Source organism: Astyanax mexicanus, chromosome 8, assembly GCF_023375975.1.
Source record: "Astyanax mexicanus isolate ESR-SI-001 chromosome 8, AstMex3_surface, whole genome shotgun sequence".
Lineage (NCBI taxonomy): Eukaryota > Metazoa > Chordata > Actinopteri > Characiformes > Acestrorhamphidae > Astyanax > Astyanax mexicanus.
Window position 1 is genome coordinate 42907790 of NC_064415.1, and position 288358 is coordinate 43196147.

The window sequence follows — 288358 nt, forward strand, 5'->3', positions numbered from 1 at the left end:
TTTCAGAATTTTTAATTAATTATCTGTTACTCTGAGTAGTTATTAGTAGTTGTTTATGAACTATATGTAAATCTGAGCAATATAATTGTTTTATGAATTATCTTTTAATCTGAGCAAGGTTTTTATGAATGATTTGCATCAAATTTATATATTTTTGAAATTATCTGTTCTGAGCAGATTTTGGTATTTATTTATAAATTGTGTTATTTAGAGCAGTTTTTAGCATTATTATGAATTGTTTGATCTCGTTTTTTTGTGTATTTACTCTGAGCTGATTTCAGTATTTGTTTCTCTGAACAGCTTTTAATTTGTTTTTGTATTTTTTACACTGTTACATTTTTTTTTTCAAATTGTTATACGTAGTTTTATGTGACAGTTTTTATGATTTTTATTAATTGACTATTACTGTAAACATTTTTGGATATTCTTTATTAATTGGTCTGATCAGGTTTAGTAATAATGATTGTCACTCTGTGGAGTTTTAATAGTATTTTATTTTATTCTGAGCAGTTTTCAGTATTGTTTATTAATTGCTCTGATCAGGTTTAGTAATAATGACAGAGTTTTAATAATTGTATATGTTATTCTGAGTTTTTTTTATTAATGATCTGTTATTTGTTGTCTGGAGCGGCCGTGCACGCGCTTCTTCTCCATGACGTCAGTCTGTGGGCGTGATTTCCCCCACGTGCCGCGAGGGAAGAGCGGAGAGGGGGGGCGGGTTTAAAGGCGGAGGAGCCGCGCGCGAGGCAGATCTACCGCAGCACGGCGGCCTCGCGACCGATTGAAACGGTACCGGTAGCAGGTGTTTGTGTGTGTTTTTGAGGCCGCGCGCGCGTGTTGGGGTGCTGGTTGTTTGCGCTGCTCCTCGCTGGGCGGATGGAGGAACAATGGAGACCGAGTCCGCGGAAATTTCTGGCCGCCCTCCGCTCTCCCCATCATTGTTTATGATGCTGCTGCTGTTGTGTAGGAGGACAGGGACGGAGCCCATCTCACTGGATTCCTGCTAGAAAACAAGCCGCGCACACTCCCATACTCTCTCACTCTCTTATAAAAACACACACCCTCTCACAGACACACGCTCGCGCCCTGAGCTCGCGCTGGCCTGGCCTCTCCTCTCCTCCTCCCGGCGCGCGGCAGCAGCAGATGTTCGCAGGTCTCCTCCTCAACCGGCGACATGGTGACGTTCCCGGCTCTCGCCCATTACTGGCCTCTCATCCGATTCCTGGTCCCTCTGGCCATCACCAACATCGCCATCGACCTCGGCGAGCAGGCGAGTAATTCTGCCTCCTTACACTCAGATACACACACACACACGAACTACAGCCCGGCCTGTACACTAACAGATACATTTATCTACCTCAGTGATGCACTGCAGCAAGCTGCACACCTCCCCCAGGACCCCCCCCCCCCCCCCGTGTAGCCCACCGGTGCTGTACGGTGGGGCCCTATAGGCAGCCTGCCTACCTAACGCTACCTAACTACCGCTACCCAGGTGTCACACTAATCTATCTAACCTGGTTATATAGCTGTTATACCACAACATCACTATATTATAGCAAAGCTGGGCAGACAAACAGGGACATACAGGGCAGAGAGTGTGAACATCAACATCTGGTCACTCAGGACATCATCATCACCACCACCACCAGCAGCAACCTTGTGTTCTGTCAATTTGTGCTACCTTGCCAAAACGTGCTATCAGAGTGTTTATTTATAGCTAGGCAAAGACGTGATATCAGAATATGCTCCCAGCAGAGTGCAGGTTAGCTAGGCAGGACTGAGCAAATCCAGCGGTGCCAAACCTTGTTTTTTTTTTTGCTTGTTTTTAATTTTTAAGACTAAATTTGCTGAATATATAAGCATGTTAGATAAGTGGACAGTCCCAATCTATACTATCTATGTCATGTCGTTTTTTAATGAATTCATTTTAGATCATTTTATTCTGCTACATTAGATTATGTAGTTTATATATGTATATCTTGTATTTGTATGTAATCATGTTAACATTAAAATCGGTTTAGGTATGAATAGTATTGGATAACCTAAATCACTATATCTAGGCAAATACAGTATTGATGAATAAAATATATGATTTTATATTTTTTTGTATTTGCTCCCACAAATAGCTATATAAGATTATGCAAATCTTGTGGTGCCAACCCTTGTTTTATTGTTTTTTGTTTATTGATATATGAGCATGTTTGTTCAAATATCTCAACTCTCTGAAGACTACATGATGGATCATTTTTTATTAATCCTTATTTTTTTCTGTTATATAATTTTGTGTAGCTTATGTATCTTATATATCTTGTATTTATATGTTATAATGTCAACAGTAATAAAAAGGTGTATCACTATACCAGGGCAAATACAGTAGTACTATAAGCCAATTATAGATTATGAAGAATATATATTTTTCTTAGGATCGCTGTTTACACTCGTGTAGCCCTTAAGAAAAGGATTAAAATTAAGCTCAGATTGTGAAATACACCTCAGGAAAAAAATATCAAGAAGAATTATAATAAAAACACAGACGTATCAAATTGGGGTCAGCGCATGCGCAGAGCCTCTGTGCCGCTCGCTAGCACATTTTGATGGGTAGCACAATTCGACGGAACACTGACTGGGTCTCCAGCTTAACGCCGCTGCTACGGTTAGCGTAGCCTATATCTGTGCTACCAGATAAAGCAAGCTGCCTCACTGAGCACTGCAGCAAACCCTCTGGAGCACATGGGTAGCCTAAATACCCAGCAAGCTAGCCCTCCAAGCGCCACACGAAGAATCTAGCTGGCTAGGTAGCTGGGTAAAAAAAACAGGGAAACGGGCTCTGTGGACCACCGGGAGCATCCCAAACATGGACAGATAGCTCGAGTGTGACCGTCAACAGCTGGTCACTCGGGGCATCACCAGCAGCATTCAGCCCTGAACAATACACAGCCAATCTGAGGCAGATGAATGTGCACTTTTGGATGGGCTGATTTTTTGGAGGGGAATGGCTCGTAACCTCAGCGTGAACTGCAGCTTGTTTTTGTTTACAGTCAGTGAGAGAAATTAGATAAATAAGGCCTGCTAGGGTTGGGTGGTGGGCTTGTTATCAGAGGCTACAATAGCCCACCTCTTTGTCAGATTGGCTTTCTAGACACTGTACTTGCTGATACACATCATATGAGCACAAATCTAGTGATCTGTAACACTGTCACAGATCATGTGTGGATCTGTCCCAGATATATTGCATTTAACAATAGCATTGTTATTTTAAGATCATTTTGTTGCCACTGATAAAATAATAATTAAAGCTAATATCATAGTATGTTTTATTAGAAGGCTATGATTGCACCCTTTACAAACCAATTAAGATCAATAAAAGGTATATACATTATCACCTTATTGTACAATAAATGAACATTACCTTAGTAGCATTTGCTAATTGTGATATCATTTATTGATTTTATTTGTATATTTGTTCACATACAGCTCTGAAAAAAAAGAGACCACTTCAGTTTTTGAATCAGTTTCTCTGATTTTGCTATTTATAGGTACATGTTTGAGTAAAATTAACATTGTTGTTTTATTCTATAAACTACAGACAACATTTCTCCCAAATTCTAAATAAAAATGTTGCCATTTAGTGCATTTATAATCAGAAAATGAGTACTGTCTGAAATAACAAAAAAGATGCAGAGCTTTTAGTCCTCAAACAATGCAAAGCAAACATGTTTATATTCATAAAGTTTTAAGAGTTTAGAAATCAATATTTGGTGGAATAACCCTGTTTTTTAATCAAAGGTTTCATGCATCTTGGCATGTTCTCCTCCACCAGTCTTACACACTGCTTTTGGATAACGTTATGCCACTCCTGGTGCAAAACTTCAAGCAGTTTAGCTTGGTCTGATGTCTTGTGATCATCCGTCTTCCTCTTGATAATATTCCAGAGGTTTTTGGTAAAATTAAAGAAACCCATGATTTTAAATGGTCTGCAGCAGGACCATAGTGTGGACTGCAGCAGGTGAAGAAAAAAAGTATAAAACTCCTATTAACTATGGTTAATTAAAATGTTGTTGTCTTTAAAAGGGCATCATTGCTTTAGTATGCTAATCTATTATCATTATGACAGTGGTATTTTAATGGTTTAAAATGACAATAATATAATTCATTGCAATGATTTCTGGGACGATATATCATCCACATAAAATGCATATTGTGACAGGCCTATTCAGTTGTTGGAATCAGAATGAAAAAAATGTTTAAATATCTATAAAATACTGTTTTTAAACAAGTTCCAATATCAGCTCATTAAATATAAAAGGCTCTCCTTTCAAAGTAAACCAGCAATATTGAGGTCAGCACAAACATATTGGGGTCATTTGCACATACTGTCTGATAAGTCAGTAATGCAATAATGTACTTACTGAGACAGGCGTATTACTTTAAAAATGAACACACTAGCATACAGTCTGATACAGTGACCTATACCTTGACCCAGAGGAATATTTAAAGGGAAATGATCTACAATACAGGCAATGCAGTATTAAGACAATCACAAAGAGTGGCCCAGATTTCTTTACAGTGATGCTGAAATGAACTACAGGTTTTGATGTCTATGACTCATATATTAATTAGTGTGATTGCAGTAATGCAATCACAGTATTGATCTTCTTAAGTCTTATTCTTCTTCTTCTTCTTCTTCTTCTTATTATTATTATTATTATTCCACCTGTTTTTTGTCCGGTTAACTAGTGCCGCAGTTTTCGAAATATCGACTTCGTTCAAAAGAGAAAACGTGCGTCCTTATCGGGAATGGTGGGCTTGTATACAGCTTTCCGATCGGACTTACGTTTTTCGTAAAAACTTCGTAAGTACGCGTTTTTTTGACCATTGAAAATGAATGGGCAGAACTTTGCACGTCCGTGGACGTCGCAATTTTTGAAATACTAAGATGAAACCAATTGAGGACCTGTAGAACTTATTGAGCTCTTTCCGAAAATATGCGTTACGAAAAGTTACGACGTACGGATTTCGTACGAATGTCGTACGAAGTGGCCCCATTGGAATGAATGGGGCCAATCGGAGGACGGCAGCTAGATCGAAGGACAGGTAGCTAGAACTCCAGTACTGTGTGTAATGGAGCAGCTATGGGATAAATCAGCGTTAGGTCAAAAGTTTGGACACCCCGGCCCCCCAGTACTGTGTGTAATGGAGCCATGGGTCAAAAGTTTGGACACCCCGGCCCCCCAGTACTGTGTGTACTGGAGCCACGGGTCAAAAGTTTGGACACCCCCGAACGGCCAGAGCAACCTAGCGTGCATAGCTGATTGATGTATTTGCACGTTGCGTAGCAACGTGCAAACACCATTTAATCTAATTTATGCACATACATCACCTAGCAACCACCTAGAAACACCATAGCAACCACCACAGATACCATAGCAACACCTTAGCAACCGCCTAACAACACCTTAGCAACCACCTAGCAACCACCTAGCAACACCTTAGCAACCTCCCCGGATACCATAGCAACACCTTAGCAACCGCCTAGCAACACCTTAGCAAGCGCATAGCAACCACTTAGCAACACCTTAGCAACCACCCCGGATACCATAGCAACACCTTAGCAACCGCCTAGCAACCACCTAGCAACACCTTAGCAACCACCCCGGATACCATAGCAACACCTTAGCAACCGCCTAGCAACACCTTAGCAACCACCTAGCAACACCTTAGCAACCACCCCGGATACCATAGCAACACCTTAGCAACCGCCTAGCAACACCCTAGCAACCACCTAGCAACCACCTAGCAACACCTTAGCAACCACCCTGGATACCATAGCAACACCTTAGCAACCGCCTAGCAACACCTTAGCAACCACCTAGCAACCACCTAGCAACACCTTAGCAACCACCCTGGATACCATAGCAACACCTTAGCAACCGCCTAGCAACACCCTAGCAACCACCTAGCAACCACCTAGCAACACCTTAGCAACCACCCCGGATACCATAGCAACACCTTAGCAACCGCCTAGCAACACCCTAGCAACCACCTAGCAACCACCTAGCAACACCTTAGCAACCACCCCGGATACCATAGCAACACCTTAGCAACCGCCTAGCAACACTCTAGCAACCACCTAGCAACCACCTAGCAACACCTTAGCAACCACCCCGGATACCATAGCAACACCTTAGCAACCGCCTAGCAACACCTTAGCAACACCTTAGCAACCACCCCGGATACCATAGCAACACCTTAGCAACCGCCTAGCAACACCCTAGCAACCACCTAGCAACACCTTAGCAACCACCACAGATACCATAGCAACACCTTAGCAACCGCCTAGCAACACCTTAGCAACCACCTAGCAACCACCTAGCAACACCTTAGCAACCTCCCCGGATACCATAGCAACACCTTAGCAACCGCCTAGCAACACCTTAGCAACCGCATAGCAACCACTTAGCAACACCTTAGCAACCACCCCGGATACCATAGCAACACCTTAGCAACCGCCTAGCAACCACCTAGCAACACCTTAGCAACCACCCCGGATACCATAGCAACACCTTAGCAACCGCCTAGCAACACCTTAGCAACCACCTAGCAACACCTTAGCAACCACCCCGGATACCATAGCAACACCTTAGCAACCGCCTAGCAACACCCTAGCAACCACCTAGCAACCACCTAGCAACACCTTAGCAACCACCCTGGATACCATAGCAACACCTTAGCAACCGCCTAGCAACACCTTAGCAACCACCTAGCAACCACCTAGCAACACCTTAGCAACCACCCCGGATACCATAGCAACACCTTAGCAACCGCCTAGCAACACCCTAGCAACCACCTAGCAACCACCTAGCAACACCTTAGCAACCACCCTGGATACCATAGCAACACCTTAGCAACCGCCTAGCAACACCCTAGCAACCACCTAGCAACCACCTAGCAACACCTTAGCAACCACCCCGGATACCATAGCAACACCTTAGCAACCGCCTAGCAACACCCTAGCAACCACCTAGCAACCACCTAGCAACACCTTAGCAACCACCCCGGATACCATAGCAACACCTTAGCAACCGCCTAGCAACACCTTAGCAACTACCTAGCAACCACCTAGCAACACCTTAGCAACCATCCCGGATACCATAGCAACACCTTAGAAACCGCCTAGCAACAACTTAGCAACCACCTAGCAACCACTTAGAAGCACCTTAGCAACCACCCGGATACCATAGCAACACCTTAGCAACCGCCTAGCAACACCCTAGCAACCGCCTAGCAACCACCTAGCAACACCTTAGCAACCACCCCGGATACCATAGCAACACCTTAGCAACCGCCTAGCAACACCCTAGCAACCACCTAGCAACACCTTAGCAACCACCCCGGATACCATAGCAACACCTTAGCAACACCCTAGCAACACCCTAGCAACCACCTAGCAACCACCTAGCAACACCTTAGCAACCACCCCGGATACCATAGCAACACCTTAGCAACCGCCTAGCAACACCTTAGCAACCACCTAGCAACACCTTAGCAACCACCCCGGATACCATAGCAACACCTTAGCAACACCATAGCAGATACCAGCCAGCACTGCAATCACACTCGCAGTTTCTGTAGGAACTGCAATCTAGTTCTATTTACTGCCCTAGATGGGGCTGGGTAATATATCATTAATATCAATGTATTTGAAACTATTTTATACAAGTTATCAAAAATGATCATATCTTAATATTGCACCTGGAACACATCTGCAACATCATTCCAAATAGGAATGTGTATGGTACGTTTGTGTTGACCTTGTTAGGTTTCTAGGGGGATGATACTTAAGACTAGCCTTGTGCGTATTATATTGTAGGAACATCTTATTTAATGGAGCAGACTTAAGACTTAAGACTTTTTTCACATTCTTAAACAACATTATCCAGTGCCATTAGCTGAATCAGGGAAATACTATAAAGAGTGCACTGGACTTATGTATAGTATTAAAATACACATATTATCTGCCTGCCATCAAAAAAAAGGTCACACACTCTAATATTTTGTTGGAGCGCCTTTAGCTTTGATTGCAGCACACATTCACTGTGGCATTGTTTCGATAAGCTTCTGCAATGTCGCAAGATTTATTTCAATCCAGTGTTGCGTTAATTTTTCACCAAGATCTTGCAGCAGCATTGATGATGGTAGAGTCAGACCACTGCACAAAGTCTTCTCCAGCATCCCAAAGATTCTCAATGAGGTTAAGATCCGGACTCTGTGGTGAACAATCCATGTGTGAAAATGATGATCTCATGCTCCCTGAATCACTGTTTCACAATTCCAGCCCCATGAATACTGGTATTGTAATCTTGGAATATGCCCGTGCCATTAGGGAAGAAAAAATCCATTGATGGAATAACCTGGTCTATATTCAGTATATTCAGGTAGTCAGCTGACCTCATTCTTTCAGCACATACTGTTGCTGAATCTAGACCTGCAGACCAACTGCAGCATCAACCCCACATCATTTACTTACTTAAATCCAGTTGGATACTTTTTTTGTCCAGACAGTGAAGATCCACAGTTAAATACTTACTATGTACTTATACTGCATGCTCTTTTGCTGTTTTTGGTGTTATAATAGATTACTGGTACATTAAACTTTGTTAAGGTTTTTTATTATATCATATATCACAATTTCTCCTAAGCATATTGGGATATGAGTTGTTAGTTATATCACTCAGTCCTAGTCCTAGACGAACAGTGTAAGACTTAACAATTTAATTGTTAAAATATTTAATAAAAAAAAAGATGATATTCACCTTGAGCCACACTGTTGATGAATACATTTTTAAATTCACCTTGATGATGACAAATTTCCCCAACATTGAACAATGTAGCAGTAAAACTGTGTTCTTTGAAATTAGGTATTTTCTAAACAGTAGATATAGTTGCTCCAACAAAAGCAGGATAAACTCTTTTATAAAACTCTTGCATTTAGAGGAAACAATGAATGAGCAGTTTTCCCATGACTTTTTTCTTTGTAGTGTGTGTATAAACTAAATATACAAAATAAATGAGAAATGAGGAAGTCTGCAATATAAAAATGTAATGTACAGTTAGTAACTCTGTTCTGAAACATTTACTACATCCTACTGCCTAGTTTACACTATGTGACTTGTTGGACTGTAATCAAGAGTCTCTCAGTTGTTGTAGCTCTTCTGGGGTCACGGTTTTTCACTGCGGGAAATTGCAGACTCATCTGGCTGCTCTCGAAAAACATGCTTTGAAACTAGATCACACTAGAATGAAATGTGAGAACTATCTATTTCATGCAGAACATACGTTACTGGTTTTCTTTTTACGCAAACCCATTGGCTGTGGGTAGTCACTGTTCTGGACTCACAGTTGCCAACTGGTCTAGATATTAAACCTGCTAGATGTTTGTTGGGCATCTGTGACTCACCAGCGTCAGCTAGGTGAGCATCTTTCAGCAGTTTACACTACATGTCTGAGCGAGCACTGATCTCAAATTTGCAGCCAAGCAGAGGTTTTTGTTGAGTGTCTGGAAAATCATGCTAAAATCATGTAGTGAAAACTAGTCATACTGATTACAGGTTGAGATGTTCCTAAGTTTTACCAGTGGAAAAAAAAGAGTTATAAGGAGGCTATTACAGTAAACACCTTTTCAATAATGGTAAAGTCTATTTTTTTTACACCATTGCATATGACTAAATGATAATGATAAATTAATGTACAATCAGACATGCTTTTCTGGACAAGCTGGGAGATGCAGAACCATCATTGTAAGTAGAAGAAGCAGTAGAGTTATGTTACAAGATTTAACACTAAATCATTATCGTGATTCCTCATATCTGATCATGGTGTTCAGATACAGGTGAGTAGAGTTCATTGGGTTTGTAGTCTTCCCAGTTGAGCCTCATTACAGCAAGCACCTTGTAGTTTGGTGAGGCAGGAGGCTTCTCTGGAGTGGAAAATGAATCATACTGGAGTTGGTATTTTTAACAAGCACTTGCCTCACACACTGCACCGGATGCCATAATCCATCAGCGATCACAGGGATGTGTTTATCAGGCAGCAGGACTTAGTCTCCCACCGGTGATGTGCTTCACTGGACATCCACATACTCGCTGTCTTAATTGCACTGTTCCTGCATGCAGTTAAACAAATTGACCAAAAAAGACACAGGTGGCTGCAATTTAATTACTATTTCAACAAACCAATGCAGTAGCTGTTGTGAAATTAGGATGGGGTGGTTTGTCAGGGAAAATTACACAAGAGTGAATTCACTTTTAGAGCAGCTCACTACTTTAACACAAATGACTTAATTTACCTGCATACTGGTGTTCTGTTGAAGCAACAATATGCAGCATTGTCATTGTACTAAGGAGAGAGAATAGTGTCTTTTGGCGAGTAATTTGAGTCATATTTGTGTTAAATCCTGTAACATTATTCTACTGCCTCTGTTCACATGCTCCTTTCAGTGGTGGTTCTGAATCTAACTGCTTGATCTTAATTTAAGGGGTTAAAAGTAATTACAACCATTTTCCTACAAAAGCCTCCTCATTTCTGAGGCTCAAAAGTAATCAAAATTAATTAACTTTACCATAAGTAAATGTGTTTTATTAATACTTTGTCAGGTATCCTTTGCAGGTAATGACTGCTTAAAGTGTAGAACCCACTGACATCACCAAACACTGGGTTTCCTCCTTCATGATGTTTTGCCAGGCCTTTGCTGCAGCTGTCCTCAGTTGTTCCTGGTTTGTGGGTGTTTCTGCAGTAAAATGCTGCTCAAACAGGTTTACTGTAGAATATTTCACATCTGTACCTGAGTTGCTTTGCAATTCGGGGATCAATAAAGCATCCATCCATCCATCCATCCATCCATCCATCCATCCATCCATCCATCCATCCATCCATCCATCCATCCATCCATCCATCCATCCATCCATCCATCCATCCATCCATCCATCCATCCATCCATCCATCCATCCATCCATCCATCCATCCATCCATCCATGTTTTCGGTCATTGTCCATCTCTACTGTTAAGCGGCATCCAATGAACCTTGCTGCATTTGGTTGAATCTGAGCAGAAATTTTATCCCTGGGCTCTTTAGAATTTATCCTTCTGCTTCCGTCTTTTGTCATATATTTAATAATCCCTAGTGACCCAGTGCCACTTGAATCCATGCAGGCCTATATTACCACCATGTTTTACAGAGAATATATATGGTGAGCTTTGTTTCAAGATTCACCTTCTCCATACTTTCTGCTTCCCATCATCTTGGTACAGGTTGATCTTAATTTCATTTGTCCAATAAATGCTGTTCCAGAGCTCTTCTGGCTTTATTAGATGTTTTTTTGGTAAAGTCTAATATGGCCTTTCTGTTAATGATTTGCACCTTGTGATGAACCCTCTGTATTTGCTCTCATGAAGTATTCTCTTTATAATAGACTGAGATACTGATACACCTTTATTGAGGACAATATTAAACATCTGAGTGGTAAAACTATGTGAAGAAAGATTTTTACAGAAATGTTCTGATTTTTATTCTGTAGGTAAACAAACCATCTCTTTTTTGTTTTGTATAGAATGGTTTGTTCAATGCTCTATAAAGAGCCATCTACAGAAAATGTTTCACCAATGTAAAAAATACCTTTGAATTGGTTGTATATAAAATCATTGCCTATACTAAACTAGAAACCTCTTATTAAGAGTGTATAAGGGGCCTAGACAAATAAAGCAAGAACCTGATCTGTTTCTGAGCTGCAGAAAATCAGCAGGAAGGAGAGATATGAAAAGAAGCTCTGGTGAAGTCTGCCCGCCCCCACTAACAGACATCTATTATCTTTCTGCACACTGTTGTAAGGCACAGGAGATGAATTGGTAACACACACACACACACACACACTGTGAGGGAGGGAAAGAGACGAGTGAGTGCGTCTGTGACAGAGCAACAGAAGAATATGGTAGATAAGGAATGACAAGAGCTGTGGCTTTAGATGAATTATTGAAGCTCAACATAGTCTTTAAAGCAACGATATGTGTAATGTTTTTTTTGTAAAATACTGCATTACTATACCTGCTACTTTGTTCTTGGCAAGCTGCTAACTGCACTATATAACTCACAACAACACAATGTCATATTTGTGTGAATTCATGTAGTATTATTATTTAATGTCAATCCACATGATTCTTTCTCTTTCAGTGATGGTTCTGTATCTATCAGCTTGATCTGAAATGCATGTGTAAAACATGTCTTTTAGAAGTAAAGTACTTCTTGTCTGTATGGGGAGCATAGGAGCAAGAAATTCTCTCTAAACAAAAGTTGCCGCTTCATTTAATGTAACAGCTTATGCTGGGATTTACCAGATCATTAGAAACCGCCCTCCATTCAAAGTTATTTGATCAGTAACATCTATCCATCTACCTTAGGTGCACTTTGTAGATTTACAATTACTGGCTGTCATCCACAACCACAGACCCACAACTGGCCAGTTATTATTGGGGTGGTGGATCATTCTTAACACATTGGGGAGTGATGTGGGTGTGGACTGTGTCTGTGTGTTGGGCTGGTGTGATTTTATCAGGCACAACAGTTTTCCTGGAGGTTTTCACAAGATATTCACAAGTATCTGTTCACTTTATACAGTTGGCATATTGTTTGACATTGGAATAGAGCTGATATTGTCCGACAATCCTGGAAAGGATATTGGAGAAGGAGAAAGATACCAATTGAATTTTGTAACTCACACTTTGTGATGTGCTTTCGTTAGCTGTGTTTTCTCCTATATTCAATCACTCACACAGTGGAATATGATGGCCAACTTATAGATGCTCAACTTAATATAAAAAAATAGTATAAAATGAAATGTTAGGCTTTAATATCAGAAAAGAAGGAGAGGCGGCATGGTGTATTAACAGAACAGTAAAAATTCACTGTCATTAGTTTACACTAGTATTAGCCAGAATCAGTATTATAAGTTCCAGAAAGAAAGTATATTTTTCCAAACTATAATGTTAGAACATCATTTAGTGAGAATGTAATGCAGTCAATGAATCAATTAGCACGACTTTGTTTCCCCTGTACAATAACAAAGACAACACATTTTACTTGCCTATTTTTTAATAAAACAAATAAATAATTCCCTCATTTAAATCAGTGGTAGCACCAAAAAATTCTGCAACCAAAATTTGTGGAGGAATTGGTGGGGTCTGTGTGTGTATAATATAATGTGTGTACTTTTGCTGTCACACGAAAATCATAGATATCTCCATTTTTTTTCTTTTTGACAATGTTAATCTATTTTGTTCTTTTTCTCTCTCAAATAGAAATGTTCCAACATGCCTTTGAGTAAGATCTTTTTATTCCAGTTAAGAAGATTTCTTTCTCCTATTAACTTTTTTGGAACCATTTTGGAGATACAAGGTTATTGTGGGGCAGAGCCAACATACACCTTATTATGCATTATGTGAAAATTAAAAGCAACATTACAGCGTAAGAAAAAACAAACTTTTTTCCCTTTCTCTGGAAGTCATATGTTAAATAATTGGTAATTTTTAAAAATATGTTTTTAAAAGGTATAAAATGCATAAATGGAGATACATGTTGTTTTACTATAATTAAGAACCTGGGCATAATTTGCATGATTTCTTTACATAGAGTGAGCATTTTTTATAGGAGTGCTCTGAAATATAATTTTTTTACATTGGCTGTCATTAATGAGCTCCAGCATCCTCAGCGTTAAGTCTGTCTGGCACTCATTTGCTTTGTGTGCATGTGCAGAAATGAAGGATGCAATGTTCTTCCTGGCTGGGGTGGGTGGGGGCATATTGTGTCTTGAAGGAAGGACATTTGCTGGAGGGTCACCGTCTCAAGGGCTTTGTGGAATCCACTATCTCACTTTCTATCAACTAGGTCACCTTTGTCTGCAAACAGACAGAAAGACTTTGATAAATAGACCACAGCTCTGACTGTGAATACAGACTGAAAGATCCAGGGCCTGAAAAGACCAAATAAAACTCTTGTCTTTAAGGTCACACAGAGTGTAGCCAAATCCACCTATATAGATTAGTGAGGGATTGTATGCATGGTAAAAAGTACTGGACTGAAAACAAACCCATTTGTTTGCTGAGCCAGCCTTGTACAAAAGACTTCTGGATTATTTCAGCCCAATGTGCACAAGACAAGATAATTTAAACCTTTCCTCATGCTTTTACTCACCAGACTTCTGGATAGTGAGAATTACTATTATTATAATAAAATAATTATTTTAAAAGTAGTAATTAAATTATTCTGAAATTAGTAATGAATTGTTAAATGTTATGTAACAAAACTATATGCTTTATTCACCTACGCCATCATCGTCTACCAAAACAAGGCTGTGGGGGATGGAAGTAGCGTTGGACTGCTAAATACTAGCAATGCCACCTCACTGCTGCGTTCCCAAATGCACTTCTTCAAAATGAAAAGAAATTTTAAAGGTCAAACCTTCTATAGTTTCCTCAAAGATCCTGTACTTTACCTTGAATGATTCACTAAATCAATAGAGATCGCCATTTCAGTTTAAGATGTATGTTACTGTGCTAGCTAGCTAGCTAGCTAAGGCTAGCCATATTAATATTACCCAGCCTAGCCAGATAAACGTTAGCAAAGAGACTAGCTAGCTTTAGCAAGCTAGCTAAACCCTGTTCTTCAGCTATGACTATGATTAAACCTGAACTGGTTATTTTCACAGTTTAATGTCAAAACGAATGAGGGGGTACTGTTAGTCAAGTTCTTTAAAGTAGCCTGATTAGCTGGCTGGCTAATTAATATCCTACCATGGGGAGCCTGCTCTCCTCATGCTTAGCTGGACAGTATTTGCCATTTAACAGTCGTCTTAAGATTCATTTTATGTCTGATTTGATATTACAGATTAACGTGGACACAAAAGTAAGTTCAGAACACTTTATAAAACAGTGTTTCTTTAAGACACCAGTTGGAATGTAAAGGTTAAAGATTGATCCACATTATTTGCCTGGACAGATAGTTCAGTTCAGTGAAGCCTGTAAAAAGTTTTCTACAGTCACTAATTTAGCTAACACGTGAGTTTTCTGAGTTACTGTAGCCTTTTAGTAAAACAGCCGGGGAATCTTGCACTTATTTTCTTCCATTTTTCCGACTACTTTCACTGATAATTTAGGGAGGTGTGTGAGGTTAGTTGTTCACACAGGCGCTGCCATTTAAACTGGTGGATATTATTATGCTGGCTCCTTCGCTGCCTTGAAATTTCCGGTTTGGGGGCATACCCCTCAGCCTCGCTTTCATTTCAACATGGGCACTGGGTAATTAAGGTGCATGTAAATTATTTCTCCATTAAGGTAAACCCTGTCAGACACAACATTGGGGCTAAACAATACAACCCCTGGCAAAAAGTATGGAATCACCAGTCTTGGATGAGCACTCCTTCAGACATTTCATTCTGTAAAACAAACTCTGATCAAAAACATGATACAATAATAAGGTCATTCCAAAGTGCAACTTGTTGGCTTTCAGGAACACTCAAAGAAATGAAGAAAAAACATTGTGGAAGTCAGTGAATGTTACTTTTATTGACCAACCACTGGGAAAAAAATATGGAATCACTCAATTCTGAGGAAAAAAGTATGGAATCACTCAAATTGAAGGTAGAAAATAAGGACACACCCAGTCAATTTCCTTTCCCTAAATGGACACCTGCCTCAGATTAGATCTGCTCGTTAGTCTGCAGTTAAAAACACCTGCAGTCATGACACCTTGGAGGGCTGCTGGACGAATTAGAGTGGCAAGAACCATGGCTCCAACAAGAGAAATGTCTCTTGAAACAAAAGAGAGGATTGTGAAACTTCTTGAAGAAGGTAACTCTTCACGCATGGTTGCTAAAGATGTGGGCTGTTCACAGTCAGCTGTATCCAAGATATGGACCAAATACAAACAGCATGGAATGGTTGTTAAAGCCAAGCGTACTGGTAGACCGAGAAAGACATCAAAGCGTCAAGACAAGCAACTTAAGGCCATTTGTCTTGAAAACCGAAAAAGTACAACTAAACAGATGAAGCATAAATGGGAAGAAGCTGGAGCCAATGTATGTGACCGAACCGTAAGAAATCGCCTAAAGGAAATGGGATTTCAATACAGGAAAGCTAAAAGAAAACCATCATTGACACCTAAACATAAAAGAACAAGACTGCAGTGGGCTAAGGAGAGGCAATCATGGACTGTGGATGACTAGATGAAAGTTATCTTCAGTGATGAGTCAAGAATCTGCATTGGACAAGGTGATGATGCTGGAACTTTTGTTTGGTGCCGTTCCAGTGAGATTTATGAAGAGGCCTGCCTGAAGAAAACAACCAAATTTCCACAGTCCTTGATGATATGGGGCTGCATGTCAGGCAAAGGCACTGGGGAGATGACTGTGGTTAATTCTTCTATCAATGCACAAGTTTACATTGACATTTTGGACAGTTTTCTCATCCCTTCAATTGAACAGATGTTTGGAGATAATGAAATAATTTTCCAAGATGACAATGCATCGTGCCATAGGGCAAAAACAGTGAAGGCATTCCTTGGAGAAAGACACATTCAGTCAATGTCATGGCCTGCAAATAGTCCAGATCTCAACCCAATTGAAAACCTGTGGTGGAAATTGAAAAAAATGGTCCACAAGAAGGCTCCGACCTGCAAAGCTGATCTGGCAACTGCTATCAAAGAGAGTTGGCACCAAATTGATGCAGAATACTGTTTGTCACTCATCAAGTCCATGCCTCAGAGACTGAAAGCCGTTATAAAAGCCAAAGGTGGTGCAACTAAATACTAGTGATGTATTTTGAATCATCTTTTGTTTATCTGTTTTTCATGATTCCATACTTTTTTCCTCAGAATTGAGTGATTCCATATTTTTTTCCCTGTGGTTGGTCAATAAAAGTAACATTCACTGACTTCCACAATGTTTTTTCTTCATTTCTTTGAGTGTTCCTGAGTTGCACTTTGGAATGACCTTATTATTGTATCATGTTTTTGATCAGAGTTTGTTTTACAGAATGAAATGTCTGAAGGAGTGCTCATCCAAGACTGGTGATTCCATACTTTTTGCCAGGGGTTGTAAAATAAAGCCCACAGCTAGAGTTAAATGAGCTACTTGTTAGCGTAACAGAAAAAGTAACATTAGCCTTTTGTGTAAAAGCCATTTAAGCCAGGAATTATCAGCTCTTTTTAAATTCAAGTAACATTTTATTAAAGAAATAACTATCACATGATAACAAGGAAACATGCTTATAGCGTAGCATGACCGTGCCACTCGCTAACTATGCTAACAGGCACAAGTTATTTTATAATATAAATTACAACATGAATGTTATGTTTTGGTACTAGAGCATATTTTGCTGGCTCTGTGGATAAGTTAAGACCGATACTAAAGTAGTTTATGAACAGTGGTGTGTGGGATTATTCTGGTGCAGTGAAGGAGGAGTGGAAAGCTGCTGAGAAGCTAAACACGGCAGGTAAACAAGTAGTTTATGAGGGAAGCAGGAACAGCCTTAGGGCTGATTTATACTCCAGTTCAAAGCTTTTGAACTGGTGTTATAAGTCTTTTAACAGTTCTCTGACTGTGTCTCAATCATCATCTTACCAAGCAGTCAGCTCAGATTAGCAGTTATGCTAGCTAACTGCCCAAAACCTGTTTACTGTGACAACTGGAAAAACGCATTTTCTTCGCCCTTTTAACAAAATAGTACATTATGTTTTTATTAATAAAATATAAGATTGAAGTTTAAAAGGTTAAAAGTATTAAATGTGTGTATATATATATATATATATATATATATATATATATATATATATATATATTTACAAAATTAAAGAAATATCCTGGATGAGTAGTTTCACATTTAAGTTTGTAGCCCTTTAGTTTCATTCACCCCTGTTCAATGAGGACTGACTCCTAGGCTCCTTCTGGCATTTTGCAATAATTCTCTCCACTACAGAAAAGACAGAAAATATAGCATTGTAAACAGTTGGTCTGTGAGGCCATTCAGTTTCTTTTCTGCCAGAGTTTCTTTTTTGTTGTGTCCATATGGCAGTTTTTGTGTTTTGCTTAAACTATTTGCTGCCCTCAGCCCACAATTGTCAGAGGTACTGCTTCCTTTCTGTCCATATCCATATGCTTTCATAGAACCTGCATAAAAACGGTTAAATTAAAGGCTCTCTTCATATCTGTATCCATGTTTAACATTGAACATAAATTAGTCCTTATGTGTACCATTATAGAGTATCTAATGAGGGAAAATACCACTCATGAAAATACCACTTTGTTGTTAAGTCAGATGATGGAGGGTCCTAAATAAATGTAAATACATTTTGGAGCTACATTTATAATATTATCACTGTTTATAGAAATGTAGAGACAATGTATACACATGTACAGAGCAGACCAGCATAAAATATTTTCAAACCCTTTTATTTTAGGACGTTTCTGACACTGTCCCATGTATGTTTTCATTTGTACATTGAACATTTGTACATATACATGCATTTTGTTGTGGCTCAGCAGTAAGAGCACAAGGCTATCAATTGCAAGGTTGTGTGTTCAAGACTCCACCACCGTTGTGCTTCTTAGCAAGACCTCTTAACCCTGTTGCCCACTTCTCTGGGCATGTGTGCTCACTGTCTCACTATGTATGTATTTTAAGTGTACTCACTAGTGTGTATGTGTGTGTTTACTGCACGGATGGGTTAAAAGTGGAGGCCAAATTCTATCTTTGCCCAACACAAGGGTGGTGTATGCTTGTCTTGTCTCTCTTCTTTTTGAAATATATCAGCACAAACAGCCAATAAGCTGCTCAGCTTACCAGCTGTTCAGTGCTCATCAGTGTTCACCATCAAAACGGTTTAATGCTCTGGTAGGTTTCCATTGCTTATGGTTTTTGAAGCATGGTTGTCTGGCATTCATTTTGCTAAGTCATTCTTTTTAGTAGAGTAAGAGTAGAAGTGGTTAGGCATCTCCTAAACTGGCTCTGGAATTATATCTACAAAGCATTGTGGAAATAACCCAATAGCATTTATTCCAGTGTGATGCAGGATGTCTAATTACAGGCAGTCCAAAAGTAGTGGTTGGTGGTGTTTGGTAAAAGGAGAAGTCTGCAGACAGTAGGGGGGGAGCAAGTATGTCTTTATGCATCAGCATTTTCCATCAGCTGAGACATTTGAGCCTTTTCCACTTTAACTATGTACACATTTGACTCGGACTTTTTCTTAACACTGGTTTTCCTAAGAGGAATGTGTTGTCACAGTCCTGAGAAAACGGACTGATCTTATGATGGCCATGATATACACAGACATACCAGAAATCTTGGGAAAGGAACTAGAATTGTGTTCCATGTGTTACAGAATGCAGCACTGATCTGTGGGATGTGCATGTGGGGCTTTCTGCATTAAATGTGGATGTAATTTCTACTTGTATGCTTATTTGCTTGTCTGTTCGCATGGACTACTCTAGTCAGATGCCACCGTTCACAATCTTTATGACCCACGTCACTGTAGAAGATGATGCCTTCTGAGCCATATTCCTGGCACTCATGCGACTCTGCAGAACAAGGAATGTTAATGATGATTTCATTTATTAAACGAAAAAAGCTTTCCAAACAAATCAGGCCCTATGGTAAAGTGCAGTTGCCCCCCATCATGCTAAAAGACAAACATGATGGTGGTGGTAGTGTGATGGTCTGAGGCTGTTTCTCTTGCTTTAGGACCTGATTGGTTGAACCATGAATTCTTGTCTCTACCAGAAAATCTTGAAGGAGAATGTCTGTATCAGTCTATGATTTTCAGCTCAGGCATAGTTGGGTTTTGCAGCAGGACAATGATCTGAACCACACCTGCAAGTCAACGTCTGACCTCTGACTATGGCTTAAAAAAGGTTTTGGAGCGGCCTAGTCGAAGTCTGATTGAGATGTCATGGCATGATCTTAAACAAGGCCGTTCATGCTCAAAAACCCTCCAATGTTTCTAAATTAAAACAATTCCTCTACAGAGATGTAAAGGACTAATTGCCAGTTTTTGCTAATTCTTTTCATGTTCACATAGGGACAGGTTGGTCTGGATATTTTTTTTCTTATAAAATTTTATTGTCATTTAAGAACTGCTTTTTATATTTACTCAGGTTATATAAGTCCTATATTAAAATGTGTTTGTTAATCTGAAAAATGTAAGTAAGTGATACAAAACAAAAACAAAAGAGATCTGTAGGGGGCAAATACTTTTCCATGGAATTGTACATTCCCTATCTCTGATTCCTGTCTCTGGGGGTCCCGTTTCAGTGCATGTTTTACCACAACCTGGCAGCTTAACTGTTTGGGAGATGTTTTGATAGATTGACTTATTGTTATTCAATTAAACAGAAATGCCAGATATTATTATTTTTAGGAGATCCTATGCTTCTCAGATATGTCTTAATTTCCGACATAAATATTTATAAAATATAGATATTTGTATGAATTTTCCATATTTTGGTTTATAAGCAACATTGTTCTTTTTATCAGCCCTGTTTCTCATGATCATGCTGGCCAGTGTTCAGCCTCACTCACAAGATAACACCTTACAACTTATACAGATGTGGGCCTTCCTAAACGTCTCCTGTGGTAACACCGTCATTATGAATTTACATGCTGCTATCAAATGAGTCTTGAGGTGTCAGGGTGAGTGGTTTTAGTGTCTAAGTGCAACCAGACAGTTCCTGCAGATGTTCACTACTGTGCCAATCCTTTGATAGAGAAGAAGACTGACGCCAGGACTGTTGACACGGATTAGGAGTTCTCAGGTGGTCCTCTGGGGAAAAGTATGCATAAATAAGTCTTTAAAGCTGTTATTTTACACCGAACAATGTCACTTTACCAAAAACAAGTTAAATGGGGGTTATAATGGGGGATTTTTGCTTTTCAAGCACACTGATTGTCAAGCTTTTCGTAATGAGATCATGTTCCTCTGGGTCAATATTTATCTATGATTTAGGGTCTTATTTAGAGGGTCATGGCAGGAATGACTTTTGATTACTGATAATTGATAGCAAGGTAGTGCTTTTATATTCTGGATACAGAACTCTTTTTGTGCCTGAAGGATGCCTGAAGGAATGATTTTAATTCCATTTAACCTTTCAGTAGATTGATGAACCACATAAAAGAGGGTATTTTTGAATGAATGAAGTGGTTGGATCTGGCTAAGTAAACAGTATGGATGGATCTGCAGGTGGTGGTATTGACTGACAGGTTTGTGTTCTTTCTGTTGTTCTTGGCAGGCTTTAAACAGAGGGATCGCCACTGTCAAGGAGGATGCGGTGGAGATGCTGGCCAGTTATGGCCTGGCCTATTCCCTGATGAAGTTCTTCACTGGACCTATGAGCGACTTCAAGAATGTGGGGCTGGTGTTCGTCAACAGCAAGCGCGACCGGACCAAGGCAGTGCTCTGCATGGTTGCTGCTGGAACTGTAGCCATCATTTTCCACACTCTGATAGGTCAGTCGTGAGATTTAAATTTTTTTCTGACCTTTTGTACATCTGCCTGCATCCTTTATTTTTAATCATTTTTGCAATTAAAACACCCACATTTGGAATGTGTAGTGTTAAAATTACCCAATGTGACAATGTTATATATAGGTCTAGTACTATGCAAATGGTTTATTTATCCCAGAAAAAGCCTAAATCTTATCAGTCCTTTATCAAACTGCATCAGGTGATTTTGTGTTTTAAACACACAAGTTTTCTTAATCTTTCAGACCTCCACTCTTTCTGTTATCTGCTATTTCTTAATTACATTACAATCTGAGGAAATGGCAACCTGAAAACGCTTTGCTCTTTTCTTAAAGTCTTCTCCTGCTTTGCGGGCATCAGTTATTTAGGTTTTCAGTGTGCCGGTCAGCTGCTTAGAGGAACTGATTGTTTGGACATTTTGTCATAAACTGAAAACAAAAAACAAGCATAAAACATTTACATTAGCAGTGCAATTCTAATCATAAATTTACTTCAGCAGTGCAGTTTTAGACATTCATTTACCTCAGTAATGCTACTTTATTTATAAATGTACCTCAACAGTGCTAGTCACATGTAGGATTTACAAAGAGAAAAACAGCCACAAACAAATGCTTATGCTAAAATGACTTCTTCTGTAAATACTATTCAAGCCCTGTACAGCTTGTATCTTTAAATTCGTAAGAGATAAGAGATAAAACTGCTACTAAAAATATCTGCAGAAACATAGCATTATGACTTTAAATATTTTAGTAATTACTAAAGCATGATTTATTCAGGCAGTTCTTAATGTATAATTTATCTATTTTCACTTATTTGAATTAAGACCGGAAGCACTTTTTTGTCTTTTCTGGACGAATAGTTTTTATTTCCAGCTATTCTGTGCATCCTTAGACCTTGGTAATAGAACAATCGACCTTGGTACACCTTGGTAATAATAGAGATCTCTCTTTTTTTATAAAAACACTAGTGAATAAAACACTAATCTTATTGAAAATGCGTAATTTAAATACGACTACACTATAAGAAAGCATGCCTCCCTTCTCCACCTGTGAATCTCTTGTTTATTCACTTTTCTATAAATGTACTTAAGGCTGTGAACAGAGATCACTTTGACCCTCTTGGTGTGAACCTGTTTGACCTCAGCAGCTGTGCCAGATGTGCTCTGAGTTGTAATTTTCCTCTGTGCACAAACCCAACGAATAATGACTCCACAGGAAGTCTGTGTTTGGCTTATGATCCTCTCTGTCGCGTTGGCACTAGGAGCTTTACTGCAGGTTGCTGTACACATGCTCAGTGTGTTCCTCATGCATGGACGGGTTCCTGCCAAGCTGTTGTCACTTTCGCATAAATAGACACCAGCATGGAGAAATGGCGTCATTTGCACACGGTCATTACACAGTCATTAAGCAGTTTGTGCAAAATGCTACTGTCCTCCTACACGGTGCACCAAAACGATCTCTGTGGTCTCGCCCAATTTGGCCAAATTGCAGAATAGCTGGTGTAGGCAAGGTCAAAATTAGAGTTTTTTTAGATGGGAAGAGTATGTTAAAAATATGAGATGATGATTATAGGATGCGAGCCCACATTGTTATAACTTTGCTGTATGCCTTTATTTTTTTCACATTCGTCCACATCCTGACCGCATCTCGTCAAGGTTGTTTTCACCTTGTAGCATGTGGTAGAGAGGCTCTTAGCATCACTGCAGTGCTTATGCTGCATTAACAATGGAGGAGCGAATCAGAACTGAATCAGTGGTGCTTGAAAGTTTGTGAACCCTTTGGAAATTTCTATATTTCTACATAAATATGACCTAAAGTGTCATCAGATCTCTTTTAGTCCTAAAAGTAGATAAAAAAAACCTGATTAAACAAATGAGACAAAGCATTATATATGGCCATTTATTTATTGAGGGAAATAATTCAATAATGCATATTTGTGAGTGGTAAAAGTATGTAAACCCTAGATTAGCAGTTAGTTTAAAGGTGAAATTAGAGTCAGGTAAGGGTCAAAAACAGTGGTGGGCATGGAAGGGTTGCAAGGAAAAAGCTACTGCTCTCTAAAAGGAACATTTTTGCTCATCTGCAATTTGCTGAATATCATATAGACAAACCACAATGCTATTGGAAGAATGTTTTCTGAATGGGTGAGACCAAAATAGATATTTTTGGTTCAAATGAAAAGTGTTATGTTTAGAGAAAGGAAAACACTGCATTCCAGCATAAGAACCTTATCCCATCTGTAAAACATGGTGGTGGTTGTAGTATCATAGTTTGGGCCGGTTTTGCTGCATCTATGCCAGGATCCATGAATTCCGATTATATATGATAATTCTTAATGAAAATGTTGGACATCTGTCCATAAACTGAATTTCAAGAGATTGGGTCATGCAGCAAGACAATGACCCTAAGCACACATTCGTTCTACAAAAGATGTGTATTTCTTGCCTTCTCACCATACCAAAGACACCCTGACAGACCGTGAATACGCCTGCACGGTGTGCCGCTGACTGCTCACCTATAGATTAGATTGCTAAAATAGTGTAAATAGGACCTGCCTTATTTTTGTTTCAGTGTTTTGATACATTTTTACACCCTTAACTGTATTAAAAAATAGCTTTTGCTCTCCCCTTTTCCCCGACTCAGCCTACACAGACATGGGCTACTACATCATCAACAAGCTGCACCATGTGGACGAGTCGGTGGGCAATAAGACCAGAAAGGCTTTTCTCTACCTGGCTGCGTTTCCCCTGCTGGACGCCATGGTGAGTGAGATCTCTAATCTAACACGTCAAATGCTCTGTCTCTGATGTGTCCACTCCGTTAGCGGTTAGATCTGGCTTGTCTGCTGGGACAGATGGAGCGTGTAGTGTGTGTATATATATATATGTGTGTGTGTGTGTGTGTGTGGTTGAACACTCTGCTGATAAGGCAGTCCTCAGAGCCTGTTCAGATCTGGAGGACTGTCAGTCTCCCTCTGAGGAAGTAACTCGATCTGCACTAGGAGTCATTCGCTGTGGTTTCCAAACGGCACAGTGCATCTAAAAGGCCACGGTACAGTAGGCCAGGATTACTCCTCGGTAATAAATCTACAGGATCCCGTTTGATGGCCTGTGTAATTGCCCTTGACTTGTGACCCATTTTATCTGAGTGTGTGTGTGTGTGTGTGTGTTCCCAGGCATGGACCCATGCTGGAATCCTATTAAAGCACAAGCACAGCTTTCTCGTTGGCTGTGCCTCTATCTCTGATGTCATAGCACAGGTAAGGCCCGTGACTGCATGAGTATTGTACATATCAATATGTTAAGTGTTTATCTAATCTTCTGCCTTTGACTTGCTAGCACATTTTAAAAAACAATTCTACATTCACTGTTCATTTTATCAGCTCCACTGACCATATAGGAGTACTTTATAGTTCTATAATTACAAACTGTAGTGCTTCTATTTTTCTGCATACTGTATTATCCTGCTTTTACCCTGTTCTTCAATGGTCAGGACCCCATAGAACCATTACCGAAATAATATGGAGGAGTTTTAACCAGTATTTCAGTATTTTATCTATTACTTATTTTATCTATCGATATTTTGATCAATATGTTAATCAGTTTAACTTTGATCGAGTGATTCATATGTATGCATGGGTAAAACTTCATATGTGCTGTGTTGACAAATTTACATTTAATCAGTTTGTTTTGTGGACTAAGATCTGTATGAGTTAAACATTAATCTATCTGTCTCTCTTTCTCTCTAGATTGTTTTTGTGGCTATTCTGCTGCACAGTCATCTGGAATGTGTGGAGCCGCTGTTGATTCCCATTCTGTCTCTGTACATGGGAGCTCTGGTGCGTTTCACTATTGTGGGTCTGGGCTACTATCGAAACATTCATGACAACATCCCAGACTCCAGTGGCCCCGAGGTGGGGGTATGTATTGTTTTATTTTATTATTAATTCTGCTAATTCTGTTTTGGGCGTAACAAGAAACAAACCAATCAGCTTGTCACTTGCCACTCCCTTTAAGAGCGAGATGCTCTCTGACTTTGGCACATTTTGGGATCTTAACAGCGCAGCACTTTGTGCATAAACTTATCTGTGTGTTTACACTGTAAAGGTGTGTAAGCAGGTAATTTATAGAAAAAGCAATATTATTTTATTTTGTATTCTGTTTATTGTTTATGTAAAAGCTGAATTTGTGCACTGCAGTGTGTACATGTGTGTATAAGCAGAGGTGTACATGCACTAAGAAAGTGCCTCATGCACAGCCTACCTGCATAGCTAAGATAGGTATAGACAGGTGACTATAGGCTGTTGTCAGGGTTTAAATCGGTCAGTGGCGCACCGCCAGAATGGAAGCACGCCAGATGTTTACCTGAACACACCTCTTTTCCAGACCACCACGCCCATCAGCGGAGATATATTTCTAAGCTCCCACGCTATTTTAATGGGGTGAAAATAGACTGTTGGTAGGGTTTAAGGTAGCAAAAAGCACCACAACACACCTTGGGCAGGGTGTACGATAGTGCCTTTAGTGTTTTAAAATGAGCTGAAAGCCCGATTAAACAAAAGAGTTTTTCAGCCTGCAATTAAGTTTACAGTGTTGGGGCTCTTTTAATAACATCTCTATCCACTGATTTAGTTTAACAGCAGCATAGTAAAGTGCCTTGCAAAAGTATACTTTTCAAACTTTTGCCACATTTCAGGCTTCAAACATAAATATTTAAAAATAGAATCCACCTGTGTCTAATCAAATCTCTGTATAAATGCACCTGCTCTCAGAGTTCTCTCTCAACCAACCTCACTGAGCTCCAGCTGTTTTGCAAGAAAGATTGGGCAAAAATTTCAGTCTCTCGATGTGCAAAACCGTCATACCCGAAGCGACTTGCAGCTGTAATCTCAGCAAAAGGTGGTGCTATTAACGCAAGGGGGGGGCGAATAATATTGCACACCCCACTTTTCAGTTTTTTATTTCTAAAAAAAAGTTAAGAAGCCTGAAATGTGGCTGAACACTTTTGCAAGGCACTGTATCTACAATAAATGCTGCTTCTCCATGTTTAGTCTTTACCTTGGGCAGGACTTACTGACACGTTCCTAATGATCTGAGAGCTCTGCTCAGGTATATACAGCTGCACCATATAAAAAGATAAATAGTCTGGTCTTAGGCCATTGAGACATTTGTAGTCCAGTAATAAAACCTTTAAAGTTGATTTTATAACAGACTGTTATCCAGTGTAAGGATTTAAGGATGGGAGTTCAATTCAAAGTTTTTTGGAAGACCAGTTAGGAGACTGTTAGAGTAATAAAAGAAACATAGAACAACATTGACACATATTTTCCCTCAATGTATGTGTTCTTTCATGCTCACAATACACACTATAGCTGAGTGGTACCCAGGGTAAAGTGGCTACTGCAGTGTTTTCTCAAACTCAGTCCTGAAGACCCCACGCTCTGCACATTTTTGTGCTTTGCGTAATCACTAACGCACCTGATTAAGATCCCTGACTGGCTCGGTTGTTTTAGAACAGGGGGAACAACACAAAACATGCTGAGGTGGTGGACTGAGTGAGCCGGCATGAGATCCACCACTGCAGCACCTGATCGGAGATTGTGGAGAGTCATTAAAGGGCGTGACGCAAATGTAGACCGTGACAGTGATTTGCACTGGTCTGGGAAAAAGGGAACCTGAGTCAGATGACACATGTTGGTTATTTTATCTGGCTTGTTCTTTAACCTCTCCCTTCATTCCTTGTGCTGACTCACTGTGTGTGTGTGTGTTTGTGTGTGTGTGTACTGGCTTTAGGGTGATGCCACCATCAAAAAGATGCTGAATTTCTGGTGGCCCCTGGCCCTCATACTGGCCACACAGCGCATCAGCAGGCCCATCGTCAACCTGTTTGTGTCCCGTGACTTAAAGGGAAGTGCTGCCTCCACTGAGGTCAGTGAATTCACCCACATTAACCACAGAACTGCAAACATTACACAGTACTCCTCTCTACTGCGCTCCTCCTGCATGATGTCAGTAAATCAGTTCTCTGAATATACTTTATCGTGAACACGCACCGTGTTAATACCTAACACACTCCTTTTATGCGTCCCCTCGCCTCTCTGTTTATTTGTCTCAGATATTTTTATGGTCAACAGCACTCGTAAATGTAAATGAACATTACACACCCAAGATTATATCTGCTGTGTTCAGAGCTGATCTGCACTGAACGTGTACAGAAGCTACAGAAGCTGCTGGGACTTATCATACAAACTCTCACTTGCTTACATAACCACACCTTAAAGGAGGTTTAAATGGGTGTTTCATGCAGATGTAGTGAGAAATCAAATCAAGACTATGTTTTCTCACTAGTTCATGTGGAATCAATTAATCAATTTTTCACTGGGGCTATTTTGACTCAAAACATAATAATGGGGAGTTTTACGTAGTAAAAGTAAGTTTGTTTAAAAAACTGCAGACTGGTTTTCTGCTGCTCTAAACATTGTTTGGAGCAGGTTAGTTTTACATGGAAAAGTGGGGAGGACTTCCTGTTTATCTCTTTATGATTAATGGACAGAAGGATGGAGGGGGTATAATATATAAGCATGCACAAAACAAAAATAATAAAAATGCAATCTGTAAAAACAATACAATACAACTAAAGTAATTTCCCAAAGGTCTTAAAAATGCCCCAGACAATAAATACAATTTAGGTTTTATTTTGGACATTGCATTTTTGCAGTTTCCTAATATCATATGCAAGTTAGCTTATATGGAAGCTGATATAATAGCAGACTGAGCTAAGCGGAAACAGCAAAATTATTTATGGCTCAGAAAGTACTATTTTTAGATATGTCCATTACTTGGTTTTAGCTAGAAGAGATGAATAGGAAGTCTAGACCCTAATTTTGTTCAAAGAGTTATTGCACACTTTCTGTAAATCCTATAAACATCATTTACTTCTTTAATATCACTGTGTTCATCTGCTATATTAAATATGATATATTTACTGAAATTGCTGATCTGAACAACCAATGATTGCTGTAAATCTGTACATTTAATGTTTGTGTTGTCATTTTCCATTTTGTTATTATTATAGAGTTAGTCTTAACTGTGTCTCTGATATTTAAACAAATCTAAAAGAGACACAAAAGTAATTGTCCCATACCCATCTCTCATGGGTGGAAGGGTAAAGAAGAGATGATATTAGATAGTTACAGGTACAGGAACAAAAACGAAAGAAAAAGAATAAAAACCGTAGATGTATGGACAGCTGGAAGGACTGGTTCTTAGACGGAAGTCATTATTACTGTGTATCTTGCAGAGTTTAGTCTTATAAAAATGAAATGAAAAATGAAAATCTGCCACATTAGGAATCTGTATACACTAGTAAAGATATTCACCCCTTTTTATCTTATATAAATCAACCCCAGGCAAGGTAAATGTTCTTTTCTAACCTATAGTAAAGAGTTTTCAGAGGTTTCTGCAAATTTGTAGTTATGTTTCATAGTTACTGACCGCCAGGGCGGTGCTTAATGTGAATGTATTCCCTGCCGTGCCCACGGCGAACCGAGAGTTGTATACCAACGAAGTCACTACACGTGACACAGCGTGTGACGCAAGCGGGGTATAAATGCCCCCTGGCACTCGCTGCTCCTCCTCTTTTTCTTCTCGCCCAGAACCGATTGAGTGCAGCTCGCTTCAGAGCTCGGATTCCGACCTCTAGAGCTGTTTTTCATCATCTTTTTCTTCTCCTTTTTTCTTCTCCTATTTGGATTACTCGTCGCCAGTACCCACACGAAGCTTGGGGCTCCAAGCTTCGGGTTACTGTGCATTTCCCGTCGAAGCTCGAAACCAGTGAGGACTCCCACCGTAGTTCTAACCTAGCTTCAGTACTCGTCCGCTGCCTCAGTTATCGTGCGCTCGGTACACCGAGTTCACTTTGACCGCAGCGAAGCGCTCGGCGCCGGGATTAGCCTCAGCTAACGCCCCCACGAGCGGCTATCTACACTGTGGTGTCTTCGCCGGAGCCGACACGGTGAGTACTCTCTCCTTAGCTCTACTAGCGTTACGCCTCGCGAGCTATCTGACCTAGCTAGCTAGTGCTCGGTACACCGAGTTCATTTAGCCGGCTACGAATCGCTCGACGCCGGGGTTAACCAGAGGCTAGCGGCCCCACGAGTAGCTATCAGCCGAGCGGCTGTCAGCACTGCTGTGCCTTTTCGCCGGAGCCTGACACGGTGAGTACTCTCAACCGTAGCTCTAACTAGCGCAAACTCCTCGTGAGCTATCTGCTTCAGCTAGCTGGTGCTCGGTACACCGAGTGACTTAGCGGGCAGCGAGGCGCTCGACGCCCGAAGCGAGCCAGCGGCCACCGCGAGCGGCTGTCAGACCCCCTCCCGGAGCCGCGGCCTACCTAGCGCTGCTATGCTAGCCTCGATTAGCTGCATGCACTGCCAGGCCGTCCTGGAGCCCGACGACGGACACCGACTGTGCCCGTCGTGCCTGGGCTTGGACCATCTGCGCGAAGCGCTCACAGACCCATGCATCGACTGCGCGATGATTCCCATGGCTATCCGCCACGAGCGGCTAGCGGGCCTGGAAGCACGAAGCGAGGCATCCCTCCCCGCGACAACGCCCAAGGCTCGGGGAAAACGGAGCGCGGATAGCTCGTTAGAGCCACCGCGAAAAAAGAAAGGCTATGGAGCTCTCTCTAACCGTGTGGACTCGGTTGTATCGGAGTTACACCAGCTAAAGAACCTGATCTTAGCTATGAACAGCCAGACACAGGACCGAGCAGGTGAGAGCCCCTCGGTCGAGTTTAAGGAGTCTGTTTCGCCAAGGCGGGAGGCTGAGTTTGACGTTCTCTCAACGGCTGCCTCCAACGCGAACTTTACACAAGGGTCGGCTCTCGAGCACGAGATGGGGTTCGGATCTTTTCCGACCGATAGCTCTCCTGCACCCCCACACTCCCTGTCTTCGGATGGAGCCAAGGGAAGTGAGGACACACACCCCGCAGCCTCTCGCAGGGCTTCAGTGGAAGAGACGCTTAAGTTAGCCTTAGCTAGGCTAGGCCTGGATACACCAGCAGCAGGGAGCGTACGCTCTAACGCGCTGTTTAAACGCCTGGAAGCGGGTGCTTTCGCGGTGCCGCCTTGTCAGGACTTCGTGTCTGAATTCTCGGCTGCTTTTCAGAGCGAAAAAGCAGGTCGGCCGACGGAGACGGCGCGCTTGCTAGCATCCATGGCCGGAGCGGCTGACTATGGACTGGCCTCCATGCCTGCGATCGACCCCTGTGTGGCTTCCACGGTGGTTTCGCCAGACGAAGCGCTACGGCCGGAACCTCGCTGCCCGAGCGCGGAGTGTAGGCGCACGGACGAGCTGGTTGTTAAAATGCACAACTCAGCAACGCGGATGGGGAGACTGCTGAATTCCCTCTGCATCCTGCTTATTGCGCTGCAGAATTCCCCCGCATCCACGGAGGACTCAAATAGCTCGGAGGAGCTTCTGAATCTAGCCCTCTTGACCGCGGGTTACATGACCCACGATACTGGTCGGCTCGTCGCTACGAGCCTGCATGCTCGGCGCCAGGTGTGGCTGGCCCAATCCTCTCTGCCCGAACCTTGCCGAGCTACGCTGCGGTCCGTGCCTCTCAAACCCGGGTCTCTCTTCGGACCAGCAGCCAAGGAAGCCCTGGAACGACGATCCTCCCTGACGGAGGCTCGAAAGCTGCATAATACCGGGCAGCCACAGAGTTTTCGTCGCCCACTACAGCGGACTCGAGGACACGATAGAGAGAGGCGCTTCGGAGCCGCAGCTCCGCCGCCGCGCCCCGCAGGCCCCACGGTCCCGCCGAGAGCGCCTAGGCGACCCCCCCACCCTTCCAAGCCGCGTGCAGCTGCCGCTGCTGACCGCCGCTGACATGCTACGGCCGGTGACGCTGTTGCTCTCACCATCACATTTGGCCTACTGGACAAAGATGGTCTCAGACCCGTGGGCTCTGAGCACCATGACAGTGGGTTACAGACTGCAGTTTCGCCGCCGGCCACCAGTATGTTCTCGCCCTACGGTGACCAAAGTTCGGGATCCCGTTCGGGCTGCAAGTCTCTCCCAGGAGATAGGCTCCCTGCTGGCCAGAGGAGCCATAGAGTTAGTAGACCCTCAAGTTCACCCCGAGGGGTTCTACTCAATTTATTTTGTTGTTCCGAAGAAAGACGGCGGTTTGAGACCGATCTTAGATCTCCGTCGCCTGAACAAATTTTTGAAAGTTCTTCCGTTCCGGATGTTACACACCGCGGCTGTTCTCCACGCGGTTTCCGAGGCGGAGTGGTTCACCCTAGTGGATCTCAAAGACGCCTACTTTCACGTTCCAATCGTTCCAGAACACAGACGGTTTCTCAGGTTCGCCTTCCGAGACAGGGTATACCAGTTCAGAGTGCTGCCGTTCGGCCTTTCACTGGCACCAAGGGTGTTCACGAGATGTATGCGGGCGGCCCTGTCCCCCCTTATGGCTCAGGGGCTGAAAATCTTGCCCTATCTAGACGACTGGCTGCTGTGTGCCCCCTCGGAGCAGAGAGCTCACACAGACACACTCAGATTACTGCAGCACACGCAAGCGCTGGGGCTCGCGGTGAACTGGAACAAGAGTGTTTTAATTCCTGCTCAGTCCATAACCTTTTTAGGCATGGTCTTGGATTCACGTCGCATGTTGGCCACCCTGCCTTCAGCTCGCGCTGCGGCTATACTATCGGCCATTCACAGCCTCAGGTGGGGCGCCAAGGTGCAGTATGTGAGGCTTTTGCGACTACAAGGTCTTCTCACCGCCGCTGCGCAGGTGGTGGCACTGGGGAAGCTCCACATCCGACCATTTCAGATGTGGCTCATCAGTCTGAAACTGGATGCGGCACGGCACAGGCACACACACGTTCGCATTACCAGCGAGTGCTTGGCTGCCCTCGATGTCTGGAACTCTGCACCCTTCCTGCTGTCAGGGGTAACGATGGGCCAGATTCCTTCTCGCAGAGAAGTGATCACTACAGACGCGTCAGCCACAGGCTGGGGGGCTGTCTGGAACCACAGCGCAGTGCAGGGTGTTTGGTCCATGCGGCAGGCGCGAGACCACATCAACATCCTGGAGTTACGTGCCATAGTGCTCGCCCTGAGACATTTTCTCCCGGTGCTCCGCGGCAGACATGTCTTGGTGAGATCGGACAATGTGTCAGCAGTCTATCATGTAAACCACTTCGGCGGAACACGGTCCCGCAGGCTATTAATGCTGGCACAAGAACTCTGGACGTGGGCTCACCCCAGAGTGTTATCTCTGAGAGCATCTCATGTGACAGGCGCCACCAATGTCACGGCGGATGCGCTATCTCGCCGTTCTCTTCACCCAGGACGATGGAAGCTACACCCGCGTGTGGTACAGCTGGTGTGGGAACGGTTCGGGGAGGCTCGAGTAGACCTCTTTGCCTCTCCAGACACGACACACTGCCCTCTCTGGTTTTCGGAGATGGCACTATACAGCCCATTGGGCCAGGATGCCCTGGCTCACAGCTGGCCGAGAACTCTGCTCTATGCCTTTCCCCCTTTGCCTCTGATTCCGGCTGTATTGGACAGAGTACGCCTGGAACAGCATCGGGTCCTCTTGGTGGCCCCGAAGTGGCCGTATCAAACATGGTTTCCAACGCTGCTGTCATTACTCCATGGGGTTCCATGGGAACTTCCGTGTCGAGCAGACCTGCTTTCACAGCTGAACGGACAGGTGTGGCACCCACGTCCGGAGCAACTCCGGCTATGGCTGTGGCCCTTAGGCCCACCAGCACATTAGACTCGTGCACGGCCCAGGTCAGACGCACGATCGATAATGCTAGAGCTCCTTCTACGCGGGCTCTATACGAGGGCAGGTGGAAGGCTTTTGAAGCTTGGTGTATTAACCAAGGTGTGGTACCACACCTCTGCACACTACAGACTGTCTTGTCCTTTCTCCAGACGCTACTGGAGGAAGGCAGGGCCGCTTCGACGCTCAGGGTATACGTGGCGGCCTTAGCCTGTCACGTGATGCCGGCGGACGGTACTTCCTTGGGCTCTCATAAGCTTGTGACTGCTTTTTTGAAGGGAGCTAGGAGACTGGCTCCCCCTCGTAAGCCGCGGTATCCCCCCTGGGATCTTCCGCTAGTCTTGAACGCTCTCTGCAAGGCTCCTTTTGAACCGCTAGAGCAGGCAGAGCTGAAATGGATCTCTCTAAAGGCTGCTTTCCTGTTGGCTGTTTGCACAGCAAAGCGGAGCTGTGAGCTGCATGCGCTGTCTATCAGCCCCCTGTGTTTACAGTGGGGCTTGGATGATTGCAGTGTGAAACTGAGGCCGAACGCTGCGTTTCTGCCTAAGGTGTTGAATCCTGCTTTTGTGAACCAAACCATTGATCTTCCAGCCTATGGGGACGATTCTGATACCAGGAGGCTAAAGTTATGCCCTGTAAGAGCTCTACGGGCATATGTTTCTGCTACGACGGCTGTTCGTCAAACGGACCAGCTGTTTGTATGTTTTTCTGCTGCGAAGTTGGGGAAACCACTTTCGAAGCAACGGCTATCCCACTGGCTTGTGGAGGTTATTCAGGGGGCCTACAGGGCTGCAGATCGCCCTTTGCCTGCCCCGACTACAGGACATTCTGTCAGAGGCATCGCCACATCTTGGGCTGCGCTTCAAGGAGTGTCTCTACTAGAGATTTGTGCAGCGGCCACATGGTCGTCACCATGCACCTTCTCTCGTTACTACAGTGTGAACGTGGCAGCCGCCGAGGGCTTATCTACGGCGGTTCTGTCTGGAATCTCCTCGTGACATCGCTGGTATGCATCATCCACATTAAGCACCGCCCTGGCGGTCAGTAACTATGAAACATAACGCTAGTTACGTATGTAACTGTGGTTATGTGAATAGTGGATGACCGCCAGGGTTCTTGGTCACTCGGATTGCGAGAAGAACCAAGTTTTGAGGAGGAGCAGCGAGTGCCAGGGGGCATTTATACCCCGCTTGCGTCACACGCTGTGTCACGTGTAGTGACTTCGTTGGTATACAACTCTCGGTTCGCCGTGGGCACGGCAGGGAATACATTCACATTAAGCACCGCCCTGGCGGTCATCCACTATTCACATAACCACAGTTACATACGTAACTAGCGTAATGTCATGTATGTGTAGTGAAGGGGAACTAATTGTAACTTGTAACATGCTGTACAAATCATGCAGGATGTACATGTCTCTGTTAAGCCTGGAAAACAAAGACTTGTCAAAGCAACATATCAATCCTGAACATTTTCCAAAGCAATTCTTAGGAGAATCCTGTATTTAAGAGCTGTATTAAGAGTATAGTGCTAAATATATCTTAGAGACACTCAAATCTCTGCCATTTATAACATGATTTCCTTTCCTGTGCAAATCATTCATTAACTTTAGAGGCGTATTGTGGTACAATTGCACCACTTTACCTCCCTACATAACTTTAATCCTGTCCAAATATGGCTGAAGACAGATGTGTTGATCAGAATATTTAACATGTGAATCTTTTAGTAAAATAACTTAATAATAGGCGTATGCCGTATTGTATCGTGTGCAATGATATCGCCAACATTTTTGAATATCGCTATCACAAAAATACATTGAAATATTGTGATATTATTTTAGGGCCATATGAGTCATCAGGGTACAATTTGTTTGTTATTTATTGCAAAAGGAAAATTTGCACTGTTCTCTTTTCCCCATTATATTATATTTCCCATGATATTAACTAGAGATAGATTATATGTGTCCAGTATCGATCATTTTACTTTAATCCTATAATATAATATAGAGTGTATTATTAGTATCACAACATGTTGGATCATTAACTTCTGTTACAATCTGGTAAATATCTCAGTTAGGGGTGTGTCATATCATATCGTATGCAATCATATCGCCAAATAAAATGTAATATTCATTTTGTTGCAGTAGTGTGTTCTTAAAATTATTATTTATTTTTTTATTCAATGTTTTATAATATCAACAAGAATATTATCGCAAAAAATACCCTAAAACATATTAATTTAGCGCCATATCGCTCACCCCTGCCTAATAATATCACCCCTGCTTAAAAAATCAAGTTTTGAGTTATTTCTGACATACTCTAGATGCAATACTCTGTATTTAATATCTGTCATACAGAGTCAGAAGAAGATGACTGTATTTGCAGCATCTTATAAAGTGTTGTTTTCACACACAGAGTCTACAGCGAGCTTTGGGAGGGAGAGGGAAATGTGTGTAGAATGGCTTCAAACACTTAAAGCTTGGCCGAATGCCATTCTGCGTTTATGACGGGCAGGTTATATGAGGCTTGATTGCGACTTTGTTCCAGGTTATGAGGCTTTTTGTGATTGTAATTATCACACAACCTTAGTGACCCAATGCAACTTACTCTACCACATGGCTATCACATGCTTCTTTAATTTCAGAGTTTTTTATTTGCTCTGAAACAGGTTCCTCTGAGCAATCAGGTCTAAATTCTGATATTATAGGGTTTCTGCAAATACTTAAACAGTCTTAGAAATTCTTACATTCGTTTGTCTAAAAAAATGTAAAAACTTAATTTGTCTTAAAATTTCTCCCAAAGGTCGTAAACATGCAACAGACGGTAAAGACAACTTAACATTTTGTAACAACAGATTCCAAATTCTATATGCAAGTTAATATTTTTGGTTTGGGGGGACATTTTTTTTTCCAAATATGTTTGTTACCGGTACTCTTTTTAGGTTGTAGAGACAGTATGCAGGTATGGGTAAATGCCTACATTTTATTTTCAGTGTATGAACAGTTCCTTTTGTAATTGTTTAAAACTGTAAAGGTTTAAAATGTTGGTTTGTCAGAAAATAGAGGAATCACAAGCTTACTGTCTGTAACCTTAATATTAGTATTATGTGTTTTTTTGCCAATTTGTTATTGTGTAATAAAATTTGACAGTTGTTGTAAAACGTTTTTAAAAAGGCACAAGCTATTTCACCCAGGTGTATGTAGCAGTGTGTACTATTTGCACCCATATCTTAGTTGCAGTGTGTCCTATTACTGACAATATTTCTATGAAAGTCAATGTAAAAAGCATTTCTTCCAAGTTTTGCTGTGTCTTTTGGTCCATTCATCATGACATTTTAACATAATAAAAAGAACAAGTGACTGATTCAAATTATGTAAAAATGAAAGACAACAAAAATTGAGATACAAATTTTTTTGCGTAAATGTGACAATACTTGCAATTTACATGTTTAAATCACACCTGAATACACCTGAATATTATATGTTTGAATGCAATAGCCAAATAATTAATCTTCATTCTAAAGTTCACAGAATGAAAGAGGTTGACATTGCTGAGCTACCACACTAATGTATAAATCCCCGGCTCGACATAGGTAGTTCTAGCTATATTTTACCAGCAAATAAGATGTTCACAGTCATTGGGGTATACTGCAATACAGAGTTTTAAATTAAGTGGTGAAATTAGCCTCCTTCTGTGGCGAATGCTACTTGAACTTGGGTGCAAAAAAAAAAAAAGAATAGGCCCCTACCTGCAGATACTATGTATTATGTTTATATATATATATATATATATATATATATATATATATATATATATATATTAAGCTGTATTGTGTGTTATTTATGAGTTTTTGGATTCATATCATTTGGTATCAGAAGTGTTAAAGAAATAATTGTTATGTTTTTTCTTTGTAGGCAGTCGCAGTTCTAACAGCTACGTATCCTGTAGGACACATGCCGTATGGATGGTTAACTGAACTCCGGGCCGTCTACCCTGCTTTTGACAAGGTTAAGCTCATTTTGTACTGGTTTACATGTATTTGTGTAGTTTCTGAAACAGGTTAAACTTAGAGCAGAGAGAGTAAAGCTGGCATCTCTAGTGTTTCGTACATGCAAACTAAAGTAAGGTGAGCAGTATGACTGTTTTAATGTCATCACTGTTGGGATGAATAGTGCCACAATATGATTTCTTTAATACAACCGCATGCAGTATTTCCAGCACATAGGCAACAGGTGAATACAGTCTCAACTACACTTATATTATTAGTCCAGGGTCCAGTCCAGATGCTTCTGTGTGGTGTATTCCTTCCATTATCATATATAGGATAGAGGATAGTCTATTGCTGCCTTCATATATCAAAGAGCCTGGGGTGTTGAACAACCTGTTTGAGACAATCTGAATCAGATGTCTGATCATAATTATTTGGGCAGTGTTGGACTCTTTTAGGTCTGCACGTCTGCTCAATTCTCCAGCATCTAACATGCTGAGCAGAACTACTGACTGTTCAGTTACTGTCTATTGTGCATCCTAGATGTTGAAGTGTGCTGCTCTTACAGGCTTAATGTTTTGGCTCATTGGTGGTGTAATTTTTTTATTCGGCAACAATTTACAAAAAGGATCACAAATAACAGTATGAAGTACTTACAACAGTATGAAAAATTGTTAAATTGTTACAAAAAAACCTAATTATTAATTGACACTAATATATATATATATAAAAAAATACTACATTTGAATGCTTAAGAATGTTGTTAATAATAATGTTTTGATACATAAGTTACAATGTTGTAATGATTGATAATGTCTAATTAGTTGAGACATTCAGCCATAAGTATCATATTGGTATCAAGTATCAAGGCACACTTAAAATCCTTTAACTTTCCTAAAAATCAACAGTATGCCTTAAAAAAAAGGTGAGTATATGGGACTGTAGTCTACGTGTTTAGAATGTTAAAACAAACTATGTGGGGAAAAAAACGCTAGCTGATAGCGTCTTGGGTTGCCGGAACACTCAGGGTTCCTCAGTCTAATGCTATTGTGCAGCATTTACGTCCCACTAGTGCTGCCGTTAGCAGCTTAGGCTAATGCTGCTGCACCCAGCCTTAATGCTGGAGAAACTTAACTAAAAACTCATCCTCAGACCAAATATTGGAAATCTAAGCTTACTATAAATAAAGGGAAGTAACCTTTTTAGGAGATAAATCTGTGTAGATTAACATCCAGCACTTGTTTGACTTTGACAAAATTTTTTTTTCTTTTTTAAGAATTACAGTTGTGTTTACTTAGGCATTTCCCCTATTTTCCCCATTAGAAAGGAAAATGTGGTGACACCCTTGCTCTCTTTGATATAGGCATACTTACTAGTGTCGCTTAATGGGCTTTATAATCTCGTGCGCCTTGTGTATGAAAATAGACCAAAAATGAACCTTTAATTGATAGTGCATCTTATAATCTGGTACATTTTATAGTCAGAAAAATACCTTGTTAATAATTTTTTTATTAATGTACCTTTATTCTAAAGTGTTGTCTTATATTCGTATTAATCAACTGCACACACACAGTGTTATTTGTGCAAAGCATAACTTTTTTTTGCCCTGTGGCCATTTCCATAACCTAACCCTTCTATTAAGCCAATTCTACAAGAAGCTATTCTAAACCCATCAAAAGTGAAGAACACAGAGGCTTTGATAACCATCATTTGATGCCTTACTGCAATTCCCTATTAAATAATCAATTTTGTTTGACCAGTGTCTAACCTCAGTGTGTATGAAATGTAATGTTAGCAAATGTAACACTTTTTAACACTGTATTAACTCTGTATTTCTCACCCGTTAGTGTATATAGCAATGTCTTAGAGAGGTCAGAAGAGTTCACCCTGCTCCATTTGGGATCTAACTAACATTCTTTCTGAGTAGGTGGAGAAATTAGTTCCGGCAACAGCATACAGCACACAACACTCACACTGTTTACCTTAAAACCCAGTCCGGGCTGTGTATAAAGTATAATTTCCCAGCCTCCACCTCTGTAGAGACCTGCTCCTTTTGTTGGCACCAGCATGTCTGTGACGCTCCCCTGCCATTTGGGAGCGTGTAATGTTTACAGGTAAACCAACATCAGCAGAGTGGAATAGAGGCCTGAGGGCCTGCTATCCTAACACTGGGATCTTACACTGATCTCTGTGTGACCGCCCTGGAGCTCTGACTAACAGATGATGCACCATGTCCAAAAAATAAACCTCTATTCACTGTGAAAAGGAAGCATAAGCAGAGGAATGAGGAGAGGGGGTTGAGGGAGGCATAGAAAAGAAACAGAGACACTCTAAGACCAAAATGGAGAGATGTATTAAATATGTCCCTGTGTAGCTTTAATATCTTAAAGTAAAAATAAAAGAAAATCACAAAGGGAAAGAAAACACATTGAATGAGAAGAGGTGTGTCTAAATTTGTAGTTAATAGTTGCTAGATACTTTATGACCAGTGTACAAAGCAGTAGGATTTACTATTGGATTTAAAAATGACTGGAAATTTTAACACAAACCTTTTAAATTGTTCTGTTTTTTTTTTTCCAGAATAACCCGAGCAGCAAGCTGGCTAATGCTGGCACAACAGTTACCAAGTCCAACATCAAGAGGTTTACGTTTGTCTGTCTGGCTCTGTCCATCACAGTAAGTAAAGCCCCTCCCCCTCACCATGCCTTCCTTCACCCTCATGCTTACCTTCACCCCTGATGCTTACTTTCACCCTCATCATTCTATGGGGGTGTGATCTCACTTGCTTTGACTTCACTCCTCTGAAAAGTCAGCAACTGCAGCAAATACCTCTACCTGTCTGACATCAGCACCATTCTGTATGACTCCATATGTAGTTTCTCTGACTCGTCATACTTACATAATTATCAATATTTGGTTTTAATATTGGGACATATTACATGACATTACTGCATCAGTGTAAGATTGAATTAATAAAAAAACAATTCAATACTAGTTCAAATATTTTCTTACGCAACAAATACTGTGATATAAACTTTTAATATCGATTTTCAGTACAAACTCACAACCCACCCAAGTCCTTTAGTTTAAGGCAAGAGTTACATGCCGGTGTTCTGAAGACCTAAATAACATACAGCAAAACTCACTCCAATCTGCATCTAACCTGTGTACTGTGACATCATTCTGTTATCAAAATTCAACCAAAAAAGCTGAAATAAAAATCAGTTGAGAAACTGATTTAGCACCGGCTAACACACTGCAAGCCTGCCGTCAGTTCACTGCATTCAAGCTGAGCACAAAGGGCAGAACACTAGGCTTTCATTACCTGGCAGTGCCAGTGCATGATAATGTACTCCACAGACACAGTGGCTTTTATAATGGTTATATCGATATTAGAATTATATCATATCGACTTGACTTTAGAAATATATCATGATATAAACTTTACTCATATCATTCAGTACATTCTGGAGGCAATTAACTCTATGCAAAGGATTTACTTATTTTTTTGAAAAGAATGATTGATCAGCTACATATCAGCTACATTTCAATATTTGTATCAATAAAATCCAAACAAACAGGCAAGCAAATCCAGAAGGGCAAAAAACAAGAGAAAAAAAAAATGATAAAAAAAAAACAGACAAACTGGACAGGATAACAAGGGAGGCAAATAGAAGGGGCAGTCACAGCTGAAACAGAACAGCACTGGAGTATGGGAACAGTTTCTGATAAGCTGCTGATGGCCATGTAAGTGAGAGGTGTATTCTGGGTAATGCAGTCACCACTGCAGGAAGAACACAGCAGTGTGATACGCTGGTTAGCCCTGTATGGGATGATGGATCTCATAAATAGAGACCTCAACACACAATGAAAAAGGATGAAAAAAAGGGAAGGTTTATTTCCAAATCATTCCAAATATTTGTACTATGGATGTCACAAAATGTAATATTCTAAATTTAGGCAGTGTTGTGTATTTGTAATAGAAAAGTATTTACTTTCACACATGACAGATCTAGTGCTGTCTAGTGCAGTTTTATGACTTATAAAGTGCATTACATAGGGAGGTAGGAGGTATTTAATATTCATCTGAAAATATGCATTAAGTTATGTTTTGTCCATCATTTTCTAAAAAAAAAGGTTTTCTAGAATCTCCATTGTGTATGTGTGTTTATGAGACGCCGCCCCACACCTATCAAAAATACATGGTTCTGATGATGAGTCTTGTAGCAGAGATGTTGCCAGATTGAGGGCTGTGAGGCGAGTTTCTGGGTGGAGCGGTGTATTCTGACTGCCAGCCCGAGCTAAGCTTTTAGAATCAAACTAAATGATTCATCACAGCTCTCTGCCTCAGAACTTCCCATACTCATAGGATCCTCTTTGACCTAGTTAAAAAAAAGCTACATGCTGCTGGTCTGGACCAGTACTCTCTTCATGAACTGTACTTTCTCTGTAATTATAGCAAATGGATTTAGTCAAGAGTGCAGAGTCTAACCTTTTAGTCCAAATTATATTTGAGGTAAAAGATACTGTATTATTTGAATTGATAGAGCTACAGGTGTAGGTGATTCAAAACCCTTAGAACGTATTTACATTCTGGAATTTTTATAAATTTCAGATCAGTAACAGGAATCAACCCAAATTTTGCATGTTTAAAAAATGTATTCATTATATTTTGACATTAGCAGATTTACTTAAATATTTTTTAAATATTTTCTTTTGCAATTACGATTATGCTTTTCAGTAATGTTCCTTATCAAACATGAAAGCTTTTTATGTAATGCTTGAATAAAAATCCTCAAGATTTAGTGGTGTAATGTCAGGTAGACAATTGACAAAAATCCTGGCCTGTTAAAGGGTTAAATATTAAACAGCATTGTCACTTTGCCTGGAGAAGGTTGTATTTTACATAGCTTTTTGTAGCTTTAAAAGTGTACAGATTTAAAACCTAAACAAATTGCAGGAGTTAATAGAGAGGTCCTGATACATGTTTCTGACTATTTGACAATTTCTTGACTTCCTTATTGCAAAGTATCAGCTGCTTTTAATCTGATCTTTGTGTTTGTATAAACAATACACCACACAGTTTGGTTAAGATGTGCTGCTTATTAATACTATAAATAAATTCAGTTCATTTTAAATAAGAGTTTATATAATTAGACATTCTAGGCAGATTTTTTTTGTTTAATTTTTACATTTTGCACTTAAAATCCAGTCAGACTCTTCTTAAAAACATTTAGCTCCCAGTTCCTTTAAAACACTATAGCCAAATCACTTCCTGTTTGTGTGTGTTTGTGTTCTTCTGCTTTTCTAAAGCAGTACTATACTGGTGAGAACCCACTGGTTTTCACACCAGCACTATTTGGTCCAGTTTAAACAAACCCTGGTTTGTTTGCACACTTGGTGTGGTTTGTTTGAACAGGTGTGAAAATAGGAACCTCACCCAAAACAACCGCACCAAAACCTGCAAGAGGAGGTGGTCTCGGTCCGGTTCCAAACGATCTACCTGTGTTTTATAATCCAGTCCAACACTCCTTGCAAACCATTTAGCTCCCAGTTCCCAGTTCCTACACTGCAGTCATGTCACTTCCTGTGTGTGTGTGAGATACAGTGGGGAAGTTAGGCGGTATGGCCAAAAATGCATATCACGGTATTTTTCAAGATTCTGACGGTTTCACTGTATTTTTATTTTTATATTTTGCATGCCTGGGCAAAAGGCATGCCTAAGGCTTTGCTTAGTATCGGGTTTACTTTGTCCCACAAAATTAAACAATATATGAAGAAATCAGACTTCATTATCAGAAAAGCAGCTAAAGAATGTAACCAATAGACCTTAAAAAGAGGTACACCAACAACTTTAACACGGCTTCCTTTACAAAATATAAAACATATTTTTAATAGTTCCATAAACACTATAAATGGACCTAAAATACTCAATGTTTAAGTATTAAAAGAAATATTTCTCTAAAGCTCTATTGCACAAGTAAGACACATTGTTATTGTTAAGTATGTCATTCCTGAAGCCATTAGAGGCATTACAGTCTTTAAATCAGCTACAATTCCCTTCGTTGTCCAGTTATGAAATACATTTAAATCATCCTTCCAGCTACAGTATTAATCTATTTAAAAGGGCTGTAGATACTGCTGTATGTTACTGGGGTAAAAACACTCATACAGTAGAAACAGCAGCAGGAGGTGTTCTGATTACTCTGCAGGACGGAGCTACGCCAGCGCTTGACTCTCTTCTTTGACGGTGCTGTTCTGCACGGCGCTCCGCAGCGCCCTCTAGTGGTGTGGAGGTATTAGAGAAACGCATACCGGTTCGAGTTCACCCCGCGGTACAACCAAATGAACCGGTATACCACCCAGCACTAATTTCACCATAAATAATAGTCTTCAACCTTCTAAACTTCACACCATGTTTACGTTGCTTATTAAAACTGCTAATACCTCACCAGGTTCTGTGAAAAGTGTGAATTATAGCAGAAAGCTAAACTTGGTGCCAAAATGAACACGTTAAGGTTTACAGATTATTCACATGCTTTAACATTGGCCACACTAATGCAGATAAGATTGTTTGATAGCGGCACTATTCACTGTTTTCCACCAGTGACGTCAGTTGGCATCTTTCTGGAATTTCCGTAGCAACTCTGTTTTTTCCATTAATTTACTTGAATTCATTGATTTTAAAGTAAATTAAAAATTAATTTAATTTTAAAATTTTAGAAGCTTAAATTATGTGAAATCTTCTGAAGGTCTGTAGTGATTAAGTCTGCAGAAAGTTGATGACCTCATTATGAACCTCAGCATCCGTTGACCCGGCTCTGTTATTTTACGCTCACAGAGTGAGTTGCTGTCGTTTTTAGTTGCTTTCAATTTGTTATAATATCACTGACAGTTGACTCTATAAATTTCACGACAGCACAGGTGCTGCAACCAATCACATTACCACGCTGGAATTCACTGAGCTCCTGAAAGAGACCCATTCCTTCTCTAATGTTTCTAGAAGCAGCCTGCATGACTGGCTGCGTGGTTTTATACACTTGTCACTATGGAAGTGGCTGGAATCTGAGATCAGTAATTGAATGGATGAGCTAATACTTTTGCCAGTATATGTGTATGTTCATATATTCTCCAAAGCCAGCTGAAACCTCTACCAAGGCTCTACATGCTGCTGTAGCTTTTCTCCACAAGTCTGAACTTGTCTGTACGTCTCCACTCCTCGGCTCTTTGTCCAGGTGAGGGATGTGTACATTTTTGCAGTTTTACCCTTTCAGGAGTCAACCTCTGAAGCTCCTGCTGTTAAAGATGGAAAGAGGCCAGAGAATAGTTCATGCAGCTTTAATGGTTGTAAGGGCAAAAACAGGAAGTGGCTTTTGTTATGTACCCCACAGTGATGGATGCTTGCTTCCAGATGTGGGCTGTTGTGTACACAAGCATGCCGGGGCATTGACAGCAGTATAACACTCCTTATAATGAAAGGTTTCTAAATGGTTCCTGACCTGGAGGTATAGTTCTTTGGTTAAAAAAAAATAAAGATATAACTGGGAAAAAATAGCTCCCCAGCTCTTTCTAATGTATTGCCCTGTCCATGATACATTCAGATGACCATGATGACTATGGCCATGACATAATGACGCCATTGGTAAATACCTTTTTATTCTAAAGAAATTAAACCAGAAATATCTGCGGTGTTCTTGTAGCTACCACAGTCTGGCAGTAGAGACCAGAACCATGGACCAGGACATGTGATGTACTATGCAAGTAGTAAGGGCAAAAATGTTGGATATGACAAACTATTTATTTGAGCTAAATAAATAAACACAGCAACAATATTAAGAACAATTACTGCAGAAATGGCTTTTTAATGGATGGACGGATGGATGATGGATGGATGTATGGACGGATGGACGGGTGGATGGATGGTTAGTAGGGATGCATCATTCTAAGTTGATGCCAATATCTGATATTACACATGTACATAACTGCCCATATACACATTGATAACTTCCAGAGAGACTAGACCCCCCCAGTATAACTTAAACAAATGAATAAAAATAAGATTCAATCAATTCATCTTTATGTAGGACAGCCAGTGTCTGCCAACTTCCAACCCAAACCAAGTAGTGAATTTCATTCCACCAGTGGAACCATCACAGCTAAATCCCATTTATGTACACAAGCACATATAACACAAACACACACACACACACACACACACACATAAGTCCCAAGAACAATATACAATACCCTAAAAACCCCTGACAAAAAAGGAATGGTAGAAACAGAACATGCTGGGAGCAAATCGAGAGGCGAAATTGAATTTTAACTCTGTTTTCACTGTGATTTCAACACTGCGTTTTAGTGTGCATTCTTATTAAATGTGAATGAGATCTGTCTCTGACTGCCGCTGAATGTGATTCGAGGTTTGAGTGATCTGATTGTAGTCCAATCACAATGCATGTAATGCTTTGTTTTTTAATGAGGACAAGTAAAATGTAATCTGATCACCAAAAACATTCCTTGATGATCCTTGAATCCTCTGGTATTTGTAGCATACTCAGCCATTATGAAGCAGTCCAGTGGAAAGTCATGCAGGACTTAGTCAGAGGAAATGTCTCTCCCAACAAAAGCAATAAAAGAATGAATCATTATCCACTAAATGCCTGCGTGTAACATTGTGTCTGAGCTGTTTGACAATGCCTCTGCCTTATGCAACTCTTTGTATTATGATGACAAAATCAGAAACACCTGCTAAAGCTTGTTTCCGTTTGCTTCTACAGCTCTGTTTCGTGGTTTTCTGGACGCCGAATGTCTCAGAAGGGATTCTGGTGGATATCATAGGGGTGGATCACGCTTTTGCTGAGCTCTGTGTTGCCCCACTGCGAATCTTCTCTTTCTTCCCTATTCCAGGTAACACCTCCACTTTTTCCTGAACACTGTTTTCAAATGTTTTTACAACAGCGGATCTTTAGTAAGTTACAAAAATCCATTTCATTAGCCCCACTGGGCACATTAAAGCACTTTGTAGTTCTATCATTAGTGTGATTGCAGAAATTTTGAGATAGGAAGCAATATGATGTACAGATTGTGTAAAATCAACCTACAAATTTTCAGTTTTCCAACATTCCATCATATACATGAGCTGAATACATGCGCATGGAACCCCTTCTCTCATTTGCTCTCCTGTGTGTACTGTGTGTGTATGGAGGAGCTGCTAGATAAACCAGCTACTGCTCAGAATCTTTAGAGACCTCATACATCAGCCAGCGCTCCAGTTCTGTGTATGCAGCTTTTGGTCAAAAATTCAGACACCCCGCACATTCATAGCAACGCCCATAGCTAGATGAATTAAAAAAAAATTATAATCTGATTTATGCTAATGAATTACTTAACAACACCATAGCTACCACTAGGGGTGGGCAATATTATATCGTATACAATATATCGTGACACAGAAATATCATGATATTAAAAATCCTAATCGTGATAATAGGGCTGTTCTGTCTTAAAAGTAGTCTATTATTTACTGTAAAGCTTTAGGTTTATTTATTGTATAATTGTTTTAGTTTGCAGTTTATAAATGTTCTGCAATATTTTTTGCTGCATTATATTATTTTATGCTATATTATTTATTTTGCCACATTATGATTATACTGTTATACTCTTATACTATATTCCTGAAATGAATGAATTATTTTAGTTTTCCTATATCGGCAAGTATATCGTTATCGCAAAAATACCCTGAAATATCGTGATATTATTTTAGAGCCATATCGCCCACCCCTAGCTACCACCACAGATACCAGAGCAACCATGGAAAACCACCATACAACCACAGAAATCTTAGCAACCATCCAACTTTTGAGCACTGCAATCTAGTTACAGACTGGAATCCATCTGATCAGACACAGCAGTGCTGCTGGAGTTTTTAAACACCTCAGTGTCACTGCTGAACTGAGAACAGTCCACAAACAGCATCCTGAGACCAGCGATAAAGGACCATAGGATAACCAAAACAAAATGTGCTGCAACAGATGAGTTTACATATGAGAGTTTGCTTCCAAATCAAGGCTGGTCAAGTTACCCAATAAAAATATAGCATTCTGATGTGCCAAATGTCATGGAACAAGCTCTGAATAGGCCTGCTCTTTGAATATGGACGCGATTTCTGCCAGAGTCGCTTGCCAGTTCTTATGGTCACAATCATTACCACCCACTGCGCTGTCTACTGTTAGTGGAAATGCCTTCTGTGACGTATCTCTGCTACACACGTGACACTAAGCGATGATATATATTTGTATACTAATAGGCACCACTCCATCCCCTAGCCCTTAATGCCCTTATGTAAAACTCTTAAAAAATAGCCTTTTGAGTATATTTGAAATACTTTCTTTTTGTAGTACGTTTTGTCTTTTTGACCTTCAACACACTGCAAACATTGCAGTTTAAGAATGTTTAATAGATGTTTTATTGGATTTTTTTTGTTTAAGAGATTTAGAGATGCTCCTGAATGTGAATGTGATTCGTTGAACAGACAGTCTCAGAGAGGTTGTGTAACTTCACACAGATGATCCTGTCTGAGTCACGGTTCTGTTACATAATCCCAGAGGAGCTTTACTGGTAGACTTTGGCTGTGGTGAGAGGATCTGTCCTGTAAGTAGAGGTGGAGGTCAATGATTCTGGTCACGCTTCTGGAGCGCAGTCATGAGAACAGGCTTTTCGTGGAGGGTGCTGGCTGGATTCCAATGAACAAAAATGGACAGAAAGAGAAATAAACTGCAGCCAGAGAGGGGAGAGGGGCACACAGTGTGTCACAAGGTTTGTGAAGACCTGCTTATTCAATAATTCTACCAAAATCAAGAGCCCCCCTCTGTTAAACACTATAGATTTCAAAGAGGCTTTATTATATTTAGGTACATATGGATTACACAACAGGCCTCATTAATCAATTTAGATATTTATGTTCAGATTTGGCTTTTTTGAGTGTTGGCATTAATAAATGTGAGCTGTATCTGTAATGTGAACAAGTGTGTCTAGATTGTGTCAGATCTAGGAATACATTTAAAAGGCTACATTTACATTAGCAGGCAAAAGTGTCTCAAGTATGTTTGCTTTCTGTAATCCTTAGAGTGCGCCTTAGAGTGCGACCAATTTCGTGTCACGTGTAACCTAATTTCTCAATTATGCGACCTAGAAAAATGTTTGGTCACACTGCTACAACCGGCTATTCGACCAAAAAAAAATATATACCGTATTTTTCGGACTATAAGGCGCACTTAAAAACTTTTAATTTTCACAAAAATTGACAGTGCGTCTTATAATACGGTGCGCCTTTTGGATGTATGGATTTTACCCGTCAGGTTGTAAGGAGCAGTAAACACACACTCCGTGCAGCGTTATAGAGAGTTTCAGTGCTATACAGAGTCCAGAGTCGTGCAGCTCCGAGGCTGAGCAGCAATAGCATTAGCTAGCTTATTCACTGTTCAGAGATCAGTATTATCTAAATTATCTAAAGTAAACACACACTCCGTGCAGAGCCGTGCAGCTTCGTGGCTGGAGCAGCAATAGCATTAGCTAGATGCTAACCGCTAAGCTAGCTAACTTTTTCACTGTTCAGAGATCAGTATTATCTAAATTTAGTACTTTTAATACTGCTGGAGCAGTATTATTAGAGTTAGATGCTAATCGCTAAGCGTTCCCTGTTCAGAGGTGAGTTATCGGCCTGTAAGTCTGTGCTGCTTTGCCTGGCTAGCATTAGCTAGATGCTAAGCGCTAACTCTCTCAGAGGTGAGTTTTATCAGCCTGTAATCTGCTTGTTTACCGTGTTAAAACAAGCTACGGGGGACGAATCGCTAGCTAATATCTCACTGTCTTACCAGAACACGCAGGATTACTCAGTGTAACGCTGTCGTTTAAGTTTGGGTTAACTTTACTAGTTTAGGTGACTAGCTAGCGTGCTAGCGGATAGCTATGCTAACGCTGGTGCAGCAAGCCTTAGTGGACATCTGGAAATCTAAGCTTACTGTAAATAAACTGAAGCACGTTACTCACCCAAATAAACAGTTTTCAGGAGAGGAATCTGTGTAGATTAATATCCAGCACTCGTTTGACTTTGAAAGAGCTAACGTTAGATTTGTATACTGAGACGCTCCACCGGCAAGACACACACCCCCCCCCCCCCCCCGCCATGGCGCCACCCCTGTTCACTTTGATATAGGCACCCTTTCTAGTGTCACTTAATGCGCCTTATAATGCGATGCGCCCTATGTATGGAAAAATACCAGAAAATAGGCGTTCTTTGATGGTGCGTCTTATAATACGGTGCGCCTTATAGTCCGAAAAATACGGTATAATAATTATACAAATGCATCTCAAAAAATTAAAATATCAGTGAAAGGTTACTTTATTTCAGTAATTAAGTTAAAAATGGGAAACTCATATATTATATATATATGTATTATACAGAGAGTGATCTATTTTAAGCATTTATTTTTATTGTGTATGATTATGATTATGGCTTACCCAAAAATCAATGTCAATTTTAATATTAAATAAAACCAATTGGTACTTTCTGCGGTGTGGGCAGTTGTGCCACAACCTGCTGGAAAATGAAATTTGCATCTCCATAAAAGTCATCTGCAGAGGGAAGCATGAAGTGCTGTAAGATTTTGACTTTTGGACTTGATATAATACAGTGGTCAGCACGGGCAGATGACATGTCTCTCCAAACCATCACTGATCATCAGTAAATTTTACATTTCATTTGTAAATCAATGAAGCAGAGTCTGGAGGAAGAGTGAAGTATGAAGTTTCCACAATCAGTAATGGTTTGAAGAGCCATGCTGAGTTTTCCCAGAAAATCTCACAGCACTTCATGCTTTCCTCTGCTGACAACTTTTATGGCGATGCAGATTTCATTTTCCAGCAGGAATTTGCACACTGCCCACACTACCAATAGTACCAATTGGTCTTATATAATATTCTAACTTTTATCTAATTTCATTCTGGGTTTTCATTGGCTGTAAGCCGTAATCATTAACAATAAAAGAAATAATACTCTTTGTGTAATACACACATATATATAGTTTCACATTTTGAACTGAATTACTGAAATAAAGTAACTTTTCAATGATATTCTATTTTTTTTAAATGCACTAGTATAAATTACATTTATACTATACAATTACATTGTAGGCCAATCTCATGGTCTAAACCAATCAGAGGTCGTGAAGGGTGGGACCCAACGTTATATAATTTCTTAAATATTTCAACATTGCCGCATTAAATAAATACCTACATGCCGGTGTCCTTTAATTAAACATTAATACCCGATAACTGAAGTTACACACAGATATAATACACACATCATAACAAACCGCAGGACCTACCGACTCTAACCAGCACAAAGACATTGATCTGATATTAAACAGCGATTAATTCTGCTCTGAAATACAGTAAGCATTGCCAGTTAGCCTGCAGCTATCTCCATTAACACCTTCAGTCTGTTAGCCTAGCTAGCATTTACCGCTGCATTCCTGCAGCTATCTCCATTAACATCTTCAGTCTGTTAGCCTAGCTAGCATTTACCGCTGCATTCCAGTGTTGTGAAGGTGATGTATATCAAGTGCACTATAGCCATAATCCACTGACAGATTTGTTCATCTTACACACAGATTCAGCTCATTTACATTTATTAATGTGAACTGTAAAGTCCTGATCTTGGCAAAGAATCTCGAATATTGGTTAATGTGGCTTGTAATAAGAGTGTAACCAAAGTGACTTAAATCTGATTAAAAAAAAAATGGAGTCTGATTTCTGTAAATGAAAATATGATCTGTGTAACAATTTAATGCAAGAAATCAGATTTGAGTAACTTCAGGCAGGTCATGTAAAAGCAGTCTTGCTGTGAGGATCGTATAAGGCACGAGAGCATTAATAAGATGATGTACTTATGTGTGATGAGCAGATCTTCACAAACCTTTAGCTATGTAGTGTGAGTGTGTGTCCTGTTCTCCTCTCTGGACGGTTTATTTTCCTCTCTGTCCATCTGTCATAGTGACCTCAGCTGCTCCTGTGGGTTGGGTTCTATTGGCAGTGTGCTTCTAAAGAGGTTCTACTAGCTGGCTGTGCTTTTAAATACCTCCATCAGCACACCAATACAGACATTCACAAATAAGTAGGGTTCCCCACGAACTATTGAACATGGGGTGTAAATAAAACAATGGCTTTGTCTGAAACAGGGACAGGCAGGAAGGCACCTAGTCATGTTTGATTTCAGGTTTAGTAATCTAGCCCTTTGTTTTAGTGATAGGAAGACAAGACAATGCATCAAGTCAGTATTTCTTGTGTTTCAGATTCAGCCATTGAGACATTGAGGAGTTTTGCTTCAGACCGAAGCAGTGTGAGTGAGTGAAGAATGTGATTGTACTTGCTTTGATGGTGTAATCTAGTCTAACCTCCTTTTTACTGTTTTGTGTGAACAGTGACGGTGCGTGCTCACCTGACCGGCTGGCTCATGACCCTGAAGAAGACCTTTGTCCTGGCGCCGAGCTCCGTACTGCGGATCATCGTCCTCATCACCAGCCTCATAGTGCTGCCATACATGGGGTGAGTGGGCGCCTCCTACAGTTCATCTGCTTGCATTACTGTTGTGTTAAATGGTGTTTGTGCAATAAATTATACATTTAGGCCTGTTTTTCATTCTATAACCCAATTCCAGAAAAGTGGGGCACTGTGTGAAATGTAAATAAATGTACATAAATAGAGATTGTAATGATTTGCAAATCTTATAGACCATCTTATATTTTATTCACAATAAAACATAGAGCAAGAAAACATTTGACACATCAACAAAAGCACTAATAAAAACAGCTTACATGAGCAGTTTACAAATTACACTCACACAACTGGGTATAAATTAGTATTTTTGAGGCATCTTTTGATGATATTATGCACTGTAGATTAAGATTGTATATTGGAAAAAAACTTGGTGGTGTGATGCAATATGATACAGGAGTTATGATTTAATGTATTGCAATGTATTGTGATGCTGTAAGCAAGCCAACATTTTAGTACAATAATAGAAAAAATCTGTAAAAAATATAGTATACATATTTATAAATTGAAAAAAAACATCTCGTTATAAATATTTATAAAATCTGAATAAAAAAAAAACAGTTGATTTTTTTTTTTTTTCAATTATAACATCAGGATCTGATGACAAAATAGAACACTGCCCTCTTGTGGGCAGGTTTTAAACCCAACACAAAATGTATAATATAAATTATTTATAATAATAATAATAATAAATAATTTAAATTGATACTGTGTTTTTGAAAATCTATAAAATATTGCAAAAAAATACATCACAATGATACAATATTAATATATTTACTTACACCTCTATTATAGATGGTGATATTTCCAAAGTTTAAGGTGAAAAACATTTTCTAAAATTGTTCCGTTTTAAGATGCAGTTTTTTGCAGATTGGTGAACCTCTGCCCATCTTTGCTTCTGAGAGAGCTATTTGCAAATTGCTCCTATTTCAGCTATTTTTACCAGTACCACTTATTCTTTTAGCCTTTTGCTGCCACATTCCAGCTTTTTTGAGATGCGTTGCTGCCATCAAGTTCTAAATTAGTTAAATGTTTTCATGAAGTGGTATAAAAGTGAAAAAGATATGAGTCTGTTAGCTTTGCAAATCATTGCATTCTGTTTTTATTTACAATTATTTACAATTTACAAAGTGTACCAACTCATTGGGTTATTAATCATATTTTTAAAGAATAAACATTGGATTAATCTGATGAGTTTCTTTATTTTGCTCATGGTGGGAGAGCATTCCCAGCAGTGATTATTCTGAATCTGATCTCACCCAGGCTTTGTGTTGTCCTCAAAAGCCACTCTGTGAGGCTGCTGTTTACACAGTCCCAGCACTGGAACTGTGTTTTTTGTCCTACATTCAACCACTGCAGTTCAAACAGTGCAGAGAAGCGTTTGACGCTGAACAGGCTGTTGATCAAACATTCTCTGAAACCACATATTTAGACAGAACATGTTGATAACGGTACAATACATAATGGTCTGTCCATCATTTAAGGGAACACTGGAGATAAAGACACCTTATTGGTGCACTTAACATCCAGTTTATTAGTAATGGCAATATTTTAAAAGCGCCAATTTACTTTATAGCTACACAGCAGACTGTGCAGACCATCTGCTGCTCAGGTTTTCTGTAACCTTCCCCTTCATTCATCTGCAGTTGTGATGGTGGAGCTTTCTCAGGCCATTTCTATGATTTTCGTGATTTGGAGAAGTCATTAAAATGGATTTTAGTTTGTCATTGCATTCAATTCATAAACAATCATTGTCTGGGGCCTCAGGCCAGCTCGGGCCCCTAGGCGATTGATTGGTTTGCTTGTCCTGTTGCAATGGGCCTGACTAAAGACTTGTTAATTTTGCAATAATTTAGTAATCAAACTAATAAAAACATTTTGTAGGGGGTTTCATACATTCGTCAGATTATATGGGTGTATTTCACTCTTTTTCAAATGGTGCTACTTCAGCCATATTGTAGAGAAACTGTTGAATGTGCTTTTTGTACAACTCTGTTTTTAGTTATACTTTAGCATACAATACAAATGATTTCACTGAATACAGTAAAGTTTCATAGGGTGCAACTACTCCACAAAATAGTTGCATTATTCTTGTATTGTTACGGGTGGTGTGTGTCTGGTGCTGCACTGAGTGTATCCACCTCATGTGGACAAAACCTGCTTGCTGATGAACAGCTTGAAAATGACTAGGATAAAACACTTGAACAGATCTTTGACTGTACACCGGCCAAGTGGAACGGCCAGCCAGGCGTTTCAGATAAAGTGGCCGGCAAGTACATAGTACTCCATTTGAGTAGACCAGTTCTTATCTAAGACTCATTATGTATAATTTAAAAGCAGAAGGGTGCAGTTTTGGTCACTAATCATAGTGCTACCAACGCCGTGAGATGAGGAAGTGTGTTTGTGTGTTTTATGATGTTATGCTTGATATGCTTTGGCTCTGAGGAGCTTTAATGCTGTGAGTAACCCTAGGCTCTTTACTCCTCAGTGTGCATGGAGCCACTCTGGGGGTTGGATCTCTGTTGGCTGGCTTCATTGGAGAGTCCACAATGGTGGCGATTGCAGCGTGCTACGTCTACCGGAAACAGGTGAGAAACTGGTGCCAGTTCTGATTACTGTTTAATCTCCGACCCACCAGTTTATATCTGATTGGTCAGATTGGTTTCGTGCAACTTAGTCAGATGGCGTACCCATAATTACAGGTTTGTGGCATTGCAGAATTGTGAGTAGTGACCAAATGATGACTTGTAATGTAGAGTAACCACAATATCCGTTCCATTAAACAGCACAGGAAGAGGGAGGCCACAGTGTTCTTATTCATGTTTGGAGCTGAGAGGCTATTTTAGGGCATTTGGGCTATGCTCTGGCCAAATTGTCCTGATTCCACTGTTCTCATTTTTTTTAAAAATATATATATATTTAAAATTTGAATCCCATTTTTCTCTCCAATTTGGAAGGCCAACCCAAATTTCCCACAGAGATGAGACCGATCCAATACAGAATCAGTATCTGGCCGATATTAATGTAATTAGCACATATTCCAGTCCGCAGCTTGAGCTGGACAATAAACCCGCCGTAACGTTACATGAAACACATCACTGATCTGGATTCCAGTTTCACAGTTTACTCTAAACCCCCAGCAGCTTCAGTCATAGTTTAGCTGTTTATCTACAAAAAAATGACGATTGTCTGAAGATTTTTCACCCTGGAAACGCCGAACAGCTGAATGCTACACGTAATTTTTTGTAAAATCAGCATCCCGATGGGTGAACTACTCCAGCATCTTAGAACACAAATTTAATCAAACACCTGCAGAGGTTTCACATCGCCGAATACCAGGAGTTTGTGCTAGCAAACAGAAAATGTCGGATTTCACAGCCTGTTGGAGCACTTAGAGCCCAGGTATAATCTGCCATCCAGAAAGTACATTTCAAAAATGGCAATACACGAGATGTACAAACTAGCATCGAAACAGTTAGCAGCACAGTTAGAAGATGTTGAAGCAATGAGCTTTACCACAGACATTTGGACCTCAGATGTGAGTCCAGTGTCTCTGATAAGTCTAACTGTAAACTGGGTGAACTCTGAAACATATGCTCTGCAGAGTGCAGTGCTTCAGGTGAAAACTAAACTAAACTTGTATCTGTATTTGTATCAACATTGTCGGTTTGATATCGGAATCAGATTAAAACTATAAAAAGTAGATCGTCCCTTCACTAATTTTCCAACCCACTTATTAGATTTCCCCCCATTAACACTATTGTCCCCAAAATCAGGAGATTTAAAACTAGCACATGCTTCCTTCAACACATGTAAAGCCAGCCACCGCCACTTGTCCAACTGTCACTCGGCTCAGCTAACAGACAGCTGACTTCAAGACATGTATAGATTTGTAAGTAATAAAGACCCAGACGTCAGTAAATTTAGAAGTGCTCTAACAAAAATGTGACTTGAGTATAAACTAAAATGTTGTTTAAGCTTCACACTTAAGTGGAAGAACAAAAATATTCAATTTTTTTTGTACTTGAGTATTGAGTAGTTTATTTTAAAATGTACTACTGAAGTACTAAAAGTAAAAATACAGTATTGTGTTATGAAGGTATTACAGAAACCAGTGGAAAGTTTCAGAGCAAAAGGCAGAATGGGAGCGCATTCTGTCTTTCGCTTGATTGCATTCGGTTTGGAATGATTTCTAACGCTGGGAGTGATGTGGGGAGAGAGCACCATCTACCCTTCAAGAGAGAGCATAGCAAATTGTGCTCTCTCTGACTCCGGCTGCTGATGACAAGCAGCATTTAAACCGATGGTCCTCGGATTGTAGTGGCAGCGCTGGACCACTCTGAGCTCCACCGTTCTCAATTGTCTTTATAAGTGACCCAAACAAAATTAAATAAAGGTACAAATAAAAAAGAATCCAAAAAAAAACATTATACTGTTTATTAGTATATAGCATTGCTACATGTCATAGGACAGGAACTGGTATGTCCCATGAATTTTGCCATGTCTCATTAAATCTAAAGAATGCATTGCACTGACCTCTGGGAAATGTGTGGGGTCTCCTGCACTGAATGTGGATGCATTTTCTTTAGAGGTACTTGTCTTCCACATGGACATTTCTAGCCAGATTTCATTGGTCATGATCATTATCATCCACTACACTGTCCACTGTGGGTTGTAATGACTCAGTAATTTAATGTTCCATCAACCTTTTAGCCACTATCAGTCCATGCTCTAACTTTGGTCATTCATGTCACCTTGCCAAGAGCACACAGGCCAGTGTTCAACATCACCCAAGATAACACCTCACAACCTATACAAGTGTGAGTATTCCCAAGCTGCCCCCTGAGGTAAAACAGAAATTTAACCGTATTTAACGCTGAACAGAAATGAGCCTTTACCTATTAATTGCCATGTGTGATACAGAATGGAAATCTCCAAAATGTGGACTTGATTAATTGACTGTCCAATCACAAGTAGGAAAAGTGCAATTTGCTTTTCTGTTACGCAAAATAAAGTGATGAATTAGGCTATTTATCTATGTGGAATTAGGAAGATTTGTAGAACTTACATGCAGGGAAATATACTGCTATAAACCTGCTGTGCTATTCCGCTCAGCAAGATCTGTATGTGTGAATGGCCAGTGCACATAAGCTGTAGCAGTCAGGATTAGCGCATCACTTGTGCCCTGCAGGGGTAGTGTTTGTGAATCAGGCCTGAGACTCCTAATGTGAACAAAACGTAAATGAAAAGAAAAAGGAAAATCTTGTTTTCCACAGGATTGGATGGATTATTTAAAGAGTTTATATAAGACTAAAGCCCTATTCACACTGGATTTAAAATGCAATGTCTCAATATACCTTTCATAAGGCATCTGTAAATGAATTTAGTTTACCGGTACCTCACCAGCATAGTGCTATTTTTTACGGATGTTGAAATTTGTTTAGTTTTAGATTTAACGCTAACATTAATGTACATACTGTTTTATATTTTGTACGGATATTAGGTTCAATTGCGCATACAGATTTGACAATATTGGACTTTTACTCATTTCTTTGAATTGCTCTTTTTCTGGGGCAGAATAAGTGACAGCATTCATCTGTAATAGAAAATAACATTGTAAGGGGCTGTCTGGTGGTTCTGGTTCTTAACTAACTCTGGAGTTAGTCTCTGTTTGTAGTAAGAACATTTTTACCTATCCTAAAACACCCAGTTCATAAAGATAATCTCATGTAAAAAATAAAAAACACCACTGGTTCCCGGTGGTCCAGCTTACTAAGGTGATCCATGGCGCAAGGCGTGTCGTGTTATCTGAGCCGTCAAAATAGCGGGTTTAGGAATAAATCTATACTGATGGGTGTGGTTGTCTGGAAGTGAGGTGTATTCAGGTACATTCCTTGCATGATGCTATTTTGTCAACAGAAGACAAAGGTGCACCACTTACTGATAAAAACCATGACAACAGTCAATCTTTAGAGGACATTCCTATAGGTGCACCCAGCCCACGTACACCCCCGCTCAAAGAAAAACACATATAAAGCTGCAGAGCACAAACCTGACTTTTAACTAAAATAAAATAACATTTCTGTTCTCTTAAATAAAGCTGCTGGTGAACCTTCACAGCATGAACGCGCAGGTCAGTTCCCTCTGATAAAACACAAAGTGCCAAGATGTTAAGATATGAATGCGCCAAAGTCATAGCGCAAGTGACACACTGATTTTCACTGGTTTATTTAATGCTAAGCCCAAAACACACCAATAATTAATTAGGAGAATTAATACATGCCTTTTGCACATTTTGAGACACTCCTGATAAGCTGTGCAATCCACAATTGAACAGTGTGCTATAGATTGCTAAAATAGAGCCCTGAGGGTTTCACTGCCAATCTCCTAAACTGGGAGAATTGTGCTGGGTGATTGTTTCTCATGTGGTGAATCATGTTCGTCTTGTCATGTTTTTCCTTTCCACCGCGTGAAATCCCCATCTTGTAGGCAGTGCAGACATTTAGCTGCAGCATTGTCTTCGCACTCTACTTTAAAATATTTCGTTTTTCATATGCCTGCCTGAACACTACACTCATAGAGACACTTTTTAACTCGTTCACATTAGGTGTGCACCACAGAACCTTAATGACGGGACTAGATTGACACTCTCAGTACTTCAAAAAAAATCTTGTGATCGGATTGGGGACATTCCAAGTAACTGGTCTTCCAAATTGGGAAGAAGAATACCATTTTGACACACCAAGTTTTGTTTTTCATGTTTCTTGTTTTTCCACAGAACAAAAAGAAAGACTGTGACGGAGAGGTGGCCAACGAAGGCGAGGACTCCGCCCCCATGAACGAAGTCCGAACTGGCCGGATGGACGACATTGTTGAACTGACGGAGGAGAATGACGATGATGAGGAGGAAGAGTGAGAGGCGGGCGTTTGCGGGACGTCCGTGACGAAGGCACAGGACTGCTTTCCTGTGCGTCCCTGCTGGTTCTGAAAGAATTCCACGTGGACGTGCTGGAGGAAGAAACAGGGAATCCTTTTGCTTTTCCAGGGCAATTTTTAATCGCTTACTGCCCTCACCCCCTCCCTTCCTCTGTTGCTGCTGCTCTTTCCATCCCTTTCTGTGGCAGAGCGACAGAAAGCCCTTCTGCAGTGCGCACACAGAGAACACTTCAGAGAGGGAGATTTAGATTTAGAAGCTCAAAGACGGAACGAGAACGAGAGCATCTGTCTTTGTGTTAATTTATTATTTATCAATTTTGGAATATTTTAAAACAGAACCATACACACACACACACACACACACACACACACCTTATTGTCTTCCAGCTGTCATCAGGAACCTTCGGGTGCAGGACAGCGAAGATGATGATCGATTTGTACCAAAGCAACCGTCGCACGCTAACTCTTGCTTCTTTTAACTCTCGTCCTCTGTGCTCTACTGTGCTGCCGTCCTTACACTAAACCAACCTTTACAGAAAAAGAAAGAGAGAAAGCAAATACTAAACAAAGCAGTGACTTAATCAGCTTGGAATGTACATATCTTTCATTGTTGTTGTTTTTCTTTGTTTTTTTGAACTTGAATTTACTGCAGAAAGAGAGGAAAAGGACAATACGAAGTTCTGGGAGCAGGAACCTCTCAACCCAAATGTTGCTGCACAGCTGCCGAAGGACCAGTGAAATCTTTTATCAGAGAATTGTTCGAAAAGAGAGAGGAAATATATATATATTACAGATTTTTATCAGATTTGAGTGTGAATTAGATGAATAATAATAATATTAATAATAATAATAATAATAATCATATGACTAGATGCAAACAAAAAAAAAAGTGGCCTCAGAGTGCTAAAGTTGGTTGAAGTTGGTGGGCCATTTTTACCGGCACTATTTTTGTAACATTCTACGTCATAGGTGTATAAAATCTAGTCCGTTTTTTTGTATGGGTGACATTGTGAAGTCTGTAAACGGTGGGAAGGGGATTGATGATAATATTGGTGTGTGTGTTTTAATGATCACGTCTGTTGCAGTATTTTTAGGAAAAAGAAAAAAACGGAAGTTATTTAATTTGGGCATTTTTTTGTATCTCAGGATGTATATTATTGAGAACGATGCATATAAAGAGTATCTTGAAGTCCAGTTGTTGATCCTTCTTCTATCCTGTAGTACGAGTTTATCAATGACACTGCACAAGTATTTATGATGTCTACAGAATCTGTTCGTTTTGATTTAGCTGGAGAGCGAAGTCTGGCCAAGCTCTTTCTTTTGTACTAAATGTTGCTGCTTGATTCAAAGCAGTGGAAACACACAGTACAAATAAAAGTTCAGACTTTTGTTTTTTACTGTCTAACAAAGACAAAGACTGCTTTATTCTACAGTGATTAAAGGGTGACCATGTGGTTCAAAATGCTCTCTGCATTCTGTGTTGTTTGTGTTTTCTCAGTCAGGGTTCTCGCATATGCACAGACAAAGGCACTCTCCTTATTAAGATTTTTTTCAAAATGGAAAAGAAAGATGAAGAGTTTGATGGTTTGAGTTTTTTGGTTTGATGTCACTGATGGTTCATTGTAAAGAAACCTGGTTAGAAAAGACTCTGAGAAAGCAGTGTCTGAAACTGTACCCTGTTCACTATGTACAGTTAGGTTCAGAAATATTTGGATAGTGACACATTCTTCAAGATTTGGTCTCTTCAACAAATGATTTGCAGGTTTAATTAAAGGGGTTGAACAAAAATGTTCTATGAAGTGTTTAGGGATTACAACCATTTATCTACAAAGCCTCCTCATTCCAGGGGCTCAAACATAATTGGACTCATTATCTGAGAAGCTAATTCATGGGCTGTGGGATGTCTGCAGATGATTCCATGTGTGGTATTTGCATTTGGAAGCTGTTTTTGTGAACTAACTACCTGAAGTTAAAGGAGCTTTCAATGGATGTGAAACAGACCATCATTAAGCTAAAAAAAAAAGGAGAAATACATCAGAGAGATAGCAGAAATGTTAGAAGTGGCCAAATCAACAGTTTGGTTCATTCTGGGGGAAAAAGAGCACAAGGGTGAGCTCAGAAACTCAAAAAGACCTGGACGTCCACAGAAGACAACAGTGGTGGATGATGACAGAATTCTTTCCATGGTGAAGAAAAAACCCTTCACAACATCCACCCAAATGACAAACACTCTCCAGGAAGTAGATGCATCAGTATCTCAGTCAAATCATTATTAGAAAGGCCAGATTATACTTTACCAAAAAAAACAACTAATGAAGCCAGACCAGTTCTGGAACAGCGTTCTTGGGACAGATGAATCTAAGATCTACCTGTACCCAGTGATGGGAGTAACGGCGTTGAAATAAAGGGTGTTACTAATGCCGTTACTTTTTCAGTAAGGAGTAATCTAACTAATTACTCTGACTGTCACTATAACGCCGTTACCATTTCCCACACTCTGTTACTGCACGTTACTTTAGCCGCTCAATTAACTTCGCGCATACAAAGGCGCAAGTGTGTGTGCGCGTTGTGTGTGTGAGTCACAAGGGAGGGGAGGATGAGATAACCGCCTAAGCAATGATTGGCTAAGTTATAGTAAGACTACATCTTCAACCAATCAGAGAAAATAGGTGGGTGGGTGTTTAGAGCGCATAGCGAGAGATGGCGAGTGAGGAGAACTCCAGTGGCAAAACAGCCTCATCCAGATGGAAATACCGACACTATATTAAACTCACTGAGGTCAAAGGTAAAAATGGGCACGTCGAGTCACATTATGTCCCCGAACAAAAAACCTCTATGCAGGTACTTGTCTTTGCTGTCATGCACTCTATTCATCTGTCTTATGAAACACGCTCTGACAAGGTGGGGGCCGGGAGGTTGGGGGGGTTACGGGGGCGAGTTACACAAAAGTAACGCAATAGTTACTTTTAATGGTAACTAGTTACTTTTATAGTGGAGTAACTCAGTTATTAACTCAGTTACTTTTTTGGAGAAGTAACTAGTAACTATGACTAATTACTTTTTCAAAGTAACATGCCCAACACTGCCTGTACCAGAATGATGGGAAGAAGAAAGTATGGAGAAGACTTGGTAAAGCTTGACAAAAAGCTCACCACATTCTCTGTAAAACATGGTGGTGGTATGGGCATGCATGGCTTCCAGTGGCACTGGGTCACTAGAGTTTATTGAAAATGTTTTAGAAACAAAAGATTGAATTCTGAAGAGTGTACAAGGATATAATTTCTGCTCAGATTCAACCAAATGCAGCAAGGTCAATTGGAAGACGCTTTACAATACAGATGAATAATGACCCAAAACATACTGTAAAAGCTGCCTAGAATTTTTTTTTAAGGTAAAGAAGTGGAATTTTAAGCAGTAGCTGATTCAAGCATAGTACATAAATGGTTGTAATTCCTAAAAGTTTCATAGGATATTTTTGTTCAACCCCTTGAATTAAAGCTGAAAGTCTCCACATTTAAAATCATCTAAGTTTAACATCTAGTTTTATTTCAAATCGAGCGTGGTGGCATGGAGAGCCAAATATATTCCAAATATTTGTGTCACTGACCAGATATTTATGGGCCTTACTTTAGTGCACTACTTCTTTTAAAGTTTTTTTTACAGATAACCTGCACATCTATGCTACAAAACCAAACATTAAGTTTCCAGACTGTATATATTTTAAAATATAATTGAGCACAATATGTTCTTAAACATACTGCCAAGGCTTGACAGTCACTTCTTTTTAAGTTAAATGAGCATGTGTTTCATATACTGAGAAGAAACTTAAGATAGCTCTGATCTGAACAGAAGGCAAACCACTGCTGAAATGATCGTTAACTAATTGATTAATTGTGAAAATAACTGACAGTTTAGTTGACTACCAAAATAATCATTAATAATCACAGCCCAACAGCACTCATGTTTACACTGTTATTTTTATGCAGGTCAACTCCATATAGATACTAGTGCATCTCTGCAAAACAAGAATATCATTGAAAAGTTACTTTATCTCAGTAATTCAGTTCAAAATGTGAAACTCATATATTATATAGATGTATTAAACACAGAGTGATCTATTTTAAGCGTTTATTTATTTTATTGTTGATGATTATGGCCCACAGCTAACGAAAACCCAAACGTCAGTGAGGTGCTGTAAGATTTTGTCTTAAGACTTGATATAACACAGTGGATCAACACCAGCAGATGACATGTCTCTCCAAACCATCACTGATCATCAGTAAATTTTATATTTTATTTGTAAATCAAGGGATCAGAGTCTGGAGGAAAAGTGGAGAGACACACAGTCCAAGCTGCGTGAGAGACATGTCATCTGCTGGTGTTGATCCACTGCGTTATATCAAGTCTAAAGTCAAAATCTTACAGCACTTCATGCTTCCTTCTGCTGACAACTTTTATAGAGATGCAGATTTCATTTTCCAGCAGGACTTGGCACGCTGCCCACACTGCCAAAAATACCAATTGGTCTTATGTAATATTCTCACTTTCTGAGACACTGATTTTTGGTTGTCATTAGCTGTGGGCCATAACCATCAACAATAAAATAAATAAACGCTTAAAATAGATCACTCTGTGTTTAATACATCTATATAATGTACGAGTTTCACATTTTGAAACTCAGTGAGGAGTTTCCACAATCAGTGATGGTTTGGAGAGACATGTCATCTGCTGGTGTTGATCCACTGTGTTTTATCAAGAATAAAGTCAATGCAGTGTTTTCCTTGAAAATCTTACAGCACTTCATGCTTCCCTCTGCTGACAGCTTTTATGGAGATGCAGATTTCATTTTCTAGCAGGACTTGGCACAATGCCTACACTGCCTAAAGTATCAAATTGTCTTAATATTCTCATTTTCTGAGACACTTTTGGGTTTTCACTAGCTGTAAGTCATAATCATCAACAATAATATATATATATATATATATATATATATATATATATTTTTTTTTTTTTACAGCAAGTACAAATAATAGCTATATAATATAAAAGAATGGGAGACACTATATGTACAATACAACAAGGACACAGTAGACGTACGTGAGACAGAAGACAATAGTGCAATAGTGATGTGGGGTGAAATAAGATATATAATATAAAGAATGGGAGACACTATATGTAAAATACAACAAATAGACATACAGAAGACAATAGTGCAATGTATTGTTATACAATTTGTTTAAACATTGATCCACTTCTTTCAATTTGTTGTGAGCATCTGGATGACATGAAAAGCATTGTGAAAGAAAATACTGATAAGACGCAGGACTCCACATGGTGAAGGTTAAATTCTGGCACACACCCAAATGTGACTTCTAAATTGGAGAGTATGGAGGATAAACATAAGAAAACAGCAGAAGAAGGACTGCAGGCTGAAAGCCAACTTCACTGGGCCATTTGTAATTACTGAAATACAGGGCACAGAGTGCAAATTTATTGGGGGAAAATGGTGCCATTTCCTAATAGTAAACATAGACCACTGAAGTCGTGCGTCATTCTGTAGTCCTTGTACGGCTTCCGTGTCTAAGCGTTTTTTCCCTATGAGGAAAATGAATGGGCTTTTCAAAAATCCGCCTCTGTCACATTCTGTGATAAATAAATCTGATTAGACCCCTGTACGTTTTATTCTGTGTACATTTTACTCCTGAACATCACTGGATCCTCTGAATTACCAGATTGTTTAACGGTCGTAAAGAGAAAAATGCTAACTTTAAGCTAATGCTACAGCGGAGTGAACTGAACTCCTGGCGCAGCTGCAGAGATTAGCAGGGGACTGTTTTCGGCGCAACACCAGCATTTTACACACAGCTGATCCTAATAATGAAACTCCTGCCGTAAATATACAGCGTATTAAACACAGCTGATCCAACTAATGAACTAACTGCTCTTACTGAGGAGGGCTGAGAGTGTCACAGCATAAAATCACTAAATCAGGTCAGTGATACTCCAGAACCAGCGCTAACACGTTTTAACATTTAACTGTTACCCTCTTTATTATGCAGTGAAATAAATGAGTGTTTCTGGTTGGTTGTCGCCTCAGTGAGGGCAGGTAGTTAGTTGTTAGTTGATTATTTGGGTCAGGTGTTGTAATCAGTATAAACTAATGACCGTAATTAAATACTAAACCCTTTGAGCCATTTTCTCTTATTATCTGCCTTTTAAAGCTCTAACACAGACTACACTGCTCAACATCACACTGCTCAATATTACTGAAAGAGTTTTCACCTGTTTAAATGCTTTAATGATCCTCTGTGAAGAAGCATAATAATCCAAAACGTGATCTGAGCGGAGTTCACTGGTGTTGTGCAGAATCCAGTCCGGGGTCATTTCCAGACGCTGTGTTGTGACGTCAGTTAAGCATTAGCTTAAACTTAACATTTTTCTAATTACTACCCTTAAATGATCTGGTAATTCAGATGATCCAGTGATATTTAGGAGGTAAATGTACACAGAATAAAACGTACAGGGTTCTGAACATATTTATTTACCACAGAATGTGACAGAGGCCTATGGAAGCCCATTCCCGCCACCTAAAAAATAAAAATACTCCAGCAATTTTTTTATTATTATTATTAAGTAAATTGCTATCTCAATATTTTGAGATACTAAGTCAATATTTTGAGATACTATCTCAATATTTTGAGATACTAAGTCAATATTTTGAGATACTAAGTCAATATTTTGAGATACTATCTCAATATTTTGAGATACTATCTCAATATTTTGAGATACTAAGTCAATATTTTGAGATACTAAGTCAATATTTTGAGATACCTTAAATGCTGGCTGAATATACATGCGGCCACCTGTAGATAATGACCTGGGAATTAGGCCAAAAGTGAGAGCAATAACGTTTTAATTCATATTTAATTTTATTTACATTATATTTCACTCAGAGTTAAACTCTGTCCCTCGCATTGTGTTCTCCCCTTTATTCAGAGCGTTTTCACAGCACTTTGCTTACATGCTGTTTTTTACTGTTAAAATGCGACATCTACAGGCGGCCGCATGAATGTTCAGCCAGCATTTAAGGTGGAACGGAAATCTGAATAAGACACTGGCGAATAAGAAGCTAACTTCAGCCTCGTCCAAGATCCGGAGGCTTATTTTGATATTGTGTGATTCCTCTAAAAGTTCCAATATTTCATGATTTGTAATCCACGTCTGAAGTAGTCCTCAATGATGGTATCCATTTTGCATCTTTGTCTCACCTGCTTCTGTCTCTGTACAGCCTACTAGTATCTCAAAATATTGAGATAGTATCTCAAAATATTGAGATAGTATCTCAAAATATTGACTTAGTATCTCAAAATATTGAGATAGTATCTCAAAATATTGAGATAGTATCTCAAAATATTGACTTAGTATCTCAAAATATTGACTTAGTATCTCAAAATATTGAGATAGCAGTTTACTTAATAATAATAAAAAAACATTTTGCTGGATTATTTATTTTTTTTAGGTGGCGGGAATGGGCTTCCATAGAGGCCAGTTTTTGAAAAGCCCATTAAAATTCCCCATTCACTTGAACCGCTTAGACACAGAACCCCAAATATGGGCATAAACAACATGGCGCCGACTACAAAATGACGACACAACTTCAGTGGCCTATTGACCTATTGATCTAAAACTTGCCAAAGAACAGGTGCCATTAGAACAATCACCACCACCAGTGTCCTTTTCAGAACAAACAGTACTAATTACCTCCCCAGTTCAGTCAGAAACAAACAATGTCCCATCGAGAATCTTCAGCAACAGTTTTCTCTCTAGCCTCATCAGCAGCGGTCCCATCAAGCACCACCAAGTTCCATATTTTCTCCTTTACCAGTGTTATGGTGTTGGGTGCATTTTCTGCTGGGGGGCACTCACGGTTCTGTGATTAATTTTATTACAATCTGCTGCTAAACAAAAAGAAGACAAAAAAAAGAAAGAAAGGAACATCTGAAAAATGGCTCCTACAGGAGGCCGACTAGCCCAAGTGGGAAAGTACTGGGTCCATCTGAAATACACAGGACATGGAGACCCTCCAAACAAAAGCATTGTTGGAGCACAATTGATGCAAATAAGCTGGGTGCATGCAGCGGATATCTATTCTTTTATTGCATTTTCAAGACTGGAGTGAAGATAATTTCTGGAAAGACTGGGAAATTATTTCAGCCATCCCACAATATGTGGTTAGCATTGTGGTGAAATTCTGGACTGGAAGAGTGTCAGATGAGGATGTACGCCATTACCTTTCCAGGTCCTGTGAAATTCTACAACCTGTTGAAAAACTTCTTGACCAGTTTGGCATGTGGTATGGTTGTCAGACGTTACAAAATCTAGTATAGAAAGGACAGAAATGGTGAAATCCAACAGATCCCAAACACCATCTCTATGGGTCCATACACAGGCAAAATCCCATATGCCAGTCAAGTTCAAAAATGCAGTTAACATAAGCCGCAGACTACTGCTCAGAAACCGCACACATATGACAACAACATATAAAACTGCCTAATATATGGCTTTATACACAGCATTTTCTAGAGAACATAAAACACAGCTTTGTATTATTATAAGTAACGTTATTATATTGTGATTATATAGATATATATTGGTTATAGATTAAAATATTAATGAAACACATACCTGAAAGACAATATGTACTTTTTTCACGTTCTTTGTACTGAAGTGGCTCCTGCAGTTAACACCAGCTGCTAAATAAATAAAAATATCTAATAATCTAATAATAAATCATTTTAGGATTAGCTCATATACTGCTAGCACAGCTACATAAATTGGAGGGAAAATGGAGCCTCGTGTTGGTCTCACTCAACTTTTAACAGAGGAGCGAGAAATAAGCTCATAAACTCTTAACTACGACCTAAAACAATGGATTCTCCACGAAAATACGTTTTAATATGTCTTATAAACGTATTAAGAGTATTATTTGCAACTTAAAACATGTTTTAACTAATATTTATTAATAAAACACGGAGCTCAGCACAGACAATCACAGACTGCTTGCTGAGGGACGGTGGCTCAGCAGGATCAAACGTAGTGCGTACCAGTAGGGGGAGCCACAACTCCATTTTAGGGAAATGAGTGATTTTTTTTTTTTTGTGAAATTCATCTAAAACAAAGGTATTTTCTTACTCTGTTACACCAGCAGCAAAAGTTTAATGTAATGCATTTCCACAACAACCAGAGGCAGTTCCTCACCCAACACCTCTCAAGTCTTACATCAGTACTTCTTAAGTGTCTCACACTTTGACTATATATAGAAATTAAGTGCAGCAACTTTCCCATTAAAATGCTAGACACTTCTTAAAAGTCAGTTAAAAAAAAAAGATGTTTTGTCATCCTGATCGGGCAACTTTGATTGACAGCTTTGCAATGACTGCACTTTCTTACTGGATGGGTAAGAAAAATCAATGAAATCAAAATTAAAGGTTTGTAGTGGACTTAAGGAAAAAGAAAATAAAGATTATTATGTTCGTTTCTCTATTTTTAATCTTGTTTTTAGATTGATTTAAGAGTACAATTTGCTGGTTGGAATTGTCAATGAGCACCAACACTATATGCTAATAGTAAGAGTTTTTGTTAATGGTCAGACTTTCACTAAAACATGCAGAAACGATTTGAAGTCTTTTTTTATTAATTAAACATTGGTAACTGATTTAGCTACTTATAGGTTTGATATATGTTTATATGTTTGAGTAAAATGAACATTGTTGTTTTATTCTATAAACTACGGACAACATTTTTTCCAAATTCCAAATAAAAATAGTGATTTACAGCATTTATTTGCAGAAATATGAAATGGCTAAAATAACAAAAAGATGCAGAGCTTTCAGACCTCAAATAATGCAGAGAAAACAAATTCATATTCAGTTCAGAAATCAATATTTGAAGGAATAACCCTGGTTTTCATGCATCTTGGTATGTTCTCCTCCACCAGTCTTACACACTGCTTTTGGATAACTTTATGCCTTTACTCCTGGTGCAAAAATTCAAGCAGTTCAGCTTGATTTGATGGCTTGTGATCATCCATCTTCCTCTTGGTTATATTCTACATGTTTTCAACTTGGTAAAATCAAAGAAACTCATCATTTGTAAGTGGTCTCTGTTTTTTTTTTTCAGAGCTGTATATGACCAGATCCCCATTGGTCCTTTTCACAAAATGCATTCTGTGAATTGCAGTAAAAGACCATAGATGGACAAAAACACAAAGGACTCAAAACTGTGAAACAGACAGGGCTGGCTGTTATATAACATGATAGCATCACATATGCTAATTATAAACCACAATGTCCTTCCAGCCCTCCTCATCCCAAGGCCAAAGACTGTGCAGGTCATCCGGTGATGAACTGCTGCCCTCTGCTGTAAGACTGCAGCACTGCAAAAACATCTACCCATGCTGACCATGGGGCCATGAATCCTCCTCCACCTAGTAACACAGACACTCTTAGACCTGGCACTGTGCCAGCTACTCCATTTCAGCCGGGCTCTGTGCTATCCACAGCCGCCAGCCGCCCTCCTTCTAGGCTGCATGTTGAGGAATGGATCGGTTCGTCCTTTAACACGACCCGCTGATCTAAATTCAGGTCATGTATTTGGACACGTGCTTGTCATGTTTATAGATTGTGCAAGGCACTGAAGCTTCTCAGCAGGGGGGTTTAATATAGTTTTTATAGGCCTTTGATAGGCCTTCATGTCCAGCTTGTTACAGTGTTGCCCATGCTCCAGCACACGTACTGCAACTGTTAAAGGGCTTGTTAACGGCCAAGTGGGGCCCAGTGTTTATGTTATGCTCGCTCTACTGTTAAAGAAGCGTCTTAGGACTAACATGCTGCCAGAAGAAACTTTAATAATTAGTTAAAAGACCAATTTATGCAGAAGAGGGGTGCACTGGACCAGAATTTGGTACTTAGAGATTAAATAGGAATTAGTATATTGTCACCAGAGTCGCATAAACACTCAAACTCAAACTCAGTTGCAGTGCAGTGTAATACTAAATGTACAACATTATTTAGATAAAAAGTGTTCACTAAATGTCTGTTAAATTCTGTTCTAATATTTAGTGATGCTCAAAATTGCACCCTGTAACAGAAATAGTGCACTATATACTAGTGCATCTAAAAAAAATCAAATATCATGAAAAACATTACTTACTTTCAGTAATTCAGTTCCAAATGTGAAACTTGTATATTATATAGATGTATTACACACAGAGTGATCTTTTTTAAGCATTTATTGTCTGTTTTTGTTGGTAATTATGGCTTTCAGCCAAAAAAAAATAAAAATAAAAATAAGCGTCTCAGAAAATGAGTATATTGTATAAGACCAGTTGGTACTTCTGGCATTGTGCCAAGTCCTGCTGGAAAATGAAATCTGCATCTCCATAAAAGTTGTCAGCAGAGGGAAGCATGAAGTCTTTACGTTTGTGTGTTAATTGAGCTGAATTACTTAAATAAAGTAACTTTTTAAAGATATTCTAATATTTTGAGATGCACTAGTCCACCAAAAGTTATGACAAAAGTCATTGGACAGCATTATATAAACTAAACAGTGCACTGGTGGTAATGATGGTGATCAGCTGCATCTGTCTTGTACACTCTATGCAAACAGGCAAGTGTCATGAAGAAATGGCACAAAACTGGACACAGCAAGGTGGGGTTAACCTGTTCCACAAATCTCAGTTATCCCCAAAGACACATTTAGAGTGTTTCAAAAGATTTTAGTATGCACAAAAAATAAAAAAAAACAGCACCAGTTTATACGGAAGTCATTCAGCCCCTTTTAATGTTTTAATGTTTTTGATGGTCTTTTCGACTGCATAGAAAGAGGTGCCTACTTTGAAGAATTTAAAATATGAGACATATCCTGGTTTGTTTAACCCTTTTTGTTTACTAAATAATTTCATGTTTTTCTTTATAGTTTAAATGATTTTGTCATATGAAGTCATAGCTTAATGTGTTTAACATGATTGAGCATGTTAACAAAGTAACTTTTACAAAAGCAATTCAACCTCAGTCTTCTAATACGTGCTTTACCTGAAAAAAAAATCCTACATTTGTTTAAGTAAAATCTACTAAGATATAACAACTAAAACATACTTGTGCATGGTAAAAAAGTAACTTTTACAAAAGAACTCTTAAATAAATCCGCTAACAATTGTAACTAACATTTACTCAATTATATACACTGCCGGGCCAAAAAAGGTCTCCACCTGGATTTAAGTAAGTAAATGATTGCTGCAGTTGTTCAGGTCTAGGTTCAGCAACAGTATGTGCTGAAATATAAATATACTGAATATAGACCAGGTTATTCCATCAATGGATTTTTTCTTCGTTGATTAACACGGGCTTTTTCCAAGATGACAATGTCAGGATTCATGGTGCTGGAATTGTGAAAGAGTGATTCAGGGAGCATGAGATCATCATTTTCACACATGGATTGAGAGTTCACCACAGAGTGCAGATCTTAACCTCATTGAGAATCTTTGGGATGTGCTGGAGAAGACTTTGTGCAGTGATCAGACTCTACCATCATCAATGCTGCAAGATCTTGGTGAAAAAATTAATGCAACACTGGATTGAAATAAATCTTGTAACATTGCAGAAGCTTATCAAAACAATGCTTTGCTTATGTAGGAGTATTTAATCCTCTTAGTAACACAGATGCTGTGAAGTATCGTAGAGAATTGTCTTGTGATATATTGAGCATCACAGAATCACATCAATAATACTGTATTGTTACATGCCCCGTGATTCCCATGCTTCTAAAATAGTTTCTTTAATACTTTAATACTGAAGAAATTCCATTTAATGTAAAATGTATCGTATAACAAGTCATTTTAGAACAATTTAACAGAAGGTTCAGCTGAGGTTAGGGCAGCTGGCACATTCAAAAGACCACTGAGAGATGACAAATGACAGTGACAGTATGTTTTTCATTCCCTTACTGTCTGGCTTTCTCTCTGTGTCCTCTCTCTCTCTCTCTCTCTCTCTCTCTGGCTTTCGCTCTGTGTTGGCTGGTGAGTCGGGTACAGATGTGCTTGTGCCAGAGGATATGCAGTGTGGATATTATGAGACCTGCGATTTATATTTAGCCTAAGAACTACCTAAACTTGCCAAGAATAGGCTATAAAAACGAGCGACCCCTGTCCTTTACTCCACAGTAAAGGCCACAGTGTGGGGTTCAGTACAGTTCTTCCAGAGCGAGGGTCATAGCTCTGGGTTTACCCTTCTGCTCACTTGGCCCTGGGACAAAAGCTTATAGATATCTCATAGTAGCAGCTCACACCCTCATCCCTCATCCCTCATCCCTCATTCCCTCTCTCGCTCTCTCTCTCACGCGTGCATGCACTCTCTTTCTCACCCCAGTGGCCTCTCACATGCCTAAACATGGTTCACTTTCTCTGTACATTTCAGAGAACCTGCTGTACTACTTAACTTCCAATAGCAGGGGTCAATGGCCCTTCGTCTTCTGAGAAGAACCCTGCAGAGGGTCAGCCGTGCCCCCGTTTAACCAGCCGTAAATCAGGCTTGGAGAGAAGAGGGTCTATATGCTGTCAGTTCACTGCTACTAAACTTAAAAACTGAAGTTGCATGCCCCTCTTCTGTAGGGTTACAACATGTATAAAAACAAGTTTAACCCCAAATCAGAAAAGGAATTTGATTATGTATCTGATAAACTTCATTTAATTAGTAAATGTACATTTATTGCTGCATCACCAGCCTGCAAAACACTGGGATGTTAAAGCATTTAACACTTTGTAATCTTGAGTTTCCTTCTTACAACATTTAGAACAGGGGTGTCCAAACTTTTTTTGTTGGGGCCAGAAGGAGAAATATATTTGAAGTCACGGGCCACAGACTCTGTAATAAAACAAATAATGAAATATACCACTTTAAATAATACTTTTTTCTGATTATTTTTATGTACACACCATTTTACCTGACTCACTATCTTTATCTATCTTTGACAGTGTTGTGTAAACTAAGATTTTTCAAATTGATGTTTCATTTCATGATGTCTCTTAATATTAAACTCCTTAATTACGACAACTTTTAGACTCTTTGGCCCGTTTTTCTGCGCTAGAAATGCGCACTCTCTACGCTTTTAGACCCTTTGGCCAGTTTTTCTGTGCTAGAACTGCGCACTCTCTACACTTTTAGACTCTTTGGTCCGTTTTTTTGCCCTAAAACTTCACTCTCTGCGCTTTTAGACTCTTTGGCCCGTTTTTCTGTGCTACAACTGAGCACTCTCTCCGCTTTTAGACTCTTTGGCCCGCTTTTCTGCGCTAGAACTGCGCACTTGCTCCGCTTTTAGACTCTTTGGCCCGCTTTTCTGCGCTAGAACTGAGCACTCTCTCCGCTTTTAGACTCTTTGGCCCGCTTTTCTGCGCTAGAACTGTGCACTCTCGTCGCTTTTAGACTCTTTGGCCCATTTCTGACACCTAGCGCTCAAACTTTGAATCTCACATTATAAAAACCTGCTTAACAGCGGGCCAACTTTCATTCTATTTCTAAAATATCTCGCGGGCCGCTCCCAAAAAGGAAACAGGCCACAAATGGCCCTCGGGCCGTAGTTTGGACACCCCTGATTTAGAGTAAGTTTTGCATCAAGGATACCAAGCAATGAAGTGTTTTATGTGTAATTTTCTTCCTCTTCTTTTACAGCTATGTGTTTAGAATGTAGGCAGTATGTGGTTTTGCATTGTCTTGTTAAAACTTGCATGGAAATTTCTGGACAATATGTAAACTGCAATGCATCATTTGCTGCTCTTTGATCTCAATGAATTTTCTGCATTAATGCTACACTAAAGAGGTGTACTGACAGAAATTGACCTTTGGACTGATAACAGTTTGGAGTTTTTTCTTCTGCCTGTTGCAAAAAGGTCTGTAATACAGAGAAGATGACACTGCTTCTGGACATGGTTCCATAAAGTTTTTAGTGGAAATTTAATTGTATTGTAGTGTTTAACAAAGGTTCCCCATGATGATTCTATTTAATGATGTTTTACACTGTATGGTTTTAGACCCTTTGGCCAGTTTTTCTGTGCTAGAACTGCGCACTCTCTACACTTTTAGACTCTTTGGTCCGTTTTTTTGCCCTAAAACTCAAACCTTTTTTTCTCAAACCTTTGCTCTCTGATCTTTCCTCAAAAAGCCTTTTCTGAATACTGCCTTCTTCCAAATTATGATTACAATCGACTGTTAATATTGTCTGTTTAAAAGTACATAATTGTTTCTTCTTTATTACTGTTCATAAATTGACTCGTCCCAGCTGTTTGTGGGAATGTGTCCTGAAACACAGGATAATAATAATAATTAATTTCCCACATAATTAAGAGGCAAGAATATTTTATGTGACAGTTTACCTAAGATTTGAAAAAGAATTGTTGCAGTTAATATGCTTTGTATGGTTCTTACTTTAATATGTACAGTATTTTAAACACAGCTAGCACTTTAAAATCTTTATATTTAAAGTTAGTTTATTTTGCACAACTTTTGCACAAGTTTACTGTGCAGTGTTATTTTTGATACAAAGAAGTTTAATAAATACACATATTTCATTGATCGTTTGCTATACAAGGTTGTAGTAAAAATGGGGGAAAAGAGGCTTATAGGCAGAGTTGAACACAAAATATATTCTATTAAAACATATCAAGAAATAACAGTGTGGCAAAAAAAATAAACTGTTGATGGGGACAAAAGCTGTGCCCTAGTGAAAAAACATTACATTTTTTTATTTGATGTTTAAATGTTGTTTAACATTGTGTCTTAAAATTTACTTATATTTCTATTTTCCTTATTATAATTACAGAGCACTGAAATACATTTTAATTGTTATATTAATGTAATACCTAAATATATATATATATATATTATTGCCAATGTAGTAAATTCATTTACTTTCTCAAAAGTTTCATGATACATTGTACTTTAAGTGAACGACTGTAACAGTTGTTTTTAACACACTTTGCTAAAAATGTACAATATTATTATTAAGTATATTTGGAAATAAGTATTTTAGAAGTATATTGAATTACAATAAACTAAAAGTGTACTTCATAGTAGTCTATTTTTTAATACACTATTTTGTACTTTTTAAAAGTATAATCAAATTTTACTTTCAAACATTTGATGAAAGCATAATATCAATGAACTTTTAATATTTTTTAAGTACATAAATCTGTTAGTATATTTACAGCTTACTTAGACATTCCTCTATATGTTTTAAGTATAATAAAGTGTATATTCTTTCACAAGGGGGAGTCTCTGATAAATCACAGTATTGATATACTCATTATTTGTAACTTAATATGTATTGTATGTAAACTCCACCAGAAGCATGATAGGGTAATAATTTCAGAAAGAATCTAGCTGCAGTCTTGAAGTTAGTGATCCCCAGTCTTTGTAAAATCTTAATCTGTGAGTAAAAAGTCTGTGACTATTTTTTAAATGTGAGAGGGGTCAGACTTTAGTCTGTTAAAAGTTATGTAGTTTATGAACAGCATCAAAATAAGTGTGTTACATGCGGGCAGGGCAGTAGACCTTCAGGACCAAGGTTACCTGTATTTATTGAATATTCCTCGTGTTTTAGATGTGTACAGTAGAGGGCGCCCGGAACCACTGTTTACAGGAGGAGCACATCTCTGCCGGATATCACACTAATACTACCACCACTACTACTACTACTGCTGCTACCCTTCAACAACCCTGAGGACAGATGAGCCGGTGCTGTATGCCCTCCCTTCTCCTGTTTCTGCCTTATATCACATTATAACAGCTTAAACAGTAATGAAACCAGGGGAGAGATGGTGGGAAAGATAATAAGACATGTGTAATGGATTATTAGATGTTGGTTAATGTTGCTGCAACTGTCGTGACAGAACTTACTAGAACCCAGTTCACGTTAACTATTAGGTTACTATCATTCAGTACAAACACAGCAACCGCAGTGTGTGTGTTTATTATTATATTTCTCACTAGAGGTTGTGTGACGGATAATGAGTGTGAAGGAAGTGAGGGCTGTAGTTTACGCTCTCTTTCTCTCTCTGTGTTTCTGAGTGAATTTCCCGCTGTATTGAACCCTGGCCGCGCGTGTCTCAGCTCCGTGCTGTAGTGAGTGTAGTGGAGTGTACTGAGCGGAGTGAGTGCCGGCTGATAGTAACACCGTCACTGAGTTCCCGCTCCGCCCTCCGCCGCATCACTACCCCCCAAATAAGTGCGCGCGGCACTCATTCCCACTTTAAAACGTTTTCGGCAGACGCGGGCGAGCCCACAAAACGAAGAGTTCGACTAAGTGTCGTTCAGTGCTTCATTTGGCGTATTTGAGAGCGCGCGGGGATCGCGGCGGCGCTTCCTTTGATTTACTACGCAACTACCATTTGGCGGGAAACGCCACAGCGGTGGCGCATTGATACCTCGGGTGAAGCAGCACGAAAATCCGTAGTATTAAAACGCGCTGCTGGAAAATCCTGCAGTAAATGAAATCACAGCCGCGCTGAGGGAGGAGGAGGAGAGGTGCCGCCGCTGCAGGAGAAGAAGGAGAGGAAGGCGTGAGCAAAAGCCGGCACTGCGGACTCCCACACTTTTGGATTACTTTCACTTGACAGCACTTGGCGACTGTTTTAACACGCTTACGCTGCGTTTTTGGATTCAGTGCTGATAAACGGTGAGTAGCCCACTAATTACAGGTCTTCTGCTGAGTTCTGCATTAACCTAGTTATCTTAGTTTTACTAGTTAACTATATCCTTCATTTTCACACCTCATTTAACAGCAGTGTTTAGTAACAGCAACAGCTAGTTAGCTAATTACTGATTACTAATTAGAGCTGCTTAATTGATGATGAGTCTTTCTTTATTTTTAAATAACTAGCTAATATTATGAACAGCTGTCAGCTTATTTTCCTGAGAGATGAGATCCATATTTTTAATAATATTCTATATGCCTATTATTATTATTTTTTTTTTTACTTACACTATTTAGCTATTAGGTTTTATTTTCTTTTGTTAAATACGTCTGTTTGGCACAATTTCATACAGAATATGTGAATTTCTCTATGGGATTTAAATCTATTTATCATTAGATATTCTCATTTAGTTAAGTTGGCAGGTTCTGTTCTGACCTGACTGTGAAAGGAGCTGGACCTTAATAATAAAGGAGATCTTATGTCTTATGACTGAGTGTGTGATAGATGGAGGAGTACATGCACTAATCTGACCGTGTCTCTTTTTGTCTTTCTGTATTCAGACTGTCAGCAGTAGCAGCAGCATGCCGCTGAGCTCAGGCATGGCGAGCAGTAAGAACTACGACTACGACTACGACTCCTACCAGCCCTACTTCTACTACGACAACGAGGATGAGGGCTTCTACAGCCAGCAGCACAGTCAGCCGCAGCCCCCGGCTCCCAGCGAGGACATCTGGAAGAAGTTCGAGCTGCTGCCCACGCCCCCGCTCTCCCCCAGCCGGCGGCCGTCCCTCAGCGGCGGCAGCAGCCCGAGCACCAGCCCGTTCCCGTCCCGAGCGGACCAGCTGGAGATGGTCACGGAGTTTCTCGGGGACGACGTGGTGAACCACAGCTTTATCTGCGACGCGGACTACTCGCAGTCCTTCCTCAAGTCCATGATCATCCAGGACTGCATGTGGAGCGGCTTTTCCGCCGCGGCGAAGCTGGAGAAGGCGGTGTCGGAGCGGCTAGCCTCGCTGCAGGCTGCCCGCAGGGACGCGTCGAGGGGCGGGTCCACGGAGGACGCCGGCCCGGGGCGGCTGGGCTCTAACTTTGGCTATCTGCAGGACATGAACGCGTCCGCCACGGACTGTATAGACCCCTCTGTCGTGTTTCCCTACCCGCTGACGGACTGTACAAAGCTGGGCAGGGCGCCCACGCCGACTTTACCTCTGGATACTCCTCCAAACAGCGGGAGCAGCAGCAGCAGCGACAGTGACAGCGGTGAGTCTGAGTCTCTCACACTGACTCTGTGCTAAGCTAACTAACTATCCGCCTTCAGCCTGTGGGCGCCTGCTTTACTTTTAATCAGTTTTGAGGGAGAGCTGGGTGGTATTACAATATTGTATCTTATCGTGATTAACAGTTTGGAGTAAACCTGCTTTTCTAAGTATATTGTGGGTTTTGTCAGTGCTTAAAACATTAGCTACATTGACTTAAGTTGGAGCACTAAAGTTAGTTGGATTGGATAGTGGATTGATGGATAGCTATTTACCTACTTTACTCAGGTTGTGGTATGTTGTGAAATATATGTAGACTTCCCTCCCCTTCATGTTGGTGACTTATTGTGTCCAAAACTGGTTTTAAAACGGTTCTGTATGAGTTTTTACAGTTTTGGTGGGCACAAAATGCATTTTCAATGAATGTTCATAGAGGGAGTACACATATTTGTAGGGTCTTTGAGAGCACAAAACGCAGTACACAAACTAGTTTGGTATATTTAAGACCATACACATATAAGCCCCAGTTTCTAAAAGCTCTGTAGCTAGATGAATATAGGTCAGAAATGCAGTTGTGGGTGTCCTTTCATGTGGGTTGAATGAAGTGGAACTGAAGTGGGTGGGTCTGTGAAGTGGGTGGGTCTGCTGTTGACCGCACGTGTCAAAGTTTGACGTTTTGTTGTTTTTCCTCTACCCAGATGATGACGAAGATGAGGAGGATGAGGAGGAGATTGACGTAGTGACAGTGGAAAAGAGAAAATCTGTGAAGAAGTCCGACCCCGTGGTGTTGAAGCGCTGTCATGTGAACATCCAGCAGCACAACTATGCAGCTCAGCCTAGCAGAGGGACTGAACAACCTGCTGTCAAGAGGCTTCGCTTCGAGGGAGGCAGGTCACTCCGGCAGTCCAGCCACAGTCACAAGACGTCCGACTCTGAGGACAACGACAAGCGCAGGACTCACAACGTGCTGGAGCGTCAGAGGAGGAACGAGCTGAAGCTGAGCTTCTTTGCTCTGAGGGACGAGATTCCAGACGTGGCGAACAATGAGCGGGCCGCCAAGGTAGTGATCCTGAAAAAAGCCACGGAGCACATTGCCAGCGTTCAGGCAGAGGAGCGGCGTCTCCTGTCTGTCAAAGAGCAGCTCAGGAGGAGGTGTGAACACTTAAAACACAGACTTGAGCAGTTAAGCAACTCCTGAGCTGCTGCTGCTGCTTATCTTCATGGACTTTTTTTAAAGCCTTTCGGAAAGGTGTTGTAATGGATGCTCATGACTGCCCCCTGGAGTGAAGGACATGATGTGGGCGGGGGCGGTCGACGGTGTCGGCACTGCATCACTGATGCAATCGGACTTTGATTTGTACCCTTAAAGCTGCCTCAGTCTGAAGCAGCTGAGGCTATAGATTTATTTGTATTTAATTTTATTTTTAGTAATGCCAGTCAGCAGTCTGTGTACTGTTGGTCTTAACTTAACGTTTTGTTTTTGTAAATTTTGTACATATTTACACAGATGTATTGAAGATACTGTTGATTTGAATCATAAAAGTGTTTCTTTATATAAAAGGTGTTTGAATACATTCTATGACTTGCTTGGTGTTTGTTCTACGACTGCTTCATTAACCAAACAAGATTTGGTTGTGCGTCATAGTCATTGATCTCAAAACTGGGGTAAAGGTTATGGCAAAAATGTTTTCTGATCCTCAAACAGGGCCATGCATAGAAGTACTAAATTCAATAATACCCTAGTTATGTTTTGTAATAAAAGCATGTATGTAATAAAACTGGGAGGTCTAAGCTCTAAAAGTACTAAAGATGTTGCACCCTGTGATTAGAATACCATTTAGACACAGTACTGTCCTGTTGCTTACCTCTAAGGCCAGTGTATCTTTAGACAGATAGCCTGTAAATCATACCACATGTGCTTGAAATAAGGATGCATCATCTGTAGTTTTGCTTTGACTGTTTTCTCTAGACAGTTCTAGCACTGGCTTTTAGGAAAAAAGCAGCCTCTAGGATTTGGCACAGTGCCATGCATGACTACAGTTAAAAGACTTCACCCAGTTAATAGTTAATCAGTGGTTGCTTAGTAAAGGAAGTGGTTATGAGCAACAGTTTTGGCACTGTGGTCAGATTGATCACTGCTTATTTTCTATATAATTTACATTGTTAATTAGATTAAGCATTTTCACTAAAAATCAAAACGTTATGGATTTACAAGCCATCCTTACATCTTCATGTAGACACAACAGTAACTTCATGTAAAATGTTTTAAAGAACCTAATTTAAGAATTTAATGGCTCATAGCACCAATTTACATGGTAACCCATTTACATGGGTTCCATTATTAGTAATGCTAAAAGCATTACATGTTAAAGCTTTGCTGCAAGGGGGGAAAGCAGCCTGTCCAGCTCAAACTGATTAGGCTTCTTGACCAAAATTACCAGTATGACGAATCTGGTGGACTAGCATGATCACCAAAATCAAATAAAACACACTATACTGGTAAGGGAACTACCTAACCAGCTTGCGTACTGCCAAGGGTGTCTCTTCTCCTGGATTATCATCTTTCCAGCCACTCTGACCAGGTTACTTAGCTTTAATATTGATTCAGTGGTAGCTGTGAATGAAGCAAAGCTCATGTCAGTGACTTGTAAGAAGCAGCATATTGACATTGAAGGTTATCAACACAAAATACAAGATTGGATGTCAGAGAGAATCATGGAATGAATCCAAACCAATCCTGTAACAAATGTAGCCAGAAGCAGCACACACTAACACTGTGTGATGTGGTGTCATATTAGCTGAGTGTTTGAGTAGTCTGAGAGTTATGGGCTACTTGTATATTGTATATTATATCAAGGTTTATGGAACTGAATTATTAATGGGATTGGGGTGCTTTGGTTCCCAGAGATGCATTCTTTGTTGCTTTTAGCATGCAGTCAAGGAATGCTGTTGACTGGTGATAAATATACACTCTTAAAAAGCTTTCTTCAAATACTATTAGGAAATAAATGGTACTACATAGAACCTGTACAGCTGGTCTTTTTATCATGTCAGTGCTAAACAGACATGACAAAGGTAATGGGACATCAGTATTAGAGCTTGGATTGGACCTGAGCCCAACCAGATCCACCACATAAGCATATGAGCACGATTTAAACCGGACATTTTTTTAATAAGTAGAATGTTAAATCTGAGCTTTTTAAAAACATTTATTGGCTATTTGAATTAGCAAAATCTGTTCAGAATGAGACACTGAAGAAGCATTGACCTATAATTTAAGAAAAATGTTTGTTAAAAACAGATATCCAAAAGATTGAAACACAAACAATGCAAACAATGGTCCACAGGCATATACATTATGGTTTAAGAATATAAAATTCTTCGTGAACAAACAACATTTTTTATTTTGATGTTATAGCCTAAGTGCTAGAAATAGACCACCAACAAGAAACATACATTTACACTGACTTTCCTCTACAATAATAAAGCGTTAAAACTAAGCTTTAAAAAAATAGGTTGTTTGAATGAGTGAAATCTGTTCAAAATGATGTTAATTAACATTGCAACACTGAAGAAGCACAGACCTTTTATAAAAGAAAAAGGTTTATTAAGAACAGATCTCCAAAAGACACTAACAATGTGAACTATGATTCACAGCCTAAACATCAGCAAATTAGGCTACAAGAATGATTTTAACATGATTTAAGAATAGAAAATAATTTCTAAACAAACTATTTTTTTTATATTGAGCTTATAGTCTAAGTGCTAAAACACACTAAAAACACAATACAGCAATGCACTGCACAATCATTAAACCGAAATAGACCAAGTACAGTAACATAATTTACAATGACTTTCCTCATTCTGACTTGTACAACTTTTTTAAAAACACAGTTTGATTTGTGACTTTGCTAGATTGTGATTACCACACCCATTTTCTTGAGCCCGACCCCACCCGACCCAGGTCGGGCTGAGATTTAACACCACTTTCCTCCGGCTGGGTTGTGAGAATAAACTCTAATCAGTATATAAATGGATTATGAGGTGTTACCTCACACAAGGCTTGGGGACACCCACACCTGCATAAGTTGTGAGGCTGTTGCGAGATCACATCCACATTCAGTGCAAGAGGCCCCACAACCCATTGCAGCATCGTTCACTTCTATGGGACATGAGTTGCACATATAGGGATGTCAGTGCTGCTTGCTATTTATGTCAATCAGTGCTTCATTTTTGTTGGTTCTTTTCATGGGTATCATTTGTGGTTGGCTTATCTGCCTGGTATGGATTTCTGTAGCGTAATTAAATCTAGATATGTTATTTAGAATTTATTCTAGAATCCCAGTATCATAAAGAGTAGTATTTTGGTTTTGGTAGATGTGAAAGAGTTCATTATAGTTGTTTTTATAATCACTGTATTTAAGGCAGAAGCTTTTAATGGAAGAGGAAATGTTTGGTCACAAAGTGTGACACACATAGAAGTGTGTGTGCCTTACACCTAAAGTTCCTGAAACTGTGCATAAATCATCATTAATCCTCAGTGCTACACTGTAGGCCTGGATTTGTTGAATTAACTTTAATAATTTGGGGACATCAGTTGCCTTAAAGTTCTTAAAAAGCAATGTTTACTAAACATTTTAATTAATTAAACTTAAAGCTTTAAATTAATATGCATAAATTGTAAGTTCATTTACCGTATTTTTCGGACTATAAGGCGCACTTAAAAACTTTTAATTTTCACAAAAATTGACAGTGCGTCTTATAATACGGTGCGCCTTTTGTATGGATTTTACTCGTCAGGTTGTAAGGAGCAGTAAACACACACTCCGTGCAGCGTTATAGAGAGTTTCAGTGCTATACAGAGTCCAGAGCCGTGCAGCTCCGAGGCTGAGCAGCAATAGCATTAGCTAGATGCTAACCGCTAAGCTAGCTAGCTTATTCACTGAGATCAGTATTATCTAAATTTTACTCGTCAGGTTGTAAGTAGCAGTAAACACACACTCCGTGCAGCGTTATAGAGAGTTTCAGTGCTATACAGAGTCCAGAGCCGTGCAGCTCCGAGGCTGGAGCAGCAAATAGCATTAGCTAGCTTATTCACTGTTCAGAGATCAGTATTATCTAAATTTTACCCGTCAGGTGTAAGGAGCAGTAAACACACACTCCGTGCAGAGCCGTGCCGCTCCGAGGCTGGAGCAGCAATAGCATTAGCTAGATGCTAACCGCTTAGCTAGCTAGCTTTTTCACTGTTCAGAGATCAGTATTTTCTAAATTTAGCACTTTTAATACTGCTGGAGCAGTATTATTAGAGTTAGATGCTAATCGCTAAGCGTTCACCGTTCAGAGGTGAGTTATCGGCCTGTAAGTCTGTGCTGCTTTGCCTGGCTAGCATTAGCTAGATGCTAAGCGCTAACTCTCTCAGAGGTGAGTTTTATCAGCCTGTAATCTGCTTGTTTACCGTGTTAAAACAAGCTACGGGGGACGAATCGCTAGCTAATATCTCACTGTCTTACCAGAACACGCAGGATTACTCAGTGTAACGCTGTCGTTTAAGTTTGGGTTAACTTTACTAGTTTAGGTGACTAGCTAGCGTGCTAGCGGATAGCTATGCTAACGCTGGTGCAGCAAGCCTTAGTGGACATCTGGAAATCTAAGCTTACTGTAAATAAACTGAAGCACGTTACTCACCCAAATAAACAGTTTTCAGGAGAGGAATCTGTGTAGATTAATATCCAGCACTCGTTTGACTTCGAAAGAGCTATATTTTGTATACTGAGACGCTCCACCGGCAAGCGACCACCCCCGGTGGGGGAAGGGAAACATGGCGCCACCCCTGTTCACTTTGATATAGGCACCCTTTCTAGTGTCACTTAACGCGCCTTATAATGCGATGCGCCCTATGTATGGAAAAATAGCAGAAAATAGGCGTTCTTTGATAGTGCGTCTTATAATACGGTGCGCCTTATAGTCCGAAAAATACGGTAATTGATGTCTTTTTAGTATAGCACACAGCTAAGAAAATGATGCTTGGTTTTACACCCTACAACATCAAGGCCAGGTAGTTAATCATACTACGTGAGCTACAAGTTTACCTAAGATAGCCTGGGAGAATGACTACACACTGACAGTGGGTGTCAGTGACTGCAGGACACACTCAGTATGCAAATAGGTGGTGCCAGAAGCCAATGAGAAAGACGCTATCAATGGCAATAGACTATAAAAACTTTTATATTATAGGCTGATTTAACTTAAATATTGTTCATTGAAGTGTATATGTAGCCACAAATGTTCTTATAACTTAAAATAGTTTATTTGACTTTAAATTAATTTTGGGTTTAAAGTACAGCATCTGGCAATCAGGCTGTTTCTGTTTCTCTCATCTGTTGGACACGTCAAGGGTCACTACAATGACTTGGGAACAGGTGTGTCGTGCATTAGCCTAGATTTTTCCAGGCCATTTCTGCAGCACAGCAGCAAAGATGGAATGGAAATATGGGAAATGGGAGGACATTCATTCCCTGGCTGAAGCGAATCAAACCACCACAATGATGAGTAGAGGAAGGCCTTTAATTCCCTCTTCCTTTACACCTGCTTCTCACAGCCAGTAAGACTGGCAGGCCTCAACCTCATGCCGAAATTTGGGATGCCAAAGCAGAACTCGTGACTGACGGGATTTGCATTAAATTTGCACTGAACATATTACAACATCTTAAAAAACGATTTACTGAACTTCAGTTCAGAAATGAAATTCTTCACTAGTACTTGTGGAACAGAGCAGAGGAGAGGAACACACATTGCTCCACTCTTATTGAATGTGGACATCGGCGCTCTAAAATCACAGCATGTACTTTTAACTGTGTGCTTGTGTCTAAAAATCAATACCTCTATTACATGTGAGCATTACTGCAGCATGGCAGGTTGTAGTGCCCTTAAATTAACCCTTTAGTGTCTGTGATCAATTCAATAGGTCTACTAGTCTAGTTAATGCTTCCTGCTCGTTTGAATTAGTGTGTCTGAAAGGTTTATGACCTGACATTTGCTGTGGTAAAAGATTTACCAGAGGGTGCAAAAGTGCTGAAAGTTACCCTTACTATGTCCACCTTCTTGTCTGTATTCTTAAGAACCACTTACCCTCTTTAAAAAACAGCTTTAACCTTTTTTACATACCCTTCAAAATATACTAAAGCCTCTTTTACATATCCATAAAAATGACTAAACCCCCTTTTACATATGATTACAAACTACCTAACCCCTTTTACATATGTGTAAAAAATACTCAACCCCCTTTCACATATCCCTAAGAACTACTTAACCCCCTTTAACATATCCCTAAAAACCTAAAAACAATTGTTGTCTTATTACATTATTCACAATTTCTTGTGATTCAGATGACAGATTCTGAGAGATCCTGATTTTCCTTCAGATTTGCTTGCACACTATTCCATCAATGAAGACAATCCATCATGGCCCAAACTAATATACTACCACCACCATGTTTCACTAACAATAATTTTTTTATGCTGTAAGGTAGAGTTTTCCTTTCTTTAAACATAAAGCTACTGGAACCAAAAATGTCTATTTTGACTCCATTCATTTAAGGATTCAAGGAGATTTTATTGTCATTCGCATCACATGTGGTACATGAACGAAATTGTGATCTCACGATCCAGTTTACACCCAAGAGCTGTTATTGCTCCATTAGCCCTCTGACCTGTTCATGAGAATGAGCAATAATTTTAGCCAATCTGAGAGAGGCCTTTAGTTGCTTAGACGTTACCTTGGATTCCTTTATGAGCTTGCAGTCTCTTACACACCCTGTTCTTGATGTGACCTTTTCTGGTTGAGCACTTCTGGGAAGGATAATAATGATCTTAAATTTATATGACTGTAGATTGGTGGAGTCTAAACTCTTTAGAGATGGTTTTGTTGCCATTGAGTTACACAAATTTGACAACTTATTCAACTTAACAAAATCAAACTGATTTGGACTTGGAATCACACTTGAATCACACTACCTTGTCCTTACCACTTAGCCCTATCTCTCTGTTTTCTGCATGCGTAGGGGTAGGGTGTCCTGATTCTTGTTAGGCCGGAGGAGTAGGGGGTAAGTATAAGGGCTACCATTCAAACTGAGATTTTTCAGGGACACACTCAAGACAGAGGGGTGAGAATCACTGCAATCAAATGATATTATAGCTTAAAGTGTAGTTTCAATTTATGTCCATTTTCTTTATAACATGCTTTAAAAAGTAGATAGTAGTTTGTCTCAGTAGCTAGCTAGCTGACTTTCCCGCTCCACCTTAAAAGGTGCAACAGATGGCAGAGGCTGCAGCATTTAAGATGGAATGGAAAAATGTAATAAAAACTAATTAAAGCTAATTTCAGCTCCCTATCACAGAGGAATTAAGGAAAAGGCAATTATAATGAATTGCTGTATCACCTGCCTCCCTTTCTAAAGACATATGATGCCCTGAAGTTAACTAGTTAACCAGCAGCTTTGCTGAACATTAGTGATCCATTGCTATATACTGTATCTGTCTGCATTCTTCAAGGCTTGTCCCAATTCTTAAGGGGAAGGATTTTATCCCTTTACCTGGAAACTCTGTTCAAAGGAAAGAGTTACACTCGAAAACAAGGGGTAAAGGTACAAAACGGGTCCAAAATGGGACTGGGCCATTGTCTTGAAAACTGCAGGATGATTTACATGATTTACAACAGAAAACAAGAAGAAAATGGAAAAAAATGGAAAAATACTAAAATAAATTGGATAACTATATAATTAACCATAATTAAAATAAATCTCATATCTTTCTATATATATCATTTAGAGCATTTATTTGTAGAACTGAGGAATGGTCAAAATAATAAAATGGTACAGTGCTTTCAAACCTTAAATAATGCAAAGAAAACAATGAAACAATAATGTTCATGTTTTAAGAGTTCAGAAATCAATATTTGGTGGAATTATCCTTTTTACACAGCTAAAGCCTTTTACACAGCTTTCATGATTCTTGGCATGCTCTCCTTCAGTCTTTCACACTGCTTTTTAGTGACATTATTCCACTCCTGGCACAAAAATTCAAACAGCTTTGTTTGATGTCTTGTGACCATCCAACTTACATCTTACATGAGAGGTTTTTCAATGGGGTTCAGGTCTGGAGACTGACTGTCCACATATTTGAATGTCAGTCAGTAACCGCAGGATGACATCAAGAGACCAATAAAAAGAATGGCAAATGGCAGCTGGGGTGAAGTGCATTGAAATAACAGTTTAAAGCAATCTTTTAGAGGCAGAACTCAAACTAGAAAAATGATCTTCCTTAAAGAGAAGCAAAGAAGAGCCAGGCAGCAGTTTGCAAAAGATCATAACAATTGTACCACAGAGGACTGGAGTAAGATCATCTTCTATTTTTTTTTTTTTCAATTTTCAGCTTTGTTCAACACCTGGGCATCAAATGGTTAGATGGAGACCTGCAAAGGTAAAATTTGGTGGAGGATCGGTGATGATCTGGGGATGCCTCAGCAAGGCTGGAATTGTGCAGTTTGGTCTTTGCAAATGATGCATGAATAAAGCCAAATACAAGGTTATCCTGAAGGAAGACTTGCTTCCTCCTGCTCTGGCAATGTTCCCCAACTCTGAGGATTGTTTTTTTTCAGCAGGACAATGCTTAATTCCACACAGAAAGATCAATTAAGGTGTGAATAATAGGAATATCATATCAAGACCTGTCATGGCCAGCCCAATCTCAAGACCTGAACCTCAATGAAAACCTCTGGAATGTAATCAAGAGGAAGATAGATGGTCACAAGCCATCAAACAAAGATGAATCGCTTGAATTTTTAAGCCAGGAGTGGCATAAGGTCACCCAAAAGCAGTGTGAAAGACTGGAGGAGAGCATTCCGAGACACATGAAAGCTGTGATTAAAAATCTGGCTTATTCTACCAATTGAACACTTCCTTAGATAAAACTTTAGTATTGTTGTTTTTTAAATGAATATGAACTTTTTCTTTGCATTATTTTACATTTGAAAGCACTGCATGTCTTGTTAATTTAACCATTTCTAATTTTCTGCAAATAAATGCTCTAATTTACAATATTTTTATTTGGAATTTGGGAGAAATGTTCATAGTTTATAGTTTCTGGAGGAGCTGCAGGTCAGCTGAGGGTCTCCTCCTCCTCCTCCTCCTCCTCCTCCTCCTTCTTCTTTCCGCTGAAGGTGCAGAGCTGCGCCTCGTGACGTCAGCGCGGGGACGCGATGCGCGTGCGGCGCTGGAGCACATGGAAGAGCGCGAGGACGGGATTTAGCAGCGCGGCTAACGGTCAACGCTACCGGGGAGAGAGGGGCATGAGGGTCCCGGGAGAGCGGCGGGCGGACCGGAGGACAGGGGAAGGAAACGGGAGGGTTTCTGCAGAAAGAAGAAGCTCTGAGGAGAAAACTTCACCCAGACTGGAGCCCCAGCTGAACCTGAGGAGCTCCTGAGAGCTCCTCCTGCTCCTCCTGCTGCTGCTACAGGTGTGTGGAGCAGCTCCCTGTTACTTTACTGAGAGAAACATGTTAAAACGATATCTTTATAAACCGATTACACTCCTTTAGTTACAGTGTAAACAAAAGTTAGCATTAGCCTCCCTCCCCCCTCAGCTGTGTTTCTGTATCTTTAAATATCTGTAAGTTACCAAATATCTCTTATTTCTCCATTTAATATGTCTATTATATAATATATAGTATTTTTTTTCTGTGAGTTAAGTGGAAATCTCTAATATCCATCTGTTTCTCTTCAGTTTTGGTGGTTTAAGTGCATAAACTGGGAGCTATAGCTACACTGGTTTCATAGCTTTATAGATACAGCTTTGGAAAAAAATTCTCAATTAGTTTCTATGAATTTGCTATTTATAGGTATATGTTTGAGCAAAATTAACATTGTTATTTTATTATATAATATACAGGTAACATTTCTCCCAAATTCCAAGTAAAGACATTGTCATTTAGTGCATTTATTTGCAGGAAATGAGAAATGGCTGAAATAACAAAAAAGATGCAGAGCTTTCAGACCTTAAGTAATGCAAAGAAAACAAGTTTATATTCAGAAAGTTTTAAGAGTTCAGAAATCCAATATGTCGTGGAATAACCCTGGTTTTCAATCACAGTTTTCATGAGTCTTGGCATGTTCTCCTCCACCAGTCTTACGCACTGCTTTTGGATTAATTTATGCCACTTCTGGTGCAAAAATGTAAGCAGTTCAGCTTGGTTTGATGGCTTGTGATCATTCGTCTTCCTCTTGAATATATCCCAGAGGTTTTCAATGAAAACCCCAAAATAAGTGTCTAAAAAAAAAAAAAAATAGAATATTATATAGGAGCGATTGGTACGTTTGACAGTGTGGGCAGTGTGCCAAGTCCTATTGGAAAATTTAATCCGCATCTCCGTAAAAGTTGTCAGCAGAGGGAAGCATAAAGTGCTGTAAGATTTTGTGGGAAAACACTGCACTGACTTTGGACTTGATAAAACACAGTGGATCAACACCAGCAGATGACATGTCTCTCCAAACCATCACTGATTGTGGAAACTTCACACTAGACAGAGAAGTGTAATGTGCCTTTACAAGCATTTTTTAAGACGTAAACACTAAAAGTAACACTTACTTGCTTTTTTCACAAAGGAGGTGTGGGCCAATCTGGACTAGGAATGCATATGATAATACCATGCTAATGTACTCGTACTCACCAAGGAGGCCCCAATGCCAACATCAATACTTGGTGCACATTGCTTTGCTATCAAAGAGACTACTTCATTTTTGAAGCGGAATAATATTCAGTCCCAGATCCACAGCACAGATAGCACGAGTGAGAATAAAGGAAGAGAGTCAGAGAACACAACAGTCTAAATACCAGCGGTTAGCCACAGTGCTAACTGCCAGCTTTGACAGGCATCGGGGAGTTAGATGCCATACGGACTGTTATTTTGAGCTGGATTGCTCACTGATAGTTGATAGTTGATGGTGTGAGCATGATCAGAGCTAGAGACATGCCTCCCTGTGATATTGTGAAAGTTGCTGTTCACAGGGATGAGTCATGGGTCAAACCTGAGTACCTTGTTCCTCCACTGTGTGTATGCGTGAGTACTTGCCTCTGACCTTTCCTTAAGAAGTTGGATATCATTAGATATCATTTGATCCTGTATAAACACCAAGGCGTTGGCCTCTGTCAACTCTCATACTGGCCTCACACATTTTTCCAGCAGTGCAACAAGTGGCTGTCACCCAGGCAGAGTCTGACCTCTGGACAGGCCAAAACCCAACTCTCCCCTGCATTGCTGTTCCCTGCCAATGACCACTCCCCTCTGCGCTTTAGGATAGCAGAGGTTCCAGCTTGGCTGGTTGCATTGTCACCATGATTTATCATAGCCAGCATGGCCCATTCACAGCATTCGTACGCAGCTCCCTTTTCAATTAAGACCACAGCATCCAAATGAGGTCAAGGTCTGGCGTGGACGCCATGCGGAAACAGAGGTCACTGGTGGCGAGCAGGGGTCGAAGGAAAGCATAATGTGTGTCTGAAGGGACTGAGTCGTGCTGTTTCGGACATGCCATTTGTCTGGCACGTGTATGGAGTGCAGACATCATCACTCATGGGCCGGGATGCACCTCGGGGAGTGTTTGGCAGCTGGTGGAGCAGACAGAAGTGAACACTGCAGCAGTACGGCTGAATTGGTTTTGATTAGAGGAGCGTAAATGCTGAACTGAGCATACAGGATGGCAGTGTGTCGAACGTAATGGACCAGGCAGCACAGGGAGGTGCCGTTCCCTCATGGGCTGTGGGGGTAAATTAGATATATGGATTGTTTGGTTCAGGAAATCATTTCTGCTCTGTCAGCTCTCCAGTCTCAATAGTTGTATGGTTTATTGTGTCTTCTGTTGAGTTCATGTACTATATAAACCTGTACAATAGTGTTTCAGTGTTACTTCAGAATCAATCATATATACAGCACGGTGAGATTGTCATGGTACAGCTGAAATAGAGAAATCTCCCAAGAGTGTTTTGTGGAGAACTCTGAACAGTACCGTCTCAGAAAGTATTGTTGAAGTGTTTGAGAATATAAGCTGCGATACTAACTGGAAAAGACATGGAATTTGAAAATAGCAGTTTCCAAGCCTGGATAATAAAGTTTGAAAAAATAAAAATACCCAGGCAGATTTGGAAAAGTGATGGAAATTTGCTTTACAAAATGAGTGTTTTTCTCATTTTTCTCCAAAACACTTCAAGGATTCACGAGCGCCTGCTGGTGCCTGTAGGACTGTGGATGGGTTGGGTGGTTCAGTGAGAGAAAAGAGGGGTGTGTGTCTGTGTGTTTCTCACCACATTTTTCATCATGTACATTTTAAAAATAAATATTTAAATTACTAGGAAAATTCCTAGCTCTTTTTAATTTCCATAACCTTAGTCTGTAAGCGTTTGTTTAGTAATGTTTTAGAGTGGCTCTAAAAGCAGTTTATTCCTCTTGTCTTCACACATTTAATTTATTTTACCTGATTCTAGGAGTTGACTGGTGATGTACGTATTAAACATATTAAATGTTAAATAGTTCAGTAATAAAAAGTCTCTATGACCAATAAATTTACTTTCATATTTTCTTTGTCCCAGTATTAAATAATTAGTTGGTTGCTTGTAATATCCATTATATTGCTGCATGCAGTTCAGTTCTCCCGGTGAGTCTGACAGGTTACACAGCTGTGTGTGTGTGTGTGAGATTTTAATTTGAAACTCTTTCAAGTTTATCTCAAGTAAATAATTTGTGTTTTTTTATTAGTGTTTAGGCATTTTTTTAGGCTGTAATGATCATATCTTGCTCTCTCTCTCTCTTTCTCTCTCTCTCTCTCTCGGCTGTATATGTAAGTACATAGACTGATAGTGGCGGCAAGAAGGCGGGATTTAAACAAATGCATTTAAAAATGATTCTAAGTTCAAAGTTTCAAATAAAAGATTCTAGCGCATGATGTTTGCTGAAATTATGAACCACTGTTTACAGGTTAGCAGCGTATAGAATCAGATCAGAGTTAAATCAGAAGAATTAAAATGAAGAATGTAGTCTTCATTTAAACTCTTCCTGTTTGGAGTGTCCAGTTACACTATTGTAACACCTCCCACATCTAACAGTTAAACACTTTAGGGATGCCCAGATTTAACAATGAAATGTAGTAAAGTGTTCCATATCTGCTGCTAGCAGATGGAATGGTTTTACGGTTTTTTGCAGGTTTGCCAACTCTGAAAATGTGAATTGTCACCACACAATTGATTTCTGGCAATTCTATGAAATGTATAGCTATTTCTCCTCCATGCTAATATGTGGTTCACACAGCTGGAGTGAGAATTGGCCACTGAGAGCAGTGGAGATGTTTGTGCACACTTAGTTTTATAGAGGAAGAATCAGCCAAAGTATAAAATTATAGGTCTCATTTTTAAACAATAAAACACATGGGGCTTCTACAAAAAATATTACAGTGCCTTGCAAAAGTATTCGGCCACCTTGAACATTTTAACCCTTTGCCACAGACTTTAAATAAAGATGAAATTGTAATTTTTTTGTTAAGAATCAACAAGTGGGACACAATCGTGAAGTGGAACAAAATTCATTGGGTATTTTAAACTATTATGAGAAAAAAAATTGAAAAGTGAGGTGTGCAATATTGTTCATTTTGATGGAGAGCATTGTTAGGTTGGATGGAGAGCGTTTGTGAACAGCAGTTTTCAGCTCTTTCCACAGATTCTCAATTGGAAGTCCGGTCTGGACTTTGAATTGGCAATTCTAACACCTGGATACGTTTATTTGTGAACCATTCCGTTGTAGATTTTGCTTTATGTTTTGGATCACTGTCTTGTAGTTCCAAGTCTCAGGTCTTTTGCAGACTCCAGAATGGTCCTGTATTTGGCTCCATCCATCTTCCCATCAATTTCAACCATCTTCCCTTTCCCTGCTGAAGAAAAGCTGGCCCAAACCATGATGCTGCCACCACCAGGTTTGACAGTGGGGATGGTGTGTTCAGGGTGATGAGCTGTGTTGCTTTTCCGGCAAACATAACGTTTTGCATTGGGGCCAATTTTTTTTTTTTCCCCATATGACCAGAGCACCTTCTTCCACATGTTTGGTGTGTCTCTCAGGTGGCTTGTGGCAAACTTTAATGGGACATTTTTGGGGAATGTTTGAGAAATGGCTTTCTTCTTGCCACTCTTCCATAAAGACCAGATTTGTGCAGTGTAAGACTGATTGTTGTCCTATGGAAAGAGTCTCCCACCTCAGCTGTAGATCTCTGCAGTTCATTCAGAGTGATCATGGGCCTCTTGGCTGCATCTCTGATCAGTCTTCTCCTTGTTTGAGCTGAAAGTTTAGAGGGACGGCCGGGTCTTGGTAGATTTGCAGTGATCTGATACTCCTTCCATTTCAATATGATCTCTTGCACAGTGCTCCTAGAGATGTTTAAAGCTTGGGAAATCTTTTTGTATCCAAATCCAGCTTTAAACTTCTCCACAACAGTATCTCAGACCTGCCTGGTGTGTCCCTTGGTCTTCATGATGCTCTCTGCGCTTTAAACAGAACTCTGAGACTGTCACAGAGCAGCTGCATTTATACGGAGACTTGATTACACACAGGTGAATTCCATTTATCATCATCAGTCATTTAGGTCAACATGGGATCATTCAGGGATCCTCACTGAACTTCTGGAGTGAGTTTGCTGCACTGAAAGTAAAGGGGCCGATTAATATTGCACACTCCACTTTTAATTTTTGTATTTCTAAAAAAGTTTAAAATATCCAATAAATTTTGTTCCACTTCACAATTGTGTCCCACTTGTTGTTAATTTGTCAAAAATATCATATCTTTGTATTTGAAACCTGAAATGTGGCAAAAGGTTGAAAAGTTCAAGGGGGCCGAATACCATTGCAAGGCACTGTATATATGATGAAATGAAGCTGATACAAAGTCACCATCACTATCAAGATCTCTAGGGCTGCATAGTATTTAAAAAAAGAATATATATATATATATATATATATATATATATATATATATATATATATATATATATATATATATATATATATATATATATATATTAATATTATTTATTTATTTATTTTTTTGTTCTGCAATATTGTGATTATAAACAAATACAGACATTTTTTACTTGCAAATGCAGAAAATTTCACCAGGCGTCAATCATGAATCATGTCATAATATTGATTATGCCCTCTGTGCATCAGTGATTATATTAAAATGGGTGTAGTTACTGCGGCAGATCTGAACTATGACGGTCTAACTAAAAGATGAGGGCCAGAAGGTAACATAGACATTCATATACTGTTTAATCCTATTGCTTTTTCTTTCATGATGGTTGTCATGTCCTTTAGCGTTCCAACTGAACAAAGAATCTTCCTGGGCTAGAGACCTTGATTAACCTCTGTTGTTTGCAGGGGAAGACTGGTACTGAGCTCCTCATGTTTAGAGTGTCTCTGAAATAGTGATAATATCACCAAGGCTCATCTTGTTCCTCTATCCTGGAGGTCAACAGGGCCGCTGGCATTCTCCCAAATGCAGAGAGCTCTCGCTGTGTCCAACTCCGGTATGGACTGCTGTGGTAAGCAGAGCCTCTCTAAGAGTGGATACGCTGGCTGTGCTTAACATGGAATCGACGGAGGGCTGAGTATCAGAATGAATAAAGTGTTTTGCTCTATATCCTGAAAGCCTTGCTGAATCAATATTGTACTTGTTTTATTTCAAATTTCTGTCAAACGTACAGCTTTACTGCAGTAAAGAATGGAAAATGTCTAACTCAGGTAATTATACTTGAGTACTCCCTTAAAGAGGCAAAACCATGACCAAAAAAACAACCAGTTTAGAATGATCTTTACTTATTTAATTGGCTCTATATATTAGTGCATCTCAAGAAAAATAGAAAGTAGAAAATCATTGAAAAGTTACTTTATTTCAGTACATTACATTACATTACATTACATTACATTTGGCAGACGCTTTTGTCCAAAGCGACTTACAATATTGAAGTGCAAATGATAGAAGAGGTTAAGTACAAAAATAATAGAAGTTAAAAATAAAGCATCTATAAATAGGGCCTTAAGGAGGTCAGAGGGAAATAATGGGATAGAGGAGTAGAGAAGAGGAAGAAGGAGATTAGAATTAGTTAGCTTGTTAGAGGTAATTCAGTTCAAAATGCGAAACGGATATATTATATACCAGATTTTTCACACTATAAGGTGCACCGTATTATAAGGTGCACTATCAGTAAACGTCTATTTTCTGGTCTGTTTTCAAACTCAGGTGCGCCGGGTTATAAGTTCTCGCTGCTGGGTGGGGGTAGCTAACTAAGTTAAGTAAAGCTAAGCTAAGCAAACAAAGCTGTAAAAAAAGACTTTCTTTTAAAGACAAGCGAGAACTGAATGTTAATCTACACAGATGTATCTCCTAAAAACTGTTTATTTGAGTGATTAAAGCACTTCTGTTTATTTACAGTTTAGATTCCTGAATTTTGTTAGCATTAGCGGTAACCATGAGCGATTAGCGGCTAATGCCGCCTCACACTGGTTACTCAGTGTAACGCTAAGTCAGGGTGATACTAGCTAGTGGTTTGTCTAACATAGCTTGTTTTAACACAGTAAACTAATACTACTGCTAATACTACTCCAGCAGTGCTAGCCGGGGTTAGCAGCAGGCTACAGACTGATAATACCTCCGGTTAGCGGTTAATGCTAATGCTACTTCAGCCCCGGTGCTGAAGAACTAAACTGAAACTCCTGTATAACGCTGTACTTCAGTGGAGTGTCTTTACTGCTGCTTTCAACCTGACTGATAACATTCATACATAAGGTGCACCAGATTAAAAGGCGCACTGACAGTTTTTTGGGGGAAAAAGGTGTGCCTTCTAGTGGGAACAATATGGTAGATGTATTATCTAAAAATTATTTTTATTTTTTAATTATTATGGCTTACAGACAAAAAAAAACAAAAGCCAGTGTCTCAATTTTTGTTTAAATTATATAAGACCAATTGGTACATTTGGCATTGTAGGCAGTGTGCTAAGTACTGCTGGAAAATGAAATATGCATCTCCATAAAAGTCATCAGCAGAGGGAAGCATGAAGTGCTGTAAGACTTTGACTTTGGACTTGATAAAACACAGTGGATCAACACCAGCAGATCACATGACTCTCCAAACCATCACTGATCATCAGTAAATTTTACATTTTATTTGTAAATCAAGAGATCAGAGTCTGGAGGAAGAGTGAAGAGACACACAGTCCAAACTGCTTGAGGTCCGGTGTTTAGTTCTGGTTCCAGTCTGCAGTCCAGCAGTCCAGGTTTATCATTTGTGCTAACACTGCTCTTAAAAAATCCTAGCGGCTTGGTTAAAATGTATTGGATTACATTCAGTTTTTAGAAAACAACAGTCCTGCTTCTCTCAGTCTACTGATGCTGAGTCTAGCAGTCTGCCATTTCTCACCAAGTGGTACACTAGCCAAATGTAGACTTTAGGAGCCTGTTTTTAGGGCAGTGGGGAGCATGGTAACGAGTATAAGCTTTAGTTTTATAGCCCACCTCTGTTCACTTCTAGCATTCTGAAATAAAGCACTTTTAGTGGAATTAATATAGAATACATTTTCCCTATCCTAGCTATTTGTTCCTGCTCGTCAGTCGATTTCAAAATGCCAGTGCCTCGAGAACTACCTCAAGGTATTGTGTGTGTTTGAATGAACAGCCTTTTTTTTTTTTAAATAACCTACCTGTCCACTTTCAAAGTTCTTAGGGTGTCTTTTTTAAAATGTCAGGGCCCTCAGAATTCTACTAATGAAGTATGGACCTACTACAGCTAAAACTGCTGTAATTCAGAATGCTGGGGGTGAAATAGGGTTGGGCTATTAGACAAAAGTTCATATTAATTATTATGTTTCACTACAACCCAAGTCCATTTCACACCGGATTTCTGTTTTAAGTTCACTCTGCTCACTTTATTTTTTACTCTTTCTCTATTCCTGTGGGTTATTTTTAGCTGACCTGCATTAAACGAGGAATTAAACCACTCTTAAGCAATAACACTGCAGTAAGAAAACATTTAAAGAGGCATTTGTATCCTTCGGCTTCTGCTGAGCTTTGTGATGTAACGGAATCACTTTAAGCCCCCTTGTTATTCAATCCTTAACCAGGTCAAATGTATGCCTCCATTTGTTGAGTCACCGCTTATGAAGTCATTCATCCAAGTATACAGCGGTGTTTACTAACAGCTGCCTCTGCTTAAAAAGAAAGAAAATGCTTTTAGTCTCAAAGGTGATGTTTCATCTTTAATCACCGTAATAGAGGAAGTGCTCAAAAGACCCGTTTTCCCCCCAGTGTCATTATGAATCATCCAGATTGAATCGTTTTTGGTTATGAGACAGCAACTGCTCATCCCGGCTAACGGTAACAGTATCTCGAACAGAGGGGAAAGATCTTGCCTTGTCCTTTTATGTGTTCTAGATGAGGAACCAAAGGTTCACGGACCGCTGCTCTTTTGCAGAAGCCCTGCGGCTCCCCGGGGAGGCTTGAATTGCTACAGCAGGCCCCTTGCGTAAGGGAGAGGAGCTTGGCTGCCATCTGGAGAAAATGATACTATCTCCACTGGTTCCTGTCATTTAAAGTGCTTGATCTCTGCTGGGCTTCTCTCTAGACGTCAATAATGTCACTAGGAAAAGGCTGTTTTTTTTTGTCAGCTGTTATATTTTATGCTTCTGGTCGTTATACCTGTCCGTCTTCCGCAGGCACAGCATCCGGAATCCCTGAAGTCGTTTCTGTGGCACTTGTATGCATGTATCTGTGTGTATGTCGGTGATGGACAGTGAAGTTTGCTTTATGTTATTCCTGAGACGTGTATAGGGGCTTATAGGGACGTATAGACACAACACGGCCAAAGCTATTTAATTATTTAAGCTGGAGATGCGTACTAGAGAGTTAGTGAGGAAAGTCACCTCGCAATTGTGAAATATAATCCTGCAGAGGTTCTCCATGTTCAACCGGACACAGCTTTGTGTGCTCATGTTACATCTAGAGAAATGGTTGCAAGACATGACCAGAACCTGTTTGTTTACTGTTCTAGGGTTTCAGAAACATGATTTTTTTTTGTTGTTGTGCCCACCATATTTGTGTTTGGGCTTTGCCTCTCTGTGTTGATATCAATGGGGAAAGATAGCTAAAATTAGGAGTTTTGCTTTAGAGGAAGGGAAGAAAATGTACATTGGCAAAGTCAATATAAAATCTGTAAATATCTTGTGCAGTACTAATGACTAATCTTAGTCAACTTAGTCAGCTTAGTGTAGCTTGGCTTATCTGGAGTGTTCTATCTACTTATCAGTATGTTATACAAAGTGTCTCAGTTAATCATTAAAAAGTTATTTTATTTCAGTAATTCAGTTTAAAATGTGAAACTCATATATAGATGTATTAAACACTAGGGGTGGGCGATATGGCTCTAAAATAATATCACAATATTTCATGGAAATTTCACGATAACGATACTTTTGGCGATATGACAAAACACTGAATTAGAAAAATTATTTAGAATTTTATTATTGCATGCAATATGATATGGCTAACTGAGATATTAAAAAAAAAGAATTTTATCAGATTTGTAACAGAAGTCAATGATTCAGAATGTCATGATACTAGTAATACACTTCAAATATCTCCATATATCCAGGATTAAAATTATATAATCTTTCTCTAGAAGGTATATACTGGGAAATGAGAAGAGTGTGAATTTTTCTTTTGCTAAAAATGGCAAAAAAGTAGTACTCTGTTGCGATGATTAGGGGTGGGTGATATGGCACAATATTTCAGGGTTTAATATCATTCACGATATATTTTTTTTTGGCGATATCACGTACGATACGATATGGCACACCCTTATTAAACACAGAGTGGTCTATTTTAAGTGTTTATTTCTTTTATTATTGATTGTTATTGCTTACAGCCAATGAAAACCTAAAAGTCAATAACTCAGCAAATTAGAATATTATATAAAATCAATAGGTACTTTTGGCAGTGTGGCAGTGTGCCAAGTGCTGCTGGAAAATAAAAAAGAATCTCCATGAAAGTTGTCAGCAGAGGGAAGCATGAAGTGCTGTAAGATTTTGACTTTGGACTTGATAAAACACAGTGGATCAACACCAGCAGATGACATGTCTCTCCAAATCTGGAGGAAGAGTGAAGAGACATACAGTTCAAGCTACTTGAGGTCTGGTGTGAAGTTTCCACAATGGTTTGGAGAGACATGTTATCTGCTGGTGTTGATCCACTGTGTTTTATGATCAAGTCTAAAGTCAAAATCTTACAGCGCTTCATGCTTCCCTCTGCTGACAACTTTTATGGAGATGCAGATTTCATTTTCAAGCAGGAATCTATATGATCATGATCATCTATATGAGTTCCACATCTATGTATGAGTTCTACATTTTGAACTGAATTTAAATAAAGTAAAGTAAAATAAAGTAACTTTTTTTATATTTATATTTTACGTAACACTATTTATTAGTTTGTTGCTATGCACAATTTGAGGTTTAAAAGTAAAATGTTAGCTAAAAAGTAATCTGATTTCTTGATTTAATCTAAGGAATTTTCAGTAAAATACTCGATTACTAAAATTTTCTATAGCTGCAGATTTAGAATGCTATGGGATTCTCTCTACTGGAAAGGACACCCTTTGGGTCATTCTCCAGTAAGGGTGGTGGAAAATTATTCATATAGCATATTTTTTTTTCTGCTGAAAGTTGCAGAAGGGCATCTATTGATGGGCACTTTCTAAGACACTATCAGTTCACATATAAACATTATCTAGAGGGCACATTATTTATTGCAGAAAGGTGGACCGCAGCGCGCTGTTTATCACTTTTTTTCTTTTTCTTTTTTTTGCACAAGAGAAGGGCAACCAATATGGCAATTTCTCCCTTTTTCTTCCCTTTTTTTCCCTTTTTAAACCAGCCTAGAGGGCACTTTAGCCATGCATTTTTAACCATGGGGCACAAGGGGAGTGCTTGCCACCCCATAAAATATTGCCAACCTATAAAAATATCCTTCAAGATTTCAAATGTCTCCTCTTTCTAAGTATCTGGACCTATGAATCAAGCTTGTGGTGGCCTAGATACCAGAGTATTTACTCAAAGTCCTAGTGTTTACATCAATCACAGAATCACTGCGGTTGACCAGTGCACAAACCACCGAGGAAGCGAAAGTTGACACATCAGACACCCCTGGAGGTATGTTAAGGCGCAGTGAGCAGGCCTTCAGCTGATTTTGCCCCAAGTGGTTCCTTGTCTGAGAGCGACAGTGCTGATTAGAGAGGTGTTAGTTTATTTGACTGGCAGGGGGCTTCCTGGAACAGACGGAGCTGTAGGGGGGGGGGAGACGTGTCCTGCCCCCCCCCCCCAGTATTGATTCCCCTTTTGCTCTTGCGTTACGAACTTGCAGAACAGATGCCAGCACAGATCCTCGCCCCTGTGGTGGAGCAGGGAAGGGTGTTGTCACCAGCCAGGCGAAGGTCAAGAGCTTGAGAGGTGGCCGGTGAAATGGATCCAGCACCAAGCAGTACAGACACTTTTCACTTCATTGTGAACTTCCATTGTACTTTAAAAAAGTTCTACTGTACAATATAGTGCTTTAACTGTGATGAGGTCATTGCCAAAATACACATTTATTATGTATACTTTGATCCTCATCTATATAATAATATAGGTGTACTGTTTTGCTTAATAACAATAAAAAATACAAAAAATATCCTATTCAAGCTGCCCCCCATCTTTCAGGCCAATTAACTTTGTTCTCCAAATATTATGTATAGTGTATCTTTATGTTTTGATCATTGTAAATAAAATAGGCTGTCGAATCACAACTAATATACAGCCATTCATGGATTTCCATTAATGAGATTAAAATAAATAAATAAAATAATGTCATGAAAATTATTGTAATGTATAAAAGCAATGTTTCTGATCAAAAATTTATAGGAACATACATCAAGGATCTCCAATCCTTCAGACAACACTGCATCAAGAATCATTCAGCAATATCTAATAGAACCACATGGACAGTGGCATCAGCTTTTCTGGGAATGGAGACATCTGGGGTGGACCATCACACAGTTGGTATTGTGTATTGTGGTCAGACAAATAAGAATCCCAGATATTTGTTGGAAGAAATGTTTGTCATGTGCTTTTGGCTAAAGATGAAAAGGACCGTCCAGACTGTTATCAGCAATAAGTCCAAAACCAGGCTCTGAAATGGTTTGTTCTGTGCAGCATTAATGCAGAAATTTACATTCTTCAACTCAAACATATGGTGCCTTCAATATGATCATTTTAAGGAATGTTCAGAGGGCTGAGTATTGTTTTAAAAGTTTCTGTACCAGTACGGATACGATGCTATGAATCGATACCCAAATGGTACTTTTTTTTTTAGATACCCTTTTCAAAATAGCAACCAAAAAATACAAAAAGCGATAATTCATGAGTAATCTCATTCTCATACTGTCACCAGGGGAGGCTTCATCTTTCTGGATCTTGTTGGAACAAAAAAACAATGAGCATGTTAATTTGTGACACTTTATTAAGAACAAAAACAACAGCATTACTTTAGCAGCTTAAACTAATAACAGCTTTAACTAATAACAAATATTTTTTTTCCCGAAGCGTATTACTGGATGCATTTCAGTTTTAGAGTTCTTTTTAAGAAATATCAGCATTAGATTGTCAAAATTTAATTATATTTATACTAGTGGTGTCAATCACTCAGAAATAAATTAAAATCCTGATTAATTTATTAAATGCTGGAATTCCCCTGTATTATTGTGAGTAGGGCTGCCACGATTAGTCGACTAGTCACAATTATGTCGACTATTAAAATAGTCGACGACTAATTTAATAGTCGATTAGTCGTTTTTTTCTTTTTCTTTGTTTTTCTCTCCAAACTGCTGCGACTGCCTTTCTGTCCTGGACGCACATGCGCAGTAGTGGAAACCGGGGTAGGTAGTGGACGACATCTCAGGACATTATACAGACAGGCTCTGGTTTCATGGCTACCCCGCTACAGAACTCAAAAGTGTGGGATCACCAAGAAAATAAAAGTGAAACGCGTGCAATGCAATATCTGCAATGAAGAACTTGCCTTCCTCGGCAGCACAACCGCGATGCACGAGCACCTGAAAAGGAGGCATGTTGTGGCTGATTAAATGACGAAGAAGCTAAATTGCTAATTAGCTGCTAAAATTAGCGTAAACAGAGCGTTAACTTAGTACTTAACTTACTCATCTTGATAGCTTTAAAACAGAGGTCACTAATAGGCGGACCGCGATCCGGATCCGGACCCAGACGTTGTCACAAATGCCGTCCCAAACCGATAAACTACAGAGAAGGATTTCATTCTGACAGTGGCTTCTGTTTTCAGTGCTTTTCGGTGCAGTAAACTCACAGATCAGTCATGTGTGGTGTAAAATCACCAAACGCTCTCCTCTGCCAATCAGATCTGTGCAGACCGCTGCCCTGTGTACGGTAATGTACACAATATCTGGACAGAGAGGCATTTTTTATTAATATACTTTTTTTTCATAATAGTTCAAACAACCTCACGGTTGAGATGTTTCATAAATGCCAGTGCCTTATCCTTATTTTACACAGTTGTTTACACTTTATGCTAAACAGTAAAATAATTGTCTGTTACAACAAGCTGCATATTTCATTAAAGGTTTAATGAACTATGATTTTAATTGTTTTTATTTTTAGTTAGCATATAGCTGAAATCTAATGTTGGTTGTATAATAGCAGCTGCATTCTATTGTGATAAACTGTGTTTTATATTCAATTAACGTATGATCCGATTAGTCGACTAATCATAAAAAAAATCGGTGATTAGTCGACTATAAAAATAATCGTTTGTGGCAGCCCTAATTGTGAGAGGACAGTAATAATAGTAATGATACTGCATTATAATATCTAAAGAGAGAGTGGAAGTGAGGGAGAGAATGGAAGATGTTTAAAAGGACTGGCCTACTTACAGTCCTGACCTGAACTGTTGTACACCTTAAGACATGTTTGCATAAATATTGGAAGTGTTACAGGCCAGACAAAACATGAAACATACTGCCTGAAATTGAATAAATATAATGAGCATAAAGAAAAGCTGCATTGTATTTTCTTTTCATTTATTTATTTATTTTTGTTGCAATTTTTACTTTCCCAAATTTTTCTCAACAGGGTTTAAAGTTCACCCACTAGTTGAAAACCAGTTGGCTGGATGTGCAGGTTATATGTTTTTTCCTCACCTCGGGTGATAAAACAATAAAACTAAGTTTTATTAAAATGACCCATAACCAGTTATTGTGGGCAATAGAAAAGCAACAGGTGAGAGCAGTTGAGGGGACAGTTGTATAAACAATTTGCCCCCTCCCCTCCCCCACTCCACCGCTTGAGTGCTCTGCAGGAAGTACCAGATAGTGATTGTGTGTTGCTGAGGCCAAATCTAATCGAAGGCAAGTGAATTATTAATGACTCGTGAATGCTTAAAATAGATTTCCTCCAGTCGGATACGGCGTGACATTTGCTGAGCAGAGTCTTTTAGAATATTTACTGTTCACTGAATCCAGTGTAAAATGATGTAAGTGTTATTTGTAGTAGCTCTGTAATCTTTCTGTTCTGAACACTGCCAGTGTTTGGAACATGTTCATATGACCTTTAATTAAATATGAATGCTGTTTGATGATCTCTGTGGACATGGATTCAGCTAAACGCTGCTTCAGGCCAAAGCTGTAGATATACATAATGGCATTATTCCATTTGAAGTGTAGCGAGAGGAACCAGCTATCTGCACTCATTATTGGTCCCCCGAGGAGCATGAACTGGCCTGACTGTAGCAGTAGCCTCCCAAGCACAGCGCTCCTCTCGCAATTAAGCACTCTGGAGAGCAGGGCGGATGCTTCAAAGAGAAGGAGCGAGCCAGACCAATTATGACAGATCACGTCACTAATGGATCTGAGCTGATAAAGTGAGCACATCCTGTTCTGTGGGCTTGTCAGTCTGCTGCTCTGGAGTTTGTAGAGGTGAAGTGGATGGATGGGTGGGGAGATGGAGACGGAGCTGAGCTGATGTATTATCTCCTCTTGTTGGCACAACACTTGCTTTGCTCTTAGAGGTCACATACCCATTTTCCTTGTCTTAAAATTAAAAATTAAACAGCTTTTTTTGTTTTTGCCTTTTAATACTAATCATTTTGGAACTGAATGTCCAGATTGGCTTTGTTGTTTCTTGTGCAACAAATGGTTCGGCAAAAACAGTACTTCATATCTGAGTAGGGCTGCAACTAATGATTATTTTAGTAGTTGATTAATCTGCTGATTATTTATTCGATTAATCGATTAATAAACGATTATTTGTGCATGTCCTCCCTCTCTGCTTGCTGTGGGTTTGGCACCTGTTTCTAGCTTTCACTATTGGTTAAAAGTGATAGAAACAGCTGAACGTGTAATTTAAATGCCCTTCAACTGTCCAGAACTTGTTTTTTTTTTTTTTATGTGGAATGTGCGGAAAGTGAGAATCTGTTGTCATTGGGCACTTTTGGAGACACAGGCCAACTTTAACGTTGTGTTTTTGTCCCCAGTAATATGTGTAGTTATACTAATTAATGATTAGTCGACAACGAACATTTGGAGTCAAATTTTTATACTCGTCATTTTTGATTATATCGACTAATCGTTGCAGCACTATACCTGAGCATGAAATGTAGGGGTGGGAATCATATGTTTCTATTCGATTACGATTGAGTTCTGCGATGCAAATTTACAGAATTTCTTTTTCCTCATTGCATGACTACTTGCTACTCTAAAGTAAAGTGTCTATAATGATCCACAATAATTCATGATATTTAATAGCCAATTTGACACCATTTCTTAAGCATAATTACTGTAATATTTTATTTTAATATTTAATATTTTTAAATGAGAGCAGTATAATGTGCTGAGTTACTGAGTTTAACTGAGAGCTTTATTGTATTGGAAGAGATAAACTATATAAAGTTTATCTGCATATTCTAACATACCTTGGAAAGAGGAAATGTGCCATCAGCTGTGCATGTGTGTGAGCGTGTGCACACACAAGCATGTGTCTGTGTGAGAATGAGTGAGAGTGAGGCAGCCAGAAAAAGTGAGAAAGTGAAAGACATTGCGGCTGATCGATTTCAGCACGGTGTTCATACTGTTGACAGTTTGGAGGAAAATGAAGTGAAGGAAAGTAACTTACTGGATTAGCTTTTTTTTCTAACCAGACAAAGCAGTGGGCCAAGCGGAGTGACCGCGAACACATGGACACATTTGAGACAAAACAAGGGAAATGTGAGATTGAACGATGTGCATACTTTGGGACATGGAATTTGGCAGGTCTGAATCTTTTCTATTTTTTTGGTATTTGTGAATTGAATCAGAATTGTCCATGTCCGAATCAATAAACATAAAAGAATCTACAATTTCCCCCACCCTTAATGAACGGACAGATCAAATCTGATGTTTGCTGACTTGGTTGGTATGATCTATATGGAAAAAAATGTTCGGACGGCTGCTCATTTACTAGGCTTTTCAGTGAAAATATAGTTATGATTTTTCTTTCTAGCTTCCCTACAAGCAGGTATTTTGGCCTTCCAGGCCTAAACTTGAACAGTGTAGTGCTGTATGTTGGTATAGTTTTCTCCTGCTCTGTGGGAATCTGTTATCATTTTTTTTAGGGTGCAAGGCAGCTGCTTATAGGAGGCCAATGCTGCTGATATTCTGAACAAGGTTTGAGGAGTAAGGAGAATATCACCTGACATAAAAACTTAATTTAATTGGAAACGTCATTAAATTAGCAGCAAAAAAGCTTTACACATTTATTGCGCATTCACACACTGCGATAATGATGTTGAAATGATTGTTTCTGCAGTCCTGTGTGAGATCCTAATAATGTTTTGAGAGCTCAGATCTTTTGGGGTTCATTTGTAACTAAAACTTGTTGGAGATCAATTCATCTTCTGCTCACTGTTCACATAAAAGTTTTAAAGACCAAATGTTTAAATACCTTGGTTTTGGTGAGTTCTCATGAGCTGTAGTTTGAAAATTAGCTGTTTTTCCTGCCCACTTTCCATAAAAGGATTGAATGGACTGAGAAGTGAACAGTGTTTACATAGAATTGGCTTCGCATAAAACACATGATTTTACTCTTTTTTTTTCCCTTTAAAATGTAATAAAGTGACTTCTTAAGCTTGTGTTTAAGCTTTTATTTAAGCGGGCAAAGCATTTATTCATCTGGAATGTATGAATCCCACTGAACATCCTTATAGGATGACTGAAAAAAATAACAAAAATATATCTGTGTACAGGATATTACCGCAACATTCTTGAATGGTTCATCCTTTGTCCACTTAGATAAGAGCATGTGTGCACACACACACACACACACTTACATTCCCTCCATCTCTTTGTTTTCCCTTCTTTTTTCTGTAATGAACAGGAAACCCTTGCATTCTCTCCTAGTCTTCATGAGCCAAATTTCCACCAATTTCAGGGTGGAGCTGCCATCTATTTCAGTAAGCGTATGGTGTTTGTGCCAGCAGATGTTCATTGTTTTATATTGAGAAAGACTTGTAGTTCTCTAACAGCTGATTTACCTCTGGGGATACTCAGGCTCCAGGAGCTGCTGCCAGGTCACTTACACTTTTCCTGATGTTTGGTATTACTCAGGACTCCTGGAGCCAGATGGCACAATCCTTTTACTTTTAAAGGCTGGATCTGGGAGTGCATGCGCTTTCATCCTGCATGGGAGTGGTGCATTTAGCATCAATTTCCCTCCACCCCTGCTGGGATTAACTCCCCAACCCGGACGCGGGGAGCCGGCTTGAAATCCAGAAGCTCTTCTATCCAAGTTTTTGGACTCATTCCAGCTGTAATTCCACATAATGTACGCGGTGACCTCCCAGTTCCTGCACGGCCGACCCTCAGAGTTCGAGCTTGTGTCATGGTGGCCTGCGGCCAGCTCGCTGCTCCTTGCAAGTGAGAGCTGAGGGAGATGTTTATGTAAGTCTGTGTCTGTTTAAAAGCTGAGAAAAGCGGCACTCCTCCTCAGGCCCTTCAAAGCCAACATAATGACAAGTGTGTTGAAATCAGCGCAGCACTCATTTACACTCCCCATCTTGCCCGCCTTCTCTCTCGAGGGAGGACTTGAGGGAAGCTCTAAGAATTTATTTTTGGTTACAGTGATGGCGCACTTTGAGGAAATTGTTTGTGGGGACAGTGTAATGTTGCACTGACTGTGACCCTGTTTAGACAGGATTAAATGTTTGTGGGGTCTTTTCATGTTCCACTGGAGCTCCACCGGGATTTTATTTCCGTCCGGATCGGCCATGTCTGTGCCTTTCTCTCTCCTCCCTTGAGAAAATTACCGAGCAGATTATTTGCTGTGTTTCACATTCTAGTCTTTTCTGCATATACAGTACACCTCAATGAAGTCGCTTCACATTGGAAAGGAGACTTTTCTGGCTTAAACCAAATTGTAAGAAGAGGTATTGGCTCAAGTTTACTTCTGAGACAAAGTCAATTTCTCTGTCCCTAAGCCTCTTCAACTGTTTGGATGCAAATGTTGTGAATGGAGTGTTTTGTGACCAAGTGATGCAAGCTGGATAATTTATCATAGTGCGTAATTTAAGAGTTTTAATATTAAGAGACTTGTAAAACATTTGTCTTCCACACATTCATTCAGTTGATAAATTAATGTTGTCTAAGTAAGACTTTTTAAATTGGTTAACAGAAAATTAATGCTCAGCAAAAATACATTATAGCAATCTAACTTAAGACATTTATTGCGATTATACCATTTTGACTATCATCCAGCCTCATTTTTGCATTAGTTTGGTTTACAACATGATTTTGTGTCTCACATCAGGAAACATATAACAATGTCAGTGGGTGACTCAGCAGCTAGAAAAATATTGTTATTTAGGAAAGGATTGCGGGTTTGATATGTGTATATCAAACCCGCAATCGAGTAACTTGTCGCTCTTTCCCCTCGCCGCTTCCATATTCCTGCTTCCGCCGCCTCCTCCTCCTCCTTCCTGTGTGTGGATGACCTAACACTAAGCGCGTTGTCACAATAAAAGTAGTCAGCACATAATACCGAGCTCTGAGTTTTTAAATTAAATAAACGATTCCTTAAACGAGTCACAGAACATTGCTCAATAAGGTTTTTAATCAAGTAAATTTGAATTACTCAAGTGATCGTTTCACCCCTAAACACCACTGTGAAAAATTCTGAGTCAGTAAGTTTCTCTAGAGAGGATTAGAGTTTAGATTGTGTGCCTGAGCCTGAGCTTAACCCGATGTTCAATCTGAACTTTGGGTCTGAGCTGGATCGGGCCGAAATTTCCTACCACTGTCCATGAGCCCTGCTGGGTCAGGCTCAAGAAAATGGTCTGTGACTTAGGTTTGTTTTGCACAAGTTAGAATGCAGCATTTAAATGCACCAAAATAGTTTTTGACATTCACACTGCCATACAGATAACACATCTCTGCCTCATATGATGAGAGCATTTTTTTTTTCACTTTTTACCCACTGTGTGAATATAACCTTATTAATTTTTTGTAATTATGCAGACGTTTTCCAAAGGATAGTGTAATTCTTTAAAGCATTCTGAGAATCATTGTGTGCCAGAGTAATACAAAATGGCATTTTGTGTGCTTTGTTTCCCAGAATGAAAATGGGTGGAAATATTTGGCTTGTTCTTTCATACAGTGTTTTTGCAGGGGAAAATCAAATCATATTCTTAGCAATGGTTAACAACAGTTGTGGAAAGAAGAAAAGTCTTTTGTTCTATCAGATTTTTTCTATCAGGTTTGATGTTGGGACTGAGAGTATTGGGTATTCACTTCCAGGAAGCAGCTGATTTGGTTGAAGATTGACAGTGACTTTGCTGACATACTTTAAACCAAAACAGTTCAGAGACAGCCTGTACAGCATGTTGTTTTTTGTAATGATGACAAAGGGTTATTCAGCATTAGGTAATGTTAGAGCTGAGGGCAGATGCCCACACACCGTACCGTACCCTGCTATTTTAGACAAGTCAGCACAAAAACCTTGTTTTTTGGATTGTTATAAGACTCTGGAGTCTCTGAATTTCACCACTTAAGTAATATTATGTCATCTAATTGAAAACAGCTTGTGCTTTAAATAACCCAGTCAGAGTCCGAGGCACAGAAACGCCCTTCAGACCTTCAGAGAAAACTAGGATAGAGAATGAAAATTTAAGTGTAAATGATCTGTTTGTTGTAGTGTTTTTTGCTTGTTGACAAAATATATCAAGCCTGAAATTATAAGCCTGAACTGAAACATATTGAAACTGAATCTGAGCTGAATACACTTAGGGCACCTAAGTAAACAAAACTGTAATTCTTAAAAAGAAACATTTTTAGGTCAAACAAGTGCTGGATGTTAATCTACGCAGATTTATTTTCTGAAAGCTGTTTATTTGGGTGTGTAAAGTGCTTTTCTTTACTTACAGTAAGCTTTTATTTCCAGTATTTTAGCGTGGTTAGCAGCAGCGCTAGCCGTGATTAGTAGCAGTGCTAGCTGCGGTTAGTGATTAGTAGTGCTAGTAAATGCCGCCCGACAGCACTACACTGAGGAACCCTGAGTGTTCTGCTGAGCCATGGCGCTATCAGCTAGCGTAGCTTGTTTTAACACAGTAAACATGCAGACTACAGTCCAAAATACTCAACTCCGAATAGCAAAATAGCTAGCTCTGCGGTTAGCGGCTAATGCTAATGCTGCTGCATGCCTGTATAAAGGCCCTGTCCCACTGCGATTGCGTCTAAATATCCACTAAAGTACGTCCAAATTTCAGTGGACGCAGTTTAGTGGATATTTAGTGGATATTTAGACGCAATCTGGACGTAGTTTAGTGGATATTTGGACGGCACCGTCCAAGTGGACGTAGTTTAGACGTTGCCGTCCACTTTAGACGCAAAAGTGGTTTTGGTACCTCCCAAAATTTTCGGAATAGACGGCGACTAATATGGACGTAATTTAGTGGACATTTAGACGCAGTACGAACGTATTTTAGTGGATATTTGGACGGCACGTACAGGTGGACGTCAACGTCCATAAAAATATTTTTCTGGCGTCCATCGCTTTTCCACACTTTCCAAGATGCCAGCCAAGAGGAAGGGTTCCGCTAAGATGGCCGCCGCCAAGCGATTTTCCGAGATGGCAGTTCCAGCTCCCGAGGAACCAGCTCGAGCCCCCGAGGAACAAGCTCCAACCCCCGAGGAACAAGCTCCAGCCCCCGAGGAACCAGCTCCAGCCCCTGAGGAACAAGCTCCAGCCCCAAGGAATCTGTGGTCCATGGTTGTGTAGAAGAGAATTCTTGTAGCTCAAGAAGAAATGATGATTCACTAGAAAAAACAATATATATATATAGTTGGACTTCCAAAAAGTGGAAGTCGACGTACAAATTTGGAAGTCGGCGCCCAACTTCAATTTAGACAGAATATGGACGTAATTTGGACGCAGTGCGTCTATATTTTGGACGCAGCGCATTCACTCAGTGCACGCAGTGTTTTCTGATAAATTTGGACGTACTTTAGTGGATATTTAGACGCAATCGCAGTGGGAGAGGGCCTTAATACTTCACTTCAGTGAAGTCTTTACTGCTCCTTACAAACTTCACTGGTAGAATTTATACATAACATGCACTGGATTAAAAGGTGCACTGACAATTTTTAGGAAAATTAAAGGATTTTAAGTCTGCCCTATAGTGCGAATGCCTTGTGATGAGCACTTTAATCCTGATTTTGTTTTGATGTTCTGTTTTAGAAATCTAGGAAGCAATCACATATAAAAACTGTCAATCTCTCATGTGAAGTACATCCTGCAGCCACTTGTTGCCTCTTGTGGAAGGGCTTCAAACTGACATATTTCAGCAGGATAATGCTCATTCAGACACAGCAAGAAATGTAAAAAACAAATTGCAGCAAGCACTTCCTTGGCCTGTCCATTTGCCAGATTCTTTTGCCACTCAAGTATTTATGGGACCATTTGAGTTACCAACCTTTGTAATCTAGGAATGTGTAGGGTCTAGAGGCCCAGCTGCATCATCAGTAGGCTAATATACTGCAGGATGTCATAGAACCTGTACTCCTCTACGCTCATTTGTATTTTACCTTGTGTCTTTTATAGAGGCAGCCCAAAATGTGTGCTATAGTATAGATTACCCCTATAAACACATTGTTTCATTCTTATATTGTAATTATTTTTATCATTTAGTGTATTTATACATATACAGTTTTACTCTATATATATTTTTTGTCAATGAGAGTATTTATTTTGCCTGAACACACAATATTCACTCTGTATTCACAAGCAGAACTTCCACAGCCTCGTCTCATTTTGCTGTGATAATATATCCTCTCTCTCTCTCTCTCTCTCTCTCTCTCTCTCTCCTCATGCCTTATTATGGATGCAGCGTCGCCGCCGCCTCTCTCTTTCCCTCCACCGATCTGTCTTTCCAAGCATGACACAGTGATTTACTTATCTCTCCCTCCATCCCTTCCTCCCTGCCTGCATTGCCCTCATTCTCGCGCTCACCCTCTCTGCCTCTGCTGAGTCACAGTGTGTATTTTCAGACGTGGAATTTAGGATCGCGGCGGTACAACTGAGTCCTCGCTACTTATGTGGCCTGTCATGACAGTCATGTTACTAGAGGAGGGCACTTAAAGGAGGGCATTTGTCACTCTCATTAGCGTATAGTCCAAACTAGGACAGAGTCCTGACAGGCGCGGTGGCTATTCTGGATCTGCAGTCTGTAATGTACACACGGATGCTGCCAGATGTCTTAAAATACTGCTCTGTGCCTTGATCACCCTCCTTCTAGATGACTCCATGTGCTGTGGCCTGTTCTCCAGCAGGCAGGCCAGTGAGTTCATAAGTCCTTTTCTTTTTTTTTTCTTTTTTTTGGACAGTGCAGCACGAGTGAGCTAAATCGGCCCACTTAGGAAGCATTTCTGTCTTTTTTCTGTCACTTTTCTTTGCTGTGTCTAATTTCTTTAGTTTTTTGTTTCTTTACCCTGCCCTCTGTCTCTCTTCTTTTTTTTCAATCCTGTAACCCAATTTCTTGCTGTTGACCCACCAGAGTAGGTGCAACCATGGTAAATGGCTCAGCACGTGGAATTTAAGCTATTTGTATATATCCATATAGTCTTACTTAGAGATAGATCAATTAGTGTTTTGGGGCCAATACCAATCCCAGCTTTTCTTTCAGCCTGATTGACCAGTTGCTGATCTCGATGGACAGCAGTGCTCGAAGCCACATTATACTTTCCAGGCAAATTTGCTAATGGATTATAGTGCAGGGCTCTTGGAATGCTCTGCATTGTCTCTCAAGATAAAATGTACATTTAAATCAGTGCGTAAATCCAAGCAGTAGCTAAGTGAGTCTGTGAACTCCTGTGCAGAACTGCACTGTGGAACTGCAGCATGTCATTAGCTGTCTTTGGTAGCTCTGCCGTGTTCTGGTACTCACCTGATGGGCTAAGTGATGTACTCAAAAGGGGTGTCCGGTTAGTAGTGGTAAGTCTTTACTCTGCTTTACTCTGTATTTAAAGGGCATATTAATCCCATATGCTTTGTTTCTTTTGGTTGCTGCTGTCGTTTGGATCACCATTTGAGCTGACCAAAAACAAAAGAATGTGAAAAATGACTTTGGTGAGAAACTGGGTCAACATGGTCTGTACAGACTGAGGAGTGTGTCTGTGGGAGGCAGATGTTAACTTCTTATTGTTGCCGTTCCACCTTAAATGGAGCTGTGGTTTTGGACATGTACTAGTGCCACAACATTGTTGCTGCATCTTTAAAGGTGGAAAGGAAAATTCAACTCAAACTGGCTAACAAAAGGATAAATCAGCTTCATACATTGGTGGCAAAAGATGTTTGAACACATTTGAACATATGTCATTTTTTATAATTTTATTTTAGATTTTTCCCCATTTTCTCCCAATTTGGGAAAAAAATTCCCACCCCTTTGTGCATCCCCATCACAAGTGGCACCTGCGACCCTAGGAGGATGCGGACGAGCACACTCCTCCTCCGACACGTGTGAAGTCAGTCACCCCTTTTTTCGAGCTGCTGCTCATGAATCATTGCCTGAGCGGCTAGTTCTCTCGGAGGAAAGCACAGGGGCTAGGTTACGATACATCCGCTCACAGACGCCTTGTGCTGCCCGGTGCCACATTTAAGTGTGATGGTGAGAGAGCGCCATCTACCCACCTGGAGGGAGCAAGGCCAGTTGTGCTCCCTCTGGGCTCCGGCAGCTGATGGCAAAGCTGCGACACGATATGTAATTGGTAGGTCTTTTAACTAATGGTTATTTTGGCAGTCAACTAATCTGATGATTTTTTTTTTTTTCGATTAGTCAGCAATTATTTCTGCCATGTCGTCCATCTCTAAAAATGATATTAGTTGAACATGAGTTTTGAAATTGGAGTCTGTGCCCCCGTACACACTTCTTGCTTCAACTGATAAACTTCCCATATTTAAAAAAATATGTATCAATCGTAGATTAATATGAGCTATTATTTTAAAATAAGCATACCAATAAGAAGTAACAAAGTTCTCCCTATTTTAGCAAAATATGTGTGATAGAAATGTAATAAAAGCTACACGTTTTCTAAATAATGCTCTTTACATAACAGGAGCATTGAGAAGTCACATCATCAACAGAGGAGAGCATATTAAACTGCAGAAATAGCTGCTAAAACTGTTAAACACTTTCGTTGCTATACTTGGCAAGCTCCCTGGAACATGTTGCAAGTGCCAAAGAGAATGAGAGAGAGACAGTTGAAGCTATGCAGCGAGAGACAAAAGTGGGAACCTTGAAAGTTTTCAACAAACATGGTCTGTCTCCAGTAAACAAGACTCACTGAACAAATTAAGTGCTTTAAGCCCAGGCATTTCACACCGTGCCAGGTCCCAGCCCAGAAGACCTTGCTCCTGAGCCAGTGGTTTAACACACTTTTACCGTAAACAGCCTGGAGTCCTGCCGTCGGCGTGAACAATGCGCTGGCCTGACTGCCAAAGAGCTACTACCCTGCAATTAAAACTAAAGCCTCTTCAGTAGACACAGTGCAGAGTAACAGCTCAGCTGGATCAGCTTTCCCACCCAAACCTGGATTGGTAGTCATGCTCTATGAGTGGTGGATTGTGGATTTTGTGATGGAAAGCTCGTTGTGAACAGTAAAAGAGGCCAAATGGATGTGCTACCTTTTCAAATTCCATACATATTTATAGTATTTTGAATATATGAGTCACTGGAATATGCAGAGAGGAAGAAGCATAGATAGAAATGTTTCGGTTTGATTCCATGTGGAGTAATTGAGTTCACATTTCATTATTCTTCATAATCCATTTAAAACCAAACTACTGTAGTTAACTGATCATTGATCATGTAACCAGCTTAGTGCAGTTTGGAGTAAGGTCTATAAATTAGATGACAAAATCTGATAGAGAGCTGGAATTTTAGCTCATTAATCAGATTTTTATTAGTGCATGTAAACTTAACAGTCGTATTCTCGGATTTCTCAGTCTGCACTTGAGTGAAAACAGACCATAGTATCAAAAAAATAAGTGAACAGTGTTTAACGCAGCATCTGCAGAATAGGGACAAATATTTTTAACAATGCCGAAGCTGAATTTTAATTTTAATAATTTTCGTGCTTTAGCTGATATGTTAATGTAGTCTGGGCTTTACATGATGTTTATTAGCTGGTTCCAACGCAAAAAAAAATGATGTTCTGCAGTAATCACGGGGCTCTAGAGCACTCCATAATTTCTCAATAATGGGACTAAAAAATTGCACTGATGCGACCAGACGTTCAGACGGAAAAAATAAGTCTCAATCATTCTGAAAATCTCCCTGTGTTAGACCCCTGTCCTGGTCTAAACCAATGAGTGATAGTAATGGCTGTATCCAATATGGCCAGCAGTCTGTTAACATAACTAACATTGGGCTGACTGCTGCATTCCAGGATTTGACAAAAAGTGCTCCAGTGATCCGGTATAACGACATTTTAGTTCAGTGGAGGAGTGGGCGGGGAGATATGATAGGATTTCGGCTCTTGCTCATAAATATTTATACGTTACAGCACTGTGACACCAAGAGCGAGCGAGTTTTATTTTCTCTGTAAAGCGCAAAATCCACCAGAGATCCTATGTAAACCTAAAGTTGTACACAAAGGTGGGTAGTCCAGGTCCAGAAAGTAAAAATCCACCCCGGGGTCCGCCTGTATAGCTAGCTAGCTATGTAATTAGTGTAAACAGAACTGTTTTAAAAATATACCTACCTATCTCAATTGTACTTCTCTGATGGTGTTCCATAGACAAATTTATAACCATTTGTTATTAGTTCTGTATTACTGGGCAAAGCATAAAACACTGATGTGTTATTTGCACAAATAAGACAGGAACGCACTTGTTGTGCCATGCTGTTCCTGGTGCTGTTAGACGTACCTGGCTGCCTGCCTTCAGCTCTGCCTGTTGGCGGTCGCGAGCCAAGGTGGGCGAGGCCATGAATAATAATTTACGGGTCGACATAGACACAGCTGTTTTTCCTGATTGACTCGTTTTTTTCCTGAACATTTTCTTGACTTGACTTGACGTGTGTTTTAACAGAAGGACACCTTTATGACATATTTCAGTAGCTTTGAATCTCCTGAAAATAACATCAGACATGTGTCAGTCCTATAAATTATTTATCATTTAGACAAATAAAGATGCATCAATCTAAACTGATATAGTGTTTACAGCATCTGTTGCTGACCGATGTTCATTACAATGTTGCCACTATGGACAGCGAGTAAAAAATAATAATAATAATAAAGTAACCTGTACAACTGCGTGTTAAGTGCAATGCAGTCGAATTTGGGTGTATCTAACTTTTGTTCTGGTGCACCTGGTCTAGTTAGTCTATAGGCCTGTATCAGATTATGGAGTACATGTAATCAGACTCATTCAGTTGGTGGCGTCAAACAAACGAATGCTGTAAACATGCTCAAATCTCACCAGCAAATGTGTTTTATTCTTCTTTTGTTTTAACTTACACCTCTGTTGTGCTCCAGTTGGTGCTCAATTGTCACCTTTTTGTAAAACTGTATTAAAGTAAAATACTCTTCATGAATTGCAGCTATTTTTTAGGAGGGACAATACTTTTTCTCCTCCAGAAACCACACAGCAGCAGACCATATTACCAGAGTAAACCCCAGATAAGCCTGTGGTATTTTATTTTAATGTGCCAATCAGAACAAAGATAACATCACTGAAATGAAACATGAATGAAAGCCACATTCATCCTTCATTTTCTCATTCATGTTTTTCTTTATTAACTTTATAAAAGTGGGTAAGGGGTTATGTGGGCAGCCAGCTTATATTAACTTTTGTCTAATTTATTGTAGAACACATTGATTTCTATGGAGTTGTCAGAGTGAGAGATGTGGGCTCTCAAAAGACATGTCTTAATTTGTAATAAAATAAAATAAAAAACTGTAAAAACAGGTAGGATGTTCAGTGAAATATTTACTGTTTAAACATTTTAAATAAATTGTAGAAAAATGCATATGATATTTATAGGTTTTCACTTATGCCAAATGTAGACAACCATCCAAAACATATTTGGTGATTTTATGATATTTGATTTTTTATTGTTCTCTTAAGTATTGGTAGTACTTTTAACTGTATCTTTTTCACTCACATGGGCATTCATTAAAATCAGCTTGTTCTGGGAGTCCAATATTGCATAATTAGACCTTCCTAACTGGCTGTAATAATGTAAAATCCATTAAAAATAAAAATAAAACTTAACTGAATGCTTTGTTAGTTTTTTTTTTATTATTCATGTTTTGATAACCTTGTTTTTTAAATGCTCGCTCTGTTCCAACTTCATAAAGCGTCATAGGCAATTTCAGATGTGTATTGTGTGTTATAACTATGTCTTATGAGACAGTAAAGTTTTAGAGTGAAAAGAGCAAAAGAACACTGTGCAAAGTATCATCATTAATAATGACTGTGATTAAAATTGCTAAAGTTTATAAATACTTCTCAGATCAAAATAATCAGTAGTCACAGACGACTACTAAGGTGCTGCCTACTACTCTAGACATTACACTAACATATGTCCAAAATGCAGAAGAAGACTACAGTAAATAATGCTTTAGTACTGATTGGATGATCCGTAATTACCGATACACAGCTGATTATATTAATACATGTTCTAATACAATTCATATTATTGTGTTAAATCTTGTGTTAAAACTTGTCTAATATGATTGTTATTAAATGTTACGCCTTTTAGAGCCATTTTCCCGGACAGGAATTAGACCTAGTAGTTGACTGGTGCTTTCAGTGAAAATTCTTCATTCAAAATGCTGTGTTGTCAAAGACTAAGTGTAATACATCATGAGGGGAAAAAACAACCCACAAATACACTGAATCATATCAGCTTATGCCTAGACAGGCTGTGAAATGTAATATTTTCTACTGGCCTTCATGTTAAATAAATATGAGCTACTTCTCTATAATCTCCAGCTGTTAAGCATGGGGGTTGAAAGCTCATGCTTTGAGCACAGAAATAGAAAACTTTTGCAAAGAAGAATGAGCAAAAATCAAACAAACAGCAACTGAAGTGTGCACTTCCATGAGAATCCAACGAGACTGTCAGAATATCTTGCGGCGCGGGACAGAATTAAATTGTTATTGTCATTTAATATAATAGAATTTTATATATTTTTTTCATCCAGTGTACAGGCCTAAATCCACCTCTACTACAAGATTCTTGATCTGGCTGCAATCAGTGCTTAAATCTTGATCAATGCATTCAGCACTGAGAATAACTATAGACTCACACACACACACACACACACACACACACACACACACACACACACACACACACACACAAACACACTGACATTTCCAATTCACCTGACAGCATGTTTTTGGACTGTGGTAAGAAATGGGACAGCACTATATAGCTGTTTTAATAAATTCATACTTTTAATAAATGCATAAGTAAATTTCAAGCGCTACATTTAATTAGTTAAATTCATATTAGAATTGTGGGGTGGGAGCGGCAGAAATGTGTATCTGGCAGGCGGGCATGGAATTAAAACAAGCGATTTTTGGCGGGAGCAGGCAGTAACGGGATTAAAACAAGCGAAAGTAGACAGACCTCTAATGCAGGGTGCCCAAACCTCTACTTCTGGCAATTGTTTGAAAATGTACAATTTTCACTTGATGCCTTTTTGGAAGTCTTTCCTCTTTTGTACGCTTGCTCATTCACAGTAACAGAAATCTTGACTGGGGTGCCCAAACTTTTGAAGCCTGTGAGGTGGGAGAGGAATCCATCCACTGAAAACGTACTGTTCAAAGCTAGATCTGGAAATTAGTAAGTAGGGAAGAGTCACCGTTAGCTGGTGATCCTCTGGTGTGTAGGTCACTAGGGTACAAGAGTGGAACGAGTGCAGTGTGGATAAGGACAGGAGTGCATCATGGGTGTTCTGTACCGTGTTTATTCCATGAGTGAGTAGGGGTGAGGAGGATCATCGAGGACATACCGTCTAATCCTGCCAACAGGAAAGTGGCCAGAGCACTTAAATAATCGTTTTGATATTTCCAGCTCAGCATGTAAGCTACTGGCCACCGAACAACCCCCTCCCTCTGTGCAGAGCCTGAGCAGACACCTGTCGCTATCCAAATGTGCGCTCATGAGCTAATTTATGGTGTACAGCTGTAGCGCGGAGTCCGCTAGCAGCTCCCGTTGACCTTTCAACTTGGGACGGTGTAAATGAGTGTGTTGTGGGGGCAGGGGTGATTTAAAGTTTCCTTTTGTTGCATTTATACTGGCATTTTTCTAATGAGCTAAATTTCTAATTACATTAATTTCTAACTTCACTACACTCATGTTATCTTTTCTTTTTTTTTCTTTCAGAGTGAGAGGCTATTCTGAGTTCTATGCCCTTGCTTGGAGCTGCAGATCGTATGTGTTCTAGGAACACGCTAGGAGGTGAGAAGAGTTTGCCCTGTGGTAACCCGTTCCCACCCTTTGTAGCTATCTGGAACAGGTGTGACGGGAGAGTGTCCGGCCTCCAGTGTCTTACTTTAGAAACTTTCTCCTAACGTCACTTTTGCTCTGTCAGTCCACCAATCAGGAGTCCATCAGTTCTGATTTCAGTACTAGTCAGCAGGTTTTCTTTACTCTAGTAATGCTGAGATTGCTATAATGCTGGGTGATTAAAACCTAAAATCTGTATCATGATTAATTGATCATTTTATCTTGATAAATGAACATTTATTTTATTTTGTTTCATTTTATTTTTTGTTAGAAAAAAGTGTTGTTAGAAGTGTCTGTAGATTCTGTTGGACGAGGTTGTGGACCAGCTTTACTGAACACAAGCCACTGAATTTTATTTATTTAATTTTCTCCAGTTTTCTTCCAATTTATCTGGCCAATTGTCCCACCCATTCAGCTGCTACTCAGCTTTGTATCCCCCATCACTAGGGGATCGATGCCTCAACACAAGGAGGATGAAGTCTAGCACACGCCTTTTCCGACACGTCCTCTTTTTGAGCTGCTGCTGATGCAGCGTTGCCGAGTGGCATCACAGCGACTCGGTTCTGATACATCAGCTCACAGACGCCTTGTGCTGATCGTCATCACTCTACGAGGGATGAGGAGGAAAGAGCCCCATCTACTCACCCAGTTAGAGCAAGGCCAGAGTTGTTTAACATTAGTCATTTTGCATGAGAATAATTTGTTTTCATGTTGGGTTTCTTGAAAATAATTTGCAGCCTGCTACGATTGGCTGGTCACTGCAGTAGTTCACAGAAGCCACCTAGTCAGCTTAGCCTAGCGTGGTTTTAGCACTGTAACGTTAAATGAACATTGTTCCAGTGTGTGATTAACCTAGCACCCACTTCCTTCCCCATTTTGTTTGTTTTGTTTTTTAACTTGTTACTCTTCGCCCTTTGAGCTTTGTTTATTAGGATGATATGAAAAGCAAAGCCATAGATGTTGGAAAGAAGAACTGATTAAAGCCAGACGGTTCAAAAGAAACCACCTGAGACACCACAGCAACCATTTAGCAGCCCAGTAGCATTCCCTGCCACCTATTAAACAGTAGAATGGCAACAATCAATCTGTGATGCCATTGCAACCATTTACCATAGGCAGCAACCGCCTAGCAACCAATGAGTAACACCCTTGTGACCTCCTGTTGTTATATGTAAGCAATTACATAAAATTACATAGTCAACACCATCTGAAAGACCACAGCAACAATTTAACAACCCAGTAACCCATGATAACCCTTCAACAATACCCTTGGAATCACCTGGCATATCTAAGCAATTGAATACAATTTAAATCGTATTTAATTAAGCAACCATTTAACAACTCAATAGCATTCTCCCGCCCCCCCTACTGAGCAATGCCAGAGCAACCAGCTGTGATGCCATTGCAACCATTTACCAACTGCATGTATCAACTGCCTGTAACACCCTTGTTACCAACTTGTACATCTAGGCAAGTCTATGAAATCCAATTAGCTGTAGTAACTACTGGGAAATACTTCAGCAATACCATAGCATCCTCCTTGCAAATCCCTGAAATACCATATCAACTTCATGGTTAAACCCTAGCTACCACTTAAACAAAATTAACCCTAGTGACCTAGGAACCATTTAGCAACAACCTAGCAACTGCAACTGCAGGTGGAACCCACTAGATTAATCCATTTTTCCAAGTTTTATTTAATTTTAAGGATTAATTTCACACAAACATTGCATTAATAGAAATCTATTCAGTAGTAATGGTTAATATATCTCAGTATCACAATCTGCATCCAACCCCCCACCCCAAACCCCCAAGTCATCTTTTAATAGCAGTAAAGATGAACATTAAACCACGCAGCCATCTCTTCTCTCCCTCCTGCCGTACTTACGTGCCCGGACACATGGCCTATTCATGCAACCCGACACGTGCTGCCACATATAGGATCTATGTTTAAAGACTTGCGCACAACCCCACAACTGTTTCAGCCTCAGCTCTTCCGCTTTCCTCAGGAAAGGTGCAGAGGTGTGTGTGTGTGTGTGTGTGTGTGTGTGTGTGTGTGTGTGTGTGTGTGTGCGTGTGAGCGGCTGGCCGGCGGATCGGCTTTCACGAGCGAAAGGCCGGGGGGCTGCCGTGCAGCCTATAGCTCAGCTGCAGTGGTATGTCAGCAGCATTCTGTCAGAGCAGAACCTCCTCCCCTCCCCTCAGGCGCCAGCCTGGCCTCCCCCGTCCCTGCACGGGTCCACTCAGTGGGAAAGTGCATGTTTAAACGTTCTTCTCGGAAATACAATCTTATGGTCAGTCTGAGCCGAGCACATTGTGAATGGACGGATTGTGCATGTCTCTTTTTTTTATGGCGTCCTTTAAGGAAATGAATGAAAGCTTTATTGTGTGTGGGTTTACATAAAAGACATTTTTTTAAATGGTAGAGAAGTGTGCCTGTGTATGTATATATGAATGAATGAATGCAAGAATGAATAAGTTGGGTAATGGGACCAATATTGTATTGTGTGGAACTGATTTTTATTTTTATTTTTTTGTATTGTGATGCAAATATGACCTTGTGAGCGTATTGTCTGATTCATTTGCTCTACAAAGAGTGTAATTAGTCCTGTTTAGTTGGACAAAGTCTAGTATTTTTTTTTTTTAGTAAAATCACTGTACTGGGGGTGTATTTGAATAGCAGTTTTTAATAAATCTGTCAAAATGAAAATGTTTTTCTGAAACTGAAGGCCGCATACCAAATCTCAAACAGTATTTGCAGGTTTTCATTTATTTCATTTTATTTTCAACAAAAAAGCTATTGCAACTACTAAATTTATTATTATTTATTGAACACAGAACACTTTAACATCCCAGCAGACATACCAACAAAGCACAGTAGTGATTTTACTGCAAATACTCAATTTCTATGAAATGTCTCAATTACAAAATGCTGCAGAAGGCAATAGCCAGCTTCTTCTAGGTGTAAGCGGATTAGCCACTAATAATAACTAATAGACAGGTTGAAATACAGATGCTAACCAACACAGAAGCTAGAAGCTAGCCCCGACTGGGCTAATGCTAACAGACACTGGGTTCAAGGCTCTATCTGGGTGGAGTTTCCATGTTCTCCCCGTGTTCTCCCCTCTGTGTGGGTTCCCTCCGGGGACTTCTGTTTTCCCCCACAGTCCAAAAACATGGAGATCAGGTAAATTGGCTATAGAAAATGATGTGTAAGACTGTATGCCGAGATATGGATTGGCACTTGGTGCTGGGTGAACTCCTCAGATGCAGTCTTGCAGTTGGACGGTCATTCCGGTTGAGAGTAGGCTGTGCGCTATTGGCTGCCGCTTCTCACCAGTGTGTGTTGAGTGTGTGTGGAATGTAAATTGAAGCGTCCTTAAGTAGCAGAACGGTATATAAGTGTAATTGTAAGTAAGTAAGAAAGTAAGACTTGGCTGGGCTAAAGTGGTTTAGCTGCGATGCTAGCTGTTTTTCTGAGCTGGATTACTTGCAGAGTTGTTGACAGACCGAAGTCTTTGTCTGATCTGTGTCTGTAGCGAGCACTGCTGTCTGTTTTGTTAGCTGACTGACAGCTATTTAGCTCCGTTTTGTATCATGGAATGTTGTACGATGCCATCAATGCTGAAAGAAATTTTAGAGGAAACGCTGAAATACGATTTTAAATAATTATTCATTGTTCGGTGGAAATTATTTGATTATTTTTTGTTGCCAAATATTCAGTGCATTCTGAATCTGTTACTACTGATGCATTTTGTCCGTATGTCATAGATGTTGCAATGAATATTGTGTATCTAAAAATATCTTTAAATATCATGAAACAATATTTTTGACATATCGCTCAGCTGTAGAATGAATGTATTGAAACTGTTGTATTGTCCAGCAGCGTTTGAATAAATCTCATCAGATCTGATACAGATTAATTTCAGAATTCTCTATTCAAAGCTCAAGTTGAAAGGGATCCCTCATTACCTAATGAGCACACCACTTTCATTCACTTTCTCACAGCTCTGTTATTGTTGGTGTGTTTGTTTTACCAGACATGGACCTGCTGTTTTACTTAGTAACAGGATCTGGACAGCTGACCAGCTGGCCTGATGAGTCATGAGAGCCTGAATATCACCATTTCACACCAACACCAGTATTGCTACAAGTATAGCTTCCCTCTGTGGAGAGAATCTGATACTGTGTGCTGTAGGGATGCTTATTGATACATCACAGTCAAATCAGTTTAATTAATTATTGTCAGATAATTTAAACCATTATTTTATTTAATAAACATTTATTGAATTCTTTATTATAGAAGAGCAGAACCTTCAGATGATGTTGGGACACTGCGCTCTGCAAATCTACATCTTTTCCCCCCTTTTTAGCCGCAGCAGCAGCTAAGCTAATCAGGAAGAAAAGCTTCCTGAAACCCCCATAACCTGGCCAAGTGCCAAGCAAAGCTCAGGAAAGAGTCACCGTGAGGACCAACACTAACTTATAGCCTTACAGTCTATACGAGAGAACAAAAAGCTATGGAGGAACAGATGTGACTGGATAAGTTACAGTGTAACCTGCTGTGCACACACCAACTTGGCTAACAGGTAAGTAGCTAGCTGCTAAAGTTACAAAGATCAAACAGTTACCCTGAACAGGGCTTAAATAGTAAACAAGTGTGTGCTTTCAATAACAATACATTAGAAACATTTAGAAATGAGAATCAAGTCTGTTAATGCTAACTGCTTACTGTCTGTGTGTGTCTACATGTGTATATATCTGTATGTCTTTGTTTCTGCCTGTCTATGTATCTGGCTTTATGCATTTCTTTCTGTCTTTCTATGTGTCTATCCCTCTATTTGCTGTTTGTCAGTCTCTCTGTGTCTATCTCTGCCTTTGTCTATGTATCTATCTGTCTATATGTCTATCTCTAACTCTATTGCTGTCTGTCTCTGGCTGTCTGTATATTTATCTTTATCTATCTCTGTCTGACTGTATATGTATATATATATATATCACAGGATCACTATCTGTCTGTCTTTCTGTGTATCTATCTCTTTATTGCTCTTTATTGATGTGTCTGTCTCTGTCTGTATCCCTCTCTCTGACTGTTTTTCTCTCTGTCTCTCTGGCTGTCTTTCTATGTATTTCTCTTTATTACTATTTGTCTGTCTATCTATGTATTTTCTCTTTATTACTGTTTGTCTCTTTCTGTCTGTCTGTCTCTATCTATATCTTTCTCTCTCTTTATCTGTCTGTCTATCTGTCCTTTTATGCATTTATTTATATCATTGTATGTCTCTTTCTGTCTGTCGGTATATGTATCTATCCCTGTATCATTATCTGTCTGTCTTTCTATGTATCTGTATCTCTCCCTCTTTCTGTTTTTCACTCTGTCTCTGTCTGTCTGCCTATCTCTGTCTTTGTATGCATTAATCTCTTGATCGCTGTCTGTCTGTCTGGCTGTATATGCATCTATCCCTGTATGTCTATCTGTCTGTCTGTATACCTATGCATTTTTATATCTTTATCTGCCTGCCTCTCTGAATATGTATCTTTATATGTTTGTCTTTTCTATGTATCTGTCTCTATATTTCTGTCTGTCTGTTTGTCTGTGTATCTGTCTCTATATCTCTCTGTATTTCTATTTCTATATCTCTATCTGTGTGTATGTATGTATATCTGTCTGCATGTCTGTCTTTGTCTGTCTGTCTCTCCTGTTATTGACATTTTCCCACGGACAATTGATTTGAACTTGAAGCTACATATCCAGACATCCAGATGGGTTGGTGTAATCCTTAATTCTAGATTTTGTTGTGTGTCTGCGTTGGCAGTGCACATAAAATGTATTGGATATTCACATGGCTCCAGATTTCCCATATCAGAGCAGTCTGTGATGTGCTTGAATATTGTGGTTTAGATGTAAAGAAAACAGATCTGCTCTCTAAAATGACGTAAAAAAAAAAACAGGCTTTCACTACTTTCGCTTTGGGCCGCGATGTTTCTTTTGCCTCTTTGTACTCCGTTGGCTGCGTTTCAATTGCTTTCCTGTCATCCGTGCACAAGAGCGTAACAGAGCAGTGCAGATCTGCTTGCAAAGCCGGGTTTTAGCAGAGCTGGTGCTTCTCAGCTGATAGTGTTAGCTGAGTACACACAGGCAGGAAACTGTCAAACCAGAGCTGGCAGTAGACAGCAGAGTCAGCTGAGCCCGGCGCAGACCCCAGCTGGAGAGGAGGAGGGGAGGCAGGTCGGCTGACGGAGAGCGTGGCGGAACAGTGGGCGGGGCCTGGTGACGGAGGGCCTGTCCCCTCAAGGCGCGGAGCTGAGAGAGTTCACAGAGTTCATCATACCATAGATCTTTGTGTGTCTGCAGAACAGTAGGCCCAGTGTCAGCCGGAGAGGAAACGTTTCATACAGTCATCAAGCTCCTCCTCGGTGTGGAACATGGTTGTCTTTGGGGGAATTACCTTTTTAACACGGATGATCTAGATTACATTATTTTATGTTGTAGCAAGTTTGAGTAACTGGCTTGATATGAAACTGAGCATGCTTACGTTTTTGGTTATTAAACCCCATTGCTTGGGTTTCTCAGTGGCTCTGTGCAAGCCTGTCTTCAGACATAATAAATCAAACTCCTTTGCTTTAAATATGTGCTGCTTTAATATGTGCATTTTATTGTTCTTTTTTAATTGTTTGGATTTAATTCAGTTCCATTAAATTTTGCACTAAATTTAATTGATTGTTAGTTAAAAATGTGTACTGACTTAAAAGATACAATCAAACCATTAACTAAAAAAAATAAACAACAAATACTTTGACCTATATTTTAGATTTTAACAAAGAAAACTAGTCTGCACTCAAAGTATACTAATATATCTTTTCTCCAGTAGAATTTTTTTTTTTTTTTTTTCAGCGCATTTCTTTCTTTCTCAACAGCCCATCTTTTATTAGCATATTAGGCTGGACCTATGACTGTTTTGTCTGCCAATAAATAAACAATCCTCTACAATTTCTTTCAGCAGCATTGTACCACATTCAATAATACAAAACGGAGCTAAAAAGCTGTCAGTCAGCTAAAAAAAGAAAACAGACAGCAGTGCTCGCTACAGACACAGATCAGACAGGGACTTCAGTCTCTCAACAACTCTGCAAGTAATCCAGCTCAGAAAAACAGTTACTATCAAAGCTAAACCAATTCCAGTCCAGCCAAGTCTGAAAAAAAGTATTGCCAATAGTATAGAACTCTCGCAGATAATCAGGTAAACCGGCATAATAAACAGGATGCTGTTCCACCTTAACACTATTATTCTAAACCCTTCCCACCTCCCACCCATGTCAGTTGCCAAGTAGATATACATAAAAACAAACAGTAAAAAAAACACACACCATACTGCTAATATTACTGAGAAAAAAAGATTGCATCTGAATACTACTGTAGTTTAATATAGTTATGCAGTTAAGATAAGAGAGGTAAGGGGACCCAACACTTATTACTGATACTGGTGAGTCTGTTTTATTCCGAAGGAAGTACTTCAATGTCTAAGTAATAAGTTAGCTAGTGATTCCAAGTTTGATAAAATCTTTCAACTGACCCACAGATGGTATATTTAATCCTTTTTTATTTTATTTTATGTATAACATGAGATCTTGCAGCCATTGTGCTGCCCTAGGTGGTTTGGGTGACTTCCAGTTTAGAAGAATCTGCATACAAGCTATCAGTGATGCAAAAGGGATGATCAACTCTGTGTAAAGGTAAGATTAACAATGTCATCTGTGACTCTGAACACCGCAATTTCAGGTAGAGCTTAGATCAGCTCCAAAATATCCAGCCTGACCCAGCCCGAGCCCGTGCATGTTCTGCCCAAGCCCCCGATCTGTCTCACTCCATAAACTCAAGCCCAAGCCCGAATTAAACCCAACATTTTTTTGAGTAAGTAGACCTTTAAAACTGAGCTTTTTTTAAAACATATTTTTGGGCTGTGTTTGTTAACATTGCAACACTAATGAGACCTATTATTTAAGAAAAATGTTTACTGAGAACAGATCTCCAAAAGATTAAAACATTAACAATGCGAACAAGAATCCACAGGCCTAGCTATCGGTACATTAGGCTACAAGAATGATTTCTGAATGACTTTCCTCTAATCTTATATAATTTAACATGGTTTAAGAATAGAAAATAATTTCTAAACACATTTGTTATATTGAGCTTATAGTCTATGTGCAAAAAAAACAGTAATAAGGCTATGCACTGCACAGCACTACAAATCAAATGTGTAATACAGACAAACGTGTAATACGCACTGTGCACTTGTGCAACTTTTTTAAAACACATTTTGATTGGTTATTTTGCTATACTGTGATTTATCATACCATAGCTTTATATAAAATAAAAATAGCATTAAAAAACAGACACCTATGTCACAGATTATTTTCTTGAGCCCAACTCAGCCCAAGTTAAGTGGTGGGAATTCTCGACCAGAGAAGAGGATTGGCCAGAGAATGTAAGCTTTAATTTCAGCACATGGCTTAATTACCAGGCCACAAATTTTTGGTAAGGTTTCAAACACAGCAGACCAATAGGTTGATAGTTTAGGGCAAAGCCAAAACATATAACCTGAGTCTGCTATGGTTACGGTGCATCTGAGACAGCCACTGTCAACACCAGGAGAACAGGAAGATAACTTAGCCCTGGTTCAATGTACCCGATGGAGAACCTTGATATTGGCGATATTTCTGACTACACCACAAAGACAGGACAATAAGATGTGATGTGTGTATTTGCACCTCTGTTTCAGCAAAGTGTGTATTCATTAGAAAGGTTGTCCACAAACATTTTATCACATACAATATGCAGAATTAATTATTCTCTAAACTATTTGTTTAAGTTTATTTCTTGTATTTATCTACTTATTTTCATATTTTCATACCAAAGGTATGTTCAGTTTTGCAATCTGTAACTGTAACAGTGAATGCTTATGTATGTGCACGGGTACTGACATATGCAGACACGCCTGGGAAAAATATCATCATCTGCCAAGAATGTTATCTATCAAACCACTGACTTTCCTATTAGACCCTGCCTGTTGTTCCTGGAAATACTTTGACTTTCAAAGTAGCTTGTTAAATGTAATTTCTTTTAAAGCAGAGAGAATTAATCATATAAGAGCACTTTGTAGTTTTATAATTACAGGCTGTAGTCCTTTTGTCTCTCTGCATACTTTATTCTGTTCTATTCTATACCTATACTTCCATCACCCTGTTCTTCAATAGTCAGGACCCCAGAAGGACCACCACAGAGCGGCTATTGTTTTGGTGGTGGGTGTTAGTGGTGATAGTGGTGATGGTGTGTTGTGCTGGAGCAGTGCTGCTGGAGTTTTTAAACACCTTAGTGTCACTGCTGGTCATCGAATTCAGATGCAGCTAAGAATCTATGGCTCTGTTCACATTACAATCCACATTGCTCAAATCTGTTTTTTTTTTTGCTCAGCTAGGATTTGGATTTGGATCTTGATTGTTCACATTCACAAATGTAAGTGACCTGAATCTGTGTGTAATGTGAACGAATCTGTCCCTGAAATATCTCACATGCGCACATTGATACGTGTATAGACGTCGCCGCATTCTCAAACAGCAAAACATACTATATTTGAGAGACGACTCGTAGCTTTATAAAGGGAAATGGATGAGTTAGCAGCTCATGTGTGGAGCATCTTTTGCTGGAGTGGAGAAAAAGCAAACAGCTTGTCAGAAGTACATGCTCAGGTCGAGAAGGAGAAAAAAGGCCAGGTGGTTTGCTTTTGCTGTTTTTGTAGCTCTAGCTGGCACTGAGATGTGTTTGTATCTGGGAGAGGCCTAAGAAACTTTCCCCAGCACTAACTGACAGAATAGTGGTGTTAGTGTGTTGTGCTGGAGCAGTGCTGCTGGAGTTTTTAAACACCTTAATGTCACTGCTGGATTAAAAACTAAAACACTAATCAAAGACTAGATGATGAGCAATACTGATCAAAGCTGTGCAGTAATGGATCTCAGAACTGGGCGATATGGTCCTAAAATAATATCACAATATTTCATGGTATTTTCGCGATAATGATATTCTTGGCGATATGACAAAATATTGAATAGTGCAGAAAAACAATCCAAAAAGTCTAAAAGCGAAGAGAGTGCGCAGTTCTAGCGCAGAAAAACAGGCCAAAGAGTCTAAAAGCAGAAAGAGTGCTCAGTTGTAGCACAGAAAAACGGGCCAAAGAGTCTGAAAGCGGAGAGAGTGTTCATTTGTAGCGCAGAAAAACAGTCCAAAGAGTCTAAAAGCAGAAAGAGTGCTCAGTTGTAGCGCAGAAAAACAGGCCAAAGAGTCTAAAAGTGGCGAGAGTGATCAGTTGTAGCGCAGAAAAAGGGCTAAAAGTTGTCGTAATTAAGGAGTTTAATATTAAGAGACATCATAACATGAAACATCAATTTGAAAAATCTTAGTTTACACAACACTGTAAAAGATAGATAAAGATAGTGAGTCAAGTAAAATGGTGTGTACATAAAATGTATTATTTAAAGTGGTATATTTTTATATTTGTTTTATTACACAGTCTGTGGCCTGTGACTTCAAATATATTTTTCCTTTTGGCCACCAACAAAAAGAGTTTGGACACCCTTGATCTAGATGTTAGATGTTTATAATAGAGTGGACAGTGAATGCATCATATCAGCACAACACACACTAACACACCAGCTAAATAATATAATATTATACCGTATCTGTAGTGGACCTGTTGGGTCCTTAACATTTAAAGAAGAGAATAAAAGAAGGATAATAAAATAAGCAGAGAAACGCTAGCACTTATATAATCAGTGGAGAGTGTACACATAAGCAGGTAGTGATAATATTCCGTGTAAAAAGAAGCTCATGCAAATATGTACAGCTTTTTCACAAGTGCCACTTAAACAGTTAAATTTCACCTTGAATATCAGTTAGCGTTTCCAGGTTGGTGCTTTCCAGGCGGCCCCAATAAGGCAGCGCTCAAGTCTCTGCCTGTCTATTAGGCTTCATGTACACAGATTCTGCACTCTTTCCGTTAATATTTGCAATGCAAATTCAGGAGGACTCTCTGTTGGAATTCATTTGAATCGTCATATCTGATTTTCCTGCCAGCAGTTTCAAGCTTTCTCACTTATCTTTAACGGCTGTGGTTTGCGTGCACTCGTGTCGGCGAGATTGGGCCAGGCCGAGCGCCGGTATCGCATGCCATCGGGGGGCCGGCCGCAGTTCTGTTAAAGGAGGGCACAGTTACTGTAACAGGAACAGCTCCTATCTTCTGCCTTTCAGGAGAACAGGAAACCTGACAGTGGGTAACTGTAATTGAAATGAAGCTGTTTAAGGTTGATTGATGACCTCGCACACATGCAAATGCCTAGAGAGCTCAGTTTTTTGCTTTTTAGTATTTAATGTAATAGGAAATTTAGAATCATAAAGCCTATATACACCTAGAATTAAGATTTGTTTTTGCAGATCAGGTCACTTTTGGATTTCACTTTTTCCACATGAAAAGTATGTTCAGATCATGCAAATCACAATCTAAGATGGCCAGAGACGGATCTCATTCACATTTAATACAAGTGTAAGTCAGTTTAGTAAATGTGATAGGATTCTGCCAGGCAATTTAAAAAATGTGCATGTCGAGAAAAAAATGAGTATTTTAATTATTTCTTAATGTAAAAAAACGGCAAATACAAAACTGTAATTTAATATTATTAACTTTATTATAGTTTTTGTTGCTTTTCTTTGCTTTTTGCTTTTTTAGCCATATAGTTTTTGTTGCAGGACATTTAATACATTTCTAAATAATATGAGAAATTATTACAGTGAATCTTTGCTGTTCTATATTGCCTTGCAGCTTAAGTAGTCACATTTCCCCTCCAGTGTCGTTATTGGGAAAACTTTCCACTTGGACATTGAACCACCACTGTTACTGTAGACTGTTCAGAGTCTCCTGGATCACATGTCGCCAACATTTTAGAATATGGTTATTGATATTATGCCCTTAAATATTGTTCCATATCACCCACCCCTAATTATCTCATCAGGGTACTACTTTTTTGCTGTTTTTAGCAAAAGAAAAATTCACACTGTTCTCATTTTCCATTATATATCTACTAGATACAGATTATATCTGTCCAGTATCATTTATTTTACTTTAATCCTGCATATATGGAGATATTTAGAGTGCATTATTAGTATCATGAAATTCTGGGTCATTGACTTCTGTTACAAATCTGAAAATTCTTGTATTTTTATCTCTCAGTAAGGGGTGTGCCATATCATATTGTGTGCAATATTTACAAAATACAGTGAAATCGCCCTGTAATATCGCCCACGCCGAATGGTGCTTTTTTTTTTTTTTTTTTTTGGAAGTTTAACATTTGATCTCATCTACTGTGGACGCTGTAAGAGGAAGCTGTCTGAAAGGGATGTTCGGGTGCTGACCCGGATTGTATCCAAAAAACATAAAACCACGGCTGCAGAATTCAATGTGCACCTCAACTCTCCTGTTTCCACCAGAACTGTCTGTCGAGACAATTGTTTCATTGTCCAACCCCTGTAGTCTCACAACTTTTGATGTGATTGATGTGAAATGTGATTGTAATCAGATTTGAACAGATGCATCTCAGTATGGATAATTTGGATGCTCAAATCAGTTTGGAAGTGCAAGAATGCAAGAGGAACTTTAAAAGCTGGTTGTGATGTCTGGACACAAAAATACGATCTGATCACTTCCAAGTTCGAACAGTACAGACGGTAATCCAAATAGATCTGATTGAGAAACAAATCCGATTTGCGTTTAGATCCATTAAAATCAGAATTGAATGTCATATAGTGTTTTTTTGCTGGTCACACTGCCAAACAAATGATACATCTGTGTCACATACTATTAAAAAAGATTGGATATGAGTAACGTTTTTACCTGCTGTGTGAACATAGACATTTTCACCTATTTCTGGAAACTGTGCCATTCTGACAGTTCAGAATCCACAACATAGCACTGGGGTAGCTGAGTATGAAGCGCAGAAGCCTTTTAGATTAGTCGCAGTGCTGAGCAGGGCAGGCAGTTGCATGATTTCTCTATGCAAATAGTTCCCCACAGAGATTTTTGATTGTCCGGGTAATTTTCCTAGAAGGAAAACGTTGACTGGGTGCAATTTGTCATCCTCACCGCTGCACTGGACTTCCTGCTTAATAAAAAGCCAAGCTGGCAGAGCGCCACACAACTGCCCTGCCACCAGCCACACAAAGAGAATGGGTGTATTGTTGTGGCATAACTGCGAAAACAATATTTAACTCTATTTTCATAATATTTTCCTGCCCTGGGAAGACTTGCACTCTTGATTATACCCCTGACTCACACCAGGCGCTTCACGTTTCCGCCTGTTGGCTTGCTTTGACTGTGTCGTGCTTCCTCCTATTCTTCTGCTGTGCTGTGCTGTGTGACAGAGCTGGCTCTGCAGGCTCCGGGCCTGTTCTGTGTGGAGGATGAATGTGTGTAAACCTCGCACTGCATAAAGAGAGTAATGCAGGATTTTCTGCTGTATGGAAATGAGTAGCTTTATATACGGCGAAGCAGTGATGGGTTATCAGCATGGGGCATCAGTCGTGTCTACTGCAGTAGAACAATAGGGGAGACATATGCCCACCATGCCTGTGGGCATATTGGAAGGTGGTCTTGCTGGGAAGGATATTAAGAGGGTGTGGCTCTCGGGGGAGCTCAAGGTCGGTCTCTTGTGCTTTTCTGATGAGGAGATGTTTAACATAAGTACTTTGGGCAAAGGCATTTTCCATACATTTTCCATAAATGGATTCAATCTAAACTAACTGCTAAAGCGCTGAAACACTAAACTGCTGTACCAATAAGGAGTGTGGAGTATAAGGAATAAGGAGTATATATATATATATATATAGAGAGAGAGTGAGAGAGATTATATGAAGTGTATTATTAGTGTCATGGCTTTCTAAATCATTGACTTTTGTTACAAATCTGATAAAATTCTTATATTTTTTGATATCTCAGTAAGGGTTGTTCAGTATGTATGCAATAATAAAATGTAATTTTCATTTTGTTGCAGTAGTGTATTTTTAATTATTTTTTTAATTCTGTGTTTTGTCAAGAGTATCTCTATCAAGAAGTTAGTGCTGAATGTTGTGGCCATTGTGTATATAACAATATATGTAATTATTTTATCGATAAAATAGTATAAAAGCCATCGTCCATGATATATACAACTCCACACACTGATAGAGCTGGGCGATACGGCAAAAAAATATAGCAAAATATTTAAAGATAATTTTATAGAGCGCCAAGTGGTCCAGTGGTCTAAAGTGCTGCCACTATGAGCAGGAGGTCACAGGTTTGAACCCTCGCTCATGCAGCTTTGCCATCAAGCTGCCGGCGCTCCGAGGGAGCAAAATTGGCCCTGCTCCCTCTGAGTGGGTACACCCTACATCACTCCTAGGGTGATGTCTGTAGCACAGGGCGTCTGTGAGCTGATGTATTGGAACCGAGTCGCTGCGCTTTCCTCCGAAGGTGCTGTGATGCTACTCGGCAATACTGCATCAGCAGCAGCTCGAAAAGAAGCGGTGGCTGACTTCACATGATCGGAGGAAGCATGTGCTAGTCTTCACCCTCCTGGTGTGTTGGGGCATCACTAGTGATGGGGGGATTCCTAATGAGTGGATTGGGTAATTGGTTGTGTAAATTGGGGAGGGAAAAAGGGAAAAATTAGAAGGAAAAAAAAAGTATTTATTGTTTTAACTCCTTGACAAAATGCAGGAATGGCAGATTCTTTAAATCTGAAGATTTATACAAAAACTTAAGATATATACAATGTTTGCTGTGTGCTTGTAAGCAGTGAGGATATCCTCAATAGGCATATTGTGGATACGATAAGAAAATTTATCATGATACGATAAAATGTTGATATTGTCCAGCTCTAATTTGATTAGCTGTTATTTTATTATTCCACCAACACGTGGAGTAATGAAGCATTAACTTTTAAACACAACACAAAAAGAACCAGTGTCTGACACCAGTCTTTACATATAAAGGGGCAGTGATGGCTTAAGTATTGGCAACAAGGTTCTGGGTTTGATAACTGGGTTTGGTGGGCTGCCACTTAAGCAGGCCCTTAATCCTCACTGCTTCCTGGGCTGCTTACTGTGTGCTTTCATAAAATCAGTGTGTGTCTTCTGAGTGTGTGTGTTTTTTGTTTTTTTTTTGTTCACTCCATGGATTGGTTAAAGGCAGAAGGCAAATTCCATCTGTGCCCAGCACAAGTATGGTGTATATGGTTGTCTTGTCTTGTCTTATAAACTAATAATTCATTCAAATTAATGCTGTGTGAAAATTGATATATATATTTTGTGAAGCAGTGTTTTTTACTAAATGAAAAGTTTTGCCGCACATCTTTTTCAGAATGGTTCAAATGCAAAAGTAAAGCCTAACAACCACATGGTGTGTACCACAGCAACAAAGACCTAGGACACCATGGCAACCATCTGAGGTACCATAGCAACTACCTCACAACCACCTAGCACACCCTGTTATGCTTGTTGATAAATGTTAATGTAGGTTTTAATCTATTGCTTTTAAATAATAGCTGGTCTGTGATCTGATTTGAGGTCTTCAGTATATTTTGATACACAACTTGGGTACTTGGAATTTGGATAGTTGTTGAACTTTGAGTGTAATATTTGCACAGAAATTGCTTGTTAATTTATTGAATTTTTTGGTGGTTTTGGAGACAACAAGAATCTAACTTATCACCTAATAATGTTAGGTAGTGCTGGACGATATGACCAAAATGTATATCGCGATATATTCCTTAATTTCGGTCCATACGATATAATTTAGATATCGAAATGAATACTTTGAAGGCCTCAGAAAAACTGCTAAGAATAAATGGAATGCAATGGAAATCTGTGCCTACTACTGTCTGAAGATTTAATTTTAATTTAAGTCTTTTGAAGCCTCCTCTCACAAAAACTGTAAAATACATTAGTAAAAAGAAACGTCAAAATAAATCAATGCTAACTTTTAACTGCATATAGCAAAATAAAAACCACATCCCTGTCAAACATAAACCTATAAACACATTACCAATATAAATAACTTAAAATTATAACAGATAAATGCAAAAAGCCTTCATATACATAAAAGGAACATGATACCCCCTTCAAATAAACTGACCTATAGGCTTTATCAACTATAAATAACTTAAGTACAACATAAACTACAAAACCATTTCAGCCAGAATAAGGAAAATATTGTATGTAGTGAAACTGCTTGATGTGGTGAAACAGATTAGATGTATTATCGCTGCTGTTTGGCTCCACTCTCCGGAACAATTTGGAGCAAGCTGAAGACTGAAGTTTATCAGACCTTTGAAAGCCGAACAATTTCCACACCACTGAATCAGTTTTATCTCTCAACTATGGCTTCTACTTGTGGAAGCTTCATGTGCACTCATTCTGCTCCACTGCGCTCTGCTCGGCTTCAGTGCAGGACATTTTAGAGCCGAGTTCCGCTCGGTTAGGATCGGTTTGGCTTCATCGTGGATCCAAGCCTGGCCTAGCCTAGCCTAGCCTATCTGGCTACGTGCCTGTGTAATTACGTCATCACGCACTGACGTAGCCCGGCTACGGAGGCTGATTGTGTTCAGCTCTGCGGCGAGCTGACGCCGGTAAAAAACGTCTGCGCTTTGCCATGATCCACAGATATCAGCAGAGCGCTTCAGTACGCCAGCATTTGCTTTCTTTATAATAAACCACATCCCATATCTGACCAAACAGAACAGAAGTGATGCACGTGTAATAGTGGCATGTGTTAGTCTTTACCCTGCTGGTTGGGAGCCAGTGGCGATTGCTCTAAGACTGCAAGGGAAGCTCAGCTTCGCCTAAAATGTAAAAAAAAATAGCGGAGCAAAGCGCGCGGCGAAACGAGACGAGTCATTGGATAAATGCTGGGCTTTGTCCCGTCCATCGGAAGCTCAGCGTCTCTGGGGGTCTATGGGCATCAGCTTCTGCATGATGATTGGATGATCTGTCTGAGGCGGAGTCCCTTTTTGATTGACAGCGAAATGAGCGATTCAGCAATCTTTTAGTGTAAAAATCCGTGATGGGAGCATTTTCATTCTGTTCTGAGTTCTAATCCTAATCCTTATAGCGGCATTTTCTTTTTTTTCCTTTACCAACTTTAAAGATTTTGCGTAATGTTTTTTTACTGATCATTTTATGTTTATTCATGTCATAGCGTCTTTTTTTTAATGTAATTGTTCAATGTGAAGAATGGGTACCTTTTTGTGTGTGAACTTATTGTAAATAAAACTACATATGTTAAGATGTAGGCCGAAATTGAGCTTCCCCTCCTTGAAAGACCAGCATCCGCCACTGTTGGGAGCATTATTACAGATATTGTAATGAGTGGATTGTGTAGTTGGCCTTTTAAATTATGAACTAAGTGGGCTAAAATTTTAAATTAATGATTTAAAAAAAGGAATTAAAAGCTCCTTTCCTTTAGCTCTGTAATAATTTTTGCCAGCACCACTGCTTTGGTATTCTGAAGCCTAAGCCAGACGCCCTCAACACCTGCTTAGTATTCCCATTGGTACCGTAGACATACATTCTGTTTAAAAAATGTGTCTGTACTGACACACCACAGCTCCATTACTGCTGACTTGACTTGTGCAGTCAGACAGTGCACACTGTGCGGTGTGTGCCTGGAATAGAGCAGCTGTGCGCAAAAAAAAAGAACCTGAGATCCATACGAGGCTTTCTTCAGATCTGCCCGTGCATCAGATCAGATGAAATCAATGCAGCGTATTGGATTGTCATTTGTGTGAGTGATGGATTAAACTGACATGCCCGGAGCAAAGCTGGGGATAATCATACGCAGCTATTAATCAGCTATGATCTTAAAAACCCCCAATAAGCTGCAGTGTCTCTGCTCTGTGTATTCTTCATTGTTGCACGTATGATGAAGATCATTGATCTGTAAATTCCATTCCTTTTCAGGGCACTTCCCTAAATATAGCTGGTTTTCTGTTTTTAAATACTGCGAACATCAGCACCCCACTGGAGGATGTTGGTGATTAATGTTGATAAAAGGGAAGTAAAATGAGACTATATTAATTTCTTGGGGCCAACCGAGGGAGGTTTCTCTTCCCTTTTTCTTCAATATCGGCAACGTTTAAACTATTTGTTTATATGCGCAAAGTGAATCATAGCTGATTAATTTCACACTAGACTATGACCAATCCTGCTGTCTGTTACATATCAGAACTTCCATGTTCTTTTAATAAAACATTCAGTCAAATATGCAGAAGTGTGGATGTCATAACAAAACACAGCTTTTGAATACTGGTGCTTTCTGAGGAGGTGTCAGTGGGGACTGCATAATAAATAATGTATTGCTTGTGGTCAGATTGTTGGCTAATAAAAATAATATGATACTCATATATACTAGAATTATACAGATTTAATTTTTTTAATTATTGATTGTAAGATTGTAAATTTTATGTAAAATTAATAAACTTAGTGCATTAGGCCTGCCCCAGTAACTATTTATGGTTAATTGCCATTATTGATTTAATTATAATTTTCTCACATTTGTCCCATATACAAGTTTGCATACAAAACCAACTTCAGGCTTGTTTTCGTAAGAGGAGCAAATTATTGATGATTTTCTTACGCATTTAATCTCCATTTGAATTTGCCTTTTTTGTACATGTTTTTGCTAAGTGTTAGAACCTAGTTTTATCCATTTACCGTTTATTATTTTCCCTGGATAAAAAGAATTAAGTGGCTGGCAAGTTTTTAGCTATGCAAGTGATTTATCAAAGCAATTACATAAAAAAATATAGCCGCAAGCGGCAATCATCGGGTTCAAGCACCAACTTGCACAATGGTGCCTACTGGAGCATTGAATGGTGATGTGTAAGAAGGTCTAATATGATTGGAGATGCCCTGTCACATTTAGAAATTATCAAGTTTTTCACCTGTTATTAATGTTGAGCAGAGGCCTTTCAACCTGATCAGTGCTTAAATTCACATGTAAATCTAGTGAACTTTGTAGGATATTCATTAAGTGAGTTAGAACTAGTCAAAAGGTGTCTACATGTTATTGGTATTGATCAGGTGGCTTCAACCAGAATGTTCACAAAGTGGTATTCAGATTGACCTTTGAACCTTTGCAGAACAAGCTGAAATGTTTGACCAAACAAGTTTAAATTAACACAAAGGAGTGAATGTTCTGATGTGACATGTAATTACGAAGTTATTATAAATCTAGTTCTGAATTAAATGGCGCTTCATCAAGCACCAACTAGCACAATGGTGCCTACTAGAGCATAGGATGGTGATGTGTAAGAAGGTCTAACACAATTGGAGACATTCTGTCACATTTAAAATGATCAAAAGTCTTTCACCTGTTATTAATGTTGAGAAGAGGCACAAAGGAGTGAATGTTCTGATATGACATGTAATGTCAAGTTATTCTTAATCTAGTTCTGTATTAAATGGCGCTTCATCAGAGTGATATTGTACAGAAGTCTTTAACATTGTGAGATTACAGCAAATACTGCAGAGTTACAGCAATTTAGGTTAGAAATTCCAAGGACGCACAGATTGCTTGATGCCTGCACACTATTGTATGTGAAATTTTCACAAATGTTTTTAATGAACATTTACCTAGAGACTCTACAGTGTGCAGCAAGACTGAAATGGAGGTGATAGGCCAAATATCCAGAGAGTAGTTTCAATATAGCTATTTTCAAACAATTAGCAATTATGAATGAACAAAGCACTTTTTAAACATAGTTGTATTGAGAAATTTGTCAGAGCCACTGTACTAAATATGGCAAAAACAATTAGATGTCAAAATAGTACAGCATGATTGACATATACTCGTTTTTTTGGAACAGCGCCCCCCAGTGGGCGGATTGTTTCAGCACTTTGCAGGTCACTACAGTGTCTCCACCTGAACATAACTGCCAAATATCATCCAGATTGGGCAACATTCAGCCTGCCAAAATGTCTGCTGAATGCTGATTGGCTGATGGTGTTCAGCCATGTTGATTGATTAAGTTGCCCTTTGAACATCCTTTAGAGGCTGTATGATAGATTCTGCATGCAAAGTTTCAACTTGCTAGGTTGCACGGTTGCTGAGAAACAGTGCTCCAAATTTACCTCTTGAAGTGAATGGGGCATATATCCGGAAGGACTAATTTGCATATGGCGGCCATATTGTTTACATATTTCAACTTTTTCTTAATGAATATTGAAGCGCATGCTCTCACGAGTGTTTTGATACCAAACATGCCAGGATTGGTCAAAATTCCTAGGACTAGTTTGCAAAAGTAGGTTTTGCATATTATGCAAATTAGCACAAAATCTATACTGACGGAAGTGCATGGTCCAAATTAGAAAGTTGTTGGTATTGACCCAAGGAATCCATCAAAAAAAGAATTTTGAATGTAGGTCTTATGGTTTTTGAGTTATTGAGAAAATTGTGAAAAATGAATTTCCTTGTTTATAGCGCCACCACTTAACCAATCGGTGCCATTTTTGTTGTCCACCGAGATGCACTGATCCTACATCTACCTACCAAGTTTCATTTCTCTATGACTTACGGTTTAGGCTGCACAACTGTTTTTACAGGAGAAAAAGAATAATAATAATAAGAAGAAGAAGAAGAAGAAAAATCTTAGCAAAAACAATAGATGAACCAATCATGCAACCCCACACATCGCAACAGGAGCAGATAGCTTCCACACTTGAAGTGGACTGCACTAGAGTTCACTAAAAGTAAACTCTAGACCACTGGTTTCAGGAGGACTAGAGATCAGTGCTCTGAATTGCTCCTGGGCTTGAAACTAATTTTCACGCTTGACCAAATGTACCAGACCTTCAAAAGAAAATCTTTTTCTTGTTTCTTTTTGTTTTTTCTTTACCAGTGTTTCTTCTGCCACTGAATAAAACCCCCATAGTGGTTTTATTTTCATGATTTCTTTCTTTAAACATAACATGTTATTTAAAACCTTATCAGTTGTGACCTAAATTAAACCTAATCATTTTATGGGTCTTATATCTAGATCAATTTACGCCACATCAAAATGCACGGTGCATTTAAAACAGAAACAAACCCAATTGCACAAACCAAACCTGGGACGTGAGACATATTAAAACTCACATTTACAGCAGTGTAAACTAGTGCTGTCAACATTGGCACATTTAAAGCATGCAATTAATTTGGAAACTTTTAATGAGCTTTTTTTTTTTGTTTATAGAAATTATTACTTTTTCAAGTTTACTGAGCCTGGTGACCTATAAGCAGATCTATTCCATGAGATAAACAAAGTACCAATACTATTGAGTTCAGAAGGTAGCTAGATTACATCTTATTCTCTTTCTCACGCTCTATTTTTTAAGCAATTTACACCACTAATTATGTTTTGCCAATCTTACATTCATTCTTTTTTTTTGCGTTTAAATATCTATTATTAAATGCTTAGGTCTTAAGAAGGATGAGTGTGATTATTCATGATTAATCACACAATAACGCTGTGACTAATCTGATTAAATTCATGACAGCATGCAAAACTGCATGCAAACTTCAAAGCTACAGCAGCACAGAAAGAGGCTGAATGTGTTCAACTGGTTGCTGTGTGATGAGCAGATTTGCATATTGCGTCCCACATAATAATCCAAGTTCACTTTGAATAACCAGACAAACATTTGACTACCATTACTTCTGTGATTAATGTCATCAGGGTACAATCAGATACTACAGTCATGATAAGTGTCCTGGTGTAAACTGGGTCTTTCATAAAGGTCACATTTGTGTAGATGTTGCCGCACAGTAGAAGAGTGCACCACCACTCCAATCTCTAAATCTACCTGAAGGTCTTTTGCAGTCAAAAACTATTTGTATTTGCCTTTCTAGCCGTAAATTAGTGGCATACTGGTGTGAGACAATGAAACTGAAACACCTGTCATTTTAGTGTGGGAGGTTTCATGGATAAATTGGAGCAGCCTGGTGGCCAATCTTCATTAATTGCACATTCCACCAGTAAGAGCAGAGTGTGAAGGTTTAATTAGCAGGGTAAGAGCACAGTTTTGCTCAAAATATTGCAAAGCACAAAACATTATGGGTGACGTACCAGAGTTCAAAAGAGGACAAATTGTTGGTGCACGTCTTGCTGGCGCATCTGTGACCAAGACAGCACGTCTTTGTGATGTATCAAGAGCCACGGTATCCAGGGTAATGTCAGCATACCACCAAGAAGGACCAACCACATCCAACAGGATTAACTGTGGACGAAAGAGGAAGCTGTCTTAAAGAGATTGTATCCAAAAAACATAAAACCACAGCTGCCAAAATCATGGCAGAATTTAATGTGCACCTCAACTCTCCTGTCTCCACCAGAACTGTCCATCAGGACAATAAATTATTGTGGTCTAAAACCAGGTGTTTCAGTTTCATTGTCCAACCCCTGTATATTGCTGTTCCTGACTGCAACTTGACCTCAATCCTTACTGTTCTAAATAGGTACATGCCTTCAAAATAGTTAATCCCTTAATATTAGAATAAATGTATTTATTTTATACTATGTTGCAAAAAAACACATTACCAAAAAAAAAAACACCCTCTTTGTGTCTTATTTCTTATATTCTTATATTTTCACAGAAGTCTTAACACGATTAGTCTTTAGATTGGTGTTTAGTAAGAGATCCTGCTTCTTAAATTACTGCATAGAATTTCCTTTTTAACTTGAGCGTTTAGTTTTGATCTACCTGTCTGGTAAGTAAAGGGTTTCTTTTGTCCCCGTTTCCTTTCCTGTACATGTGTAAGGGGATTTTGACTGTGTTACATTTAAATGTTGATGGTCTCGGCTCACTCGTCTGAGACCAGAACAGCTGCCTTTAAACCGTGTGTCATGGAACGTCATGTCAGTGTGTCGGAGGCCGATCACAAAGTACTGGCCAGGCATGCATAGCTAATGGAGCGTTTGTGCGTTTCACTTTTTTCACCTCGCTCTTTTGTCATGCCTCGTGATAGAAACCATTACAGGGTCCCGTTTCTCCTCAGGAGGCAGAATTGAAACTAGGTTGAATGTTGATTGAGGTAAAGGAGTTCTCTGCGACCTCTTGACACCGCACAGTTCTAATTTGTCTGACTGGGAGGTCTCGACTTGACCTAATTACATTACTGAGCAATGAGGTTCCGTGAAATACGGAATATTTGGATTTTTTGTTTCAGTGCTCTGTTTTGCAGGTTGTTAAGCGATTGAGATTGCGTTTGTGCAGATAAACACCTCTCACAGGAAGTTCTTATAGTGCTGCAGGAGATAAGAGAGCGTGCTCTCCAAGCAGGTAATGTATAGAGGCTTCAGATGCATCATAAAAGGTGATAACCTTTCCTGATCATGAGGCAAACTTTTTTAAGAGCGGTAATCTATTGAGCTTTTTTTTTTTCCTTCTTTTTTTTCTGGTGTTTAACAAAGGGCCAAAGTCTCAGTTGGACACAACAATATCTCTAGTTGATATTTGCTATGGATGCAATAAATATTTGGCAACTGAAAATATTTGGCCAAAAATATATGGTGTTTTTTTAAGTGAGTTTATTTGATATTTTTGAGATTTTTTCCCCTGTATAAACTTCAATGTGACTTGAGTAGCAGGTAAATTTACTATTAGAATAGCAGTTTTGTGGTACATATGTGCCTGGAATAGCAGTGCTGAAGTAAATGTGTGATTAGAATAGCAGTTCTTAGGTCAATGTATAATTAGAAAAGCAGTGCTGAGATGCATTTATGATCAGGTGGCACTATTGAGGTAAATGTATGGATTAATTGCACTACAGAGGTTAATTTGTGTGAAATTGCACTTCTGAGGTAAAAGTGTTGCTGAAATTGCACTGCATGGTAAAAAAAGTATGATTAGAAAAGCACTTCTGAGGAAAACGTAATGTGATTTGTTGGTTTGTCTGCTGGGATATTAAAAATACCATTTAAATTATAGTTGTAAATAGTGTGATTGATTTAAATTCTTAAAAAATTAAGACTATAATACATTAAGGCTTTTTAACTTATTCAGTGTTTGGCCAAATCCTTTTTTTTTTTATGCATGCCAAATTTTTGTCGTAAGAAATAATGCATTGCATTTTTTTTTTTTTTTTTTTTACTCTTCCTACTACTCTCTTTTTTGGTTTGGTGCTTGAGTGAGCAGCAGATATTTGCGGAGCACACCGCATCAGCAGAGGGTTGGGGGTGGGTGGGGTTTGGGGGAATTTGTACCGATGGTTGCTGACTTACTCACTGTTTCCTGGGTAGCAACGGGACCCCCCCCCCTCCCCCCCTTCTGCACGGCCTGTTCTGGGACGTAGCCAAGTATGTAACGCACACCCCTGCATCATTTGAATACACTGCTGTAGTTTCCAGCCGCGTTTCGCATGCTTCACAACTGCGACACCTGATCCGCCGTCTTTCTGGAAAGAGAAAACCAAACCGTACTACAGCCCGGAAATAGCAAGAGGCAAGAAGCGCCGTCAGTCATTCATGTTTTATGTATTCCTTCTGGCTGCAGAAAGACTGCGGCGCATTCTAGACTGCAGTCGTTCTCGGCGTACCTGTTTTAAGATGCTTTGAAATTCAAATGAAGGTAATGCTCGGAGAGAGATGGGTTTATGATGAAGCTCCGGGACGAATGTAATAGGCTGAAAATATGCCTTAAGGCTAATGTCTCCCTTGTGTGCCCTCTTTGTGGTGCCCCTCTCTCTCTGTCTCTCTCTCCATGTCATTTTGAATGCAGCTGTGATAGAATTTTGAATTTGACCCTGAAGCATGTGTTTGGTATTATGGTGGAAACGTGCGTGAACCACAAAACAAGCGAGTGGAGAGGTGTGTTATAATAGTCAGGGTCACACACTCAGGACTGAAGATTAAAATTCCCTTCTTTTATGGTTTCCACTAAGCAATTAAACATATAGTGTAAAAAATAGAGTATAGAAATATGTGCACTTAAAATTCTTTAATTTTTTCCAAAAATCGTCAGTGTGCCTTATAATCCAGTCCGTCTTAACCAGGTTGTAAGGAGCAGTAAAGACACTCAGTACATGTACATAAGTACATCGTTATATAGGATTTTCAGTTTAGTTCTCCAGTAGTATTAGCATTATCTGCTAACTGCACTAAGCATTAGCTTTTTGGCTGTTCAGAGATGATATATTTTCAGCCTGTAGCCTGCTGCTAACTCCAGCTAGCACTGCTGAAGCATTATTAACATTAGCTGCTAACCACACTAAGCGCTAGCTCTTTGGCCTTTCAAAGGTGAGTGTTATCAGCCTGTAGCCTGCTGCTAACTTCAGCTAGCACTGCTGAAGCATTATTAACATTAGCTGCTAACCGCACTAAGCGCTAGTTAGCTCTTTGGCCGTTCAGAGTGAGTATTATTGGCCTGTAGTCTGTGCATTTATCGTGTTAAAACAAGCCACGTGGGAGAAAACCCTGGTGACATATGTGGTTTATATATGGGATAACCCAATATGACATAGATATATAATGACCATGTCCTTGTTCGTATACCTTTTTATTTATTTATTTATGTTTTTATTTATTTATGTATGTATTCTATATCTACAGGCTGTAGCCCTGTATCTTTGTTGTTGTTGTTGTTTTTTTGCATACTTTATTACCCTCTTTTTACCCCGTTCTTCAGTGGCCAGGGCCCCATAGGATGATGCCCACAGGACACTGTTGAACCATTCTCAGTCCAGCAGTGACACTGATGTGTTTAAAAACTCCAGCAGCACTGCTGTGTCTGATCCACACATACCAATACAACACACACTAACACACTACCACCATGTCCACGTCACTGCAGTGATGGAAATGATCCATCACCCAAATTATATCTCCTCTGTGGTGGTCCTGTGCGCTCCTGACCAATGAGGACCCAGGGAGGATAATAAAAAAAGTATGTAGAGAAAGTGCTCGTATGTTACCGAAGGTTTACAATGTTACCAGGTTTAGAAATATAGGGTTCTGAACATTGTACATAGGACATTGTAATTTTTCAACTCATATTTATGTATATGTGTATATATGCATTTTTAAGGGCTCTCTTGGCCCACTGGGGGGTCGCCTATGTGTTGGATCCCTGGTGATTCCAAGCCATCCATTACTGGAAGTCATGGAGTGCACAGTTGGCCTAGCTCTCTGTGGTGGGACAGGAATACCCCCCCACCACCACCCCCCTCCTCTTACAATCACTAGTGTGATGCTAACTAGCCAGTGCAGGCATCTGTTTGCTCTACAGTTACTCTACTGGTTAGAATGCTCTAAGTATTTTCATTTTAATGGAATGGCATTATGGCATGTGGCAGTTTTTAAGGAAGCTGATGTCTGACTTGATGTAACCCGACAGCCTGGTGTTAAATGGAATTAGTACATATGTGCCTAAAAAACAGTTCAAAATTCATACAAAGTGTATGATGTGCACACATTACTGATACAACACAGCCAAGTAAAAATCTAATAAACAAAGCACTGAAACTTGCACATGTATTTTGGGTTATAGAAGTCTTTGCAGACTTGTATATGCAGGAATTGTATGTAGTGTAAGAGAAAAAACATCCATGTCATGTACTAAGTCTTTAGTACATTATTATTAGTAATGTATATTTTAATGCCAACTTTTTTTAATTTTGCAACCCACTGAAGTAATAATAACTGCATCAAACTTATTCTTGGTTTGAACTTCACTCACTATCAGTTTGTGATGTATGAGAAAAGAATCACGAAGCATTCACATTTTGTCACCTTGCAAACACAAACTTTGAGTTTCCTGAAAAGCGCTATAAAAATAAAATGTATTATTATTATTTTTTTAATTGCGATATTATTAAGTGATGGACCAATACAAAGTGGCACAAAATAGTGAAGTGGAATGAAAAGGATAGAGTTTCTATTAAAAAAAAATCTGAAGTGTGTGATGTGCAAAAGTATTCAGCCATGCTATATCGATACTTAGTAGAGCCACCTTTCACTAAAATATCAGCTGCAAGTGTTTTGGGGTATCTCTCTACCAGCCTTGCACAAATTTTTGCTCCTTCTTCCAGGTTGATTGGAGAGCGTCTGTGAACAAAAAAATGTTCATGTCTTGCCACAGAAGCTCAATAAGATTTAGGTCAGGACTTGGCCATTCTAGTATATGAATATTTTCCACTGTAGCTCTGGCTGTATGTTTAGGGTCATTGTCTTGCTGGAAGGTGAATCTTCTTCCCAGTCTCAAGTCCTTAGTGGCGTCTTACAGTTTTTTCCTCAGGATTTACCTGCATGTCCAAACAGCATGATGCTGCCACCACCATGTTTCACAGTGGGGATGGCGTGATCAGGATGTTACTTTTCCATCACATTTTGAGCTTTGGATTTAGGCCAAAAACTTAAACTTTGGTCTCGTTTGACCACAACACCTTCTTCCACAGGTTTGCTGTGTCCCCTACGTGGTTTATGGTAAACTGCAGATGACACTTATGTCTTTCTTTCATTAATGTTTTTTTTTCTTGCCACTCTTCCATAAAGACCAGTTTTGTGGTCATGTGTTGGTAGGTTTGCAGTTGTAGAAAACCTTTTTTTGCTTTTTTTGTGATGCTGAAAGCTTGGTATATGTTTTTATAACCTAAACCTGCTTTAAACTTCTTCACAACTTTATCTCTGACCTGTCTGGTGAGTCCCTTGGTCTTGATGACGCTGTTTGTTCACTAGTGTTCTCTAACAAACCACTGAGTCCTTTACAGAACAGTGGTATTTATACTGAAACCAAATTACTCACAGCTGGATTTATTAAATCACACTTTTCAGGTTTTTATTTGATTCATTTTAAAAACTGTGTCATTTATGTTTCACTTCACAATTATGTGCTACTTTGTGTTGGTATATTATTTAGAATCTCAATATAATACATGTATTGAAGTTTGAGGTTGTAAGGTGACAAAATGTGAAAAGGTTCAAGGGATACTTTTGCAGCCCACTCTATATCAGTAGTATAATTTTACATATTGTTTCTAAGAGTTTCTAAGCTCTTCTCAAAATTACCGTGACCTTCATGGAGAAGCTTGTGACCAATCGTATGTTTGTTCCATTCCTATGGCATTTCGATTGAGAATCCAGCTGACTCGGAGGGACATCTCCTGTCAGCTGTGTGAGATACGTGTGTGAGAGTGCGCAAGTGTGTGACATACGAGGGGACGGTGGCAGCTGTCTCTGCCGGCTCAGCCCGTCCCCAAATGGAATGAGAGGCAGAGGATGAGCTCGCCATGACCGGGGGAACACCTGCTGTGTCATGTCTCTCTGCACGTACTCCCCTAAACCAGGAGAAGTGCCACATGTGAAAGTGCTGCAACAGCCTGAGCTCGTCACCTCCTGCCCCCTGGCCAGAGATCTGTAAATAAATTAAATAGTAGTCCTCAGTTAACCTGCGAGATGTTTACTGAGCACAGTCGCTGTGTCTCTTCGTTATCGCCGGGCTCGAGCCGACGGTGCTTGAGATGGTGTCTTTAATCAGGGGAATTATTAATGTGTAACAGTTTAATCAGCAGTAGAGAAGCAAGAACAAAGGGCTTGTCCGAGCTGAATGTCCAGGTGAGCTCGCTCCCACGAGTCTGCGCTAAGCCTTTTAGTGACCTTCCGTCATTCACACTTTCACTCAGTGCTTTATGACACTGTACTGTACATGCCTCTGTTCTGTACTAGGATGTCAGGGTGTGTGTGTGTGTGTGTGTGTGTGTGTGTGTGTGTAAAGATAGCACCTGTCTTATACAGAAGCATCAAAGAAAAGTACTAGACCAAAGTTTATCACATACATAGTCCTATATCAGATTAAATCATATTCATTGATATTTTTACCAACTTTACAAAAATGTGATCACAGGACACTGACAGGAGTATCCGACAAAACATTTAAAGTCTCATTCATTCGTTTTTTGTAAAAAAATAAAATAAAATAAATAAATAAATAAATAAATAAAATAAAAAATATGCTCCGGTGTTTCTGTATAGCCCTGCTTTATTTCACTGAATGACTTGTCACTAAAGAAAGACAGGATTTCGGCTCTTGCTCATGAATATTCATTATTCAAACATATCACCTCTGATTGGCTAACGGCACTGCAGCAGAACGTACTACCTGCCTTTCCCCACAGTCAATTTTACCGCTCCAACACTCAAACGACAAAATGTTTAAGAGATACAGCCTTAGTTTTAAAGATCTGAAAACTTCACTTAACTTTGGACTCTCAGCGTCGCTCAGCCGTGAGACGCCCCGCGGCCGAAATAAATGTTATCAATGTTCAATTAAAACTTAGTTACTTACTTACATAAGATACTAGCTGCATCTTATAAACGGAAGCTGTAAAACTCTGTACCTAGCTAACCATGTCAGCTCTGCTGTAGCTCGGGTTCAGCATTGTCTGTGGGCGGTCCCAAGCCGAGGTGGGCGAGGCCTTGAACTCACGAGTTGACGTAGAGACAGAACTTTTTCTGATCGACTTGTTTTTCTCAATATTTTTTTTTCTTAGCTACTGCAGACAATGGAGGTTGAGGAACAGTTTCATAAGCAGCATGAATTTATAACTCTGGAAGACCTGTAGTATTTCACAAAAGAACAAGAAAAAGTGGATTTTAGTGGAGGGAGACCTTCAACATTTGAGGAATTTGAGGAATCCCCCATTGGGGAACCAAGGCAAGGAAAATAATCTGTGATCTGTGGTGGATGATTTGGAAGCCTGGAGTCCAGACACTTCCATCAGTTTGGCCAGACAAATGGAATTTTCATCAGAATAAGGCCGGGCTGGTGGGTAGTCAGTAACTCTGAGGATGGAATTAGTTTTGACCAGATTCATGGAGAACAGAAAATATGAAATATTATCAGATTGTGGCAAACTAATGACTCCGACAGATCTGAATAAAACATCCTAACTAAAGAGAGAGAGAGAGAGACAGAAGGTAACATAGACACGGAGGCTCCCTTAAAACAGTAAACACTGACATCCATCCACTCAATCCTCAACAATCCTGAGTAATCACATGCGGACCAATAATACTGCTTATAAAAATGCAAGATACCTACTGGTTGTGTCAGCAATCGTACAACTGCTGGGATATACAGATATGTCATTTCCCTTTCAGTTTTTTTCTCCTTCAGTTTCTGAAATGAAAGGGAGTTCTGAGACACGCTGTACAAAGGCAGTAACTAAAAATACGACTTTATAAAAGTAATAATGCAGTTTCCACATTAATTATTTTACCCATTTTGATCACCATCCTACAGTCCACTCTTCTTACACAGCTTGTTGACTTAAAAATAGCATTTTAAACTGTATTTAGTGATGTAAACATGACGTTGCTAATGCTTAGAAGGTAGGATACTTTTTCATATTGAAATATGGATTAAGTACAACCCCTCCCACCAAAAAACTATTAATGTAATTGGTATCATAATATCAAACATTATTAACCCATTTATGCCCAATTTTTTCCCAGATATGCAAATATGCAAATCATTATTTCCTCCAAAAAAAAAAGAGAAAAGTAGATGAAAAAGTGTCTTTTATTACCGGTCACAATTGTGACTGGTGGGATGATATGCGTACTCTCAATGAAAGGTTGCTCAAATAGTTTTTTTTGTTGAAATAAGGGCCTTCTGACAGCAATCACTAAAACAGAATACTTGATCAGGAACTTGGGATTTTCCACACCACAGGAACACTAAGACCAATGGCAAACTATGATCAAAATATGTTAACGTTGTTTGTTTATTTCAAATACAAATTGCAACAGCGTCACTTTAGTGTAGCATGTATTGAAACATTTATTTGTAAACATTTTAAATTGTACTTTAGTGCAAATATTTTAATGTTGGTATAATATTTTAGTACAACATTTGCAACAAAATGTACATTGTAATTGGAGCTGTGCGATATGGCCCCAAAAAAAAAAAAAATCAGATTTTCGATTTAAATCAATTTTTTTCCCCTACTAAAAATCTAATTAAAGATGATAAAGATATGGTTGAAAACTATTTTTTATTTATTTAGTTTTCACTTAAATGTCCTCTTTGTGGTTTAAAGTGCATCCAGAAACAAGCAAAAAATCAATTGTAAACAGTGAGAACATCTAGTAACTTTTAGAAAGCTAAACATAGTGACTCAATGCACCCTCAAACTTAATAAATAAATAAACACACCCTCAAAAAACAAATAGAAATAAATAAAATGGTGCCCCTTTTGATAAAACATACAAAATAGAAAACAAATACAATTTAATATGCTATTAAATAAAGAGCTTTCCCCATTGGGCTTGAATTGCAAAACAAAGCTTTTAAATAAGTGCCAGTGTTCTATAAAATGAGATCTTTTCTCATGAATATGCAAAAAAATCATAAACTGTAGTGCATACAGAACCTGGTACACGGTTGGAAGATGTTTCAGGGACAGTTGCTTGTTTTACTTTGGATGGTGTGCTAGTGCTGCTGCTGCTGCGTTCATTCCATTGGGAGCAGCACTTCTCCCACTCCGCTTCTGTTTAAGGTATAGAGATAAATTTGTCGCGCTGCTTCCTTTAGAAGCAATCGGTTTAAACACACGTTACAGCGAGGACCTGTTTGATCTACGTCCGACGCCGCAAAACCGAACCACAAGCTCCACCATCATGTTTTGTGTGTGTTGTGTGGGGTGCGCGCGGGAGGTAGAGAGAGGGGGCTGGGGGTGCGCGCGCGCGGGAGGGAGGGGCGGGGCTGGGGGTGCGCGCGGGAGGGAGGGGCGGGGCTAAGCTCAGTCTGAAGTATGGGAGCCCACAGGAAAGCGTCGGTGGTGAAAATTAAAACAAAAAAAAAATCGATTTTTATAAAAACACATTGTCCTTAACTGTAAATTCGAATTAATCGATTAAATCGATTAATCGCGCTTCTGTAATTGTAATAATACTTTTGTGGGATTCATTGGCCACTAGTTGAGAAAGTATTTTGTGAGAAATCTTAGTTTGAAAGACCATGTTCCCCCTAACACACGATTTGAGACGCACAACCTATTGATGTGAAATCTTAAAATGAAGGGCTAGGGCTAACTGATAGGGCCAAAAAAAAAGGTAAAATAAGGAAAAAATAAACCCCCAAGTACTTTATCTGATGCATTTCAGATCAAACCTCTCTAAATGTCTTTGTTTTCAGATCATGGAGAAAATAAATTAATCTAAAAGAATAGAATCTACTCTAGTAGTAAAAACCAGTGTGAAATGTTACAGAAATCATGTAAGGCAGAAAAGCAAACAACACAAAAATACAAAGTAGATCAACAACAGTATCCATCTGTAGACTTACATAAAGGAATTCCACCATCCCCCCATAACTTTATGTACATAAGAAAGAGTTGAGAAGAAACAAAAAAAGTCAATTAGGGTGTTCTGTACCCAGAATAAAAAAAAAAATCATTTAGATTTAGATTTGGTTCGTATGTCACGCTTTTCTCATCACAACTGAAATTTCCATTAGCTGAGGTGTCCACATAACTTTCTGTGCGGTAACATTTAGAGGCGTTAAACTAGTCAGGTTTGTGGTTCCTTTCAGCACCACTATAAACAATTCTGAATCAGTTCATTTCTCTAGAAACATTCTCTCTCATTTCACATCAAATGCCCCGAATGACTGTTCAAATCCTAATGATTCAGTCATGCAGACGCTTTGAATAATGTGGGGAATTCCCCTGTGCTAAGTAGAGCTTAGCACAAGAATTTCATTTGTCAAGTTCCAAAGATTTTTAAAATGAAGCTATTTAAACACGTTTGGATATATACCAGAGGATATTCTGTTCCATTTTGTTTAATTTTGTTCAGTTTTCTTTTTAAATAAGCAAAGAAAAAGCTTTGTTAAGTTAAACTTTGTGTGGTTGGAGTAGGCTGAGATTAAGGCTGCACGATATTGGCAAAAAATAGGCATTGCAATATATATATATTTTTTTTTCGATATACAGCTCTGGAAAAAAAATGAGACCACTTACAAATGATGATTTTACCAAATTGAAAACCTCTGGAATATAATCAAGAGGAAGATGGATGATCACAAGCCATCAAACCAAACTAAACTGCTTGAATGTTTGTACCAGGAGTAAAGGCATAAAGTTATCCAAAAGCAGTGTGCAAGACTGGTGGAGGAGAACATGCCAAGATGCATGAAAACTGTGATTAAAAAAAACTCTTAAAACTTTAGAATTCTGAACTTGTTTTCTTTGCATTTCTTGAGGTCTATAAGCTCTGCATCTTTTTTTCAGCCATTTCTCATTTTCAGCAAATAAATGCTCTAAATGACAATATTTTTATTTGGAATTTGGGAGAAATGTTGTCTGTAGTTTATAGAATAAAACATTTCATTTTATTATTGTTCATTTTACTCAAACATATACCTATAAATAGCAAAATCAGAGAAACTGATTCAGAAACTGGAGTGGTCTTAATTTTTTGCAGATCTGTATATTGTGGTAAAAAAAAAAATAGTAATTGTGCACTCCATACTGACAAATAAACAATATTTGCCTGATATAATCGGTCTCTTGTAGATATTTATTGGAATATAAATGGTGTGAATTTTCCTTGTGTTCCAAATGACAAAAAAAGTTGTACACTAATAATTTAATTTGCCTTACATTACATTGCACATTCTGCGATGTAACTATTGCACATGCCAACATAATGCGATGATGATCCTTAAATTAAATATTGTGCAACCCTAGCTGAGATGATAAAAAAAGAAAGTATGAGTCCATGCATAACTTTTTGCTGTTAGCATATTCTTTTAGCTTTTCTCAACCATGTTGTCTCTATTTTCTAGGTTCACAAACATCATGGTTCAGTTTGGAGCACCATTTGGACGTCATGGTTCAGAACTATTACGATGCAACAGGAAAAAAAACCAAGAACTCTCCCAGGTTCCATCTAGGGCTGTACAATGCCATGTGAGGTAAAGTGCTGAGATAAACTTTAGCATTTTTATTGTGTAAGTACTTGTTTATTTTCTGTTGGTCTGTTTGTCCAAATTTGATAAAGGTGAGAGATAAAGAATAAGAAAAGATACAAGTGAGACACTCTCTATACACATGGCAGAAAGAAAATGAAGAAGGAAGATTAAAGAAGAAGTGACTGTTTTAAAACTCCCAAATCCACCACAGTTTCCACAAAATTGTATAAATTCAACAACTCACAGTTTACGTGCTCTTGTGAAATGACTGCATTTACCCTAATAGCATGTAAAACACATTTCCTAACTGTTACCCCCATACCATGAAAGTTTGCACAAATACACTGACCATAACACCTATTTTTTTGTATAATTACATGAAAATGTATGGAAATGTCTCTTAGTGACTCTTTTTAAAATGCAGCTCTCATACATTCAGACTTAAAGATCTTAGAGAATTATGTTAAACCTGTATCTTATCATGTGCTGAATGTGCTGCTTTCTCTCTCTCTCTCTCTACAAGCTTCCTTATTTCCTGAAAAAGAGCTTTCCTTTCAAGCACTTTCTCAAATGCCTACAACGCTATTGTAACCACAGCGGAGCTCCCAGGACTCTCAGCACAGCCTCCATATGTTCAGAGGATTGTTGAACTTGAGAGCGGCACCAGGATCCTCCAGGAGCCCGAGGGCCGATCAACACTCTGTCCTTTCTGGACCCTTCTCATGCCCACGGGCCACTCACAACCCCTATATACACAGACCATCATCTGTCTACCACACAGCTCTTTCTCACAGGAGCTCATCTTTCCCTCAGCTATTTTTAGACTCTTCCTACACTACTGCTTTTTTCCTTTTGTCAGTGATTTTTTTTTTTTTTTCCAACACATTTCTATTCGAGAGAGTGATCTGATTTTTCCTCTTTCCTACTGTCTGACCATTGTTCTTGATCAGTTGTTCTACACCTTTTTACACTATATACCACCTGTGATTAGTGCTGGGCGATATGGGAAAAATCATATATGACGATATGGAATTTTTTTATATCACGATAATGATATATATATCGTGATATACTACATTTATATAAATAAATTATAAATAAATTAACAAACACGAAAATGAGGGTATTCAATCTGTAATTTCAGTTCGTTTTAGTTTTTTTCTGTTTATTACTGTTTTTATTAGTTTCAGTTAAGGAGAACTTTCACTTTCAGTTTTCTTCATTTCGTTCCTTTTCGTTAACAGTAATACTTGGTTACTTAGCTATATGGTGATTATCATGCCATAGCTTTATAGAAAATAAAAATAGAATAAAAAAACAGATGAATACATCAGACTATTTCCTGGAACCCGACCCGGCCCGAGGAAAGTGACGCGCTCCTCCGCATGTTTAAAGCACTGCAGGTGGAAAAGGGGATTTGGCGCTTCTTCTACTGCTTACGGGCTGCATGACATTCAGTCTCTCAGCCTGCCAGTCAGACTACAGTGTCAGCATATAAATCGCATGCGTTTTCCTACAGGACAAACCATTCAAACGTGCGGATGAGCTCTCCACACCCGATTAAAAAAAATCACACAGTGGCTGTCTGGCCTAAAATAGTTAGATACAGCTATTCAATAAATAAATTTACATTCATTAAAAAGACCAGTGAGAAGTTCTGTATGCTAAATAACAAAGAAGCAGCAACAAGCTAGAAGCTAATAAGCTAATAACAACATTTAATAAAAACAGAAAAATAGATATAAAATAGGAAAATAACCAACTAAACTGAGCTCAAAACGCTAAAAGAAATATAAGCTAACAAATTCTAAAAGATCAAAACGAAATAGTGAACACTCAAAGCAGTAGCTTAAAGACAGAATATAAAGCTTTACCAGCGCCATGAGACGGGACACCTATACAGTAGAACAGAAGGAGCAGCGGCAGCGTGACGGTTCTAGTGAAATAATTAAAATGTATAAATACACAACAGAGCGCCGTGTACCACATAAAATCAGTCCAAGATCCTCACCAAAAATAGAAAACCAGGATAGAAACCCAACCCTAACGCAATCACATTTTATCATAGCCCACTTTATATATTTGCATAAATAATTAATGAAATTACTGTAGAAACAATAGGGACGATAGAAGGTAAGTAGCACAATAAACACTTTTCTATCTTCCCCACGATATTTATCATCATATCGCACAGCACCTCCTTGTGATTAAACTAAAACCTTCAGGTACAACTTGCTGAGGCTACTAAGACGGAGTGGGTATTGCTACTGATTTCCCTGTTTGATTCGATTCAAAATGATTAATTTAGGGAAATTTCAGTTACAATAAATAAAAATTGTAGTTTGAATCTGAAATGTTGTAAATATACAAGGAACAGGTAAACTTCCATTATTGAAATATTAGTGTTTATATTGTATAGACTTAACACAACAGTTACATTTGGTTTTTTTTCTATCATTTAATGTAACTTTGTTAATGGAGACACCGTGCTTCACATCTCTCTTCAGGTTTGGAATGACCACTTTACTCAATTGTTTAAGTGTGGGTAAAACATAACATGCTTCCTGAACATTTATGAAGCTTCAGAAGCCTTCGTTTTCAATAACGCTGTATAAACATATATACTGACATTTTAGTTATATAAAACAAAAACAGAACATGCTTCATAAATTTCTAATTTATTTGCAAATAAATGCTAAATGCTAATGCGCCGGCGGGGGTTAGTTTAGCGCCCATTCCCGTGCTAGGGAAATTACGTATAAAACTTTCAAATAGCATATCAGCTTGTTCATTAAAACAGCTTGTCATGTTTTTTTTTTTTTTTTAATCTTCTTAAAATTTATCTCACATTCCTCCAGTAGAGATCTCACAAATAGAATATCTGCTTTTTTTTTTTTTAATTAAAAATGGTTATCCATAAGAAGTTAAAGTTTATTTGCTACAGCTAGCTAGCAACAGTGTTTATTACTGGGGGCTTATTTACGAGTTTATCAGAGCAGAGCACAGGGCAAAGCACACGCAAAACACAAGGGCATTTGGAATTTAATCCAGATTTAATTTTTATATTGGTAGAGCTGTCACTAATGTGTTAGCTATGCTAAGCTAACCATAAAGAACGGGGTTCTAGCAGAGGAGGCTAATCTTTTCATTCAGAACTACGTTCAGGTTCCATTTAACTAGCCAACCAGTCTATACTTCTGTTTAATATACAGTGAGTCCAAGAAGTATTTGATCCCTTGTTGATTTTCTTCGTTGGCCCACTAATAAAGACATGATCATTCTATACTTTTAATGGTAGATGTATTCTTACATGGAGAGACAGAATATTAAAAAGAAAATCCAGAAAATAAATCTAAGGAATATATATTAATTGATTTGTATTTCATGGAGTGAAATAAGTATTTGATCCCTTAGTATTCATTAGCAGTTCTGGCTTTTACAGACCAGTTAGACACTCCCAATCAACTTGTTACCTGACCTGAAGCCACCTGTTCTCACTAATCACTTGTGTGAAAAACACCTGTCCACAGAATCAGACAGATCACACAGATTTCAAGTCTCCAACATGCGTAAAACCAAAGAGCTGTCACAGGACCTCAGAGTCAGAATTGTTGACCTTCACAAAGCTGGAATGGGCTACAAAAAGATTAGTAAGGTGTTGGATGTGAAAGTAACAACTATTGGTGCAATTATCAGAAAGTTTAAAGAGTATAACATGACAATCAACAGACCTCGGCCCGGTGCTCCAAAGAAGATTTCGCCTCGTGGGGTGGCAATGATGCTGAGAACGGTCAGAAATCGTCCTGCAACCACTCAGCAGGAGTTAGCAAATGACCTGAAGGCAGCTGGGACCACAGTTTGCAAGGAAACAATTGGCAACACTTTGCGCAACAATGGATTCACATCCTGCAGTGCCCGAAAGGTACCCCTGCTGAAGAGAGCACATGTGGAGGCGCGCCTCAAGTATGCCAATGATCATTTGAAAGATGAACCAAGTTATTGGGAGAAGGTTTTGTGGTCAGACGAGACCAAAATTGAACTTTTTGGCCTCAACTCCACCCGCCATGTGTGGAGGAAGAAAAATGCTGCCTATGACCCCAAGAACACTGTGCCCACCGTCAAGCATGGAGGTGGAAGCATAATGTTTTGGGGGTGTTTCTCTGCCAAGGGTACAGGGCTACTTCACCGCATCACTGGGAAGATGGATGGAGCCATGTACCGCACAATCCTGAGGGACAACCTCCTCCCCTCTGCCAGGGATCTGAAAATGGGCCGTGGTTGGGTCTTCCAACATGATAACGACCCTAAACATACAGCAAAGGCAACAAAGGATTGGCTCAAGAAAAATCACATTAAGGTCATGGAGTGGCCCAGCCAGTCGCCAGACCTCAATCCGATCGAAAATCTATGGAGGGAGCTGAAGGTCAGAGTTGCCAAGCGACAGCCCACCCACCTTCATGATTTAGAGAGGATCTGCAAAGAAGAGTGGGCCAAAATTCCCCCTGGTGTGTGTGCTAAACTTGTGGTTAACTACAACAAACGTCTCACCTCTGTGCTTGCAAACAAAGGCTTTGCCACTAAATATTGAGTGTGTTTGGCAAGAGGGATCAAATACTTATTTTCCTCATTGAAATACAAATTAATTAAAATATATTCTTTAAAATTATATTCTGGATTTTTGTCTTGATATTCTGTCTCTCCATGTTAGAATATATCTACCATTAAAAGTGCAGAAGGATAGTGTCTTTATTAGTGGGCAAACAAAGAAAATCAGCAAGGGATCAAATACTTCTTGGACTCACTGTGTATATATATATATATATATATATATATATATATATATATATATATATATATATATATATATATATATATATATATATATATATATATATTACCTACATATACATACAAATAATCATGTGATACCCTAAAATTAATTTTAATGCAGACACTATTCGGAATTGTGGAGTTCCACAGGGTTCTATTTTAGGCTGTATGTAAAAGACACAGCTTGAAACCACTATTTCAGATCTTTCTTTTTTATTATTATTCCTGTGCTTCATGCTTTTCATGCATGTTTTCCATCCCAGTTTAAAGCCTGTAACAGCAGGCAGATGAAGGTGCTTTAGAATGAGCCTTTGATGCGTTTCTCGCCTCTGCAGTGCTAAAGCTCCCTAGTCAGCAGCAGATATCGATCAGTGTTTGCACAGGGGCATCCGCATCATCGGCCCACGTGACCCACGCCTGGGTAAGCAAGTTCGCTCGGTCATTTGAGGTGCCAGTCTCCCGTCTTTTTATCCAATCGCGGCCTGGCTGCGCTCCAGCGCAGTGCTTACAGAGGCAGCAATCGGATCCCGGGCGTCTATGTTTATAATTCTGCACAAAGCGCAGCCCGCTGCAGCTGTTTATGCTCTTGTGCGGTTCTGTTTGGACTCACTCACTGAAACTCTCATTTTTGGATGGAGCTTTTTGTGCTCTGGCTTGGATAAACATAATGATGTTCATTTCTTTGAGAATAAACTGCTACAAGATCCTCAGAACTTAGCTTGAAGCCATGTCTACTCATGTCCTTATGCTTTATGTAGTAATTCTATAGGAGGGAATTGCTATCTCACCACTGGCCCTCTGTACATTTATGCTTTATTAACCATTGTGTATTAAGTGTCACTTGTTTACAGACCACACCCAAAAAGTGTGACAAAGCAAACTTAAGCATCAGCATCATTTTACACTCGGATAAACCTGCTTTGTCAGTTCTGAAGTGTGAAGGAGTAAGTTGAGACTAGGTAAGAGATACCATGGCTTTGAGCACCAGTAGGCTTATCATAAGTGCTGTCACTATATTTTATATATTTTTATAACAATCATTTTAATTAAACATCAATTACATGTATACCCTTTCTGAGATTTTAGATATAATTTACTGACATGGGTTGGAAACTGAAAGGGTTTCCACTACGTAATAGGGCAGCAACTAATAATTATTTTCGTAGTCGACCAATCTAATGATAATTTTTCAATTAGTCAATTAGCTATTCCCTTTGTATTGCTCTTTTGAATTGCCTCTGTAATCCGAGTTGCCAGGTTTGCAGTTTTCCTACTTAACTAGGCTTGTTTGATAGTCATACAATACAATAAAAATACTTCTATATTTATCAAGCCGCCAAAAAGCCTTAATTGCAAACCATTCAAAAATTTAAATGTATTAGGTTGTGAATGTCTTTGGCAATCTTAGGCCCTGTCCACACGAACCCGGGTATTTTTGAAAACTGAGGTTTTTGTCTCCATTTTGGCCTTCCGTCCACACGAAAACGGCATTTTTGGTCACTGAAAACGGAGGTTTTCGAAAGCGCCTCCAAAGATGGAGATTTTTGAAAACTCCGCTACATCAGAGCCGTGTGGATGGGGGAAAACGGAGTTTTTTGAAAATGCTGACGTCTGCTTTTCCTTTTCGGCGCAACAACAGCGAACTCTGCCCGTTTAAATTATATTTACACCCAGCTGATCCAACTAATGAACTAACTGCCCTCTCTGTCAGAACAGCGCGGAATTACCCAGAACCAGCTTTAAACGCTGTAACACGTTTTACCAGTGTAGCTGAGACCAGTGATGGTAGCGTGTTTAGCTGTTCCACATGCTACTCTATCAGTATGAGCTTTAATTATACTGATCCAACACCACCCTGGATATACTGACAGACCAGCTACACCAGCAAACTCAAAATACATCATTTACTGTTACTGGAGCTCCTCATCCAGCCTGTTTCCTCCCCAGCCTCTCTGGATTTTACAGCGGGTCAGTAATGTGGGTTATAGTGATTTGTTTATAGATTCTGATAAATTATATTATACAGTGAAAAAATAAGATGTTTGGTGTTTGTTTCTCGTTATTTTAGTAATTACGTTAAGCCAAGTTAAGATTCGTCCTTATAACAGACTTCAGTAAAAGGAAAGAAAACCCACATTAAGCATTTTTTTTTAAGTGTTTTAGACTTCAGTTAGCTGGGTTAGCTCTGTGGTTTTGGAGTAACACTGTAATTCTAGTTTTCCTGCTGCATCACACAGCTCGCCTCAGTGAGGGCAGATAGTTAGTTGATTAGTTGGATCAGGTGTGCTGTAATCAGTATAAACCAGTAACCGTAAAGCCTGAAACAGGGACAGCACCTGGATTGGTTCTGTTCTCTCTGCAATGTGTGGATTAATAACATGTTAACAGTTTAATTTAATGTTACTCTCACAATATTTTACACAGCGGAGGTAACGTTACTAAAATGCGCTGTGTGCAGTTTTTTCTGATCCTCCTGACCTGAGGTAAGTTACAAACCTTACTGCGAACGGTAAAAAATGGTTGGACAAAAAAAAAAAAAAATGTAGTTTTTGCTGAGGAATGACGAGAAAACGTCCAAATGTCTAGAAAATCGCTGTTCATTCCAGCGTTTTTGGGTGGTATGGCGTTTCTGTGTGGACGGGGATATTTCTGAAAACGCTGCTCGTGTGGACGAAGATATTTTTAAAAACGCCTTCATGTGGACGGGCCTTAGATATTGGGTTAGTTTAAGCTTCTGATTGGCTGGTTTTAGACAGACTATGGACAGGATATCACTTCAAAGACAGCAGAAGCCTCTATATGTGGGATTTAAATTATGTGAATATGTTTAAATGTATAATGAGCTGATGTACAGTGAGTGTGGATGTTGTCTTGTCCCTTATCTGGTGTGTTTATATTTTTGGAGACACAGAGATAGAGGTGCATGTGTGAGCTAATTACCCCTCCCACGGGGAGTAGTTTGCTTCATCACACATTAATGATGCGTTGACAACAAAAAAATCTATGTCAAAAGATTTTTATAGTTGAGATTCCTCATCTGTCCTCTCTCTTCCGGCGCCACTGTTACCTTTCATTTATTTAGCTGCTTCTGCTGCTCTTAGCTGTGAATGGAGGTGACGTTTGTAAACAACGTTGGCCGCTTACGTCACAGGTTCGCTGGTTCCAGAACGGAATGGAATCGGCAGTGGAAACGCAAAGAATCGTTCGGGAACCTGGCACCAGCACCTGCAGTATGCCGATGGAAAAGCACATTGGAAGGAGTTGAAGAGTCTGGTGGCTCTCGGAACAAAGGATCTCCTGAGCCTGTCTGTGGAGCAGCTCTGTGACATGATCCATAACTGCTCCTATTATCCATAACGCCAAAATGTGTTATTTTATTTAATTTGTGTGTGTAGAGCATACAAATAAACTGAACCTGGTGTATTTCGGCTCTTTATTGCCAGGTTTTCACGTAGTGTAGAGTGTGGCTCTGGCATTGGTGCCAGAATCCTACAGAACTTATGCACTTGACTTAAATTCAAATCTATTTATAATCAAATTTCTGCAGATTTTTTCCAAGTTGTCGTGTAAACAATATACTGATTTTTAAGATTGGCAATCACTGTAATCCTCAGTAACGGTATTTTTCAGTGCATTTACAATACCATTCTCACTCAAAGTTTTTTATTTTTTATTTCTCTCTACCTACATTGTAAATGAATACAGAAGTCATTCAGACTATGAAGGAACACATAAGGAATCATGTAGTAACTTCAAAGTGTAAAACAAACCAAAATACTCTGTGAAGCATTTAGATGCGCTTATCTGGTGTTCTATTAACTTGTGGTTTCTAAAGCTGGTAACTCTGATGCCCTTATCCTGATGAGAGCCAGTTTCATCACAGTGTTTTTGATGGTCTTTTGAGAATACTTTCAAAGTTCTTGAATTTTTTTGTAGTATTTTTTTTTTTTTTTACATGTTGAGTAGTACCCGTTGAGTATTTCTCACCATAATAAGGATTAGAACATTACTCAAATATAGCTATTCACTGTGTACCAACTCTACCACAACTCTACCATCACAACTTTACAACTGATGCTCTCAAACACATTAAGAGATAGCTGAACATAGCAGCTGTGTGTAGCCTAGTATGAAGATGATCTGTGCAGAGACTTAAGAGAACTCAAGGCAAACGTCCTACTAAGCTTCTTTTAAATATTTTTATTTGTAATAAAATACATTATTTTTAATGGATATATATGCAGTTGAAACAGGGAGCCTAATGCATCCCAAATTTATCAACATTTATCAACATTTTAATTTAACATTCTGGTGATTATAGCTTTTAGAAAAATGTGTATTGGGGAGGGGGTTAGTGTACTATAGACTCTTGTGGCTCAGCCTAAGCTTTTGTCCTTAATTGCATTTTTTTCCCCTCTTACATTTCTTTTACTTTTATACTTTTAAGTAGTTTTGAAATCAGAACTTTTACACTTGTACTTGAGTAAAAGCTTGAGTTGATACTTTAACTTCTACCGAAGTATTTTAAACCCTAGTATCTATACTTCTACCTACAGAATAATGAATATGAATACTTTTCTCACCTTTGTTCCTAGTAATCTGGTTTAATTTTGAAATATTAATCTATTTTCTCAGTTATTTGCTTATGACAGTTATTTGCTTACATAAACACAGAGGATGTGTCCTCCTAAAGTGCTTCTGTGTTTATTAGTGCCTCACTCCTCTTTGATGCTGTTTGTGGTTTTATGACTGAGTTGCTTCACCTCCGATTTGAATAAGTGGGTGGTGAAGTTTCGTCACAGACGACACTCAGGACGTTCTCTCCTGGAACTGCTAAGTTGTTGTGGCTTGCCTTCGTTTGGTTGGTGTTGAGCCAGCGGTGGGCAAGCTTCCAAAATCTACACGGCATATCCAGAAAGTAATTAAGTGTGTCAAACTTGTGCAAGTCTCAACGGTGTTGGAGATGCTGAAGTAACTGTCTCACGCGAATGCCGCTCTCTGTCAGTTACGCAGTGTATGCAGTTATTCTCATGGTTTCGTCGTTGAGATTAGCTGGATACACGCCCACAAATGGTGCAATTATACGCTATTCTGTCTTTGAATGCTTTTCTCTGGTTCTTTTTTTTTCTTGTACATCTTGACTTCTTTAACAGTGTGTCATTTTACTTTGCACAATTCCCAAATCATAGCGAATACTTGACCCATTTCAGTGACCCTTTTACCAGAAAACAGCACAAGCCCACACGACCAGGAGGCGAATCCGGGAATACAGGATTTTCGGGGCTTCGTGACATGACTGTGACATTCTCAGATTTCACACAGCCGTTCAGCAGCTGGTGGGTCGCTGCCAGCCTGTTTTGAGTCATGCGAAGCCTAAAGTCACCTGACTCGTGTAGGGGTATTGTTGCTGAGGCTGGTCTGAAGACCCGCTGACATTTAACTGAAGAAAAGCAGCCGGGCCACGTCAATTGTACGTGGGATCACAGGAACAAAAAGGACTTTCTCCGCTCCAGTTGTTCAAGGTAAAGACTGTGTCACGTGAGGGTTTTGGCTTGTGGATTCAGATGGAATCATCAGGAGACTTATGTAGGACTTTATTTGGATCCTGTACATTCAGGAGCAGTATACAAACACAGATAGACACCTGAATTTCTGACATTATGCAATTTTCCACTATGCCCACTTTCAAGACGCCTTTAACATCCTCCAAATAAGAAGAGCTGCGTCTTTGGTTGAAGGTGTTCTATTTAAAACATCCACCCAAAAATCCTTCTCTTACAGTTTTTGTGGAGGGGAAATTCTTTTAGAAAGCATGAATAAAGCAGATATGTCTGTGCTTATGATCTGGGATCTGAAAACACACTAGTCTGAGTTTCTTTATACCTGGAGCTTCATACCTGAGCCATTTCTCTGGGTAAGGATGTCCTGGTGTTGGTTCCCTACCAAAAAAAACAAAACAAAACAGAAAAAACAGCAGACATTTGGGTGTAAGTTATTGGATAGTTTAATTAAAACTATGCATTTTTCAGGTTTGAAAAATATGTTTGCCCCACCCCCAAATAACCACTTAGGGGCCCTATCGTACACCCTGCGCAAGATGTGCATTGTGGTCTGGAAGTGAAGTGTGTTTAGGTAAATTTCTGGCGTGTTCCTATTTTTGCGGCGGAAAACAATGAATGAATGAAATTAATCTATACAAAAGTCAATCTTCCATTCCTATGGGTGTGTGCTGCGTGCCCAGGGCATGTACACCCCCACTCATTAAACACATATGCACTGCAGAGCGCAAACCGGACTTAAAATATAACTCAAAACTCAAGAATAAAGAATAAAATAACATTGCTCTTCCTGCTGGCATACCTTCATAGTGTGAACACGCACTTCAGTATCTTCTGCTGAAACCCACAAAGCGCCGCACTGTTAAAATAGTCAGAGCGCACCTGCCTCTTAAAGGGAATGCTCTTCCAGTGTGAACGAGCATGTCTGTTACCTCTGCTGAGAAGTGCAGAAGAGCTGCGCCATTAAAATAGCCAGAGCTTAAAGTCAGAGTGTACCTGCCTCTTAAAGAGAATGCACAGTCACCGTTACAGCGTGAGCGAGCATGTCCTTTACCTCTGCTGAGAAGTGCAGAAGCGCTGCGCCATTAAAATAGCCAGAGCACAAAGTCAGAGCGCACCTGCCTCTTAAAGAAAATGGCGCAGTCATTGTTACAGTGTGAACGAGCATGTCCGTTACCTCTACTGAGTATTGCAGAAGCGCTGCACCTTTAAAATAGCAATCCACCAAAGTCAGAGCACTTACTTACTCCAACTCCAGATGCGTGATTCGCAATTGACTGGTGTGGTATAGATAGCTAAAACAGGGCTCAAGGAATTAATTAGGATCTGTGATTCGGAACTAGTGTGAATGCTTCTTTTAGCAATCAGACATTCTTTCCTCAGCCATCAGAAAAATACTGAGCAGCAAAAGCATCCATGACAGAATAGAATGCTATTTTTTGCATTATTTTTTACATTGTGTTACATAAAGGTACATCTAAATTGGAACTTTCTGGTCCCATTAACATGACTCTTAAGAACCTTATATCAACTATGAAGCATGGTGGTGGTAGTATGATGGTTTAGGGGTGCTTTGCTGCATTAGTACCTGGTACCATAAGTCTTCCTATTATTGAGGGATTTATAAATCTTCTAAAGAGCATGTCAGGTCATCTGTCCATGAGCTGAAGCTGAAATGAAACACATAATCCATTGCAAACAAGCGAGTGTATGCAATGAACAATGATTCAACAATGAGAAATGCAAACTTAAACCTAAATGACCTAAATTACCTAAACCCTGTTTAAATGTTGTCTCAGGACTTGAGTCAAGACCTGTAAACGTCACTTTGAAGCAGTTCTGTAAGGGGAAGGTGGCCAAAATGCCTTAACTCTGATGCTGTGAGACAATAAAGAACAACAACAGAAAGTGTTTAGTTGCAGATATTGTTTAGATGAAGGTAATATAACTAATATTATTTAAATAAAATCAGATCACCATATGTTTAAATATGTAAAGCACACAGGATGTTCTTCTGGAGTGTTGTAATTTGTTTCACATGACTGTATTCAGGAATTCTGACACGTTCTGACACTGTATATCAGGTGTTTTGCAGTTGTTTGTGAAGCAGAGAGGGGCCTTCCTTTCCCAGCAGTCAAACTTGTATTTCATGCTGCCTTGACCCCTGTTGACCACTTGTAGGAAAAAAGAGGATGAAAGAGACAATCTCTTCTCAGCTGTGCACCAAATTCCTCAAGAGCAGCACAGACTTTACTGTCGTAAACGTGCCTCAATCTGTTGAGGCCTGCTGAGTTTTAGCTGTGTTCATGCAGCGCAGAAACCTTTTAAATAGACTTGCTGTGTTCACAAAGAGGAGTTATTTAACTACAGTTACAGTGGAAACTGGTAGTCAAGGTTTGATCAGTGTCTTTTACTGTTTTATTGTTGTTTTGTATTGTTGTATCTTATTTTCCTCAAGTTGACAAAAAAGCATATTTCTCAAATTTTAACCAGATGTTGAACTATGTCCATGTGGTTAAAATATGTTGTGTATACACTGGTAGGGCTGGGCATATGCCGTATTTTTCATATTATAAGGCTATCAATAAACGTTTATTTTCTAATCAGTTTTCGTACATAAGGTGCACCAGATCATAAGGCACATTTTAAGCGACATTAGTAAGGAACAAGGGTGTCACCATGTTTCCCTTCTAATTCAGCAGGTCTCGCCGCTTGAGCACCTAATTACAAAAAACTGTAATTCTTAAAAATATATATTCAAAGGAGTCAAAGGAGCGCTGGATGTTAATCTACACAGATTTCTCTTCTGAAAACCGTTTATTTGGTTGAGTAAAGCGCTTCTGTTTATTTACAGTAAGCTTAGATTTCCAATATTTTTAACAGCGCAGTTAGCAGCAACGCTAACTACAGCATAGCGCTTATGCTACAATGAGGAAATCTGAGTGTTCTGGTAAGCCAGGGCGCTATTAGCTAGTAGTTCATACCACGTAGAAGAGCTAGCACTGTGGTTAGCGGCTAATGCTAATACTGCTTCAGTCTCGGTGCTGGAAAAATACTTTGCTGGAACTATAACGCTGTACTTCAGCGGAGTGGCTGTATTGCTTTTAATACCTATCTGGAAAAAAACTCATACATAAGACGCACTGAATTATAAGACACACTGGCAATTTTTGGGAAAATTAAAGTATTTTGAATGCGCCTTGTAGTGTGAAAAATACAGTACCTGAAAATGAATGACAACTGGCATTCAGAAAACTCACATATCTAACTATACTTATGCTTATACATATACACACATACATAAATATACATACATATTAATACATACACATAAATACATACACACACACGCACAGTTACTTCTATTCTATTGTTTTTTGCAAAAATATGTCATGTGTTACGGATTATGTCATGAAATGCCTACCACAATGGAGGCAAGAAACCGCCACCATGCCCCTGCGATCCAGAGGCAGATAGGGAAGAACCCAGTGGACCCAGACCATCCACAGCCCATTAGGAGCCCAGAAGACCCGCGGCCACACATCCCGATGGTAACCATGCGCACACCCCAGATGAGGACGGGGGAGACTCCAGACGAAGCCCCCATGGCAAAGAGCAAGAGTCCAGAGAGCCAAAGGAAGCGAGCAGCCCACCCCCCCCCGGCAGGCCAGCACCCCCTGCACGAGCCGAGCATGCGGCCCCAGATTAACATTCAGCGCTCCTTTGACTCCTTTGAATATATATTTTTAAGAATTACAGTTTTTTGTAATTAGGTGCTCAAGCGGCGAGACCTGCTGAATTAGAAGGGAAACATGGTGACACCCTTGTTCCTTACTAATGTCGCTTGAAATGTGCCTTATGATCTGGTGCACCTTATGTACGAAACCCCAAGCACCCGGGAACAGCCCGACACCCGGCAGCCCCCCCCCCCCCCCCCACGCCAAGGGGGCCCAAGCCACCCCCAGGCCACGGCCACCAAGGGGGCGGGCCAGAGACCACATTAGGGCATCCGGCCACGCACCCAGGGACCCACGGACGCCCACCCCCACAGGAACGGCAGTGACGATCGGCGGAGAGCAGAGTGGAGCGGTAGGGGGGGCAAAAACCCATAGACATAGAAGCAATGCAGAGAAAAACGCCAAATGAAACATGCTATATTTGTTGCTTATTACAATAACTGATTGTTAATCTTAATCAAGATAAAACATTAAATTAAAGGAGAAATCCAGTGTAAAATGGACTTGGGTTGTAGTCAATCATGATAATGAGTACAACCTTTTCACCAATAGCCCACTTTTATTCACCCCCAGCATTCTGAAATGCAGCGCTTTTAGCCAATGCGCAACAGGCTTACAGTGCTAGTGATAGGGGCGTAGGGGAGGAGTTCCCCATGCAAAGAAATAGCTATTTTAAAATTAAATCATGAGAAGTCGACTGAGGCACCATGTGGCCTCAGTTGCTCGATCCTGCTGCTTTGTGCTTTATAACATCAGAAAAATTAGACTGTTTCTGACGCAACTCCTGGTACAAGCAGTCGTCATCTCACGCCTCAACTACTGCAATGCCCTGCTAACTGGCCTCCCGGCCTACGTAGTAAAACCACTCCAAATGATCCAGAATGCAGCAGCACGTCTGGTCTTCAACCAACCAAAACGGGTGCATGTCACCACACTGCTCATTGAGCTCCATTGGCCACCAGTTGATGCTCGTATCAAATTCAAAACTCTTACAATTGCCTACAAGGTGATGACAGAACAGCTCCTTCCTACCTGCACTCACTCCTGAAGGCTTACGCTACCTCCCGGCCGCTGCGCTCCTCCAATGAACGTCGCCTCGCTTTACCAAACAAACATTCACACAAAGCAATCCAGACTGTTCTCATACAGAGTTCCCCAATGGTGGAACAAACTACCTTCCACTACCAGATCAGGAGAATCTCTCACTATCTTTAATAAACTCCTGAAGACAGAGCTCTTCAAAGAGCACTTACTCTTCTAACACCTCTAACAAACTAACTACTTCTAACCTCATTTCCTTTTTCCCCTTCTTCACTTCTCTATCCCTTTATTTTCCTTCGACCTCCTTTTAAGCGCTACCTAAAAAATGTTTTACCTTTAACTTCTATTACTTTTGTACTTGACTATTGTAAGTCGCTTTGGACAAAAGCGTCTGCCAAATGTAATGTAATGGGTGATTTCTTTGCATAGGAAACACTATGCTCCTATCACTGGCATTGCAAGGCTGTTTGGAGCATCGGCTAAAAGCTCTATATTTCAGAATGCTGGGGATGAATAGAGGTGGGCATTATCATGTTTCACACCAGTTTGAGGCATCTAAAAAACAGATGCAATTAATCATATACATAAAAACAAGGATTGTTTTAAAAAAAAGTGGATGTGTTCTATACCACCTGATTAAACATGACTAAGCACAGTTTTTTTATTCAGATTTTATTAGAAATTTTGCCCTCAGTTTTAAGAATGTTCGCTTCTCCTCGTTAATACAGATACAGGTACCTGGCCATTTGTGACATAACTGGAAATAATGGTCTGATGGTGTTGCAAAGATGGCTGCTGAGTTGTTACAGCCTAAGGTTTCTGGGAAATGAGCACTTGTCATATGAGTATATTTACTCTAAAAACATGAACCGTTTATTTACTATGTGACATTTTGCACTGAACCGAGACTAGGGCTGTCCCTAACGATTATTTTTTAAACGAATATTCTAACGATTATTTTTTTCGATTAGTCGACTAATCTATTTATTGAGAAACATATTTAAATAATTGCTATTTTACGTTTTAAAGCAAACGATAAATTACTATATTTATATATAATAACAACAACAACAACAACACAAGCCTACTAAACCAAACCCCACACTTATAATCACTTACATGTACAACACGTTTAGATCTATAACGCTAAAAATGGATAAGCTCCCATACACCACAACCGTGTGTTGCACTGTTTTCTGTGACCGCTAGATTTTGTGACCACGGGCAAGTAGTTCTCAGCAGACCGGTGCACTGGCCGATTCGAAACGTGTTCGTTTCTAATGTTTACCCCGACTGGCCAAAACGGTTCAGTTTAGGGCTGAGGGTAAGGTGTAGGTATAGAAAGCTTCCGTTTTGCCAATGAACGCTCATAACCGTGAGCACTGGTCACAAAATTCCGACGGTGACAGAAAACGGTGCAACACCGCAGCGCCGACGGCGCTAGCTAAAATAACTTAAGGCAGCTAGCTTAGCTAAACACCTGAACTTATGAATAATGCTACTGTTTCTGGAAACTGCGAAATGCCATGCACAAATATAAACCAAAACTGTATAATTTCTGCCTGTGGCAGGTTTAAAACCTTTGGTAGACAGCCTTAAGTCTTTATAAGGACACCCGCGGAGACCCTGATGTAAACGGTAACTTACTGTGCGACCCTGTTGACATATGGCAGAGGACCACATTGTTGCCCTTTTGCGTGAAATGCTCCCAAACTTTAGATGCCTGCTGGCGTTTTTTTTGTAGCTGGAGATTGCTCTCCGGAGTCCAAGCTCTCTAGAGCTTAGATTCTCTGCCCGAACCCGACATGACCCGAGGTCCGACCCGAAATCCGACCCGGGCTCCAGAAAATAGTCCGAGATGTAGGCGTCTGTTTTTTAATTATATTTTTATTTTAAAAAAATTACGAAAATAACGAAAACTGAAAGTGAAACTAAACTAATTTATTTATAAGCGCCGTTTTCACTACCGCAGTTCTACAGCGGGGGTGTTGTGCCGATTCTGTCCGCGAAGCGGGAGTCAGATTCAGCAGAGAGTCGGATTCGGCACAAGCGCGGCGGCACCTCGCAGTCCGCGGTGTCAGTTGTAAGCGCTCGCGCTAGCCGAAAAATACAGCAGAAAACACTGAGGGAGCTGCAGAATTATGAATGGGACTAGAATATGAGCTCTCACCAGAACAAGCGAATCTCTCTCTCTCTCTCTCTCTCTCTCTCTGTGTGTGTGTCTCTCTCTCTCTCTCTCTCTGTGTCTCTCTCTCTCTCTCTCTCTGTGTGTGTGTCTCTCTCTCTCTCTCTCTCTGTGTCTCTCTCTCTCTCTCTCTCTCTGTGTGTGTGTGTGTGTCTCTCTCTCTCTCTTGCACGTGAACTCCTCCGCGTTTGACTTGCAGAACTGTGTTTAGCTGTTCTTAAAAATCATTTTAATTAAATAATAGTTCTATGCTTCTATGTTACCGTGTTAATTAACATAGTTCTGATCATATTTACGACGCGCCGACGCACGTTATGCAAATCGATGTATTTTCGTAATCGATGACGTCGATTATGTCGACGCGTCGCCCCAGCCCTAACCGAGACCCTGATGTTTGTGATGTTTTGGTATGATTACACATACCATGGCACCCCACTATGTCTGTGTGTTTATATATTGTTTATATTGATGTATGTGTCTTCTGTCTGTTTTTGTAATGAATTATTTTGTAAAGTTGAACATTTGCAGAAAGTGATTCATGTCCTGAATGATTGCTAAATACCTTTATTACTAATATAATCAATAGTGAATGTTCCTGTGGTGAGCAGGCAGGCGGTAACTGAGTGAAGTCGTTCAGTGTTATTTATTTGTTTAGTGTGTTATTAACTAATTGTACTGGTCCTGGCACCCTTTGACACGGTGTGCTGTTTGTTGTTGGGTCATTACTTCCTTTGAGGTTGTAAAATCTCTTTTATCAGGAGTACTGTGTGTGCTTGTTTGACCTTGTCAGAGAAGGTGAGCTGAAGTCAGGTGAGTCTTTTTCACAGTGTAAACATGCTGGAGAGCGGAATCACATGACCAGTTATTTATTACCACACAGCATATCTGATTCTTCTTTTTTTTATTATTATTCTTCTGATGCTGATTCTTCTGATTTCTTCTTCTTCTTCTTTTTTTGATTTCTCTTCTTCTGAGTCTGATTCTTCTTCTTTTTCTTCTTCTGATTCTTCTTCTTATTCCTAAATCATCTTTTTCTGATTATTCTTCTTCTGATTCTGATTCTTTTTCTTCTTCTTATTCCTAAATCATCTTTTTCTGATTATTCTTCTTCTGATTCTGATTCTTCTGATTCTTCTTTTGATTCTTCTTTTTTCTGATTCTTCCTCTTCTGATTATTTTTCTTATTCCTTTTCTTTTGATTCTTCTTCCTCTGATTCTTCTTGTTCTGATTCTTCTGCTGATTGTTCTTCTGATTCTTCTTCTTGTTATTCCTTTTCTTTTTATTCTTCTTCTTCTGATTCTTCTTATTATTCGTTTTCTTTTGATTCTTCTTCTTCTGATTCTTCTTCTTTGTCTTCGTCTTCTTCTGATTCTGATTCTTCTTCTGATTTTTCTTCTGATTCTGATTCTACTGGTTCTGATTCTTCTTCTGATTCTTCTTCTTTTTCTATATTTCTTCTGCTGTTCTGTTTACTTCTTCTGAATCTTTTTGTTCTTTTCTGATACTTCTTCTCTTTTGATTCTTCTTCTTATTATTCTGTAAAAGTACTGATTTCTTTGCATAGGGAACTTTATGCCCCAGTCTCTAGCATTGTAAGCCTGTTGGGAGCATTGGTTAATGCTCTCATTGTTCTCATTATCATATTTCACTACAACCCAGATCTATTTCACACTGGATTTGCCCTTTAAATGATGCATAATAAACATTAAGTGCAGTTTTTATCAGATTCTGTTAGGTATTTTACAATAATTACAAAAAGACCGCTTTAACATGATCACACTATCGATCTTTTTATTGGTTAAAAAGTTGACATTAATATTGTATATGAAACGATACAGCACACCCCTAGTTGGCGCAAAGTTTTATAAGCAATATAAATGTCCGCTACTGTCAGCAGTTCATTGAGTGGCTGAAGCTATCGAGCCATTGTGCATTGTGTCAGAGCAGTTACAGTCTGATTTATGCAAAGCTGCATTGCATAGCACGCTTCAAAGCCGAGGTCCTGCTCACACACCACAGCCTGACATAACGGGCCAAGCTCCCACTATGGAAGCATTATGGATGCGCTGGGAACGAAGTGGCTTCTATTGAGAGACAAACAAGGAGCCTCAGTTCAGCTGAAATCCTCAAAAATGCCGTCTTCCAGCCCCGGCGCTACACCTCCCAGCTATTTAAAGAGCCTATCATTGTTTAGGGTTGTTATAACAGTTGGCAAGCAAGTGTTTCTCCTGCTGTGGGTCAAGTGCTTACCATGCCTCAGCCAGAGGGAAGCTTCGGTGAGGTCAATAATCATGAACAAAATCACTGTGGGCAGAGTAATCCCCACTAAAATAAGATTTTACTTCTGTTTTGTTTTTAGATATTTGTTGTGTTCCTCACATAATGTTGCTATTATTAACCTATAGTTAACCAGTTTATTAGTCTTCTTTAATGCATGTCATGTGTAGATGTAATAAATAGGGCTGTGAATCTTTGGGAATCCCACAATTCGATTTAGAATCGATTCTTGGAGTCACGATTAGATTTTTTTCCGATTCTTTCAAATCGGTTGGATTTCTTTTTCTTCATCCTGCATACTTTAGCGGCGCAACAACAAACACTAACACGGCACTACACGCCTCTCTAGCCTAATAGGGAGAGGCAGTAAGAGCAAAAACTTTCCCTGTCCTGTTGCTGCTGTCTCGCTACACTCACCTACTGTCTCGCGGAGCTTTTTAACTGTCTCGCGGAGCTTTTTAACTGTCTTGCGGAGCTTTTTAACTGTCTCGCGGAGCTCAACAACTGTCTCGCGGAGCTTAACAACTGTCTCACGGAGCTTAACAACTGTCTCGTAGAGTTCCGCAAGACTGCATGAGCCCCGCAGTACACTTAAAAAGCTTCGCCGTACAGCAGCTGCAAAAAACAACTATTTTTTAAAAATGAGAACAGATTCTAAATCGTTCAATGTTAGAAACGCGATTCGAGCTCGAATCGATTTTTTCCTGCACTTCTAGTAACAAAACATTTAATTGATTTGTAGCTGCGTTTGTAGCCACATCCCATGTAGCTCGAATATTCCTGCAGGTTCTGGAGTAGGGGTGTTTGAGTGGGTGTAAAAATGGTAATCGCATTTGGGTGCTGACTAAAACAGAGACCTATGAGACGAGGGAGCTTCGGCCCGGTTCCTAACTAATTTCATGTGATGAGAACCTGATCCGGTCTTAATCCGACCCAACCATCAAATATACTCCTCATGTGTGATTTAAACAGCTATTCAGGAGCAGTTAAACTTGATTTATTAACCAGACAATCACTACAGTTATGAACAAACCCAATCTCTGCTGATGTTCCATGCTAAGCTGTTTCACACTGAATGCAGTATATGGAGCATGCACTGCTCACGATCATGCAACTCTGTTGGATCTCTGGGTGGACATCCTATTGAAAGCAATGTGTTTGAAAGCGCAGCAACAATATTTTCAGCGTTCACTGTTTAAACTGCTTAACACTGCACAGCTACACATGCTTGTCTAAAACACTGAACCTTCTTGCTATATTTACAGTATCTTGATCCTGTGCCAGACAGCTCTGACCAATCAGAGAAGATGACATCCTAGCATGGTTGATTGGGCCAAATTTTGTTTTTAGGTGTTTAGGTTTGTGCCTGTGTGAAAACAAACCAAACCAAAAGGGAAGAAAAGCTCCAAATAAAACAATCTTATCAACTGATTTGGACCAGAGAAATAATGAACTAAAGGTGTGAAAATGACAAGACAAGGTCTTGAGATTGCAGCAGTATGTGAACTGGCGTTGTCCTGTTGTAATAGCACACAAGAATGTGAATTTAAAAAAGTAAGGCCACTGGTTGTAGGACTGTATTAATGTAAATTTAGGTCTCCAAAGTGCTTGTAATGAAGACCAAAGGTGATTTGGCACCATTTTCTTAACACCAGGAAATTTATTGAAGATGAAAAACACAAATCTGGACACCTGGTGCTATAGCTATGTGCTTTACTTCAGTGCTTTAGTGAGGCTATGTCTGCGTCAGAAATTATTATTATAAATGAGTCATATCTATGTATGAGGATTTGTCTTTAAAATGCCGATCTGAAGATAAACACGTACAGTTCGGTCTAGCAAAGAAATAGCTGGTTTGGTCTTGTGCAGTGTTCTCATGAGTTTATGTTTACAACCCTGTTTACCTCAACTGGGCAACTCAACCAAGCAGTAACCCATGCTTTTTTAGGCAGAGATGCATATGATTTCTGCGTTTCAAAACAAAATATAATTGTTAATGAGCGAGATTCATGAAATTCAGTTACTTTTTTTTAACGTCCACTTTCAGCGTAGCATCAGTACACTTTATTTTTTTTTTATTTGCTAAACACAAAGTAGAGCTGGGCGATATGGCCCAAAAAAAAAAAAAAAAAAAGATTTTCCCCTACTAAAATCTCCTAGAAGTCGCTAAATGATGTCATCGCCTAATTTGCATAATACATGTTTTTGAAGCTGTAAAGGATTAACATTGTAAGAGAGAAAAAAAGTGAGTAAAAACATTCTAAATATGTTAGAAATGATACAAAGGAACTCCAACAAATGAACAACTTCTGTTGCTTTTTAAATACGCAGTGCGCGCGGGAGAGAGGGGCAGGGCTAAGCTCAGGGGAGCGTCGGTGGTAAAAAAAAAAAAAAAAAAATTTAACTCAGAGAAAATCGATTTTCATAAAAACACATCGTCCTTAACTGTAAATTTGAATTAATCGATACAAACGATTAATCGCCCAGCTCTAACACAAAGGTTTTCATGGGGAGTCCATATATAAATATTACAACTGACTCTTATTATGTAGAGAGAACATTTCTTTAAAATGTCAGGAAATGAATGGTGTGATAACTAATGTTTATAACTCTGTTGACCCTAACTGGGGACTCAATCGTATAATCACGCATGATTTTTGGAGTAACAGCAGTGCCGGCACTTCAGCCATGCGGATCACACACTGCGCGTAGGGCACCAAGTGCCTGGGGGGTGCCGTGGGGTGTCCAAATTTTCATTAAACCATATCTTTGGGTCTATATAAGTATTGCACTCCTTTTTATCCATCATTAGTGATTCATTTGTGTGCTTTCATGCCTCTCTCTTTGTGTACATCAGTCAGTTTCTTTCTGATCACTACAGGCTTTGCTGCAGCTGATTTTGATTCTCATGAGAAAGTTTCTGTTTTTTGTCAAGAGTGATTTTAATGAAGTAGACACTCTTTTTAGTTGGAAAGCAGAACTTCACACCCGGCCTGGTCCTCTGCTGTTATGCCGGAGCCCGGAGCTGTGCGGTTATTAAGCGTTCAGTGTTGAATAAGCTCTTTGGAGCGTGCTTGTTAAAGATTTTATAGCTGTATTGAAATGTGTTTGCGTGTTCTGAGAGAGTGAAGTAATACTGTTCAAACTGACTTCAAAAATATGTCTTGGTGATGTGCCATGCTAAATGACTGGGGTTAGGTTGGATGACAGTTTGCGAGTGTGAGTGTGTGTGTGTGTGTGTGTGTGTGTGTCAGGGGAGTCAGATTTTGGCACAACACCTATTCATTTTTTCTCTGGTTTGTTTAAATACTGACTCAACTTTGTGTAATTGGTGAAAAAGTCTGAACAGTCTTAAAAAAAAGTTTTACACTGGTGGGCGATATGGCCTTAAAATACTGTCACGATATTTCATGGTATTTCGCAATAACGATACTCTGGGCTATGTGACAAAACACTGAATAAAAAAAAGAAAGAAAACACTACTGCAACAAAATGAAAATCCAATTTTACTATTGCATACTATATGATATGTCACACCTCTAACTGAGATATTTAAAAATGCACGTTTTTTTTTTCTTCCTATTTTCTTCCCAGTTTACACGGCCAATTAACCAACTCACTCATTACGACTCGCCCTACCACTAGTGAGGGTGAAGACTAGCACATGCCTCCTCTGACACATGTGAAGTCAGCCACCGCCTCTTTTCAAACTGCTGCTGATGCAGCATTGCTGAGTAGCATCACAGCACACTCGGAAGAAAAGCGCAGTGACTCAATACATCAGCTCACAGACGCCTTGTGCTGCGGACATCACCCTTGGAATGATGTGGGGAGAGAGTGTCATCTGCCCATTCAGAGAGAGCAAGACCAATTGTGCTCTCTCAGGGCTCCGGCAGCTGATGGCAGCTGACTACATGAACAGGATTCAAGCCAGCGAAAAAACAAACACAAATTGTATCAGATATGTAACAACGATACGATTAATGCACTCCAAATATCTCCTTTAATCCAGGATTAAAGTAAAATAAATGATACTGATACAGATATAATTTGTCTCTGGTAGACAGCAAAAAAGTAGTACCCTGATGTGATAATTAGGGGTGGGAGTATTTCAGGGTTTAATATCGTTCACAACATTAAAAAATGTTGGCGATACTATTGAGGAGTGTGCAATAGGAGTGTGCAATATTGCACACTCCTATTTTTGATCAGACCAAACTCTGGTTCTTTGTTGTGGACCAGGCTGTAGTTCACGACCCCTTTCACACCTGCTATGTTGCTTTGGACCCAAACTGAAAAGTCAGAAAGTCCAGACCAAATAAGGGGGTGTGAATGACCCTCAGTTCCAATAAAACAAAGTCAAGATTTAAAAAAAAATTAATGAGGTTGGGAATCCACGCAAATGTGTTTTTTTTTGTTTAATGTTTTTGAGTTCTCGCCACCTCCCACATAAAACAGAGAGAAAGGAGAGCAGGCGAGTGAGCGTATGAAGAAATGACAGTGTAGGGCTCTCTCACTGACTCATCTGGTGCTCCCCAGATAAAAGTTTGAATTGTGGGGAGAATTTTGAGTGGGAGGTTTGATGGCCTCTGTGATTTCCAGCCCCTTTTTACTGTGAGTGTGTGTACATGCGTCTGAAACCCACACATGGTTGTTTTTTTCTCACCCTATTCAGTGACTTTGACTTGCAGGCTCCTGATTGGCTGGGGGTGCCGCTGTTGTTGGCGGGAGGTGTAGTGTTTTCTGCGTGTGTGTGTGGTTGGCAGAGGCGTGCTGGTAGTATAGTTCCGCTCTAGCCCATGTGGTGTAGTGTTTGTTTACCAGTCTCAAAGTCTATCCCCTCTGTGCGTGTGTGTGTGTCAGAGTGTGTGTGTGTGTGTGTGTGCTAGTCAGTGTGTGAGTGGTTGAGTTTAGTTTTCACACATGACAGCATTCCAGCTCATTGACACTTAAACACTGAGCGGCCTTTCCCCGTCTCTGAACACAGCTTCACCTACTCACCTCTCGCTCAGTCAACACTTTATAAATAACTTGCTCCAATTCCCTGCTATTGACTTCATTATGTAAGAAGCTAAGAGAGACTCATACTGCGAGAATCAGCCCATCAGAAACCACCTACAAGTCTGGAACTATGTGTTTTACTATATTTTTTAGACTATAAGGTGCACTAGATTATAAGGCGCACTATTAATTAATGTCTGTTTTGTTTTTATACATAAGGTGCACCAGATTAGCAACACTTGTAAGAGTGAATACTTGATGTGAGCAAGGCCTTGGGTGTCACCATGTTTGGGTGAGCGCTGGATTTTAATCCACACAGATTTCTCTCCTGACAACTGTTTATTTGGGTAATTGAAGCACTAGCCAGCCACAGTTAGCAAATGCTTAACCAGCCGTGGTTAGCAGTGCTAGACAGCCTCGGTTAGCAGGGCTAGCCAGCCTCGGTTAGCAGCGATAGCCAGCCTCGGTTAGCAGCGCTAGCCAGCCTTGGTTAGGTCTCCTAAAAACTGTTTATTTGGGTGAGTAAAGCACCCACAGCCACAGTTAGCAAATGCTTAACCAGCCTCGGTTAGCAGCGCTAGCCAGCCTTGGTTAGGTCTCCTGAAAACTGTTTATTTGGGTGAGTAAAGCACCCACAGCCACAGTTAGCAAATGCTTAACCAGCCTCGGTTAGCAGCGCTAGCCAGCCTCAGTTAGCAGGGCTAGCCAGCCACAGTTAGAAGCGCTAGCTAGCCACAGTTGGCAAATGCTTAACCAGCCTTGGTTAGCAGCACTAGCCAGCCTCAGTAAGAAGCGCTAGCCAGCCTCGGTTAGCAGGGCTAGCCAGCCTCGGTTAGCAGGGCTAGCCAGCCTCGGTTAGCAGGGCTAGCCAGATTCGGTTAGCAGGGCTAGCCAGCCACAGTTAGCAAATGCTTAATCAGCCTCGGTTAGCAGCGCTATCCAGCCTCAGTTAATGTAGTCCATGCCCCCGATAGTGGTAGACTGAGAAAGCTTGAGTGTTCCAGAAACCCAGGGCACTCCCAGCTAGCGTTCGTCCAGACTACAGATATACTCCGATATACTGACCTCTGAATGACAAAAGAGCTAGCACTGTGGTTAGCGGCTAATGCCGGACCTGTTTAAACTTCACTGAAACTCCCTTATCATTCTGTACATCAGCAGCTAATGCCCCCTGACAGAGCTACACTAAGGGAAAGGGTGATATTAGCTACTGCTCCTTACGGCATTTTTGGAAAATTAAAGGAAAATTGCGCTTTATAGTCCAAAAAATATGGTAAACCCAGGATATTTCAAGTTTGTCTGGTCTACTTCATTTAATTTAATACACATCTATTCTTGCATTCTAGACATACTGCTTCCATAATCTCTGATCGCTCAGACTTTCATTCAACAATGATCAAAATCTGATCATCAGTCTCCAAAGACTGGAGAGCCTGAGGGTCCAACATTCATCGGTATGGGGTCGGACAGGTGGGCAGTAAGTAAATCGGAGGAAGGCAGAAAGATGGAATTAGTTTTGACTGGATGAAGATGAGTATATGACGTTGACCGGAGGTTGACCCTTAAAAAGAACAAAACATTTTCCAAAAGTGCCCATGTAAGAATAGCATAGCTACTGCCTGAGAGTACATACAATACAATACGCTTGTGTTCTTGATGTGAACCATTTAGACTTCATTAAGGTACAAAATGCTGCTGTAGTTTATTTTAAAGCTGCTTATTATGTTATGGTAAAATCTGAAACAACCTTATAGATTTAACTGCATGGTCAGCAATGTTTTACTTTGAGGCCAAAAGTTTGGACACATCTTATAATTTAATGCGTTTTTTTTATTTTCATGACTATTTACATTGTAGATTCTCACTGAAGGCATCAAAACTATGAATGAACACATGTGGAGTTTTATTTACTTAACAAAAAATGACCTGTCCTCCACAGTCACCGGACCTGAACCCAATCCAGATGGTTTGGGGTGAGCTGGACCACAGAGTGAAGAAGGCAAAGGGGCAACAAGTGCTAATAAACACCTCTGGGAACTCCTTCCTTCAAGACTGTTGGAAAACCATTTCAGGTGGCCACCTCTTGAAGCTCATTGAGAGAATGATGCCAAGAGTGTGCAAAGCAGTAATCAGAGCAAAGGGTGGCTATTTTGAAGAAACTAGAATATAAATATGAATTTATATTATATGAATATGAATATATATTTTCAGTTATTTCACCTTTTTTGTTAAGTACATAAAACTCCACATGTGTTCATTCATAGTTTATCCACAATGTAAATACTTATTAAATAAAAGAAAATGCATTCAAAAAGAGAAGGTGTGTCCAAATCTTTGGCCTGTACTGTATAAATGTGTTTAAAGTGTTTAAAGATGAAAATACTGTATAGTTCCCAGCTTTCTGAGTGGAGCAGTGTGTTGTTCATAATAAGCAAACAGTCAAAGAAGAGGGCTTGTTTTGATCATGGTCACTTTATTATCAGCCCTGTAAAAGAGCAATAAAGCGTTACTGACTGAATGTAGGTCAGAAACTCTTTCTTATCTTCTGTCAAACATTTGACAGAAGGGTGTGTGAGTGTGTGGTGTTTTTATTTTTTCCAGTAACACCAACACCACTACAATGCCAATAATGTCCCTTTTTATCTAACCCCTAGAGAACGGAGCGTAATGAACTGTTTGTTTTTCTTTGGGAAATCTGTAAGTGTGGCTTCCCCTGATGCCCTCACACACTTGGCCCGCACTGATAAACTGCCAAACAGACAGTTGTGAGTCATGTCGGCCCCTGTTGAGTGTGCACAGTTCAGATAGCTCGAGCCGTTGTGGTGTTTGTTTAGGCTGGAGATGCCACCGTTTAAACGGATCTGAACCGTGTTATGAGTCAGCTTTGTTTACAGTAAATCTCCTCCCATTAAAATCCATCGAGTGAATGTATTTAATCTCTCTGCCCTGCTTCTTATTGGCTGTGTGGGAGATGCCCGTTGTTTTGCATGCAGGCGTGTGACGCTTGTTTCAGTGCTGGATTTGAGTGGGTGCGACTGATCTAGTCGTGCGTATTAATGAACATCAGTGTTTACTGGCAGCCAGCAATTCCCCTCATTTTCCCCTCAGTATTCAAATGAGCTTACTGCGTCCCTAAAAAAAGATAGCCAACAGCATTTTAAATATTTTTATGTCTGTTTCATGTTTAAACTTATTATTAGATTCATTATTTAGTGATTAATGTGACAGAAGAATTAGTTTCTTGTTGTTGTTGTGGGTATTTGGGTAAATTAAAAAGTCTTGCAGTGATGCTAATACAAGTTATCATTTAACATCACCATTATTATTTCATCATCTTTTTTTTATTATATTATTATAGCAATCAAATTTATATTCCTTTTAATTTTTATTTCCATTTTGCTGACTAAACTGTGCTTCTCCTGACATACGATTTATTTTATTATATTGGTTTTTTTTTTTAAAGATTTTTCCTTAGAAGCATGAATGGAGCACCACCTTCTAATGTCAAGATGATAAAAACACTAGTAACACCCAACCAACCACATTAACCGCAGTATCACCTCAAATTAGCAACCATCTAGCAATGCTGCTATCTTACCAATGGTGCTATCTTTTACCCCACCAACAGTCTATTTTCACACCTTCCACCTGCATTGTTTAAATAGCAGCAGTGCTTGTGAAAATCTCTACGTCGATGGGCGTGGCTGCTTGGAAATTACATCTTTTCAGGGAAATTTCTGGTGTATTGCCATCTTGGCAACACAGACGCACCACTGTAAGGCAATATAGACAGTTGTCAACAATCAGGCATTCATAGCTATCTTGGCAGTGAATTGTCACAGGACATGCAGCAGTGCACAAACACATAGTGCGTGCCTCTTGGCACCTATACAAACATTTACATCATCAGTAACCAAAATACAAAATACAATTATTCTACATCAACACAATATACAAATTTAGGTCATTGTCATATTACTTAAATTGAAAAAATGAGGTCATTTTCCTCTGCTTAGAAGCATTGGGCATTGGTAGCTGCACCGTTAAAATAACAGTCTGCCAAAGTCAAAACACACCTGGCTCTTAAAGTGAATGGCATGTCACACACTGTGCGATTAGGTAATTTCTGCCATGTTACTATTTTAGCGGAAAACACAGGAGCTCCACTGACTGAAATGAACCTAGACAACAGTCAGTCGTCAAAGTACATTCCTATAGGTGCACCCAGCGCGCGTACACCGGTAAACACACATACAGAGACATGGACACGACAGAATAAACAATAAATAGCATTGCTGTTCCCTTAAATGAGCTGCTGGTGTATCTTCACAGCCTGAACGTTAAGGTCGGTGTCCTGATATTTTGAATAAGATAAAGGTTACCAGGAATAATTAAATTTAATTATTTAAAAATAAGACTGATATGAGCACCGTTTATTGAGGTAAACATACAAAAATAGTCAGACAGCTTAGCATGGATTTGCAGAGGTTCCTAATTCCATTAACCTCCCATACATTTTTTTAGTTGGGGAAAAGTCTGAAGGTCTTCAAGGCGATGGTCTGGCATCATATGAATTCCAGACTGAGACATCTGGCATTGCATTACACCTGCATTATACACTACTTCTGTTTGTGTAGCTCGAAAACTATTACCCATATTAGTATAAATCTATAATCATCTATTGTTCTTGGACATGTTATCTTCCTTCCGTATAGCATTCCAATCAAACCCTGTGACTGCGGTACCTTCCACAGACACCGTTATCTGCTGACTGAATAGTGGGGCTTATGGAAGCTTGAATGCTCACTCAGACTGCTGCAGACTGTTTGTGTGCTCATAACTTCACTGAATGGTGCTGCTGGACTCTGCTGATATTTGCTGTGTTATCAGCTGCAGGCTGAGGATTTTCATTATTCTCATCTCAGGGACTCTGAATGCACTCTCCCCACAGCTATTATGATTCTGCAGAAGTGATCTTGTCACTACTACAGAATAATGAATAGCAACTAGTAGCGCTAGCATGAATTAGTGCTGTAATGAGATGCTTGCGTGCAATCATACACACACAGAGATAGCGCTGCTGCAGCATAGCGTGTTTAGCAGCTGAACGCTAGCGTGCACAGCAACAGAAATAGTAACTGTCAGAATAACCGTAAACAAGTGACAGAAATGGATGTGCATAGCTTTAGTGATGTTTATTGTTCATATGATGTTTATTCAGCCTCATTCTTTTTTTCTGTTTTTGGGTCAAAATCTGGGACTTTGAGTAAATAAGAAAATAATGTACTGTATTTTTCGCATTATAAAACGCACTTAAAATCCTTTAATTTTCCCTAAAATCATCTTTTTCATCTCTAATTTATCAACTTTGTGTATGAATTTTACCAGCCAGGTATTAAAGAGCAGTAAAGCCACTTCACTGAAGTCCAGTTTAGTTGTCCAGCACAGAGGCTGGAGTAGCATTAGCATTAGCTGCTAGCCGCACTAAGGGCTAACTCTTTTACCGTTTAGAGGTGAATATTATCAATCTGTTGTCTGCTGCTAACCCTGGCTGGCACTGCTGGAGCAGCGTTAGCATTAGCCGCTAACCACGCTAAGCGCTAGCTCTTTTGCAGCTCAGAGGTAAGTATAATTGAACTGTAGTCTGCGTGTTTACTAATGTAAAACAATCTACATGGAATGAACCGCTAGCTAACATTGCATTGTCTTACTGGAACACTCAGCGTTCCTCAGTGTAGCGCTGTCAGGAAGCATTTACTAGCTCTAACTGCGGCTAGCACTAGCGGTTAGCCCCTAATGCTAATGCTGCTCCACCCAGCTTTAGTGTTGAAATCTGGAAATCTTATATTACTGTAAATAAACGGAAGCGCTTTACTCACCCAGATAAACAGGAGAGAAATCTGTGTAGATTAACATTCAGCGCACATTTCACTTTAAAATATATATATATATATATATATATATATATATATATATATATATATATATATATATATATATATATATATATATATATATTTTTTAATTACAGTTTTGTTTACTTAGCTTAGCTTTACATAACCTGGTTGTTGGTTGCCCCCCACACAATACTCAATTTTGAGTCGATCTTGGCCAACTCTAGTCTGAACCAACTCCATCAGCAGCCAATGAAATCTGGCCTTACTGACCCTACTGAATTAACCATTTATCTATAACAAAAAAGCCCACAGTAAGTCACAAACAGTAATTACAGGTTTATTTTCAAATTCTGTTCTTATTTTCCATTCCTTCATATAACGTTAGCTATGTTAGTTCAGATTCTATACAAATCGACAAATGTAGTGTAATATATCCAGTCTGTTCATAATTTGCTCCCACTTTAAAAGTTGTGTACTGTGTCCAAGGGTTGAGACATTTTAATTTAATAATAGGAATTTAATGTTAATAAAGAATCAGTGATAGATTGGCTAAATTAAATTTGCGTGAGTGTGTGTGCGTGTTTGCATGCATGTTTGTGTGAGAGAGAGAGAAAAAAAGAGAGCGTAAACTTCAGTATAAATATAATCAACCTATTTAAACTTAACAGTAAGTGATGCTGTGTTGCCTTTAAATAAACATGCTAATGTGTCATCAGGCTTAAAAGATTAAAAAACAGGAAATTAAACTTTATTATTTAATGTAAAATTCACATAAAAAGTTGAATGTAAATCAGAACTGGAGTCATTAGGTTTGAAAAAAAACCTGTTGTGTAGTTTGTATTTGTTTTTATAATATTCAAATTTGACACAAAATATTGTTGTTGTTTTTTATTGAATGACTATATATGCATATAAACATATGCATGCAGACACATTTCCAGAATTACAATGATTTCTGTTGCTTTTATCTTCCTAATGGTATCTTTACAGGAGGAGGGAACAATTTCATTTGCAATATAAATGAATGATACATATTCTATGTAAATTTATTTTCTATTATTTCCATTTCTATTGTCCCTTGTTATGTTGGATTATTTCAAAAATTGAACAGTGTCACATGATGGAGATACAGTGTCCAACAATTGTTCAAATGCTCTTACAAACAAGAGTCATTGGCAAGGCAGTTTTTTTTTCCAGTAATAATTAATCATTTATAAGATGGTGATGATAATGGTGTTGCACATTTACGTGTACAGAGAGAAGCTCAATAATGAGAGGAAAGAGTGATGTGAAGAATTGAGAGAGCACTGATGTGAAATCAGCTCCTCCAGCAGGACTAAAATAGAGGCAGCTTGAGAGTTTGATTTCCTGTGTGAAGCACAAATTCCGCTTTACGCTCGTAGTATCAGAGGAGGTCAGTGGGTTCACAGCCCTGCTGGCTGTTTCTGTATTGTCCATTCATAAAAAAAGAGGAATAAATAGAACAGTTGTAGAAGAAGGTGAAGAGTTGGCGACATCTGCCTGATATGATCATTCATTTGGATGCGTTTTCTGTGTTTTTACAGGATGTGAAACCTGCAGTTTGAAAGTTTGACTGTTATGTGACGGACTGGAAGGACTGAGGATGGCAGTATTCTGACAAGATCAACAACACTTTCACGAGGTAAACTCCCAGTCTGAACAATTAGCAGCTTCTGATTTACACCTAATACACCCTGCTAATGCCTTTAGACACAATAGTATTATCATTAGGCTATTTGTGGCCCAGTGGACGGACCACCGTGCAGGCCTCATGATATTAATGAAAGTGATGAAGGTCTCATATCCTCTTTCTTCTGTAGAGGCCCCCCGTTTACGAGAAACCTCAGTGTTTTCAGCCTATGAGAGGAGCAGAGGGCAGGGGGACTCGAAGGGGGAGTGCTGTGGTTTCCTGTCTGAGTTTTGCTTTTACTTCTACTGAGAAAGGTGAGAATACATAGTAGCTTTCTTTGAAATTGCATGTGTCACACCCTCAGGTAGCTGCAGAAAAGCTTGAGGGTCAGTTGTTCTCTAAGCATCGACTTGTGACAAATGGTAGATGCTTTTTTTTTTTTTTTTAATAAATGTTGAAGCATGAAAACCGTGGTGATCTAAACACTAGGTCTTTTAATATTGTTATATTTTTTAAAACTATGACTTCATGAAATCATTTTATTTTATTTTGTATTTGTAATTGTCTTTGTTTGCAGTTTATATGCATGCCCTAACTGTTCTACTCTTTGATATTGTGTTACTTTTTTGTTGCATTTCATTATTTTTGTGTTACATTATTGTCATTATAAGGCTTGGTAAAATAATGTTGTTTGCAAAAGAGACAAATCTTTATGAAATTTGTGTTATTACTGAGCTGTGTTTATTTTGTAACTGAAAATTGTCATGTAAAAAACGAGACTAAATAAAAAATTCATACTTGGAAATGAAAACTTTGATGGAATTGCTTGACTAATAATTGTGGCAATTTTTTATAATATTTGTGCTGTTTTATTCAGTGGCGTGCAGTTAATGTAGTGGGTACCCCTTCTGCAACCAGGCACGTGAGCAAAAGACATTTTAAAAAGCTTTGATTGGTCAGTACTGCTGTCAGTCAAATAAGAGTCCTGTAGCAACTGGAAAACACTAGGGGTGTAAGAAAATATCGATACACTTGAATATCACGATATTAGGTTTCACGATACTGTATCGATTCTCAAAAAAACGCTGTATCGATTTTTTTTATTAAGTGTGTTTTTATTAAACTCCCTGCAGCTAGATGGCAGAAAGTAGTTACCTTTGTGTTGTTTATTCACCTGGCCGCGAGATGGCAGTGCTGTGATCTATCTTGATCCATTCGGTGCCTCCAGTACACTGCAAGTAAGTACAGCGCTGCATTAGCATTAGCACCCCGCTGGCGATGGCAGAATCTAAACGCGTTAGGCTGGCTCCTGGGGTGTACAGAGCTGAAGTGTGGGCTCATTTTGGCTTCCACAATGAAGAAGGCAGAGTGTTTAAAACTGTTGAAAAAAGTGACATGATATTGGGTGCTATAGGACCTGTTAAGTCTAATGGAGCTCCCACCGTTCTGATTGTTTACAAATGAAAATTTTTCCACTTTTTTTTAAGTATCGTGATATATCGCATCGTGAGCCCTGTATTGTGATATGTATCGTATCGCCAGGTTGGTGCCAATACACAGCCTTAAAAAACACAGACTAATGCTTGGAAATAGTTGCTGTTTTTTTATTTTTAGTTAATTTGTAAAATAATATATGCTTACACTTACAATAATTATATTATATACTTCCTTAAAAAAATATATATATATATATTTACATGCACTTTTTGTCACCCCTTCTCTAGAAGGACCTCACTGCACACCACTGGTTTTATTATTGATCAGTGATTGGAACATATGACTAACATTTTAAACCTGCCGCACCACGCAGTATTCTTATGCCTGTGAGAACAGCGGTGTGCCCACTGAAGGAGTTTTCACGCCTGTAGTTGTTTTTTTTAGGGTCCGGATCAGTTGATGAGTTCGTTTACTTGGAGCATTTTCTCCCTAAATACACCAAAATGCTTTCCAATAAACCATATGAGCGCAATGTCACCTCTGATTGGTCAGAGCTGTCTGGTGCATGAACAAGAAAGTAAATATAGTGAGAAAAACCTGTGTTCCTGCACGTATATATCTGTGCAGTGTGACGCTGCTTTAACACTGAAAGGAACAAAAACTGCAACTGCGCTTTTAAACACAGTGTTTTCAATAGGACATGCAGCACAGATGTACACGTAGTAAATGGAATCGTTTGGCTGTGAGCAGTGAATGCAGCACAGACTGTGCGTGTGTACAGAGCATGGAGCAGAGACAGCGTTTGTTCATAGATGGGGCTAAATAGTGCTGATGTGAAAACACCCTGAGACGCACACAATCTCTCTCAAAACTCCAAAACACTGAGAGGCATTTCTCTCCACCAAGACATTCAGAAATAGGTAAGCTAATGATAAGTTCAGATGTGAGGCAGGTTGTGCAGGTAGCTTAGCTCTAAGTCTAAATGGAGTCTGTGCAGTCTGTGATCATTAGCTAAGGTGTTTAGGTTATATTGGCCACAAATGCCTCTTGAACTCAAACGGTGAGACACAATTTATACAGCCTTCACTGCACTTTACACACTGTTAATCTAATAAAAGTAACGAGTTATGCACGGTAGCTGTGATGCGCCTGTTTAAAAGAAAGATTACCGGATTAGAGTAACGTGTGTTACTAAGTAACATGTTTCGGTACCACTTTAAAATAAGACTACCTTTATAAAGGGTTTATAAATGGTTTACAATTAGTTTATTAATGGTTACTAATTAGGTTTAATAATCAGTTATAACACATATGTAGAAAGGGCAACAATGACTTGTTGTTTGTTAAATAGTGAACCCACAGCCATCTGTATTGTTGCAATTTCGACATATGTTATAACTGATTATTAATGATTTTTAAGGCATTTACAACCTTATTAGTAACCATTAATAAACTTTGTAAACCATTTATAAACCCTTTATAAAGGTAGTCTCTTTTTAAAGTGGTACCCATGTTTCCGACATTACTGATGTGACCACACATAGTTGACAGCAGGTGCATCTGCTGTACCCTTACAGAAAATCCCTCTGTGTACATCAGCATAGCTTAGTAAGTCTGTAGGTTTTAGTCTAGTCTAAACTATTAATAAGATTTTGAGAGTCCACAGTTTAAATCTTTTCTGTTCAGTGGTCCTATGGTGGTCCCTTTCATAGTGATCCATTAATGAATGGGTATAGAGTAGAACTGCAACGATTAGTCGACGTAATCAACAACATCGACTATAAAAAATTGTCAAAACCTAATTTAATTGTCGACACGTCGTTAATGTGTGATGGAGCGCGAGAGTGAAGAAAAAAAAGGGGCGAGCGAGGAAGACGCGTGCACACACATTGAGAAATAAAGCATCCTGATTGACCTCACCTTATGCTTATTCAGCCAGTGAGGTTTCAGTGTGGGCGGGACTTGCAGCGCGAGAGAAAAACGGTGGTTTCGTGAACACAAACAAATTACATCTGAACTGCAATACTCTAGTCTGGATATGGTTAAATATAAACTGCACAGTTTAAACACTGACTTCTATATTAATTGTGGTGGGGTTAAGCTACTGCAGAAAGCTTGATAAGGTGGGTTTTAACAGGATTAACTCCTTCATTAACATTACTAACGCTAGATTAGTAGCTGGCTAAGTGTTAGGAAACTACTGTATTCTGTACACTATATTAAAATTGTTATAGTAACTATATTATATACAGCTCTGGAAAAAAATTAAGAGACCGTGATTAGTTTCTTTGATTTGTTCTTTGAATATCTTTGGGATATAATCAAGAGGAAGATGGATGATCACAAGCCATCAAACCAAACTGAACTGTTCAAATGTTTGCAGCAGGAGTAAAGGCATAAAGTTATCCAAAATGTACTGCACAAATGGTCTTAGGCCCTAAATGTTTAACAGTGAATGTGCACCAAAAAAGGATGCATTGAATGAGGAGCCTCACCACTGGAAAGTGCAAACAGAGAGCATGGCAAAAAATAATCGTGACTAATCGACTAATGGAAAAAATTATTGGCAGATTAGTCGACTGCTAAAATAGTTGTTAGTTGCAGCTAGGCATATCTTCCAATTGTGTACCAGGTTCTGTATGCACTACAGTTTTGGGTTTTTTTTACAGATTTTTTTTTTTTGCATTTTTTTGTTCAGGGGAAAAGATCATATCATTTTTAAAGAACACTGGCACTTATTCAAAAGCTTTCTTTTGCAAGACAAGCCTTATTGGGAAAGATTTTTACTTAATAGCATATTAAATTGTACTTGTTTGCTCTTTTGTCACTTTTATCAAAAATGGCACTATTTTATTTATTTCTATTTGTTTTTTGAGGGCCTGTTCATTTATTTACTTTTTAAGTTTGAGGGTGCATTGTGTCAGTAGCTAAACTATGTTGGAGAAAGCTTTCTAAAAGTTACTAGATATTCTCAGATGTTCACATTTTTTTTGCTTGTTTCTGGTTGCACTTTAACCACAAAGGGGAAATTTAGGTAAAAACTAAATAATTAAAAACTTTTTAACCAGTTCTTTGTCATCTGTAGTTTTAGTATGGGGAAAAAATTGATTAAAATCAAAAATCGGATTAAAAAAAAAAGATTTTTTTTTTTTGCCCATATGGCCCAGCTCTAGTTGCAGCCCTAGTATAGAGTACGGCTGACAAACAGCAATAGATATGCAGCAATATGTAGAAAAGTAATGTAATGAAAAGTGTGTAACTGTAATGCTGCAGTGTGCGCTTATGTGGGAGGTAGGTGTACTTCCTAATATTCCCAATCATGTAGGAACAAGGTATGTTGTTCTAATAAGCTGCCAGTGCGTTTGTATAATGATATTTGAGAGTGTAAGAGAAAGTACACTCTGTCTCTTAGTTATAGGATCCAGTGTGACGCGTTTCCCACCGAGCCGAGCCGGGCCGCACGGGAGAACAGGCCCAGGCCGGTATCTCTCCTGCACTGAGCTGTAGCGGGGAGATAGTGCTGGAAGCTGCACTATGACTCAGCTGCCTCAAACTGCCCTGTTCTCTTCCTGAGAACTGAATCTTTCTGCCCCTCCTACACAGGCCATCCCGGAGATCCCGGCGTTATCATGCTCCAACAGCCAAGAAATCTGTTGGGAAATAACGACAGTGATTTAAGAAAGAGCCGAAAGTATGTCCTTGGCCCAAACTCAGCTTCGTGTTTTTGAAGTGTTTACAGAGAGGAAAGCCCAGATGTCCAGCTCTTTCTGGAAAGAGTCTTCACACCCCTGTCTATCAAGTCTGCACTGGAATTCCGAGATAATACAGTGATCCTTTAAAAAAGTCCCCTTTAATATCACTGCTTTAGCTGCTTTAGTAACTTCAACTTAAAAACAGTTCTTTTCTTCACACTTCTTCACCTCATCACTGCACCTCAGCTAAAGTCTGTCTCACATCTCTCAGCTGCTGCAAGAGACAAAACAAAGAGACGCACAAAAACAAAATGTTACAGAGGCTTCTATCAGGTGAAGCCAAACCAGCTGATAAGCTATCAGTTCCTCCTATCAGCTTCACAGCTGCAGAGTGCGTCAGGCCCCGCCCTCCTTCCTCTCCGCCCATCGCAAAATATTTAACAAAAAAAAAAATCTATTTAGAACTTGATGGAATAAACAGTAACAGTCTCTCAAAAGCAAAAATGGCCAGAGATTTAACAGTCTGAAAAAAAGCGAGAAAAAATGTCCAACATAAAATGCAGAAATGTAGAGATTTAGAGAATCTTATTTGATGGCTAGCCTTGTGAAATCGGGCTCTAATGCCTAACAGTTTACCCTGCTTTATGATCAGGCCCTGGCTGCGTCCAGAAACCCCCAAAGTGTCTCCTTTTTCCTACCGATCCTCCTCCTCTCCTCCGTGACCCGGAAACTGATTTCGTGACGCCATCTTGCCGCCTGTCCGAATACCGTAGGAGACAAAAGAAGCCGCTTAAAATCCTCCTGTAGGAGGCTTCCAACGGAGGGTACATCAGTGTATCCTACTCCGGAAGACTTTTAACGATTTTCCAATGACATCACTGCATTCACGCCCACAGAGCACGCGAAAATGGAGAAGGCAACGCACAAATATACGTCATAAACATATTGATTAACTAGGTTCCTTATCTAATTATACAGCCAGTAAAGCACTAATATATTTTTTTGTTTAGTTTAGTAAAACTATATTAATGATCCCGTATTTGTAACATGATGCCTGGCCAAAATGCCTGGGAGTAAGCAGGATTTTATTGGAATATCTGAATATCTAGCTGTGTGTGATAGTAATGTTCCATTGATGCTGTTTAATCAAATATCTTTTCACTTCAACATGTGTGCAAAATATAATATGTATTATTATATTTATTATTTATTAAGATTTGTTATTTGTTTTATTACATTCAATGAAATCATATTTTACTATTAAAATAATTAAATATTTACATATGCAACCTTCATCAATGGCTAATCAGGCTGCACTTTGAAGCTTGATCTCTAGAATTTGGAATTGTGTTTATTGATCTCTCGTTTTTATTTTTGTATGTGGAGCTTTATCCAGAAGCTGTGATTGGCTGGGCAGTATCCGGCATGTGCACCTTCTTCCGGGTAGGAGAGGAGGAGTAGGAAAGTAGGAGTAGGAGAGGAGGAGTAGCAAAATTTCTGGACGCAGCCCCTGTGTGTGTGCGTGCATCGCCATTGACTGGTCTAGGTGGCGTCTAAACTTTGGAACGTGCAGGCCTGGAAGCAGCTACACGCCATCACCTTAGCTGTTTAATTCTACTTTTATATTTTAATATCTGCATAGTGATATCGGAGCCGCTGCTGTTCTGTAGGGTTTGTTTTGAGTTGTTTTGCTTTCGTTTGTTTGTGTTTCTTTTTATTTATTTGTTTATTGATGGTTTTTGATTTAGAATTTGTGGTTCTTTTGACATTTTCTATTTTTGTTTTTGATTTATTTTTGGTTTATTTTGTTACATTTTGGTGATCATTTGATACTACTTCATGCTGTTCATTTTCCTTTTTTCATTTGGTTGCATAGTTAATGTGATTTTCTTTTGAATATTTTTAAGAAGTCGGTCTTTTGCGGGTAATTTTGGCTGTGGGGCATCCTCGTGATTTTAGTGGCCTGAGAATTATAAATTCTAATTGTCTCTCTTTGTTTTCATAGGACACCTGAGTGCTTGTGCTACACTTCCGGTGGTGGGGTGCTCCAGTGGATGCTCCCTTCCTGTCTGTTCACTCGTGGTTTGGCACCTTAATTGCTGTGGTGTGAGTTCACGTGCACTGCACTTTTGTGTGTGTCTGTGTGTGTGTGTGAGACCTACAGCCAGTAGCCCAGCTTTTGGAGCTCCTGTGTAATTTTCTTCTTTCATGTTTTTGTTGATTTTACTCAATATTAATAAATTAGTGTTTTTAATGAATGTTTAATTAATAAATCTTCCTGACTTAAGTTCACGTCTCTGTATGTTATTCAGACTTACAGTTGTGGTCAAAAGTTTACATACACTTGTAAAAAAACATAATGTTATGGCTGTCTTGAGTTTTCAATAAGTTCTACAACTCTTATTTTTCTGTGATAGAGTGATCGGAACACATACATGTTTGTCACAAAAAACAGTCATAAAATTTGGTTCTTTCATAAATTTATTATGGGTCTGCTGAAAATGTCACTAAATCTGCTGGGTCAAAAATATACATACAGCAACATTAGTATTTGGTTACATGTCCCTTGGCCATTTTCACGGCAACTAGGCGCTTTTGGTAGCCATCCACAAGCTCCTGGCAAGCTTCAGGTCGAATGTTTGACCACTCTTCTTGACAGAATTGGTGCAGTTCAGCTAAATGTGATGGTTTTCTTGCATGAACCCGTTTCTTTAGCATTGTCCACATGTTCTCAATGGGGTTTAAGTCAGGACTTTGGGAAGGCCATTCTAAAACCTTAATTCTAGCCTGGTTTAGCCATTCCTTTACCACTTTTGATGTGTGTTTTGGGTCATTGTCTTGTTGGAACACCCAACTGCGCCCAAGACCCAACCTTCGGGCTGATGGTTTTAAGTTTTCCTGCAGAATTTGGAGGTAATCCTCCTTCTTCATTATCCCATTTACTTTCTGCAAAGAACCAGTTCCACTGGCAGCAAAACATCCCCAGAGCATAATACTACCACCACCATGCTTGACAGTAGGCATGGTGTTCCTGGGATTAAAGACCTCACCTTTTCTCCTCCAAACATATTGCTGGGTGTTGTGGCCAAACAGCTAAATTTTTGTTTCGTCTGACCAGAGAACTTTCCTCCAGAAGGTTTTATCTTTGTCCATGTGATCAGCAGCAAACTTCAGCCGAGTCTTAAGGTGCCTTTTCTGGAGCAAGGGCTTCTTTCTTGCACGGCAGCCTCTCAGTCCATGGCGATGTAAAACACGCTTGACTGTGGAGACTGACACCTGTGTTCCATCAGCTTCCAAATCCTTGCAGACCTGCTTCTTGGTGATTCTTGGTTGACTCTTGACCATCCTGACCAATCTCCTCTCGGCAGCATGTGATAGCTTGCGTTTTCTTCCTGATCGTGGCAGTGACACAACTGTTCCATGCACTTTATACTTGCGTATAATTGTCTGCACAGTTGCTCTTGGGACCTGTAGCTTCTTTGAAATGGCTCCAAGTGACTTCCCTGACTTGTTCAAGTCAATAATTCGCTTTTTCAGATCCACACTGAGTTCCTTTGACTTTCCCATTGTAGCTTTTGTAGCTGAGTCTAATCACTGGGTCAAATGAGCCCTATTTAAATGGGCTCATGAGAAGTCAACAGCTGTAGTCAATCAGAATCACTTACAAGAAGTGAAGAGGCCATGACATGAAGCTAATTTGATTGACACAACTCGCTACATCACCAAAATTGACAAATTTTGTTGCTGTATGTATATTTTTGACCCAGCAGATTTGGTGACATTTTCAGCAGACCCATAATAAATTTATGAAAGAACCAAATTTTATGACTGTTTTTTGTGACAAACATGTATGTGTTCCGATCACTCTATCACAGAAAAATAAGAGTTGTAGAACTTATTGAAAACTCAAGACAGCCATAACATTATGTTTTTTTACAAGTGTATGTAAACTTTTGACCACAACTGTACCTGTGTAAGTGCCTTCTTTTATAGTTTATTATTCTAAGGTATTTCCTGGGGTGAAACCCCCCAGGTGGCGTAGTCAGGTTATTACCATACCACAGGTCACAAATAGTAATAATCCAGGGTTACATGTTTCTGTTGCCCACTTTGCTCCATCATCCTGTTTACAGCTGGTTGTTTAAATGATACGGATTAGATAGCTAAATAAGGGCAAAAACTTAATCCCCTATTAGCACAGGATCATTCCACACACTGACAGCAGGTGAACAGTGCTAGGGAGCTGCACGTTCCACGGCATTGACGGACTTGGCTTAGCCTGGTAGTATATTAATGAATCGTGCTAACGGGGAATTAAGTTTTGGACTGCACAGGATTTTGATTGTATTTGTAATTGACAAAACATTCAATTACTACGCTTGATCCCTGCCGACCCTTAGAGAATGGATTCCCTAAAGGACCATTTCTCCATAGCTATCCCACTTTTCTGGTAGGCTATCCAAATTAGCACTAGCTAGCTGTTTAACTAACTAACCAACGAATATTGGTTACATAAACAAAAAAACATTTTTTTTTTTTTTAAAGATAGTTTAAGATCACTCACAAAACCTGAAAGTATCAGCCAATAGCATTCGCTGATGGAGATGACCCGCCCACAATCTGTCACAACCATGCCTATCTACACTCAAGTGCAAAAACTTCAAAGCAAAATATACTTGAAAAGGAGAAAAATGAAACGAAATATGAATACGATTTCTTATTTTGTGCTCGCAAGTGTTACAATTGCGCTTGTGAGAAGGAAATTTACACACGCAAAATGTTAAAACTCGCAGGTAAATTTTTTAGCCAGGTGTTTTAGAAAGTAGAAATCAATAAAAGTAAAAATCAATGCGTGGGCTCAGGAGCACTTCCAGACATCACTGTCTGTGAAATCGGTGCAATCCAAAAATTCTTAAGTAAAAGGTGTATCATGCAAAGGAGAAGCCACATGTCAGCAAATTGCAGAAATGCAGCCATCTTCTCAGCTCCAAAGCTCATTTCAAATTTCAAATTTTTTAAAGGTTTAATTTGAACACCTCATCGTCATGTGTTTTACATTCTATTGTGAATAAATTAAGGGTCTTTAAGATTTGCAATCACAAATCATTCTGAATTAATGTATATTTGTTTGCATTGTACAGTGTCCCAACTTTTTGGAATTTAAGGTTATAGAAGTAAGGCTTTCTGTAAATAAATGTGCTGTAAATAGATTTTCTGAGACAAAGCCAAAATGACATTTTTACAAGTTATGTTCACTTCCTATTGAAATGTGGCCTGCCAGTGGCATTTTTTCCACTCATCCTTGTCTGCACAAGCCCCTGTCAGGAGCATTCTTTTTTTTAATTGATGGTGGTACACACTTCCTCGTGCCAAGGAAGGCCACACAGCGTTTTCTAGACTAGTCATTTCTGAAGTGCAAGGCCAAGAGACAAGGTCGCATTCCTCTGTCCCAAGTCTAAATACAACATCACGGGCATGCAGCTGACTGGAGCCGGCAGCAGTGGCTCTTACTCAAGACATGGACATTTGTGTTGCGCCAAAAAAAACAAAACAAAAAAAAAAATGTAAAAATGAAAATAGATCTTCATTCGTGCCTTTGTGTTTTAAAGTGGTATAGATTAGCCTAGATTTGCAGGCATCAAATTAATCAGCTAGTTTTTTTTAGAAACTTTCAGTATTTTAGGATAATTGGGCCAAAATTGAGGACAATTTGTCCCTATTTACAATTACGCTGTGTCCCAATTTTAGGCTGTCCCACAGTTATTATAGTGTCTTCCTAAATGTTCTGTGGTGTGTGGTGTGAATAATCCAATCTAATCATTTTAAAATGCAGTATTTCTTACACTTACACAACTTACTGTTTTTTATTACATTGCAGATTACAACAACCCAAATTATTTCCTGTTTTGTCTGGTCAACTTCCTTTTATTCATTATTATACATCCAGAAATGCAAACCTTTCCAAAAAAAAAAACACTTTGTGACGTTGCCATTCCTTCTCACAGCACTTTAAAAATATGTTTTAGCACCAAGTAATTTAGTTCCAAGTAATGAAGTGTCTTATGTGTAGGCCTGTCACGATAAGAATTTTTCACGGACGATATATTTTCCCAGAAATGATTGCGATACACAATATTTTTGTAATATTAGGACTTTTAAAGGCTACTGACATAATGATAACAGAATAGCATAAACAAGCAATTATACACAGCAAAGACAGCAAAAATTAAAATAATCATTTTTTATAATTAGTTTGAGATTTATATACTCATTTCTTCACCTACTTCAGTCCACACTGTGTGTATGTTGTGGAGTCACAGTTATTGAAACATACATGGCTAAAATACTTTTCACTGTTATATATGTGAACAAACATACAAATAAACACAATAGACGATATCACGATGATCAACATTTATTGAGGTCATGTTCATTTGCTGTACGATAAATCGATATTGCAGTTATTGTGACAGGCCTACTTATGTGTTTTAGATGTGCAATAATATGCAGTGGTGGGTGTTGTTGCATTTTACTTTTTAAAAATTCTGAACACATGCTTTATTGGGTACAGGGACACACCTTTCTAATGTGTGCAGCATATGTTTTTTCAGTGTCTTGTTAAAAAAGGTAAAGTTTTCCCTGGAAAAGATGTCTTGTCTTCGAGGCAGCATATGTTGCTCTAAGTTGCTGCATTAATGCTTAAATCACATAAGCAATCCCCGTACCATAACAGACCCTGGCTTTTGGAATTGTTACTGATAACAGTCTGAATGGTCCTTTTTTATCTTTGGTCATCCATTTCTTTTTTTTTTTTTATAATTTTATTTCTATTTTTTTCCATTTTCTCCCCAATTTACACGGCCAATTACCCAACCCACTCATTAGGACTCCCCCTATCACTAGGAAAGCCCCAACACACCAGAAGGGTGAAGACTAACACATGCCTCCTCCGATACATGTGAAGTCAGCTGAGCAGCCAGTGCGCTTGGAGGAAAGAGCAGCGACTCGGTTCTGGTACACCAGCTCACAGACACCCTGTGCTACAGACATCACCCTAGGAGTGACTTGGGGGGAGAGCACCATCTACCCACCCGGAGGGAGCAGGGCCAATTTTGCTCTCTCTGAGCGCCTGCAGCTGATGGCAAAGCTGCATGAGCGGGGGTTCGAACCTGCGACCTCCTGCTCTTAGTGGCAGTGGGCTCTAAAATAATATCACGATATTTCAGGGTATTTTTGAGATAACGATATACTTGGCGATATAGGAAAACAAAAAGAAAAAAAATGATTAATTTCAGGAACATAGTAGTATAACAAGAGTATAACAGCATAATGTGGCAAAATAAATAATATAGCATAAAATAATATAATGCAGCAAAAAATATTGCAGAATATTTAGTGCGTGCATATAAACTGCAAACTAAAACAATTATACAAGAAATACACTTAAAGCTTCACAGTAAATAATAGACTACTGTTAAGACAGAACATCTCTATTATCACGATATGGATATTTAATATCACGATATTTCTGTGTCACAATATATTGTATACGATATAATATTGCCCACCCCTACTGATTTAGGTTTTTTTACAGTGCAACTGTGGGCTCAGTCAAATCATATATATTACACATTAAACATCTTGTACATCTTGTCATATGAAATGGTTCTCATATAAAAAACTGAGTTAACATCGCATGTCAAAGCCATTAACCGGTAAAAGCTGAGAAAGAATGTCTGTGGCTGTGTTCCAAACCACACGCTCCTATACTTTGTATACTACGCTGATTAAGACACGTCTTATTGTGGTAAAGTGGTGTTGGGAATACAGCCTGTGCTCTACAGTCATATACAGTAGCTCATGACAAAATGTGCAAAATGTTTTTTTAAAGGGACAGCTGGTCTGCACTCTGAAAGCTGGTGGTGCTTTATTTAGGCTGAATTTTAGAGGATTTTTTGGAGAACAGTTAAAAACAACCGTCATCATGTTTAGTGTCATTGTGTGTGGGGTGCTTTAAGCATTTCACTATGAAAGAACACAGCTCTACTTATGTTTACATTTTTTTATAATTTAATTAGACAGATTAATGCGATTATTGATCTGGTTCAATGAAATATGTTGCTTTGAATTAGTTCTAGTCTTGTGCATATTGGAGAGCTTTAAAATACAGCTAATCTCAGTTTTTAAGATATTCTGGTTAAATACGGTATAATGACATGAGCAGCTGAATTATTTATATTGTTTTTCACACTATAATGCGCACCATATTATTATATTATATATATATATTATTATTATTATTATTATAAACGTCTATTTTCTAGTCTGTTTTCAAGGCACATTTATGTGACACTAGTAAAGAATCGGTGTGTAGCCATGCTTTTCTACTAATTCAGCAGGTCTTGCCGCTAGTGGCGTGACATGTAAAGCTAAGCTAAGTAAACAAAACTGTAATTCTTTAAAAAAAAAAAAAACAAGCACTGGATGTTAATCTACACAGATTTCTCTCTATTTGGGTGAGTAAAGCACTTCTGTTTATTTACAGTAAGCTTAGATTTCCAGATTTCCACTAAGGCTGGGTGCAGCAGCATTAGCATTAGCGGCTAATGCCACCCGCAGCGCTACACTGAGCAACCCTGAGTGTTCTGGTAAACCCGGGCAATATATATATATATATATATATAGTTTGTTCCATGTAGCTTGTTTTTACATGGTAAACATGCAGGCTACCCTCTGATAATACTCACTTCTGAACAGCAAAAAAAGCTTGTGGTTAGCGCAGTTAGCGGGTAATGATAATGCTGCTCCAGCAGCGCTAGCCATGGTTAGCAGCAGGCTACAGGTTGATTATACTCACCTCTGAACAGCAAAAGAGCTAGCAACTAGCACGGTTAGCGGCCAATGCTAATACTTTTGAAGAACTAAACTGAAACTCCTGTATGATAGCTTTCCTGCTCTTTACAACCTGACTGGTAAACTGTATACATAGTGTGCACTGGGTTATAAGGCTCACTGACTATTTTGGGGGAAATTAAAGGGTTAAAATCTTTGGAGTTAATGAGTTAATTAGGATTATATATTCGGTATTAACTTATACCATGATTAGGGTGTATTATTGGTTATTAGTTAAGGAAACAAGCTATGTTTAAGCACTGGCAGCTCTTCTCAGCAGAGCTTCAGCCATTAATTTCATGAACTGGTTTGTCATGAAGGTATGTCATGATAATCTGTGTGCATTATAGCCTTTAAATCTGCTAACTGCTGTTCCCCCAGTCCCATTTCCACTCTCAGTGTTGCCAGGTATAAACAACAGCACGCTACTAATGGTGTTTTCACACCTGTAGTTCGTTTCTCTGGTCCGAATCAGTTAATGAGTTCGTTTACTTGGAGCGTTTTCTCGCTCTGTTCGGTCTGGTTTCACATAGGCATAAATGAAAACGCACCAAAATGCGCATCAATAAACCACGCGAGCAGCCTGTGTCCTCTGATTGGTCAGAGCTGTCTGACACGGGAGTACGTTAAATATAAATATACGAAAAAAGCAAACACAGCGAGAAGATTTAGTGTTCCAGCGCAAATATCTGTGCTTTAACACTGAACGCTGAAACGCTGCACTTTCAAACACAGTGTTTCTACGTGCAGCGCAGAGTTACCGGACCGAGTCCACCTCCTCTAGCTGGTCTCGGTCCGGTTCTTTTGATCCGCACCCGAGTGCGATTACTGTTTTTACACCTGCTCAATCGAACCGCACTAAAGTTACAAACGGACCAGAGTTCGTTTTAACCGGACCAAATAGTGCTGGTGTGAAAACGCCCTAAATTGCTGCAGCCATGGGAACGGGCAAGTTGGCTATTTTTCATCTGAACAGGTAATCACTGAGCTTCAGTAAGGTTGCTAACCATATCTGGGTAATTTACCACCGCCACTGGTGTAGTAGAGATGACATTTTGGACACTGAAACATATATAAACATATACGAGAGGGAGAGTGAGACCAGGTGTGCTCTAAAACTCTTGGCTATGGATGGAAGTAGCATCACTGGAGATTTAAACTGCAATGTCCAGTAATTACATAAGTTGGACAACCTTGGTCTCAAGAGCAGGGATGTCTGATCTTATCTAAAGAACCAGTGTGACTGCAGGCTTTCACTTTAAACAACCAGCCAAACAACCTATGTTTTTTAGAAGCGTAGTCCATAACCAAGAAAAGCAGCAAGATTATAGCTGTATCTGAAACTGGAAGCAGCTCGCTGACTTGATTTCTTGCTCACCGCTCTATTTTAAAAGGCAGTAAGGTGATGAAGGTCTTTGCAACCAAGTCACAAAGCCAACAATACATCCTGACCTGGTCAGAGTATTTACAGCTCACTGCTAGACCGGAGGGCTTTGCGGTGTGTTGATGATGTGTTACCCTTTTCACCCAGTTAATAGAAAGCTAGATTACTAAACTTGATTCACAAATGACTGAGTACCTTTCTTTCTCAGAATCTAATTCTGCAGCAATTCTTACATTTCAGATAGAGTCGTGTCCTGTGTTCTCAGTTTATCTTTCGAGTATATGGCAGACAGGTTGTGTGCATTTCTCAAAACAGTTTCACCCCTGAATAGCATAAGATTCTGAATATTTTATGCCTCATTCTTAGAAACAAAAATTAAGGGGTTTTTAGAACCAGTCAGAATCCCGTTCCCCTTCGCAGACACCTGTGCGCTGTGGCAAAATGAGTGTAAAAAAATCTTTAGAAACTTCTTACAGTAAATAAATTATTTCTTAGTTTAAGCATTTTTTTGTCCATACTGCTGCAAGATGCACCTGCATGCAATGGGGAGTTTTATTTTATCGCAACACCAATTTTCTTTTTTCCTCTGGTCTGTTAAAAAGACTGCCTCAATTTCCTATATTTTGTCTGAAAATCCAGAAAAGTTCAGTTAAGTGAGAGCACCATAATTTTATTTTTATCGAAGATTAAGGTCAAGGTGAAACAATCTGACAACATTTAATATGAATTAATACTGCTGAAGAAGCGTTAGCGTTAAGTGCGCTAATGTTTTAATGTTTTGTCGTTCAGAGGTGAGTATTATCGACCTGTAGCCTGCTGCTAACTCTGGCTAGCACTGCTGGAGCAGCATTAGCATTACCCGCTAACTGCGCTAAGAGCCATCTCTTTCGCGTTCAGCGGTGAGTATATAGCGCCGTAAACACGCAGGCTTCACACCGATAGATGTCACCTCTAAATGCCGAAAAACTATGCTTATCGTGGTTAGCAGGTAATGCTAATACTGCTCCAGCAGTGCTAGCCGGGGTTAGTAGCAAGTTACAGGCCAAGTATACTCACCTCTGATCGGCGAAAGAGCTAACGGGTAATGCTCATGCTGCTCCAGCAGTGCTAGCCGAGTTAGCAGCAAGCTACAGCCCGATTATACTGACCTCTGATAGCTAAGAGCTATCTCTTTCATGTTCAGAGGTGAGTTTTATGTATGAAAATAGACCAGAAAATAGAAGTTTATTGGTAGTGCCCCTTATAATCCAGTGCGCCATATAGTGCGAAAAATAAAGTAAACCAATCCTTATCTGGGCATACAGTCATACACACACATTCGCACACATGCATATATACATACATATATATACACACACCAGGCCAATTTAGAGTATCCTATTTACCTGATCTCCGTGTTTCTGGATTGTGGGAAGAAACCAGAGTCTTCAGAGGACACCCACATAGATATGGGTAGAACATCAGAAAATCTCCACCCAGATAGGGACTTGAACCCAAGACCCCAGCGCTAGAAGGTGCATGTGCTGCCTAATTAAATAGAGACTTGATTATTTATCTATATGGTACTACACCTACTGTCTACAACTGAATTTAAATATATATGATCAAGAGAAGTGAGGGCTCAACACTGTAATGGAAACTGTGCCAAGCTACTTTACAGTTGAAAGCCGTGGCCTGCAGTCATCCGTTTATTACATTTCAACCTGCACTGTTTGGTTTGGAATGGATTAACTGTCGTTCTACAAGTATAAACATCACATTAATATCTTTATATATGTGTATTAATGCTTACCTTCTGGAGCTTGTGGGTTAATATTGACTCAGCATTAGTCAGAACTGGTAGAGATGAGTGTGAAGTGGAGATGAGCATGGGGTCAGACTCTCCCTGGCATTTGTTTTGGTTAGGTCATTGTGGGAGAGTACTTTAATGTGTTTTTTGACCTGGTTGCCATGTCCGAACGCACTGGTTTCCATAACATTAAAACAACATATTAATTCTTAGTCTGAGTCCAGTCATTCAGAAATAAGGGAAAAATAGTTTTTAGCATGCTGAGCTGCAGGTGAGATTTCACCTAGAATTGTTCCTCCTGTTCCTCCACTTCCTCCTCCAGCTGTCCTGAAGGCAGTTTTAAACAGGAGTGGCTCCTTAAAACAGCAAGCGTGAAAGCACATGAGGTCAATGGATAGCAAGCAAATATCATTATTGACCTTTAGATTTATTTAATCCTATTTTGCCGCTTGCAAATAACTATTAAAGGTTATGTACACAGCAGTTGAGCATGTCTTTTAATAAATATTTAGCACAGGTAATACAAGCTAACGTACTTTAGTAGCATAAAGAAGCTCTCCTGGATGCAATAGTGACCAGCAACATATAAATACATACTAAATTGCATTTTCTTACTTACAATTACACTTCTAATAGTGCCTTTTTGCCTTTCAAAGCAACCAAGGATGCTTACAATTACATTCCACACACAATCATTTACACTCAGCACTCCAACCAGTCAACACACACCAGTAAGAAGTGGCAGCCAATGGTGCACAGCTTACTCTTAACCGGAAACAACCGTCCACCTGGAGGACTGCATCAACCACTAAGGAATTGACCCAGTGCACATACCAGTGCAATTCCTATTTCTGTTTATTTACAGTAAGCTTAGATTTCCAGATTTCCACTAAGGCTTGAGCATTAGCAGCTAGCACTAGCTGCGGTTAGCACAATAAACACGCAGGCTACAGGCTGACAGATCTGACCTCTGAATGGCAAAAGAGCTAGTGCTTAGCATGGTTAGCGAATAATGCTACTGCTGCTCCAGTAGTGCTAGCCGGGTTTAGCAGCAGGCTACAGGCCGATAATACGCATCTCTGAACGGGGAAAGAGCTAGCACTTATTGCAATTATTGGGTGAGGCCAGTGCTGCTCCAGCAGTGCTAGCTGGGGTTAGCAGTAGGCTACAGGCTGAAAATACTCACCTCTGAACGGCTAAAGAGCTAGCAGTTTGTGGGAAATACTAATGCTGCTCCACCAGTGCTAGCTTGGGTTAGCAGCAGGGTACAGACTGATAGATCTTACCTCAGAATGGCTTGTGCCTCAGTGTAGCACTGTCAGACGCCATTAGCCGCTAACTGCGACTAGCTTTACTGAAAATCTGCAAATTTAAACTTACTGTAATGAAAAATGCTTTACTCACCCTAATAATGCGTTTTCAGGAGAGAAATCTGTGTAGATTAACATCCAGCGCTCGTTTGACTTTAAAAGAAAATGTTTTTTTGTTTTTTTATGAATGACTGTTTTGTTTACTTAACTTAGCTTAGCTTCACCTGCTGAATTAGAAGGAAAACATTGCGTCACCCTTGTTCCTTACTAGTGTTGCATAATGTGCCTTATAATCTGGGGCGCCTTATGTATGAAAATAGACCAGAAAATAGACATTCATTGATAATGTGCCTTATCGTCTGGTGCTCCATATAGTGTGCAAGAAAAATACGGTACTACATCCTGTCATCATCAGCTATAAAGGCGGAGTCTCTGTATACTTTACATGTTAACTGATTTGTAGATTGTTAGTTACGAGTTTTGTGAATTGCTTTGTCAGGTGTTGTGACAGATCCTCACTCTCTTATCAGAATCCGACTCCTCTTCACAGATGTGTGTGTCTCTGCCACAGCAGAATGAATTGTCCATTTTAGGCTACATTATTAGATATTTAGGTTAAAGCTGTGCTGAAAGGCTGCATAGTAGTTTGAGTTTGTAGCCTCTATGCTGTGCTTCAATATGTTTTAAAAATCACTCAAACAAGTGAAATAACAGATTTTAAAACTGATGTAAAAAAATGTGTAAAAAAATATTAAAGTAATATTAGCAAAAGGTATGCCCACTCTGAATAAGAGTAAAACAGTGTCAGACATAGTTGCGTTGCATGAATTCATAAAGCAGCTCTGTTTGTAGCCTGATACAAATACATGTTATAGATGTTTAAAGGAGGAAGAACCTGTAACCTAAAGAATTAGAATTAGAGCTGTTATTTCAGAGAAATTCAGAAAATACATATTAAAGATGATTTCAATAAAAAATATTTAAAAAATCAATTGAACTACACAGAGCAGACACAAATGGTGGAGTTAATAACAGACACTAAACTTCTTATATTTAATATGTTGATGACACATAATGCTTCTCTCTAACCCCACATACATAAATTACAAGACGGTTGTGCTCCGCTAATTATGAGGGGCCGGTCTTAACAAAAATGTCAGAGCTGATTTTTCGTCCCGATCCAGCCCTGCACACAGGGCAATTTACAGGCATTGAGTCATCAGATCTGCTTTTCTTCCCGGAGGAAACCCACACAGACTTGGAAATTCCACTCAAATATGGACTTGAACCCAAGACCCCAGTATACATGCTTAATGCCAAGGTTCAGAGCAGGAGACTTAGACCCTGTTTACACCTGGTCCCATCATGTGACTATTATTAGTGTGATTGCAGTAATGCAATCACAGTATTGATCTTCTTAAGTCTTATTCTTCTTCTTCTTCTTCTTCTTCTTCTTATTATTATTATTATTATTATTCCACCTGTTTTTTGTCCGGTTAACTAGTGCCGCAGTTTTCGAAATATCGACTTCGTTCAAAAGAGAAAACGTGCGTCCATATCGGGAATGGTGGGCTTGTATACAGCTTTCCGATCGGACTTACGTTTTTCGTAAAAACTTCGTAAGTACGCGTTTTTTTGCCCATTGAAAATGAATGGGCAGAACTTTGCACGCCCGTGGACGTCGCAATTTTTGAAATACGAAGATGAAACCAATTGAGGACCTGTAGAACTTATTGAGCTCTTTCCGAAAATATGCGTTACGAAAAGTTACGTCGTACGGATTTCGTACGATTGTCGTACGAAGTGGCCCCATTGGAATGAATGGGGCAAATCGGAGGACGGCAGCTAGATCGAAGGACAGGTAGCTAGAACTCCAGTACTGTGTGTAATGGAGCAGCTATGGGATAAAACAGCATTAGGTCAAAAGTTTGGACACCCCGGCCCCCCAGTACTGTGTGTAATGGAGCCACGGGTCAAAAGTTTGGACACCCCAGAGCCCCAGCACTGTGTGTAATGGAGCCACGGGTCAAAAGTTTGGACACCCCAGAGCCCAGTACTGTGTGTAATGGAGCCACGGGTCAAAAGTTTGGACACCCCAGAGCCCCAGCACTGTGTGTAATGGAGCCACGGGTCAAAAGTTTGGACACCCCAGAGCCCCAGCACTGTGTGTAATGGAGTCACGGGTCAAAAGTTTGGACACCCCAGAGCCCCAGCACTGTGTGTAATGGAGCCACGGGTCAAAAGTTTGGACACCCCAGAGCCCCAGTACTGTGTAATGGAGCCACGGGTCAAAAGTTTGGACACCCCAGTGCCCCAGTACTGTGTGTAATGGAGCAACTGGTCAAAAGTTTGGGTACCCCGGTCAGCTCTGCAATCACACTCGCAGTTTCTGTAGGAACTGCAATCTAGTTTGGATTGTGTTCTTATATTGGTTGGAGTTGGGGTTATACAGGGAGGGGTTAGATTGTTGAATGGATTTTGGACAACAACAAAAAAAAGGTCACACACTCTAAACTAATGTTTAATTGGACCACCTTTAGCTTTGATTGCAGGACGCATTCACTGTGAAATTGTTTCAATAAGCTTCTGCAATGTTACAAGATTTACTTCAATCCAGTGTTGCTGAATTAATTTTTCACCAAGATCTTACAGCAGCATTGATGATGGTAGAGTCTTCTCCAGCACATCCCAAAGATTCTCAGTGAGGTTGAGATCTGAACTCTGTAAACTCTCAATCCATGTGTGAAAATGATGATCTCATGCTCCCTGAATCACTCTTTCACAATTCCAGACCCATGAATCCTGACATTGTGATCTTGGAATATGGCCGTGTTCATCAGGGAATAATAAATCCATTGATGGAATATCCTGGTCTATATTCAGTATATTCAGGTAGTCAGCTGACCTCATTCTTTCAGCACATACTGTTGCTGAACCCAGACCTGACCAAATGCAGCATCAACCCCACATCATTTACTTACTTAAATCCAGGTGCTGATTCTTTTTTAGCTCAAATAAATTTCAGACCACTTCTTGAAGTGGTTTGAGTAATAATCCTGATTATATTGCGTTATAAAGGTGTAAATACACTCTTTTTTTCAATCTTACTACAGTTCAACTACATTCCCTTACATCCACACCCCGCCCCTCCCATCCCATCCCAGGCTGTTGTCATGGCAACAGCCTCAAATCCAGACGTGGCTGAGATAAGGGGGGGGGGGGGGACTGTGCGTACGCGTATTTCCAAGATGTAATAAGATGTACTGGTTCTCAAATGAGAATCTGAAGGATTATGCGCATTCACATTTACCGCCCTAATTTTTACTCACAGCTCCATTTTTAAACCTGAGAAATCTTCAGCGCTTGTCTGAGGCCGGACACTCCTGTTATATCACAGTCGTAAATAACGCTCCTGTCAGACACTCTTCCATACATTACTACCTATATCTGTAGCTTCCTAAGCCCCCGAATCCATCTTCACTCCTTTCCTCTGCTCTGATCGTGTGGAGTGAGCGCATCGCCGCCCAACACAAACTTCTAGCTGACTGATTTCAGCTATGCTCTCCAGGGGAGTCTCTGCTACATTTAAGCAGGAAACTCTGTGAGCTCCACAGCTGGAAGAGCTTGGCTGGGACGCACTGCGTAGAGAATCCCCTCGGTCACGAGTGATGAAATATATCCTGGCCGAATGGAGAGTCTCAGCTCAGCGCCGCAATTAGCACATAGCCGGGGATTACGCTTTCAAACCAGCCAGACGAACAGCATCAGTTACTGTGCTGAACCCTCCCCGCTCTGGAGACACGCGCTGCTTTTCTTTTTCAAAAGTCATGGTCAGTAGTGGAGGAGTGTTATGAGCCTGTAGAGAACTTGGAGGGGAAAACATGAACTTTGCACAGCTGAATGCATCTGAAATGTGTACAACACTCTAATAATATACAACATATATGAATTTTAACAGTGTGAATTTGGCAGGTTAGTTCACAAAATGTAAATGTACTAACTAGGAATGTACAAAATATTAATAGTACTTGGTGTTGGTGGACCGGTTGGTGTTGGTTAGTTTTTACAGAACATGTGTTTGGTGATGTGTAGTGTTTGGTGTCTGCCATACAAAGCATCTAGTCTAATGGCCAAACAATCTTTTGGTCTTTTGGTCTCACCAGTTGGTTCTGGACTCTCTAGAACTTGGGCTACAGGTGTCTTCTGTAGTCTCTCTTTCATCTCAGCTGCTACAGTGTTAAACTTCTTCAGATTAGGTGTAAAGCAACTTAATGGCTCCCTTATTAGCATGCATGGTCACTCAGTTTGTGAGGATGAACTGCTCTAGGCAGAGGTGTCAGGTATAGAGTTGGGTATGGAAATTTAATACCAAGAAGGTACCAACATAAATGTCCAAAATAATAATAATAATCTGTGCCAAACACGAAGAGGGCACACAGCAAGGCTCTGTGATGCACACAAACTTTCTGTCTGGCTGCTGTCTCTGCTTCTCGTGATGTCTTTCGCTCACTTTGCTCTGTCTCTCGTTTGACTCACGTTGTCTCCCACTCCACACTGTCTCTCATTTGCTTGTGCTGTCTCTTATTCACTTGTGCTGTCGCTGCCTCTCACGCTGTCTCTCACTCTCTCACACTGTCTCTCGCCCACTTGCGCTGTCTCTTGTTTACTCACGCTGTCTCTCCCACTCTTGCGCTGCCTCCTGCTTTCTCGTGCTGTCTCTCCCTCACTCGCGCTGTCTCTTGTTCAATCAAGCTGTCTTTCCCTCACTTGTGCTGCAGAGCTCCATTGAATTCTGGGAACTACTGTTACCTTTATTTGACAGTAAATCAGTTCTTTGTTGAAAAGCATCATTTTATTGGTCATGATTTCATTTATAAGGGGAAAAACTGGTAAGTTATATAGGCACTGTATAAAGCAGGAAATATGTATGTTCACAAGCAAATTTACAGTGGATTAAAAAACAAATAAGGTTTAAAGAGCTTTGATTTAGTTGCATATGAATCACTAAAACCCAGTCTGTCTCTGAAATAACAGTTAGACCTGTACATTGAAATCAAACTAAGCACATAAATTTGATTTGACTGGAAAATTATGAATTTGAGCACAGCCCAATAAAAAATGAAGCAGCATAATCACCATATTGTGTATGTCATGCCGTCCTACTATTTACAGTGAAGGGTAATTTAGTTCTCACTCAGCTTCCCCAGCCGGCCCTCCCCCGCCTCAGATTTGAATTGCTAATGCGGAGAGGCCGTGTTTGTACAAATCAGAATTTTAAAGGCATTATCTCTTTGAGGTCTTATTCCCTCGCCAAACATTTAAACTGTTCAGCATGGAATCTCTGTCTGACTCTATAAGGTCAGACAAGCGAGCAAACACACTTCAAAGCAGCGCTGTTTCCTCACTTTCATTAGTCAAGTTAAAGGGTCTTTAGCGAGCCCTGCGCAGTTCTTCCACAGTCTGAGATCATCACGTTTCCACTGCTTTTATTATCTTTACTATCACTCATTTAACCTTTCTGTACTCAACTAATAAATGTGTTACAGAAAATCATACTTATGTCCAAATTGGATGATGTAGGTCTGGGTTCGGCAATTAAGTTTGGCCGTGGGCCAGATATTTTCCAAGCCATTACGTGGAGGCCCACAAAAAAAAAAATCTGTTTTGTAAAATGAAGTGTAATGGGATGAAGTGCTACAGACTAGTAGCTCTCCAGCCCAGAGGGTTGTTGAAATCAATTGCAGAACAGTTGATCTCAAAGCAAGTAAACCCAAGAAGAAAGGTACAAATAAATAAACACACCGCTCCTTGTGAGGGATTGACCCCAGGGTTGCGGTCCAATACACTACCGCTGCCCTGGCTAGTGAATTGGGACACAACTGTGGTAAAAAATGCTCTTGTAAGGAGATAGGGAGCCCAAGAATGGGCGGAAAAACAAGTCACGCCGAGCACGACAAAAAAACAAAGGGGAGGAATGTACACAAAAGCTTGCCAGAGAAGCGTTTTTTAATTTTTTTATTGTTCAAACAACCTCACGGGCCAGATGTTTCACACTTTCGCGCCACATCTGGCCCATGGGCCACCTATTCCAGACCCCTGATGTAGTGCATAATTTAGTTCTTGATTAACACATTTGTGGTGGGAAGTTTATCATGGTAATTTTTGGCTTGTAGTGAAAACTTTGTACTGAATGTTTGTACCATTTTCTTTATTAGACGCAAAACTAAACAAGAATTTTGTGCACAATTCTATTTTTTAGAGGGTTCTGGAACCAACACAAGTCCAATTTAGCATACAGAGCCTTCTAGAGCTCACTAAATTCAACTTTATCAAGCTGAACTGCAGTTTGCATTCCACTGCATGGCCAAAGAAACTGTGTTCTAAGAACACTGCTTAATCCATTAAGCATGGTGATGGTAGCATCATGCTTTGGGGCTGTTTTGCTACCAGTGAAACTAATACATTATACATAGTAAATGGATTGTGATAATGAATTTGAAGTGGTACTCAAAACTCAAACTTTCATCTGGACAGTCAAAACTTGGATACAAATGGGAGTCTTAACATGTGGTAAGATTGATAAAGTAGACTTACATTTAAAAAATTATCTTTACAAAGTGATGGACTGTGCTTAAAAGTAAAAAAACAGTAAAACAGACTGAGGTTCAAACCCACCCAAATGAATCAACCAAAGAAAGAAAATGAACCAGAGTCCAATTAAACCAGACTAAACCATGCAGGTGTGAGCACGTCTCTTAGGAATGATGCTGCCACTGCGTTCCACAGGTCTGTGAACTAGAGATGGTGTGATGGTATGGGAGAATTCCAGTATCATCAAGGGAAAAAGGATGAGTTAAAATCTCTGGGGTTCTGTAGAGTAGTCTGAGAGTAATAGATCTATTTTTAGATGCTCACTGCAAGAATATTAAACTGGTTTTAGCTGAAACTCATTCCTCATCATTTCAGTGTGTGTCTCATAAACGAATAAGTGGTATTATTCCATCTCCTGATAAAATGCGTCTGTCAGCAGAAGATGGGAAATAATGTTTACGTGAGAGATCTCTTGTTCAGCGCGTGTGAAAGTCGTGAGAAGTGATTATCTCAGCTCATCACAGTGTATAAGAGGAGCCTCACAGCTTTCAGTCTCAGATGGATTCTCTGTAATTGGATGTAGAGATCTGAAGATCAGATGTTCTGGACGGAGGAGTGAGAGGAGAATGGGCTACGTGGCCTTTCTCTGGAAAAGTAGGTTGTTGTAGAATCTTGTCTGAGACGTAACAATGTTTTTAGTCATGGAGAGAAGCTGCTGCCTCTAGGACTGTGTGAATACAGTGGGAATTTTTCTGAACAAATCAGATTTTTTTTAGGCTGTTCATACTGTGCATTCTACTGTGACCTATACCTGGCATCAGTCTGAACATCTGAACATGCCTTTATCAAAATTAATAATCCATGCATTTAAGCTTTCTGTTAATAAAGCACTTTTTAAACTACAGTGGTGTGAAAAAGTACTGACCCCTTTCAGATTTCTTGTATTTTTTTGCATTTTTGTCTTACTTGATTTTTTCAGATGATCAAACCATTAGTATCAGACAAATATAACCTCAATAAATATAAAAATCACTTTTTTATTTAACAAATTATTAATAAATAATATCCCTCTATTTGTGCACACACACACACTTACCAACACCTACAAAAATACACAACAAAGCAACACTTTGTATTATTTAGGAATTTAGGAATTTGTTTCTTCTTCCCCATTAATCACTAAATCACTCTCTACCAACAGTTAATCTTTTTTTTATTTCTAACCATTTTGGTTTGATTTTTATTTTATTTATTATATATTTCCCCTTTTTTATTATTATTATTATTATTATTATTATTTTTTTTTTTTTGTGAGTCTCATGTTTGCTTATGTCCCTATTTTTCCTCAATGAATATCCAATAAAAAAGGGTGGGTGGTGGCGGGGGGCGGGGGGTGGGGGGATATTAGAAACAGGTGGATTTGTCCCCCCCAAAAATGATATCAGTTCGCTCAGGTCAGCTGTACTATTAATGAGGAGACAGACCGGACCAATCACGGAGCCGGTTCAGGTATTAAGTCACGCCTCAGTAGAAACAGCCAATCAGCTTGCTGGTTTTGCGGCGCGCGGAGCAGAGGCAGTTTGCTGTTGGGGAAGCCCCGCCCCCTCGCTGTGAGATTTAGCAGCGGGATCGGGACGCAGCAGCTTCAGCTGATTTTAAAACAGATATGGATATACGGAGAAAGGTAACGATAGGCTAACCACTGTGATGATATGTTTCTGATAGCTGGTTAAAAATACACGTCTCTGAATCAGCACACAGTTTAAACCCACTGTGATTAATAAACTGCAGCTGTGTTAGTGAGTTAGCTTAACTTTGGAATTAGCTAGATTGGGAGTCAGGGTTAAAGGAAAAAAATAAAAAATATATGTAATGTTTCCCTGTACCTGATCAGCTAATCACTTTAATTTTCAAACTGTTTATTCATTTAGGATTACAGGACTTACTGTGAGCTATAATGAACGAAAATTGATTTAACTAACTAGTTATCTAGAAGCTGGATGTAGATGATCGCCAGAATTTCGTACAGTACTTTAAGTTGGTAGTTTAAAGCAGTTACTTAACCCCGATCACTGCCCTAAACTAGTGTTTTCCACCTGATCAGGTAATAAACAGTCATTTACTGAGTTTACCTGTTAAAATCCTTTAGCCCCCTATGGAGCCTAAATTAATCATGTATATCCACCAGAGAGAGCTCTAGAATATGCAGAACAGTTTTAATATGCAGTAGAATATATAAGAACTGGGTTGAGAAACACTGCTGTAACGTGACTTCTGTTCATTTGTATTTCACAGTAAGACCACATATCCTGACGTTTATAAAAGTCTCTATGATACGTAAAGTTACATTCTTTTACATAAAAGGACACCATCTTAAGAAGAGCTCTCAGTAGAAAAAAAATAAAAGTGCAGGAGAAAATGTAAATATACAACAGAATTGACATGCCAATACATAATAATAATAATAATAATAATAATAATAACAATAATAATAATAATCTGTTATATTATTTTAAATATTAGGTGATAACTCAGATTTTTATTTGACAAAAATTGACAGTTACAATATCACAAAAAATTGCACAACATCAAAAACATTTCATATCATATTACAATAATTATTAATATTGCCTCCGCCATGATCTGCTTTCTCTCACTCACTGAACAAATCCCGTCCGGGAGGGGGGAAAAACACTGCCCGCCCACACTAAAAACTGATTGGCTGTCTCACAGACTCTTTGCAGAGAACAGGCCAATCAGAACCCTCTCTGTTTTCTGTCTCTCCTTCCCACACACGATTAGAGAAAAAAAGTCTGTGGCCTGTGTGCGCGTTTGGGGCACTCGTTCTGAATTCCGGGAGATTATATGTGACTCGTGGGCATCAGGGAGCCACTACCGAAATGCGGGAGACTCCCGCAGCTTCAGGGAGACTTGGTTTGTCTGGAATGGCTTAAAAAAAAACTAAATGAAGGTTTTGGAGAGGCCTAGTCAAAGTGTGATTGAGATGCTCTGGATGATCTTAAACAGGACGTTTACACTGGAAAACCCTCTATTGTGGCTAAATTTTCTAAAGAAGAGTAAAACAAAATTCCTCCACAGAGATGTGAAAGACTCGTTTTCCGTTATCACTAAAGCTTGATTGCAGTTGTTGCCAAAACCAACAGAGCTAGATTGGTTTGGATAGTTTTTTCCTTTAATAAATAAAATTGTCATTTAAAATATGATTTTTATATTTACTCAGGTTATCTTTGTCTGATATTATAGTCCAGAAAAATATCAGTATTAGAGCTGGGCGATATGGGAAAAAATCTTATCACGATATAGTTTTCCATATCAGTCGATATCGATATGTATCACGATATAAATCAAATCACTTTGTGTCACACTTAAAGGTTTGTTTTTATTAGTGAGAGAATAAGGGAGTGATGGAAGTTTTATCAGAATATTTTTTTCTGTATCTCCATAATTATTAGGGCTGGCCCGAATAGCATTTTTTGAGCTCCGGATATTTGGCAGTAATTAGTAGCGAATATTCCAATATTAGTTTTTAAAAAAAACAAATTAATCATGAACGCGAGCCAGAACCCGAGCTTGAACGTCAGCCTGACTTCAGGCGCTGCATGAACTCGGGCTTTTTTCCAATTTTTTCCAATTTTCCATGACTGAAAAAAAAACTTGGGCTATAAGCTCAATATTAAATATTTCGTTTGTTTAGAAATTATTTTATATTCTTAAACCATGTTAAATTATATTAGATTAGTAGGGCTGGCCCGAATAGCGTTTTTTGAGCTCAGAATATTGGGCACTGATTGGCAGCCAATATTGGAATATTTGTTTTTAAAAAGACGGATTAAAAACTGATTAAAGTAAAACAAAAATTGCAACTCGGCCCCTTTAATTCACCACAAAGTTTTCCAAGACCCAGCCGGAAAAAAAAAGATTTCCCACCTTTTCCTCAGCTGGGTCGGGCTCAAAAAATGATTTGTGATAGGCTGTTTTTTGGTTTGTTTGTTTAAGCACTTAGGCTTTTGTACTGCTGCAGTGCAATATTTACATTTTATATTCTGAAATTCGTTAGGTTTTATTTCTTTTAGCATTTTGAACTTTTTTTCCAATTTCAAATTTATTTTTTTCTGTTCGTTATGTTCTATCGGTCCTTGCGTTTTTTGTAGTTGAAGTTGAATTTAATATTGAAGTTCAATATTTCTAATTTATATTTTGAAATTCGTTAGATTATATTTATTATTGTATTTTGAGCTCACTTTAGTTGGTTATTTTCCAAATTCATATCTATTTTTCTGTTATTATTAAATGTTATTAGCTTATTAGCTTAGCTTGTCATTTAGCATACAGAACTTCTCACGGATTTTTAATGAATGTTGATTTATTAATTTAAAAGCTGTACCTTATTAAAAGTATTTTAAGCCAGACAGACACTGTGTGATTTTTTAATGAGTTTATCTGCACTTTTAAATGGTTTGTCCTGTAGGAAACGCACACGATTTGTATGCTGACACTGTTGTCTGACTGAGGAGCTGCTTTCCGTCAAATGCAGCCTGTAGGCAGGAAAAAATCCAGCCAGAACCGACCATATCATGAGCCAGTTTTAAAGCCAGTAATTTAGTAGAGCATTAAACTCCAAATCTGAGATGTACCTGCTGTACTTCTTAATCTCTGCCCCCAAAACGGTCCATTAACTTGCTTGACAGACGCGTCAAATCCCCCGCGAGCACGCGCGGCGCACAGCGCACCGATTAATTCATGCGTTGAGCTTTAAACGCGCAGCTGAGCTGTAATTGGGGAAATATCACAAAAATCACAGTGTGATTTGTTACATTAAAAAAAAGACCATTTTCTTCCGCCTAATCTGAGAGGAAAGCGGTGTTCTCGACCGGCCCGAGTTCATGCAGCGCCTGAGTCAGGCTGGCGTTCAAGCTCGGGTTCGGGCTCGCGTTCAGGCAGATAATCTAAATGATAAATGATTTTGTGTTTTTGCACTTGGGCCATAAGCTCAATATTAAAAAGTTCGTTTGTTTAGAAATTATTTTATATCCTTAAACCATGTTAAATTATATTAGATTAGAGGAAAGTCATTTAGACATCATTCTTAAGGTGTTTTTGTCCTGTTACCGCTCCGCAAAAAAACCTCTTCCTTTAATCCGCGCCCCACATACACATTTTTGCAGCACCTGCCCCGAGGTCCTAATATAAATTGAATTAATTACATTTAGTGCTTAAAATTTACTTAAAATTTATTTAAAACGTGATGAACAGTGCGGCCGTTTATTCCCAAAGTACAAACACTATGGTTGTTTGCGTGTGTCGGGCCATACTCCACTATTCTTTAGGGTTTTTTGTTGCATGCATGAGAATAACTATTACAATTTTCTTAACTATTTATTAATTTGCTCCAGCGTCTTCTGGATTGATTACACGTTGTGTTTTCGTTGTTTGCCGCGCCACTTAGACGGAAATGGAAATGAATGTTTATCGAATTCTATTGCACAGGCTTATCATCGTCATCGAGGGAAAAATTATCGCGAAACAAATCGATATCGTTATATCGCCCAGCACTAATCAGTATGATAAAAAAAATGACAAAAACAAATGAAATCTTGTAGGGGGCAAATACTTTTTCATGACACTGTATTTTAACAATCTCTATTACGTTTATTTCCCAAATATACTCATCTTTAAAAAAAAAAAAGTTGCACCCAGAACTCAGAGTCAACTCTGTTGAAGTGAACTTGGTGGGTAGTCCTGCCAGACGAGTGAAGATGACCAACAAATCTGTAGCACTTTTGGTCAGCGTCAAGATCGATGGTTTGTTGTCTAAAAGACCTGGTGTCATAATGTGATGTGCAATTTCATATAATGACTAAATTAGTCTTCATTACAGACACTTTGACAGCCCATCACTAGTGAGGTTCTCTAACTAGTGGCCATACCTTTTCTGAACGTGAAAATACTGGTGCACTATTCCAACAATATGATGCTCGTCCACATACTGCTGAAAATGTGTGTGATGCTGTTGGACAGGCTTTACACGCTTCATATTTACTGCAAAATCAGCAGGAACTGTGTGAACATTCAAGCTACAAGAGATGGATTATCACTGGACACCCTTAGGAACCTCTACAACTCCATGCTGAGATGACTGGCATGTGTCTACACATGAGTTATGCACTTTAGTTGCATTTCAATTTCTGTACGTGTTGCTCAGTAAATATGACCAGGCTAAATTCGTATTCATTTATGATGTGAATCTGATATGTATTGTATTTCAATACAAAATAGATCTGGATAAACGCAGCTAACGTTTCTGCGTCACAAATGACTAAAAAGTTTGTATTTTTGACTCTTTTTTTCTATGTCTATGTGGAACTTTTGTGTTTGTCTTGCTTTTTGCTTTGCCTGAACCGTAATGAATATCATACCTTGTGAACCGAAGTGGTCGAACATGAGAGATGATCCAATCTAGCTTAGATTAATGTCCATTTCTAGCCATTCCAACTCTTTCCTGAAGTGAATGAACTGTAACTGAGCATTTAGAGATGAGAGTGCAGTGTTGGCAGGCACAGTGAGAGGAATGGAGTGGGTGAATTAACGGAGAAAGAAAGTGCTGAGACGTGGACTAAAGAGATGTAGAAGAGCTGAGGTAATTCAGTGTTGGCCTCAGTCCAGTCCTCACCATCTCCTTGATTGAGTCTCACTCATCAGCCAAATGAATGGAGCTCACATATCAGATAAATGCGTACAGTATTACAGTGTGAGCACATCGGCCTTCTGTTCATCTTCATTATCATTACCTGGCTTTACTTACAAGTGTTTAAACAAAGTTGTGTTCAATTACAAAAAATGCAGCAGACTTTACATGTGAAATAAGCATGTGTTTCCATCCTCTACAGTTACGCGAAGAATTGAAAAATAAATAGTCTCCTATTACTTAGGAGCCTATTTAATTTTTAAATAATTTTATTTCTAATTTTATCCTATTTTCTCCCCAATTTACACAGTCAATTACCCAACCCACTCATCAGGACTCCCCCTATCACTAGTGATGCCTCAACACACCAGGAGAGTGAAGAATAGCACATGCCTCCTCTGATACATGTGAAGTCAGACTCCGCCTCTTTTCAAACTGCATCACAGCGCACTTGGAGGAAAGCACAGCGACACGGTCTTGATACATCAGCTCACAGACGCAGCCTTGTGCTGATCGACATCACCCTTTGGAGTGATGTGGGGACAGAGAGCGCCATCTACCCACCCAGAGAGAGCAAGGCCAGCTTTGCCCTCTCAGAGCTCTGGCAGCTGATGGCAAGCTACATGAGCAGGATTCGAACCTACGATCTCCAAATCATTGTGGCAGTGCGTAGCCCGCTGGACCACTCGAAGCCCGCAATCTTTTTTAATCAATGTGTACATCTGAAATAACCTTTAAAAAGGATGTGTGTTGTGATTGGTCCATCTATTGGGCTAGTCGTTTCCAGTCACTATACACCTGTGCCAGCTGACAACAGATACTCCATTACTTTATTTAAAAAGCTTCGCAGAACAATTGGAGTCTATGAGGTTAAACAGTATAGAGAAGTGTATGGGAGGGTGTACCGTGTAGGATAGGGAGTATAAGAGACTATAGCGTAGTACAGGATACTATAGAATGTAGGTACTACAGGTCATTGGAGCAGAGTGTAGGGCATTTACAGGGTAGGGTGAGGTACTTTAAGAGACTGTAGGGTTGTACGGGGTAATATAGTATAGTCTAAGATAGTATAGGGCAGTATATAGTAGAATAGTATAGGGCATGTGGTGTAGGTAGTATAGGCTAGTGTGGCAGAAAAGGTAGTATAGGGTAGTGTAGGAAAGTACAGGGTAGGATAGGAATTATAGGTAGTATAGGATAGTATGAGATAGTATAGAGCAGTATAGAGACAATATGGAGTACAGGGTAGTATAGGAAGTGTATGGTAGTATAGATAGTACAGGATAGTGTAGGATAGCACCAGGAGTTATATAGTAGTGTAGGGTAGTGTAGAATAGTATAGGCTTATAGGCTAGTGGAGCAGAGTACAAGGTAGTACAGGGTAGTGTAGGAAAGTAGAGGGTAGGATAGGAATTATAGGTTGTATATTATAGTATGAGGGAGTACAGGGTATTAGAGGATAGTACAGGTAGAATAGGACTTAAAGGTTTTTATATCATAGTATAAGGGAGCATAGGACAGTATATAAGAGTATAAATAGTATAGGGTAGTGTTGAGAGTATAGGGAGTGCATTGTAGTATAGGATATTGGGAGTATAGGGAATGTATGTAGTATACATTGGAGTATAGGGAGTGTATTGTAGTATAGAAGGAAGTATAGGGAGTGCATGGTAGTATAGGGTAGTGTAGGAAAGTGCAGGATAGGTAGGATAGGACTTTGTATAGCTTTGTATAGCATAGTATAAGGAGTATATGGTAGTGTAGGAGAGTGTATAGAGTATAGAGTACTTTAGAGTGTATATGGAGCACAGGATAGTATAGTATATTGGGGAGTATAGGCTATAGTGTAGGAGGGAGTGTATGGTAGCATATGAGGTAGTATATGAAAGTATTGAGCAGTATAGAGAGTACAGGGAAGTGTAAAGAGTATATGGAGAACAGGGTAGTGTAGGACATTGGGGAGTGTATGGTAGTATAGGGTAGTATAGGAGGGAGTATAGGGAGTGTATGGTAGCATAAGGTAGTATTAGAGGGGGTATAGGGAGTGTATGGTAGTATAGGACGGAGTATAGGGAGTGTATGGTAGTATAAGGTAGTATTGGAGGGGGTATTGGGAGTGTATGGTAGTATAGGACGGAGTATATGGAGTTTATGGTAGTATAAGGTAGTATTGGAGGGGGTATTGGGAGTGTATGGTAGTATAGGACGGAGTATATGGAGTTTATGGTAGTATAAGGTAGTATTGGAGGGGGTATTGGGAGTGTATGGTAGTATAAGGTAGTATTGGAGGGGGTATAGGGAGTGTATGGTAGTATAGGACAGAGTGTAGGGAGTGTATGGTAGCATGAGGTAGTATTGGAGGGGGTATAGGGAGTGTATGGTAGTATAGGACAGAGTATAGGGAGTGTATGGTAGCATGAGGTAGTATTGGAGGGGGTATAGGGAGTGTATGGTAGTATAGGACAGAGTATAGGGAGTGTATGGTAGCATGAGGTAGTATTGGAGGGGGTATAGGGAGTGTATGGTAGTATAGGACAGAGTATAGGGAGTGTATGGTAGCATGAGGTAGTATTAGAGGGGGTATAGGGAGTGTATGGTAGTATAGGACGGAGTATAGGGAGTGTATGGTAGTATAAGGTAGTATTGGAGGGGGTATTGGGAGTGTATGGTAGTATAGGACGGAGTATATGGAGTTTATGGTAGTATAAGGTAGTATTGGAGGGGGTATTGGGAGTGTATGGTAGTATAGGATGGAGTATATAATAATATTGAGTATAGAGAATACAGGGTAGTGTAGGATCTTGTAGGATAGTATAGAATACTCCCTGCACTACCCTATACCACCCTAGCAGTATGGAGCAGTATATTTTAGTATAAGGCAGTACAGGGAGTATAGTAGGAGTATAGTATAGTGGGGAAATGCTTGGTGAGAGCATAAACATTTCATTATGGTGTGTAACTCTGCATTTTTAGCCGTATAGATTAAACTAATTAACTAAAGAAACTGTACTTCGTATTTATGGACACTCAGGTGGCACTGATAGCTTATGTCACTATTTATTCTGAATCCCCTTTTCCATCACTCTTTTTAGCATTTTAATTTAGCAGTATTGTAACTTTCTACTTTGTCCAGGTATATAATCTTTTGGCAGGTTTGTCGGTGGTTTTTAAAATTTTGTTTTTTTTCCATGTAAGTTTGACATTGTCATTGCTGTCCATTACTACTAAAGAATGATGATGATTTGATGATAAGCCTGAGAGAGCAGTGTTGCCTAATTCTGCTGCAGGTTTCAGGTCAGACTGATCTTTTAGGTCACCAAAGCTTTCAAAGTTTTCTAGAACTCTGACGCTGCCTGAACTTCACATGCTGTAAACAGAGGACCACAAACCTGCAAATCTGCTGCCCACGCACGTCAATAACTGGCTATTCTGAAGGACAGAAGCTGCTGGACCGCTCTACTGTATCTAAAGCCAAAGGACGGAACAGGAGTCCTCCACCTGGAAGCAGATCCTGGCGTGCTGAGCGATATGACCTCACCTTAGCTGACCGAAGGACCTGGAGTAACTGGACGTTCTCCAGATTCCTCAGAAACGGAGGCGGCTGCTATCTAGGAACAGCTACTGGTGAAAGTTTACATGAACTCAGTTACCTGCGTCCAGCAGACTGTAAGAGGTTTTTATGCCTTTTTCAAATTCCACAAATGTGGAGAAAGGAAGACCTGATATTTTTACGCTTTGTGTAAGTGTGAATTCTACTGTGTGTAAATTTATATTTGATCTTACATGTAGTCTTTCATTACTTTATTTTTGGCTTGGTTGTACATGTCTCCTTATAAATAGGATTGTATTAATTCTATAATCTGATTAGATGAGCCACATTTGAATACATTGTGAAATCCTTACAAACTCCCTTACAAAAACGTTTGACTGTCATGTTAATATTATGCTACTTTTAATTAACATCACATTGTTTTTTTATATAAAAAAATACTACATAAAATATTGAACCTGGTGTATTTTAAAGTGTTCTCTTGTGTCATGGTTGTATTTTTTGCTTTGCCAATTGTAACACCTCTTTCAGCACTGATCAGAAACAGGGGTCTAGAGGGAGTTTACTGAAATAATTATGGATAACAAAGAAGCTAAAGGGTATTTAAATAAATAAAAAAATAAACACAGGAAATTCAGATAAATAGTATTAAATAAAAATACGCGATTAAACTTATATACAGTTAAATGTTCTGTAAACAATTAACAAGGTATCACATTTAGCAGATCTTTACACTTAAAAAAAAACTATACTAGCACCATTTAAGTATATTATTAAGCTTATTGTGCCATTGTAGTATTTGAGAGTATAGGATAGTGTAGCAGAGTGTAGGGGATTTACAGGGAAGGACAGGGTAGTATAAGAGATTGCAGGGTAGTACAGGGTTGTACATGGTAGTATATGAAATAATGTAGTATATAGCGTAGTATCTGGTAATAGTATAGAGTATATGTGGTGAAGGGTAGTATAGAATACTATAGGTTAGTATTGGGCAGTATAGAGAGTATAGTTAGTGAAGGGTATTATAGGATACTATAGGGCAGTATAAGGCAGTATATAGAGTATATAGTGAAGGGCATTATAGGATACTATAGGGCAGTATAGAGAGCATACGTAGTGAAGGGTAGTATAGGGCAGTATAGAGAGTATATAGTGAAGGGCATTATAGGATACTATAGGGAAGTATAGACAGCATATGCAGTGAAGGGTAGTATAGGGCAGTATAGAGAGTATATAGTGAAGGGCATTATAGGATACTATAGGGCAGTATAGAGAGCATACATTGTGAAGGGTAGTATAGGGCAGTATAGAGAGTGAAGGTAATAAAGGGTAGTATAGGTTAGGGTATGATGGGGCAGTATACTATGTGGGAGTATAGTGTAGTATAGGGAGTTTGTGATACTATAAAAGTATAGGGCGGTATAATGATTGTTTGGAGTAAAGGTCGTAAAGGGTAGTATAGGATATTATAGGGTAGTATAGGGCAGTATAGAGAGTATAGGTAATGAAGGACAGTATAAGAGAGTATAGGGCAATATAGGGAGTATATAGAGTATTGCTACTAAAGGGTAGTATAGGATATTATAGGGTAGTATAGGGCAGTATAGAGAGTATAGGTAATGAAGGACAGTATAGAGAGAGTATAGGGCATTATAGGGAGTATATATGTAGCCAGGTGGTGAATTGAGAATACACCTTTAAAATGTGTGTCTGTAACTTTAAGAAACACAATCAGAAGTGTTGTCACCCTGAGAGAGGAAAGGGAGGAGCTAAGAGCATGGTAGAGAAGGAGGCTCAAGCTGCAGTGAATGGTGGTGCTCCATTTTAGGATCCATCCAGAGCCATCCTAATGAAATAAGAGGTAAAAATCAGGAAATACTGAACAATATAAGGTTTAGTTGGCCTATAACAGTAGTAGATGCCTATATTGCCTTTCTAAACATGTATTTTGAATGAATCACAACCAGATGCGGGCAGATGGCATTGTTTCTGTGGGGTAGTGTGCTCCTCGTGTTCAAGCCTTGTATTTTTCTGGGTTACAGAAGCTGTTTGTCCAAGTTCTCTTGATGAAATGCTCAAATATTGTTGAGTAAAGCTGAGTAAATTGAGGTGAGCTTAAAAACAAATATAAAAAGAGCTCTGTTAATGGTATTAAGGTGGTATGTTATTTGTCTATTTTCTGTAATTAGTGCCACTACCAAATACTGTACTGTGTTCTAAGCTAGGGTTTTACAGTGTATTCATTTTATTTTTGTTATTTTGAGTACAATTTAATCAGAATAAAATACCCGGGAAAAAAAAGTTATTTTGTCATTTGGTGTGCGTCCTTTCCCCGGTGACATATAGAGTATAGCTAGTAAAGGGTAGTATAGGATATTATAGGGTAGTATAGGGCAGTATAGAGACTATAGGTAATGAAGGACAGTATAAGATAGTATAGGGCATTATAGGGAGTATATAGAGTATAGCTAGTAAAGGGTAGTATAGGATATTATAGGGTAGTATAGGGCAGTATAGAGAGTATAGGTAATGAAGGACAGTATAGAGAGAGTATAGGGCAATATAGGGAGTATATAGAGTATAGCTAGTAAAGGGTAGTATAGGATATTATAGGGTAGTATAGGGCAGTATAGAGAGTATAGGTAATAAAGGGCAGTATAAGAGAGTATAGGGCATTATAGGGAGTATATAGAGTATAGCTAGTAAAGGGTAGTATAGGGCAGTATAGAGACTATAGGTAATAAAGGGCAGTATAAGAGAGTATAGGGCATTATAGGGAGTATATAGAGTATAGCTAGTAAAGGGTAGTATAGGATATTATAGGGTAGTATAGAGACTATAGGTAATAAAGGGCAGTATAAGAGAGTATAGGGCATTAAAGGGAGTATATAGAGTATAGGTCGTAAAGCGTAGTATAGAGAAGCACAGGTAGTATATTGACAATATCAGTGCTGAAACTCAGAAGCAGCGGAAGGCTGGGGGGAGTTTACAGAAATGATTATGGATTAGGAAGAAGCTAAAGGGCATTTAAATAAAACACGAAACAAAGGACAGTTAGGTAAATAACAAAAAAATAAATAAACCATTAATCTTGTATACAGTAAAATCAACTATAAAAAATAAATAGATGAACAGATAAATGTTAAAGCTTGATTGATAAACTATAAAGTACCCTACACACTAGGGGTGTGACGAGACACTAATACCACGAGACGAGACGAGACACGATATTGGGTTCACGATAACGAGACGAGACGAGATTTAAAAATTAAATTTTAAAGAAAACTTTTTTTTTTTTTTGGGACAAAATCATATGCCGCAAACTTAACAGACTGGTTTCTCTCACACATTGATTCTATAAGGAATAGAAATGAGAATAAAAAAACTTTTCTAGGTCTTATATAGTGCAAAAAATAAGTACAAACCACAACCAGTCATATTAAGACTATGCTTGAAGTGTAAACAGAGACAGAACATTTTTTAAATATAGAACAGAGTTAAGGGATTATTAGTACAACTGCCTATGAAACAGTCACGTGTAGGATACACTTACAGTATTTACATATGGTTTGTGTCTTGTTGGTCACTCTGTTACTGTTTATTGTTTCCGTTTACTGGAGCCAAAATGCAGCCAGACATAAAACTTAAAAGTAGCAGAAGCATCTTCTATGCCAGGAGTATTTAATTATATTAAATACTTAAGTGTTATATCCTGTATTTTTACATCATTTGCACTGAATGATGTAAAAATATAGAAGAAGAAGAAGAAGAAGAAGAAATGCCTCTCTGGACAGATTTTGTTTACATTTATCCCCTGTCTCTCTGTCTCGCTCGGCGTGACTAGTTTCCGCCCGTTCTCGTTTTTTCCACCCGGGGGTTCGATCCCACGTGAGGAGCGGTGTGTTTCTTTCTTTCTTTTTTTTCTTACCGCGTCTGCATAGATCTGATTGACCGAACAGAGCGTTTGGTGATCTTACCCCACACGTGATTGGTCTGTGAGTTTACTGCGCCGCACAATTAAATCCTTCTCAGTAGTTTATCGGTTTGGGTCCGCATTGGACAACGTTTGGGTCCGGACCGTGGTCCGCCCATTAGTGACCTCTGTTCTATACTCTCACACTCGCTGCTACTGGGTTGCCAGATCCCTCTTAAAAAGTCCACATTAAACGTTTTTTTTTCTCCCGCGAGACAGGTTTAAGCTTGACGAGAAATATCGTCATATTTAATCTCGCGAGATCTCGTGGCACGATATCTTGTCAAACCTCTACTACACACTATTATATTGTGGGCCAAGAGTACAAATTTCGGAAACATATTTCTGGAAAGAAAGCCAATTTCCTCAGAAATGAGCTCAGATGATATTGAAGTGATAGGAACAGAAAGCAGTGTTTGGATGCAGCAGTCTCATTTTTACTCTGTTAAAAAAAAACTATTCACAGCATTTAAGTGAGTTGTTAAGCTTATTGTGTCGCGGAGGTGTGATGTTCAGGGCTTATCAAGGTTTAATTTCTCTTACCTCGCTGAACTCTGTAAGACCTCATGGAAGAATCTAGGTCTGGATTTCGGGATGGCTTTGTATGATGGAGATGGAAGCTGAACCCCCTCTTGTCTAGGAAGGCAGGCTGGCGGTGATGGGGTGTGAATTTTGTTACTAGAAGGTGATGGAGGTGGAGGGTGTAGTAGAGAATGTATCATTGTGACGGGGTGTGTTTTTTTCTCCCAAACTTTAATTATGTTTTAACTCCATATAATTATACAGACAGCTTCACAGACCCTAGAACAGAACCCTGTGGGACTCCACAAGATAATACGTCATCATCTATTCTATAGTAGTTTCTGCATCACTAATAGAATTAATAATCAATCAATCAATCAACCTGTATTTTCACTCAGTAAATACATTGAGTTTAACCCTCATTTTCAATGCAGCCAAGCTTATACAAAATTAAAGGGATTGAAAAAAAGGTTTAAATGATAAAAACAAGCAAACAATGTAAGATTTATTCAAGAAAAAATAAAATAATTAAAAATAAAAGGAAAGCAATAAAACAAAGTGATAAAAACGTAGAATAAAAAAACGTAAACAATATTAAATAAATGAAGAACTAAAATAAACACAATTATAAAAAAAGTAAACATTGGAACTAAAATAAATAATAGTAATAAGTAAAAAAAAAAAAAAAAAAAAAAAATATATATATATATATATATATATATATATATATATATATATATATATATAAAATAAAAGAAAGAAAGAAATAAAATAAAAAGCTAAAATGCCAAATGTAAAATTAGTAATAAAACAAATAAAAGGATTAAAAGTTAAACATAAAATTAGATTAATAAAATTATTAAAATAAAAAGCAAGGTAAAAGGAAAACTCAACTAAAACAGTTACAGGCTGTCTAAAGGGGGTTAGATATTAAAAGTATAAATGATTTAGTGACACCAGTGAGCTGTGAGTCAGTTTTACACTTTTCTTGTAGTGAATTCCAGCTCACGGGTGCACTGTAGCTTAACCTTTAGAACCATACGGACAGATTTTTCGTCCAAAATCGCACCTTGTGTTCTCAGCTTAACTACTCAGAAATCCCTTCACACATAAACATAATCCATATATGGTTAGAAAGGGCGGAACTTACTCTTTCTAAAAGAGCAATGCCATCCCAGTGCGGTAAAGCTCAATCTACAAGAAACCCATTGAGAAAAACAACTAAAAAAGTGAACTCTCCTTCCCCAACCAATATTATTTACCTTTAGAGCTTCAAACATATTTATATGATGTTTCAAACCAAATAATATCAGTAAATATCAGACTCAAAAGTGTCCACAGAAAAAGTGTGAAACTACCTGCTTTACTCAAACTCAAGCTAGGAATGGCACATTTTTACTAAGTAGTTATTTTGCACTAAGCATTTTTATTTATTTAGACTAAAAAGTTTACATTTGTGTATATAGTTTTCTTTGTGTGTTCTAATTAAAATACTGAAAGGCATAGTCTGCTCTGAGTGTCAGGGTTTTAATAATCTACATCTATCCTAGAGGTGTGATTATTGATTATCAAGAAAAATAAATCCATCTGATGCTGTTTCTCCATGTATTTTGTCAAAGTAATAACAAAGCATGTAATGAACTCAAATCATCAATATTCTTATGCTTTCAACTCATAAACACTCTAGTATAACCATTTTTGAAAAGATATCTTAGGTGTGAATATATTTAAAGTCTATATATTCAAAAAATAAAAACAGGCGCTTGGTAAAATTTTGACCAAAACATGATCAGTTCCAGGAAAATATAACAATTCTGCTTCCTTTTACATTTTAAATGATTATTTTTTGAGCAGCCGTATGTCTTCTGGAGTTAAAGAGATCAGGGCATGTGACTGTCTGATATAATTACTGTGTTATAAGACCTGAAAGAAAGAGGAACTGACAAAAACTGTGAAAAAAACACACCAAAACAGCCTAGAGTTCAAAGGGTCAAAGCAGATTTTCCCAGTTCAGTAAAACTCTAGGAAACTGACAGGTGATCCAGTCACTAAAGCGTGTCTGATAGTTAATGGTGTTTATATAAATCATATAAGATAAGATATAAGATGGCATAACTGAATAATGAACGGAATAATGTAATGGGTTTAAAATTTTACCTCTTCCACCCAAAATCATCAATGAGATCCTACACAACAAACAAATATACAAATACCTGAATACTTAATTTCTTCATAAATAAATTCACACAGACGTTCAGAACTGCTGCATCAGGCACGGCAACAACCGAGCTGAGCAGACAGTTGTGCTCCAGGCTGAGTGCAACACATGTGGTGCTGCATCTTCAAAAGCTGCTCCATCTGGGATAGAGATATCTGAGCTGTGTGTGATAGCCCTTACAAAGTCACAACTCTTCAGGGGTGAGAGGTTTCATGCTACTTTCACATTTCTGAAACAGAAAGTAGCATCTTTAGTGGCAACGTTTCCCCTTTTTGTGATTTGTTTTTCTTCTCGAAAATGTTTTCTCTGCCTGTTTTCTCATGTGTTTTTTTTTTTCTCTGAAAACTACACAGAATTTTAAATAAATGTATTCAGATCATGTTAAGTGTGTATTGTTGGTTATTGCATAATTTGGAATTTGTCTGCTTTTCCACTTCATCGCCACATTGGATTCTTTTTCCATATACTAGGTTGATAAATCACGACCAGAATGACACTACTACAGTGTTAGTATTCTGACGATTGGCTACATAACACGTCCAATGTATTACTATAAAAGAGGCCTAGCTAGTTGCCAGCCTATCAAATCTACACAAAAAGGGCACGGTCAACTCATCCAGGAGGTCACAAAAGAACTCAGAACTAAAGATCTAAAGAACTGCAGGTCTCACTTGCCTCAAGTAGTCATTTCAACATCACTACTACAGTGTTAGCTTTCCAGCTACTGGCCACATCACACATCCAATGCATTAGTAATAAAAAATAATCGTGTTCTGATGTCATTAAGACTTTCCACGGAATGGTTCTGAGGTCACCAAATGAGTTATGTGATGATGTGATGAGTCGCTGGTGTAGTGAAACCTTGAAAAGTTCAAATCTTCATTTGTTCGTTCATGCGCAAATGGAGACAACACAGAACACTGGTGAACCTTCCCAGGAGTGGCTAGCCTTACAGAACTATTTAAAAAAAGGGCAAGGTCAACTCATCCAGGAGGTCACAAAAGAACCCAGAACCATATCTCCAGAACTGCAGGCCTTAACCTGCCTTAGTGATTCTGGTTCTGAGGCCAACAAACGAGTGCTGTGGATTTTGGAGTAGTTACGCATATGTGTATATCATCACTGGTGAGTTGAAACCTTAAAAAAACACAAAATACTGGTGAACCTTTTCAGGAGTGGCCGGCCTAATGGAATTACTCAGAAAGGGCATGGACAACTCATCCAGGAGGTCACAATAGAACCCAGAACAACATCTACAGAACTGCAGGTCTCACTTGTCTCAGTGTTTCAAAATAATTATGAGACAGTTGCTGCTGTTAGATGTGTCTGGTCTCACATTCCATTCTTGCCCTGATTTCAACATTGCTACTACAGTGTTAGCATGCTGGCTAATGACAACTTCATACATCCACTGCATTAGCACACTGGATACCAGCCCACTGCAGCATTAGAAAGGTCTAGCTAGCCAATCATCATCTGCTGTTCATACTGAATGGTTCTAAGGCCACCAAACAAGTGCTGTGGATTTTGGAGGACTTCAGTAGTGAAGCATATGTGTATATCATCACTGGTTAAATGAAACTTTGAAATGGAGAAAACCGAGAACAGTGGTGAACCTTCCCAGGAGTGGCCGGTCTAGCGAATCTATTCCAAAAGGGCATGGTCAACTCATCCAGGAGATCACAAAAGAACCTAGAACCTAGAAGCCTATGTACCAAAATATTCTGAGGCCACCAAATAGGGTTGAAAACTGGACGCAGCCTGGTTTGTAAGAGTTTCAGACATTGGTGAACTGTGGCCCTTGTCTTTTTGTGACTTTGGCAGTGATCTCATGAAATGTCACAATTTGATGATAAGCCTGAGAGAACAGTGTTGCTCAATTTTGTTCCAGGTTTCAGGTTAGAATGCTCTTTTAGGTCACCAAAGCTCTTCTTACTTGTTTTTTCCAGAACTCTGACGCTGCCTGAACTTCACGTGTCGTAAAAATAGTGCCCGCATTGATAACGGGTGTGAAGTGTCCTCCACCTGGGGGCGGTTCCTGGCGCGCTGAATGATTTCATGACCTCACCTGAAAGAACTCAAGGACCCGGAGCCGTTCATGAACTGGACGTTCTCCAGATTCCTCAGAAACTGGGGCAGCTGCAATCTAGGAACAGCTCCTGGTGAACCCAATCACATGTGCCCAGCAGGCTGAATCGGAGCAGATGTTCAGAACTCACGCTGCAGAGTTTATGGTAATTTCATATAATATGATAATGCAGCAGCGTTTAGGCCCATATGTTTGAATAATTAAAATTGGAATGTGTAATATTGGTGAAACGGTTCCATTAAGGTTAGTAACGCAGGGCCGTTTCAGCGCAGCCCGGGTAAAGCCCAGGTTAATTGAATTGCTCTGGTGCAGGCGTCAGGAATTGAGATGACTCTACCTAGATTAATGCGAGGCCTAGGGGATGATGGGATAGCAGGGCTGCTCCAATAACAGGGAGAGGGTTCAGCGGAGGCGACACACAATCTGGCTAGACAGTTTTGTCAGTGGATCCCCTCCTTAATCCTCTTTGCCTGTGCATCACATGACCACGTGACCATACAATACGAGCGCCCATAACTCTTAGAGAAGAGGCAGGATTGTGCCTTTATGATTAATAAACATTGACTGAGAAATAAACACAGGCGCATGAATATCTGTCTGTTTTTGTCTTTTTATTTACTTTTACTGCTAAAATAATATGGCATGCAACCTGGAGGAAAGACTGGCTGTCATTTTATGTCATTTTTTTGTTTTGACAGGCTTTAGTTTTAGGTCTGCTCATTTACAGCACACATCTTAATATTGGTGTAGGAACCAGGGGGGGATATCAGAAATATCAGGTGGATTTTTCCCAATCATAAATTATACCACAAAAAAAGCCTCAAATTGTTTTAAAATAAACCTTCATTTTTGAAGTGCACTAAAATTTTGCACCCCCACCATGAAAAGCACACCTTCATGGAAGCACAAACTTTTATTTACAAACAGAAAAAACATGTAACACTGGTGAACCTTCCCAGGAGTGGCTGGCCTCCCACAATTACTCAAAAAGGTTATGAACAACTCATCTAGGAGGTCACAAAAGCACCCAGAACAACATCTAAAAAACTGCAGGTCTCACCTGCCTCAGAGTTAGCTAAAGCAATTATTTCCATTTTTTTAGGAATATGGTGCATGCACACTGATGAGAGGGGGTGCTTTTTTTAATGGCGGGGGTGCAGATTTAGGCACTACTATGGTGCGGAATTCAGCACCCCCACCAGGAAAAGCATTGTCTAAGTAAAGTTATGCCAAGAAGAAATGGGTGCGCGCTCCAGAGAGGGGTGCTAAATTCGGCACAACACCCAGCTTTTACACGCGAGGTCAGTGATGAGAGCAATGAATCGCAACAATGACAATATTCTGCAATTTACAAACATAAAAATGGCTTCTCGGTATTGCTTTGTTCTGCTAACAGACTGGGAGGGTTTGGGTTATCTAACATTTATAGTAACTGCTGCCAAAAATCTCTATAAAACATTATTAAAAGTTACATTTTTTAAATAAAGGACCCCATCGTAAGAAGTGCTCTTAGTTGAAAAAAAATAAGAACACAGGACTCAATGCTACTGAGCTTTTTTTTAAGAGTGGGGAAAATGTAAATATACAACAGAATTGACATGCTAATAATATGGCATAATAATGATATAATAATAAAAAATAAGAAAAAAAAATAATAATAATAATAACCAAATGTGTTATATTATTTTAAATATTAGTTGATAACTGATCAGTTTTTTTGTATGTATATAATTCAGACATTGCATGCATAATTTTTTCTTTGCTTTGATTTATTTTAGCAAATGTGTCCCCCTTAACCCTTTCAGCCCCTGTGCGCATTACAATGTACATGATTTGAAAAAATAAAAAATAAGAAAATGTTTTGTCACAAAACAGCAATTAAGTCCTTTTGTTATTATAGAATAGACTTATAGCCAAGCCAATGAAAAAATTTAAAAGCGAAAATTAAACAATGCAGCATAGCCCTGCCCACTGCACAAATTTGTACTGATTTTTTGTGATTTGGAACACTTTTTACTATGTATATTGTAGTGTTTAGGGATGGTTTGTGAACAAAAAGGTCAATATCAAATCTAAAAATAAAAATGTTGAGCACAGGCTTCCAATTCAATAGACATAAACAGTTACTTACAGTATTTTTTTTTTAGTTCATTGGATTTAATGTTAAGATAGATTTTATATTAATTAAAATATTTGTCTTCCTTTATGTGCATTAGAGACAGCATTATAATTATTATTATTATTTATATATTTTTTTAGCCACTTGCACATAATTCAGGTCTGAAAGGGTTAATGTCAAACCCACTCCTAGGCCTTTGCATCTTTAGTGCTTTGTTCACTTTGAGCATCTGCATTTACCCCTCTTTCATCCAGGCCACCGGGACATGAAGGGTGAAAGGCCGACTGACGAATGTCTCTTAAATGTCTCTCTCTCTCTCTCTCTCTCTCTCTCTCTCTCTCTCTCTCTCGTTGAGTGGTTCTGCCACTGATACTTTATACGGCTTTAAAGCAGAATCAGCGATCCATTTTGCCAGAGCAGGCATTTCAGAGATCAATATGGGAAGAATATCATGCACTCCGCACGCTCGCCCGGAGGGAGGGCTGTCAGGGAAGCAGCAGCTAGCTGATGAATAGCTGCACACATGGACATCCAAACCAGCGCTGTGGATTCTGGAGGAGTTAAGCTTACGTCTGTATCATCGATGGTGAATCAAAACATTGTAAAGCTAGTAAATTCTTTATTTCTTCATTCATATTTGATTAGGGATATTGGAAACAGCCCTGGCAATGCAATATACAGTGCTGTGAAAAATGATTTGCCGTATTACATATTACAATCTTGCATTCTTACATTTTCCAGATTAACAGTCACATTTTAATATTAGATAATATGAGTAATTAAAAAAAAGTAGTGTTTAAATGATCATTTCATGTATTAAGGGAAAAATCTATCCAAACGTTTCTGTGAAAAAAAGTTCAAAAGCAATTTCAATACTAACCACAAAGAGGTCTGATTACTGAGAGACCTACAGAATCAAAATATCACCTGAATAGAGCCTGTCTGACAAAATGAAGCAGGATGAAAGATCTCAATAAGCAATACATCAAGTCCTGATCTGAAGAAAGTCATTTAAAGACATCTGTCAGTCTGGAAAAGTTTTAAATGCCATTCCTTGGTTTTGGGACTGCAGTGAACCACAATGAGAGCTATTATTCACAAATGGAGAAACTATAAAACAATAATGTGTGACCAGCCTACCGAAATTACTCCAAAAGGGCATGGACAACTCATCCAGGAGGTCACAAAAGAACCAAGAACAACATCTAAAGAACTGCAGGTCTCACTCGCCTCAGTTAAGGTCAGCGGTCTTTTTTTACAATTATTCAACAAGTTACTCAACAATAAGTGACTAGATAGAGACTAAGCAAAAATATATCCATGGCAGAGTTCTGAGGTAAAAAAAAAAATCTCACCAAGCAGAACATAAAGACCTGTCTCACATTTGCCAGCAAACAACTTAATGATCCCAAAGACTTTTGGGAAAATATTCTGTGGACTGATGTGACAAAAGTGCAGCTTTTTGGAAGCTGTGTGTCTTTTCCAATTTAGCCTAAAACTAACACAGCATTTCAGAAAAAGAACATCATACTGGCAGTCAAACATGGTGGCGGTAGTTTGATGAGATCACTGCCAAAGTCACAAAAAGACAAAAGGCCACAGTTCACCAATGTCTGAAACTCTTACAAACCAGGCTGCGTCCAGTTTTTTTCAACCCTATTTGGTGGCCTCAGAATCTTTTGGTACAAAGGCTTCTAGGTTCTAAGTTTTTTTGTGACCTCCTGGATGAGTTGACCATGCCCTTTTGGAATAAATACGAAAGACTGTCCTCTCCTGGAAAGATTCACCAGTGTTCTCGTTTTCTTCCATTTCAAAGTTTCAATTCAGCAGCGATGATATACACATATGCTTCATTACTTAAGTACTCCAGAATCCACAGCACTTGTTTGGTGGCCATAGAACCATTCATTACGAACAGCAGATGATGATTGGCTAGCTAGACCTTTCTAATGCTGCAGTGGGCTGGTATGCAGTGTGCTAATGCAGTGGATGTATGAGGTTGTCATTAGCCAGCATGCTAACACTGTAGTAGCAATGTTGAAATCAGGGCAAGAATGGAATGTGAGACCAGACACATCTAACAGCAGCAACTGTCTTAAAATTATTTTGAAACACTGAGACAAGTGAGACCTGCAGTTCTGTAGATGTTGTTCTGGGTTCTTTTGTGACCTCCTGGATGAGTTGTCCATGCCCTTTCTGAGTAATTTCATTAGGCCTGGATGACATGCTGTGATTTATATACTGCATTATAAAAACTACAAAGCTTTTTCCAGATATCAATGATGCAACATGAGTGAACATGAGTGAAATAATACAGGAAAACTACAAAATCCTGCACATAAAACAAGACTTACACACAGTGCTCAGCCCAGTCCCTTTACACACCTGCTCTATGCCTAGTATCCCCCAGTATTTCACTGAATTAAGCCCATTTCCACTGTCTTTTGTAACTTTTTTTTGTATTGCTGTGGACGGTTGTAATCGGATCAGCAACTGAATTAAGCCTGCTTCCACAATCATCTCATAATCATCAGCTATGTTGCTGGGCTGTGTCTGTTTATGATCTGATCAGCAACACTTCTGTTATCATCTGAGCTTTTTGACGAGCAATAACACAGGAAGACACACATTATAACACCTAACAATTATGGTTACACACAAGTGCCCATCCCATTGCTTTCACCCATACTCTTAATTACCCACTGTATAGAATAGGCAACGCCCAGTACTCCGTGTACCCGATACTGGAGATAAATAAATTATATTGGGCAGATATAATGTGCCTTTGGTATGTATGTTATAAAAAATAAGAACAGTGAATTTTCCTTTAGTTTTAAGCAGAATTTATCTTTTTAAAGAATAATACACATGCATATTGCTGAAACAACGTACTAATTTTAATCTTGAAATAATAGAGATGCTTAAAACATTAAATACATTTTCTTCGGCAACAGCATTTTGCCTGCATGTATTGAAAGTATTGATACATTTCTTTATTTTTATCATACTAACATTTTTCAGATTATCAAACAAACTTTAATACAGAAAAACATAACCTGAGTAAATATAAAAAAAGCACTAGTTAAAAGATGATTTCATTTATTAAGGAAAAAACGGTCCAAACCAGTCTAGCCCTCTGTGAAAAAGTGTTTGCCCCCCATAGATTAACTGTGATTAATCACACTCTTTAGACAGCTGAGTTCATTTTCACTACTAACCACAACCAGGTCTAATTACTGTGAGCTGTGAACTGTAGAATAAAAAAAATCTGAACCATGAAGCAGCTAAAAGATCTCAAAAAACAACACATTATGCCCCAATCTGAAGAAATTTAAAAACAGATGAGAAAACAAAGTAAATCATCTGTGAGTCTAGAATACAAGTCTACAAAGTCATTTCTAAAGCTTTGGGACTCCAGCAAACCACAGTGAGAGCTATAATTCACAAATGGAGAAAACATGGAATACGGGTGAACCTAAATTACTCCAAAAGGTCATGAACAGCTCATCCAGGAGGTCCCAAAAGAACCCAGAACAACATTTAATGAACTGCAGATCTCACTCGCCTCAGTTAACAGGTCAGTGTTAATGATTTAATAATAAGAGAGAGACTGGGTAAAAATGGTCTCCATGGGAGAATTCCAAGATAAAAAAAACACTGCTGACTAAAAAGAACATAATGACCCATCTCACATTTACCAACAAACATCCTGATGATCTCCAGAACTTTGGGTAAATATTCTTTGTACGGACGTGACAAAAGTGGAACTTTTTTGGAAGGTATGTGTCCCATTACATCTGACATCTGACAACTAACACATCATTTTAGAATAAGAACATCATACTGAACGTAAAACATGGTGGTGGTAGTGTGGAGATGGTCTGGGGCTGCTTTGCTGCTTCAGGGACTGAACAACTTGCTGTGACAGATGAAATGAATTCATGAATTCTGCTGTTTACCAGACAATCCTGAATGAGAACATCCAGCCATCTGTTCAGGACCTCAAGCTCAGGTGTACTTGGGCTCTACAGCAGGACAATGATCCAAAACACACAAACCTACTCAAGTCCACCACTGAATGGCATAAAAAAGCAAAATGATGGTTTTGGAGTGACCTAGTCAAAGTCTGATTGAGATCAAAATCCCTTCACAGAGATATGACTCACTGCCAGTTATCTGTAAAGCTTGATTGAAGTTGTTTCAACTGTACCTCTACAGACTGAATGACTGTAAAATGATGGCTTAGGTCAAAAACCTTTTGAATTTCAAAGCCAGCATTTTGTGATATCATTAAATATACCATTAAATGCATCAGTTTTCTGGTTCCTATCATTGTTTTTGGCTTGTTTTATAAAGAAAGCAGCATAAGGCTGGTTGGTCATGGTCTTTGAACAGTTAGTGTGACCGGTGGACATTACTATTGAGAGTGTAAACTTGTTTACAGTGTGTGTTCGCCCACTTGACCCGTATGGTTCTATTTAAGTTTCCAGTGTGGTCTTTTTTCCCTTGTTTTTACTCTTTTTGCCTTGTTTTGCTCTCCTCTCTCCCCCGTTCTCTCTCTCTGTCTGTCTCTGCTCCTTATCTGAGGGCAGCAGGCCAGGCACACATGTCCTGGCGCTCTGAGAAAAGGCAATTCAGTGGAAACTGGTGGGTAAACACGGCGCAGAGGACGCCGCGGCACCCCGATGTCGGCAAATATTTGATGGCGGGTTGAAAAAGTGGCAGCTCTTTGAAGTTGAGCGAGGGCCCAGATTTGGCCGGAGCGGGAACAGGTGGAATGCGGTGTGTTTCTGAAAGTGAAGTGGCCACGTGATGGAGCCTAGATTAGGCCGGTGGCCAGTGTACTCACTGTGCCCAGCTCCACAAACCATTAGAGGCAGGGTCACCTGGGTCAGGGTGAGCAAGTTCATTTAGGCAGCCGTTTAGAACCTGCTGCTGCATTTCAGAACGCCGGACCGGATTTCTGGTAACTACAGTTATTCTGCACCTGCTGGATCAGACCAATCAGAAAACAGAGACAGGAGGCCCAGTGAGCGTCCCATCCTCACTATCAGTGACGCAACAGCCAAAACAACACAAAAGCTGATTCATTAGCAGCAGTTATTATTAGTGTGATCATGTGGAGTCCAGGAATTTCATGCCTCTAATTAGTTCTGTTTTTAAAACAGTTGTCTATTGATGGTTATGAATAAGCAGATGAATGGGACGTGTTGTACAGTCTGCTCAGCTTGAGGGCTTAGCTATAAAAAAGAAAGGGCTGCATCTGTTGGCTTTAGATTAACGCGCTGTCGTTTTCTGGCATTTAAAGCGTATTCACGAGACAAAAACACTGGGGTTCCAAACTGGTGGCTTTACTGGAGGAGAAAAAAAAAACTTTCTATCTTTCAATGGAAGTAAATCCTAAAATATGTTTTTCAAGTTATTTTTATTTGACCAATTATCTTTAAAACAATATAAATAACATAGAAACATTGGACATGAACAGGAAAAAAATCTATTGCCAAAACTACAGAAAATATTTGTAAAATGACATTTGTATGCTTATCAGCCAATAGGTAAAATAATTTATTTCTTAGTAAGGTTTCTTAAAAAAGTCTCAAATAAATAAAGTAAGACTTCAACCAAGCAAAAATCTCTTTTTTCTGGCTTTAATTTGGACACAATAATCAGAATAACTTGACCACACATTTTTGTGCTTTTGAGTTTAAAATATTATATGGTGAATATTGTAACAAGTAAGACTGAGTAACATCTTTATTCCTAAAATAAGCTAAATAATATCACTCTTACAATGCTTATCAGAGAAAAAAATAAGATTTATTGCTTTGAAATGAGATAAGTTTACTTGCTAATATGTTTTTTGCAGTGCAGATTCTGAGAAACTGAGATACAGTTGTCCCAACTGCCCAATTGTGGGCAACATCTTTATACTATAAGGTTCTAACTATATATTAAACTCGAAATATATCTCTACTAAGATATATTGTGTCATTGACATTATATTATACTGATACATGCAGGCATTTGCTCATTTAGGAGTATTTTACGCTCTTCAGTAACAAATATGCCATTAAGTATCATAGAGAATTGTAATGTGATATACTGGGTATTGCAGAATCACAGTATTGTGATATCATGGTTATCGTAGTATTTAAGCTTCTTGTATCATTCCAACACATCTTATGAGATTTTCTGTAAATTGTTCTAGAATATTCCCTTGAGATAAAGTGTAATCATTCTGGGAATAACAATTAAAGATTGAGTGGTTGTGCACATGGTTAGTAACAGTATTGAAAAAGGGTGTAGCGTTCCACCATCCTGGAGTGATAAAATTGAAGCATGATTCACAACAACCAGTCTTTTCAAAAATAATACATTTATTCGTAAACAGGCATTGAGTTTCTTTATGTTTCTTTACTTTTAACCAAAAAAACATTTAGCAATCAATTCTTAGACAATTCCTTAATTTAGAAGTTTACTTACTTTTTCTAGCCTGCAATGTGGATGTTTAAAAAAAAAAACAAGCTGTACAATTGTTGGTGTACAGGGGTTGTACAATGAAACTGAAACACCTGTCATTTTAGTGTGGGAGGTTTCATGACTAAATTGGAGCAGCCTGGTGGCCAATCTTCATTAATTGCACATTATTGCACCAGTAAGAGCAGAGTGTGAAGGTTCAGTTAGCAGGGTAAGAGCACAGTTTTGCTCAAAATATTGCAATGCACACAACATTATGGGTGACATACCAGAGTTCAAAAGAGGACAAATTGTTGGTGCACGTCTTGCTGGAGCATCTGTGACCAAGACAGCAAGTCTTTGTGATGTATCAAGAGCCACGGTATCCAGGGTAATGTCAGCATACCACCAAGAAGGACCAACCACATCCAACAGGATTAACTGTGGACGCTGTAAGAGGAAACTGTCTGAAAAGGATGTACGGGTGCTAACTCGGATTGTATCCGAAAAAAACATAAAACCACGGCTTCCCAAATCAATCTCAGAATTCAATGTGCACCTCAACTCTCCTGTTTTCACCAGAACTGTCCGTCTGGATAATAAATTATTGTGGTCTAAAACCAGGTGTTACAGTTTTATTGTCCAACCCCTGTAATTCCAATGGGTTTGTTTATCTTTTCTTTCTTGCTGCTGTAACTTCAAGGGAAAATATTTTTTTTTTAGTTAAAGTTAGTTCAATTTTGTATCATTTTTATTTTTTCATTCATCATGGCATTTTAAAACAATGTAAAAAATATACAATATGCATACTTAGATTATGTCAAAAGGTGAAAACAATGACAGTATTACAATATGACAATAGTCATATTACAATGGTACAATATTTTGCCAAAAGTGTTTACTCAGGTTGTATAAAAAAACTCAGTTGTATAAAATCAAGCACCTACAAACTCTCTCAGGAGCACAGTGAACTCCAGCATGGTACTGTGATAGTCCAGTTGTGAAATTTTCTCACTGCTAAATATTCCCCAGCCAACTGTCAGTGATATTATGACACAGTGGAAGCGACTGGGAACAAAAGCAACATTGCTCTGTCAGTGTAAAATATCAGAGTGTGGGGTGTCAAGGGGTCCAGCGGTCTAAAGCGCTGCCAGTATGAGTGGGAGGTTGCAGGTTTGCCATCAAGCCGCCGGCGCTCAGAGGGAGCAAAATTGGCCCTGCTCCCTCCGGGTGGGTAGATGGCGCTCTCTCCCCACATCACTCCTAGGGTGATGTCTGCAACACAGGGTGCCTGTGAGCTGGTGTACCGGAACCGAGTCGCTGCACTTTCCTCAGCAGGCGGAGTCTGGCTTCACATGTATCGGAGGAAGCCCTCCTGGAGTGTTGGGGCATTACTAGTTCCACACATAGGGGGGGTACTAATGAGTGGGTTGGGTAATTGGCCATGTAAATTGAGGAGAAAATGGGAAGAATTATAAAAAAAAAAATAAATATATATATATATATATATATATATATATATATATATATATATATATCAGAGCGTGGTCAGCAGATGCTTAGGTGAGGTGAAGTGCGCAGAGAAACCAACGTCCTGCAGTGAAAGTCAGTCGCTACAGACCTCCAAACCTCCTTATGTGGCTTCAGATCAGCTCAGGAACAGTAAAGCATAGAGAGCTTTATCAAAAATGACAGACATTTGGTTTTATATCACCAATTGTGGTATTGCCAGTGGAGCAAACAACTTTAGTGTTACATCCTTCAGATGCAACATGCCATAAAGTGTGAGAATGCCATAAAGAGTGGAGGAGGGGACAGAAGAATGTGATTTGGCTGGATTAGTGCGTCAGTAGGTTTAGCATGTTGACAGAGCCAGAACTTTGTCCCTTTTTCCTTCAGATGCTTCGACATGGGCGGCCTTGACCCTGCTGGATTGCCGGCCGTTGCATCACTTACCTAGTGTGTGTAAAGGGAGCGAGTGGAATCTAGGAAATCCCCTTGTGCCACGTGGGGACTGAACGCCTGCTCTAGGTTCATGAATACACTTCTGTGTGACGGAGGTTTGTTCTCTCTCTCTCTCTCTCTCTCTCTCTCTCTCTCTCTATTTCTGTCGCTCTTACTCTCTCTCTCTCGCTCCTGGCTCTGATCTCCACCACTCAGCCGTTTGTCTGTCTTTATGCAACAGTGTTTTCCAGAGTCAGGGACAACTGGCTCCAGCTGAGTCATGCTGAACTCTTCAGGAACCTGTGGCCTGACTACTTTGAGCGTATTTCACTCAGTGCTGCAACTGCAGGGCTGTAAAATGTCGTATCTCGTATCTTGATGTTCAGGTAGTTAGTGTTTACGCAGCACATTCCATTTACGTCAACGAGCAGCTCTTATTAAAACCCACTGAAATACAGACAGACAGAGAAACTGCCTGAAGAGTTCCAGCCTCAGCATCTTCTACATTATTCCTACATACTGTAGCTCCATTACGCCCATCCATCATCCCATCATCCTCAAATGCTCACCCCTATCCCCTCCCCTAACCCCTCCCCCTCACCCCCACCCAAGTTATCTTCTAATTCCCCTAAACCTAATACTAGATGCACTCAGTATGAATAATATATGTCACATTGCTTAGATCTGCCATTAAAGATGACCTTGGTTAATTATTGATTAGACTACATGATTACACCTCTGACCTCTGTATTAAAGTATGTCCTTCTCGTCCGCCAGCCAGGCTCAGCTTTCATGTTCAAACCCTTATTCTCAGTCAGGGAGAGACGTCTGTGAAGTGTGCTGTGAAGTCGCTGATGAATCTTTAATGTCGTTATTGTAGAATAAGACTAATGACTGATCTGTGGAGGGTAATTATTATTCCGGAAGGAGCCAACACTTCCTAGACCATCCATAACATTAGTTGTTTTTAGCGTTTGCAGGCAAGAATTTAGTGGATTAAATAAATAAGAGAAAAAAATGTAATGGTCCTCCTTACGCTTTTTTTTGTTCATGTTTTTCAATGTCTAATTCCCATGAATCATCTTTAAAAATATGTATTTTCTAAATGTTATTTAAAATGTTTTATTATCAGCCCTGACTTTGAGTGCTATAGTAAAGTTATCATTTGCTGTTGCCAGTTCTGGGTAATATGGCCTCGAATCAATATTACAGTATTGAAATATTCTGTAATACAACAGTGAAGCTATTAGCAAAGCTCTGCCTCTGTTTCTCAGGGCCACTAGTTAGACTTCCCTCTTTTCACCAGTATCTGGAGTTTATAGTAGGGGAGAACAGGAACAGCTGAAACACATTTTTTTTTATTTTTCCAATACATTTGATAGATTTGCTATATTATAAACTTTAATTTGTCAACTGCTCAAACAATCCATTTAGGTGTTCTTTTGATATACAGTATGTACAGGTTAAACAACTGATTTAAATACAGGAACTCCATTGTTATAAACCAATGTAACAGTGGAGTGAATGTACAGTAATGGTTGTAACATAAATACACATAATTAATCAATCAAATATTCAAAGTTAAAAATATTATTAATCATTTTTGTTATTGCCACTAATTTTTTTATTATTATAATACAAGAAATTCAAGAAAATAGAAGAAAATGATTTAACTTTTATACAACACATTCTCAAAAACTCAACACAATGTGGGTTGGGGTACTCAATAGTCCACTAGTCCACTTGGTAGTCTACTAGTTTATATAGGCCTAATACTGATATATATGGTAAATATATGGTATTTGTTGTTCAAGCAATTCCATTAACCAAGGTACGTCCAAACAAATTAAATAAGTACAGGGACAAGGCATGTAACAACTAGGCAATACAACCCTCCCTGTGTCACCAGCCATGTTTTAATCTCCTGTAAACTAGCCTGACTGCTAGTTTGACACATGCTAATCATCAGAGGTGCCAAGTAACAAAATACAAATACTTCACTATATACTTAATTAGAAATGTTGGTTATCTACAGGGGTTGAAGAATGAAACTGAAACACCTGGTTTTAGACCCAATAATTTATTGTCAGTTCTGGACAGTTCTGGTGGAAACAGGAGAGTTGAGGTGCACATTGAATTCTGCCGTGATTTGGGCAGCCGTGGTTTTATGTTTTTTGGATACAATCCGGGTTAGCACACGAACATCCCTTTCAGACAGCTTCCTCTTACAGTGTCCACAGTTAATCCTGTTGGATGTGGTTGGTTCTTCTTACCCTGGATACCGTGGCTCTTGTTAGATCACAAAGTCTTGCTGTCTTGGTCACAGATGCACCAGCAAGACGTGCACCAACAATTTGTCCTCTTTTGAACTCTGGTATTTCACCCATAATGTTGTGTGCATTGCAATATTTTCAGCAAAACTGTGCTCTTACCCAGCTAATTAAACCTTCACACTCTGCTCTTACTGGTGCAATGTGCAATTAATGAAGATTGCCCACCAGGCTGCTCCAATTTAGCCATAAAACCTCCCACACTAAAATGACAGGTGTTTCAGTTTCATTTTGCAACCCCTGTGTATTATATCTACTGGAATAATTATTTGTCAGACACCTTTTTACTTCTACTTCTTACATTTTCACATTTTCAGCTTGTTTTCATTCCCTAAAAAAACTCATATCCAGATAAGCCTCTCCATCCAGTTAGAGTGAATCTGATTGCAGTTGGATGTAGAGAAGTACAAACATATACCATTCTGACACTCATGTAGTCTAGTATAAAGATGACCCATGAAAGAGACTCAAGAGAACTCCAGACAAATGTCCATCTAAGCTTCTTTAATATATTTACCCAGCTGGCACACAACCGCCCTTCAACGTTGAACTGTGGTTGAAATATGACTAAAGTAATGTATGTTGTTGTTTCAACGTTGATACAACATTTAATGTTCAATGGTTGTGCTAATGTTGAAATTTTAACATTGAATCAACATAATGTCCTCAACCTTCTGCCTTTTGAATCAGCATTTTACATTTGACCCCCATATAATTTCTAAAACGGTTGGATGGAGGAATGAAACAGTGTTTTACTTCTATTTGCAGTAACTGCTTTTTAATTTAACATCATGTTCCTGTTCTAATAGTTTTACTGTTTTAGTGTTTTTGAGATCAGATGTTGAATCAGATTGGTAGTGGTGGGTAACTCTCTTTATACTCAGATTTACTACAGTGATGTGAGTTTATTGTTAACACTTTGTTAACCAGAGGATTTTCTAGTTTTAGTGAGCTATGGTTTATTAAAGGTTGAATGTATGATGTTGAAACAACGTTGCCATATCAACGCTGATTCACTTTTTAAAATCAACGTTGATTCAACGATGAAATGCTAGCTGGGTACATTCTACTAAAATACATTAATTTCCAATGACACATGCAGCTGAATTAGGGAGGAGCCTAGTGCATCCCAACTTTTTCAACAATAAAATTTTTAATAGAACATTATAGTCATTATGACTCTTCTTACATGTATCTTGAGTTAGTCTGCAAATCCTGTAACAATTTAGATGCATTTTCTTGCTGTAAATTTCCTGTTGTGTCACACCTCAAAAATGTTCTGTTGTATTCAGATGTAGTGATTAAGAAGATCATTAAATGAACAACACTGAACTGATTGTTATGTTCATGAGAAGACTCTTTTTTATTGCTTTGAGCCCTGGTGTGATATCATGCTGGGAATAGTCATTAGAGTTTGGGTGTTAGTGGTCATAAAGGGATGCACATGGTCAGCAAAAATATTCATAGAGGCTACAGTGTTCAACAAGTGATGATTGATTAATTTGTAGTCACAGCCCAAACCTTTCCTTACACTAGTTTTACCATCTCCAACATCCTGGAAACAAATTAATTCTGACTTTACCGTTTATACAGTGGAACAGTGGTAATTAGGACTCACGGTAACACTTTACTTGGATGGTCCATTTTATGGCCTTGTAGATGCACAACTGACATTCAACTAACACTGAATTGAATGTCCATTAAATTTAACTTAACCCTATGTTAAATGTAAATGATTCAAAATACAATCGAACCCTACACCTAACCCTAACCTCAACCCTTAATCAACCATAAAATCTACCCCCTACACCTAACCCTAACCCTTAATCAACCATAAAATCAAACCCTACACCTAACCCTAACCTCAACCCTTAATCAACCCTAAAATCGAACCCTACACCTAACCCTAATCCTAACCCTTAATCAACCCTAAAATCGAACCCTACACCTAACCCTAACCTTAATCTAATCTTAAAATCAAACCCTACACCTAACCCTACATTATAATTACATTATAACCCTAACCCTTAACCCTTAATCAACCATAAAATCTACCCCTACACCTAACCCTAACCTCAACCCTTAATCAACCCTAAAATCGAACCCTACACCTAACCCTAATCAAACCCTACACCTAACCCTAACCCTTAATCAACCATAAAATCAAACCCTACACCTAACCCTAACCTTAACCCTTAATCAACCATAAAATCAAACCCTACACCTAACCCTAACCCTTAATCAACCATAAAATCAAACCCTACACCTAACCCTAACCTTAACCCTTAATCAACCCTAAAATCGAACCCTACACCTAACCCTAACCTCAACCCTTAATCAACCCTAAAATCGAACCCTACACCTAACCCTAACCTTAACCCTTAAACAACCATAAAATCAAACCCTACACCTAACCCTAACCCTTAATCAACCATAAAATCAAACCCTACACCTAACCCTAACCTTAACCCTTAATCAACCATAAAATCAAACCCTACACCTAAGCCTAACCCTAACCCTTAATCAACCCTAAAATCTAACCCTACACCTAACCCTAACCTTAACCCTTAATCAACCATAAAATCAAACCCTACACCTAAGCCTAACCCTAACCCTTAATCAACCATAAAATCAAACCCTACACCTAACCCTAACCTCAACCCTTAATCAACCCTAAAATCGAACCCTACACCTAACCCTAATCCTAACCCTTAATCAACCATAAAATCAAACCCTACACCTAACCCTAATCTTAACCCTTAATCAACCCTAAAATCGAACCCTATACCTAACCCTAACCTTAATCTAATCTTAAAATCAAACCCTACACCTAACCCTACATTATAATTACATTATAACCCTAACCCTTAACCCTTAATCAACCATAAAATCTACCCCTACACCTAACCCTAACCTCAACCCTTAATCAACCCTTAAATCGAACCCTACACCTAACCCTAACCTTAACCCTTAAACAACCATAAAATCAAACCCTACACCTAACCCTAACCCTTAATCAACCATAAAATCAAACCCTACACCTAATCCTAACCTTAACCCTTAATCAACCATAAAATCTACCCCTACACCTAACCCTAACCTCAACCCTTAATCAACCATAAAATCTACACCTAACCCTAACCTTAACCCTTAATCAACCCTAAAATCTAACCCTACACCTAACCCTAACCTTAACCCTTAATCAAACATAAAATCAAACCCTACACCTAAACCTAACCTTAACCCTTAATCAACCATAAAATCAAACCCTACACCTAACCCTTACCCTAACCTTAACCTAAGCTTAAAATCTAACCCTAAACCCAATATTAAAATATTAAGATAAGCGATTGGATTAGAGTTGAATGTAGGGTTTTATTCAATAGAGAATCATTTACTTTCACCTTTTAGTTCATTTGCATTTAATAGACATGTAGTTGAATGTTAGTTAAATGTCAGTTGAGCATAAAAGAGGCCATCAAATGGACCATCCAAGTAAAGTGTTACCTGACTCACTAGAACAGGCTATGTTTTTACAGCTATTTTTAAAAGTGTTGTTTTAGTTTCTACAGGTCTGTTCCAACTAGTTTGACAATCAAAATGTTTTAATAAAATATTTGCCTCCTATATAACCAGTTATGGCATGACCTCTAGAACGAAATGTTAAAATACAGGTTATGAAATTATTGTTGCACCATTAAACTATAGATAAAAAATATTTACAATCATGCTCTTTTTATTACAGTAAGAAAAAAACATGAGTGAGTTGCTTAATTGATTTAACTAAATTACCTTTTTTATTTTGTGTCAATATTCAAAACTGGGTCTGGGTTATTATGGGTTGAGTTGTTATGAAAACTGCAGATCATCAGCAGTTCTAGAATTATTCAAAACCAGTACAATCATGTTTCTCTAAAAAATTAAAGAGATCAGACATTGTTTCTCCATTCTGACGGTTGATGTGAACACTACCTGAAGCTGCTGATCTTTATCTTTTTTTTTTTATTTTGCACACAATTGGCTGACAAGATAATTTCTCTGCTCTGCCCTCATTTAAGTGACAATAAAAATGTATTATTTTGTCTGAAAATGCTATTTTTGCTGTTCTTTTCTTCTTCTAGATGTCGTAATGGAAACTGGGTTGTATTAGATGATCCAGGAAGAGCCAAAGTTCAAGTGGCCTTTTGACCAGGATCATTAGGCCATTGACTGAAACACACAATGCTTTGCCAATTCAGGAAATTGGACTCATCTTCTGAATGGACGTTATCTCCTCGAGCTGTCATCAAGACTCGTGTGTTAAGTCTTGTAATGTGAATCGATGTGTTTTTTGGTATTACTTTATTCGGATGGTCCATTATAGATCATAGATGCTCATAGATGCTCAACTAACATTCAACTGAATGAGAAACTCCAACCCAAACTCAAATCTTAACATTTTAAGGCCAGGTTTAGGGTTAGATTTAAGGATTGAATTAGGATTGAAGGTTGTAGGCTAGAGCTGTAGGCTCACGGTTAAGCCTGTTTGATGTAAAATGTAATATTTCCAATTATACAACAGTTAGTTTTGACCTCACAATCTGATTGGTTGAGAAGTGATCTAGCCGTGATGATATTTGTGATAACATCACGGCCTTCTCACACTAAACTTGTATCACTCCGCCGACTCTTTGCCGAGTAACGGCGTATACACACAGGAAACCCGCAGCAGCGTTAGCTTAGCACAGGCTAGCGCTCAGCTGCGGCACGCTCGCCCGAAGCCCGCAGCGCTGGCTCGCCTTTTGTGGAAAAAAGGGAAAGAAAACCGCTCGGTTAATGCCATCTGACAGCCAGAACGCTAACCAGCCTGGCTAGGCTAAGCTATGCTAAGCTAATGCTGAGCTAAAGCAAGCTACGCTAACCTAGCCACAGCTAGCCTAAACCAACATGACCCAGCAAAACAAGCAGAAATGCTCAAAAAATGTGCAGCTTTCACCTGAAGATGACTCCACAGAGCAGGAGAGGAGAGTATTAGCGTTATTTCACGGTCTTAATGTTTACCATCTTCCCTTATTCTCAATTTTGATTTCAAGCTAACTTTCGTGGTGTTAGTCTGTATGAACCATACTCTGTTTTGTAGTTAAGTTTCAGTTCTGTTACAGTTGTGGTGGAACTACTTTTTGGTGGAAGGCACAGTCCATATTAAAGCGTATTCATTCTTAATTTCTTAAAGTTCTTTGATTTATTTTCTGTATTCATTTTGTAAAAAACAAAAACTGTTGTATAAAAGCAATAGAACACTCAAGGTCATGTGTTATCTACGACCAAATCACAGCTGTGATGTTATTCGTGATAACACACTCCCTCTCGTGTTCTATTGCTTAAACATTACTTGACTATTTGAGTTAGGAGAACATTTGTAACCAAATATGCTGTTCATTCAAACAGTTGAATCAACGTATTATTATCAAGTTTGGTCTGTTGCCACTGACAGCTTTCCCATTAGTTTCTTGCTCCATCCATTTGCCTAATGGGTGTGTCCCCTAGTTTGTGACATTCACTGTCAGTGTGTAGTCATTCCCCAGGATACATTAGGTAAACCTGTAAGTCATATATTATGAATAACTACCTGGTTGTGATGTTGTAGGCTGTAAGAGCAAGCATCATTTTTTTTAGTTGCTATCTCTACCTTGGCATCCACAAGAAAGGCTCAACAGCGGCTGAACTTCCTAAAGAGGTTGAGGAAATCCGGGATGTCTCCTAAGATACTCTACAACTTCTACAGCTGTGTCACTTAAAGCCTCTTAACCCGCAGCATCACAGTGTGGTATGGCAGCACGACTGTGATGGACCTTAAACGCCTGCAGAGTGGTAAAAACTGCGGAGAAGATCATCAGGACTCTACTGCCCACTCTGCAGAGCATCTACCACCAGAGAGTCCTCAGGAGAGCTGCCTCCATCCACAAAGACTCTACCCACCCCCAGTATGGACTGTTCACTCTTCTGCCTTCAGGCCGGAGGTTCAGAAGTGTGAAATGCAAAACCACCAGGCTAAAGAACTCCTTCTTCCCCACACTCTAAACAGTAATTCTGTGTTTTAGTCAAGAGAACTAATATTATTAAGTTGGGTAAACCTAATGGCCAGTACAACTCAATAAAATGAGTTCAGAGAAATTCAACCTGAAAACTTAAAAATGTTTGTTGAGCCAAAGAAAAAATGTGATTTCAACCAACTTTTAGTCACTACACGTGTCAATGCTCTTTCTACAGTGTTGGTTCATACAGCTTAGTGGCATAGTGGGTGTGGCTTTGTGTTGTCTGTTGCCCAAAGCTAACTTATGTGTTGGTTGCCAGGCCTCAGTGTTGTAGACAGTGAGAGCACGTTATCTTTATTCTGTGATCCTAGTGATGACAGTATGTTTGCTTGGAGCTACAGAGTTCACTTTCACGTACAGAACTGTGCAAAAGTTTTAGCCACCTAAGTAAATTACACTGATCCATTTATCTCAGCAATACAAGCGTTTTAACCTGAGAAAAGCACCACATATGATTTAAACAGATGCAAACAAACATACATACAGTAAAATGTAACAAGATTCCAGATTTCTCCTGGATGCTCCTCAGCCAGCATGTGTACATTATGTTCAGTTCCGTCAGCAGCTCACCTGATTTACCACATTTACCAATTTACCAAACCAGGTGTTGATTAATATGATGAGAACTAGAAATATCTCTATTAAACTCAGATGAAGAGGAGAGATGTTTTAAGGAAATCAGTGAGGTAAAAGCTACACTGCTTTTTGTAAAATTGCTGTTTGTATTTATTTGGTACCACTTTAAAATAAGACTACCTTTATAAAGGGTTTATAAATGGTTTACAATTAGTTTATTAATGACTGCTAAATAGGCTGTACATGCCTTAAAAATCATTAATAAGCAGTTATGTGGCTGTGGGTTCACAATTTGGCAAACAACAGGTCTTTGTACATTTCTACGTATGTGTTATAACTGATTATTAATGATTTTTAAGGCATTTACAACCTAATTAGTAACCATTAATAAACTAAACCATTTATAAACCCTTTATAAAGGTAGTCTTATTTTAAAGTGCTACTGTATTTATTGTAATGCTGGTGTTTTACTGAGCTAATAAGCTTTTTCTTTACCTTAAATTTCCCACAGGTGTCTAGAACTTTTGTACAATACTGTACATTCCACAATCCTTGATGTAAATGTAACACCAATGTAATATTTATATTTAGTTAATTTATTATTTCTTGCTTTATTAGACATGTTTCTTTACTGTGCAGATGACAATACACTTTTTGAATCTTAAATCTTGATGGATCATCCACATGAAGTGTTATCTGTTTTTTCTCTCTATTGTCTTCTGTTATAAATATTCACGCTCATGAGTGGGAGGGTCGAGTTCTGGCGCCAATGGATCTTGGACACTGATTAGTGGTGAGTGATGACCTGGTCATCAGAGGGTCCAGACAGATGACAGGAAAAGTGTCACTCCATCATTCTCCTGCCAGCATGACCCTTCTGTGACTCCCCTCTACTGCTGAGGGCTTCTTTTTAGGGAGGGGTGGGGTGGTGTGGGGGGAATTCAGTGGGGGTCAGGAGTTCCAGCTGAGTGGAGGGTCAGTATGTGTCTGTGAAGAATAAAAAAGGGCAGGCGGTGACTGAAATAGCATGGCCTCATGGGACACTTGACCATGGACAGCTATAAACGCTGGCTCTCTCTCATTGATCGTGCTGAAGAGGAGCAGGCTGACTCAGCAGCTGCAGGCCAGCGCTAATCTCACTTTGATTATTCTGGTCTTGGCTGAAGACGGCCGTCATGAGCTGAACATCCTCTGCATTTTGAACGACGCATGCCCTGTTGTGGATGAAGTTCTGCTCCTGTTTAGAATAACAAACTAGAGCTTTGAACTCATCATAACCTTATGATTTATAGGACACATTCAGTTGGGCGCATCTTCATTAATACATGCATCTACAAAAATGTAGCTCTATCAAGAAGGAATTAATTGAAAGGTGTCACGCCGCCGTGTTCTCCTTCCACACTACCGGACTCCATTTCCCAAAATCCCATGAACAATGACGTCAATAGCACCTGCTCACCTTCACCCAATCACGTTACGCTCCGACGCTCAGACTCCTGTGTTCTGAGTTAGTTCTGGTTCATTCTCCTCTAGCTTCCTGTTTTTAAGGCGGCCGTTTGTAAACAAACACCGCAAGGTATTGTCAACTTTCGTTGCATACTGAGCGTTATTTCCCTGTGTTTATTATTGCCGACCTTGTTTTTCAGTATATCGGTTTATGTCTTTTGTTTTGCCCTTTTTGGATTTGATGTATGGCTGCACTGTTTTTTGGTTACCAACCCGGACTGTTTATTCGACTACGATTCCTGTTTCTGGTGAGGTTATTGTTTACCTGGCTATACTGTTTGCTATCTCTGGTTATCAGTTTGTTATTGAACCTGTCTGTACTTTTAACATGGCTAGCATCACTCCTTACTATCTGGAGTTACAAAAATAATGAAACTTGGTCAGTAGCCATAAGAGACTGTCATAGATCTTTAGTGAGGAGACCTACTTTTGTCTTGGTTACGGCAACCAATTAATTTGTATGTAGAAGTACCATGAGGATGATCTACAACAGGAAGTGGCATCAGCTGGTTCTTCTGAAGATCATGGGAAGACCTAATTCCAAAGTTACCTAAGTTTTTCTGTATATTTTATCTTATTTTAACTATGACTAAGAAAGTCAATCTCAATGTTCTGTTCTGTTACCTAAATTCAGTCTTAGATCTTGTTTATTTTTCAAGTACCAATTTTGGGAAAACTACTTAATTGTGTTTAGTGTCCTCATGCTATTAGCATAGCCGACATTTAGCTAATTTCCACATTTTTGCTAATTCTATGCTAACAACTCCAGTTACTTTGAGTCCTGTTACGCAAAACATAAAAAGTAACAGGAGTGAGTTTCAGTAACAGGTGTGAGTTTCAGTAACAGGAGTGAGTTCCAGTAACAGGACTGAGTGCCAGTAACAGAACTGAGTGCCAGTAGCAGGCGTGAGTTCCAGTAACAGGACTGAGTGCCAGTAACAGGAGTGAGTTTCAGTAACAGGAGTGAGTTCCAGTAACAGGAATGAGTGCCAGTAACAGGAGTGAGTTCCAGTAACAGGAATGAGTCCCAGTAACAGGAGTGCGTATTATAAACTTGTTTATTGATTCATTAATGTGAGTATTAGATAGTGTAATATAATTTTGTCCAATTCTGTTTGGTTAATCATTTGTTTTATAAATTGCATGATAATAAATGTAATAAATTTCAGGTTTGGGTCTTTTTGAAAATCAATCAATCAACCTTTATTTTCACTCAGGAAAGAGTGACCCTCATTTCTAAATGTTGTCGAGCATTTACACCATCAAAGAGATTGAAAACATTTGAAATGAGAAATGAGAAATAATATGGAATTAAATAGTAAAAATATATGCATGTAAAATAGAATATTCTAAAAGACATGATAAAAATGGCTTTGCATCTTTAGAAAAATAAATTGTGCATGGATATATAGTGTTTTTTTTGTCATAAATATAAAATATTTGAACATGCAGTCAACCATTTCTTTAAAATAAAGACTTTTGAGAGAAAATTAAAGGAATTAGTGGACTTGCTTTTAAACATGCTTTTTAAATGTCACATGAGTTTTGGTAACAGGACTGAGAAAAATGTAACCATATTTGATTTAGAAACCTTGTAAAAAAATTGAGTAAAGCTCCCTAAGTTTGACCAGTACATGTTTTGAATAGTTAAATACGTGTGTTATTAGATTCAGAGTTGAAAAAAACATGGAGTTGGAGTTACAACAAGGCAAATAGCACCCATTCAGTGGAATGGCCTAAAATTACTTTTGCAAGCCAGTGTATATTAATGGGTTATTACTGTAGGTAATAAATGTCTGGCTCATCGGAAAGCAAGAGCAGAACTCGTAAATGTAGCGCCTACGGAATGACATCCGTGGACACTTACATCATGTGTACTGTACACTTACAAAGTTCCACAGCTTTAAACAGAAGGGTGTGAATAGCTAACTGGTGGCCACCATGGTGGGGGAGGGAAATGTGCTGACACCTGGCCCTGAAGAGCCTCTCCGGGCTAGCCAGCCGGCCGGCTCCTGCTGAATCAGCACTAAAGCTCCCAGTAAAATGCCCACTGACCAGCGAATGCAGTTAACAAAACCGTTTCCTAGAAGCCCTGGCTGGACACGGCTCTTCAGCCTGAATGCAGCGGCTGTGTGGGTCAGCAGAAGCTTCTGTGAGCATCTCAGAGTGCTGGAGTTCCTGTATGAAGTAATAATATCAGTTCTGATTGGCTTCTTAATGGGGTTTTAAACTGTCAGACTTTTAGATGACTTGGATGTTTGATTTATCAGTAGATTAATCAATATTAAGACGCTATTAAAGCACAGTGGCAGCAGTCTCACACTCCTAGAATGATTTGAAGAGGTTAAAACAAAGTATGAGTGTGGAGTAGGATAACTAATAATAACTAAATAACTATGTTTGCAGATGATATATTGTTCCAGAAATAATTGCAATACATTTTATTAATTATATTATGTTGCCATAAGGATCCACTAATACTCTTGTATATCCAGGTATACCCATACTGATATTTTTTTTTAGATTATCAAATAACTATAATATCAGACATAATCTGAGTAAATATAAAAAGCACTTTTTAAATAATGATCATTTTATTTATTTAAAAAAAAAAGTACTGTGTGAAAAAGGTGTTGGGATATAACCCTATATTTCCCCCTAACCCTAATAACTTTTTGTGCTTGGTTGTTCTGGGTACTTGTGTGGCCTCCTGGATGAGTTGTCCATGCCCTTTTGTAGTAATTTCGGTTGACTCCAGCCACTCCTGGGAAGGTTCACCAGTGTTCCATGTTTTCTCAATTTGTGAATAATTGTGATTAATCACAATAACTTTAATGGGGGCTAAACACTTTCACAGGGTTAGATTGGTTTGAATAGTTTGTTTTTTCCTTAATAAATAAAATCATCATTTAAAAGTGCTTTTTTTATATTTACTCAGGTTATATTTGTCTGATATTAAAGTTTCTTTGATAATCTGAAAAATGTAACAATGACAAAAATACAAAAACAAAAGAAATCAGTTTTTAGGAACAAACTTTTTTAAGCTACTGTATATTTATTAAGATTATAGAATATTTTAGTTTTTTTTTCGTGTTGTGTTTAAACCCTGCCCAGTTCCCACTGTTCTGATTGGACACAAAGTAAAGTTTTCTTGCACTCAATTTTTTATGCATTTGATTGCATTTCTTGTCTATACTTGTCTGTTGTTCAAAAAATGCATTTTTTATGGCAATATACACTAAGCTTGCTAAGTATTGCATTATAGACTACCAGTTAAAAGTTAGACTTTGTGGTCCTGATAAGTGCCGGTTCTATCATATGGTCTTTAGGACTGTACTTGAGGAGTTTGCTTGTAATATATATATATATTTTTTTTACGTTTGACTGCATAAATCAATGTGGTATCACTATTTAGCAAACACCATGCCTCTGTTGTCCATTTTTTATGTTCTTTAAAGTATTTACAACATAAATAATAATAGCCTTTTAAAACCATTTATAGACAATATATACTGTATAAACCCTTTATAACAGCGCCTTATTTTAAAGTTGTACCAAGTTGTTCCTGCTTTCTGCATTCCATGTTTTTCAATTACATTAACCCTTAGAACCCTACGGATGGGGGGATTTTCTGTCAAAAAACGCACCTTGTGCTTTCAGCTTAATTACTCAGGAATCCCTTCACACATAAGCTTAATCCATATATGGTTAGAAAGGGAGGAACTTACTCTTTCTAAAAATAGTGATGACGTCCCAGTGCGGAAAAACATCTACAAGCAACCCATTGAGAAAAACACCTAAAAAGTGATAGATCTCCTTCCCCAACCAATATTATTTACCTTTAGAGCTTCAAACATATTTCTATGATGTTTCAAACCCAATAATATCAGTAAAATACCAGACTCAAAAGTGTCCACAGAAAAAGTGTGAAACTACCTGCTTTACTCAAACTAAAGCTAGATATATCACTACTTTATATAGTTTATTTTACTTGCACATCTTTACTAAGTAGTTTTTAATTTAATTATTTATATAGTTTTCTTTGTGTGTCCTGATTAAAACACTGAAAGGCATAGGCTGCTCTGAGTGTCAGGTTTTTAATAATCTACATCTATCCTTGAGGTGTGAGTCCGCCTGATGCTCTCCATGTATTTTGTCATAGTAATAAGTCATGTAATGAACTATCATCAACATTCTTATGCTTTCAAGTCATACACACTATGTCTAACCATTTTTGAAAAGATATCTTAGGTGTGAATATATTTAAAGTCTATACATTCAAAAATAAGTAAAAAAACAAAACAGGCGCTTGGTAAACTTTTTAACCAAAACATTCCAGTTCCAGGAAAATATAACAATTCTGCTTCCTTTTACATTTTAAATGATTATATTTTTGAGCAGCCGTATGTCTTCTGGAGTAAAAGAGATCAGGGCATGTGTCTGTCTGATATAATTACTGTATTATAAGACCTGAAAGAAAGAGGAACTGACAAAAACAAAGAAAAAAACACCAAAACACCTTAGAGTTCAAAGGTTAACAGCATTTAGCTGATGCTTTTATTGTCAGGTTTTGCAGGAGCAGGAATGAGAATTGGAGAGTGGACGCAAGTGTGAGTATTTATTGAAACTCAAATAATAAACAAACAAAGAGACAAAAACTAAGACAAAAAAAAAAACAGAGAACATTAATAACATGGGACTTGACTGAATATAGACATACAACCACGCACGAGTGAGAAAGGAAAAAAAAGTAAAAGTATTTATACACACAGACGGGGACAGGAAACACCTGAGGGCAGGTAACGAGAGGGTGGAGCTACAAATTAACAGGTTAGAACACAGACAGGAGCACATGGAGGAACGTGGGACTAGGGTGAGCTTCAAATGAACACAGAAAGAGCACATTAGACACAGAGACAGACAGGAAAAGACGTAAGACTTATCCAGAGCAACTTACAAACTTATTTGTATTACAGAGGTGGACCAATGTAGTGTTTGGAGTCTTGCCCAAGGACTCTTATTGTTGTATTGCAGCATAGTCACCCAGACAGGTAACTGAACCCCAGTCTCCTGCATAATGTGATAGCTCTCTGGCAGGTAGTGGTGTTATCCACTGTGCCACACCAACCACCCCAGAACAGGTGTTCTCTTTAGCATTACCCTGCTGCTTCCACTGTCCTGAGTGAATATAGATGATGACATCGACTTTCTAAACAGAGGTTATTCTGGAATCTCCTTCTGACACTGACATGATGAGAGAGGAAAGGCCTGATCAATAGTTCTGTCTAGACTCACAGCGAGAGTCTATATGAGTATATGCGTGTTGGAGTGTGTCCTTTCATGAAGACACAGGACGACAGGCAATCGGAAGGTCCTCTGCATCCCTGTGGGAGCTGTAATGAAGATTTATTAGCCTGTGTGTTTAGCAGAACAGGACACAAACTGTTTGTGCTCTGAAGGTCAGCTGCTTCAGTTTTTTTTTTTATTTGTGTACCATTGGGATGTATAGCAGAGGTGCAGAGTGGACATAAAGGCCCAGCATCATCCTCACCAGTCAACAGTGCACTAAATAGGTCTTAGCTTGGACATTTGGTTCTACAACCCCAAATCAGACAAGGTTGGGATAATATATACAAGAAACACTGTGTTTCTTACATTTACTTTAACTTTTCTTTTATTGCAGACAGAATGAAGCTATGGAGATATTATATGTTTGGTTGGTAATAAAGCAAAAAAGGAGTAAGAGGATGGGCAGGGGATATCCAATTTGTCAACAAATATGCAATAAAATTATTGAAATGTTTAAAATGCTATACATCTCAATGGTACACAAATGAAAAAAAAAACTGAGCCTGCTGTCATCAGGTAGGAGACTGAGGAGTCTCGGGGCGAGGACCAGCAGACTGCGAGACAGCCCCATCCATCAGGCTTTAAGGATGCTGAACTCTCTTCCTGCTCTACCCCCATCCCAATCCTGCCCCCAGCACACACTCAAACAACATCCTGACCCCCCACTAATACAGTACTGAAACTCTGCACTACAATACACAAAGTACTGGACCCTTTCCGACGGACTCGCACTAAACACCCAATACCTGCACTACTGCTATACTTCCACTGTCAATACTCACTTTAATTCCCCAAAAACTGTGAACTTTAAGAACTTTACGCACTCATTCACTTTACCAGCCTTAAGCTATATACCATATTTGCACTTCTGTTATATACTATTTATACTGTAATTCCATCTCAATCACCATCAATAATGAACTATTGTCGTCCGTCTTACGTATGTCTATTGTGTTCTGTTGTATTGTACATATAGTGTCTTCCACTCTTTTATATTATATATCTATTTCTTTTTTTACTTATATTTATATATCTATTTCTCCCCCACACTACTGCACCTTGTTTCTGCTTCATGTATGTCTATTTGTGTCCCTGCTGTATTGTACACATAGTGTCTCCCATTCTCTTTTATTATATCTATTATCTGTACTTGCTGTAAAAATTGGGAAGGAGAGTAACGTAATTTCAATTCTCTGTATGTCCTGTACATATGCAGTATTCACAATAAAAGTACTTGAAAAAAAAAAAGGATCTGGAGTGCATAATATCATTAAACTATTGAAGAACCAGAACTTGTGATCTATATTTCCTCAAGAACCATCATTCCATTCAACAACCACATGTACTAGACTGGTCTTGACCTGTCCCCAATAGACAATGTGTGGAGGATTAAAAAAAATGCAAAACATTAAAGTGTTAAGAGCTAATCATTAAACTCTTCTTTTAAACAGAAAAACTCTTTATTGCTTGGTATCATCTGGGTTAAAAATGTCACAAAAACAGTGTTGTGAGACAGAATGCTAATATCAAAAAGTGGTAAATGCTTTACTCTCCCAACCTACATTAGGAATAGATGTATATTAACAAATTAAGTTGAGCAGATAGAACAGCACCATTTTAAAATAAGACCACTCTAATAATAACGTTATTATTTGGTTCATAAATGAGTTTATTAAGGTTTATTAGTTTTATTAGGTTACACAGTAAATCCTTTAAAAATAAAAATAAAAAATACTATGGGAAGGTCTGTTGTTTTACCGTGCGTCCACACAGAACGCGTCGCGAGCGACAAAGCAGCCGGAAGTCCTTCATTTTCAATGAGAGCGAGCGACACTGGGCGACAGGCAGCGGCGCGGCGCGATGCGATGCGAAGCGGACGGTTTGAGGGAAGCGAAAGAGTTGACCAGAACTTAACTTTATGCAAATGAGCAGCGACGCACGGCGGCAACTACCAATCAGAAACAGATTCTCATATGTCCGGCCTGAAATCGCTGCTCTGATTTTCGGTTCCTACTGAAGATTTATTCCGCCAGCAACAGAACAGAACTGACCTGAGCTGATCTGAGGTAAAATACTCCACTACACCAGCAGCTACCCCACTATAGTACTATCCTTACAGAATTACCTTATTTAATAGAAAACTATATATATATTACTGAGGAAATTATTTATTAAATTAACAGAACGATTTATGACAACTAAGGGAATAATTTTTTTAATTAACAGAACCTTTTATTGAAACAAAGGGAATTATTTATTAAAGTTAACATAATGATTTATTACAACCGAAGAAAGTGTTTAATACATTTAATGTAACAATTTATTCAAACTGAGGTATGGACTTTGGAACGATTTAGTTCAAACTGATTTTTAATGAAATTATTTATTACATTTTACAGAAAGATTTATTAAAACTGAGGGAATTATTTATTAAATTAAGAGAAAGACTGTTTATTAAATCAAGAGGATGATTTAATATATTTAAGTAAACATATTAATTACATCCAAGGAATTATTTATCACATTAAGTTAACAATATTTTAAATTATGGATATATATATATATATATATATCAGTACAGTTAGACCTCAGATATGTTTAGATAATCTGAATTCGCCATTCAGCATCAAACCTACATACATATACATATCTGTTAATAAGTTTAATCTTTAAATTACCCAGATTAAATATTAAATCAGTAGTGGCAATATGGTGCACATTCACATATTAAATGACTAAATTGATGTGTTGTCTTCTCTGGGCTCAGAGGCGTCTGGGATGTACCATTACACAGCGAACATGTATATTGTGGTCAGTTTTCAAAATCTGGATCAAAGAGAAAACAGACCTGCACACCTCTCCAGGTTCTGCCATGGTATCAGCCATGGGGTCAGTACACTTCTGGGATGGCAGAATTAATTCAGAAAGGTACATTCAGATCTTAGAACAACATTTTGCTTAATGTAAAACAACATTTCCCAAGAATTTCCAACATTTTCTCTTTTTTAACAAGACAATGCAAACTCACATGCTACATACATTACCTAGGCAAAGAGACTGAAACTGGCAAGAATAGCTAAGGGCTGGTGAGATCTGGTTTTGTGAGAGGGATTCTGTGCAAAAAGGTTTATGAACCTTATGAAAGGTTTAGGTTTTGTGTAGCCCATAGACCAATTCTATTTACTCTAATTTGCTACCTTCATGATTGTAACAGGTTTTAATGTAACAGTGATGTTTTAACTGGTTGTTAATGATTTTAAAAGCATTTATAACCCAATCAATGATCATTACTAAAGTCATTAATATGTATAAACAAGTACCTTGAAAACAGCAACTTTACAGAAAAAAAGATACAACGTTCTTTACTTTTTTAAGTGGAAGTCAATGTAAAAAGTATTTATATTAGATCATTTTGGAGAATTTCTATTTGAGACAGAGTGTCAGGGACAGTTTGTGTGTTCAAATCAGTGTTGGGCATGTTACTTTGAAAAAGTAATTAGTTATAGTTACTAGTTACTTCTCCAAAAAAGTAACGGAGTTACTTCACTATAAAAGTAACTAGTTACCAGTAAAAGTAACTATTGCGTTACTTCGCCCCGTAAAAAAAAATGAACAAAAGAAAATAAATAATGTAATTACTATTATTATTAGAAAAATAACAAATGAAAATAAATACAAAATATAATCTAACGAATTTTAAAAAATAAGAAACGAAAAACTCCACACGACCAAAAAAAATTACTAACACTTGTAATACTGAAAAAAAAAACTGGAAAAACTAAATATGCGTTTGGGGATAAAAATTAAACAAACCAAACCACACTCAAAGGAAAAATGTATATATAAACAAAACAAAAGAATGGACAAAAACAACAATCCATTAAAAAACTCATTTAAAACAATCACAGGCTTTCTGCGCAGAACAATAAAAGTTTTGGTTAGTTTCAGTTTCAAATCATGAAAACAGCTCACCAAAACCTCAACCTATCCTTTATATTTGACAATATTTGATTAACTTACAGGTCCTTACTTATTTGTATTTAACTGAACTGAGTTTTATAATATTTCCAGCCTCGCGCTGAATTCAGCTCCGCACTGCGAGAGAGAGAACGAGAGAGAGAGAGAGAGAGAGAGACGCAGCGCATTTTGCGTTTTTTTTAGAAGAGAGATGTTATTCTGCGCGCAATGCCTCGCGCTGCGCCAAGCACCACTTTGCTGCCTGACATTTTAGAGCGCTGGATGAGATTTTGATTCATGAATTAAGATATTTAATATTTGTATAAATTTGCCCTGGTGATAAGAAATGAATGCTAACATATAGCTTTATATTTCTGTGTATTTCAAATGTTTTAAGTTTTATATAATTGCAGTAACGGGGTGTTGGAAATAGTAACGGCGTTATAGTTACAGTCAGAGTAATTAGTTAGATTACTCGTTACTGAAAAAAGTAACGCCGTTACTCCCATCACTGGTTCAAATAGATACTCGAGATGCTTGTTTTCGATTGGACAGCATCAATAAGCTCCTTATAAGTGTAGTCTTATTTTAAAGTGGTACTGCATTATTTTAAAAGGTGCATTTTGCATACTTTCTGTCCTAACTCTTCAGTTCATATACATTTACCCAGACATTTTCTCAACTAATGCTAAAAGCAGCTAATGCTAATTCCCCCTAAGTGGAACATTTTGCCAGCCTGGCCCAAATATCACATTTAAAAGTTAAAGTAATCTACTGTGCTTTTTTTTAGTCACAGATTACACTTACATATTCACCATTGGTTCAATTTTTCAATTTTTTTTTTTTTTTTTTTTGCCTAAACAAATTGAGGCATGCTCAGTAGGCCCCATTTTGGACCATACCATACTGTTCCTTGGGGATCAGGTTTTAGGTTTTAATTATTCTTTTCTTTTTACTATTTTTTATTTTTGTGAGTTAGTTCATTCGAGTAGAGGAAAATACTTGGTTTTGGCTGGGTTGGGTAGATCAGCTGTGGCCTCTTTAAGGGTTCATTCAAGCTGGTTAAGAGGTATGGCTGGTTGAAGTTTGAGCCAATGTTAAGTAGTTAAAGAGTTAAGGAGGAATGTTGCTTGCTTGTGCTTCTTTTTTTGTAAATAGATTTACAAAATTTACTGTGTACCCTTACCTGTAAGCAAGGTGTGATACTGTCCCAACTGTTCCAAGTTATACTAAAAACCCTTAAATGGCCGTAAATGCTTAATATTTGTATATTATGCAGGTTCTTTATGCTCATACATCATTTACAAACATGTTTTTGTAAAGAACTGTCTGCTGAACGATTCTTCAGGGAGCTAAAAGGGGTTACAAAATAAAAAGCATTATTTTCACAAGTGTAGTTTCATTAATAGTCAAAAATGTTTGAACAGCCAGTAGAGACTTCCAGAGCGTAGAGGAAGAGATACAATAGTGCCTGAGGGAGAGCTACTTAAAGCCCGTGTTTCTCTGTCGGCCGGCCCCAGGAGCCTATCCTTTATCCTACATCTCTACCAGGATACGGAGCACCTGAGCCAGTTAGTCAGTGTGATGGATCACCCTGCCTTCTGCCTCAGCTGTTTCCTGCTGCTGAAACTTTCTATATCCCCCCTCCTCCCTCCTCATCCCTCTCCATCTCTCTCTCTCTCTCTCTCTTTTTTCCCTTCTGCACGCCCAGCTGGGACCAGCTCCTCCATCAAGCCCAATTGTCTCTGTGAGCTGACAGTTCCCTCAGCACACCAGAGGTTGACCCGCTCTTTATTTGCGCTGCCTAAAATAGCTGCGTTGTCAAGTGCCTGTAACGCAGGATGGAGCGTTATCTTCATCAAAGCGTCTGGCAGCGTCTCAGTACCGCCGCCGCATCTTCAGTCTTCGTGCGCAGCCTCCTGCTCCTCAGATGTCGACATCACGTTTTTTTTTTCACGCTACGAAAAACTAAAAATACCATCCCTGAATTTACAGCAGCTTTCTGTCACAGTTCAACCCAAATGTGTCGGCGATATCGCAGCGGTATGGCTGGATCTGACTAAATCGCAAGCTGTGGAATTATCAGCCTGAGATTTGCTACTCGTAGCTATGACTCTACGACATTTCTGAACTGTGATTTTTTATTTTTTTTGCAGTATTTGGAGAAGCAGTCTGCTGCTACAGACATCTTTCCTCCCAGTGACTTTCTACAACTGGGTCAATTTCAGTATAACATGCCTTTAAAACAGTACAGTCTATGAGAATGTCTCTGAATGGACACATTATTATAAATAATGAGTAATTGAGTAAGTGTGTAAAATTGCCAGAGATGGAAAAAGTACTGAAAAATTGTAATGAAGTAAAATTACCTTTACTTTGCTAAAATTAAGTAAAAGTAACTCAAGTAAAAGTAAACATACCCATCTAAAGATCTACTCGAGTAAAAGTAAAAAAGTACTCAATTAAATATGTAATTTGAGTAAAAGTTACATAAATAAAAAAATTATTAAATTAAATCATTTGGACCTTTCAGGCAGTATTTGTTCAGACCACCCCATAAAACATTTTTTTAAGAACAAGTGGCATAGGTTTCTATGATTCATTTTTTTTTTCTTTACTGTTAAAAAGTTATGTTCATATAGGTGACTATAAACCGTATTTTTATAGTTTTACAGTTCATTATTATTTTTTAACTTGCCATTGCTATGCTTTAACTGCTATTTACATGTTTTTTTTTTTACATCCAAGCAGATTGTTTAATGTTCCCAATAAAACTTAGGGAATTATCATTAAAAACATAAAAAAAAACATACAAAAAACTGTTGGTGGGCGCATGTGCAGTGCCGTATAAAAGCGCATATTGATGGGTAGCATAACTCGACAGAACACCGTTTACCCCGAGCCCCATGCTACACAGCTAATTTACACAGCGTCTCTCCCGCTAAACGTAATAAACACTGCTGGGAAAAGTTCAGCTGCGCTGCCATGGAGGACAAAACTCAATTTATTTTTTTTATTCAGACAATCTGTTTTTTTTTTTCACAGCATTTCATTTTTTACTCAGTAACAAGGAGTTTTTCAATGTAGTGAAGTAAATTACTTGTTTCAAAATGAACTTGAGAAAAAGTAAATTTACCTATTTTAAAAACTACTTAAAAAATTACAAATCACTTATAAAATCTACTCAATTGCAGTAATGTGAGTAAACGTAATTCGTTACTTTCCACCTCTACAGCTACAGTCCAAATTCAAAACGCTGGATAAGAAATGTCTGCTCCACCAACTTTCCCCCAGATGTGATGCTCATGCAGGTTGCCAGATTGATACACCCAATGTACACCCACTGGCCACTTTATTAGGTACACCTTGCTAGTAACGGGTTGGACCCCTTTTTGCTTTCAGAACTGCCACAATCCTTCATGGCACAGATTCAACAAGGTACTGGAAACATTCCTCAAAGATTCTGGCTGGTTCATATTGACATGAGAGCATCACGCAGTTGCTGCAGATTTGTCGGCTGCACATCCATGATGCAAATCTCCCATTCCACCACATCCCAAAGCTGCTCTATTGGATTGAGATCTGGTGACTGTGGAGGCCATTCCAGTACAGTACATAACTCATCGTTGTGTTCAAGAAACCAGTCTGAGATGATTCACGGTTTATGACATGGGGCATTATCCTGCTGGAAGTAGCATCAGAAGATACACAGTGTACACTGTGGTCATGTAGGGATGGACATGGTCAGATAAAATACTCAGGTAGGCCGTGGCGTTCAAGACACGATGCTCAATTGGTACTAATGGGCCAAAAGTGTGGCAGGAAAATCTCCCCCACACCATTTCAGCACCACCACCAGCCTGGACTGTTGATACAAGGTAGGATGGATCCATGCTTTCATGTTCTTGATGCCAAATTCTGACCCTACCATCCACTAGAATGTTGCAGCAGAAATCATCAGAGACTCATTAGACCATGTAACGTTTATTTGAGCTACTGTTGTCGTTCTATCATCTGGAACCAGTCTGGCTGTTCTTCTCTGACCTCTGGCATCAACCAGGCATTTGCTCCACAGAACTGATATCAGCTCACTGGATATTTTCTCCTTTTCAGTTGCTGCCATGTGATTGGCTGATTCGATAATTGCGTTAATGAGCAGTTTGACCGGTGTACCCAATAAAGTGGCCTCACTGCAAATGGTGAGTGTATGTTTCAATGGCAATCTTTACTATGCTAGTGGTGGTGGGAAATTACCCAGCTCTGGTTGGCAAACCTTACTGAAGCTTAGTGATTACCTGTTCAGCAGAAACTTGTGTTTCTTGAACAGAAATAATTTAGTTTTATTTAGTAGAAACTTGAAGTTTTGAGACAGTTTCATGCACTAAAACATTAGTGTACTGAGCTGAACTAAATCACTTGCTGTGAAATCCTGACAAAACAAGCTTATCATGAACAATTCAAAATATTTGCAACTCTTACTCAACCACTTTTTCCATTACATGCCATACATAAATAAATAGTACATATGAGATGCCAGAAGACACATTATTCTGATAATGACCATAATAGGACTGTTGGTTGCAGCTATATAGATGTCTTCTCCATCAGACAGACACTGTTAAAGTGTAAATGAACAGAACTCCAGTGTAACTGTGTCACTTTCACTCGAGGTGGATTTCCTATACATGACTGTGCTCATGAAATGGACTGGGAATCCATAATTTATGCAAGTGGAACAAAGCAGCCGTCTGCTGTCTAGAGGTCAGTGACTTGCCTCATCACATCTACAGAGACATTGTGATGTTTCTTCACAGTGCACTAATAACAGACCCTGACTAGACAAGTATAAAGCCTCCCAGCTTTGAGCTATGGACCTATGGAACCGTGTTCCCTGGAATAAAGGAGCTCCATCCAGTACTTTTTGAGGCATTTTAATAGCCTGATTTTATGTTAAATGATTTTAACCTTGGAGAAAGGCAGAGTCATGTGACCAGATGTCAGAGCCTAGACTCAGAAACAGACACACAGACCAGGAATGCCAGTCACAATGTCAGTAACACATTACTTAGTAACATGTTACTCTGATTATTTGTTTCAGTATTGAGTAATCTAATGCTTTATTATTTCCAATCCAGTAATCAGATTAAAGTTACTTATTCAAGTCAGTGTCCGTTATTTTTTTTTTATCATTTTCTTTAGTTAAAAGATATTGTAGTGTCAAATTTGTAGAAATGTTTGGAGTTGCAGCGGCACACTTACAGAACACGTCCCAAAGGTGGAGCGAAGCTTCCAGTGAAGTGAGTTTTGGCACCCCTACACCCCTACTGCAAAATCTGCAAGAACTGTGTGAAAATATTTGAGCTGCATGTTTGAATGGATTACCACAGGACACCATTAGGAACCTCTACAACTGCATGCTGTGAGATGCCTGGCATACATGCGTTACACACAAATATTGCCCATATAGGTCTAAATTTTATATATTGATTTAATCCATTGCTCCTGGTAACCTTTATTCATCTTGTGTGATGATTCTGTTCTATTTCAATTTCAATTCTACAGGTAAAGTAAAGTACAGTAAAGGCTGGCTGTGTTTCCTTTGTTTCACTTTCATCTCTGAATGTTTTGGAAAACTCAATGTGTTGTTCCTGGATCCAGCAAATCAACAGAGTCCCAAAGGTGTGGATGGTCTGAGTAAACATTAATCCGGCTCCTTGATGAGAATGATTTTTATTCTTGGATCCAGCTCCGGTTTAATAAATCTCGTTGGGATTTCCACCTCTTAAAGCTACGAGTTGGTTATTAATTATCTGACCAATTATCCTCTGGGCTGGTGTGGTGTAATTGCCTATTAACACCTGTGTCTGGAGAAAACGCTTTTTTTTTTTGGTAAATGATTACGTTCGTTAATGAGGTTGACATGTGTGGTGGATTGTTGGGATGTGATTGAGGCCAGATGTTGGCAGGCAGTATTTTTATATTTCTATTAAATGAATTTTTGACTTTGATTGTTTTTGGGATTATGAGAATAATTCGTGGCATCTTGTTCATCAGAGCCATTTCTGCAGTGAATGGGGGAAAGTGGGGTGATTTGTGCCAGTGGGGAAGTTGTGCCACCCCCTGTTTCTAGGAACCACAGAAGAAATTGCTCATGTGACCACACATTTAAAAAAAAAAGTCAGCCATTTTACTAATCCTGCAAAGAATAGAGCCTCATTGCATGAGAGGTAAGCACATTTAAAAGTTCAAAAAACAGTTTTTTGCCTTTTCAAACTAAAATTTCTATGATCGAGGAGTTTTGATTGTTGTGTTTGAACAGTTAAAGACAAGTTAGAAAACATTTTACTCGTGTTTTAGTGCTTTGGTAAGATACACTATGAGTCTATACAGCTAGCATGATGTTAGCCCAAAACTACTGGATGATGCATTTTTTCCAAAATAGTGGGGTTGGGGTGATTTGTGCCTAAGGGCCTTGGGCACAACTCACTCCCACTTATGAACAAATTTTGGTAACACTTTATAATAACTTTCATTAATATATCATTAACTAATGATTAATAACTGTTATTTTTCACATTTTAAGAAACTAAAAAGCTGCTCTCACACTTGTAAATACTAATGAACGCATTGGCAACATGAACTGCAATTGATAAACATTTGTCCGGTTTAAAACTCGCATTTATTAGCGATTTATTAATGTTCAAATTCTGATAAACTAATGATTTACTAACACTTTCAATATAAATATCCATGCTGATAAATAAGTGTGATGTGTGAGCATTTGTTAATATTCTAATTCTGATGAACTACTGCTTTGTTAACATCTATTGATCATTAGGTTAAAATATAATAATGAACATTATTATAAAGTGTTACTTTATTTTTACTTTATTAATTTTTTTTGGAATTGTATATTGTATTTTTTTAGAATGTATGTGACATTCTTCATTTTAGACCAAACACAGGAATTAAATTAGTTGTTGTTTTTATTTTAGTTCATTTATAAAATTTAAGCTTATTGTTTACAATAACTATAATACACATTTCATGATTAAATATTATATAATGATTTACATGCACCTATTGTCACCCCTACTCTGAAGGGTAGAAGGGCCTCACTGCAACACACTGCAATTTGATCCTGAGATCAAAATATACTGTTTTACTTCAGTAATCAATGGCACAATTTACCCCAATGTATTCTCTCCAAAGGCACAGCTTACCCCGCACTGGGGGCAAGTTGTGCCGTGAGTAGTTTTTTAAATACTATTTTTCAGATCCAAAGTGACTGTTTCCAGGGATGCACCACATCCTGAAATATATGTACATATATATTAATTAGTCGGAAGCATTACTGCCATGGTCTCGCTTTAAAGTCACTTTAAGTAAAAAAAAAAACTGGCACAAATCACCCCTCTCTCTTCCCTACAGCATCCCTCTGTCCTCAGTCTCTCTCTCTCTCTCTTCTTCTTCTCTTTCTCTCCATAGCTGTGTGATCTCTTTATATCTTACGCTCCGCTTCCAATAAACGCTCCCATTATTGACTTGAGGGACAGTTGGCCCCGCTGCAGCTCGGTGAAAAGCCCTCTATATCCCGTATGGATTGAAAAGCTCTCTATTCCGCAAGGCCTGGAAAACCGAGGCCGCTCCGGGCTTTGAAAAAAAAAGGAAAGAAAGAAAGAAAGAGAAAGTCATGTTTCCGTTTCTAAAGCTCTCCTGTTCACGGCCACCAAGCAGGTGTGCGTCAGCTGGACTGGCGCTTCTCCTGCTGCCAAGAAAACAGCAACAAAAGGAAGGGCAGTGAGAGACAGGGCAGTGAGAGTCGGGGCGCGAGAGGCGCAAATCTTGCCCGAAAGCCCTCATTAGGAGAGCGCAGGGAGGAGGTGTGATGGAGTCAGCTGCTGCTGGAGGGAAGGGGAGCGCTGGAGGAGGGAGGCAGCTGGAGGGAGTAAAGAGAGAGAGGGAGGCCTGTGTTGGGCTGAAGCTGGAGCTGAGCCAGCCTTAGAGGCCCTCACTCACATTATATAACCCTACAGTGGAAAGCAAACATAGCAGCTCTGCGGCTGGAGGACGATATACGAGCAGGAGCTATGAGTATGCTATGAATTGTAAACAGCCAATTTAGCAGGAGGATTGAGAGATGGAGAGAAAAAAAAGAGAGAGAAAAAGAGAGAGAGAGAGAGAGAGAGAGAGAGAGAGAGCACTTTCATCCCAAGAGAGGCCTGAAATAAGGACAAGGCTCAGTCTGCAGAGTCTGCGCTAAATGGAGTATTAGGATAAATGTTCCTCGCGTTCCGACTTGCCCTTCTTCAGGGGTCTTCTGGGGGCCTAGACGAATGGTATTCAGACAGAATGACCCTCCCTATATTGGCATGATTACGTACAGTACCCTAGACTCTCCTCAGGGCCCCCTTTGATGCCGCTAACCTTGAGATGCCTTCGGATGACCTTGAGTGGCCTTGAAAAGCTGGGATGGATGGGAGCTGTGGCTAAGGCTGAATTCTCGCATTCTCCGTCCGGCAAAAGAGGAACGTTATGTACAAAACACATGCATGTGCAGATGTCTCTCCGTCAGATACAGAGACACTTCCCATTAATAAAAGGTCTTTGGTGGTCTCCGGCCAGCTGTTCAGAGGCAGCCTAAAATGTATGAAAAATAGTTAAAAAAGAGTTCAAGCTGATGCGAATTTGAATTTGAATTCACACAAACAGGAAAAAAACTCCCTCTTCCCAAACTCAATTCATAAAAACTCAACTCAAAACTCATAATATAATAATTCACTGCATCAACATGTAATATAGCCTACAGTACATTGTATCAACAGATGTTTATAGTAATCAACATACCAATACAAAAGGAATAAAAAAAGAATGCACATTTTTGTGTTTTATGTTTCATAAAAGAAAATAAACATTTCCTGAAGCAATGAAATGAAGTTGTCGCACCTGACGCTGTCAATCTGCCTGCTCCCGAAGCCTCCCAGCAAAAAGACTCAGTTTCCCAGCAGCCTCAGTCTCAGAACTACAGTGACTCACACGTAAGTCACGTGTCTCTCAAGCGCTCTGCATCACCAAGCTACTGATTGTTTGCTAATCAGTTCCACCTGGTCTTTCTTGTATAAATACTTCCCCAGTGCAGCTCTAGTTCTCTAGCTCTGTACAAAACGTTCTTTCTATATCTCTGATTCTCTGTTTCTTGACCCTTTTTCTGATTAGCGTTTACTCTATTGTTTAGCCCTCTTGTTTTATTTGATTTCTGGTTACCGACTTCTACTTCTCTCTCGACTACTCTCTTGCCTTCTCCTTGTTATTTGTTTATCGACTGTGCTCTAGGTATGTCCTTTATTATTGCTGCCCTATTGGTTTTGACATTGCCTGTTCCTGACTACCTCTGTTTGCCTAGCCCTGTTAATAAAGCTGTGTTGTCTAATCAGCACTTGTCTCTCCTGGTCCTGGTATTCATTACAGAAGTTCAATTTCTCAGAAAACGAGAAAAAGATTATTCCAATCAGAAAGACATTTTACTGAAATAACCTGCAACCTACTTCCTTTAAAATTCCAGGAACAAAGAAAAAAAGGACATTGCATATGTTAAAGAGGATAAGAAGATATACAGCCAACAGCCATGTGGTTTAAGGTGGAACAGGAAATTGAGCTAGCTAGCTACAGAGACATACATATCGTTGCTTGCCCTGTAAAAAAACACTTATCTCCATTTTTGTCGATTTTTAGTTTACTACATTATTTGAACAGACAAACTGTCCCTTACACTGTGCCAAAATTTCTTGATGAACGGACCAATAGAAACTCTTAAAAAAGACCAAAAATAAACTCTTTTTACATTGACTTCCATTGAAAGTTCACAAGGTTTTTCTCTCTCCTGTAAAGTTGCTGTTTTAGGGATAAGTGTTTTTCCTTGGACAGTGACGATATGCTATTAGCAGTACTGTATGCTCGTTATGAAGAAAATGGGCAGGGTTAATTAGTAGGGGTAAGGGGTAAATTGGGATTGATGCTAGGTATTACAAATGACAGTATTACGAGGTCCATCCTGAAGTGTTACTAAAGGAAACAGGACAAAAGGACAAATCTCTTATTCACAATTCCTCCAAATTCTTTCTGGCTTTTCATGTGACGTTCCAGATTTAAAGGTCAGGACAAAACTGATCCTAGCATGAAGTGAATTCACATGTTCGGGTCTATTGTTTCATGCTCCACTTTGAGCCCTGAGAGGCTGAAGGGTAAAAAAACCTCATCCACATGTATATGTAAGGTGACAGTTCTGCTGAGCACACGCAGCCAGCCATAGAATGACAATAGCGGAATTAGCGTCAGCTCCCGTCCCCTCCTCCCTCCTCCCTGTCTGTGTCAGAATGCTACGCTCATCACTTACCCCCCCAGCGCAGATCTGCAGGCATGCCCGGGCGTGTCCCAGCTCTCGCATGGAAAAACCCCTGAGGTCGGATCCCATGGGATGAGGCGCTATTGAATTCCATATTCAGTGACGTGAATGATGGTTTAGCTTAGGAGACAGTTCAGTCTTCTTCACAGTTGAGCATTTAATAGATCAGTTGACCGTGACTAATTCATTTAGAGCGGTTATTGATATTGGCTTCTGGTTTCCATAAATCTTTGTATTGAACACCGTGGGTTTTTCAAATGGGAATCAGAATGCAAAAAGCCCATGACAAAAACACAAAACACCCTAAATATTGCATTAAAACAACTTGCTAAAACAAGGTGGAAAAGTGGGACAGTAGTTATTTTTCTAAAATTAGGTGTTTTTTTTGGCATAGTTATGGATGACCAGTTATCCTTCTCAAGTCATGCAAATCTGACCCAGTCATGCAGAGTTCTTCTTTACAACACCCGGAGAATGTGTGTGTGGTATGTATGTAAGTTTGTATATGTGTAAATGTATGTATGACTGTGCCCAGATTTGGATTGGCACTCTGTTCTGGGTAAATGCTGTAGTGCCCGATGCAGTCCTCCAAGTGGACGTTGGTTTCCGGTTAAGAGTACGCTGTGCGCTATTGGCTGCTGCTTCTCACCGGCGTGTCAATGAGTGCTGAGTATGAATGGTTGAGTGTAAAAACGTGTAAATTGTAAAGCGTCCTTGGGTTTCTAGAAAGGTGCTATATAAGTTCAACTTCATTCATTCATTCATTCATTCATTCATTCAATCATTCATTCATACAGGAAGTCACTCAGGTGCTTGTGGAGTCTTTTCCCAGCAAACAAGGAACGTCCCGGGGACGTTCGCGGACGTCCCTGTTTGGGCATTTTTGTAACGTTCTCTATAGGACGTTTGTAGGACCAAACTGACGTCCGCATCAGGTCCTATTACCGTCCAAATGGAACGTTCCCTAACACCCCTTTAGAGGACGTTCGGTAACGTTCGCAGCAGGTCCTATTCTCGTCCATACATAACGTTCCCTAACACCCCTTTATAGGACGTTCGGTAACGTTCGCAGCAGGTCCTATTCTCGCCCAAACAGAACGTACACAGGACGTTACCTTAGAACGATTAGATGTGGTTTTCTCCATGGAGCAGGTGCAGCTGATTAAAACACTGTTGATTTTCACATTACAGAGTGGTTGGGGAGCAGCCCATCACACAGACTAGACGTGGGTATTTTCCTTTGCCTTTCCATATCTTTCCTTTCTCAGATGGAATGGGGCTGCTCTTTTTCAAGCCCCAAAACAGGCTAGATTTAGATTTAATTAGGCTACAAACCAAATGACATTACTTGTGAGTTTAATGCTAGTCAATGTTTTTTTTTTTTATATAATTTATCATGTGAATATTGATATTAAGTGTTTTCACTGTGCAAGCATCACATTTTCATTGCCTAAATTGTAACATCTTGTACCATCACCAATAGCTTATCAAAACTATACAAATACTGCACTTATAAAAATGGCATTAAGCCAACCTGAGGTCAAAACAGTTCAAGTGTATCTTGCGTGTATCATAGCAGGAATTACAAAAAAAGTATTTCACTTTTGCTTGCCAGAAAAAAAAAGAAAAACCCATAAAGGTTTGGTCAGAAGTGTCAAATATATTTCACAGATAACAAAACACACATTGCATAAAACATTCTATTCTTAGAAATTTCTAAGTTTTTAAGTTAGGCTTTTTCTCAACTTAATAAATACATTCAGTACTGACCAACTTATAGAAACAGCCAAAAATAACAGCAGTACTTGTTTTAAAAAAATATTATGGTTACAGGTTAGCTGCTCTTTGGGGAGACAAAAAACTACTAAACATAGTTTATTGGGTGATAGTTTTTATTGTCATTATAACATTCAACATGAGACATACTGCTTTATTATCTTTACAAAGACAATCAGTGCATTTCAGCTGTACATTTAGAGAATCAAACTTATCTTTTTAAAAATGCAGATTGTGTTAATCATTTTATAATCCTTGATCAGTGGACAGTTTCCTCACCTTAAAAGCAACACAGACACTTGTACAACTCTCAATAGTACATTTCTATTATGAAGGACCAATATTTTATATGATTAGTAGCTGTCCTGTGATTGAATGAAACTAAGGGTGCTTTCATACCTGAAAGTCCGGACCATGGTCTGAACCAACATTCATGTGTTTGCTACACTGTACCTTTTGGTCCGGTTAGGTTTCATTTCACACTGCAGTTTAGTAAGCGGACAAAAGAACTTTACTATGTCCTCTCATCATCAGCTACGTGGGCTGCGTCTCTCTATACTCTATATTAATTGGTTTATAGAATGATAGGTGTTCGGCGAGTTGCTGTGATGTGATAAATCTGCCGCAGCAGAATGAGTGTAACAAATTCTCATTAGATTTATTTTATTTCTGTGTATAAGTAAGACTTAGTATATTGTTACAGTTAATAAATTATATCCCAGTGTAAGTGCTTGTGTCCTATAATGTTGTGTGACGCGCCTGCACGCTGAGGGGAGTCAGATTTCAGTACAGCACCAATCCTTTCTTCCTCTGGTTTGTTTTCTGCCTCTGCTTCCTGTAATTGGTCCAAATATCTGAACCATCTAGAAAAGTGCTTTCACACTGCAGGCGAATGTTTAAGGACTCTATGGTGATCTTACCAGGAACCAGCTAAAAAAAGGAAGAAGAAGAAAGACAGTACACATTATTCTTGACATGACATACATACAAGGCAAAGTGCAAGCAGAGGCAGTGTTTGCACTGGGGGCTTCTGGAAATATTGTCCCATCAGTAATTACCCATGTTCATGACTACCATATATGCAATTATTTTTTAATGAATAAAAAACAACACATGAATCTAAACAGAGAGCGAGTGTATCTTTACCTGTAGACTGTCAAAATAAATATATTGCTAAATGTAATCTAATGCTACTACACACTGAATCAACATCTTTGGACTGCAGCACAGTAAGCAGGGCACATTGTCATTGCAGTCGAATGGTATTAGCATGTTTAATTCGAAAAGTAGATGGTTGTCCACACTACGTGTTCTTTGATGAAACTGGTCAACCACCTTGACCATCAAACACCATCTTAAATAAAACATTTTTCTCAATCTTTTAACAGGGAACGAATGTAGGTTACAGTGCAGTTATCTGTTCTTCATATAGCTTGTTAATACTACACCACAGCCTTCCCTACTTACCTTTCCTTCACAAGCAGTAGCAGTAGGTCCAAGACGAATGAAGAATAAACGCTCAGTGAGGTGAGGAGCACATAGTGGTCTCCAACAATGACATTTCACTGGAAAAAGAAATAGGAGGTAATTAGCTACTACACAGGTGCACCATGAGGAGGATGGATTAGTTTCTATCAATCATCCGCTCTCTCTCTCATCCCCGCCCCTCTCTCTCTCATCCCCGCCCCTCTCTTTGTGTAATTCCATTTGAGTTTGTTTTTAAATGCTATCTTTTGATAAATTTTTATTACACAATACTTACTCTGACCTTTTTGACTCCTGCATCTGACAAATAACACAAAGTGCAAAAAAAACTAAAACTAATAAAACTAAACTAAAACTAAGCTTTAAAAAAATATATAAAAACGAATAAAAACTACAAAACCTTAGCATCTACACAGAGATCGAGACAGTGTATCTTTATCTGTATATTGAGGTAATATGGTTTTATCAAGTGAATAATTAAAATACATTGTCAAAACTAATGTACAGAGGTAAGAGTGCATTTGCCAGTAAGTGTTTTTGTGAGAAAATATAATCACACCTACAATTAGAGTGTAGGGTTGCAACGGTATGAGATTTTCACGGTATGATAACCGTCTCAGAAAATACCGCGGTATCACGGTTATCACGGTATCACAGTTTGTTACATATATTATTAAACTGACCCTTAAAGAAATTACAACAAAGGTTTTTTGTTCAATTAACTATTTATTGTAGAAACCTGGAACAATTATAATTTAATGTCTCCTTAAAAAAAATAAGCTGTACACCATCAGGTGAAGGAAATTAGTTTTTTCCACTACTCTTAAGGGCATTAAGAGTGTATATAAAATATATATATATATATATATATATATATATATATATATATATATATATATATATATATATATATAATATACACTGCTCAAAAAAATAAAGGGAACACTCAAATAACATCCTAGATCTGAATGAATGAAATATTCTCATTGAATACTTTGTTCTGTACAAAGTTGAATGTGCTGACAACAAAATCACACAAAAATCATCAATGGAAATCAAATTTATTAACCAATGGAGGCCTGGATTTGGAGCCACACACAAAATTAAAGTGAAAAAACACACTACAGGCTGATCCAACTTTAATGTAATGTCCTTAAAACAAGTCAAAATGAGGCTCAGTATTGTGTGTGGCCTACACGTGCCTGTATGACCTCCCTACAACGCCTGGGCATGCTCCTGATGAGGTGGCGGATGGTCTCCTGAGGGATCTCCTCCCAGACCTGGACTAAAGCATCCGCCAACTCCTGGACAGTCTGTGGTGCAACGTGACGTTGGTGGATGGAGCGAGACATGATGTCCCAGATGTGCTCAATCGGATTCAGGTCTGGGGAACGGGCGGGCCAGTCCATAGCTTCAATGCCTTCATCTTGCAGGAACTGCTGACACACTCCAGCCACATGAGGTCTAGCATTGTCCTGCATTAGGAGGAACCCAGGGCCAACCGCACCAGCATATGGTCTCACAAGGGGTCTGAGGATCGCATCTCGGTACCTAATGGCAGTCAGGCTACCTCTGGTGAGCACATGGAGGGCTGTGCGGCCCTCCAAAGAAATGGCACCCCACACCATTACTGACCCACTGCCAAACCGGTCATGCTGAAGGATGTTGCAGGCAGCAGACCGCTCTCCACGGCGTCTCCAGACTCTGTCACGTCTGTCATGTGCTCAGTGTGAACCTGCTTTCATCTGTGAAGAGCACAAGGCGCCAGTGGCGAATTTGCCAATCCTGGTGTTCTCTGGCAAATGCCAAGCGTCCTGCACGGTGTTGGGCTGTGAGCACAACCCCCATCTGTGGACGTCGGGCCCTCATACCATCCTCATGGAGTCGGTTTCTAACCGTTTGTGCAGACACATGCACATTTGTGGCCTGCTGGAGGTCATTTTGCAGGGCTCTGGCAGTGCTCCTCCTGTTCCTTCTTGCACAAAGGCGGAGGTAGCGGTCCTGCTGCTGGGTTGTTGCCCTCCTACGGCCTCCTCCACGTCTCCTGGTGTACTGGCCTGTCCCCTGGTAGCGCCTCCAGCCTCTGGACACTACGCTGACAGACACAGCAAACCTTCTTGCCACAGCTCGCATTGATGTGCCATCCTGGATGAGCTGCACTACCTGAGCCACTTGTGTGGGTTGTAGAGTCCGTCTCATGCTACCACGAGTGTGAAAGCACCACCAACATTCAAAACTGACCAAAACATCAGCCAGACAGCATAGGTTCTGAGAAGTGGTCTGTGGTCCCCACCTGCAGAACCACTCCTTTATTGAGTGTGTCTTGCTAATTGCCAATAATTTCCACCTGTTGTCTATTCCATTTGCACAACAGCAGGTGAAATTGATTGTCAATCAGTGTTGCTTCCTAAGTGGACAGTTTAATTTCACAGAAGTTTGATTTACTTGGAGTTATATTGTGTTATTTGAGTGTTCCCTTTGAGCAGTGTATATATATATATATATATATATATATATATATATATATTGTGGCGGCTCTGGGTTGTGTGTGTGGCTGCCTGCAGGCATGTTTCTGTTCTCCTGTGTGCGAGGATGACAGGGGTGGGGCATCTCCCTTGGGAGGGGTTATGCAGAGAGGGTGGGCACCACTCTGGATCTGCCATCTGGGAGACACACAGCTGGGTTGGTGGCCTTTGGCTATTTGAGCACTGTGGGGTTTGGTTTTTAGCTCTCCTAGTCTTGTTAAAGGCTGTAAGTGATTGGCAAGCCGGTTCAATAAAGGAGCTGTTGAGCATTCAGAATGAGTCTCACGGGTCTTCCTTCCTCTTCCACGCCACAATATATATACACACACACACACACACACATGTTACACACATTACATGTCCTCTAAGAAGTAAAGATTCTGTATTTAAAATATTCAGTACAATTATTTAGGTTTAAATTATTTAATATCTGATAAACTGAGCCTGGGTCAGTGTCTGATCAACAACTGTTGTAAACGTCCGTTTTACTGCAAAGTTGGTAAATAACCAGATACTGCAGAAAGAGGGGATTTATTTCTGACATGATCCTCACAATAGAGATTTCTATTTTAAGGCTTTCACACCGAGTCTGGTTTTAACATATGAAAAACAGGCACGTCAGAATTTGAAAATGAACGCATGTAAATGAATGGCGTCTTTCACATCCAGTCCGGCCAGGACCTTTACACGGACACGTGAATCCATCGTAGCACGCACTTCACGCCTGTACCTGCGTGCCCAAATTTCGGAAAACTCAGCGCTTTTGCGGGCGCTTACCGCATTGGTTGTGCACGACTACAAAGAGGTTTTATTTAGGTTCAGAGTAAAATTATAAACTAAACACATACTTTGTGCTGCACAGCGGGGTGGTGTTCTCGGAGATGGGAGAACAGGTTTGACGTATGTTCACCTTTAGCTGTGACTTTACGGCCACATTGATTACAAATCGGATAACCATCCTCGGGTGCGTTCGGCGGGTCTCCGAAATAGTCCCACACTGCTGATTTTAGTTTAGCCTTTTTTTAGACGGACAGAGATTTGTTTAGTCTGATGCACTTTCTGCCGTTCTCACCGCTGTGTGCTGAGCAGCTGAAGCGGAGCAGAGTTGCGCATCCGCTGGCTTGCCTTTTACCGGTAATAAGCAAACACACACGGTATGATAACCGTGCATTTTAATACCACGGTATACCGTGAAACCGGTTACCGCTGCAACCCTATTAGAGTGCTCTGTCCTCCTAGTGGTAAAGACTTATTGTAGTCTGCACAGCTGAGAAGTCATTAGACACATTCCAATCATGGTGAATGAAGTAGGCAGTGAAGCTTATATATGGTTCAGATATATGATTTGGACACAGAAGTAAGAACAAACTCCTGCACCTTTTCAACACTCTCTTTACATTTGTGTATAGATGGAGATGGGGGGATTCTATGATTCTAGTACACAGTGCTAACTAGCTAACAATCTAGCCTGCCTCTCACTCTTGTCTGGGCTGGTATTTGCTGTAAAGCAGGACTGACTGTTGAATTGCCTGAGACACGTGATCTCATGGGGGCGTGTGCAGTGCTGCTTAACTTACAAGCGTGTTTTTTCCCTACAGACCACAATCTCAAAAAGACATATTTTGAGACTATATTAAATGTTCCTTAGAAAAAATATATATATTTTTACTTACCTGGGTAAAACCCAGTCTGAAGATCCAGACTTCTGCCTGCTGGGTCCATGAGGGTCCAGGGGACTTGGGCCTATGTGAAGAAAATGTGCAAATATAAAACAGAAATGTGAATATTGGAGTTGCTGAATGTTAGAAGAAAGCCCTGTACGCACAATGTGGATTTTTCTCTGTTGACTAATTACTATGGTTACTAATGTCTTCCTAAATGGCAAAGCGTTCAAAAGTAGAGGCGGTACTGAACTATGAGAATGTATACCAGCTTGTTTTTCTGACTTAATTTCACCATTCAAAACAAGCCAGTCGTAGGGATTTTTTTTTGCAATTTGAAGGAAATGTTAATACATTGTTTTGTTCAGGTTACAATTGTGGTCTGGTATGTTACAGGTCAAATTTATTTCAATATATTTGGACTGTGAGGGAACAGGGAGAATGTGCCAACTCCACACAGAAAGACCTGGGTCACTCCATGTAAATATGCGTATATATATATATATATATATATATATATATATATATATATATATATATATATATATATATATATATATATGTGTGTGTGTGTGTGTGTGTGTGTATATATATATATAAATATATATACGTATACGTATATATATATACACACACACACACACACAAAGTGTTTTTCTCTGACAACAAGAATATCCTTACCTTATTACAAGAGAAGATTGTAAACTTGCAGCTTTCCATCCATAAAATAGGGAATGGTGGTTTAGATAGGTGCAGCACAGCAGTCTCCAAAAAGGATGGTGTGCAGCAGATCAAATGAAAAAAAGGAAAATGAACACAGCTCACTGGAGACAAAGAAAATTAACAGGTAATCAACTTATTGAAAGAACCAACTAAATACAACAATGCCACTGACACACTCTATATATATTTAAAATGTATCTAACAGACATGAAACATTTCACATTATTAAGATTTTGGAAAATAATAACAATAAAAATATCTATGCTATATATAAAGAAAGGTTTTATGCAATTTATAAATATATTTCATTCTTATAAATAAAAAAATATTGTAAAAAGTTTAATGGAAGGTGACTGACTAGTAGCGCACGCGGCGCACAGCTGTGGGCGCACGAGCCAGTTTTGGTCTCGTGAGGTTTCTGACAGTAACGGTTATTTTACCTCAGCTCCGCTAGTTTGTGGTCTGACAACACTTTTTGACGGTATAACATACAATATTTACAGTTTCCATAGTTAATTTGATTCATTTTTCATTATTGGTATTGTTGTTACTTTTATTACATGTAAATAGTGTTAATTTAAATCGGTGTGTACCTTATATATCTGCTAGCTTGCAAGTTGCTATTTCAAATCTTCGTAAATATACTTTCAGGGGGAGTGTCAATTAGATAGTTTAGCAAAGGACGCTACATTTTATGGTTAGTTAACGTAATAATAATAATAATAATAATAATAATAATAATAATACGGTGCGCGAATTACGAACAAGATGAGTTTCAGTCAACCCTCAAGAATACGTTCATTACGTAACCCTAGCTAACTTAGCTAGTTAGCCAGCTAGTTAGGCTAACGAAACGCTAATCAAAGTCAATGCCATAAAGAGAATCTCTGCCTGGTGAGTTTGAGACTATTTCTAAAGTATACGGTCAAGGCAATTAATTATGTTACCAAATGTAATTTTAGTGTTAAATAAATGATCTATGGCTCGGCTCAGCCGACGCTAACGTTAACATACATTAGCTTGCAAGCTAACTAGCTAACTCTAACATTATCAAGCTAGCTAGGTTTGAGTAGTGGCTAGCTGTCCTACAAGCAAAATATTTAGTTAATGTACGCTTATTGTATGCTTTTACAACCTAATAATAAGCACTGTTGTACAATTTACAATAAAATGTAGTAAAACAACTATAAATCTCTATAAGTTATATAAAACAAAAACTTACCTCTCAGCCCGAAGCCTGCTCATATCACATAGAAACTCGACCCCAAATGAAATGATGCAACGCCTTCTGCCAGTGCAGAGCAGCAAGGGCAAGAGATAAAACACGGATAAGAATATCTCATTCCCCAGACACGCAAAAATCACTATTTGTTATTTAAGGCATGCTTATAATGTATTTAATGTATTCATGCAAAATATGGCTATTGACAGTTTTGTTTATCTTTTTTTCTCTAGCCCTATTCATCTGGCAGCATGTTCCCTAAAACGGTAAGTCCAATGATCTAGAACGACCCACATTATACTTAATGTTTTATTACTATACAATAATTATAGTTAATTTTATATTTTTAAGTGTTCAATAAACTGGATTTTTTTTAAAGATAGACAAATATAACCACATTAATAGACATTACAAGTAATTTAACATTTTACTTTTTGGCATTTGGCATTGCTGGACTTGTGGCTCCGTACCGGGACTTCACTCAAGCTGCTGGAATACAATTCCCGTCTTATCCCGATACTATTGGTTATATTTACATATCATGTGACAAGCGGCCTCCGACTAACATTTAACATCATTAAGCTCTGATTTATCAAACAAGCTTCTGATATGATGACAATAAATAATATCTCACATGAGGACCGCTTTGGAGGTGTTTCAATGAACAAACTCATGTAAAATAACTATTTTCGATATATGGTTTTTGTATTTATCTTGGTATTAGTGTTTTAGTCGACAAATAAGCACATACCCTATGCTGGTTACTCTTTAATTTGCGAGCGAGTTCATAAGTCATAAAATAAAGGTATATTATTATTATTATTATTATTATTATTATTATTATTATTATTATTGTTGTTGTTGTTGTTGTTGTTGTTGTTGTATTGACCCTCCTGTTGTTTTCATTCTTTGTTAGCTATTTTTTTGGTCTCAATATAAAATTAAAAATCCATTATTTGAGCTCATAAAATTCAGTTTATGTTAAAAAAATACCAAAGGAAATAACAAAGAAGCTGAATTAATCCTTGGCAGAGCTTAGTGTGCTCGGAGTGGCCCTTATCTAATCTTATTCTTGCATTCATTTACATTCAACTATGTATGCATTCTCTATTCATCAGCCACTACTTCGCAGTAGATTAGATGTGTTTAACCTTCTGAGGGAATTCTCCTCTCCCAAATGTTTGAGTTGGTTGCGCCCACGAGTGGTCTTTTCTGGAGCGATAAAATTAAATATAGCAATAGAATAGGACGAAGCGTCACTGGCTGTGATGGAGGTAAAGAGGCCAGGTGGAGCCGAAAAAGCCAGATTAAAAAAAAAGAAGAAGATGGAAGAAGAAGCTGCCAAATGTTTAAAATTAACGAGCTTGTTTTCCAGAGGACAGACTCTAGTTGCAGCCGGTAAACAGAGATATGGAAATAATCTTGAATTGTCAGCTATTGCGCAACGTTTGCAATGTCGACTTAGCGTATTTTGTAGAGCCCAATACACATCATTAACCTCTTAACACGCCCTGGCCCGCCGGCGGCCCAGAAATATGTCATAATTAATATCTGGCTGTGTTTATTAAAATAATTATAGGCACCCAATATGCCATTTTAAAGATTAGAATCTCTGCTTTTCAGTTATCTAGCCTATTTAGCTGTATATCCTTTCAGAAAATAAACATTTAAAGCGAAATATGCCTTGTTTATTAGAATTATTATTCATAATTACCATATTTGCGTTTTTTGTACGTTATATTCAGTGTTGGGCACGTTACTTTGAAAAAGTAACTAGTTACTAGTTACTTCTCCAAAAAGAGTTACTCCACTATAAAAGTAACCAGCTACAACTGTACCGTAACTGTAACCGTAAAAGTAAATTATGTAATTACTATTATTATTAGAAAAATAACAAGCGAAAATAAACCCAAAATGTTGACAAAAATATAGTCTAACGAATTTAAAAAAAAAAGAAACGAAAAACTCCACACAACCAAAGAAAATTACTAAGACTTGTAATACTGAAAAAAAAAAACGGAAAAAGCAAATTCGCGTCTGGGGATGAAATTAAACAAATTAGACAGGCACTTGTGCGTGTAAAATAAGTAAAGAACGAAATTAATACTAATAAAAAATAAACTATTATTATTATTATTATTGGCAGTGGTAGTAGAATAATAATACTTGACGCTATTATTAATACCAATTCTTTTTCAAATTATAAAATAATAATAATAATAATAATAATAATAATAATAATAATAATAATACATGCTATTAAAATGCCACTTTTTATCATAATCATTTTCATTGCAGTTCCTACAACATAAGCTTTTATATTTGTATCCAGTTGATCTGCATAAATTCATATTCATTTTTTTTACTTCCCCCTCTTGTAAATTGTCACTACTATGATTCTAACAATAATATAACCAGACACTTTGCACTACATTTATAATATTTAATGTGGTTCTATTTGTTTTATAAGTTACATCGGAAGCCATTTCCCTGTGGTTTATTTTTTTGCGCTCGGTGTGAAACACGCGTTAATATTTAAAATAACAATTGAAATGAATTAGAAAAAATAATCATTGTTTTTCATTTTTGTAATAATTCAGTCAGTTTATTTAGTCAGTATTTAGTATTGCACTTGCCGTGGTATAGCTGTATTAAACCATCATACTGCATGTCCAGTCCGTGGATTTTCATTATATATTAAGTACAGTTAATATATGTTGTATGAAGAGATCACAAAATTGAAAATGAACAAAAATACTTCTTTGTTTATTCTCTTAGGCTTCATCCCAGGGAGAGGAGGCTTGAGACGCTGACAGCGAGCACACCACACATTTTCAAGATCAGTTCATGTTCACAGTTTATTATTGTTACAATAAAGGTTTTTGCATCATCACTTTTTGTGTCTAATTTTACGCTACAAGCATTTACTGTCCCATCATAGTCCGTGTTACCAGGAGGTCCTACAAACGTCCTAAGTATGTTGTATAAACGTCTCATCAGAGTCCCCTGGATGTTATTTCGGGGTCCTATGAACGTCCTAAGAACGTTAAACAAAACCTTTAAAACACTTCCCATAAGCGTCCCCTCGGAGTCCTCAGGTGGTTCTAGAAACGTCCTAAGAACGTTACTAACGACGTTTAGAGGACTTTCCATCAACGTCCCCTGGACGTCCCGTGAAGGTTCCCTGGTGGTCCTACAAACGTCCTATGAGGACGTCCGCTGCAACATTTTGGCGACCCTACAAAATGCCCGTCCTGGGGACGTTCGCGGTGTTGGTTCGGGGGACGTCCTCCGGACGTGTTTTTGTTAGCTGGGTTGCCATCTCAAGACTTGACTATTGCAACTCCTTTCTGGCTGGTCTTCCATGGTGAGCCACCAAACCCCTGCAACTACTTCAGAATGCAGCAGACTCCTTTGCTGCGTTCCCTTCCACTTGTTTCTTATCGTAGCCCGTGTCAGATTTAAAACCCTGATTCTGGCCTACGAAGCCAAAATTGGACCAGCTCCTCATCATCATCAAAGCCTCTAGGATGCCACCAAGAACTATTCAAGCTTTCAGTCTGGCTTGGCTGGACCCACCATCACTCAAGACCCACAGAAAACAAAGTTCCACTGGCTGTCAGAACAGCAGAATCACTCATTGGGCCCTATCGTACACCTTGCGCAAGGCGCATCGTGATGCTCTCTTTGCTGTCTTACACCCCATCAATATTATATTCTCTATTTTCACGCTTTTAGGAATATGTTAAAGCTGATGGGTGTGGTGATCTCGAATTGAGGTCTGTTCAGTTAAATATCTGGCGTTTTTCTAGCTTGGTGGCTGGAAATAGTGTCAGAGCGCACCTGAATCTTAAAGGGAATTATGACTGGCACACTGATTGGTTTATTATTTTACATTAAGCCCAAAACACACCCATGATTAATTAAGGGAATTGGTACATGCATTTTTTTTTGTGTTTTTCCAGCTGCGCAAGGTGTGATTTTTGCACCCTCCCATTAATAAAAACACATCGACCTGCCCCTAAACCAAGCTGCATGATTGAGACAATTGAGTGGTCTGCTATAGATTGCTAAAATAGGGACTGCGGTCTTCAAACTGCGGCTAAAAAAAGTAATCTTTTCAAAGAGTTTTAGGTTAGTTTCTAAACTAACCAAAAAATCATTCTTTGAGGGTCTAAACATTATCAAAGCTTGATGTATCTCTTAAACCTAGTCTCTAAACTCTAGTGTTGGATATTTTCGGAAGCACTTTTATAAGTCACTCTTAATAAGGGCATCTGGGCGCCGAGTGGTCCAGCGGTCTAAAGCGCTGCCACTATGAGCGGGAGGTTGCAGGTTCGAACCCCCGCTCATGCAGCTTTTGCCATCAAGCTGCCGGCGCTCAGAGGGAGCAAAATTGGCCCTGCTCCCTCCAGGTGGGTAGATGGCGCTCTCTCCCCACATCACTCCTAGGGTGATGTCTGCAGCACAGGGCGTCTGTGAGCTGATGTATCGGAACCGAGTCGAAGGAAGCATGGGTTAGTCTTTACGCTTCTTGTGTGTTGGGGCGTCGCTAGTGATAGGGGGAGTCCTAATGAGTGGGTTGGGTAATTGGCCGTATAAATTGGGGAGAAAATGGCAAAAATTAAAAATAATTTTATTTAAAAATAAAAAAAAATAAGGGCATCTGCTAATTATACTCTAAATATAAACATTTATCTCTAAGAGTGTAGTGGCAGGTAGAGAGGTAGAGGATATTTCACTTGATCAGGCAGTATAATTCGATGCTGTGGTGTCGTCACACAGCTCCACAGCTCCAGCCTGCCGCAGTAAAAGCGATTACGCCAGCTGGATGACTGTCATCTGTCAGACTTTCCTCCAGCAGCCGCTCAAGCTGACTGATCACGACTCTACTGCTGCTTTAAGCTCTTCTATCCTACGCCAACGAGCAGCTAACACAGATCCCCACCCTCTTTTCTTTTCCTCTCTTCTCCTCTCTTCTCTTCTCTGAAACGTGCCCGCGGTGGGCCCTCCTCCGCCGAGCGACCAGACACATCAGGCCTGCAGTAAAAGTGTCAGCTGAATGCAGATCATCTTCAGCCTGATCTGTAATTGTGGGTGATATATAGCGGCCCGGGCGAGATGCGCAGGCGCTCGGCAGCTGCTCACGGTTAGTGTCCGGCGTCTTATTTGCGTAGCCACCTCTCAGAATCATTGTAATTTACTGCGCTCAATTCAATGGCGGCAGTGATTGGGCTTTAGCCTTCCTCGCACACTGTAATCTCGGAGATTTATCATCCGGACGGCCGGCCGTTTCTCTGTGTGTGTACTGTACTGTAACCAGAGCGCGTCAGACAGCACAGGAGTCATCGGGTTCATGTCTGCAGCTCGTCACATTATTGTACGAATTTGATCAAGGGCAGCAGCGCTGAGCTCTGCGCAGTTTCAGCTCAGAAAAGAACAGACCCACAGCATCACAGCGTCTATAATGCAGCACACAGCGAACGCTACTTCAATTTATCAATGCATCAAATCAAAGCTGATTGATTCGGAGCTCTTATATATATAAAATGTTTTACTCAGTATGTGTTGATTTTTGTTGTTAAAAAGTGCAGTGTTCAGGCGCCTGAATCAATATTAGAGCCTAATTAAAAAAGTTAGAACACACTTTTACATTTAAAGTTTTTATTTTTTTTATTATTATTTTCCTACATTGTAAATTAATACTTAAAGTCATCCAGACGGAATGATGAAGAAACACATAATAAGAAATCATGTAGTAAAATGTAGTAAAATAAGTATTTAGGTGGCTCTTATCTTGGCAAGCAGTTAACTTGTGCTTTCTGAGGCTGGTAACTTATCTGATGCTGATGAACTTATCTTATGCAACAGAGGTAACTCTTGGTCTTTCTTTTCTGGGACAGGGTAAGTCCTGATGAGACCCAGTTTCATCGTAAGCTTTGATGAGCTCTGTGATGGCACTTGAGGATACTTCTACCTCTTCACAACTTCACAACGGATGCTCTTAAACTTGTAAAAGAGCAAGAAATTCAAGTAATAAAAATGAACTCTTGATAAGTTCAGCACAGCTGTTAACTGAAAACCTGAATTCCAGGTGACGCTACCTCATAAAGCTGACTGAGAAAATCCAGCCAAGATGTCGAAGCTGTCTCTACCTAAGCAAGAGATGCTACGTTGAAGCATTTAAAATATAATTAATGATATAAATGTAACAATTTTTGGTTCAGTCAATAATTCCATGTTTTTCTTCATAGTTTGGATGGCTTTAGAAAATTGTAAAATAATTAAAAAACATGTGTGGCAGTGGCAGTCTGTATTATTTTGTTTCTAAGTTTAAAGCAGAAGCGTTTCTGAGTGGAGAAGGGATAAAATAATGTGTTTAATGGTACCAGTATGCTGGAACCACCGTCCCTGCTAAGCCTAATATATTCATTCTAAAAACTGGGGTTTCTGGTCGCTTTTCACCAGAGTACTTCTGGCAACGCCACGCGTCTTTACGAACTTACGTCACACGTACAGCCTCTGAAAGAGGATCCGGCTCAGTTTTACTGAACGTGAGCGGCTGGTGGAGCAATGGAGACTTCAGAAGGGGAACCTCAGACCTTAGTATATCATTAACTCATATTAAAACCAAAGAAATGTGAAGCAAACAAAAAAGTAAAAGAATAAAATAATATTTTAAAGAAAAAAAAAACACATTTGAACCAAACACTTCCTGAAACTGTCATCAGCTATCAACTTGTAAAGGCATTAAAGGTGCTGTATAGAGTTTTAATCCAGTACACTTTTTGTAATTCTCTGTAAAGCAATGACTAAGTTAAATCTATCCTTTTATTCCTTATCAAGGTAAACCCTGTCATCTAAAATATTCCTCAGATTGTCCAGAGATGCATGTGTAAGGCATGCCTTTAGAAGTATGAATTTCCCTTCCAGACCTAAATGCATGAAATTAAAGCAACACATAACCAAAATTTGGTCTGTTTCTGTGGACAAATTGTTTTAAAGAAGGAAAAAATTAAAATTAAAAATGAAAAGTTAATCAAGTTAAAAATGGTGCCAAGGATTTGAAATGTCTATAGTAGAGTAGAGTAAATATAACCATTTGATTTAATATCCAAAACTAAATTAATATTAAACATTTTGATGCTGACATATATATATGAGATACCAAAAACGTCCCCAAACTATCATCTATCAATGTATAGAAGCATTAAAGGTGCTGTATACAATTTTAAACCAGTAGACTTTTTTGTAAAATTCAGTCCATGTTTTCTCATTGCTGATATTTTTATAGTAGTGGTAGGAATAATGTTAATTAATGGTGGTAATAATAATAGTAGCAAATATTGAGTCCATATAAACTTTACCGCAGTCTGCAATAGGGATTGGACAACTAGTCCGGAGCAGGTAACAGTTGATAGAAGGTGAACAGCTGGTCTGAAGTAGGTAGCATGAGAGACAGATGGTCAAACCTTCATCATTATCAGCCTGGAAAGAATGACAGTCATGATTTTGAGTGAACAGATTATCATTATCAGAGTGTGGCTCACAGTTTCAGCAGATAAAACTGAAAAATCCTAACTAAAAGGAAAGAGCCAGAAGGTAACATAGACATGAGGGCTTCCTGAAGTGGAGGGAAAACAGCACCAGCATTTCTGTTTACCACATCTGAGTTACTGTAGCTTTTCTGTCAGCTCTAACCATCTGTCATCAGTTTTGAGTCAATTTGAGTCAAATAGAGAAATATTTTTTTCTGACACCAACAATCATGCCACACTGTAAATCTCTGAGATCACATTGTAGGTTTATTCTCACAGATGATATAAACCTGAATATTATCTGAAGCCGCTGTAACACAAACAAATGCAGAAATCAGTAGATAATGATAAACTGCTTTTTGAATACAGCTAATGGGGAACTTTTTGAGTTGTTGGTGGATTTCCCCTATAAGAAACTCTACAAAAACAGACTGCTAAAATAGCAATAACAGAAATGTTAATATAATAATCTGATTTAAAAAAAAACTTTATCAGTGCTGTATCACTTTCTTGATGACACCTCTCTCTAGCAGTTGGTTGGATGGACTACTGGCGGTTCACAAGAGCAATGGCCCCAGCTGAAATCTGATTGGCTCCCTGTAGTGCCCCTGTTCTGTCATTCAATTTGTCTGTGTCTACAGTAAAAATATGTGTAAAATTTTAATTAAATTAAAGTTAAATGAGATTATACACAAAAAGAGTAAATCTGCAATCTTAAAAAAAACTTAAATAAATAAATAGAGAAGCAAGAAACAAATAAAACAAATGCAACAGTTTTCATATAGACCACAATAATTTATCGTCCTGACAGACAGTTCTGGTGGAAACAGGAGAGTTGAGGTGCACATTGAATTCTGCCGTGATTTGATCAGCCGTTGGATGTGGTTCGTCCTTCTTGGTGGTACGCTGACATTACCCTGGATACCGTGGCTCTTGATACATCACAAAGACTTGCTGTCTTGGTCACAGATGTTCCAGCAAGACGTGCACCAACAATTTGTCCTCTTTTGAACTCTGGTATGTCACCCATAATATTGTGTGCATTGCAATATTTTGAGCAAAACTGTGCTCTTACCCTGCTAATTGAACCTTCACACTCTGCTCTTATTGGTGCAATGTACAATTAATGAAGATTGGCCACCAGGCTGCTCCAATTTAGCCATGAAACCTCCCACACTAAAATGTGTTATATATTTTTATATATGTATATATGTATGTATTTTTTTCAGTTTTTTTCAACACATACCTTTTCCTTTTAATTTTTAAAATGTTTT

General features: G+C 39.1%; 2 protein-coding genes and 2 long non-coding RNA genes across 4 annotated transcripts; all 4 read left to right on the plus strand.

The window, feature by feature from the left end:
* Positions 1-722: 722 nt before the first annotated feature.
* ankhb (ANKH inorganic pyrophosphate transport regulator b) lies at positions 723-60369 on the plus strand. The gene is made up of 12 exons (XM_022678008.2): positions 723-1270; positions 21324-21540; positions 24198-24316; positions 24730-24813; positions 25303-25473; positions 27347-27481; positions 37279-37371; positions 39933-40028; positions 46133-46262; positions 51836-51959; positions 54457-54556; positions 58747-60369. The coding sequence occupies exons 1-12, from the start codon at positions 1175-1177 to the stop codon at positions 58882-58884; spliced, it is 1503 nt and encodes a 500-aa protein (XP_022533729.1). The 5' UTR covers positions 723-1174; the 3' UTR covers positions 58885-60369.
* A 15854-nt stretch (positions 60370-76223) lies between these two features.
* Positions 76224-79477, plus strand: mycb (MYC proto-oncogene, bHLH transcription factor b). Its single transcript, XM_007233041.4, has 3 exons — positions 76224-76628; positions 77208-77907; positions 78602-79477. Exons 2-3 carry the CDS (start codon positions 77229-77231, stop codon positions 79099-79101), a joined length of 1179 nt encoding a protein of 392 aa, XP_007233103.2. The 5' UTR covers positions 76224-76628; positions 77208-77228; the 3' UTR covers positions 79102-79477.
* An 8664-nt stretch (positions 79478-88141) lies between these two features.
* Positions 88142-192701, plus strand: LOC103038501 (uncharacterized). Its single transcript, XR_007440428.1, has 6 exons — positions 88142-88415; positions 118964-119038; positions 152985-153113; positions 185203-185300; positions 185479-185602; positions 192423-192701. It is a non-coding gene; the product is annotated as an uncharacterized LOC103038501 (long non-coding RNA).
* An 86015-nt stretch (positions 192702-278716) lies between these two features.
* LOC111189357 (uncharacterized) lies at positions 278717-282439 on the plus strand. The gene is made up of 3 exons (XR_007440518.1): positions 278717-278805; positions 279780-279812; positions 282325-282439. It is a non-coding gene; the product is annotated as an uncharacterized LOC111189357 (long non-coding RNA).
* Positions 282440-288358: the final 5919 nt, after the last annotated feature.

Bases quoted from the DNA above. Each gene is read 5' to 3' on its own strand.
- ankhb (XM_022678008.2), top strand. From the start codon at position 1,175: ATGGTGACGTTCCCGGCTCTCGCCCATTACTGGCCTCTCATCCGATTC. The intron at 27,482-37,278 runs GTCAGTGAATTC...TTTTCTTTGTAG, and splicing joins GAAGTGCTGCCTCCACTGAG to GCAGTCGCAGTTCTAACAGC. The intron at 37,372-39,932 runs GTTAAGCTCATT...TTTTTTTTCCAG, and splicing joins TCTACCCTGCTTTTGACAAG to AATAACCCGAGCAGCAAGCT.
- mycb (XM_007233041.4), top strand. From the start codon at position 77,229: ATGCCGCTGAGCTCAGGCATGGCGAGCAGTAAGAACTACGACTACGAC. The intron at 77,908-78,601 runs GTGAGTCTGAGT...TCCTCTACCCAG, and splicing joins CAGCAGCGACAGTGACAGCG to ATGATGACGAAGATGAGGAG.